Raw genomic sequence first — 283,188 nt, 5'->3', positions numbered from 1 at the left:
CCAGGGCAAGTGTGGAGTCCTGCACATGGGGAGGAACAACCACCTGCACCAGGATAGGTGAGAGGTGACCTGCTGGGAAGCAGCTCCAAGGAGAAGGACCTGGGAATGTTGGTGAGAGAACAAGGTCCCCATAAGCCAGCAATGTGCCCTACTGGCCAGGAAGGCAAATGGTCTCCTGGGGTGCATGAAGAAGAGTGTGGCCAGCAGGTCAAGGGAGGCTCTCTTCCTCCTATTCTCTGCACTAGTGAGGCCACATCTGGAGTCTTGGGTCAAATTTTGGTCTCCCCAGTCCAAGAGAGACAGGGAACTACTAGAGAGAGTTTAGGGGAGGCTCTGAAGATGGTGAGGGGCCTGGAGCATCTCTGTGAGGAGGAAAGGCTGAAAGACCTGGGGCTGTTGAGCCTGGAGAAAAGCAGCCCCAGAGGGGATTTTCTTAATGCTCAACAACAGCTAAAGGACCTGTGGGTGACAAGAGGATGGGGCCAGGCTCTTGTCAGTGGTGTCCAGTGACAGAACAAGGGCCAAGGAGCACAAACTGGAACCCAGAAGGTTCTACCTGAGGACAAGGAGGGAACTTGTTTGGTGTGATGGTGCTGGAGCCCTGGAGCAGGCTGCCCAGAGAGGTGGCACTATAAAATAACTCTGCACTGACAGGGCCAAGATGTAAGTCCCCAATAAGGACATTTCATGCCCCAGTAAGCAAACAGGGCTCTCCTTCCCATAATGAAGATGTCTGCATTTCTAATCCTCTGCACCATCTTTTGCTTAAGAGTGAGAAATTCAGAAGACAGCTTCAGGCTCCCAGAAGCACCAAAACCATGCAGGTTTATATTCATAGTGACAGCAGAAGAGCTGATAAACCCAGTTTAATTTCCAACACCTCAGATCCCTAAAACTCTCTTCCAACTTCAGTTTCTCCTCACAGACTTTCCAAACCTACACAATTTTTCATCTGAATCTTCAATTTCTTTCTTTCCAAGGAAAAGAAAACTTCATTTTAACATTCAGAAGTTATCAATGATCTGCAGAAACCCTGTGGCAACATTTAAATAGGAAACAGCCATTCAACCCCAGAATCCCAGCCTCGTGGGGTTGGAAGGGACCTCTGGAAATCACCCAGTCCAACCTGCCTGCTAAGGCAGGGGCACCCACAGCAGCTTGCCCACAATCACAATGTCCAAGAGGATTTGGAATCTCTCCAGAGAAGGAGACTCCACAACCTCTCTGGGCAGCCTGCTCCAGGGCTCCAGCACCGTCACACCAAGCAAGTTTCTCCTTCATTCAGATGGAACCCCCTGGCTTCCAGTTGCTCCCTGGGCACCACAGAGAAGAGTTGGGCCCCATCTTCTTGCCACCCACAGGTCCTTTAAGACTTGCTGAGCATTCAGAAGATTCCCTTTGAGGCTGCTCTTTTCCAGGCTCTACAGCTACAGGTCTCTGCTTTTCTTCCTCACAGAGATGCTCCAGGGCCCTCAGCATCTTTGGAGCCTCCACTGGACTCTCTCCAGTAGCTCCCTCTCTCTCTTGAACTGGGAAGCCCTGAACTGGACACAATCTTCCAGATGAGGACTCAGTAGGGTACAACCCACCACAAACCCACATCCCACCCCCATCATCAATCCATGCACATTTAAAGCCTTGACCAACCTGGTCTAGCGAGAAGTGTCACTGCCCATTACAAGGGGGTTTGAACTGAATGATCTTTAAGGTCTCTTCCAACCCAAACCATTGTACGAATCTATGAAATCTATAAGACCCACCGCTGTATATCAGTCCACCTGCTTCCTGAAGATCCCTGACCAGGGAAAAACATGGTTTTAGCAGGAATTCCCTGATAGTTGTGCTGCACAGGAGGGTTTGAAATTCATGCTTTGCTATCTCACTGGAGTTAAATCTCACTGGAGATAAATTCTGGGGTGTTGCTGGAATTGTTGGACAATCTGATAAAGCTCTTTTGACATCACTCTTTGTGCTCAGGCTGCTAGAAACCTGTTTTCCACCTGTTTTCTCACAGAGCTGGGCCATTTGTTTACAGAGTGGAATTTATCACTGTGTGCAGAACCCCTTCCCGAAGCTGTCAGAGACGGCTTGGGGTGAATTTAAATATCAGAGTGAGGAGATAAGGAACATTCACATTCACAAAGCCTGATGATATTTAGCCAGGAAGATGGATTAAAATACTCTACATCAGTTACAGTTCGGGGTGGAAGGACCTCACTGGCTTTCATTTAATTAAAATTAATCAGTTTCTGCTCATACACAGGCCTAAGCACAACACTGCTTTGTCAAACTGCTTAATTGAAACAGAAATGACTTGACATGCAATGAGGATCACCCAAAATAGCCCAAATCCAGGAATTTCCATAGCTGCTGTGGTAAGGAGATGAATGTGTGTCTGTGAAAGTAGCAGGGATTCAGAGAAATGGGACACCCCACAGCCCAGAGATACCTGAGCAATAGAATCATTGAGTCATGGAATCATTTGTGTTGGAAGAGACCTTAAAGATCAGAGAGTTCAACCCAACCTCGTCATGGCCATTAAACCATGTCCCAAAGTGCCATGTCCACACATTTCTTGAACACCTCCAGGGATGATGACTCCACCACCTTCCTGGGCAGCCTGTTCCAAAGCCTGACCACTCTTGCAGGAAAAAAAAGAAAATCTCTTAATATCCTAAACCTCCCCTGGTGCAACTTGAGGCCATTTCTTCTCGTCCTATCACTTGATACTAGGGAGAAGAGACCAGGCACTGTGGGTACATGATCTCAGCTGCTTCCATTATTCAACTGCCAACCATAATTTCCCAATTCCAGTTGACTATGTCAGCTCCAGGTTCTATGCCTAAATACCAACCTTACCTCTGGGTTGGTGCTCTGCAGCAAACCCACCCTCAGGGTGGCACGGGGGCATCAGCCTCCATAGACAAACCTTTCAGATGAGTAATATATTAACAAAATAATCTTTCTGGGTGGTGAAAAGCAGCCCTGAAGACAACACAAGCATCATGGTGTGAGGAATGCTGAGACAAAATCTAAACTCAAACTATGAGACATCAGATCTTGGAGAAAGTGCTGGTCGTAGAACCATCCTGACCATGATTCTTGCAGGCAACTAAACCTTTGATAAAACTCCCATGGGTGAATTCTGACTTACCTTTTGCAATGAAATGGATGAGAGAAAGAGATTGGTGCATCTTCCCAGGCACATCTGAATGGGTTAACTCCATCCTGAGATCAGTGTTGACCTCCTTGGTCCACTGGGCTGTAAAGAAACCAGTATTAGCTTAACAAACTAAAAGGAAAAGTAAGGTTGTTCAGCCTGGAGAAACTGAGGCTCAGGGGAAGACCTTCTCACTCTCTACAACTCACAGAATCACAGAATGATAGTGGTTAGAAAAGACCTCTGGAGATCATTCAGTCCAACTTCCTAGAAGGAAGCCGCAGCTAGGTGGCATTCCATCTCTTCTCACAGGGAACAAGGGATAGGACAAGAGGAAATGGTCTCCAGTTGCACCACAGGAGGTTTAGATTAAACGTGAGGAACAGTTTCTTCCCCAGAAAGGTTGTCAAGGCCTGCACCAGGCTGCCCAGGGCAGTGGTGGAGTCCCTGAAGGGGTTTCAAAGCCATGGAGATGTGGTGCTGAGGAACATGGTTTAATGGTGACCTGGCATACACACACATAGCACATAGAAGGAAGGAGTTGTTCGGGCTGAGTGTGCTGAGACCCTGGCCCAGGTTACCCAGAAAGGTGGTAGATGTCCCATCCCTTGAACCATTCCAGGTCAAGTTGTTTGAGGTCTGAGCAACCTGCTGTAGTTGCAGATGTCTCTGCTGACTGCAGAGTGGGGGTTGGACTGGATGACCTCTAAAGGTCCCTTCAACCCAAACCTCTCTGGGATTCAGTAAATTGCAAGAGTCATCCCAGTCCTCCCATGTGCAGTTATCTACCTAAAATAGTTCAGGCATTTAACCCTTCTGAGATGCAACCAGGCAGCAAATGGATCTGCTGTAGGTCACAGCCCTTGTGGGCTTTGTCTGTGTAGAGGACCACGTCAGCAGTGTCAGTCTCCACCTGAACATCAAACCCCTCACAGAAAGCTGACTCCCCGAGCTGGCCACGTTTCCAAGACATTTGCATGTTCACAAGCTTCCTCAGCAGATGAAACGCCTGGAGGCACCCAAGATCTGAGCCTGTGCCCATCTCACTGTGCCACCACCTGCCACTGCTACATCCTAACAGGAGGCACAACTCGGAAGGAACTTTTGCTGCAGATGTTTGTCGGATCTGAAACATCTCTGGAGGAAAATAAGACCATGATCTGTCCCAAAACCAGAAGCTTTCTGCATCTCTCAGAAATCAGAGAGAGCTCCACATGTGGTATTTTCTCACTCATCCACAAAAAAAGTCATAGAACCATACAATCACAGCACTGATTAGATTGGAAGAGACCTTAGTCCAACCACTAACCCAGCACTGCCAGGTCACTACTAAACCACGTCCCTCAGCACCACCTCTACACAGCTTTGAAACCCCTCCAGGGGTGGGGACTCCATCACTGCCCCAGACAGCCTGGGACAGACCTTGACAACCATCAAGAGGAAGAAATTACTCCTCATATCCAACCTAAACTTCTCCTGGGGCAACTTGATGCCATTTCCTCTCATTCTGTCACATGTTCCTTGGTAGAAGAGACTGACCTCCACCTGCCTCCAAACTCCTTTCAGGGTGTTTTAGGGATCCAGAAGGTCTCCCCTCAGCCTCTTTTTCTCCAAGCTGAACAACCCCAGCTCTCTCAGCTGCTCCTCTCCAGACCTGTCCTCTAGAATTCTTGTGAGTTTTCCACCACTAAAGGGCTGCCTGTGTGCAGAGCAGTGAGCAGCTTCTCCTAGGATGGTTTCTAGGACAGGGTCACATCTGTAGCTCCAGGGTTGTTCTAGCTTGACATGCCCAAGCAGCTGTCACAAACCTGTTGAAACCACTGCTGAGGTGGGAATTACGGCATGGGAGAGCAGCTTGACATCTCCCAGTGCTGTTTGGAGCTCAGACTCGATCAGAAGAAGCAATTGAGACCATTACAGACTACAAGCCACACATCTGGAGACTATGGCAGAGGGGTTGGAACCAGATGATCTTTAAGGTCCCTTCCAACTCAAACCACTCTGTGACTATGAGATTCTGTGACTTGTTTGTTTCTCTGAGCATCCTCTCTCATTGGTACACAAATAAGATATCTGGAGACACTTTAAGTATTGGCCATGGTGACGCTGGGTTGACGGTTGGTCTCGATGATATTAGAGGTCTTTCCCAACCCAAACGGTTCTATGATTCTCTTAACTAAATTGTGTGTGAGAGAAGAAAACCCATCCTTGGTACCTGAGACACTTGCTGAGCAGGAGCTCAGCATTGTTTCACAGTGGAAATCCACCTGCTCACAGCTGGCTGGGTTTGGAGAGAAGCAACTGAAGATGCAGAGCCTGTCATGAAGAGGAGAGCTTGGCACTACATCCAGTAGGCTTTGGAGATCACTCACCATCTCCTGGCAGAGGCTGGTAGAAGCCCAAAAACTGTCTGACCATAAGATTTCCAAGAGCTGTTGCTGGGCACCACTGAGAAGAATATGGTCCCTTCCTATTGTGATAGAAAGAGGAAATGGCCTGAAACTGTACCAGGGGAGGTTTAGGTTGGATGTTAGGAATAGTTTCTTTCCTGCAGGAGTGGTCAGGCATTGGAATAGACTGCCCAGGGAGGTGGTGGAGCCACCATCCCTGGAGGTGTTCAAGAAATGTGTGGACATGGCACTTGGGGACATGGTTTAATGGTGGTGTTGGGCTGATGGTTGGACTCAAGGACCTTAGAGGTCTTTTCCAACCTAACAATTCTACGATTCTACGAATACGACCTTTCTTCACCTAAAAATGAGACTGCATTAAATATTTCCAAATACACGTTCCCAGCTTGGAAAGTGAAGATGTTTTAGCAGCCTTGGGGGTTTTGGGACATAGTTTTGTGGCCATGGTGGTATGGAGTTGAAGATTTGAATCTTTGATCTTGGAGGTCTTCTCTGATTCTAACAATTCTATGATTCTACAATCCTCTTGCCCCCCACCGGTTCTTTAGCTCTTGCTGAGCATTGAGACAATCCCCTCTCAGGCTGCTCTTCTCCAGGCTAAACAGCCCCAGGTCTCTCAGCCTTTCTTTCCCACACAGATGCTCCAGGTCCCTCAGCACTTCCTTTTTCAATTATTAAAATCAAATAAGTGATTTGTTTTGAACTGAGAAACTTCCTACCAGTTTGTGACAGCAATGCTCCTTTGATCCTGCAGAGCAGCAGGATGAACCCCTGGTACAAGTGTGGCTTTGGAGAAAACTCTGAATTGCTCTTTTATGTCTCAAATAATTTTCTTCCTGCATTCATTTCAAGCCCTATGTGGTCAAACATCCATCTAGGAGACAATGCCATTTATCCAGTTTTCTTCTCTCTCCTGTTAAGAAGAAGTGATTATCAGCAAGCTCCCAGGGATTCCAGAAGTGTCTTGGAGAAATGATGGGGGTCATTATAACTGTCACTCCCCTGACTGATGTCAAAATATCCACACCAATCCCAGAATCCCAGCATAGTGGGGGTTGGAAGGGACCTCTAGAGATCACCCAGTCCAACCCCCTTACTAAAGCAGGGGAATCCACAGCAGCTTCAGCATCAGAACATCCAGGTGGGTTTGGAATCTCTCCAGCGAAAGAGACTCCACAACCTCTCTGGGCAGCCTGCTCCAGGGCTCCAGCACCCTCACACCAAACAAGTTTCTCCTCATCTCCAGGTGGAATCTCCTGGGTTCCAGTTTGAGCCCATTGTCCCTTGTCCTGTCCCTGGGCACCACTGAGAAAAGACTGGCCCCATCCTCTTGCCACCCACAGGTGGTTTAGGTCTTGCTGAGCATTGAGAAGATGGAATTGGCATTGAAATAGGTTGCCGAGGGAGGTGGTGGAGTCACAGTCCCTGGAGGTGCTCAAGAAACATGTGCACATGGCACTATGTGACATGGCTTAATGACCATGATGGTGTTGGGTTGAAGATTTAACCCAATGATCTTAGAGGTCTTTTCCAACCCAAAGAATTCTATGACTCTATTATTCTAAGATCTCATCTCAGACTGCTATTCTCTAGGCTAACCAGCCCCAGGTGTCTCAGCCCCAGAATCTCTCCAGTTGTCAGTTCAGCAGATTTTACCACTGTCCAGTGAAATCCTTTGTGATTGTTACACACCTCAGCAGACTCCATGAGCAGTGTCCTTGCAAGCTGCAGAAGGTTGAGCTCATGCAGACTTTGCAGTTCCATCACACTAGAAATGGAAACCTTGCTTCTCATCCCTGCTCCTGTGCCAGAATTACTTCCAGTGTCCAGCTCCACCCACAGCTCCATTCACCAATGAGGGACTGGCATTGGTCCCTTAGGGTCACCTCATGCTCCAGGTGGTTCTTCCTGCTTTCCAAAGAGAATCACAGAATCATAGAATGGATCATCTAATTCCAACTGCCCTACCATGGGCAGAGACACCTTCCACTAGACCAGGTTGCTCAAGGCTTCATCCAACCTGGCTTTGAACAGCTACAGGGAAGGGGCTCCCACAACCTCCCTAGACAACATGTTCCAATGCCTCACCACCCTCACTGTAAAGAATTTCTTCCTAATCTCCAATCTAAATCTCTCCTCCTCATGTTGCCATCCTTGAAATTTAATTGTGGGAAACCCTCCCTGAAGTCCCAACTCCCACAGGAAAACTGTAGGAGGGGCTGCACCTTCTTCTACCCAGAGCTGTCCTTCTACCACACATGTCCCTGAATCATCACATGAGGCTTTCTCTGCCCAACATGTTCTTACCTTGCCAGAGTTTCTTCATTTCACATTAAAAGCAATAATTTGTGGTTCACATATCAGGTATTTTGGAGTATTTTGGAGAGGGCATTGATGGTGGCATCAGGGAGCAAATATGATGTTTCATCTGTGGAGAGATTAGGCCATGAAAACATACAGCACACAAAGGAGATGGGCTCTTGTCTCATCCACTTTTCCTTTTTTTTTTTTTTTTCTCCAAGCTTTTTGTTCAGAAGAGGCTTTGAAAAATAATAATTCCTCGTGAAGCAGAACACTCAAGGGACATGCAAATCTGGATGGAGATAGAGATGCTGCTGGAGTTCACTCCTCAGCTATCCCACTCCTAATTTATTACTCAACTGGATGCATGAAGATGATGAAAAAGAAGGCACTGCAGATAAAGATTTGCAATTGGCTTAGTAAATACACACTTAGCTGGAGTGCAAATGGAATTTAGTCTTGCTAGGATGGTTATGGTCCTGACCCAACATTGACTACTGATTGAAAAAGCACTGCAGGACATTATTGTAATGAGGAGGTTTCCAAATCTGAAGTGTACCGGATGGTTTCTATTAGGAGAAAATGAGAAGGCATCAAATATATCTGTGACAACATCCTCAAACAAACCAGGCTCCAACAAAGAATAAAATAAAATAAATTATGAACAAACCCTTATTTACTTCAACACCAACTCACCCTCAACTAGCCAGCTTCTAGATGGCACAGAATCCCAGCATGGTGGGGTTGGAAGGGACCTCTGGAGATTGTTGAGTCCAACCCCTCTGCTAAAGCAGAGGCACCCACAGCAGCTTGCCCAGGATGACAATGACCAGGTGGGTTTGGTATCTTTATACTCCACAGCATCTCTGTGGAGTCCTCTCCAGGCTGAACAGCCCCCAACATCTTGCTTCTGTTGACCTGCAGGTTGGAAACAACAGAGAGAGACAGGAAAGGGGACAGATACTGTGAGTCTGTGGTGAAAAGTTAAAGAACAAAGCAAACCAAAGCAAATAAAAACCCCAGCCCCAGGCCTGTGTGCCTTGAACCATGAACTTCTTGAATGCTATCCCCTTCAAACTGTGGAACTGCCTCTCTCTGCTCTGCAATGGCACAAGACTCTGGGTTAATTTAATAAGGTTTGGAGAGCCTACAGCCACCTGTAAATCATGCATCAATGTTAGGATATCTTCCAATGGTCAGAAAATCATTTAAGGAGCAGCACAGCTCCTTCCAGGATGATTTCTGAGGGTCTTCTCACTCCACAACTCCCTGAAAGGAGGTTGGAGCCACTTGGAGATTGATTTCTTCTCCCAAGGAACAGTATGAAAAGAAATGGCCTCAAGATGCATCAGGGGAGGTTTATGTTCTGCATTAGAGGAAACATCTTCACTGAAAAGTTCTCAAAGACTGGAACAGGGACTCCAGGGAGGTGGTTGAATCCCAATCCATGGAGGTGCTTCAAAGAGGCAGAGATGTGGTGCTGAGGGATATGGTAGAGTTAGAGAGTGGTTGGACCAAATGATTTCAAAGTTCTTTTCCAACCAAAACTGTTATGTGATTCTATTACATCAGGTAAGCCCTGGGGAGCAGGGACTGAACTTCCCTCCCATGTCCCAGCTTGGCACCACCTTACCTGCAAGACAAAGGAACAGGGCCCTGAGAGCATTGCCTTAGCTCTTTTTATTATATCTGCAGCTGAAATTTGCAAACATTTCCCAGGAATTACACTGAAAATGGCTAAAGTGTCACTGCTGGGGCACCTCACCACCAGGCAGTGGTGGGGTGACTGATGGGATGTGGAACATGGAATTAGATGTATTGACCAGAAGCATTAATTTCCTTTTGGGGTTTTTATCCTTGCTAGTAACCAGAGCCTGGATTCGCAGGTGGAAGCTATTTAAAGTTCAGGGATTTCCCGCAGCATTTGCTGAACCTGCTCTGACAATTGGCTGGGAGTGAAATATTGATGACCTAGCCTGGGCTTTGGAGAGCAGCAGTGCTTGCTGTGATGTCCCAGGTAATGACACCACTAAGACAACCCACGCAGGGAACAGGTATGACACCAAAATCACAGTCTCACAGTATATCAGATGTTGGAAGGGACCTCAAGAGATCATCAGGTCCAACCCCCCTGCCAGAGCAGGATCACCTAGGATAGTCCACACAGGAATGCATCCAGGTGGGTTTGGAAAGTCTCCAGAGAAGGAGACTCCACAGCCCCCCTGGGCAGCCTGTTCCAGGGCTCTGTCACCCTCACTGGAAAGAAGTTTCTCCTCGTGTTGAGGTGAAATCTTCTACGTTCAAGTTTGAACCTACTGTTCCTTGTCTTATCACTGTGAACCACCCAAAAGAGCCTGGCCCCCTCCCCTTGACACCCACCCCTCAGATATTTATAGACATTGATCAGATCCCCTCTCAGTCTTCTCTTCTCCAGACTAAACAGCCCCAGGGATCTCAGTCTCTCTTCATAGGGGAGATGCTCAAGCCCCCTTATCATCCTCATGGCTCTACAATGTCACCGACAAGCTGCTTGTGAGTCTGATGGCCAGGGATGGTCCTTGGCTGGAGTATCCCCAAGCAGGAGTGCACCATTCTCTGCAAACTCAACAGTGATTCTCCCCCTTACTCTGGCCTAGTGAGGACACATCCGGAGGCCTGAATCCAGTTCTGGGTTCCTCAGTTCAAGAGAGACAGAGAACTATTGAGGAGGTTCCAGTAGAGGTTCCAAAGATGCTGAGGGGCCTGAAGAGGAAAGGCTGAGAGATCTGGGGCTGTTGAGCCTGGAGAAGAGCAGCCACACAGGGCATCTTCTCAATGCTCAGCAAGAGCTGGAGTACCTGTGGGAGGCAAGTGGATAGGACCAGACTCTTGTCAGTGGTGCCCAGTGACAGCACAAGGAGCAATGGACACAAAGTGGAAGCTAGGAGGTTTCATCTTTAGAGATGAGGCGGGAAATCTTTGGTGTGATGGCACTGGTACTCTGGAGCAGGCTGCCCAGAGAGGTTGTGGAGTCTCTTCTGAAAAGATTCCAAAGCCACCTGGACATTGTGATTCTGTGCAAGCTGCTGTGGGTGCCCCTGCCATGTCTTCCTTGACAAGGGAAACAACAATACTTGGAAGACCTTCTTACATGTGACAGAAAGCTGTCACAAATGTAGGAGAAAATATGGCCTCACCTCAGCTGTGGCTGGTATGAGCCAGAAGAGCATGAGAAACATTGCAGCCAACTGCAAGATCAGCAGTTGCTCTTATTGGAGATGTTTATCTCCATTTCCACCCCACAGTTTGGGTCCCTCATGACTGGTCTGTTAATGGGAGGCTGAGCAGGACCAATTTTCTGGATGGAAAGAGGAGACAGCAAGTGAAACTGTCTCACCCAGCAGTGCACACAACTGCCAGAAGAAATTACCCCAGATTTCCTCTGGCCCAAAGTCAGCTCCTGGTTGCTGGACTGCTCTTTTTGTTTGAATAAAGGTGCAGACACAGGAAGGCACTCAATTAGCTTAAAAATTATCATCATGAAATGCATCACTGAGGACTTTGGAAGTACCCTGTGCCCTCCTCAGGTCCATCTCTTGCTAAAGTAAGGGTGGTGAGGCACAAGTTGGCCAGAATAGTGGCAGATGCCCTGTAGAATCATGGAATAGTTTCATTTGGAAAAGACCTCTAAGATCATTGAGTCCAACCATCTATTTGTGGCAGTTTAGGCTGGGTGCCCCCTGCCACTGCTGCATGAGATACACCTCTGGTGTCCCAGGTACCCACCCACTAGGGGTGGACACAGGAAATGGCATATTTCTACCCATAAATCCTGCGCCCTATAAAGCCATCTGCAGAGTCATTCTCTTTCTCTTTCTTCCCTCTCCGCTCCCATGGGAGATGTCCTCTCTTATCGGGTAATGCCAGGGGGGTATCTCAGGCCTCTTAGGCCTGACTAGGCCTAATGCCAGGAGGAGAATGGAGGGGGGGCAGTCTCAGACCTGGCCAGCCTGAGACTTGCCTAGCAGTGGGAGGGGGGGGAAGGAAGAGCCCTGAGGGATTGGGTAGACCCTCAGGTGGGAGGAAGGGAGGATTGGGAAGCTTTTGGGAATTCTGTGAGGGGGTTCTGTATGCTTTAGGATGTTCTTTTCCACTATGCTTTGTAGTTTGTAGTTTTCTGTAGCTTCACCAATTTGCTTTTCCATTTAAACTTTTCCATCACTCTCCAATCCGTTTGCGTGTGTCATTCTTTTGTCCCTTTCGGGGCAAGAGATGTTCTGGCTGGCCTCAAACCAGCACAGATTTTTGGTAGCAGAGGATGGTTCCTGCGGGGCTCTGCAGGTTGGTTTGGAGAAGTGCAGGGGTGGAAAAGTTAAAATGGTATCTGGGCGTTGTTGTTTTTGGTGGCTGGGCTCAAGGCTTTGTGCTGGCGCAATCGTGTGGGTGTTTTATGGGTTCCGAGGGGATGCCCTGGTGCATAGCCGTGGCGTAGAATCCCGCCTGCCCTTCCAAGGGGCAGCGGTGATTTTGTAGCCATTTGCTTCGGGGGAAAAGCTTAAGAATGCGGTGCCTGTCTCTTTCCTTTCTGTTCCCCGCGGTGCCAGCGGCGAGCACGGCGGCGCGGAGCCGAGGAAGGGGGAGGGACAGTCGGAAGCAGACCAGGGTCGGCTTGTCCCGTGGCGGTGGGGGTTAGCCGCAGCGGGAGGTGAGCGGTGGCTCCCGTAATCAAGAAGGCGAGCGGTGGCTCCAGTTCAAAAGCTGCTTCCGAGGACCCAGGGAGTGAGTATAGCTTTGGCTGGAAAAGCCGCTCTTGTGACCCAAGGGGTGGCGGCGGTTTTGATCTGTACCGCGGCTGCAGAGGTGACGGCGGCTCTCGCTGTTATCTCTCCCCTGATTCTCGGACGCGTTCCGAAAATGGCGCCTAGCACCTGGCTCCGCCTCTCTTCTCGGTGGGTTGCAGTGCAGCCACTCCCTCTCCGGGGGAGGGCTGTGTAGCCGGATGCCTCCATGCCTCGGCATGCGTACGTTCAGGGGGAGCGGTGTGCCTGTGCGTGGTGTGCATCCGTATTAGCCTCGGGCCGCGGCTGGAAGCGGTCAGCACTGGGCTTGGGAAAGGTCCGTGCAGCTTTGGAAAGTCTCAGCGTGCTGTTGCCTGCAAGGGGTGGAAGGAGTCGAGTCGAGGAGCCTGATTGTTCAGACTCGATTGCCCCATAGGGGTGGAAACATGCCGCTTGAGTGGATGGAGGTTGATGTTTGATTGAGAAGTTGTGAGGTTGTTTCCAGGTGGCCAGGATGTCCATCGGATCCATGAAGAGTTCACCGTGCAGAGGAATGAACTCTGCGTCGCTGGGAGGTTCCACAGGATGAGGGAGAAGAGCTGGAATGAACTGTGACCTGAGCCCGAGGGACAGACCTTTCGGAAGGACGCCCAGATGAGGACCTGGACTTTGCCAGACATGTCATCTAAGAACTGTCTCTGATCTGATGATATGTTTTGGGTGCAGGAATTATGGGTATGAAATAAGGGGTGGGATGTGGCAGTTTAGGCTGGGTGCCCCCTGCCACTGCTGCATGAGATACACCTCTGGTGTCCTGGGTGCCCGCCTAATAGGGGTGGACACAGGAAATGGCATATTTCTACCCATAAATCCTGCACCCTATAAAGCCATCTTCAGAGTCATTCTCTTCCTCTTTCTTCCCTCTCTGCTCCCATGGGAGATGTCCTCTCTTATCGGGTAATGCCGGGGGGGTATCTCAGGCCTCTTAGGCCTGACTAGGCCTAATGCCAGGAGGAGAATGGAGGGGGGGGGCAGTCTCAGACCTGGCCAGCCTGAGACTTGCCTAGCAGTGGGAGGGGGGGGAAGGAGAGCCCTGAGGGATTGGGTAGACCCTCAGGTGGGAGGAAGGGAGGATTGGGAAGCTTTTGGAAATTCTGTGAGGGGGTTCTGTATGCTTTAGGATGTTCTTTTCCACTATGCTTTGTAGTTTGTAGTTTTCTGTAGCTTCACCAATTTGCTTTTCCATTTAAACTTTTCCATCACTCTCCAATCCTTTTGCGTGTGTCATTCTTTTGTCCCTTTCGGGGCAACAGATGTTCTGGCTGGCCTCAAACCAGCACACTATTTAAGACCACCATGACCATTAAAATCATGTCCTGAAGTGCCATGTCCATACCACTAGGACCATTCCAGATCAGGATGTTTGGGGCTCTAAGTAACCTGCTTTAGTTGCAGATATCCCTGCTGACTGGGGGGGCGGTTGGATTAGATGACCTTTGAAGGTCCTTTCCAACTCAAAACATGCTGAGAGCTGTGCTCTCCATGGCCATGGAGCTCATGGTTCTCCTGCAGTTGGAGAACCCTGGCTCAGCTCCAGTGATGGGCAATAACTCACCCATCCCTTCAACAAGGCAACTGGTAACTGTGTGAACTACCCACTGCTGAAGTCGTCAGATTGTCCCTCAGCCCTGCTCATCTTGAAGTGCTAAATTCACTGATTTCCCAGAAGAAGTTATTAGCAGCACATAGAGTTAACGACCCTCCATGGGTTTGATGAGCAACCATTGTGCACAGGCCTGGCCTGGCAGCAATCAGCATCGTGCTGCACCGCACAGCCCTGCACACCCCACTGCCCGGAGTCACCCCTTCTAAAGCTAACAAAAAATCAGCTCATCCTCATTTATTTCTACCCATTTCACTAACAACCAGCAGTTACTATTGAAATAAAACTTTAACATGAAAATATTTTGCCTCCAGTGTCTCTCCCCATCAAGTCCATTTTCCATTTTTTACTGGAAAGCGACTGAATTTGCTGTTCTTCAGCTCAAAAAGGAAATTACTGCAATACAACCAGTCAGTTGGTGACCTCAGGCTGATAACTCAACAGATGGGGAGTCACCTGAAGGAAAAACAAGCACATCTGGAGTCCTGGGGACAGTTCTGGGCTCCCCAGTTCAAGAGAGACAGGGAACTAGAGGAGTCAAGTGGAGGTTCCAAAGATGTTGAGGGGCTTGGAGCACCTCTATGAGGAGGAAAGGCTGAGAGACCTGGGGATGTTAAGCCTGGAGAAGAGCAGCCTGGAAGGAGGTTCTGGAGTCTCCTCCTCTGGCGAGATTCCAAACCCAGCTGGACTGTGGGTGTCCCTTCTTGAGCAGGAAGGTTGGACTGGATGATCTCCAGAGGTCCCCTCCAACACCCACAACAGTCAAAACCTGGTTTTGCAACACAAACCTGATGTCCTTGCAGGCCCCTACTTCTTTGCCTCAGAGCACATTATTTCCCTGTGCTGAAAGAGAATCATAAAATTGTTAAGGTTGGAAAATACCTCTAAGATCATCAAGCCTTCTACCCAACACCTCCATGACCACTATACCATATCTGAAGGTGCCACATCTACTTGACGTCTTTTTGAACACAAGGAAAGACAGAAACTTGTCCACAAGACCACACAGACCCCCATGGGTTGGTGTTTTACACCTTCAGGGAGAAGAAAACCTTTGCTTTTCTGAAAGAGGTTATTTTTTATGGATGAGGCAGATGTTGTGAGCAGGTAGAGGTGGCAGCTGGACACAGCAGCTGCCCACACTGGGCTCAGCAGCATGCACCAGCTACCAGGAGGTTTAGAGGACTAAGGGCTGCTGGTGATTAAGATGCAAAGCACGGGAGTAGCTGCAGCTTCTGGCTGCCTCTCCCCAGCTCCAGCCAGAGTTGACAAAATCAGCATTTTGAAACCACCCTTCTTGCAAATCAGCCTTTTTCTTGCAGATTTAAAGCTGTGAGTATTTACTTTGCACGTCACAGTCCCCTGTCTGCTCTGGTGGGTTTTGTTCTCCCTTGGGAATGTCCTCTGTGACCAAGTGAGCCAAAGCAAATCCGTATGTGTCATGCAGAGAAGAAAAGACTCAGAGAGAGCAGCACAGCCATGCAATTTGCATGACTTTCCTGATGCTGGAAGAGATTGACATCCTGAACCAGGCCAGCATTTCCTCCACAAGCACACAGGAGATCCCAGGGGGAAGGTGCACCAAGGAGGAGCAGGGTCCACCTCAACGTGGTGCCTACGCAATGATGCTGGAAGGCATAGGATCATAAAATCATGGAATGGTTTAAGGTGAAAGTGACCTTAAAGATCATACAGTTCTACACCCCCCTGCCATGGGCAGGGACACCATGAGCAACCTTAACCAGGTTGATTAAGGCCTTATCCACATCTGTGAAACACATCTATGGAGAGGGCATCCACAGCCTTCCCTGAGCAACCTCTTCCAGTCTCTCACCACCCTCACTCTGAAGAATTTCTTCCTAATCTCCAGTCTAAATCTCCCCTCTTCCAGCTCAAAACCATTGCCCTTCATCCTATCACTACAAGCCCTTGTATAAAGTCCCTCCCCAGCTCTTCTGTAGCCCTTCCAGATACCAGAAGGCTGCTCTAAGGTCTCCCTGAAGCCTTCTCTTTTCCAGGCTGAACAGCTCCAACTCTCCCCACCTGGCCCATAGGGGAGGTGCTCCAGCGCTCTGATCAACGTCATAGCTTCTTCTGGACCCTCTTCAGCAAGTCCACATCCTTGTGTTGGGAGCACCAGACCTGGAAAGAGTGCTGCAAGTGGGATCTCACCTGAGCAGAGCCCAGGGGCAGAATCACCTCCCTTGTCCTGCTGGTCCTGCTTTTGATGCAGCCCAGAACACTGTTGCAGCCTAGGACATGGTTGGCTTCTGGGCTGCCAGTGGCCATTGCTGGCTCATGTCAAGCACCTCATCACCTAGCACCCCTAAGTCCATCCCTGCAGAGCTGCTCTCAAGCCACTTCTGGCTCAGCCTGGATTTGTGCTTGGTGTGGCCCCAGCCCAGGTGTAGGACCTTGCACTTGGCCTTGTTGAACTCCGTGAAGCTGGCTTGGGCCCACCTCTCCAGTTAATTCAGGTCCTTCTGGATATCACCCCTTCCCTCCATCATGTCAGCTGCACCACACAGATCAGCATCACCTGCAAACTTACTGAGGGTACCTCAATCCCACTGTCCATGCCTCCAAAAAAGATGTTAAACAGTTTCCTCAGCAGAGGTGGCAGTGACATTTGTAAAGCTTCAGTAAAAGTGACAAAAACTGAAGAAAATCAGTGACCTTTAAAGTCAGTGGTGTTTGCCCAGCCTCAGTCCTTCCAACCTGGTTCTAAGTCTGAGTAGCCCCTCACTTCAAAAAGAACATTGAGTGCTGGAGCAGGTCCAGAGAAGGGCAATGAAGCTGGTGAAGAGTCTGGAGAACAGGGTTGGTGAGGAGCAGCTGAGGGACGTGGAGTTGTTTAGCCTGGAGCAAAGAAGGCTGAGGAAAGACCTCATTGCTCTCCACAACTTTCTGAAAGGAGGTTGGAGCCAGGTGGGGGTTGGTCTCTTCTCCCTGGTATCAGGTGATAGAATGAGAGGTAATGGCCTGAAATTGCACCAGGGGAGGCTTAGGTTGGATATGAAGAAAAACTTCTTTGCTGCAAGAGTGGTCAGGCATTGGAATAGGCTGCTCAGGGAGGTGGTAGAGTCTCCATCCCCGAAGGTGTTCAAGAAATGTGTGGACATGGGACTCTGGGATTTGGTTTAATGGCCACGGCAGTCTTAGGTGGATGGTTGTACTCTATGATCTTAGAGGTCTTTTCCAACCTAAACTGTTCTATGATTGTATGATTCTGTAAGTCAAATTCCTCTTCAGTTTTGTGGTGCAAGGATACAGCTCCAGACTGTCAAAAGAGCAGGTTGTGTAACATGGACACAAAGTCTAGAAGGGTCTGTGAGCTGAGAGACCTTTCCACTCCTAAACCCCAAGTCAAGTAGGCTCTCTCTGACCAACAGCACTTTGCCAGGTGGGCTTTTTGGCCATTTATTATTGTCTCTTTCAAATCTCTGCTCTGCCATTCAGATGTGTCTATGAGCAGGATAAAATACAGTTGTACTTCAGACCCAATGTGGGCCATCTGTCAACAACAAAAAAGCTAAACTCCCTGTAATAAAAGCCACAAAAAGATTGATATTTCACATTAAAGGGAGAAGCTGGGGAAAAAAAAAAAAAGAGGCAATTTTGTTTATGGGCAAACTGGTGTCTGGCACATTTTTCATGTCATATAAAGATGGAAATCTCACCTTATGGCTACAGATTACCACTATCTTTCATTCGTTGTAATTGTGGACAGATCTACATGGGCTTCTCAAAGAGATTGCTCCCAATGTGGTCTTTATAAAGGTGGGTCCCTTGGAGCACATCTCTGCTGCTTCCCAGAGGTGTGGTATCACCCATTCACTGCCTTCAGTCTGGCTGCTGAAACATGTTCTCCGTTTCATTGCTGTAGGAAACTTTTTCCCTACTTTCAGCTTTGGGCCCCTCATTCCAAGGAAGACATTTCAGTGCTGAAGCATGTCCAGAGAAGGGCAATGAAGCTGGTGAAGGATCTGGGGAGAAGCAGCTGAGGGAACTGGGGTTGTTCAGCCTGGAGAGGAGAAGGCTGTGGGGAGACCTCATTTCTTTCTACAACTCCCTGAAAGGAGGTTGCAGCTAAGTGGGGGCTGGTCTCTTTTCCCAAGGAACAAGTGATAGGATGAGAGGAAATGGCCTGAAATTATGCTAAGGGAGGTTTAGGTTGGACATGAGTGGTCAGTCATTGGAACAGGCTGCCTGGGTAGGTGGTAGAGTCACCATCCCTGGAGGTGTTCAAGAAATGTGTGGACATGGCACTCTGGGATATGGTTTAATGGCCATGGTGGTGTTGGGTTGATGATTGGACTCAATGACTTTAGAGGTCTTGTCCAACCCAAACAGTTTCATAATTCTATGAAAAAACTGCAACACTCCAGAAATCCCCATTCCAACCCCACTTCCTGCTGCTGCAAGGGGACATCATCAACTTTTATTGCCCAAGCAAAGCAACTTCTCTAACAAGGCATAGAATTTACAGCTTCCCAGGAACCTGCACAAAAAAAAACCAAAACAAACCACCTCAACTATGTTTATAAGTAACAAAACAAACAGCTTTAAAAGCAAATTGGCCTTTAGGACGTCCACATTCCTCAAATAGCCACAGTGGAGAAAGGGAGGATTTAGTGGAGAAGTCAGTATTTAGAACATAAATGGTAATGATGAAGCTATCAAGGGTGATTCATCCCTTCTTCTGCTCACATCTTAGTTTCAGTTCTCCAAAACAAAATAAAATAGCACTCATTTGGTGCATTGCAAGCTGCTTGTTTCCTGCTAGGCAGGGTCAGTGTTCAGGTCACTTCTACATCTTTAACTTGCCTGCTTTGTGGTGCTGGGCCTGAATGACTGACATCATAGAATCAATTGTTTCAGTTTGAAAGGACCTTTAAGATCAAGTCCAACCATGGTCTAACTCTACTGAGGCTGGTGTTCCACCATGTCCCTCAGCACCACATCTCTGCCTCTTTTCAACCTCCCTGGGCAGCCTGTTCCCTTCCTTGAGAACCCTTTCCATGAAAATTTTTCTCCTAATGTTGAACCTGACCCTCCCCTGGTGCAACGTGAGGCCATTTTTTCTCGTCCTGTCACTTGCTCCTTGGGAGATAAGACCAAACCCACCTGGCTCCCACCTCCTTTCAGGAAGGTGTAGAGAGGAATGATATCTCCCCTCCTTTTTCTCCAGGCTGAACAACCCCAGTTCCTCAGGAGAACTGGTTAGATTCCTTTCAGTGTTTGAGATACTTCAAGCTAGGAAGGAAAATCTGAACCTACACAATGATGGTGCTGCAAACCAGAAAGGGGAAGATCTGAGAAGGCAGAATCAGTGCTTTCCATTTACTGGCCAATGATTGAGGTCTTGGCTGAAAGCAACCACACCAAGAATCATAGAATCCCAGACTGGTTTGGGTGGGAAGGGGCCTTTCAAGGTCATCCAGTCCAACCCCCCTGCAGTCATCAAGGACATCTGCAAATAAAGCAGGTTCCTCAGAGCCCCAGACAACCTGATCTGGAATGGTTCCAGGGATGAAGCACCTACCATCTCTGAGGGCAACCTTGGCTAGGGTCTCACCATCCTCAGGGGCAAAAAGGTCTTCCTTCTCCCTATTCTGAATCTATCACCTTCTTGTTCAAAGAGTCCTTCCTTTCACATGGAAGTTGATTTATGCCCACAATAAGTGTGAACAAAACACTTCCTCAGGCTCTCCCCAGCAGCTCAGGAGAGGTAATTGAATTTCAGTTCTGCAGAGTGGACATTCAGCAGGGGCTTGAGCAGAGAGAGAAAATCATTCCTGGATAAAAATGTAAATGATGTGGTGTGATCTGGGGTTTAATGAGTGGAAAGGCCAACATGCATTATGCAGGAAAAAGAGGCCCTGGATTACGGAGAACTTCATATATCCATATATGAAATATATGAAATATATTGAAATATCCATACACAGAGATTATTTGAACTGGGTTAATTAAGGTGGATGATGCCACAAATCTCCTTGCAGCACCCAATCCTGACCACCCACCCAGGCAGCAAACCACATTTCTCTGTCTGATTTCACCCCAAGCTTTCCCCTTGGGGTTCAGTAGCCACCTAATCACAGAATATCTTTGGTTGAAAGAGACCTTCAAGATCATCTAGTCCAACCTTCAACCCAGCACTGCAAAGCCACCACTAAATCATGTCCCTAAGCACTAGGTCCACTCAACTGAGATTTGAATACATCACCCACCTTTGAACCTCTTCTTTCCATATTGCAGGAGATGTATCTGCTTCCTCCTCAACCAGTCAGATTCAACTTTTCTGTGGCAGCTCTCCAGCCTGCAAGCAACATCAAACAAATTAAGAGGTGTTTCCAAGAGCAGGAGGGCTGCTGAAAGGCTGAGCTCTGTGGGGATTTCATCTGAGGACTTAAAGACCCATCAGGATAAATCAGATTATTTGCTGTCCCAGCCTAATAGGAGAAAACATCAGTGCTTTTTCTCCATCCCACATCAAGCTGAAGGTACTCATTGAGCCGCAGAAGCTTTTGGAGCCACCCAGCCAATCTGTCTCACCTTAGTGCCACCAGCTGTAGCAGCACCAAGCCTTGGGTCAAGCATTGGATTCCCCAGGATCTCTCTCCACATAGAGGAATGTGGCGCCTGACCCCACTGCATGAGGCTGCCTGATTCTGAAGATCTAGGTTGGCCAGGAGGAATAATTTCTTCCCCTTGAGGGTTGTCATGGCCTGGCCCACTGCCCAGGGCAGTGGTGAAATCTCCATCCCTGGAGAGGTCAAAGCTGTGTAGATGTGGTGCTGAGGGACATGGTTTAGTGGTGACCTGGCTGGGTTGATGGTTGAACTTGATGATCTCAAAGGTCTTTTCCAAAGTGGCTGTTTCTGTGAGCACACATGGCATGATGAGCTAGAATCTGCGGTGCCATCCTCAGCCACCACCTACTCTGGTAAAAATAAGTCAGATTTCATGTCAAATGGAAAGTTTGATCAAAACCAGCATTGTCTGAGCTGTGCTGCAGCAACATGCAGTAAACAAAGAGAATGTGGGACCAAAAACTTCAGCAGAGAGCTGAGATGTCAAAAGTTCTGATTTAATTGGAGAAGGAGAAAAGCTCCAAGATGCACCACTCAATCCAAGCTCTCAGATAATAACAAGGAGTGACACCAGGAGAAAGGTGGCTGGAGAGGATTTGTTTCAGCATCTGAGTTACTTGCCTTGTTAGATTCTGAAATGTCAAAACTTAAGATGATATGAGTTGGGTCTTCATCAAGCTGAGAAGGAGATGCTCCAGTGACATTACCTGTCCCATGGTGTCACTGCCTTCAGTGGTTGAGGTAGGATGTGCCTCACCAGCTGTTTTCATACTCAACTCTGGGTTTTTTTTCCCGAGTCCATTTTTTTCTGCTTTACTTTCTCCTTTTTACAAAGATTTGTGTAGAAGGCTGTATTGGGTTTGGCCCATAAGTCCTGCGCCCTATAAGGCCATCTGCAAAGTCATTCTCTTCCTCTTTCTTCCCTCCCTGCTCCCATGGGAGATGTCCTCTCTTATCGGGTAATGCCGGGGGAGTATCCTCAAGGCCTCTTAGGCCTGTCTAGGCCTAATGCCAGGAGGAGAATGGAGGGGGAGGCAGTCTCAGACCTGGCCAGCCTGAGACTTGCCTAGCAGTGGGAGGGGGAAGAAAGAGCCCTGGGGGGTTTGGGTTTACCCTCAGGTGGGAAGAAGGGAAGGATTGGGAAGCCTTTTGGGAATTCTGTGAGGGGTTCTGTACGCTTTGGGATACTCTTTGCCACTATGCTTTGTAGTTTGTAGTTCTCTGTAGCTTCACCAATTGCTTTTCCATTTAAACTTTCTATCACTCTCCAATCCGTTTGTGTGAGTCTCATTTTTTTGTCCCTTTCGGGGCAAGAGACGATCTGTCTGGCCCCAAACCAGCACAGATTTTTGGTAGCAGAGGATGGTTCCTGTGGAACCCTGCAAATTGGATTGGAAAAGAGCAGGGGTGGAAAAGTTAAAATGGTATCTGGGCGTTGTTGGGTTTTGGTGGCTGGGCTCAAGGCTTTGTGCTGGGGCGACCGTGTGGGCGTTTTATGGGTTCCGAGGGGACACCCTGGTGCGTAGCCGTGGCGTGGAATCCCTCCTGCTGTTCCGAAGCGGCAGCGGCGATTCTATAGCTGCAGGCACTGGGGAAAAGCTTAAGAATGCGGCGCCAGCGGCGAGCAGAGCGGCGCGGAGCCGAGGAAGGGGGAGGGACAGTCGGAAGCAGACCAGGGTCGGCTTGTCCTGCGGCGGTGGGGGCTAGCCGCAGCGGGGCGGTGAGCGGTGGCTCCCGCAACTCAAGAAGGCGGTCGGTGGCTCCAGTTCAAAAGCCGCTTCCGAGGACCCAGGGAGCGAGTATAGCTTTGGCTGGAAAAGCCGCTCTTGTGACCCAAGGGGTGGCGGCGGTTTGGATCTGTACCGCGGCTGCAGAGGTGACGGCGGCTCTGTCGTTCTGTATACCGGGCCGCTGTTATCTCTCCCGTGATTTTCGGACGCGCTCCGAAAATGGCGCCTAAGCACCTGGCTCCGCCTCTCTTCTCGGTGGGTTGCAGTGCAGCCACTCCCTCTCCGGGGGAGGGCTGTGTAGCCGGATGCCTCCATGCCTCGGCATGCGTACGTTCAGGGGGAGCGGTGTGCCTGTGCGTGGTGTGCATCCGTATTAGCCTCGGGCCGCGGCTGGAAGCGGCCAGCACTGGGCTTGGGAAAGGTCCGTGCAGCTTTGGAAAGTCTCAGCGTGCTGTTGCCTGCAAGGGGTGGAAGGAGTCAAGTTGAGGACCCTGATTGCTCAGACTCGATTGCCCCATAGGGGTGGAAACATGCCGCTTGAGTGGATGGAGAAATGTTTGATTGAGAAGTTATGAGGTTGTTTCCAGGTGGCCAGGATGTCCATCGGATCCATGAAGAGTTCACCGTGCAGAAGAATGAACTCTGCGTCGCTGGGAGGTTCCATAGGATGAGGGAGAAGAGCTGGACTGAACTGTTACCTGAGCCCGAGGGAGAGACTCTTTGGAAGGACGCCCAGATGGAGACTTGGACTTTGCCAGACATGTCATCTGAAAGTTGTTTCTGATTTGATGATATGTTTTGGGTGCAGGAATTATGGGTATGAAATAAGGGGTGGCATGTGGCAGTTTAGGCTGGGTGCCCCCTGCCACTGCTACATGAGATACACCTCTGGTGTCCTGGGTGCCCACCCAGAGGGGTGGACACAGGAAACGACGTATTTCTACCCATAAGTCCTGCACCCTATAAGGCCATCTGCAGAGTCATCCTCTTCCTCTTTCTTCCCTCTCTGCTCCCACGGGAGATGTCCTCTCTTATCGGGTAATGCCGGGGGAGTATCCTCAAGGCCTCTTAGGCCTGTCTAGGCCTAATGCCAGGAGGAGAATGGAGGGGGAGGCAGTCTCAGACCTGGCCAGCCTGAGACTTGCCTAGCAGCGGGAGGGGGAAGAAAGAGCCCTGGGGGGGTTTGGTTTTACCCTCAGGTGGGAAGAAGGGAAGGATTGGGAAGCCTTTTGGGAATTCTGTGAGGGGTTCTGTACGCTTTGGGATACTCTTTGCCACTATGCTTTGTAGTTTGTAGTTCTCTGTAGCTTCACCAATTGCTTTTCCATTTAAACTTTCCATCACTCTCCAATCCGTTTGTATGAGTCTCATTCTTTTGTCCCTTTCGGGGCAAGAGACGATCTGTCTGGCCCCAAACCAGCACAGAGGCAATGAACAGAGCTTGATGGGAGGACAAGATCCTGGCCATGGTGGATCTGCAGCAGAAGGTCATCTTTTGGTGTCAAGCTTTACATTTGAGGCATAGCCTTGTCCTTCTGTTGGTCATTTTAAAAGGCACACATCATCCAGGGGAGTGGGAACATGAAAATAACCTCATACCATGGATGTAGATTGAGGACCAATTGCCCCGGAAGGTCATGGATGTCCCCTCTCTGGAGGTGTTCAAGGCCAGGTTGGATGAAGCCTTGAGCAATCTGGTCTAGTGGGAGGTGTCGCAGCCTATGGCAGGGGGGTTGGAACCAGATGATCTTGAAGGTCCCTTCCAATCCAAATCATTCTATGAACTTATGACCAATTGATGGACCATGATCTCACCACAGCAGCATTGGTGGCTGTGGCTGCTTCTAACTGACATGGGTGAGAAAGCAGGAGGCAGTAGCACCAAGTCTGTTTTCCCAGCAGATGAATAAATCTGTGTCAACAGCTAAATCAAAACTATATGTACTTAGAAATTAAGCTGGAGTGATGAGAACCAGGCTGGGTTTAAGGATGTCAACAGTGGGTGACTATATTTATATGGATCATTGCCTTCCCCCACCAGGCTTTTGAAGCTCCAAGTGATGCTTGATCTTTTTTAATAATGTGACTTAATACTCCAGCTCAATAGTTTGGGGTTTTTTATTTTTTAAGTCGTGTAATCCTCTCAGCTTAGCTTTTTAATTAAAAAATAAACATAAAAATATCTGAGCTCAGACAGATTAATGACTCCAGAGACTGGCTGGAGCAGTGGTGTTACCTTTGAAGGTAAGGAATGCTCCTCACCACTCTGAGCTGAAACTCTTTACCTCCTGTCATGTGTTCCCTTTCCCCTCCTTTAACAAAAAAGGACTTTTGGTAACTTTTTCACAGAATCCCACAACATACTTGGTTGGAAGAAACCTTCATCAAGGTCATGCAGTCCAACCTTTGACCCAGCACTGCAAGGTCAACACTAAACCATGTCCCTAATGTTTCAGAACACTGATGCACCTGAAAAGACCCAGTTACATCCTGACACTGCAGATTATAGAATCATTAAGGTTGGAAAAGACCTTAAAGAAAGGACCTAAAGAAGGTTGGAAAGATCATCAAGTCCAACCTTCAGATGGTCTGAACCATTTAAGGTCACCAAAAAACCAAGTCCATTTTGGTGAAGGATATGCAAACACAAGCTGGTATGAGGACATTGAGTGCTGAGGAGGTCACAAACATGATCCAAGGGCTGGAAGCCCTCAGCTGTGAGGTCAGCCCTGCAGAAGAGAAGACTCCAGGGAAGGGACATTAAAAGGTCCCCTAGTAAAACCCTCTTTAGTCAGCAGGGACTTCTGAAACTAGAGCAGGTTGCTCAGAGCCCTGTCCAGCCTGACCTGGTGTAGGACCTTGCCCTTGGCCTTGTTGAACCTCATACAATCCAACAAGATGGGGGCAGACTGAACCTCATGAGGTTCAGGAATGTTTGGGACAGACATATGAGCAGGGCCCGTTGTGACAGGACAAGGGACGATGGTTTGAACTAAAAGAGGGAGATTCAGAGGGGAGCAAAGGGAGAAGCGTTTGACCCTGAGGGCAGTGAGAGCCTGGCCCAGAGTGCCCAGAAAGTGAAGAGAGGGCCCAGCCTGGCAACCACCGCAGGTCAGGCTGGCTGGGGCTCTGAGCAACCCACACTAGTTGTCCCTTCCCACTCCAATCAGTCTGGGATCCTGTGCTCATTGCTCAGGGCTGGAGAGCTGTCAACTGGGCTGCAGAGACCACAGGGCCTCAGGCCCTTCCACACCCTGTATAGATGGTGTAATGGAAATCAAAACAGCCCGCAGCAGAGGATCAGGGAATTGTTAGGGTTGGAAAGGACCTCCAGGAGCAACTACTTCCAAACCCCTGCCATGGGCAGGGACACCTCACACCAGAGCAGGTTCCCAGAGCCTCATCCAACCTGGCCTTAAACACCTCCAGGGATGGGGCCCCAACCACCTCCCTGGGCAACCTGTTCAGTGTCTCACCACCCTCATGGGGAAGAACTTCTTCCTAACTAAATCTACCCATTTCTATTTCTTTTCCATCCCCCCCTAGTCCTGCCACTACCTAAAAAGTCCCTCCCCAGCTTTCTTGTAGGCCCCCTTCAGATACTGGAAGGCCACAAGAAGGTCACCTCGGAGCCTTCTCTTCTCCAGACTGAACAGCCCCAACTCTTTCAGTCTGTCCTGACAGGAGAGGTGCTCCACCCTCTGATCATCCTGGTGGCCCTTCTCTGGACACCTTCCAGCATGTCCAGATCCCTCTTGTAATAGGGGCTCCAGAACTGGACACAGTACTGCAGGTGGGGTCTCACCAGAGCAGAGCAGAGGGGGAGAATCACCTCCCTTGACCTGCTGGCCACACTTCTCCTGATGCAGCCCAGGCTCTGGTTGGCTTTCTGGGCTGCAAGTGCACTCTAGGAGCTCATGTTGAGCTTCTAGTCCACCAGCACCCCCAAGTCCTTCTCCTCAGGGCTGCTCTCCAGCCAGTCACTGCCCAGCCTATATCAGTGCTTGGGATTGTCCCAACCCAGATGCAGGACCTTGAACCTCACCAGGCTGTCATGGGGCCGCCTGTCCAGCCTGTCAAGGGGAACAGCCAAGCCAGCTGATGCCATTTGTGGTGGTAGGCCCAGACAGGTCTCAAGATGTGAGACAGGTCCTTTCTCTCCCCTCCTTCCCACCACTAAAAACAGGGCAAGGCGGGAAAAGGAACAAAGGGGCCAGGCCCTTGCCTGTCTGGTAAACAAGATGCCAGCTGGGCTCAGAGCACGTGAGCTTCCCAGACAGGAGGTCCTGGCCTCTGCCTTTTATGGTGTCATAACCTGGCAGAGGCTTTTCCATGTTAGCTTTAGTGCCCCAGTGGAGCTGTGACCTCTGGCATTTTGTATCTATACAAGTGGCTGGGAAGTATGGGGGCTTGCTCGGATCCTCCTCGCTCAAGTCTGCCTTGCTCAAGCCCTGCTCACATCTGCTGAAGCCTCACCTCACTTCAAACCTTGTTGTCTCATGTCCTGCCTTGCTTCGAGTGCCTGGTCCAGAGCCCTGGGATAAAGCCTGAGCCTGAAACCTGGAAATCTGGAGCCTGTCAGCAGAGAGAGTGACCTAGGGACCATCTCCAAATTCCTACTCTGATTCTCATGAGTAAACCCAGCCTGCTCATATCCCCCTAAGGGTTATTGCTTGGCCTTTGGTTTATCACTGGGTGAAGCTATTTGTGTCACAGCTTTTTTCCAGTCTCTGAACTCTTTAAATTGTGCCAAAATTGCCATAAGCATCCTGGAAGAATTCACCACCCAACAGAACCTGTAAATAATTCTATCAGTTTTGTGCATAGTTTTGGGGTGGGGTTTTTGGGAAAATAAAAATAACTACATTTTATAATTCCTGCCTTGTTAATTTAACCCAGACTAATACACCATTTAGTGCTGAGGGCACTGATCAGTCTCAGACATGGATGGACCCTTGTGGGGCCAAGGTCACTGACCAGTAGGTCCCAGTCTCACATAACACTGGATAGCATTTGGAGGGAAAGACGAGGATGTTCCCTTAGGGTTGAGGACCTTCCTTTAGTGCTGAGGACACTCTCTCGTTCCCTCCCAAAACTGCTGTAGCTATTGTGTTGCCTCTTTCAAGGCAAATTATTGCACTTTTTTGTTTGTTTGTTTTGTTTCAAATGCTACAAAACAAGTAGTGTTGAAGCTCAGAAGAGTTCTAGAAGAGAGTTCAGAGCCAACCCAAGCTCAACTCAAAGAGTTAATTATAAGCATTTTGTGATGCTGTCACTGTATGTTTTAACTGCTTTTCAAGTTCCAGTAGCAGGCAGCATGTTCCTGGGCCATCTGCTACAGGGTCACTCCCAGCCTTGTTGACTGAAATAAACCTTGACTCCCTGGTATCTCTCTTTACTAAAAAGAAAGAACCTCCTGAAGGTCTTCTGGGGAAATTCACTCGCCTTCTCATCTGTGGGAAGACATTGAGTTGCTGGAGTGTGTCCAGAGAAGGGCGATGAAGCTGGTGAAGGGTCTGGAGAACAGGTCTGGTGAGGAGCAGCTGAGGGACCTGGGGTTGTTCAGCCTGGAGAGAAGGAAGCAGAGGGGAGACCTCATTGCTCTCTACAACCCCCTGAAAGGAGGTTGGAGCCAGGTGGGGGTTAGTCTCTTCTCCCAACTGAAACAATTCTACTATTCTGTGTGCAGCCTCATCCAGGACATGAGTTATAAAGGAAGTAATATTTAAACCCAAACACTCTTAAACCACTGAAATTCAGAATGTCCCTGTTAGATGGAGACAATATCAAGGTTGTAAAGTTCATTTGGACTTTTATAGCAGCTATTATGTACCTAGACTTCACATCAGCAGTGACCATGCAGCATATGGGTAATGCCATGAGACAACTTACTCCCTGTAGTCTCCAGCAGCAATAAAACCCAGAAATGCATCAAACTGGCAATTTATCTGCTCATTTCCATTACAACTGAAATCTCTTTGAAGAAGACAGCTGGAATGGTCTTACCATGGCCTAAAATTGTGCCAGGGGAGATCTAGGTTGGATATTAGGAACAGCTTCTTTCCTGCAAGAGTGGTCAGGCATTGGAACAGGCTGCCCAGGGAGGTGGTGGAGTCATCATTCCTGGAGGTGTTCAAGAAATGTGTGGATATGGCTCTTTGGGACATGGTTTCATGGCCATGGTGGTGTTGGGCTGCTGGTTGGACTCGATGACCTTAGAGGTCTTTTCCAACCTAACAATTCTATGAATTTGACTTTTCTTCACCTAAAAATGATTTATGAATTAAATATTTCCAAATACCTGTTCCCAGCTTGGAGAATGAAAATGTTTTAGCAGCCTCGGGGGTTCTCTGTGAAGGGTTTCAATCCCTGCCACATTGAGACCTTATTTTATCTCCCTTTAAACCATTTCCTTGCTTTTGTGGATCACATCTGTATTAGAATCAGTGAGAACAGAAACTCTGGCACAAGAATCTGAGTCAGGAGTGCTTAGTCTGGCACTCCAGGAGGAGGAAAGGAAGGTCTAGAGGTGTAGAATCCCAGCATGGTGGGGGTTGGAACTGCCAGTTCACCACTAAACCATGTTCGTCAGCACCACATCTCCACAGCTTTGAAACCCCACCAGGGATATGGACTCCACCACTGGCCTGGGCATTCCACCACTGCCCTTGGCATCCTGGGCCAGGCATTGATAACCCTCAAGGGGAAGAAATTGTTCCTCATGTCCAACCTAACCCTCCCCTAACACAATTTCAGACCATTTTTTTTCTTGTTCTGTCACCTGATACTAGGGAGAGGAGACCAACCCCTACCTAGTTCCAATCTCCTTGCAGGGAGTTGTAGAGAGCAATAAGGTCTCCCCTCAGCCTCCTTTTCTCTTGGCTGAACAAACCCAGGTCCCTCAGCTGCTCTTCACCAGAACTGCTCTCCAGACCCTTCAGCAGCTTTGCTGCCTTTCTCTGGACCTGCTCCAGCCCCTCAATGTCTTTCTTGGAGTGAAGGGCCCCAAACTGAACCCAGGATGCAAGATGCAGCCTCACCACAGCCAAATGTAGGGGAACAATCCCTGTCCTAGTCCTGCTGGCCACACTATTGCTGATCCAAGCCAGGATGCTGGTGGCCTTCTTGGCCGTCTTCCTGCCAAACACCAGGATCAATCACACCACAACCTACGCTCATAGGCAGGATCTGAACCCTGTCCAGGGCACTTGAAGAAGCCTCCCAGCAATGCAGATCATTGCTGTCTGAAGGACCTGAGCAAAACGCTCCCCAACCCTTAGCCAACCCAGCTCCTCTCCAGTGAGTCACCATCCCTGAAGGTGTTCAGGAAACACGTGGACATGGCACTTTGGGATATGGTTCAATGTCCATGGTGTTCTTAGGTTGGCAAATGGACTCCTTGATCTTAAAGGTCTTTTTCTAATCGAAAAAATACTATAATTCTACAAAGTCTCCAAGAGCTCAGAGCAGACTTTTTATGAGTTATGAACATTTTGAGTATTCACTGTGGGAATGAGAAACCAGTCCCCACCTACCTGCCCTTATTCAGATGCTTTTTTTATCACCTACCTGTATCTGTGACAGAATCCATGTCTGGAAATACCTGAATATATTCTGGAGCCTACCCCACTGAGCCACTTTCCCTGCTCCTTTTGTCAGGAATTACCTGCCTCCTGCAGACCCAAAAATAGTGCAAAAAATGCAAATGCTTCAGTTCCTTAAACCACAACCTCGTCATATCATCATCTGGGTGGTTTGGAGTCCATACATCCACCTCCAGGCTAACCCACTTCCAGGATTAAAGAGGAAAACAAAAATAGCTCTCCTACCTTCCAGCTAGGAGGAAAATCCATTATTCACTTCATTAATCAAAATCTGGGTCACACACCAAACACACACACACACATACTACTGAGGAAAACAAGTTAACGTTTTCTCTTGATAAAAGTCACTAGTGGAGAGTTTCTTGGGGTTTCTGCTGGAAAGCTGAGCTGCAAAAATTTCAGTAACATCAGACAACTTTGACACCTTGATGAGAATTAACCTCTTCCTGTCCTTTTCGGACAATCCTATCAACTTATGGATTGGAAGGGACCTCTGGAGGTGCTCCAATCCAAAACCCCTGCTAAAGCAGGGGCACCCACAGCAGCTTGTCCATGATCACAGTGGCCAGCTGGGCTTGGAATCTTTCCAGAGATGGAGATTCCACAACCTCTCTGGGCTGCCTGCTCCAGGGCTCCAGCACCCTCACACCAAACAAGTTTCTCCTCATGATGTTCAGATGGAACCCCAAGTTCCAGTTTGTGCCTGCTGCGCCTCGTCCTGTCGCTGGGCACTAATGAAAACTGTCTGACCTCATCCTCTTGTCCCCCACAGATCCTTTAGCTCAAAGCTGAGCATTGAGAAGTCCCAGGTCTCTCAGCCTTTCCTCCTTACAGAGATGTTCCAGGCCCCTCAGCATCTTTGCAGCCTCCACTCAAACCATGCTCCCCTGCCACCCAAGAATCCTCCTCCCAACTTTCCTTAAGGAATTTGAAGCCTCATGCTCTAAATCTGAATTAAATTCGATGTATTCTACTGTTCAGTATGGCTGCAAGAAAATGTTCAGCTGGCTCCTTCCACACAGCAGCTTTTAAAAGTTCTTAGGAATTGTCTTCCTGTTCTCCTTCTTAAAAGGAATTTGATGTTCCTCCTCCTTTCAGATCCAGACCCCAGGCTCTCAGGTTTTGCAGCTCTTCAGAGTTGGGGTTTTTTCTGCCATCACAACAGATGCAGCCATTTAAAAAACCCTAGCTATAATTTAAAAGGTTCTCATTTTTCACTCAACCCTTGTGGTTTTGGCTTTTTTTTTCTTCTTTTTTTCCTTTTTTTTTTTTTTTTTTTTTTTTTTTTGCAGCTGTCTCCTGGGCTGCTGATGCTTTTAATGCAAATTTTATGTGATTATGCAAAAAGGAAAAAAAAAAAGAAAGAAAAAGATCTAATTAGATTGATTGATATTGTCATATCAACAAAGCCCAGACCTACTTTCCAATCCCCATGAAATCTCTCAGCCAGGCAGCATTATCCTTTCAGGCTTTTCACTTTGGGGACTCTGCTTTGCATTCCTTATTGTTTCAGGAGCAGCAGTTGTTCCTTGCTCAGAGATCAGATTTCTTTCATCATAGCTTTCCCTTGCAGTGTTAAATCATCTCAACGTTTTCCAGCTGCTTTTGATGCTGTCAAGGTAAAATGAGAGAAAGTCACAGAATGCATTGTGTTGGAAGGGACCCTCAAAGGTCATCTTGCCCAACCCCCCTGCAGTCAGCAAGGACATCAACTAGATCAGGCTGTCCAGGGCCACATCAAATTTGAGCTGGAATGTCTGCAGGGATGGGGCCTCAACCATATCTCTGGGCAACCTGTTCCACCATTTTATCATCCTCCCTGTAAAGAATTCCCTTCTAATGTCCAACCCTGCTCCAGTTTCAAACCATTGCACCTCATTCTATCACCACAAGTCCTTCTGTAGGTCCCAACCTTCCTGTAGGTCCCCCAGAGCCTTAAGGTGTCCCCCAGAGCCTTAAGGTCTCCCCCAGAGCCTTATCTTCTCCAGGCTGAACAACCCCAAACCTCCCCATAGGGAAGGTTCTCCAGCCCTCTGATCACCTTTGTGGCCTTCCTCTGGACACTCTCCAGCACACCCATGGCCTTCTTGTGTTGGGGACCCCATAGCTGGATACAGTACTCCAGGTGAGGTCTCACCAGAGCTGAGCTGAGTGGCAGAATCTCCTCTCACCATCTGCTGGCCACACTTCTTCTGATGCAGCCCAGGATGCCATTGGCCTGCTGGGCTGCAAGTGCCCATTGCTGGCTCATGTCCAGCTTCTCCTCCACCAGCACCCCAAAGTCCTTTTCTGCAGGGCTGCTCTCCATCTCATCATCCCCCAGCCTGCACTGATACTGAGGATTGCCCTGACCCAGGTGCAGGACCTTGCACTTTGCCTTATTGAACCTGATGAGATTCTCCTCAGCTCACCTCTCCAGCCTATCCAGGTCCCTCTGGATGGATCCCATCCTTCAGTCTTATCAGCCACACCACTCAGCTTGGTGTCATCTGCAAACATGCTGAGGTCCCAGTACAGATCCCTGGAGGACACCACTTGTAATCCATCTCCATCTGGACATGGAGCTATTGACCACTGCCCTTAGGATGCCATCGTTCAACCATTTCCTGTTTCCTGCTGCTTTTGATGCTGCCAAGATAAAGAGAGAAATGTTGGGTTGTGGTACCCACACAGAGAGCAGAAATAACCACCCTCCTTAGAAGACCCAGGGCCAGAGAGGAGCATATCCCAATTTTTCCTTAAAAAGATGAATTCTGGAGGATACACACTGAGATCACCAAATACATCAGGTTGGGAAGGACCCTCAAAAGTAACGTTGTCCAGCCCCACTGTAGTGAGCAGAGACAACTCCAAATTTTATCTAGTTTAGTCAAGATCAGTCCTGGCTCCTAGAGAAGTAGAAGCTGGCTGTTCACTAGGTCAGGTCAATGAATTTTTCCTGGGTGGAAGAAGTAGGAGGCTCCAGATTTCAATACAAGTTGATGTATGTTTGGTACACGTGAAGATCCTTCAAGACAAAATGGGAACTCATCATCCCCAGCAGCACTGGGCATGGGAGACCTCGGAACCTTGGTTTGAGCATCAGCAGTACCCAAGCCCTTCCCACAACCTTTTGTAGCCCCCACCAGCACCTTAGCATCATCTGATCAAGGCACCCAGCCTGAGCCTGGCCAGAAATGGCCACTTGGTACCAAGCCAGAGGAGTTCTAGTGTCAGGAGAGGTGGACAAATCTAGGCCAGAAGCACAGCAACCATGAACTAACTACCCTGCTGCTTCCATCCAAGTGCATACAGACATGGCCAAGATGTCCAGCACTCTGAACACAGAAGGTCTGACCTCCCAAGAGACAACCTGTTGCTGGTCTGAGTCTGCTCTAGGTGCACACAAGCCCAAAGTGAAAAAGCAGCCTGCAATGAAGGGACCTGTAAAGGCAAATCCCAAGTCTCAAACAATGGTGCTCTTACACAAGGAAGAGCATCACGGAGGATGTGGAGGTCAGTTCCAGCTGATGCCTGCAGTGCCAAAGCCACTCAGAACCTCTGCTTCACTCTCCCAGGCCCTGAGTGAGGGTCTGCACCCCCCCAGCATCCAGCACAGAGAGACCTTCTGGTGGCCTCTCAGTGCTTAAAGTGGGCTCTAAGAAAGCTGGGGACAGGATTTTGAGCAGGGCCTGTTGTGACAGGACAGGGGGTGGTGGTTTGAAGTCAAAGAGGGAGATTCAGACTCACAAAAAGGAAGAAATGTTTGACCCTGAGCATGGTGAGAGCCTGTCCCAGGTTGCCCAGATAGGTGGTAGATGCCCCATCCCTGGAACCATTGCAGGTCAGGTTGTTTGGGGCTCTGAGCAACCTACTTTAGTTGTAGATGTCCCTGCTGTCTGCAGGGTGGTTGGACCTTGAAAGGTCCCTTGCCACCCAAACCAGTATGAGACTCTGGGATTGTCTGTGCTTTGCTCAGTGTTAAAGAGCTGGGGACACATGGGCAAACACATGATGGCCATGGGGTCTTCAGGACAGAAGAGCAGATAGGACTGGCCAGGACTGACAAAGATCATTGGAGATTAATAGACAAAGCTCTAATTTCCAGTGAAAATAAGAATCTCAGAAACCTCAGGAAATCAGAAGAATAAAATATTACCTATTTTGGAAAGCTGCTGGCCACCTACTTGAGGAAATAAGAATAAAGATAAATGGACTGCATCAGGAGAACATCAAGCCTTTAGCTGTCATTTTCCCAGCAGGAAGCAGAAGGAAAAGCTCAAGAGAAGGAGCAAGTAACTGTCTAGTTATAAAAGTGTCTCTATTTTAAAGCCATGGGTTAAAATTACATAGTTTAAAGCCATGTTTCTTAGCACTTCTTGTTACTGCTTCTTAAGATTTTAATATTTTACCCCATTTCTGTTATCCCATTGCTGAATATCATCCAACTATTCCTCTGTTAGGAGGATGCTTCCCAGCTCATTGTTACCACCACATTTCGTCTCTATATTTCTGATTAAATGTTGAATAAAACTGGTCCCCTCTCTTGTCTTTCAGAAAACCCACCAGTAATTCTCTCCAGTCCATGACTTCCACTAACCCGCTTGGTGTTCTTCATTCCTTTAGGACATTATTCATCTCTTTGGTCATGGAATCATAGAATGGTTTGGGCTGGAAGGGACCTTAAAGTTCATCTAGTTCAATTATCCCAACATGGGTAGGGACACATTCCACTAGACCAGGTTGCCCCATCCAAGCTGGTCTTGACCACTTCCAGGGAAGGGGCATCCACAGCCTCCCTGGGCAACCTGTTCCAGCATCTCACCACCCTCACCATAAAGAATTTCTTCCTGATGTCCAGCCTGAATCTTCCCTCTTCCTGCTCATAGCCATTGCCCCTTGCCCACAGCTGAGCCTGCCTTGAGGCTCATCACTCTGCTCCACCTTCTCTCACCTGAGAGCTGATGGATTTGATGGCCAGTTCTTCCTGTCATTCCTTGCAGACTTACCCTTAATCTCCTTCTGAGGTGGATTTGCATTTGTTACCTTCAGAGCCATTTTTACAGAGCTTTCTGCTGTGTGGAATCAAACAAATTGGGATTTAATCCACATTCAGCCCACTGAGTTCTTCCTACCACAGAACATTCCTAACAAACCCTCTGAGTTTCTCTGTTTGTCCCTCTCCCAAGGCTGACAGAGAGCTTGGATTCTTCAACAGCACACCTCCAGCCTGCCATGGTAACTCCTTTAAACATTATAATTGAAAGTAAGGTAACTTACAAGTGTTTAGGTCAGGTCAAAAATCCACACCAATCCCAGAATCCCAGCATGGTGGAGGTTGCAAAGGATCTCTGGAGATCATCCAGTCCAACCCCCCTGCTAAAGCAGGGGAACCCACAGCAGCTTGCCCAGGATCACAACGTCCAGGTGGGTTTGGAATCTCCCCAGAGAAGGAGACCTCTCTGGGCAGCCTGCTCCAGCGTTCCAGCAGCTTCAAACCTCCAGTTTGTGCCCCATGCCCATTTTCCTGTCACTAGGCAACAGTGACAAGAGTCTGGCCCCCTCCTCTTCTCCCCCACAGGTTCTTTAGCTCTTGCTGAACATTGAGAAGATGCCCTCTGGGACTGCTCTTCTCCAGGCTCAACAGGTCCAGGTGCCTCAGTCTTTCCTCCTCACAGAGATGCTTCAGACCCCTCAGCATCTTTGGAGCCCTTTGCTGTACTCTCTCCAGTAGTTGCCGGTCCCTCTGGAACTGGGGAGCCCAGCAGTGGAGCCAGGACTCCTGCTGTGGCCTGACTAGGGCAGAGTAGGGAGGGAGGAGGACTTCCCTTGACTTGGTGGTGACACTCTGCTTTACAATGTTTTCCTCCTGCTTACCCAAACACTCTCCCATTATCTGCTATTGATCAACCAGCTGCCAAGTAAATAAATCACCTACCTGCTCTGCTCTGAGCTGTTATCGACTTGCTATTATTGCTACAACATTTTTTGTACTCTTATTTATCCCTGGGATGATAAAAGTGTCTTCTACTGATTTCATTCTTACTTACCCATATGAGGGTGATAAATGTGGACACTTCCACGTATGTCCATACTCCTCTTACCCTCCAGACCTTCCAGACCCTGCAGACCCATCCTGAGGTGCCTTTGTTAGTTCACAGAGTTATTTTATCCATTTTTTTTCTTCTTTTTTTTTTAACTTTGCCATCCAACCACTCACTTTTTTTTTTTCTTGAGCCATTTGTGTTTGTTATCATTATTTGATTATCCTGTCTGTGGACCATGAAATCAGAGAAATATCACAATGAGAAATACCCCAAGAGGGAAGGAATGTCAAAAAATAAAACACTTAATGCTCCTTAAACTTACTTAAAATAATAATCTAAATGGAGGGAGCAGAGGCTGTTGGTAATGTTCTTTTGAATTAATGCTGCTTAAATATACCAAATATTGCTTTGATCTTATGAATACCAATCACAAAGCAAGCAGAGCTTTCACTCTGGAGGGTTGGGCTGCTCTTTTTTTTTTCCTGAAAAGGATCAAAATCCATCTTGTGTCCAGTAATTAAACACCTTGGTGGAGCATCAAAAGAACTGTGACCAGCAGGATGAGGAAGGAGGTTCTCCTCCTATGCTCTGCTCTGGTGAGATCCCACCTGGAACCCTGCATCCGGTTCGGGTGCCCCCAGCACAGGAAGGACATGGAACTGTTGTAGCAGGTCCAGAGGAGGGCACAAAGATGATCAGAGGGCTGGGGCACCTCCCCTATGGGGAGAGGCTGAGAGAGTTGGAGTTCTTCAGCTTTGAGAAGAGAAGGCTCCAGGGATACCTTAGAGCATCCTTCAAGTACCTGAAGGGCCTACAGTAGATCTGGGGAAGGACTTTTTACAAGGGCTGGTAGTGCTAGGATGAGGGGAAATGGCTTTGAGCTGGTAGAGGGGAGATTGAGACTGGATATAAGGACGAAATCCTTTAGAGTGAGGGTAGTGAGACACTGAACCAGGTTTGCCAGGAAGGTTATGGATACCCCCTCCCTGGAGATGTTCAAGGCCAGGCTAGATGGGGCCTTGAGCAACCTGGTCTAGTGGAAGGTGTCCCTGCCTGGAGGGGGTGGCGTCAGGGGGGTGGATGTGGAACTAGATGATCATTAAGGTCCCTTCCAACCCAAAGCATTCTATGATGCTATGAAATGTGTTGATAGGGAGTGTTTTAACCATGATTCCTGCTGAGCTTAAGCAGGGTTCCAGCACCCTCATACCAAACAGGTTTCTCCTCTTCAGATGGAACCTCCTGGCTTCCAGTTTGTGCCCTTTGTCCCTTGTCCTGTCCCTGGGCAAGTGACAAGAGTCTGGCCCCATCCTTTACTTAGCAAGTAAAACATGATGTTAGTCTGGAGATCTTCTACCTGGCTGTGATCACTCCTGGAGACAGGGAAGCTGCTCTGTGCTTTGCACAGCTTAGCCTCAAAACAGCTTTCCTCAGGTGGCAATGACGCAGTAGCAGTGCATGTGAGGCGCCAAGATCCCTGTGTTCCTGGATCCAGTTCCACAATCCGCCTCATGAACAGGTTCCCTTCTGCTGCTGAGTCCAATCTGGGAATTGCCCAGTGCCTGCCCCCAGCATCAGTGGTGCCAATGCTGCTGTCACTGCCATCAGGGCTTGGGTTGGCTCTTGGTTTGTGCCTCTTTGTCCCATGGCATTGTTCTTCTTTCCATCCTGGCTGGTTGAGTTTCTTTCCCACCCCATCGGTCTCTCTACCTTCTTCCCTTTGGGAAGGCAAGGGGGGGGTCATGGAGAATCTCTGGTACTTCACTAGTTGCCAGCCCTGACCACCAGAGGTGAAGGTTTGGCAATGGTGAGCAGTACTGCAACAGGACCCACAGAGCATGAAGTTGAACATGCCTGGGGTGTGGTGGGTGAGGTCTCTGTTGTTGGCTGGGCAGAACCATAAAATGGTTTTGGTTGGAAGGGACCTTCAAGATCATCTGTGATACTGGAAAGAGAGGAATGATGCCTTGGGGTGTGCACAAGCTGTCACCACTGATGGGAGATGAAAGGGGTGCTGATAACTCCACTCACCTGTCAGAAACTGCTTGGCTCAAAGAAGTCAAGCTGGCAACTTTTATCTCTCCTGGGAGACTGAAAAGGTCAGTGCACATCAGTTGCTCTCTCCTCCTCTGTGTGGCTGCAGCAGATCTGTGATGTAAATGCCATCCTCAGACGTGGCTAGCAGAACCTGATGGGATTTCTGCACATCTGCAGTGGAAGCAGAGTATAGAAGTACTCAGGAGGACAACCAAGCACTTCTCCTGCCAGAGCTTGCTTGGCTCAGTAGAATCAGAGAATAATTTGGGCTGGAAGGGACCTTAAAGATCCTCCAGTTCTAACCCCCCTGCCAGGGGAAGGGACACCCTCCACTAGACCATGCTGCTCAAGGTCACATCCAGCCTGGTCTTGAACACTTCTAGGGAGGGAACATCCACGACTGTTCCTGTATCTCACCACTCTCACTATAAAGGATTTCTTTCTCACAGCAGATGCAGTTTCTCTGACCAGCACATCAAAAATGACTCAGTTTTAACCCAGAAGTAGAGCAGGAGCTAACAAGAGTGGTTGCCTCTCTCAGACCCCAGGGCCTGATCTTCCAGCCCAAGCTGTGCCATCTGAGCACAACCATCTTCATTTCTTATTCTTCATGCTATGATGCATAGCATGGTACCAACGTGTCTTCAGCAGGCTGTGACAGCAAAAAGCAGATGGAAGGCAGAGATCTGCTAATTAAGCTTGATAATAGAAATGTTAATTAAAAAACCCTGAAGAGGAAAGGACAGTCTGTAATCTCCTGGTGCTCTCAAGTGATGCAAAAATGGCCAGCTGGAAGAAGCAAAGTCTTGTAGAAACAGTTGGAAAGGACTAAGGGTGATGAGATACTGTCCCAGGTTGCCCAGAGAGGTGGGAGATGCTCCATCCCTGGCACTACAGCAGGTCAGGTTGTTTGGAGCTCTGAGAAACCTGCTTTATTTGCAGACAGCTCTCCTGACTGCAGAGGAGGATTGAAGAAGATGACCTTCAGAAGTCCCTTGCAACCCAAAGCATTCTATGTGGACTGTCAGGGACAGTGGTTGCTCTGACCCCAAAGCCTTCTCCCAGGAGGAAGTGGGGCAGGAGGACCCATCCCAGGAGGTCAAAGCAGCTTACCATTAGGGACACTCTGAAGGAAAAGCCATCATCATGGCTATATCTCACCTCTACATCTCCCTCCTCCCCCTGTGCCACCAGTGCCATGCTGTGATCATGCCACAGCCTAGAATCAGAATCACAGAGTGGTTTGGGCTGGAAGGAACCTTAAAGATCACTTAGTTCCAACTCCCCAGCAATGTGCAGGGACTCCTTCCATTAGGTCAGGTTGCTCAAGGCCCCATCCAGCCTGGCCTTGAACATCTTCAGGGATGAGGTATCCACAACTTCTGTGGGCAACTGTTTCAGTTTCTCACTACCCTCATAGTAAAGAACACCCCAAGGGCTGAGGTTGAAGTAGTGGAGGGTTTTGGAGGGGTACAATAAACATCAGCATGCTCAGTGACACTTTTAACACCACTGAATGATTCCTGCCACTGAGACAATCCAGGTCCAGACTCTCACTTCCAGGAAAAAAAGAATTAGAAGAGAAGTTACAGCTGAATAAACCAGCAGCAAACTGTAAAGAAGCTGCAAAGATGTTCCTCTAGGAACTTCTGGTGATGGCAGGAATCTGTCACTTCCCAGGTGACTAAGCACAGCTCTTGCTGAGTATGAGACTTGAAGACATCTGACCTAAATAAGACTCAAAGCCTTGAGATTTGATAACTTCCTTACTGCTTTTCTGCTCAGCCAGTGCAGCCAGGGTCCCAGGAGTCCTTCACATCCCAGCCATGTCCTCTCTTTGTGGATAGCAGCTCCTGCAGCTACTCCCCATCTAGGCAGTGGGCCCACCTCAGGTCATGCTGCTCATTCTTCTGGATGATGCTTAGGTGGGCTCCAACTGCCAAAAAGAGCAGCAACACCCTGTGCAGCCTTCAGCCACCTTCCTGGCTTCAAATTCAGGCAAGGTGCCTTGCAGCAGAAGAATTCAGACAAGAGCCAGTGAGTGCAGTAGGGAGACACAGGGGTGCTGGTGTGACAAGAGTGGGCAATACTGCAACAGGGCCCACAGAGACTGGGATCATAGAATTAAAGAGACATTATGGTTGGAGGATACCATTAAGATTATCCAGTCCAACTATTAACCCAGCACTGCCAGGTCACCACTAAACCATGTCCCTCAGCACCACATCTACACAGCTTTGAAACCCCCTCCAGGAATGGGGACTATACCACTGCTGCTCTGGGCAGCCTGGGCCAGACCTTGACAAGCCTTTTGGGGAATAAATTGTTCCTCATGTCCAATCTAAACCTCCCCTGGTGCAACTTGAGGCTGCTTCCTCTCATCCTACCACTTGTTTCTTGGGAGAAGAGACCAAGCCCCCACCTGGGTCCAACCTCCTTTCAGGGAGTTGTAGAGAGCCAGAAAGTCTCCCCTCAGCCTCCTCTCCTCCAGACTAAACAGCCCCATTTCTCTGACCTGCTCCTTACCAGACCTGTTCTTCAGACCCTTCACCAGCTTCGTTGCCCTTCTCTGGACCTGCTTCAGCACCTGATTGCAAGCCCTGTGTGATGGTTTGAAACTGTCTCTGTAATTTTTCTTTGCAAAGTTCAAGCAGAGAAAGCTAAAGAGTGTAAATAAGTCACTATTGGGTGTAAGAAAGCAAAATAATGATTGTTCTAAACACTTCCATTGAATAGATAGAAATGTTTAAGGACTACTACTCAAAACAAAGTAGTCTGCAGTCAGGCAACTTGCTGGGGTGTCTGGCTGCTGTTTCTTCTTCTCTTCTGGCTGAAGATAACACACTGACCTTGGTGAGCTAAGTTAACAATCCTCTTGGCTTCTACCTAACTGCTTTCTGCAAGGGAGGTCTGGGGAGGAAGCCCCTGGGAGAGAGACCCCTTGGGAAAGGTCCCCTTTGGGGGGAAGCAAAGGGATCTTGGTTGTGCTTTTCTGTTGATTGTATATATTTGTAAATGTTGTGAATTGTGTGTATTTGTACATATTCATTGCATTTCATCATAGGTTGTAGATTTTGCTTGTAAATAACAGCTTGCATTAGCTTCCAGACTGAGCTAACCTGGTCATTGTTGGTGTGGGGGTATTTCAGCTCACACTGACACACCCTGTCTGGATGAATCAAACCTCCACCCCAGCCAGGCTCTGGTGTTGCAGATGCATAAATGGGACAATGTTTGTTCTGGTCTCAATCTACCAAGATCAAAGCTGCAGCCAGACACCTCTAAGCAAGTTTAGAGGCCAGAGAAGATTGATGGTGTTCATTGGACAAATTACTCAGGTCCATGGAAGGCAAGTTGGTTCTGGTGCTTATTAAGTGGAGCCAGGAGCTATCTGAGTGGCATATCAAGTAGAAGGGACAAGGGAAATCTCAAAGATCTTCCATCATTTATCTGGGTGCTGGATTAAACCAGCTCGGAGCAGAAATTAGCTGAGTCAGCAAGTCCCTGGTATTATCTCAGTGCCTCTCCAAGATGAGTATCAAAACCTTTCCTGGTCTGCTTGGAGATGAAATACAATTTAATGAACACAAATTATCAACAGGAATGTGCTTGGCTGGTGGAGAGATCAAGGATGGGGGTCAATCACTTCTCCCAAGGAACAAGTGACAAGATGAGAGGAAACAGCATCAAGTTGCACCAAGGGAGGCTTAAGTTGGACATGAGGAAAAATTTCTTCCTCAAAAAGATTTTCAAGACCTGGCCCAGGCTTCCCAGGGCAGTGGTGGAGTCCCCACCCCTGGAGAGGGTTTCAAAACCGTGAGGATGTGATGCTGAGAGACATGGTTTAGTGGTGACCTGGCAGTGCTGGGTTAATGGTTGGAGTAGATGATCTTAAACACTCTCTTCCAAGAAGAGTATTGTGTGATCCTCAGTTTCTGCCAGCTGACCATGCTCTGCTGCTCAGAGACAAGTACTTCCTCAGCCAGGTGGTCTCATCTGTGGCATGACTTGACCTCCATTGGCCTCCCATTAATATAACAGCTGAAGTTACATGTGACTCCATGAATGGAAAGCATCCAAAGCAGAGCTTTAGAAGACACCACTACACTGAGATTCACCAAATGAAGAAAATCTGGACTGATTAGGAGCAAATACCCCCAGGCAAGGTGATTTATGGAAGGGCCACCAAGTCAAAGCAAGGCAGCTGTACTGCTCTCAGACTTGGTGCATGAGGTGCACTGTCTTGGCCAGGCAGCATCACAGAATGCCAGTTTGGAAGGGAACCCAAGGATCATTTGGTCCAACCTTTCCAGATGGCAGTAAAGTTGAAATGAGATGGCCCAGCACCCTCTGAAGCTGAGTCTTGAAAGCGAAGCAGCTGAGATGATGCTGAAGATGCTCTGACTCAAAAAATTCCCACCTGGATACCAGGCAGGACACTCATGATGTGCTCTCTGGGATCATAGAATGCATTTAGGTGGGAAGTGACCTTCAAAGGTCATCTTGTTCAGCCTCCCTGCACTAAGCAGAGACATCTGAGCAACATGATGTAGTTGAAGAAGGTGAGAATGACCCAACCTTTATATCCCCGAGGCACATGCAAATCCACAATGAGCAGACCTGGGGACAGTAGCAGAAGATGAGGAAATCCTGCACCCCTCATAAACTCTCTTCTCTCCATCAGTGTCTGGATGAGCATGGATGCTGCTGCCTGCTTAGCCAGATCTCCATGGCAACCCTCCAACTTCAAATTAGCTCATGGAAGAGATAAGCTGGAGAATACCTCCAGAAATTCTCATAAAATCAAGAGTCTTCTCCACTTTGCTTCATTCTCAGGATAAAAACAGGCATCAGAGGAGAAGGCATGACGGGGTGCTTGGTTTGGTGCTTGGCTGGCTCCCCTACAACAAAGCTAAAGGAAAGATGCCACAGGAAGTTCCAGTTTTAGTTTGGTTGCAAGAAAAAGCCTCTATTAACTCACCTGGAGAAGAGGGAGCATTAGAACAAAAAGACATCTCTGTCCTAACCACTTTTATCTGCTCCCTCAAGAGGAGATGTTTCATGTGACAAATTCTTACCTGGATAATAAAATGGTTTTAAATGTCCATAGATTCACAGAATGGTTTGAGTTGGAAGAGATCTTTGAAATCATCTAGTTCCATCCCCCCTGCCATGGGCAGGGGCACCTTCCACTAGACCAGGTTGCTCAAGGCCTCATCCAACCTGTCCTTGAACATTGTCTAGGGAGGGGTCCCTCGTGGTTTGTTTGTCCTGGAGCTCCTAGAACAGCAGACCCCGGCACATCAAAGCAGGTAGTGTGGCTTTGAGGTTGTGCCACAGGTCAGGGCTGGTCCAACCACCAGAGGCTCTACATGAAGCCCTACACCTCCCCAAAGGGAAGAGAAAGGGAAGAAAGGAGAGAGGCTGATGGGATGGGAAAGAAACTCAACCAGCTGGGATGGAAAGAACAATTTCATGGAATAGAGAGACAGGCAGTGGGCAAGTCCCAGTCTGGAATCAGTAGCAGAGTGCAGCTGTGGAGAGTGAGAATGTCTCCCCTCAGCCTCCTTTTAAGGTGGCACCTGTGATCAGGCTGCCCTTGCTCTGTGACAAGGACACACAGGAATGCTCCTCAGGGTCCAGATGCAGCATCCAGATTCTGTCCCACCAAAACCACAGCATGAGTAGAAAACAGGAACTAGTGGATCTTTAAGGTCCCTTCCAAGCCAAACCATTCAATGATGATCATCTAGTTTCAATTCCCCTGCCACAGGCAGGGACACGTTCCACTAGACCAGGTTGCTCAAAACCCCATCCAACCTGGCTTGGAACATTGTCAGGGGTAGAATTTGTATTTCACATAAGTGGAACTGCAAAAAAAAACAATCCAGACCAATCAGGGGAAGTTTATGTTGGCACTTTGGGACATGGTTTAATGGCCATGGTGGTGTTGGATTGATGATTGGACTCGATGACTTCTTTTCAACTTCTTTTCCATCCAAAACAATTCTATGATTCTGTAGTTTAATGGTCATGGTGGGGTTAGGTCAGCAGTTGGATTGGATGATCTTAGAAGTCTTCTCCAACCCAAAGAACTCTATGATTCTATGAAAACCTGATTCTGATGAAGCCCTGCTTGGCCTTCCAGCTTTTTTTCCCAGAAACCAGCTGTTTCCACATCTGGAAGTGCAACTCAAGGAAAACTCCTCTTCAACAGGCTGAGAACCAAGAGCTAAGCAAAAGGGCTACAACAGGATGAAATTCCCATGTTGTCCCATATCTTGAACCCTGAAGGGTTCAAGAAACCTGTGGACATAGCACTTGGGGACGTGGTTTAGTGGCCATACTTGTGTGGAGCTGATGGTTGGACTTGACCTTGGGGAGCTTTTCCAACCCAAACAGTTCTGATTCTCTCACTCGAGCATTCCCCAAAGGACCTAACATAAATAAGTGTCCTGCTCTAGTCTGGTTGGTATGAAGTAGTTGAAGAAGCAACCTGAATCAGATGTGGTGACTGGGAATATCCTGGCCTCAAAGAGGAAGCTGATGCCTGCTGGATGTTCCCAGCTGGGGGGGGTTTATCCACCAGGGATGCATTACACCTGACAGTTGGCTGCTGCAGAGCAGCTCCAGGGCTGGAATATTAACTCCAGGGGAGACAAAGTACTATTGAGATCATTTCTGCTGTCACAGCTAAAAAGAAATGAGAGGTGTTCAGTGCTGTGGCACACTGAATAGGAAACAAGATTTTCAGCCTGGAAGTGCTCTTTTCTGGGTTGTTTTGGGGTTTTTTTAGTCTTCAAATTAGGAAACTATTTAATTCTGTGACACAGCCTAGAAATGAGAGGGACCTGGGGTGATACACAGCCTCCTATCACAGCAAGATGGACAAGGAATTGCTTTGAGATCATGTCTGATGGATTTTAGAAGGGGTAAAAGGGAGATTTTCTTTCTTTTTAGGCTTTCTTTCATGTCTGGACTCACCTTTTTTCTCTCAGAAGCTTCCCCACGTCCGATGGGATAAGCCAAGGAACAAAAAACGTGCCCAGGCTCAGCTGCCTGTGGAATGAAAAAACATTAAATTCCTCTTTCTTCTCCCCTTGTAGCCCACTGATCCCAAACTGGAGATGACTGCTGGCTTATCAGGCCTCCTAAATCCTTGTAAAGCAAATTGTCTTCTTGATCCAAGAGGCATGAGCCTGAGGAGATAAAAGGAGCTGGTGAGTGGTGGGTCAGAGAAGGCAATCCACTGGTGTTTACTGGGCTCCTGCAGCTACAGCTTGGCTCTGGCTTAAAGAGCCTTCAGACTTAGCTGCCCAGGAGCTCAGTTCCCTTCCTCTAAGCTGCAGAAGGAGCTGCAAATATTTCACCACCTAAAAACTGGACACAGAAGATAAAATCATAGAATCACAAAATGGTTTGGGCGGTAAAGGACCTTTCAAGGTCATCCACTCCAAGGCCCCTGCAGTCAGCAGGAATATCTGCAGCTACAGCAGATTGCTCAGAGCCCCAGGCCACCTGACCTGCAATGGTTCCAGCAGTGGGGCATCTACCACCAATCTGGGCATCCTGAGTTGGGATCTCACCATCCTCAGGGTCAAACATACCTCTCTTCTCTCCAGTCTCAGTTTCCCTATTAGTTCAAACCATCAACCTTTGTCCTGTCACAACAGGCTCTGCTCAAAAGCCTGCCCCCAGCTTTCTGATCAGCCTCTTGAAGCACTGAAAGCCCACCAGAAGGTCTCCCTGGAACATTCTCTAAGCTCAACAATGCCAACTGTCTCAGCCTGGTCTCACAGTAGAGAGCTTCCAGCCCTCCCATCATTGCTGTGGCCTCCTCTGCCCCCACTCCAACAGCTCCATGTCTCTGCTGTGCTGAGGACTCCAGAGCTGGCCCCAGCACTGCAGGTGGGGTCTCAGCAGAGCACAGCAGAGGGGCAGAATCCCCTCACTCCCCCTGCTGTCCATGCTGCTGGGGATCAGCCCAGGCCGTGGCCGGGTCTGGGCTGTGTGCAGACAGTGCTGGCTCATGTGCAGCTTTTCACCCACCAGCACTCCCAAGCCCTTCTCCACAGGGCTGCTTACCAGCCCTTCATCACCAGCCTGGATTGATACCAAGGATTACCCCAGCCCAGGGGCAGGACCTTGCACTTGGCCTTGTTGAACCTTGTGAGGTTCTCATGGGCCCACAATGTAAACACAAACTGACCCCATTCCAACAGCCCAGAGGCTCCTCTGCCTGTGGGTGCTGCAGTGCTGAGTGAGTCTCAGCATGGGGTTTGCTCCTCACTGTGTCATTTCCTTTGCTGGAGAAGAAGGAATTCGTTACCTACAATGGAAAAAGAAATAGCAAGCAGGAGAGATCGACATTGTTTATCCATCTCTTCAAAACTCATTTTTATCTCATTCACAGTAAATATGCAGAATTAAGTTGAAAATAAATTCCCATCACAACACAAATGGCTTCTTTGGAAGTGGGGAGAGACACTTCCTAAATGAGAAAAACAGCCCTGGGAATCACAAAATCCCTGAAACCCAAGTGGGATTGGAAGGGACCTCTGGATATCATCCAGCCCAACACCCCTGCTCAAGAAAGGGCACCAACAGCAGCTTGCCCAGGATCACAGAGTCCAGTTTCTTCTCATCCCCAGGTGGAACCTCCTGGCTTCCAATTTGCTCCTTGTCCTGTCACTGGGCTCCACTGACAAAAGTCTGGCCCCATCTGCTTGCCCCCCCAGAGGTCCTTCAGCTCTTTCTGAGCATTGAGAAGATGCCCTCTGGGGATGCTCCAGGCCCCCCAGCATCTTTGGAGCCTCCTCTGGACTCTTTGCAGCATTTCCCTGTCTCTCTTGATCTGGGGAGCCCAGAACTGGACCCAGCTGTGGCTTCATCAGGAAAGAGTAGAGGTGGAGAAGAGCCTGCCCTGACCTGCTGGCCACACTCTTCTTAATGCAATCCTTCCAACAGGACTTGGCTGCAGAGAAGTGACATGGACTGGTGCTTACCAGATGATTTCTCTAAATATTAATGGTCATTGTCCTGGCAAGAACACTGAGGGGATCTCAAAGGAAAAAAAAAAATAAAAATCAGTGGAGTAAGTAGCTGACCCCTTTCTTCCACCAGCCTTCATCTAAAGAGCTTAAAAAGAGCATGGAGATGTTAATTACCTTCCCTAACCCTGGGAGGCTGACAGGGATCAACTCTTCAGTTCATATTCAGACAGAGCCTCACAGGACAGCCAGAAGTCAAGGCAGGACACCCAGTGACAAGTTTATCCTCTAATCACCAGACAACTCATCCAGACATCTAATTACTGCTATAAAGCAAAAATACAGCCTAAGGCTGATGGACCAGCTCATGGTTTGTGTGGTGACTCCCCTGGTTGTCACTCTAGACAACCTGTCCTCAGACACCAACCCATCTTAGAATCATAGAAGGGTTTGGGTTGGATGGGACCTCCAAAGACCATCCTAGGGAAACCCCCTGGGTTTCAGACAAAAAGGGGCCTTTGCTGACTCCAGAAAGTTATCTAAGATACACCACTGTGGTATGGTCAGCCCTATGTGGGATGGGGTCTTATCATCAAACATCTTATCATCAAACAAAAAAAGGTTGCCCAAGGAGGTCATGGATGGCCCCTCCTTGGAACTGTTCATAGCCAGGTTGGATGAGACCTTGAGCAACCTGGTCTAGTGGAAAGTGTTCCTGCCCATGGCAGGGGGGTTGGCACTAGGTGATCTTCAAGGTCCCTTCCAACCCAAACCACTCTATGAATCTCTGACAGGAAGGAAGCTTCAGGATGTGCTGCACAAGGAGGACAAGAATAAAATAGATATTTTTTTATACCACAGGGATTCAAAGCAGTTGGAAGGAGGCCAAAGGAAAATAAATTGGTATCTGCTGTACGGAGAAAGGAGGACATATCTCAGCCCCCTCCTAGCAAAGATGGATTAATGGCTTTTTTTTTTTGCTCCTAGGAATCAACCCTATCACAAAATACATCTGTAACATGGCTTGCACTACCTGCCAGGCATCAAAACACAGCGTGCTAGGACTTCCAAACACAGCAATATCAAATAGTGGGAAAAAAATCCTTATTCATCAACACCTGCATGGCCAAAGTGCCACCAAACAGAGGAGATGCTGCAGCTTCATCATTGAAGATTCCTTCATGTCATAACTCGGCCCAGCAAATCCATGTTTCTCACATTCCCACCCTGGAGCTTCTCTGACCCATCCCCAGTGTGTTCACAGCAAGCCACTTCCATCATCCCCTCAGGAAGATGGTATGAAGACCCTGGGATGTCACCAGTTGTATCTACTCAGGGCCTCAGTGCCACTGCTCACCATGAGCTCACAGTCACAAGGTCTCCAGCAGGCTTTCACCACCTGGAAATGTCCCAGGGATGGACAGTACTGGATGACTGTTGGCAGTCCAGCTGCTGATGTCCTCACCAAGGGAATGAAACATCAATTCACACACATGTCTCATCTCCAGACTGGGAAATACCATCTGGAGATATACAGAGACCAGTCTGGTCTCCTCCTGGTTTGTGGAATGAGCAGAGGGTGGACAACCTCCACTGACATTGCTACAAAACAACCAGAAACTCACCCAAAAGCTGGGGTTTCCACTCTCCCACACCCTTGCCTGCTCACTTAAAGACCAGGACCAGTTCCTTAAAGGTTTACAACCACCACAGCCACCAGCAGCTTGGCCAGTAGCCATGCACCCTCCTGACCCTGAAACCACATCAGCAGCTACTTCAGGCACTGAAAGCACATGGATCATTCTGCCACCATCTGAAATGTCCCTGGAAGGCTGTAGAGCAGCCTGGGCTGGCACAGGTCCTCCTCAGCCTTGATCAAGCACTTCAATTTGCCCACAATAAAAGTTATACCCTCATGAGGATGCCTAGAGAAAGAAAAGTGTTCTTGTAGGTTAATGTCTTTGAAGATGGAAATCACCACATAGTAAAGTTGACACTAAGGACAGGACACCAGGTCTGGAATTTAAAACCAGGTCTAGTCTTCACAGTAGAATTCAATGAGCTGGAGATGTCTTCTGAGATCTTTGGCTTAGCCACTGCAGAATCAGAATCCTAGAATCCCAGCATGCTAGGGGTTGGAAGGGACCTGCTAAAGCAAGGGCACCCACAGCAGCTTGCCCAGAATCACAATGGCCAGCTGGGTTTGGAATCTCTCCAGAGAAGGAGACTCCACAACCTCTTTGGGCAGCCTGCTCCAGAGCTTTTAGCACCCTCTCAACAAACAAGTTTCTCCTCATCTTTATATAGAACCTTCTGGCTTCCAGTTTCTGCCCACTGCCCTTTTTCCTGTCCCTGGGCACCAATGACAAGAACCTGTCCCCATCCTCTTGCCCCCCACAGGTCCTTTAGCTCTTGCTGAGCATTGAGAAATACCCTCTGGGGTTGCTCTTCTCCAAGCTCAGCAGGTTCAGGTCTCTCAGCCTCTTGACCTCACAGAGATGCTCCAGGCCCCTCAGCATCTTTGTAGCCTCCACTGGAATCTCTCCAACAGTTCCCTGTCTCTCTTGAACTGGGGAGCCCCGAACTGGACCCAGGACTTCAGATAACACCCATTAGAAGAAGAATTGTATGCTCACAGCAGGTTTCACTGCCCTTAACAGAGCCAGAAATGGTGCTAAAGAAAAGAAAGAGAAAATAGTGATTACTGTGCATGGAGATGAAGTCCCCACAGCAGCTGAGCTCCATTTGAGGTCAAAACCCTACAGAAAGCAGAGCATATCAGCATTTTTATTCCATAAGAGAGGCAGGCTACAGAATGAAGTCACCTCCTTCACTGGTGCCATTTCACTATTTTTTCTGACTGCACCAATTGATCTCATAAAATACAATAAAATAAACCCAAATGCGATAAAAAAAGAGAGATTTGATTACAGAGCAATGCTCAGAATTGAATTCTGCAGCCTGAGGAAGGGGCAGCACATCCATTCTTGCCTCTCCAAACATTGATGTTTGATTAGTGCCACAAACCCACATCATCAGCATGCCAAGCTGAAATCACTGCCAGAGGAACATCACCTCTAGCCAGTTCAACCTTTGAGGGGTGCACTTACCATCAGTAAGTCATTGTCTTTTGGCTATAAACTGGATTAGAACTTCTACTCATGGAAGAAAGAGAGCACAGAAGAGAGCAGACTTCAAAAGGTTCACTTACAGAGGTGCTGGAGCAGGTCCAGAGAAGGGCAATGAAGATGGTGAAGGGTCTGGAGAATGGTTCTGGTGAGCAGCAGCTGAGGGAACTGAGGCTGTTCAACCTCGAGATAAGGAGGCTAAGGAGAGACCTTCTGATTCTCTACAACTCCCTGAAAGGAGGTTGGAGCCAGGTGGGAGTTGGTCTTTTCTCCAAAGGAACAAATGGGGCAAGAGGACTGGGCTTAGCCTCTGGGCTAGAACCAGGTGAGGTTTAGGTTGGACATGAGGAACAATTTCTTCCCAAGAAGAGCTGTCAAGGCCTGGCCCAGGCTGCCCAGGGTAGTGGTGGAGTCCCCGTTCCTAGAGGGGTTTCAAAGCCATGGAGATGTGGTGCTGAGGGACACAGTTTAGTGGTGACCTGGCAGTGCTGGGTAATTGCTGGACCTGATGATCTTAAGTCTTTTCCAACTCAAACACTTCCATGATTCTCAGTTTTACCCAAAACCAACCAAACTACAGCTTTCTCCTCATCATTTTACTCTACTCACATCCAAAAGTACAAGAAATATCTGGACATGACACTCCGGGACATGGACATGACACTCTGGGACATGGATTAATGGCCATGGTGGTCTGAAATTGATGGCTGGACTTGACCTTAAAGGTTTTTTCCAACCCAAACAATTCTAAGTGCCAGAACCTTCTTTCCAAAACTGATGGTCTTGGGCTGAAGGATTTCTTGGGCTAAAGAACCCTAGGTCCCTCAATTGCTCCTCAACAGAACCATTCTCCAGACCCTTCACCAGCTTCATTGCCCTTCTCCGGACCTGCTCCAGCACCTCTGTAAGTGAACCTTTTGAAGTCTGCTCTCTTCTGTGGTCTCTTTCTTCCACGAGTAGAAGTTCTAATCCAGTTTACAGCCAAAAGACAATGACTTGTGAGCCAACACTGCTTGAAGTCAATACCCACACCAAGAAGAAAAGGGAAGTGGTGTTCCTAGCCCAGCTGGTGGGAGAGCCTCAGTAGTGCCCACAGGGTGACTGTTAAAGCTAAAGTGAGGCTTCATGAGAGCTTTGGATTTACACAGCGAATGCCTCAGAGGAAATAGTCAGCTCTTTTATAGCAAGAAAGAAAAACCTTCTCCAGAACCCATTAGCTAACAAAAAACAAACAAACAAAAAGTCATCAATATTGTCTTCTCTACAAAAGCCCCAAAGATCTAATACAAGGTTTATGACAAAGATGGCAACAGCAGAGCCTGGTTTTAGTGTCATTCATGAAACACAGGCTGGAGAAAGCCAGAAGTGATGCAGTAAAATCCTCTTAATTAAACATTTCCTCTAACAGAGCCCAGGCACTGCTTTGGGACTTCTCTGCAGCTCTATTTTTAGCTCTGGCTGAGCTGAGCAGCAGATCATCTGCCCACACATGGAAATTATGGACTTGGAGTTAATTACAAGTGTGGAAGTGCTACCTGAGTGAGGAGGGTTTATGGAGAGCAACTGATGAGGTAGAGAAGGCAGAAGTGCTCCTGCAAATGAGCAGCTTCTCCAGAGCTCCAAGAGCCCTGGTTCCCTTGTGGCCAGCCCAGCCCTGACCCTTGACCAGAGGAGTGCCAGAAGTTCCTTCCATCCCACCTGGTTGAGTTTCTTTCCCACCCCGTCAGTCTCTCTCCCTCATCCCTTTTCTCTTCCCTTTGGGCAGGCAGAAGGCTTCATGGAGAACCTCTGGCACTCCTTTGGTGGCTGACCTAGCCCTGACCCTTGACACACTTGAACTTTGTCTCTTCAGAGCTGTGCCTTCTCCAGCTAGGCAGACACTTTGCTGATGCCCTTAACCTTCTGACCCAGCTCCTCCAGCAGAAGCAGAGGGACGTCCAACCTTGGGCAGGGTGCAGTGTGCATGGAGGTGAAGAGCACCTCAACTTCAAGGGCAGAAGAGAGCACACAACACTGCATGAGCTTCTCTTACCATGGCAGCAGAGGGACATGCCATTGCTTACTTGGCCAAACCCTTTGATGGCTGCTAACACACCAGGTTATGTAACAGCTCGTTATCTCTGAGGAGCTCAGAGCCTCTCACAGCAGAAACCACAACCAGTCCTTTCTTCAGCAATAAAAATACCTCCCAAAGCACTCCTGCTGTGCATCCAGCAGCCTGGTTGTGCCTGATACTCCAGCAGAACTGCTGAAGAACATTTTATCCCTGTGGAAAGATCTCCTTTGTCATGCTGACAGTGGCAGTGAGATTTTGGGTTATCTGCTGCCTGCTTGACAGCTGGGACAGAAGAGTTTGGAAGAAGCAGCTTTAATTCTCCCACCCTTCCTGAATCAAGAGGCAGCCCTGATCATGCCCCCAGGCCAGCATTTCTGGAGGGATGTGGTCCTTAATGCTTAGAGCCAGCTTCTGCCCAACCACGGCACAGACTGAGCAAATCAGACAGATGACTCCAGCACTCCTCTAGCTCTGTTCATCAGAAGAATCAGAGAATTGTCTTAGTTGGAAAAGACCTCCAAGATCTTCCAGTCCAACCATTAACCCAGCACTGCCACTTCACCACTGAACCATGTCCCTTAACACCACATCTCCAGGCTGCCCAGTGCAGTGGGCAGCCTGGGCCAACCCTTGACAGCCCTCAAAGGGAAGAAATATTTCCTCATGTCCAACCGGAACCTCCCCTGATACAACTTGAGACCATTTCCTCTCATCCTATCACTTGTTCCTTGGGAGAAGCAACCAACTCCCACCTCACTCCAACCTCCTTTCAGAGAGTTATAGAGAGCAATGAGGTGTCCCTCAGCCTCCTTTTCTCAAGGAGGAATAAATCCAGGCTTTATTCTGCTGCTCCCCACCAGACCTGTTCTCCAAACCCTTCACCAGTTTCATTGCCCTTCTCTGGACCTGCTGCAGCCCCTCCATGTCCTTCTTGGAGTAAACATGCAAATAATATTTCAGTAAAGTAAATATATCAGGGTGCAAATAATATTTCAGCAAAGTAAATATATCAGGGTGCAAATAATATTTCAGCAACCAGAAAGGTTGGTGCCTTTGGTGAGGGACAGCACCAGGACATGCCTCTATGACCCATTTTTGCTCATATCTGGGGCTAGACCACAGCAGATGGGTCTTCAACCAGAGACCCTTTTCTAGCAGAGAGGGGGGATCATGAAAAGAAGAGCAGCACCATGGATCAAACAGCAGAATTAATGGTAAAGTCAATCTCAAGTACAGAAATTGATACTCACCCCTCTAAGCACATGGTGGTCACAACAAACAGGAACCCATTTCTCCTCAGGAGCAGGACAATGAGGAACACCCTCCAAAGATGAGAAGCAGGAACCCCACCCTCAGCATACTTCCCCCTTTGTACTAAGCATGGTGTCGATTGGATGGGTTACACCTGTAGCCAACTTGGAGCATCTCTTCTGGCTTTTGATCTTCTCAACTCAAGCTCCTGGCTGACTGAAAACTTATAATAGCCTTCAGAACATGGCTGGTCAAGTATTCCATCCCAGCCCAAGCAGGACACCCCACCAGTGCAGGAAACAGAGCTGAAAGAGATGTGCAAGGCTGTTTGCTGAGCATTGCCTGCCCAGTAGTGCCACTGGTGGGACTGGGCTTGTGAACAGGCTAGAAAAGTGAACTTGAAACAGAGGATTGTTAGTGAGACATCAGTAAGTAGCTGCCACAATTGTCTGGGCTCAGAATCCCAGGGTTTAGGGGCATCTCTTCTTCCAGGTCCTGCAGCAAGTGCTTTGTTCCTGACTCAGGTGTTGCTCCAGGCTGCCAGGCATTGGTCCTCACTGACAGCAAATCATCTCTTGGAGTCCACCAAGGAAAGCAGGCAGAGCAGTGCCAGAGGAGCTGCACAACCCTGCAGAAAGACAATAGCACATGCAGGAACATGCTCGTGGGTCAGATGTAGTGTCCCTTGGGGCTGGGACACCAGGCTCAGAACTGGCCTGAAATTGTGCCAGGGGAGGTTTAGGTTGGACAAGAGGAACAATTTCTAACCTGCAAGAGTGGTCAGGCATTGAAACAGGCTGCCCAGGGAGGTGGTGGAGTCAAGAAACGTTCAAGAAATGTGTGGACATGGCACTTTGGGACATGGTTTGGTGGCTGTGGTGGTGGTGCGTTGATGGTTGGACTCAAGGATCTTTGAGGGCTTTTCCAATCCAAACAATTCTATGATTCTATGATACACACTGTCAAAGCATCCACTCCATCAGGAAAAGCCCTGGGCTGAGCTTCCCCAAACATCAAGGTGGACAACCAATGCTGTGGACATACTGGGTTCAGTTCTGGGGTCCCCAGTTCAGAAGGGACAGAGAGTGCAGTGGAGGCTCCAAAGATGAAGAGGGGTCCTGGAGCATCTCTGTGAGGAGGAAAGGCTGAGAGACCTGGGGCTGTTGAGCTTGGAGAAGAGCAGCCCCAGAGGGGATCTTCTCAATGCTCAGCAAGAGCTGAAGGACCTGTGGGGGGCAAGAGGATGGGGCCAGACTCTTGTCATTGGTGCCCAGTGACAGGACAGGGGGCAGTGGGCAGAAACGGGAACCCAGGAGGTTCCATCTGAAGATCAGGAGGAGAAACTTGTTTGGTGTGAGGGTGCTGTAGCCCTGGAGCAGGCTGCCCAGAGGTTGTGGAGTCTCCTTCTCTGGAGAGATTCCAAACACTCCTGGACGTTGTGTTCCTGGGCAAGCTGCTGTGGGTGCCTCTGCTTTAGCAGAGGGTTGGACTGGATGATCTCCAGAGGTCCCTTCCAACCACCACTGTGCTGGGATTCTGGATTCTGTGTTTTCCACCCTCACTTCTGGGCTACTGAGATGTTCTGCAAAGAAAACAACCCCCTCCCTTCCCCTGCTCCCAGCACACACACACACATACTGATTGCTTTCTTGCTTCCACCCAGGCACGTTCAAAGGCAGCTAATGAAGGGACCACAGCACCCTGCTTCCAATCAGCTCGCAGCAGAAAATTGCAGGAGCCAGCTAAATTGGGTGCCTTTCTGTGACATCTCCATGTGCCAATTACTACAGACAGCTCCAAAACCTTGCTCTGCAAACCAAATTGTTTGTTATTTTCCTACAAACCTGAGGAGGTTTCACTTGCAGTTGTTCCAAAGAAACATTGGATTGAGCATTCTTATCCCTTTCAATATCCTGGGAAGGTAACAGAGACAAATGCAAACATTTGTCCAACCAGAATTGTGTTAAATTCCTATTTTAAAACTGAAATAAAAGCAGCAGACCAGGAGTTTACCTTCTTTACCTTCTTGGCACCCTAGGAATTGAAGTCACAAAATGCAAAGTCTCCTTCTCTGGAGAGATCACAAACCCACCTGGCCATTGTGATGCTGGGCAATGTGTGGTGGGTACCCCTGCTTTAGCAGGGGGGTTGGATTGGATGATCTTCAGAGCTCACTTCTGACCCTCACCATGCTGGGATTCTGGAATTCACACATACAGACCCAGGCCTCATGGACTCAACAACTCTCCTTTTGCTTGTCCCTCTTTGAGGGCAGCTAAAGGTGACCCCCAAGCCACAGCATCATGCCTGCTGCCAGCCATTCCCACCATCTCCATGCCCCAGTCCTGCTCTACCCCCTCTCCAAAATACACACCAGCTTCACGCTGCAGACCCGAAGGAAGGAGATTTCACTCCTCAGTTCTTTCTTGTCCCATTTTCTCCAGATTTCTCCTGTATGCTTCTGCCCCTGCCTGCAGAGTTAAACTCATGACCTAAAGCAGAAGTGTTCTCCACTTTAATTCTCTTAGGGGCCACAACCAAGCAGGGTAGAGTGGCCCCTCAGCCAGTTTGCTGATCGTACCAACCTGGGAGGAGTGGCTGACACCCCATCAGGCTCTGTTGCCTTTCAGTGAGACCTGACCAGGCTGAAGAGTTGGGGGAGAGAAACCTCATGAAGTTCAACCAGGGCAAGGTTCTGCCGCTGGGGAGGAACCACCCCCTGCACCAGTACAGCTGAGGGGTGACCTGGGGAGGAGGATCTGGGAATGCTGGGGGGATGACAGGTTTCCCATAAGCCAGCAATGTGCTCTTGTGGCCAAGAAGGCCAATGGTGTCCTGGGGTGCATGAAGAAGAGTGTGGCCAGCAGATCAAGGGAGGTTCTCCTTTTCCTCTACTCTGCCATATGGAGGCCACAGCTGGAGGATTGTGTCCAGTTTGGGGCTCACCAGTTCAGCAGAAGCAGGGAACAAAGCTGCTGAGGGGCCTGGATCATCCCTGTGAGGAGGAAAGGCTGAGAGACCTGGGGCTGTTGAGCCTGGAGAAGAGCAGCCTGAGAGGAGATCTTCTCAATGCAGAGCAAAAGCTAAAGGACCTGTGGGGGGCAAGACGATGGGGCCAGACTCAGAGGTGCCCAGTGACAGGACAAAGGGCAACAGGCACAAATTGGAGCCCAGGAGTTTCTATCTGAAGATAAGGAGAAGCTTGTTTGGTGTGAGGGTGCTAGAGTCCTGGAGCAGGCTGCCCAGGGTCTTCTCTGTGGAGTCTTCTCTAGTCAGACTCTTCTCAGTGGTGCCCTGTAGATATTTCCAGGTTCCAGCTGAGTCCACATCATAACTGGATGATCTTCAAGGTCCTTTCCCACCCAAACCATTCTATGAATCTATGAATATCAGAAGGATATTCACAGACATTTTACTTTTCCATCTCCATTTTTGATTTGCTTTTCTGTCTTCATTTTTTATTTCCTTCCCTTGGCATTACTCTCCAGTAATTTCATGGGTTTACATCAATTTACTAAAAATTCCCTTTTTTTCGGTTGTTTTTTTTTTTTTAAGCAGTGGTTGCATCACAGCTCTCCACAGACATCTTGATTTAGAATGAATAAAATATTGATTACTCACCATGTGCCAGGCATGGGGTTGTGTTTGTGCTGAGATCTGGGTGGAAATTTGCTCTGGACCTTTTTTCATCCTTCTTTCATTTTTCTTGCATTATATTCTGCACAAGCAGTAAAATTTACTTGTGGCAGAGCAAATCAGAAGGGGATTTTTCAGCTGTTGCATGCAGCAGAGATGGAGCCCAGGGTTTAGCTGTGGGGGCTCTTCAGACTATTTTTTCCTCCTTAATTGTGCACAGCAGAGATGAAGCTGGAAAGGAGCTGCATAGGTTGAGGAATCCCAGTTCCCCTGCAGATTGGGAGAAGTAATCTCTGCTGAAATGCCCTAAAGCAGACTTGGATCCCTGAGCAAAACCAACAAGGCAGGAGATGAGCCAAAGGTTCTGAAACATGAAAATGTTTTGTAATTAAACAAGGAAAAAAAATAGCCAGGTTGTTAACGGAGGGCTTGGGAACACAGTGTGGATGGGAGCAGGGAGCAGCTTGCAGGGAGGACAGTGGGGGCAAGGCTGGGGACAACGAGGGTGGTGATTAGGTGGGTAGGAGGGTACAGGACAAAGGGTGCATGGGAAGAGGGGCACAGGACAAGGAGAGGAAAGGTCAGGGGAGTACAGGACAAGGAGGTGCATGGGCAGGGGGATATAAGACAAGGGGGTGCAAGGGCAGGGAGTACAGGACAAGGGGAAAGGGAATGCAAGGGCAAAAGGGTAGAGGACAAGGGTGAAGGGGGTGCAAGGGCAAGTGGGTACAGGATGTTGAGGGCAGTGTGGGCATCCAGCTAGGGTCAGGCTGTGGTGTGGACATGACAGGCTGGGAGCAGCTGTGGCATGGCAGAGGGGAATAGACCAGAGGCAGCTATGGGGTGGCAGAGGGGGATAGACTGGGGACAGCTGTGGAGCAGAATCAGGGGAAAAGATTGGGTGGCTATGGGGACACAGTCTGGGGTTAGCAGTGAGGCTGGGGATGGGAAGCAACCAGGCAACAGTGGGGCTGGTTGGTGACATCACAGTGGTGGGAGCTCCTGGAGAGCAGAGGTGGGCAGAGGAAACCTCCTACCCCAGACCACCAGCACCACCCTGCCCCAGACCACCACCACCCTGTCCCCCACCAGCATCTGAAACGGCCGCAGCCACGGGGCAGGCGTCACAGAGCTGCATCAAGGCATGGGGACAGGAGCACCAAAGCAGCAGCCAGAACCTGAGGGAACCGGAATCAGCAAGTGACGTCCGAGAACCAGGCACCCAAGAGAACCAGGAGGGTGATTGCGGAAGGATGAATGAGGTGGTTGAGCAGGCTGGCAGCAACATGAATCTTTCTCCAAGGCAGGAACTTTGGGAAGAGCTCTTGGGGTTGGACCAATGCTGCAGGTGTTTGCGGGAGCAGGATTCTCCATGTGAAGCACTCTGGTCATCCCCCAGTCCGGACAAGCTCCATCAGGTCCCCAGTGAGTACAGCTGGCAGTCCCTGGGGCCAGGAAGCTGCCTGGGGGATGAGCAATGGCAGAGTGGCTGGCAGCCCTCACGGCCGGAATCACCACTCAGCATGGACTCTGTGGCAAGAGCAGAGCTAACACAGGGAGTGGCCTACAGCCCTGAGGAAGGCACAATCTGGATCAGCAGGAGGACACAGAGAGAAGTCACCAACAGGAGCCAGCAGACGAGTATGGTTTGGGTCAGGAAGGCTCTGGCAGAAATCCTGCAGTGCCCAGCTCAGAAATTTGGGAGCAGCATTGATCTAGCGAGCAGATTGAGCAGCTCAGAGATGGGTCCTGAGGCAACAAAGTGTCCATCAAGGCAAGCATCACAGTGTGGCAGCCAGCAGGTACCAGCGCAGGAGTCATGGCATGGCAGTGAGAAGGAACAAGGACAGCAGTCATGGCATGGCAGTGAGACATGGCAGGAGGAGGAGGGGCAGAAGTCATGGCACAGCAACCAGTGGATGCCAGGAAAGGAGTCACGACGTGGCAGTGAGAAGGTACCAGGGCAGGAGTCACGACGTGGCAGTGAGATGGCACCAGGGCAGGAGTCACGACACGGTAGTGAGAAGGTACCAGGGCAGGAGTCACGACGTGGTAGTGAGATGGCACCAGGGCAGGAGTCACGACATGGCAGTGAGATGGCACCAGGGCAGGAATCACGACGTGGTAGTGAGATGGCACCAGGACAGGAGTCACGACGTGGTAGTGAGATGGCACCAGGGCAGGAGTCACGACGTGGTAGTGAGAAGGCACCAGGACAGGAGTCACGACGTGGTAGTGAGAAGGTACCAGGGCAGGAGTCACGACGTGGTAGTGAGATGGCACCAGGACAGGAGTCACAACGTGGTAGTGAGAAGGTACCAGGGCAGGAGTCAAGACACAGCAGTGAGATGGCACCAGTACAGGAGTCACGACATGGCAGTGAGATGGCACCAGGGCAGGAATCACGACGTGGTAGTGAGAAGGTACCAGGGCAGGAGTCACGACGTGGTAGTGAGATGGCACCAGGGCAGGGGTCACGACGTGGTAGTGAGATGGCACCAGGACAGGAGTCACGACGTGGTAGTGAGATGGCACCAGGACAGGAGTCACGACGTGGTAGTGAGAAGGTACCAGGGCAGGAGTCAAGACACGGCAGTGAGATGGCACCAGGACAGGAGTCACGACGTGGTAGTGAGATGGCACCAGGGCAGGAGTCACGACGTGGCAGTCAGATGGCACCAGGACAGGAATCACGACGTGGCAGTGAGATGGCACCAGGGCAGGAGTCACGACGTGGCAGTCAGATGGCACCAGGACAGGAGTCACGACACGGCAGTGAGATGGCACCAGGGCAGGAGTCACGACGTGGCAGTCAGATGGCACCAGGACAGGAATCACGACGTGGCAGTGAGATGGCACCAGGGCAGGAGTCACGACGTGGCAGTCAGATGGCACCAGGACAGGAGTCACGACACGGCAGTGAGATGGCACCAGGGCAGGAGTCACGACGTGGCAGTCAGATGGCACCAGGACAGGAATCACGACGTGGCAGTGAGACGGCACCAGGGCAGGAGTCATGGCACAGCAACCAGTGGATGCCAGGGCAGAAGTCACGACGTGACAGTGAGAAGGTACCAGGACAGGAGTCACGACGTGGCAGTGAGAAGGTACCAGTACAGGAGTCACGACGTGGTAGTGAGATGGCACCAGGACAGGAGTCACGACGTGGCAGTGAGACAGCACCAGGGCAGGGGTCACGACATGGCAGTGAGAAGATAGCAGGACAGGAGTTGCAGCTTCTCCAGCCTGAAGAAAAAGGATCAGGGCAACCTGGCAAGCAAAGCGAAGGCTGCACATTGCCCCCTGACAGGAAACCGATGCTGGTGCTGGAGCTGGAGTGTGGCAACCTTCAGAGAGTAAAGGTTGTGGTGGAGAAGCAAACAGCTCAGCCTCAGAAGAAGAAAGATAAGGTAAGAGCAGAAGAACACACCCTGCAGATACTCCAGGGCTCTGCCTCTGGGATGAGTGGACCAAAGGGGACCTGGAAGGTCCTGGCTCTACCGGATGGGATGAACAGAAGAGGGAAGATCATGATCATCTGTGGTGAAGACCCAAGTGGCACTGTGGTTCAGAGGAGCCACGAAACATCTCAGCACCCTGCCAGGCAGCCATCCCGATGGGAAGGGGCTGCTGTTACCCCTGAGGAGCAAGGTGAGACAGACGCAAAACTGCCACAAGTGGTGAGACATGAGTCTCAGCATACTGGTGGGGCAGAGAGAAGTGGGGAAGCTGCCTCAGGGCTCCCAGCTGCCTCCCCCAACTCCAGAGGTCTGCTGAGCGTGTCTGTGGCTGTAGATGTGGTCCACGAAGCACAGCAGACACACAGTGTTGTCTCTCTAGAGGAAGAGCTCTGGATCAGGAGAAGAACAGGCAAGCTGCTGAGGAATAAAAGCCAACAGACCAGTGCCTCTGCCCTGCACAAACTGGGTGGCCCAGTGCAGGAGTCAAGAGAAGCAGGGTGCTGCAGCAGCAAGAAGGCAACTAGTGAACCTCAAACTCAACTATCAGAGGTAGATGTGCCAGGACTTCAAAGGACTTCCTTGCCATGACTTATGGGGAGGTTACATGCAGGTGATGGAGAAGAGGAGCTGGTAGAGATGGTGTGGCACCAACAGGTACTGAAACCATCCTGGGAAGAAGAATGAAGACCAAGAATAACAACAGAGATGGAGCTGCAAGGTGCCCAAAGAAAGAAACCTAACTAGCCCAGCAAGAGCAATAAAAACATGTCCAGCAGCCCTGTGTAGTCACTGAGGTCATCTCATTGCCTCTCTTGCAAGTCAAAGTCCTCTGTCCCACCCTGCTTCTCTGGGATCCCTCTGTGGTGATGGTTTGGTTTGCACCTCAACATGCCCTCTATACCACCATGGGTTGCTGCTGGAGAAGAAGCTTCACCAATATCCAGTTGGTGCTGGCTCCTCCTCTCCTGAAATGGCCTCACTTCTCCTTCAACCTCTCTTTCTTTTTTTTTTTTCCACTCCTGTCCCCATGAGTGGGGTCAAGGACACGTACCATACTCCTGTGCTTTGCTCAGAGGATGGAAAGTTCAGGAGAGCAGCTGTCTGTCCTTCTGTGCATGTCCAACACTGAAAGCAAAGGTCTTCTAAACCTGACAGAGACCTCCAGCTAAACCAAAACATGCCTTGAACTCTCATTCTGCTGGGCCATGTCTGTCTTCCAGACCAGACTCCAGCACCTTCTCCTCTGGGATAGGTTTGCAGAGTGTGGTAGGGAGGGAAGGGGACAGTGGGAAGCTCCGCAGAGGTAGGATATGCTGATGCAGTTGAAAGCAAGGTCTGGCCCCTACATGTCCCACTAAAACCTGAAGAGAAAAGCAATACAGAGGTAGACTTACAGAAGGTCCCTTTCCCTCCTTGTCCATCACCCATCTGCTGTCTGCCCCAGTTTCTTTCCTAAAGCACCAGCTTTAGGATCACGGAGTCACAGGTCACAGACTGGTTTGGGAATCTTAGACTGGTTTAAGAATCTTAGAATCAGACTGGTTTGAATGAAAAGGGACCTTTCAAGTTCATTTAGTCTAACCCTCCTGAATTCAGCAGGGGCATCTGCAACTGAGCAGGTTGCTCAGAGCCCCAGACAACCTAACCTGCAGTGGTTCCAGGGATGGGATGTCTACCACCTCTCTGGACAACCTGGGCCAATGTTCCATGTCTCGTTCCAACCTGGTCCACCCCCAAGCTCATGAAATTGAGACTCTGCAGTAATTTGGAAGAGCTTTGCAGTAGCATTTCTTGAGTTTCTTTGGCTTCTTTTTTTCCCCTTTTGCCAATGTTCCAAGGTAAATCTTACCTTGGAAAGTGAGTAACCCTCCAAAAGTCATTTCCTCCTTCTAGTAGCTCCAACGAGTACCATAGGCGTCCAGACAAGAGCCAATACAACATTCTCTTCTGTGTGTTGCCACACATCTTCTCCTTGGATAGCTCTGCATGCTTTCACCTACTTTAATCTCATAGTTAAATCCCAGAATCCCAGCATGGTAGGGGTTGGAAGGGGCCTCTGGAGGCCATCCAGTTCAGCCACCACTGCTGCAGTGGGGGCACTCACAGCAGCTTGCCCAGGATCACAATGGTCAGGTGGCTTTGGAAGCTCTCCAGAGAAACAGACTCCACAATCTCTCAGGGCAGCCTGCTCCAGGGCTCCAGAACCCTCACACCAAACAACTTTCTCCTCATCTTCAGATAGAACCTCCTGGCTTCCAGTTTGTGTCCATTGCCCCTTGTTCTGTCACTGGGCACCAATGACAAGAGTCTGGCCCTATCCTCTTGACTCCAACCCAGGAACAAGGAATAGGATAAGAGGAAATGGCCTCAGATTGCAGCAGGGGAGGTTTGGTTGGACACGAGGAAGCCTTTCCAACAATTTCCATCCAATTGTTACATTGTGTAACATATCCCTGCTTTTACAGTATTCCAGCAGGAACCTCTGGAGATGATCTGTCCTGCTAGAGCAGGGACACCCACAACAGCTTGCAAGATGCTGTGAGCTTCTGACCATGCAACAGTGCTCTTCAAATGTTGCTCTCCATCTAAAGCAAACCCTCTGCTTGCAGCATCAAGCTTTAAGCACCAACCCTAAAAGCTTTGATTCCGGGAGGAAAAGAGAAAATCCCAGGAGTTACAGCTGGGTTTGGGGTTTTTGATCCCACAACTTCAAGCCAATTTCATGATCATTTTGCAGCCTTTTGACTTAATTTCACACCCTCAGATGTGGTATTCTTTCTGAAGGGCTATGCAGTGCTCTTGGTTCCCTTGCCTGAACTGGGATTTTTTACATTTTTCTATGGATTTTAAAGGAAATTTACCACAGCACTAAGCTATTGCTTTTTTTGAAGTGAAGGATTCAGCATAAAAGTGCAGTTGGTGCTGGAAATCTGCATCCTGCTTTCATGTGCAAGTCCATTTGATGTTCTCAAGGTCTCCAAAAGACAAAATGTTAGAAACTTGAAGCGTGAGATGAAAGTATTTGGCAATAAAAACAACCCTAAAATAGACATTAATGAGTGTAGAAGACAGAAGAATTCCTTCATGAGGGCTCCAGGCTCCCTGGTTACTGCCAGATGTCCAAATATAGATGGAATCATAGAATATTTGGGTTGGAGAAGACCTTTAAGATCATCCAATCCACCCAGTAAGCCAGCACTGTCAGGTCACCACTAAACCATGTTCCTCAGTACTGCATACCCACAGTTTTGAAACACCACCAGAGAAGGGGATTCAACTACCTCCCTGGGCAGCCTGTTCCAGTCTTTGAGAATCCTTTCAGTGAAGAAATCTCTTCTCATGCCCAGCCTAAACCTCCCCTTGTGCAACCTGACCTATTGTCCTGTCACTTGGGAGAAGAGACCAACCCCCACCTGGTTCCAACCTCCTTTCAGGGAGTTGTAGAGAGCCAGAAGGTCTCCTGTGAGCTTCCTTTTTTCCAGACTAAACAGTCCCACTTCCCTCAGCTGCTCCTCACCAGACCAGTTCTCCAGACCCTTCACCTTCACCGGACCTGCTCCATCTCCTCAATGTCCTTCTTGAAGTGAGGGGCCCAAAACTGAATCCAGTCCTCCAGGTGTGGCCTCACCAATGCCCGGTCCAGGGGGACAGTTGCGCCTTGCTCCTGCTGGCCACACTATTGCTGATCCAGGCCAGAAGCTCAGGGCAGTGTTCTCCCTCAGAAGCTCTCTTCAGAATTCCCTAGCTGAGGAACAGAGATTTAGTACTCAGCAAACACAAACTCATTTCCAACAAATGTCAAACAAGGAGATGATCCCTGTCCCCAAAGGACTGCTTCTGAAATGCAAAACCAGAGGCAGAGGATAAAGATGTCAGCAGGCAGTAGAAGCAGCACACAGCTCAGCACAGCAAGCTGTGTCCTGAGCCCATCAACAGGTTGCTGGGCAGCCCTACCTTTGCTTTAGCTTCTCCACATGCTTCATGGCCAGTTTTTTATTGTATCAGCAGAGCCAGCATGATCTTGAAAGTCTTTTCCAATCAAGACAATTCTATTGATTCTAGAACTCAGCAAAGTTCTGGCCAAGTCCCATAGCCTGGATGATCTTGAAGGTCACTTCCAACCAAGACAATTCTGATTCTAGGACTAAGCAAAGCTCTGGTGACACCCAATGTCCATTATTCTCAGAGTGCTCCAGATTTATGTGGTTTTTCATCTTCTGATGTTGCCTCAGTGTATGAAGCACCAAGTTGGTCAGTGTGAGAGCTTGACCCAAATCTCATCCTCCTTCTACATCAGCAAATTCAGAGCATCAATTTTTTGGTCAACCCCAAACCTGCAGGCTCTTCATAGATATTTAAATTATTTTGCCTCCAAGTAGCTTGTGGGGTTTGGGAGTTTGCAGAAGGTTAATTTGGAAGATGGGCATGTAAAGAGCTGTCTTGCTGAAGGCAGCCTTCTCCACAGCTCCAACAATTGATCTTCAAGGTCTTTTCCAACCTCAATGATTCTGTGGAATCACTGCCTTCCACCAAGAGCTAACATCTCAACTCAGCAAGTTGTCATCTGTTTGCTCATTTTTCTTGTTTCCTTCAACCTTCAGAAGTCTCAGACTCTGGGATGTGAAGGATGGAAAGTGGGGAAAATGGCAAAAAAGAAACCTGTGTCTTCCCTATAAACTGCTGCAACTGAATTTGAGAATCCAATTACAAGCGTAGAGCAGGAGGGAAACCAGCGAGCTCTGGGTTGTGTTTGTGAAGCTATGCAAGTTCTGTATGAAAAAAAAGGTGGTCAGAAAGGAGCTAACTGCTTTTTAGCCTGAAGCAGCTTGAGAAAACACCTCCTGACCTAGTTCTAACCTCACTGAAGTCAAGAAAATCAGAGCCTGAAGCACTTCAATTAGAAATCCCCAACATGTGTCCAGCTGGGATTTAAACAGGAGCAAGTTCTTCATCCTCTGATGGAGACCATGGCAAAGAAACCAGCCCAAAGCTCAAAAGACATATCTCATTAGGAGTAATTAATCTGAGTTACAAAATGTCATTGCTGCAATAGGGAAGGGAAGCCAAAAAATAGTGGGGGACGGTGGGAAAACTGGTGGGAAATGAGGAAGGCAGGGACTTCCAAGAACAGCAAGTCCAACCATCAGTCTAACACCACCAATGCCATCAAACCACGTCCCAAAGTGGAATGCCCACACATTTCTTGGACATCTAAGATGCTCAACCATAGCACATAGTTTCTTACTGGGTGTTCAAACAGACCAGCTTTGCTCAACCTGGAAAACAAATGCCTGAGGATGGGATGTGAGGGAAGAGGGAGACAAGCTCTGGGGTTCAGGAGCTTCAACAAGCCAGAACAATTGTTCATCATGAGGGTTAGAGGTTATCATGTGAAATTATCAGGCATAAAGCCAAAAATAAAGCTCGAGGGCGTGTTAATCACCTCATGCATAATTGCAGTGTGGAATTCACTCCCCCACAGACTGCTGCAGAAAGTGAATTAAAAGCAGCTTCAAAAACCCAGACAAACTCAGGAAAAACAGATCCAGGGATGGATAGGAAGCATGATTCATCTGCCTTGAAATTCCAGCCAGGTGTGGAATGCTGGAGTCCTCAGAGTCTTCTCATACAAAAAAATGCAGGGGTCAATTAATTGTTGTTTGGGTTGGACATAAGGGAACATTTCCTTACTGCAAGAGTGGTCAGGCTTTGGAACAGGCTGCCCAGGGAGGTGGTGGAGTCACCATCCCTGGAGGTGTTCAAGAAACCTGTGGACATGGCACTTTGAGACATGATTTAATGGCCATGGTGGTGTTGGATTGATGGGTGGACTCAGTGATCTTAGAGGGCTTTTCCATCCAAAACAATTCTATGATTCTGTAGTTTAATGGTCATGGTGGGGTTAGGTCAGCAGCTGGATTGGATGATCTTAGAAGTCTTCTCCAACCCAAAGAACTCTATGATTCTATGAAAACCTGATTCTGATGAAGCCCTGCTTGGCCTTCCAGCTTTTTTCCCAGAAACCAGCTGTTTCCACATCTGGAAGTGCAACTCAAGGAAAACTCCTCTTCAACAGGCTGAGAACCAAGAGCTAAGCAAAAGGGCTAAAACAGGCTGAAGTTCTCATGTTGTCTTCCAAGTCTGGATGAATTACAATATGTCACTAGCTTGAGGAGGTCTATTGGAGAAATGCACCAGAAAGAGAAATTATTTACAGTGGGGGTGGTGAGACACTGAAACAGGTTGCCCAGGGAAGCTTTGGATGCCCCCTCCATGGGACTGTTCAAGGCCAGGTTGGATGAGACCTTGAGCATCCTGGTCTAGTGGAAAGTGTCTGCAGGAATCTCCATCACTTTTGCAGACATAGCTGCAGCAGGTGCCTACTGCTCTCAGAATCATAGAATCATAGAATCATAGGTTCATAGAATGATTTAGGTTGGAAGGGACCTTTCAAGGTCATCCAGTCCAACCCTCCTTCAGTCATAGGGACATCTGCAACTACAGCAGGTTGCTGAGAACCCCAAACAACCTGTCCTGCAATGGTTCCAAGGATGGGGCATCTTTCACCTCTCTGGCCAACCTGGGACAGGCTCTTACCGGCCTCAATGCTAAACGTTTCTTCCTTCTCTCCAGTTTGATCTCCCTCATTTAGTTCCAACCATCACCCCTTGTCCTGTCACAGCAGCCCTGCTCCAAAGCCTGTCTCCAGCCTTCCGACCAGCCCCCTGAAGCACTGAAACATCATCGGAAGGTCTCCTGGAACTTACTCAATGCTTGCATATCCACCCCTGGGGACACCAGTTTTACCTCCACCTGACCATCTCTATTTGGAGTTTAAGTCCTCCTGTGCCAGCAGAGTGCCTGAATTTCCAGGAGCAGATGGTCCACAAACAACATCACAAATGGGGAATGTTACTAGCCCCAAACGCCTGTTCAGCAGAGAAGGAAATTCTCTGACAGAGATGCTCACAGCTCAAAGGAGTGGAAACCAGGTAGAGATGCACAGCTTTGATTTCCACCTGGATATTTGGATCTGCTAATTGTGCCCACTGGGAGCTGATCCTTTTGAAAAGAGTCTTTCCTTCTACAGACACAGCAAGGTTCTTGAAGATTTAAAACATGGTCTTTGTGTGGAAAGTAAACATCTGTTGATCAGGTTTTTTCTAGAGTAATAAGCCATCTGCTATTTGACAACACCTTCCACCAAGCACAGTGATTAGTGAGGGGGGAAAGGGGAAAACCATTTTCCAGGGGATTTTGCTCACTTGCAGACATTTTGTGCAAGCTAGGATCCAGAAATATAAATCATAGAAGTACAGAGAATCAAAGAATTAGTAAGATTGGGGAAAAAAACCCAAAACTTTAAAATTGTCATGGCCAACCATTGACCTAATTCTTTTAACTCAAGTCCACAAGTTCAGCCTGAAGAAGAGAAGGCTCTGGGAAGACCTAATAATGACCTTCCTGTAACTGGAGGGGGTCTACAAGAAGGATGCAGAGAGACTGTTTACAAAGGCCTGTAGTGACAGGAGGAGGGGCAATGGCTTCAAACTAGAGAAGACTAAATTTGAATTGGATATTAGGAACAGATTCTTCACCGTGAGGGTAGTGGAACACTGGAACAGGTTGCCCAGGGACATACTTGAGGCCACATTGCTGGAGATAGTCAACGTGAGGCTTGACGAGGCTCTGGGCAGCCTGAGGATGCTCCTGCTTACTGCAGAGGGGGTTGGACTAGATGACCTTTGGAGGTCTGTTCCAACCCAGACTATTCTATGATTCAGTGATTCTATGGTAAGTTTTGGAAGGCAGGGTTTGGGTGGTACTTAGAATCATAAAATCATAGAATTGTTAGGGTTGGAAAAGACCTTCAAGATCATTGAGTCCAACCATCAACCTAGCACCACCATGGCCATTAAACCATGTCCCAAACTGCCATGTCCACACATTTCTTGAACACTTCCAGGGATGGGGACTCCACCAGCTCTCTGGGCAGCCTGTTCCAATGCCTGACCACTGATCAGGTGGAGCAACAAGTGCTGCTAGGCTGAGGAAAAAAAAGGCTGTATTTCATTAATCACAGAATCCCCGCATGCTGGTAGTAGAAAGGGACCTCTGGAGATCATCCAGTTCAACCCTGGGACACCCACAGCAGCTTGCTGAGGATCACAATGGCTAGGGTTTTGAATCTCTCTGGAGAAGGAGACTCCACAACCTCTCTGGGCAGCCTGCTCCAGGGCTCCAGCACCCTCACACCAAACCAGTTTCTCCTCCTCTTCAGATGGAACAGCTTGTGCATGTTGCCCCCTGTCCTGTCACTGGACACCAGTGAAAAGAGTCTGGCCCCACCCTGTTTCCCTCTCACCTTTTAGCTCTTGCTGTGCATTGAGAAGAGTCAGAAGATTCCCATGGACCAGGGAAAGTCTTTCCAGAAGAAACAACCACTTTCCTCCACATGCACCAAACAAGTTTCTTCTCCCTTCAGATGGAACCTCCTGGCTTCCAGGTTGTGCCCACTGCCTCTTGTCCTGTTGCAGGGCACCACTGAGAAGAGTCTGGCCCCATCCTCTTCCCCCCACTCAGGAACAAGCAACAGGACAAGAATGGCCCCAGGGTGCTGCAGTAGGAGGTTTTGGTTGGAAATGAGGAACAGTTTCTTCCCCTTGAGGGCTGTCAAGTCCTGGAACAGGCTGCCCAAGATGGTAGTGGAGTGCTGATCCCTGGAGGGGTCTCACAGCTGTGGAGATGTGGTGCTGAAGGACGTGGTGTCCTGGCAGTGCCTTGACTGGATGATCTCAGAGGTCTTTTCCAAGCAAAATGATTCTGTGTCTCTCTGACTCTACCATGTGCAGTGAGATATTTGCATCCTAGCTCCAGCCCGACTCTGTGAGTCAAACTGCTCTGTCTTTGGTGACAACAACGTAGTTGCCACAGGAGAGCAAGATCTGCATCCTGTGTAAGAATTTCCTGCTGAACCATGTAAAATGTAACTCCTGTTCCTTTGTTCTTTCCCAACCTGCACCGAGTCAAGTAGCAAATGACCAAAAAAAAAAAAAAACTTGTTTAGGATAACTCATTTTCATGCTTTGCAGCTCTAACCTTGTCTCCAAAAGCCAAGGTTGATATGTCCCATGCCAAATTAACCTGAAGATGTCTGCAGTAATGAGAAGGGAAGCATGCCATGAAAATGCCCACTTTCCACTGGAAGAGGACAGGGTTTGTTAGCTATGCAAAAAATTCACAATGTCAGGGGAACTTTGTAAGTCAGGATTTTAACCCAAATGCTCAAGCAACCTGGAGATTATCAGAACTTGTTACCTAGATGCTCTGCTTCAAAGGCAAATCACTTCAGGGAAAAGAAACCATTTTTTTTTTCAGAGAACATGAGGGAATCACCACTTGATGAGGGAGGATGGAGAACAGATTCACAGGTTGCATTGGATTAAAGGGACCCCTGCAGTCATCAGCACGGACATCTCCAACTAGATCAGGCTGCCCAGGGCCACATCAAATTTGAGCTGGAATGTCTCCAGGGATGGGACCTCAACCACATCTCTGGGCAACCTGTCTCAGCATTTTACCAACCTCATTGTAAAGAGCTTCTTCCTAATTTCCAACCTAAATCTACCCTGCTCCAGGTTCAAACCATTGCACCTCATTATATCACCACAGGCCCTTCAAATTAATCCCTCCCTAGCCTTCCTGTAGGTCCACTTCAGATATTGAAATGTAGCTATGAGGTCTCCCCACAGCCTTCTCTTCTCCAGGCTGAACAACCCCAAACCTCCCCATAGGGAAGGTTCTCCAGCCCTCTGATCACCTTTGTGGCCTTCCTCTGGACACTCTCCAGCACACCCATGGCCTTCTTGTGTTGGGGACCCCATAGCTGGATACAGTACTCCAGGTGAGGTCTCACCAGAGCTGAGCTGAGTGGCAGAATCTCCTCTCACCATCTGCTGGCCACACTTCTTCTGATGCAGCCCAGGATGCCATTGGCCTGCTGGGCTGCAAGTGCCCATTGTTGGCTCATGTCCAGCTTCTCCTCCCCCAGCACCCCAAAGTCCTTTTCTGCAGGGCTGCTCTCCATCTCATCATCCCCCAGCCTGCACTGATACTGAGGATTGCCCTGACCCAGGTGCAGGACCTTGCACTTTGCCTTATTGAACCTCATGAGATTCTCCTCAGCTCACCTCTCCAGCCTGTCCAGGTCCCTCTGGATGGATCTCATCCTTCAGTCTTATCAGCCACACCACTCAGCTCAGTACCATCTGCACACCTGCTGAGGGTGCCCTCAATCCCATTGTCTATAGCACTGATGAAGATACTGAACAGCACTGGTGCCAATACAGACCCTTGGCAGACACCACTTCTGTCCCCCCAGCATGCAGGACACCAAGTAGGGCAGGATTCCCACACCAGCAACTGCAAAACAAAGCAGCTCCTGATGACACAGTGAGAAAGCAGCGAAAATTGCTGTAGCCTTAACAATTCTGCTTCTCAGCAGAGCTCTGCCTCTGTATCTGACCTATTTCCATCAAATCCCTTGCTGCTGCCAAGCTACAAATGAGAACAAGAGTTCATTGTGGAATCCCAAAATCTCAGCCTGGTGGGGGTGGGAAGGTGTCTCAGTGAGCAGAGACTGAACTGGGAAGGGAAAATGTCGAACTGTCTGGGTTGGAAAAGACCTCTTACATCATTGAGTCCAACCACCAACCTGAGACCACCACAGCCATTAATTCATGTCCCAGCACTGACCAAAACAAGGGCTGGTGCAGTCCAAAGTGGGACACAGCCCAGGCCAGGTTAGGATGCTTATCACAGATGGGATGTACTGATTTCTCCATGCATTGTGGGACACTGATGGCAACACCACAGCATGGGGACCCACCATCACTCAACATCTGTCCCACCACCAGCATCATCACCAGCAGCCTCCCCTGCCTGCAGACCCCCTTTGGTGGAGCTTTCCATTTCTCTTTAACTGAAATATAGAATCATAAAATTGTTAAGGTTGGAAGGGACCACAAGGATCATCTAGTTCCAACCCCCCTGCCATGGGCAGGGACACCTCACACCAGATCAGGCTGGCCAGAGCCTCATCCAGCCTGGCCTTAAACACCTCCAGGGATGAGGCTTCTACCACCTCCCTGGGCAACCTGTTCAGTGTCTCACCACCCTCATGGGGAAGAACTTCTTCCTAACATCCAATCTGAATCAACCCATTTCTAGTTTTGCTCCATTCCCTCTAGTCCTGTCACTACCTGAGATCCTAAAAAGTCCCTCCCCAGCTTTCTTGTAGCCCCCTTCAGATACTGGAAGGCCACAAGAAGGTCACCTCGGAGCCTTCTCTTCTCCAGACTGAACAGCCCCAACTCTTTCAGTCTGTCCTGACAGGAGAGGTGCTCCACCCTCTGATCATCCTGGTGGCCCTTCTCTGGACACCTTCCAGCATGTCCAGATCCCTCTTGTAATAGGGGCTCCAGAACTGGACACAGTACTCCAGGTGGGGTCTCACCAGAGCAGAGCAGAGGGGGAGAATCACCTCCCTTGACCTGCTGGCCACACTTCTCCTGATGCAGCCCAGGATGTGATTGGCTTTCCAGGCTGCAAGTGCACACTGACAGCTCAGGTTGAGCTTCTCATCCACCAGCACCCCCAAGATTCCTCCTGCCTGCCCAAACACCTCTCCACACCTGCTGATATTTATCAAACATACTGAAAAAATATTTTAATTTTCAGGAATATTTTTTTTCCCTCTCCTTTTTTTTTCCCCCTATCTTTTCTCTTCCTGGCAACCCAGGCCTGATAACAAAGCACCAACAATTTTCATTTCATTTCATGCATTTCTGAGCATCGTGGCCACTGCTGCCAGAAAACTTAATCATCTTGCTTTCAGAAAGGGGTATTTCAGAAGGTCTTTCCACAAAGTGTGGCTGTGGCAAGGAGAACATGCCCAAAGTCAAGTCCAAAAGGCAGTCCAGAGCTTCATCAACATTTGGTGTTGATAGGACCTGAAGAAATAGAAGTTCAGAATATAAAAATGTTCCTTGGAGCCGCCTTCTCCTCCTTGCTGCACTTCATTTACAGCTCAGTTGTGGTAAATGGGCTGAAATGTGTTTGTCCTGGTGGCACATGGAAAGGAAAAGGGAATCTCAACAGCTGGACTCATGTGGAACTCCTGGAGTCATGGAATCCCAGACTGGTCTGGGTGGGAAGCTCATCTATTCCAAGCCTCCTGCAGTCAGCAGGGACATCTCCAACAACAGCAGTTTCCTGCAATGGTTCCAGGGATGTTGCATCTCCCACCTCTCTGGGCAACCTGGGACAGGCTCTCACCACCCTCAGTGTTAAACATTTCTCTCTTCTCTCCAATCTCCCTCATTTAGTTCAGATCATCACCCCTTGTCCTGTCACAACAGGCCCTGCTCAAAAGTCTCTCTCAGTGTCCCCTTTAAGTACTGAAAAGCCACCAGAAGTTCTGCCTGAAGCCTTCTCTTCTCCAGGCTGAACAACCCTAACTCTTTCTTCATACTGACTCAGCTTCAAAGTGAGTCCAAGCCCATCATATGTCAAACTGCCTTTCATAGATTTATAGAATGGTTTGTGTTGGAAGGGACCTTGAAGATCATCGAGTTCCAACCTTCCACTAGACCAGGTTGCTCCAGTCCTCATTCAAACCTGGCTTTGAACACCTCCAGGGAGGAGGAATATATCTTGGCTTCAATCACCTGGATGTAGAAGATGACAGCAGAGGAGCTGTGATGTTCTGCAGCACTGTCTGTGCACTCACACTTGCTCAGCACCATTGATTAATCCTGCCTTGAACACCTTTCTGGACCAGCCATGGGGAGATGCAGCTACTGGTCATAAGTCCCAGATCACCTTTCCTCCGAGGCAATTCATTTGTGTTTGACATTTCAGAGTTCTCCAGCTTCATAAAATTTATTTCTGACTTGCTTCATGCAAATCAAATTACAGGAGGCTTCTGCCTTCAGACTATAAATGATCCCATTAAACCAGGAGATGCTCTTGGCCATGGTGAGGTTGAAAACCTCATTTTGTACAGTTGCTCTTCTTGTTCCTTTTCGTGGCAGGTTTTTGGGAGGTTTTTTTTTTGGAGGAAACTTGGTATATTCTCAAATCAATTCTCAAACCATGATTATGACACTTGTCTAAGCACAGACTGTGGCTGGGCACATGCTGTGTACTAGTGAGACCCCACCTCAGTGAGTCCTCAGCACAGGAGAGACTTGGACCTGCTGGAATGGGGACAGAGGAGGCCACAGCAGTGATGGGAGGGCTGGAAGCTCTCTGCTGTGAGGCCAGGCCGAGAGAGTTGGGGTTGTTCAGCCTGGTGAAGAGAAGGCTCCAGGGAGACCTTCCAATGATGTTTCAGTGCTTCAAGGGGCTGATCAGAAAGCTGGGGACAGAGTTCTGAGCAGGGTCTGTTGTGACAGGATAAGGGGTGATGGTTTGAACTAAACGAATCTGGAGAGAAGGGAGAAATGTTTGACAGTGAAGATGGTGAGAGCCTGTCCCAGGTTGGCCAGAGAGGTGGGATATGCCCCATCCCTGGAACCCTTCCAGGTCAGGTTGTTTGGGGCTGAGTTACCTGCTCCAGTTGAGGATGTCCATGATGACTGCAGGGTGGGTGGACTAAATGTCCTTGAAAGGTCCTTTCCAACTCAAACCAGTCTGGGATTCCATAACTCTATAATATAATCACAAATAACATTTTGATCTTCTCTTAATAATATTTTGCAGGAAAAAGAAAAAAACAAAACAACAACAAAACACTAAACATTGTGTCTGGGTCATGGTCACAAAGGTGCTGGGTAGAAGGTTGGACTTGGTGATCTTAGGGGCTTTTTCCAGCCACAAACAATTCTATGATTTTATGAAAATACCAACTGAGGTTCCGCAGGAGGGAGAAGTCCCCACCAGCAGGCTTGGGTACACACTTAAGTTGAAATCCAAATCACACTCAGGTCCTTCAGAACCTTCTGTTCACCCAAACACTTTGCCTGGTCTGCAGCACTGATTTCACATGAGGTTTCCTGCAGAAGGTTCTTCCCAAAGTGTGGTTTATGGATTTAATTAAAGGACTGCAGATGAGACCTCACTAATCCCACTCATGATGCAGCTGTATTAAAGTGGTGAAAAAAATAATCAATATCTTGGAGTTTAAATATTTTATGATGCCAGGCCATCAAATATTAATGATGCAACAAGTAATCAGAGTCACCACTCCTCTCTGGTCTGCAGGAAACCTGCAGGAAATGAGGTAAACACCCCAAAAATTCCTCTTCAGTTTGATGGCCAGGCTGAGATTTCATTGAATTATTTCACTTCAGAAAGCCCTCTAAGATCATTGAGTCCAATCATCACCCCAACACCACCATGGCCATTAAACCATGTCCCCAAGTGCCATGTCCACATGTTTCTTGAACACCTCCAGGGATGGTGACTCCACCACTCCTCAGTTTGGGAAACAAATGGTGTTGGTGTTGTGTAAGTCCCAACAGCATCTTCCCATGGCTGTTCTCCACCTGATGGCAGAAGGATGGGAAGTCATGGGGTTGTGGAGTGGTGCTGAGGGTCTGCAGAATGCTTACATGGAACAGCTTCCATGGTGCATGTGCATCAACATTGTGTTGTACAAGTCACAATGAGACCTTGAATCATGTAAGCTGCTGGGACCTCTGGTGCTGCGTCCTCCTCAACCATCCATAACAGTTCTAACATAAAAGAAAGAAGATTTAGCTTAGACATAAGGAAAAAAAAAATCATTTACACTAAGGGTGGTGAGATCCTGGCCCAGGTTGGCCAGAGAGGTGGGAGATGCCCCATGCCTGGCACCATTGCAGGTTGTCTGGAGCTCTGAGTAACCTGGTCTAGTTGAAGATGCTCGCTGGAGGGGGGCTGGACTAGAAGGGTTTTAAAGGGCCTTTCTAACACCAACCAGTCTGTGAGTCTATGATTCTACTGATCCTCTGATAAGCATGATCTCCAAAGCCTCAGGGACATCCCCAACTCTCATCCCATCAGTTTCTCTTACAGGATGTCATCCATTTTCTTTCTGGATGAATGTCCCAGGTCAATCAGATACAAAGGTGGAGGTAGGTGGTTGCAGCCTCACTGGCTAATTGACGCTGCAATCCAATCAGGGACATTTTGGGGACAGATAAAAGACTCTTTCACAGAATCACAGTATATCAGAGGTTGGAAGGGACCTCCAGAGATCATCAGGTCCAACCCCCCTGCCAGAGCAGGATCACTTAGGGTAGTCTGCACAGGAATGCATCCAGGGGAGTTTGGAAAGTCTCCAGAGAAGGAGACTCCACAAACCCCCTGGGCAGCCTGTTCCAGGGCTCTGTCACCCTCACTGGAAAGAAGTTTCTCCTCATGTTGAGGTGAAATCTTCTATGTTCTAGTTTGAACTTGCTGTTTCTTGTCCTATCACTGTGAACCACCCAAAAGAGCCTGGCCCCCTCCTCCTGACACCCAGCCCTCAGATATTGATAGACATTGATCAGATCCCCTCTCATCTGTGACCTGTGACATTTGGTCTGGTGGGCATCTGAAGGACTTTGGAAGTTCTCCACCCAAACTTTGTCTCTGAAACAGACAGCTCTTAACATGGTGTCTGTTAGGGGGTTGTCAAATTACAGCAGGAGCAATGAATCACAGCCATGGGTTTGTAATCACATCTCAGAGACATCCAAGGTCATTAATATTCATGATCTTGTCAACCTGGCTCCCGCTCAACGCCAACGGAGGAGCCAATTTGTTTGTGATCAAACTCTCATTCCACAGCAAGTCAATCTCCTTGTCTCTCCTGACACCTCACATGCAGCACATGGTGGGGGGAGTTCAGCTCAGCAGGAGCTCTCAGCCCATCCTTGCTTCCAAGGAAGGCAGAAGGGGCAGATGTTGGGGCTGTTCACCCTGGAGATGAGAAGGCTCCAGGGAGACCTTATAGCAGCCTTCCAGTACCTGAAGGGTGCTGCAGGAGAGCTGGGGAGGGACTTTGTACCAGGGCTTGTAGTGATAGGACAAGGAGGAATAGATTGAAGTTGGGAGAGAAGAAGTTTAGACTGGGGATTAGGAATTCTTTAGAGTGAGGATGGTGGGACACTGGAAGAGGTTGCCCAGGGCAGTTTTGAATGCCCCCTCCCTGGAGATGTTCAAAGCCAGGTTGAGCAGCCTGGTCTAGTGGGAGGTGTCCCTGCCCATGGCAGGGTGTTTGGATCTAGGTGACCTTTAAGGTCCCTTCCAACCCAAACTATTCCATGAATCTATGAATCTTTGTTCCTGTGGTAGGATGTGGAGTGTTGGGAGAAGGAACGTCCCAGCTCACAGGCTGGCAGACCAGCCCCTTTGGGACATTTTCCATGGGTGATTATTCCCAACCTAAGCTTTAAGAAGCCTGTCCTGAGAATAAGTGGAACTATCTGATCATCTGAGGACATTGGCCGTGCAGATCTCAACACAGGTTCCTCAGAGGGATCTGGGGACTGGCTGGATCAGTAACATGAGGACAATAGGATAAGGTTCAACAAGGCCAAGTCCTGGAGCACCTCTGTGAGGAGGAAAATCTGGGACCGTTGAGCCCCAGGGGGATTTTCTCAGTGTACAGCAAGAACTAAAGGACGTGTGGGGAGCAAGAGGATGGGGCCAGACTCTTCTCAGTAGTGTCCAGTGGCAGGACAAGGAGCAAGGGGCAGAAACTGGAAGCCAGGAGGTTCCATCTGAAGACGAGGAGAAACTTGTTTGGTGTGAGGGTGCTGGAGCCCTGGAGCAGGCTGCCCAGAGAGGTTGTGGAGTCTCCTTCTCTGGAGAGCTTCCAAAGCTACCTGGACATTGTCATCCTGGGCAAGTTGCTGTGGGTGCCCCTGATTTAGCTAGAGGGTTGGACTGGATGATCTTCAGAGATCCCTTCCAACCCCACTATGTTGGGATTCTGGGGTCTGCATGAGCAAAGCTCTCCACCATTAGAAACACGAGGAGCTGAGTTTGCTGCTGATTTTTGGTTGAACACACTCTTGCAAATCCTAATCCCCACTGCAGTTGTCCCTGCCCAGTGTCACTCCCTGCAAACTCCAAGAGGTGGAACCACGAACACCCTCTCAGCCAACACTGTGTACTAAAGCAGGAGGGTCAGGTGCTGCTGAAAAGCCTTTTCATCTCAGAGAGCCTCTGCTGTGGAAAATGCCTGCCAGGGCTGGGCTGTTCCAATGCAAATGTACTGTGGTTGGGCGTGAGGGACACCAGGAGTTCAGAGAGTCTTAGGATCAGACAGGTTTGAATGAAAAGGGACATTTCAAGGTCATCCAGTCCAATCCCCCTGCAGTCAGCAGAGACATCTGCAACTAGAGCAGGCTGCTCAGAGCCCCAGACAACCTGACCTGCAATGATGCCAGGGATGGGGCATCTCCCACCTCTCTGGCCAACCTGGGACAGGCTCTCACCACCCTCAGTGTCAAACATTTCTCACTTCTCTCCACTGTAAATCTCCCTCTTTTAGTTCAAACCATCACCCCGGGCCCTGCTTGAAAGTCATTCTCTATCTTTCTTAGAGGCTCCTTGAAGCACTGAAAGGCCACCAGAAGGTCTGTATTGGAGCCTTTTCTTCTGCAGGCTGAACAACCCCAACTCTCTCAGCCTGGCCTCACAGCTTCCAGCCCTCCTATCATTGCTGTGGCCCCCTCTGGCTCTGCTCTAACTGGTCCATGTCTCTGCTGTGCTGAGGACTCCAGCGTTGCCCCCAGGTGGGGTCTCAGCAGAGCACAGCAGAGGGGCAGAATCCTCTCCCTCCCCCTGCAGCCCAGGACACGGTTGGGTCTGGGTGCAACCAGCCAGAGGCACCTTTTCCTTTTCTGGACAGATGTGCAGGAAGAGCATTCGGGAGCGGTCATTCCAAGGCACGAAGCGGCTCTGCAGCTGGGATGCGTAGTGCGGATGGGCTGCAAAAGAACTTTGCTGCCATCTGCGGGGCATCCGGCAGCCTGCGCCTCATCCTTAACACCTGGAAGCCCCAAGTGAGATAGATGAAGGGAGGCCTGACCTACCCCTTGGCTTAATTTCCGAAGGGAAACTTGAGCATCGCCTCAGTCAGCATCCCAGCAGAAGGCCACACGGATAGCTCACCACCATCGTGGGCACCTTCCTGCATCCTTCTGACCTGTTTTTGATAAGACACAAGCACCAGGATTCAAAGAAAGCGTTTCATTGTGTCCCACAACACAAGCACCAATGCTGACACTTGACAGCAAACACTTCCCCAGCTCTGCTCCTCGCAAGAGGCACCTTACAGCTCCAGAACCTCCCCAGCTCCATGATCCCAAAGCTCTCACGTTCTTCTCCTTGGAGCTGCTTCCCAGAGGCTCATCCCTGGCCTGTAATGGTGCAGGACTCTACACTTGCCTGGCTGAACTTCATGAGGTTCCTCTCCACCCAACTCTTCATCCTGACCAAGTTAAATCCTCCTGTGTAGCTGTAGCACACGGGGGGTCTCACCCCATGCACCATCTTCCCTGAGCTGCTCCAAACTTTCTGGAGGAGATACAGCTCATAGACCTAGGGAATGGTTTGGGTTGGAAGGGACCTTGAAGATCATCCAGTTCCAACCCCCCTGCCAGGAGTAGGGACACCTTCCAGTAGATCAGGTTGCTCAAGGCCCCATGCAACCTGGCCTTGAACATCTCCAGGGAGGGAGCATCCACAAGTCCCCTGGGCAACCTGTTCCAGTGTCTCTGTACTACCCTCACTGTACAGAATTTCTTCCAGTCTAAATCAATCCTCTCAAGGTCCCTGCTAACTCCTGCCCTGTCCTGCTCTGGTGTGACTGCTCCCTGCCTGCTGTGTGTCTCTGAGGAAGCCTGTTGCTGTCATTACCATTCCACCCAAGCTCTCCAGCTCTTATCCTCTAGCATGACCTCCTGGCAGTGAGCTAAGCCTCCCGAGCTGGCGTTTGTAATTAATCCATTTCCAGGAGATTAGCACGGCCAATGTCGTCGGGATACAGCTCACATCCCACTGGAGCTCACAATCCCTTTGTCCTTAAACCCCTGACAGTCTCATCAGGAAGGAAACAGCTCAGTGAGGGGGTGGGGAGAGTTCTTCATGGGCACCTGCTGGCTGGACTCCAGCTTGCCACAGACATCAGCAGCTTTGCTCCCAGCTGCCAAACCCCCACTGTCTGCCCACCTCCACCCAGCCTGGCTGGTGCCAAGGAACTGCTGACTGAACCCCAAGCAAGGGGATGGAGTTGGCTTCCTCACCCCCTCCTCCCACCATCCCAGTATCTCAGTATCCCAACAGCCCTCCATGCCAGTAACTCAGCATCCCACCCTCTGAGTGTCCCAACATCCCAGTTTGTCAGCATCCCAGCTTCTTCAATATCCCATCATTCCAGCATCTCAACATCCCAGTATTCCAACACTGCAGCACCTCAACATCTGTATCTTGGCATCCAAGCATCCCAGTATCCCAGCTGCTCAGCATCCCAGCATGATTCCCTGATTCTATGCCCCAGGGCAGTGCTCTCAGTCCCAAAGCTGCTCCAGCACCAGAGCCCTGGCTGGTTACTCCCAGGTGTGCAACAAGCACCCCAAAGCATGGAGGTCACCAACCTTGTCCCTCCATCTCCTCTCAACGCTGTTTTTTTCCCACTGACTCCATGCTCTTCCTAACTGTACAGGTCCAAATGCTGCCCCAAGACCAGCACAGCCACAGGAAGTCTCACTGTCCCCCATCCCAGGCCTGTAAGGCCCCTCCCGGACTTTTGCAGCTTGAAAAGGGAGGTTTAGGTTGGACATGAGGAACAATGAGGAACCCCAAAAGGGTTGTCAAGCCCTGGCCCAGACTGCTCAGTGCAGTGGTGGAGTCCCCATCCATGGAGGGACTTCAAAGCCATGGAGATGTGGTGATGAGGGACATGGTTTAGTGGTGACCTGGCAGTGCTGGGTTAATGGTTGGACTGGATGATCTTAAAGATCCCTTCCAATCAAAACAATTCCATGATTTCATGAATTCCTACACAGCAGTGCCACCTCATCCCCAAAGGAGGCTTCTCAGAGATTTGCTGGCACTGGCTCCACATCTCCCACACTGCCCACACCTCCCAGCTCATCCTACAGCATCCCCAGGGAGCATGAAACTGCTGTTCCTCCCATTTTCTCTCTGTTTCCCTTCTTCCTCTGGGAAATGCAGGATGACACTGGGTGATAGAGGCTGTCATTCCCAGTTAACCCAGCTGAGCCAGGCCTTCTCCTGCAATAATCTGGATGCAGATAAAATGGGATGTGTCTCTGAGAAGAAAGAAACCATCAGAGGGAGAAAGAGACCAGAAGCCAGACGCCTGGACCCCTCCTGGGATTCACCATGGGCTCTTCCACACTAAGCCCTCCCAACAGCTTTGCCTTCAAAGATTTATAGGTCATAGAATTGGAAAAGACCTGTAAGATCATCAAAGTCCAGGTCTGGGGAAGAGGAGTTGAGGGAGCTGGGGTTGTTCAGCCTGGAGAAAAGGAGGCTGAGGACAGACCTTCTGGCTCTCTACAAATCCCTGAAAGGAGGTTGGAGCCAGATGGGGGTTGGTCTCTTCTCCCAAGGAACAAGCAACAAGACAAGAGGACAAGTTTCTCCAGGGGAGGTTTAGGATGGACACGAGGAACAATTTCTTCCCATTGAGGACTGTCAAGGCCTGGCCCAGGGCAGTGGTGGAGTCCCTATCCCTGGAGGGACTTCAAAGCCATGTAGATGTGGTGCTGAGGGACATGGTTTAGTGCTGACCTGGCAGTGCTGGGTTAGTGGTTGAACTGGATGCCCTTAAAAGGTCTCTTCCAACCCAGATAATTCCATGAGTCCAAGAGTCTCCTCCACACCACACTCCAGCTTCTCCGTCACCCCCCTGTGGTGCTGAACTCAGCTCATCTCTGGAGGTGTGCTGGTGCACACACAACATCCCTCTTCAGTTTCTCCCTGCCTTGATGTTTGCTTTACATCCTGAATTGCCCTAAATGAAAAAGTCTTCCCTTCACTGGTACAGATGAATGTGGAGAGCTGGAGATGATGACTTTGGATAAATTTAGCCAGAATGTCCCAAAGATTTTGCAGTTACTCAGTTTAAACTGATCCAGCTCACGCTGGGACCAAACAAACGTGGTTTTTCTGTGTGCTTTGAAGTTCTCACCAAGCTCAGTAAGAAAACACAAAGGAAATGAGATGAGATGGTGGTGAGGCCTCCAGAGAGAGGAGGTTCAGCATGTTGAATGCTTCCTGACCCACAGGACCAGGTCTGAATCCTCCTCGTTGGCAAAGTGGGAAGGGGAAGAAGAGGGGCAGCAGGGTGGTCCCTGTGGTGGCTTGGTCCCTCCTTGTGGTGGCTTGGTCTTCTGTAGTGGTTTGGTCCCTGCCTTGGCTTGGAGTTCTGCAGTGACTTGGTTCCTGTGGTGACTTGGTCCAGCAGCATAGCCAGGTCGTTCTCCACAGAGCTGCTTCCCAGCAGGTCACCCCTCACCTGTACTGCTGTGGGGGGTTGCTCCTCCCCAGGTGTGGGACCCTACGGTTGCCTGGGTTGAACTTCCTGAGGTTCCTCTCCCCCAGCTCTCCAGCCTGGCCAGCTCTCACTGAATGACATCGCCATGAGGGCAAGATGGAGAAAGTAGCAGTGGGTGACTCTCTGGAGGAGTTTCTCTCATTGCCATGGATCCCTACAGCATCCAAAGCACGTTTCCTGCTGCTGGTGGTCTGTATCACGTGCTGTGGTGGGACATTAGCATTGCAGTGGGGTGGTGGGACAGGAAGGCTTTAGCAGGGGGAACAGAGCAGCAGAGAGGCTGTGGTGACAGCTGTGAGGAGCACAGCGAATGCTAATGGTGGCAGCTGGAGAGGAGCCCAGGAGAATGGCAATGCCCAGGTGGCTCCTCCCCAGTCATCCCCTCCTTTGAATTCCCTGCAAAGCTTCACCACCTCAGCCTTTCCACAAGCACCAGGAACTGCTGGCTCAAGGAGACCTTCTTGAAGTCTTTCAGTACTTAGAGGGGCTGAGAAGTAAGGTAGGGACAGACTTTTGAGCAGGGCCTGTTGTGACAGGACAAGGGGTAATGGTTTGAACTGAAAGAGGGAGATTCAGATTGCAGAAAAGGAAGAAATGTTTGACACTGAGGGTGGTGAGACCCCAACTCAGGATGCCCAGAGAGGTGGGAGATGTCCCGTCTCTGGAGTCATTGCAGGTCAGGTTGTTTGGGGCTCTGACCAACCTACTCCAGTTGCAGATGTCCCTTCTGATTGCAGAGGGGTTGGACTGGATGACCTTGAAAGGTCCCAAACCTCACCTTCAAGCCTGCTGAGTAGAGCCCTCCTGCTTCAGACACTGATGCAACTGGAGCTGGTGGCCACAGGGTCCTGCCAGTGGCTAAGGATCCAGTTCTGTCTCCAGCACATCTGCAGGAAGAAGGTGCCAGGTGCCATCCCACAGTGCTTCCCAGGTTGGCCAGCTATGATCTGAGGATAGGAGAGACACCTTGGTGTCCTCACAGGGAAGTCTCCCTGCTCCCCACACTGCCACCTGGGTCAGATCAGAATCATCACAAAATCTAAGATTAGTTTGGGTGGGAAGGGACCTCTCAAGGTCATCCAGTCCAACTCCCCTGCAGTCAGAAGGGACATCTGCAACTCAGAGCCCCAGCCTGACCTGTATTCCTCAGAGGTGATTGGTGGTTGAGTGGAGGTGGCTAGAGGTGCCCTGCAGCAGGGTGGCTGCAACAGGGGATGAAATGGGTGCAGGTGTCAACCCTGGACCCCAGGAGAAGTCCATGGCCTGAGGTAGTGATGACAGGGACATCCTTTGGGTCTCTGCTTGCTGCAGCCACGGGTGCTGAGATCCTCCTGACTGAATCAACAGTGACATCCAGTGCCCACTCAGCTCCAATGCAGGTTTCTGCTCCTCCCCATCCCTCAGCTCACAACGAAAGAAAGAAAGGAAAAAAAAAAAAATCAAAGAGACTTTGAATGTTCTTGAAAGGAGCCTGAGAAAGTCTCTTCCTGCAGGAACTACTCACATCTTCCCTGCTCTTTCTAAACACAGAATCACAGAATCTGGTCCAACCTCAGATGAATTAAAACCAACAAGTAAGAAATGTGCATCACCTCTGAGACCTCACCTCAGCACCAAGGTGCTCCATGCCCTTGGTGCCATGGAAGCACCCCCAACACAACATCATCTCCCATTCCAGGGTTCAGGAGCCAGCCTAAGGATAGAGGAGCTCTCCTGGCCCTCAGTCCAAGGTGATCCTGAACCAGCACAAACTGGTTTTCAAGGCAGGGGGGACAGCATGAGGCTCTGTTCGATTTCCTTCACCTAGGGATGGAGGAGCTGGACTCCCCCTGCTTGACCCCAAAGCACATCCCTGAGCCTGCTGGGCTGTCACACGTCCTCAGCCTGGTGTCACCAACCCTTTGCAGTGCCTCCAATGCAGCAACAGCCCCGGGATGAGATCTTGCAGCACGCTTCACGCAGCACCCCAGCATGGCAGAGGCTGGAAGAGACCTCTGGAGATCATCCAGTCCAGCTGCCCTGCAGTCAGTCAGGACATTTGCTCAGGGCCCCAAACACCCTGACCCCACCAGTGCTGAGTACAGCCCAACCATGAACCCAGCACTGAAAGTCACCACCAAACCATGTCTCAGCACCACATCACCATGGCTGTGAAACCCCCCTGGTGACAGTGACTCCTCCGCTACCCTGGGCAGCCTAGGCCAGGCCTTGACAACCCTTTTGGGGAAGAAATTAGAAATTGCTCCTCACATCCAAACTTCCCCTGGAAAAGGCTCTTTCTCTTCTAGCTAAAGCTGCTCAGCTTCTTCTGGGGAACAAAGAAAACAAAACAAAACAAAACCAACCTCCCCCCCCGCAAATTTTGAAACTTAAGAACTTTCCAGCAGGTGGAGGGAGGGGATTCTGCCCCTCTGCTGAGACCCCACCTGCAGTGCTGGGGCCAGCTCTGGAGTCCCCAGCACAGAATAGCCATGGAGCTGTTGGAGTGGGGCCAGAGGATGCCACAGCAGTGATGGGAGGGCTGGAAGCCCTCTGCTGTGAGGCCAGGCTGAGAGAGTTGGGTCTCCAGGGAGACCTTCTAGTGGCCTTTCAGTGCTTCAAGAGGCTGATCAGAAAACTGGGGACAGAATTCTGAGCAGGGCCTGTTGTGACAGGACAAGAGGTGATGGTTTGAACTGAAAGAGGAGGATTCAGACTGTAGAGAAGGAAGAAATGTTTGACACTGAGGGTGGTGAGAACCCTCTCCCAGCTTGCCCAGAGAGGTGAGAGATGCCTCATCCCTAGAACCTTGAAAGTTCCCTTCCCACCTAAAGCATTCTATGATTCCTTCCCCACTCTACCTTCCCCAACCCCTGTGTATTTCTGGTCACCTGCCATAACACATATTCATGCCAAGGGGATCAAGGCAGCAGGAGAGCCTGCCACAGCTGGAAGGAGAAAAACTCATTGGCCTTTTACAGAATCATAGAATTATTTGGATTGGAAAAGCCCTCTAAGATCACTGAGTCCAACCATCAAGCCAACACCACCAGGGTCTTCAAACCATATCCCCGAGTGCCATGTCCATGTTTCTTGAACACCTCCATGGATAGTGACTCCACCACCTCCCTGGGCAGCCTGTTGATTATATTTAAGACTACAACAAATTGTCCAAGGAACATTTGTATTTTGAAGTACATCATGTCATGGAATTCCTTCAGTTTTGCCAAGACCTTGTTTTTTTTGTGGATGATAGGTTGGTCAGGAACACCTTTACCTATCCATGGAATCACAGAATGGTTTGGTTGGAAGGGACCTTCAAGATCATCTAGGTCCAACCCCCCCTGCCATGGGCAGGGACACCTCCCATTACACCAAGAAGACAAATGTGTGCTTCCAGTTCACACAGGAGGTGAAGACTCCACACAGGAGGTGAATACAGCTTCCAAATCTTTCCCTCAGTGTCCAAAGGCATTTCAGAAGTGGTGGGAACTATCCAGGCATGAGATCTTCAGCTATTAAAAATTACTTTGCAGGCTCATTAAGCCTTGGTGGTGGCAATTTTTAATTCTGAGAATGTTCAAGATGATAAAAAGCCTCTAAATGACCAGATATGTCTCATTTTACAGGGCAATAATTGCTTTTATGCCAAGCTTTAAAATCAAAGTGTTCTGATCCTGCATCTGCTGGAGCTTCTGGAAGTGCATTAATACTAAATTAGAGCAATATCTGGGTGAAGAAAAAGAAGATATTTGATCATAAATTGGTTCAAACATTGGGAGGGGAAGAGGGCAGCAGCCACAGCAGCACAGCAAGAGAGCCTCAGGAAGCAAATAAAGCAGAATTTGCTATTTTTGCCATTTCTGGGTAATACTAGACAACTAAGCCTCCCTAAATTATCTTCCTTTGATGGTTATGTTTCTGGCCAGGCCTACAATTAAGGTCTAGGTGGTAAGCACAAAGGAAGACCTTGAGCAACCTGGTCTAGTAGAAGGTGTGCCTGCCCATGGCAGGTGATTTGAACTAGATGATCTTTAAGGTCCCTTCCAACCCAAACCATTCTGTGATTCAGTGGAGGACCAGAGGAGCTGCCTACTGCTGGGTCAGATCAAATGCTGTGTGAGGTCCTGGTGTGCTTCTGACAGCTTGTTGTAGGAAAACTGGGAAACTTCATGCTGAAATCAATTGGAAACATTCCACTCCTGCCCTCTCTGTCAACTGGGTTTTGAAGTACGAGTGATTAATGCTGGAAAAGATCCTTAAAGTCATCAACCATTAACCCAGCACTGAAGGTCACCACTAAACCCTGCCCCTCAGCACCACATCTCCATGGCTTTGAAACCCTTCCAGGGATAGGGACTCCACCGCTGCCCTGGGCAGCCTGAGCCAAGTTTTGACAACCCTTTTGGAGAAGAAATTATTCCGCATGTTCAACCGAAACCTGCCCTGGTGCAACTTGAGGCCATCTTCTCTTCTCCCAACACTTGTTCCTTGGGAGAGGAGAGCAACCCCACCTGGCTCCAACCTCCTTTCAGGGAGCTGTAGAGAGCCAGAAGGTCTGTCCTCAGCCTCCTTTTCTCCCTCAGCTGCTCCTCACCACACTTGTTCTCCACTTGTTCTCCAGACCCTTCACCAGCCTCATCGCCCTTCTCTGGACCTGCTCCAACACCTCAATGCCCTTCTTGGAGAGAGGGGCCCAAAACTAAATCCAATATTCAAGGTACAGCCTCCCCAGCACTGAGCAAAGGAGGACAATCCCTGCCTTGGTCCTGCTGGCCACAATACTGCTGATCCAAGCCAGGATGCTGGTGGCCTTTTTGGCCACCTTGGCACACTACTCATCTTCAGTCACTGTCACCAACACCCTCAGGTTCTTTTCTGCCAGGAAACTTTCAGGCACTCTGCCCCAAGCCTGAAACCACCCAAGGTGAAGCCACCACCCAAGTACAGCTGTGAGGTGTTGCCTAACAGCAAACTGAAATGATTTACCAGCAAGCCCCTCTGGCCCTGAAGAGCCCATGTTTCTGCAGGCACTCAGAGATGCTGGTCCTCACTAGGAAAGGACAGTGTCTGTAGGAGCTCTCCAGAGCATGCTCTTCTGCCAAGACAAGCAGGAACAGGTGGGTTTGTGTTCCAGCAATTGCCACTGACTCATCAGGGAGACTGGTGGGCTGAGAACTGGCTAAAGGACAGAGCTGAGAGGGTTGTATCAGCAATGCAGAGTCTAGATGGAGGCCTGGAACTTGTGGTGTTCCACAGGGGTTATGACTAGGTCCAGTCTTCTTCAACATCTACATCAGGAACCTGAATGAAGGCTCAGCCAGTTTGCTGATGATATCAAACAGGGAAGAGTGGCTGAGACCCCATCAGGCTGTTCAGCCATTCAGTGAGACCTGACTAGGCTGGAGTTGGGGGAGAGGAACCTCATGAAGTTCAACCAAGGCAACTGTAGTGTCCTGCACCAGTACAGGTGAGGGGTGACCTACTGGGAAGCAGCTCCACAGAGAAGAACCTGGGAGTGCTGGTGAGGAACAAGTTCCCTAGGAGCCAATAAAGTGTTCTTGTGGCTAAGAAGGCCAGTGGTCTCCTGGGGTGAAGAACAGTGTGGCCAGCAGGTCAAGAGAGGTTCTGCTGACCCTTTACTTTGCGCCACTGAGGCTGCATCTGTTGTCCTGGGTCCAGTTCTGGCCTCCCCAGTTCAAGAGAGACAGGGAACTACTGGAGAGCATCCAGTGGAAGCTCCCAAATGCTGAGAGCCTGGAGCATCTCTGTGAGGAGGAAAGGCTGAGAAACCTGGGGCTGTTGAGCCTGGAGAAAAGCAGCCCCAGAGGTCATCTTCTCAATGCTCAGCAAGAGCTAAAGGACCTGTGGGGGGCAAGAGGATGGGGCCAGACTCCTGTCAGTGGTGTCCAGGGACAAGGACAAGGGGTAACAGGCAGAAATTGGAATCCAGGAGGCTCCATCTGAACATGAGGAGAAACTTGTTTGATGTGAGGTTGCTGAAGCCCTGGAGCAGGCTGCCCAGAGAGGTTGTGGAGTTTCCTTCTCTGAGAGATTCCAAAGCCACCTGGACGTTGTGATCCTGGGCAAGCTGCTGTAGGTGCCCCTGCTTTAGCAGGGGGGTTGGACTGGATGATCTCCAGAGATTCCTTCCAATCCCAACCATTTTGGGATTCTGGGATAGTTATAGCTACAGGTAAGAAAAAGCAAGCCACATTAAAATCCTCTTCACAGGAGCATGTAACACCATTGGGATAAACCAGCAACAGAGTAATCGGTGTGAGGGTCTTCCAGCCAGCTCATCCTCCTCCTCAAGAAGAGGAAGACTCCTCCTGCTCCAGATCTGCTACCTTGCAGGATTGAGGTATCACTGCTTTGGAGTAACAATTCCCAGAGGTGTTCCTGTGTTAGGAGACTCAAGCTGCAACCTATTTATAGGCACTGCCCAAGACAAATGTCCAAAATTAAGATTTTTTTTGCCCCGGGTTTATTTACTAAACTGGTTCACATTCAATGAAATAGGTACAACAATACCTACAGAGCATCATCACAAGAGCAAACACCTTGAGAACACAAGACCCAGAATGCAGGAGAGGGTTCTTTTCCTGTTGAACAAAACAAAACAAAACAAATGCCACTTCTGTAAACAATGACAGCCCCAGAAGGTTGCTGCTAGAAAAGACACACACGTAAAAACACTTCAGGGACACAAAAAAAGGACACAAAAAAAGGACACAAAAGAATCACGGCATGCACCCAACCAAAGCACCCTGGCCAAGCCCGAGTACAGTTTGGTGGTGTCTGTACAAAATCCTGCTAAAAACAACAGGTTCTCCTTGGGTGGAAGAGACAGCACAGCTCATAAGGCAAAAAAATTGGCATTATCATCCAGTTCTTTGCGTTGTTAGTTAAAGATCAGGAATTTAAGGCAAGTTTGGCCGGTTTGCATTGTTTGAGAGGGTGGTTGGGGACTTAGAGATGGCAAAGTGACAGAAGCACACATTGTCTCCCAGAAAGTTCACTAATACCTACTGGACACTTCACCCTTTTAGAAACTCCAGCTGGATTTCCTGAAGGAAAAGCATTTCTAGGAGAGGTGACCTGGAAAAGCCTTTCTAAGAGGAGAGATCACCAGAGACCATCAATTTCTAGCTGGATTTCCTGAGGGAAAAGCCTTTCTAGGAGAGATGACCTGGAAAAGCCTTTCTAGGAGGAGAGATCATCAGATTCCAGCTGGATTTCCTGAAGGGAAAACATTTCTGGGAGGAGAGACCATTGAGAAGCTCACAGATGAGTATTATAACTAAAAACAAAAGCAGAAATTGAGGAGCTGTCTGCATAGAAACTGATACCCATTTCTAAAGTGCTTTGCAGATCATTTTGAGCGAGTACCAAGCAGAACTGGATGATAATTTGGAGTTGGGTGACATCTTAGTTGAAGGTCCTTAATTTGCTTTTCCAACCACCAGACAGACATTGCAACGAGAGCATCCACCTCCAAATGAAGATTTAAAGACCTTGCCAGAACCAAGCATTTGGTGAGAACAAGCACCCAGTCAGAACATGAAGATTTTGGGTGATTTTTCAGTGCCACAATCCCTAGGTTGATCCATGGTTGGATCCATCTCCAGCTAAACAGCTCACCTAACAACAGCAGAATATTTCAAGGGGGCATTTTCCCATTCTTCAGACACTAAGAGTTGTTTTAGGATGCTGTCTTAGATTTATCACACAATATGGGGGTCAATCTCTGAGCTAATCTGCCACAGCCCAGGTAAAAAAAAAAAGTGTAAAACACTTGGCAATTTGCAGTGCTTTTGCCTTTCCTAAGTGAAAGAACATTTTGGGTTGGAAGGGACCTTTAAAGCTCATCAAACCCAACTTCAGTCAACACTGAATAAGCATCAACAACTTCCAGGTTGCTTGTTCTGGTTAAGTCAAAATTATTTCTGGACCTTGCACCACTGTGTACTGGCTGAAAAGGGTGTTTCCTAATGTATTCAACCAGGGCATGTGTAGGAACATCTTCACTTGTAGAATCCTAATGCAGATAAACTCTAAAAGAGATGGTGCACACCAAACTGTTTCTGCAATTCTGCTCGGACCCCACCTGCAGTGTTGGGTCCAGCTCTGGAGCCCCCAACACAAGGACATGGAACTGTTGGAGTGGGTCCAGAGGAGGCCACAAAGATGATCAGAGGACTGGAGCACCTCCCCTATGGGGGCAAGATGAGAGAGTTGGGGTTGTTCAGCCTGGAGAAGGCTCCACAGAGACCTTACAGCAGCCTTCCAATACATGAAGGGGGCTACAGGAGAGCTGGGGAGGGACTTTTGACAAAGGCATGGTGTGACAGGATAAAGTGTAATAGCTTCAAACTAGAAGAAACTGGATTTAGAATGGACATTCTTTAAGGTCCCTTCCAACCCAAACTATTCTGTGAATATGAGAACTAGATGATCTTTAAGGTCCCTTGCAACCCAAACCCTTCTTATGAACCATGTGGTTCCAGCCAGTAGAAGGCATCAACTCCTCTTAAGTAAGAAATTCCTGGGCATTTTTTCCTCAGCCTTTCTTTGCCAAGTGCCTTTATCTCTGGTGTCTGTTGGAAAACAGGATGATCAAGCTGTGAAGAACTGAGAAGCCAAGCAGCACATGTGAGCACTCAGCCAGTGTATTTGAAGGCAACAAAACTGAAACACCTCCCTCAATCCTGCAACACAAACCTGCTCCCCATCCTTCTTCTCACCACACACAAACATGCCATGTGCATCCATGGAACTGCTCATGTCCTAGCAAAGAGTTACTGAAATCATTAAATTAGGCTTATTGCTATCAAACTGGGTTCCATAGTGGGCCAAACTCCAGGGAAAAGGCTGAAATCCATTTGGTTTGCTTTGAAAGTCCTGCTTCATTCCACCAGATGTGAAGAGTAAGGGCAGGATTTTATCATTTGTGCAAATATTTCTCTAGGAACCATGTTTTCTGGTGAAACAGCCTCATTTCCTGGCCTGTTTAAAATCCACAGCAAGATATGGAAGAAGACAGAAGCCCACTGCTTGCCTGGATGAAATAAATCAGGTACAGCCCAACCCCTCTGCTCAGCATCCTTGTGAAGAAATGGCTTTTAAAGCAACTATTTCATCTATTATTGCACCTTCAAAAATAATATTCTATGGGGGTGAAAACCAAGGAATTTAACATATAAAAACAAGGGAAACCCCAGGGATTTACCATGTTAAAAGAAGGAGAGACCCCAGAGATTTAACATGTTAAAACAAGGAGAAACACAAAGGGATTTAACAAAGGGAAACAAACAGGGATTTAACATGGTAAAACACGGAAAACCAAACAGCAATTTAACATTTTAAGGGAAAAACAACTCTGGAGGCAGAAAGGTTCCTCAGTACCTGGCAAAAGACATAGACATCAAAAAGAGAAATCCAAGCTGATCATGATTCCTAGTTAAAAGCCAAATCAAACCATCCTATATCAGCTACAACTCCTATCTATTCACTCATCTCTCTCAAATAAGATAAATAAATGCATCTGCCCAGGCTGTCACTAATTTTAGGGTTATCCCAGAGCTCTCTCTTGAGATTCTGGTTACCAGCAGGAAGCAAAATTCTCTACTGTGTTACACTCTGGGGATGAGTGACTCTGCTCCACACTTTGCAGTCACTGCAGCTTGAAGACTGAAGAAGCCAAGAGGGGATCTCACCATTCCCTCCCTATTTATGTCTTTGTGAAAAGATGAACAAAAAAATGTAGATCTTCTGGAACAGAAAATGATGTCACAGCTCTGGAACTCAGCACACCCTGTTGTTCTCGACAGCTTCCATAAGCACGGGTGTATCAAGCAGAGAATTGGGACAATCAAATCATGCTCTATGCAAACTGCACTAAAACCTGTACCACCCTTATCATCAAGTCCTACATTTAGCACCATTTGGAGACCTGAACATGCTAAGGAAACAATCATTCTCTGAAGAAAGGAGTATGGACACAAGCAGGTTTGGGAGAGGGTTGGGATGGATTTTTTTTTGGAGTGTCAATTTTATGCTGCTGTGGCACCTCCTGATGTCATTTTGTCCTGTGTTACAACTGAAAACACACAGCAGAGAAGGAAGGTGAAGTCATTTAGCACTCATCCACCAAAAGAATCATCGAATTGTTTGGGTTGGAAAAGATCTCTAACATCATTCAGTCCAACCATCAACCTCAGACAACCATGGCCTCTAAATTATGTCCCAAAGTGCCATGCCCATGTTTCTTGAACACCTCCTGGAATGGTGACTCCACCACACAGGAAACACCAAGGGTGTTCAAAATGTGATTTCTCCTCACCAAATTAAAAAAAAAAAATCATGAAAAGACAACAAATTTCCCTTGTAAATCAATTTCAATAGTTACTAATTACCATCCCAGCCCTCCGACCAGTGAGCAGGTACCAAAGGAGAGCGTGCAGGCAACAAACCATGGTGTTTATTATTTACAAGCCTTGAGAGACAGAAACAAGGCAGCCCTTTAGTTACTGTTCATTAAAAAATAACAGCAAATGATGAAGCACTGGTGTTTTCTGAACGTCAAGACACAACCAGCCAAGTCTCAGCAAGCTCTCCAGTCACACCACACATCCATGCACCCAAGCATGGTAAACTTCAGGGTTCACAGGAGGCAGGAGGAAGAGAGAGGGCCTCTAGAAGGTGAAGGGGTTAGATATATCCCAGTACTCTCTCAAATTCACCTCCCCCATTAACAGGATGCTACCTAACCCCAGCTGGGAATAAGCTTTCCATTCCCTCCATCCCTGTCACTAAAGGCCAAACACCAGAAGACACCAAATTCTTCTTCGTTTCAGCCCCAACTTCACCACGTTCCTCCAGCTTCAGAAAACGCAGCTCGTGGTCTCTACCAGCAGGGTTTATTTCCAAGCAGACTTAAGTTCCACCTTTGTGTCAGGTCCATCAAAGTCCTGCTTGCCATCAAAGTGCAGTCAACCCAAAGTTGCATCGACAGTACATCATCCCAGCAGAGTCCAGCCAGGTGTCTGAGATGGGATCGTACTTCTGGACAGTGTTCAGGTAGGATGAGCCTGAATGGCCTCCAACCACATAAAGGTAGTTGTCAATGACAGCTGCACCAACACCTGGAGGGGAGGAAAAAACCAAACATGAAACTGACTCCATCATCACCAACTGTGGTAATCAGTAGTATCTTTGCTCCTGACTGGAACCACCACTTCTCTACCTGAAGGCTCAACAGACAAGTCCTCTCAGCCTCTCCTTTCTTCACAGAATCATAGAATTCCTTGGGTCAGAAAAGGACGTTAAGACCGTTGAGTCCAGCCACTAACCTAACATCCTCATGGCCATGGTTCCACGTCCACACATTTCTTGAACACCTCCAGGGATGGTGACTCCACCACCTCCCTGGGCAGCCTGTTCCAATGCCTGACCACTCTTGCAGGACAGGTATTTTTCCTCATGTCCAACCTAAACCTCCCCTGGCACGGTTTCAGGCCATTTCCGCTTGTTCTATCACCTGATACTATGGAGAAGAAACCAACCCCCACCTTGCTCCAATCTCCTTTCAAGGAGCTGTACAGAGCCAGACCTCCCTCAGCCTCATCTTCTCCAGACTAAATGAGCCTAGTTCCATCAGCTGCTCCTTGTAAGACTTTTGGGCTATCTTTAAAGAAAACAGGTGTACATGAGCTCTTCTCCATTCAGGTCCTACACCCCTTTCCCAATTGTTTTAACACCCTTTGCTATGACAACACAACATCTTTCTGTCCCTATACTCCTTGAGAGTGAGAGAGAGAATGAACTCCCAAGCCCCAAATTGAGATGCCAAACCAATGTCAAAGTCCAATTGTTTACAGTAAGGGTGGTGAGACATTGAAATCCCTCCCTGGAGGTGTTCAAGGCCAGGCTGGATGAGGCCTTCAGCAACCTGGTCCAGTGGGAGGTATCCCCACCCATGGCAGGAGGGCTGGAATTAGATGATCTTTAAGGTACCTTCCAACCCAAACCATTCTATGAAAACAAAATAAAATACAGTACAATAGAACACTGACCACAGAAATGCTGAAAGTCACTCAAATCAGCAAAAGTAGAAGGGAGAAGGTAAATGTTCATTTTTGCTACAGCTCCAAACTGGACTGTAATTAAACTGGACTATAATTAAAACTAAAGCAATACTGATCCTTTACCAGAGATGATTGATCATCACACACCTAGATGAAGCTCAGTGCTCTGCAGACAGCAGAACTGCAGCTCTGCTGTGGCTTTTACCACACTGAACAGGCAGTTTGTCTCCGAGAGGACACCAGAGCGACCTGCGGAGATCTTCCCACGTCCCTACCTGTTCTGGGCTCCTTCATGGGTCGACACACAGTCCATTGGTTCTGATGAGGGTCATATCTCTCGATGCTGGACAAGTGAGACACGCCATTGTGTCCACCTACGACGAAGATGAAGCCCAGCATGACACCAACACCGAAGTTTATTCGCTTGTCAGCCATCGAAGCCACCGCCTCCCAGGAGTTCTTGCTGGGGTCATAGCGCTCCATGCTGTGAAGGCAAACAAACAACTGCTGAGGCTTGCAGGGACACTGGAACTTCACCCAATACCAGCACTGTGGGGGTTAGAAGGGACCTCTGGAGATCACCCAGTCCAACCCCTCTGCTAAAGCAGGATCATCTACAGCAGCTTGCCCAGGATCACAATGTCCAGGTGGCTTCGGAATCTCTCCAGAGAGGGAAACTTCACAAGCTCTCTGGGCAGCCTGCTCCAGGGCTCCAACACCCTGACACCAAACAAGAAGTTGGATTTCCTGCAAGGAGATCACCAAGTCTACCTGTCAAAGGCCTGGGTCAACACTGAGCATTCAAGTTTTGGGAATAACCGTGGTGGTGTTGGGTTGGTGGTTGGACTCAATGATCTCAACGGAGTTATTTTCCAACCAAACTCTGATTCTGCAACTTCAGGCAAGAGGACTTGATTATCATCCTCTTTTTATGGTCTGTGCAACATGGCTGCAGTGAAGAGAGCAGGGTACCCTGCTCTACTTTAAGCTGTTACTGAAGTTAGCCCAAACTTGGCACAGAGCTAAGATCACAGAGGACTATAGCACAGCTCAGTTATTCTGAGTCAAAAATAAAAAATCACTCTCTCCAGTAGTACCCTGTCACTCTTGAGCTGGGGAACTTAGAACTGATCCCAGATTCCAGAAGTGATCTCAATAGGGCAGAGGGTGAGAAGCTCTCTTGACTTGCTGTGGTTGAGGCCACATCCCTGGAAACATTCAAGATCAGACCTGATGTGGCCCTGGGCAGTCTGATCTAGCTGGAGGTGTTCCTGCTGACTGCAGGGGGGTTGGGCAAGATGACCTTTGAGAGTCCCTTCCAACCCAATGTAATCTGTGATTCATAGTATAGTTGGGTTGGAAGGGAACTTAGAGTATCAAGAGGTGGTTTGCTTGTTTATTATTTCAGCTCATTAATTAAAATATAATCAGCTAGAAAAACATCAGATGAAGTTTCATATAACCATGGCAAGCAAACTGTTTAAGTCATTGCTGGGTTTGCTTCAGTAATTAAAAAAATCATTTGCATTTTCCCAGTGCAAGCTCCTTGGCTGTACTTTGCTAATTGGGAACTAATCCTCTGCTTCATCAAATGTATCAAGTAGAAAATTAAGTGCAATTAATGACTAGAGGAATGCTGTTCATGCTGCACTGTTAAACAGTCAATGCAGCCCTGCCTCTGAGCAAGGTTTTCATTCCTTACCCAGCTCTTTGGGTTTGTAGCTCATTCATCTGCTTCCTTGAGGGAATGACAGCTGGCTTGTTCTCTAATTTTAACAAAGAAAAGGGAGTATTGATGATTTCTTTGTATAACTGAGTGTCCCTGCCTAGCCATATGGATGTGGGACAACGGAAGGATCCGGATGTCTGGGGAGGAGCAGGTGAAGGAACTGGGGTTGTTCATCCTGGAGAAAAGGAGTCTGAGGGGAGACCTGAAAGGAGGTTGGAGCCAGATGGGGGTTGGTCTCTTGTCTGTAGTATTAGGTAATAGAACAAGAGGAAGTGGCCTGAAAGTGCACCAGGGAAGGCTTAGGTTGGATATTAGGAACAATTTCTTTCCCCCAAGAGTGGTCAGGCAGTGGAACAGGCAGCCCAGGGAGGTGGTGGTGGAGTCACTATCCTTGGAGGTGTTCAAGGAACGTGTGGACACAGCACTTGGGGACATGGTTTAATGGCCGTGGTGGTGTTGGGTTGAAGGTTGGACTCGATTAGAGGTCTTGTTCAACTTCAACTGATTCTATCAATTAAATAGCATGCTGGTAGCAGGAGACCTCCTTGTGATTATGGTGTGAAGCAAGACCACTTCTCCCCAGCACCAGACCAGCAACCACCATCCTCGGCTTTTAATAAAAAGCAGCACCAAGACGAGATCAGGATTCCACCTGAGGTGCATGCCACACTTGTGTGTAGATGAAGCACATGAAACACCCTGGCAATCTGAAATCAGAGTTTGAAACATTAAAGCTAATGACACACAACCATGGGTTTGTTACGGTTGGAAAACAGCTCCAAGATCAACAACAAGACTGGAGGAAATGGTTTCAAGCTGTGCCAGGGGAGGTTTAGGCTGGATGCTAGAAAATAATTCTTCACAGAGAGGGTTATCAAACATTGGAATGGTCTGCCCAGGGCAATGGTGATGTCACCATCCCTGGACGTGTTTAAGCAGCGTGTGGACCTGGTGTTCAGGGACACGGTTTAGGATTGACCCTAAACTGGGTTGAGGGCTGGACTGGATGATCTTTGAGGCCTCTTCCAACCAATGTTTTCTGTGATTCTGTAATTAAGCCCAACCATTTAATCCTTCTTAAGGATTAAAACCAACCCAAACACATCAGCTGTGGGCTGGAACATGTAAAGATACTTGAGAAGTGACAGGATGAGGAATAATAACTTCAAACTGGAAGAGGCTCAATTTAGATTAGATATTAGGAAGAAATTCTTCCCCGTGAGGGTGGTGAAACACTGCAAAAGGTTGCCCAGAGAAGCTGTGGAAGCTCCAAGCCTTGAAGTGTTCAAAGCCAGGTTGGATGGGGCCTTGAACAAGCTGGTATGGTAGGAGGTGTCCCTGCCCATGACAGGGTGTTGGAATTAGGTGACCTTTAAAGGCTCTTCCAACTCAATCCATTTTGTGATTCCATCAAAAGGATGATTTCCCAGTTATAACAATTGAATTGCTTTGGCTGGAGAAGCCCTTTAAGATGATCAAATCCAGTGATTAACTCTACCAAGTCTGGTCCTAAATCACATCCCTCAGAACCACATCTCCACAGCTCTGAAAGACCTCCATGGATGGGGATTTAACCACCTTTCTGAAGAGCCTGTTCCAGTCTTTAAGAACACTTTCAAGTCAAGAAGTTTCTTCTAATATCCAACGTAAACCTCCCCTGGTGTAACTTGAAGCTGTTTCCTCTTGTCCTATCACTTGTTCTTTGGGAGAAGAGGCCAACCCACCTTGCTCGAAACTCCTTTCAGGGAGCTACAGAGCAGTGAGGTCTCCCTTCAGCCTCCTTTTCTCCAGCCTAAACAACCCCATGTCCCTCAGTTGCTCCTCACCAGACATGTTCTCCAGACCCTTCATCAGCTTTTTCACCCTCATCTGGACACACTCCAGCATGTCAATGTCTTTCTTGGAGTGAGTGGCCCAAAACTGAATCCAGTGTTCAACGGGTGGCCTCAGCAGCAGGGGGCAGGGGGACAATCCCTGCCCTGGTCCTGCTGACCACACCATCACAGATCCAGGCCAGGATGCTGGTGGCCTTCTTGGCTACAGGCTGGCTCAGCTGAGTTGTCAGTGACACTGTAGAACAAGGAGTCACGAGCCCCACTGTAGATTACCAATCTAAGATTAATTTTTAATTGGCTGCCCAACAGAAGCCTCAGATGGAGTTTTGCTGATCTCTTTTGCTCATGACCCCAAGCTCCCCACACCAATACCTGTTCATGTGGGCAGGACCATAGCCACCGATGGCATAGATCATCCCATCCAAGACAGCTGCAGCAAAGCAACTTCTGGTTTTGTTCATGGGAGCCACTACCTGCCACTCCTTCACTTTGGGGATGTATTTCTCCACAGTTCTCAGATAGGACTGCCCGTCATAGCCACCCAAGGCGTAGAGCTCTCCTGCCAGAACCACTACTCCCAGTGTGCTCCGGCTCTCCACCATCCTCTCCAGGGAGGTCCAAGTGTTGGTGTCGGGGTCCCAGCACTCCACTGAGTTCTCATGCTTTCGGTAGCTGATGCCCTGGCACACGTGGGTTGCAATCCCTCCCACCACATACAGCTTCTGGTCAAGGACACAGATCCCAAACTCGTAGCGAGGGATGCTGAGAGGAGCCAGGCCTATCCAGGAGTCATTCTGAGGAAAGTACATTTCCACACTGAAAGAGAGAAAACAAAGATTATGAGAGCAGAGCTGACCTTCTGGAGCTCTCTGCCTCTAAGCATCAAGGAACACGGTCCAAACAGCCAACCATGTCCTGGGCTGCATCAAAAGATATGTAGCCAGTAGGTCAAGGGAGGTGATTCTGTCCCTCTGCTCTCGTGAGACTCTGCCTGGAACACTGCATCCAGTTGTGATGCCCTCAACACAAGAAGGACATCGAACTGTTGGAGAAAGTCCAGGAGGCCACAAAGATGATCAGAGGGCTGGAGCACCCCCACTGTGGAGACAGGCTGAAAGAGTTGGGGCTGTTCAGCCTGGATAAGGCTCCAGGGAAACCTTAGAGCAGCCTTCTGGTACCTGAAGGGGCTACAGGAAAGGGACTTTTTACAAGGGCTTGTAGCAATAGGATGAGAGGGAACGGTTTGAAACTACAGCAAGGGAGATTTAGGTCATTAGACATTAGAAAGAAGCTCTTTACTGTGAGGGTGGTGAGACACTGGAACAGGCTGCCCAGGCAGGTTGTGGATGCCCCCTCCCTGGAGGTGTTCAAGACCAGGCTGGATGATCCCTCAAACAACCTGGGCTAGTGAGAGGTGTCCCTGCCATGGCATTGGAACTAGAGGATAGTTGAGGTCCCTTCCCCTCAAGCCATTCTATGACTTTGTATTTCATACATCCAATTTGGTTCTTCCAACAGCCCAAACAGAAGCTAAAGTGAAAATGCTGCTGACTGTTCCAAAGAGCTACAACCCGACAGTTTCACAGCCTATAGCACGAAGCAGAGCTATAGCATCAATGCCAAGACCAGAAATCATAGAAACACAGAATCATTTTGGTCAGAACAGACCTTTAAGATTGAGTCCAACCTTTAACCTAGTACTGCCAGGTCACCACCAAACCATGTCCCTCAGCATCATATCTCCACAGCTTTGAAAACCCTTCTCGGATTGGGACTCCAGCACTGCCCTGGGCAGTCAGGGCCAGACCTTTACAACCCTCAAAGGGAAACAGTTGTTCCTCAAGGCCAACTTAAAGCTCCCCTGGTGCAACTTGAGGTCATTTCCTCTTGTCCTATACTTGTTCCTTGCATTTGAAAGCAGAAACCAGGCAGGTGACAGAGAGGGCAGGAGAGCATTGAGGGAAGACTAGGTGGTGGTGATGCCAAAGCACCATCTAGAAGTGGGGTGCGACTGAGGTAAGAAACCAAAAGGCTACGAAGGGTAAAGTGAAGTCAAACCCAGTCAGACCAGCCAGAAGTTGGTGAGAGACAAGGGGAACTGGAGAGCCTGTGTCTATATATATGTAAAACATACATTTGGAAAGTATCATTTGTAGGATTTTAAGTCTATATTTTACACAGTGTATAATTTAAATGGAATGCTGAAGTGGAACAACCTAATTTGAATCTGTTTTCCAAACCCTGCTGATTTGTGTTTGCTTCTAGCTCTGCTCAGTGTTACAGTATGGTGGCTTTAGCTCACCACATTTAGACTCTGGTCAATTACCTGACAGGGTTTAGTTAATTACTGACATGATTTCAAAGTGTCCAGCACACAGAAAACAGGAGGTGATCAAAGAAACAAGAAAATGAAGCTCATGGAGAGTTGATGGCCACTGGCTAAGAACCCAGAAGCAGGCTTGGGGCAGAGTAGCTGGAAACTGCCCAACAGAAAAGCACCTGGGGGTGTTGGCTCACAGCAGCTGAAAATAAGCCAGCGTATGCCCAGGTGGCCAAGGCGGCCACCAGCATCCTGGCCTGGATCAGCAACAGCGTGGGCAACAGGGCCAGGGTAGTGATTGTTCCCCTGCACTGCTGAGGCTGCACCTTGAGTCCCGGGTTTAGTTTTGGGATCCTCAGTCCAAGAAGGATATTGAGCTGCTGAAGCAGGTCCAGAGAAGGGCAATTAAGTTGGTGAAGGGTCTGGAGAACAGGTCTGGTGAGGAGCAGCTGAGGGACCTGGGGTCATTTAGTCTCAAGACAAGGAGGCTGAGGGGAGACCTTCTGGCTCTCTACAACTCCCTGAAAAGAGGCTGGAGTCAGGTGGGGGTTGGTCTCTTCTCCTTAGTATCAGGTGATAGACTGAGAGCAAATGGCCTGAAACTGAGCCAGGGGAGGTTTAGGTTGCACATTAGAAATTATTTCTTTCCTGAAAGAGTGGTCAGGCATTAGAACAGGCTGCCCATGGAGGTGGAGTAGTCACCGTTCCTGGAGGTATTCAAGAAACGTGTGAACATGCCACGTGGGGACATGGTTCAATGCCATGGTGGCGGTGTGTTGATGGTTGGACTTGATAATCTTAGAGGGATTTTCCAAACCAAGCAATTCTGTGGGTCTCTGCCATACCAGGCTGGCTCTTGGGCTGCAGCCCAGTCACAAAATAGCAGCACCAAAAAAAGCCTGAGTAATTCTGTCACTGTGAAGCAGGGAAGAAGTGAAAAAGAGCCTTCTTGCAAGTGTAAGCAGGGAGGAGAAGTTAAGTGGAGTTAAGCTTTCCTCCTTCCCGGTTTTAAACACATTGGGAGTTATTCGTACCAACAATCTGTGACTTGTTAAATTTCTAAATCTACAAACCAAACAATTCCCAAATCAGGAAAGTTAACTTGAAATGAGACAAGACAGGTTTTTTACCTGCAGCCAAGCATGGAACTGTCACGGAAACAAAAGTCTCTTGAGTAAAATATGCCAGGATTCAGCTGCAGAACCAGATTGGGCAGCATGTGAACACCAACTCAACTAGTAATGGTGGACTGATAGCAAAAGCACTGCATGCAAGTACTCATGGACATGCAGATCCACCTGAAATGTTAATGCAATGTTATAATAAACTACAGGATAATGGGACTTGGAAGGAACCTCTGGAGATCATCCAGTCCAACGCCCCTGCTAAAGCAGGGGCACCCACAGCAGCTTGCCCAGGATCACAATGGCCAGCTGAATTTGGAATCTCTCCAGAGAAAGAGACTGCATGACCTCTCTGGGCAGCCTTTTCCAGGGCTCTGTCACTCTCACAGAGAAGATCATCCCACCTCTCCAGCACTACCACCACCTCCCCAGTCCTCACCTTTCCAAGCATGCAAAGAGCCCTGCTTTTCCTCCCACAGCACAGAGGACTTTGGGAGCACAGCGAGGCCGCGTCATCAGCATGGTCTGGTGGGACAGTCTGTGCTCAGGCATGAAGTGGTACTTGAGGGCCTCATTCAGGAGATGTTTGCAAGTGTGGTCATCACGAATGAGATGGTTTGCTTCATACAACCTGGTGAGGAACTTGACACTGAGCAGGGGCAGGCGGACACAGTGCAGCAGCTGGGCCAGGTACTTCTGCCTCTCCTGCACGTCGTATTTGATCCAAGACTCCAGCGCGTAGAACACTGTTTCTTCCGTCACCACGTTCAAGCAGTCGTTGGAGACAATTTCATCCAACTCAGAATGGGTGAGCTCAAAAAACTCTTCTGTCTGACAAACCTCCTCAAAGTTCTGACAGATGTATTTGTTAGCGGCCAGGTAGAGGTCGTGGCAGCCATAGGTCTCGGCAAAACGAGAAATCCCGATGCAGTTGCCGGGATCAAGTTGGCTTTCAAGAAAGTCACAACATTCCTTCACCACCAGCTTGATCTGGAGAAGGTTTGCAGCTGGTAGAAGCGACTCTACAGTGTCCTGGGAGATAAAGACAGTCCCTGTGTAGGCATACTCCACGATGGCCTGCAAGGCTGCCTCGTCGATGCACTGGAACTCCACCTCTGAGTTCTCCTTCTCTGAGAGGTTCCCGGTGAACATGGCTTTGAAGTAGGGGCTGATGCTGGCCAGCACCACCTTGTGAGCGTGGATCTTGACATCGCCAACCCGCAGGATAATGTCACAGAGCTCGTGGTGCTGGCGAAGGAGGTTCAAGCCTTGCAGGAGCTGCTCAGAATGCAAGTGGGTTAGGTTGGCAAGCATGTAGGTTGGAGCCGAGTGGTCCATCTGCAGCAAAGGGAACATTTAACACGTTACTCGCGGCTCTACGGCAACAGCTCCCTTACTCACTGTGCTCAGACACACCACCCAGAGCAGGAAAAACTCATTCCCCCACTTTTGCTTTTCTCTTAATTAGACTTACTACTTTCCAATCCATTTTTTAAATCCTTACCTGCTGTTTTCCCATGCAAATTAAACCCAGGACAATGACAGTCTGTGCTGTATTAATTACACAATAATGAAACTTTTAATCAGAAAAGCCCTCTAAGATCATTGATTCCACCCATCAACCCAACATCACCATGGCCATTAAAAAAATGTCCCCAAGTGCCATTCCCACACATTTCTTGAACACTTCTAGGGATGGTGACTTCACCACCTCCCTGGGCAGCCTTTTCCAATGCCTGACTACTCTTGCAGGAAAGAAATTGTTCCTCATGTCCAACCCAAACGTCCCCTGGCACAGTTTCAGGCCATTTCCTCTTGTTCTATCACCTGATACTACAGAGAAGAGACCAACCCCCTCCTTGCTCCAATCTCCTTTCAAGGAGTTGTAGAGAGCCAGAAGGTCTCCCCTCAGCCTCCTTTTCTCTAGGCTGAACAGCCCCAGTTACCTTAGCTGCTCCTCACCAGACCTTTCTCCAGACCCTTCACCAGCTTCACTGTCCTCTGGACCTTTCAATGTCTTCCTTGGAATGAGTGGCCCAAAACTGAATTCAGTACTCAAGGTGTGGCCTTACCAGTGCCCAGTACAGGAGGACAATCCCTGTCCTGGACCTGCTGGCCACACTATTGCTGATCTAGGCCCAAATGCTGGTGGCCTTCTTGGCCACCTGGGCACACACTAGCTCATCTTCTGCCAACTGTTGATCAACTGATGTCCTTTTTCACCAGGCAGCTTCCAGCCACTCTGCCCCAAGGCTGGAACGTTCATGAGATTGTCGTGACCCAAGTGCTGGACTCAGAACTTGGCTTTGTCAAACCTCATCCCACTGACCTCAGCCCATCTGTCCCTATCCCTCTGAAGAGCATTCTTACCCTCCAGCAGAACAACACTCACACCAAATTTAGCGTCATCTGCCAATTTACTGAGGGCGCCTCAATCCCCTCATCCAGATTACTGATGTTAAACAGAATTTGTCCCAGCACTGAGCCCTGAGGAACAGCCACCATCTGTCATTAACCCCATTCCTCACCACTCTTTGGACCCAGCTAGTTTTAACCCAGCAAAGCATCCACCCACCCATCAGCAGCCAGTTTCTCCAGGAGAATGTTTAATGGCATATTTGACTTAATCCACAACCAAACACCCACTTAAAGCCCGGATGACAGAGAAAAGGACGCTGAAGATGAGGTTTCTGCACTCTGAATGGGCAGAGGAGCACAAGAGAAGGGGAAGATACTTGTGGCACCTCAAAGAGTGGCTTCCACCATGAAAAAAATCCCCAGAGGACAAGTCCTCACCCATCAGATGGATCAGACCTGGGGAAGACAGGGAGCTGGGCCTGACTCCACCTTCAAAAGGCAGGAGTTGGTGAGGGTGAGCAAAGGAAAGGGCTCTCAGGACAGGCTGCATATCCTGGTGTCTATTACCATTTCCATGGCACCCTAGCATTACCAATAAGGGCAGACGGAAGGAATCTTATCCCTATCTACAGCTCCACAAAACCTCCACATTCTTCTTCTTGATTGAGGCAAGATCCCACCTGCAGTGCTAGGGCCAGCTCCGGAGTCCTCAGCACAGCAGAGACTGGAGTGGAGACAGAGGAGGCGCGATGGGAGGCTGAGAGGCCACAGCCACGACGGGAGGCCAGGCTGAGAGAGTTGGGGTTGTTCCGCCTGGAGAAGAGAAGGCTCCAGGAAGACCTTCTGATGGCCTTTCAGGGCTTCGAGGAGCCTCTAAGAAAGCTGGGGCCAGACTTTTGAGCCAGGCCTGTTGTAACAGGACAAGGGGTAATGGTTTGAACTAAAAGAAGGAGATTCAGGCTGGAGAGAATGGAGAAATGCTTGACACTAAAGTAGTGCGAGACCCTGTCCCTGGTTACCCAGAGAGGTGGTAGATGCCTCATCCTTGGAACCACTGCAGGTCAGGTTGTTTGGGGCTATGAGCAATCTGCTCCAATTGCAGATGTCCCTGCTGACCGCAGAGGGGTTGGACTGGATGTTCTTGAAAAGTCCCTTCCCACTCAAACCTTTCTGGGATTGTTTCAGAAAGTTTCAGCTTGCATCGTGACACCAGAAGGCACTTGAAGGCACCTGCTCCTAATTTCAATATCATTAAAATTCCAAGTCTGCTTCCCACCACTACCTGCTGGAGAAGCTTCTTCAGTTCTTGATTCATGGCAGTGAGCGGGTGGAGGGTACAGATGTGTCAGGATCCTGGACCACGAGGAAATGCACCCATTGTTCTACAGAGAACATTGCAACCACTCAACTTCTGAGCTGAAAAGCTGATTTAATGTAAAATTTGCTAAGTAATGACACAAAGTTCCAAGATTTCACTTCTTTTATCTTATTATTAAGGAGATGTAAAAAGGAAGAACTTCTTAACTGACATCTCCTTTGCAGTGAGCCTACTTAGAGTGTTTCATCTGAAAGAAGAAAATTAGTTGCCCACATTTAGACACAGAAGATAATAGCACTGACAGAAGTGAAGATTTAGAGCTAGGGATAGAAAATATCTTACCCATTACAAAAATCAATCAGTTCATCCCTCTCCTATTAAAACCCTACATGGAAAACAAAAACATATCCAAATGAAGGGAACTGGAATCTATCTGCAAAAGGCAAGATTTTATACAACAATATTTGGAATATAACAACAATTTTCCATTTCCTATATAATCTGTGCTACAAAAAAAGAGCTGTTCAGCATCTAAAATACTTCATTTCCTTCTGCATTTGTGCTTGACTCAACCTGATTGCACATAGACAAAGAAATAATAAACCACAAGGTAACACCACACAGAAGGAAAGAGGAATGGTTACAGCTCAGGTGCAAAACCTGGAAGAACAGTTACAAAAAACTACATTTAAGTCAATTCACAGAGAAAAACCCAAACCTTTGTGTTCCAGCTTGGTAGGAATGCACACAATGCTCACCCACAGATGCAAAAATTTGCCTTTTTAATTTTGTGTGTGTGTGTGTATTGTAGAGCAAGAAATCAGAAGCTGGAACCTTAACCACCTCCAAAGAACATCTGCTAGTCCAACCAGCACAAGCACAGCACAAGCATAAATGGTTGCCCTCAAGCTCTGGGCTCTCAGATCCTTTTCTGCCTATATTAAAACTTATCTTGAACAGCAAGGGAAAGAATAATTGCAAATTAGAAGGTTAACCACAACTGTAAACACCCAAGCTCGCCTAGTGAATGTTTTCACTCTTCCAAAGCCCATTCCATGCATCGATGCCCAGTAAGTAATGCAGTGCACAGCATTTAAATGAAAACAGCAGGAAGAGCTGCAGGCACTTTTCTATAGCAAGGTAGTATTTAAGTGCTCACCAGTTCCTCATTTAGACTGCAAAATGGCTGGAGCCAGGGAGCGACTTTTCTCGTTTTACAGCTGACTAGAGAACATCAAACCTCAGCAGCATCCAAGGCTAGTACCAAGTAATTTTGCTTTGCCTTCTGCACACAAAAAAACAGAGCATAAAATAATTTGCATTTGCAAGAGTTTTGCAGATAATTCGCGGACTATTTTGTTTATAAAATTTTAAGATCTGCACGTCCTTTGGGTGTAACCCGAGCGGTTAAACTTCGGTCCTAGCCCATTTCAAGAGGCAGAAGGGGGGGGGGGGGAAGGAGCACAGAAACCTGCTCACGGGTGCACGCTTCGAAAAACCTTGTAACGTGTTCCTGTCCCTGCCAGGCAGAGCGTGCGGAGGCAGCGGGACGGGGGATCCCCACCGACTGCCACCTCTCCAGCAGCTCTGGGATCACCAGAAGGCAGCTGACATCTTTCCACCACTGGTCTACTTATCGCAGTGTTCCCCGAGACAGACGACCACCTTCCAGGGCACTTGAGCCCACTCGTACCCCAGAGCCCAGTCCCGCACCGCTCCCTCCTTCCACCCTCTCTCCCTCCCGCACTCCACAGTGGAACACAGCAGTCCCCGCCGTGCTGCTCGAAAGGCGCGGACAGGCTACCGACACCGAAGCGGCCCGGGACACAGCGTCAGGGCTGCGGAGGACTGTCTGCGGAGGACGTGCTGCGGCGGGGCCAGGCTCACCTGATGGAGGGGGTGGGCGCAGGCCGCGGCGAGGCCCGGCCCGCGGTACCACCGCCTCACTCGCCTCCGCTCCTCCAGCAGCGCCGTGCACCACTCACGTCACTTCCGAACACCACCCCCCGCACCTCCTACCCAGTCAGCACCACGGCCCCACGATACCCCGGCGTGAGCGGTACCATTACTTCACACCGTGGGGTGGGGCACATTCCCTTTGACCGGGGCAGCCCCACTACCATCAGCTCCCACCTCTCATCTCTCATTTCTATGTCTGAGGACCCGAGGGGTATGCTGTTGGGCTCTGGGTTATGTGAGAAGAGAAGAGGAGAGTGACAAAGCGTACTCGTTCTTCCCCCCGCCCTCGTTGTGATGGTCGATACCGCGCGGCGCGCTGCGCGCCGGCCCCTGGCGACGGCGGTGTTGTGGTGCTCGGCGTTGCCGGGGCCCCATGGCCGCCGCCCTCGCTCTGCGGCCGCCTGCCATGGAGGAGCCGGCAGGCACTGAGCGTGGGTTGAGCCGGCTCCCGCCGTGCCTCAGCCCTGGGAGGGTGGTGGGTGAGGCTGATATCACTGTGGAGCTGCCTTGGGGGCCTCTACGTGGGAAGCACTATGGGCCCGGTCGCCCCCACCGTCCTCCCGCCGCCGTTTCCCTGCGTGTCCCTACGCCTCCGCCTGCCGCTCGCTGTGGTCTAGGGGAGCTCTCCCGCAACCTGGCCTGTCCCATAGGACAGGAGGTGGAGGAGGAGGAGGAGCTCGGTACCGAGCCGTTGCCACCCACCGGCCCGCAGCGGCAGCTGGAGGGCCGGGTGGTCGGTGAGGACAGGGTATCGCCACCCCTCGCCCAGCCCGGCAGCAGCGGCTTGAAGTTCGGGCTGTTGTCACCGGAGCTGCACACTCGGCTGCTAGACCAGGAGGACTACAAGAACCGGACGCAAGCCGTGGAGGAGCTGAAGAGGGTCGTTGGAGGTGCCAGCCAGTCTGCGGTGATCTCCACTCCTGCTCCCAGTCTTCTGGGGCTCATCAGCTTTCTGTACACCCTCCTCGATGATTCCAACTTCAAGGTGGTGCTGGGGGCATTGGAGGTGATACATCTGCTGGCCCTCCGTCTGGGTGACCAGGTCCAGGCCTTCTTGGCACCGCTGGTGTCAGCTGCTGCTAAAGTCCTTGGGGACAACAAGGTGGCCATCAGGCAGGAGTACAACCACCTGCTTCTGCAGCTCATGAAGGCAGCAGGTCCTCAGCAGGTGCTGAGCTTGCTGCTGAAGCAGGAGTACCTGCAGCACAAGAACTCCAAAGTCCGTGAGGAGGTAGTCAACATCTGCATTGTTGCTCTCCTCACTTACCCAAGTGGGGAGCTGGACTTGGGCAAGCTGGCATTTGGGTTGGCTCCAGCTCTGGTGGACAATAAGCGCAGAGTCCGTCACGCTGCCATGGAAGCATTTGCTGTGCTGGCATCTTCCATGGGCCCAGGCAAAACCAGCATTCTCTTCAAGGCTGTGAATGCTGTGGAGCTTGAGGACAACGGGGATGGGGTGATGCATGCAGTGCAGGCCAGGCTGGCCAGGAAGACCTTGCCAAAGCTGGTGGACCAAGGCTTTGTAGAGTATGCTGTGTCCTTGCCATCATCTGGCCATAACAGGGGGTCCTGTTTGCCCCCTGGGGCAGATACAGATTGGCTGTTGATGGGCAGCAGGACTCAGAGTGCCCACAGTTACTGTGGGTATCACCCCAGGGATGATGGACTGCAGAGCTCCAGCCCACATGGAGCTTATAGTGACCAAGGAGTAAGTCCAAGAAGAGTCTTGAGTGCAGGTAAAGGGAAAACCAAACTGCCTTGGGAAAATGAGCATGTTGAAGACGGGGAAGGTGGCATGGGAGTGAAGATTTCTTGCACAAAGGGTGTGGAACAGGTAGGTACTCCCAGCTCATGGGGCTCCTTTCTTCTGAGGCATGTTGAATCCCCGTCCTTGAAGGCTTTTAAAAGCTATGTAGATGTGGAGCTTGGGGATGTGGCTTAATGGTGGACTCGATGATCATGAATGTCTTTTCCAACCTTAAGGATTCTGTGTTCCAAGGGGAGAAGTGACAGCTGTCAAAGGGTTGTTAAGTGATGGGTATTTATGAGGTGTGGCTGATGCTGCTGATACTTTGTGTGCAGCAATCTCTGTACCTGCATAGATCTGGAAAGGCAGATCTGAGAACTCCTGTCAGATTTAACAGCAGCAGGAGCCAGGCAACTTAGCACTTCTGAAAAATAAATACATTTATGTTTTGTTGTTTTCTTTTGTTTTGATTTTTTGTGGGTTGTTTTTTTGTTGTTGTTATTTTTTTTGGGTTTTTTTTTTTTTTTTTTTTTTTTGTTATCTGGACTCTGTGAGCCTTTTATGAGGTTCAGTAAGTGCTGGGTCCTGCACTTGTGTCACAACAACCCCATGAATGCACCAGGCTTGGGGCAGAGTCTGGCACAAAACGACCTGGGTGGGTTGATCATGAGTGGCTAAAGATAAATCAGCAGCGTGCTCAGGTGGCCAAGAAGGCCACTGGCATCTTGGCCTGGATCAGCAATACTGTGGCCAGCAGCCGTAGGGCATCGATTGCCCTCCTTTACTGTGCATTGTCAGGCCCCAAATGCTGGGTTCAGTTTTGGGCCCCTCCAAGATGGACAGTGAAGGGCTAGAGCAGGCCCAGAGAAGGGAAGCTAAGCTGGTGAAGCGTCTGGAGAACTGGTCTGGTGAAGAGCAGCTGAGGAAACTGGGGTTGTTCAGCCTGGAGAAGAGGAGGCTGAGAGGAGACTTCGCTGCTCTCTACAATTCTTTGAAGGGAGATTGGAGCCAGGTGGGGGTTGGTCTCCCAAAGGACAAGGGACAGGACGAGGAAATGTTAGCTTGGACATTAGAAGAAATGTCTTCACTGAAGATGTTCTCAAACATTGGAACAGGGCTGCCCAGGGAGGTGGTTGAATCCTCATCCCTGGAGTTGTTTGAAAGCCGTGTAGATGTGGTGCTGAGGGATGTGTTTTGGCAGCAGACTAGGTAGAGTTAGAGAATGGTTGGACTGCATGATCTGAAAGGTCTTTTCCAACCTCAATGATTCTGTGATTCTTTTCACTGGGGCAATTTGGAGTTGAAGTTGGGGGGAGGAGGGGGAAGGGTGTAGAAAGAAAGCTATCTCTGTATCTCCTCTTAACTATTCCATGCATAAAATTTGGGTAGTTGGCTGGCCCATATCAATGCAAGAAATTAATTATTAATTCAGACATTCCTCTGGAATGAATTTGCTTAAAAATTAACTTTTGGAGTCATTCTGTAGCTGAAAGCATGCATGACATGAGCTTAATGTTTAAAATTGGGATTTGGTTGCTGGTTTGTTATTTTATTTCTCTTCTTTTTTTACCAGTGTTTTTATGGTTGTGTCACACAGGGGTTGTCCAAGGCCATGTCTAGACTTTGCTGATCAGATAAGGTGGGAAGTAAAACAGATGTAAGTTAATATGTGCTTAAAATACAGTGTAGATAAAACACGTTGCTTGCAGGGATTTGGTTAAACACAGGGATGTGAAGTTGGGTTGTTGGTAAAACATTTCTGTAACTTCTCAAGTCTTTTGAAATTGATTTGGTTTCTTACTCATCTGTAGATCCCACTCAGAAAGGTGATCTCACTACACTGGCAACATGGAGCAACCTGCTGTAGTTGAAGATGTCCCATGGCAGGAGGGTTGTTGGAATTAGATGGTCTTTAAGGTTCCTTCCAACCCAAACCATCCTGTGATAACCAAAAGTGCTCCAGTGTTCTACTACCCTCAAAAGTAAGAAAGTTTACTGCTCTAGTTGAAGATTTCCCATGGCAGGGGGTTGGAACTGAAATCGTTACGGTCCCTTCCAACCCAAACCATTCTATGATGACCAAAAGTGCTCTATCACCCTCAAAGTAAAGATCCTCCTCACGTTTAGATGGAACTTCCCATGCTCAAGTTTGTGGCTGTTGGTCCATTTTGTATCAAGGCTCCTCAAGTTTTTCTTCTCTGCTTTAAATTTTTTTGTGCAGAAATATTTTAAATGAGAGTCTAATACCTGAAGACCAATTAAAAAGTCCAATCCTGCCTCTCAGGAAGGAAGAATTTATGTAAAATTTGGAGGTTTTGAGCATTTTGGTGGATTTGCTTAAAATGCTGCAGCTGAGACTTTAATTCATTATGTGGATGATTTTAGCCATGCCTGCTGAACTTGGAGCTAGTGAAACCTGTAAGAGCAAACTGGAACATGGGTTTTTGTAAGCAAAGACCACGTTTTTGTGGGTTTTGTTGACCACAAAACCCTTCTCAGGAGCAGGGATGCTGTTTTCTCCAGCAGCCTCAGTCTACGTGGCTGTGTACCTTGGCTCTTGGTGCCGGGATGTCCTTTTGGGAACTGGTGGGGATTTTAAAGCACTGCCTGGAAATTCAGAGAAATGGCTGCTTCACTGCAGCCCTTCCCTACAGCAGAGGAACCATCTGTAGGTTATTTTATTCATTTTTAAGGAGGAACAATCTTAGAGGGAGAGAATTAGAAATCTGTAGTTTAAGAGTTTGAGTTGAGAAGGTGATTTTCAGGAGGATTCTCACGGGTAAGAACTGGAGATTGAATTTTTCTTGGCTTCTGTATGTGTCTTGCTAGCATCTTCCGAATCTTCTTGTCTCGAAAGGGACCTGAAGTTGTTTTAGAAAATGAAAGGTTTTTAGTTCTAGTCCATAACCATAAACAAGATATTAACTTTAATAATCTATTAACCATGTATTTTTAAGATAGAATGTGATGAAGTAAATATTATAATGATTTAAAAAACATTCTTGAACTCTACCAGGGCTGGTGCTAAGTCCCTCAGTACATCTCTGCCTCTTTGAAACTCCTTCAGGGATGGGGATTCAACCACCTCCCTGGGCACCCTGTTCCAGCCTTTGAGAACCCTTTCAGTGAATAAGTTTCTTCTAGTGTCCAACATAAACCTTCCCTGGGGTACCTTAAGACCATTTCCTCTTGTCCTGTCCCTTGTTCCTTCAGAGAGTATAGCAACCTCCATCTGACTCCTGCCTCGGGGAGTTGCAGAGAGCAATGAGGTCTCCCCTTAGCCTCCTTTTCTCCAGGCTGAACAACCCCACCTCAGTCAGCTGCTCCTCATCAGACCTGTTCTCCAGACCCTTCACCAGCCCTTCTCTGGAAGTGCTCCTACACCTCAGTGTCCTTCTTGGAGTGGGGGTCCCAAAACTGAACCCAGGATTTGAGATGTGGCCTCACCAGTGCCCATTACAGGAGGACAATCACTTTCCTGGTCCTGCTGGCCACACCATTGCTGATCTGAAAGAAAAATATGTATTTTTTAACATCTCAACAGTGGTTTGTGCAGCTTTATCATGAAGAGGGACAGATAGGGGCTGTGGTGGGGTGTAGTTGGCAAAGCTATGTGGGTGATTCTGCTCTTTGTAAAGAAAAGGGTTGCTCACTCTTTTCCCACACATCACTGTTTCTTTATTTTCCTTTTCCCTACAGTTCTCTACATCCAATGATTTTCTCCATTCTCCCAAGCTAAAGCCTTCTCAAGGAGCTTCAGTTACTGATGAATTATTTTTTAGTAGAAAAAGAACTTCAAGGAATTTATTGCAGAATAGTCTAGATTTAAACTCTGAACAGTCCTCTCTTTGTGCTGGTGAGTATTAACACACGGAAGGATTTGATCTGCTGTTTGAAAAAAGAGGTTTAGAAGACCCTGAGCTTAAATTTGTAGCTTCATTAGCAAGATTTCTCATTTCTTGGTTATTTGTTTGGTTATTTATTTGCAATTATTATGAGGAATTGAGTGCTAGGCACAGGGCTTTTGCTATGGCTGAAGCAAGCAGCAGTAGCCCTCTTCCTACTCCTGGCAGCTCCAAACTTAGTCTCTGCTTTTCGCTTTTCTAGTCCTTCTGCATGAGGACAGATTTTCACTGCAAGAGATTTAGAAATCAGCTTTTTTTTTTGCAGACAGCAAGACCAAAACTAAAAAAAAAAAGTATGGTTATGTGAACAGATGTATTGAAGAAAAGGCCTGTGGATATCTCAGAGGTACAGAACTTCCTGCTGCTTTTGGAAAATCGGGGAAAAAGAAGCACAGCATTTTGAGGGTTAGAGGGGACCTCTGGAGCTTATCTAGTCCAACCCTCCTGCTAAAGCAGGGTCTTACCCACAGCAGCTTGTGCAGAATCACAATGTCCAGGTGGGTTTGGAATCTATACAGAGGAGACTCCAGGGCTCCAGCACCCTGACACCAAACAAATTTTTCCTCGTCTTCAGGTGGAACCTCCTGGGTTCCAATTTGTGCCCATTGCTCCTTGTTCTGTCACTGGGCACCACAGACAAGAATCTGGCCCCCATTGTCTTGCTCCCCACCCGTTAGCTCTTGCTGAGCATTGAGAAGATGCCCCTCTGTGGCTGTTCTTCTCCTGGCTCAGCCCCAGGTCTCTCAGCCTTTCCTGCTCACAGAGATGCTCCAGGCCCCTCAGCAACTTCGTAGCCTCCAGTGGACTCTCTCCAGTAGTTCCCTGACTTTTGAACTGGGGGAGCCCAGAACTGGACCCAGGACTCAGATGTGGCCTGACTAGGGCAGAGTAGATAGGGAGGAGAACCCCTTGATCTCCTTGATCTCCTGGCTACACTGTTTCTGAAAAGACTAATCTGGGCAATGTTCTTTCACTCTCTAATGTACAACAGGAATTGTAAAACAGAAATTGTGAATGGAATTGGAGTCAAAGCATTGAATTAATAGGAGAGACAGAATTTTACTGACTTTGAGCAGGAATAGCTGTCTATAAAAGTTCTGTTGTTGGGAGTTAGCTGATAGTGGTGGCAGTGGGGTGTGAAATACCAAACCATAAAGCAGACAGGATGTGAGGGAGGTCCTATTTATCTCTGTTATGCTGGTCAGGAAAGCAGACCCCTGCATATCTGCTCTAAATTGGCGTGCTTGCTTGGTTTGCTTTGCATAAGCAGCTCGGGTGGAAAGCTGGATGAGGAGTGAGCTCTAGAGATTGTTTGAGAGAGTGAAAAGTGGCATGTTTGTTAAAAGGAGGTCTGGAAGGAGTTAGTAGCTGTAATTAACGCTCTGTGTGGACTCAGTGAGTTGGATTTTAGTTGCCAAAAGACTTGTGAAAAGACTGGGCAAGTCCAGACCTGACTTCTCTTTTCTTAGCAGTGTGTTAAGCTCCCACCTTTCCTTGAGGAGCTCTGATGTGTGGTGTACCAAGAGTGCTCACTGTTACACTGGGCAACATCAGTCTAAAGAAACTCACTGCCTTTTGGGATTTTAAGGTGTGGGTTTTTTCCTTTCCTGGAATGTATGCCAAGAAAGGATCCTGATGGGTTTTTCTTCTCCTCAGTTGGAAAAAGTGCCCTGGAAGAGGGACCAGCCATTTTCCCAGTTTGTGTCTATGAACAGCATTAGGAGGTTGCTTGGAATCTCTTAAAGTAGTTCTGGCTTGCACTAAAACTTAGACAAAGAGCTAAATTACTCTTAAATATCATTGTATGTTTTTTACTGAATGCTATGTGTGATGCTTTTATCCACTTCTTTGTCTTATTTTTCTTTTGCAAGGTGCTGCTGGCTCCCATCAGCCCCAGATTTCAGAGAAGTGTGGAACTCTTGGACATACATGTGGGGAGAGTGGTAGTGTGGACTCAGATTTGCAGTTTTTAGGGTTAAATAACTGTCAGCAAGACAAAGGTAGGTTAGTTCCAGCTGGATGCCGCCTCAGTGTGTGCTACTCTGGAAAGGTCTAATTTCTGGGCTGGATGGAGGAGACCTGGGTGTGCTGTGGAGACAGTTTGGGTGCTTGTAAAGCTTTTAATTCTCCAGACACTGCTTTAATTTGTAGTGAATGGTACTAAAACCAACCTGAATATAATTGGTAGTGCAGTAAATAGGACTGAAACCAACCTAGCTGCAGATGTCCCTGCTGAACAGGATGCCCTTCAAGAGTCCCTTCCAATCCAGTGTAATCTGTGATTCCATAAAGATGGCAGATCTACGCTTCATGAAACTTCTTCTTTTGATGTGGAGGGTTAAAAGAGGAGAGCATCTGCCTTTCATGGGGCACAGTTGAAACAGTCTAGGTCCAAATTACAGAATCACATAATTGTTTTGGTTGGAAAAGACCATCAAGATCATTGAGTCCAACCATTCTCTGTCTTTACCTAGTCTGCTGCTAAACCATGTCCCTCATCACCACATCTCTTCCTCTTTGAAACCCCTCCATGATGGGGATTCAACCACCTCCCTGGGCAGCTTGTTCCAGCCTTTGAGAAACCTTTTGATTGAAGATGTTTCTTCTAATGTCCAATCTTGGGGTGCTCTCTTAGGGCACCTTGAAGCCATATACCTTGGGAGAAGAGACCAACCTCCACCTGGCTCCAACCTCCTTCCAGGCAGTTGTATAGAGCAATGGTGTTTCCCCTCATCCTCTTTTCTCCAGGCTGAACAACCCCAGTTCCCTCAACTGCTCCTCACCAGACCTATTCTCCAGACCCTTCACCAACTTCATTGCCATTCTCTGGACACACTCCAGCATCTCAATATCCTTCTTGGAGTGAGAGGCCCAAAATTCAGCACAATACTCAAATCTACACTGATCACTCCATTTTTGACCTACTAGTTGCCGCAAAATAATAAGCATTGGATTTTCTTTGGTTTATTTTTTAAAGGAAGTAGAATTTATAATGTTTGTGCTTTATTTCTTCTCCTTTGTCACTGGGTTTTGAGAGTGTGTTTTGTGCTGTGCAGGCTTGGAATTTGGAGCAGTGAGCAGCAGAATCGTGTTCTGAATGTGCTTCTGATGTTTTGAGGGACAGCACAGTTTGCAGAATGAAATTAGCTGAGGTGTCTCCTTGAGTGAAAATGGTGACCTCCAATTTATGGCTAGCTGTCTATTACATTTTCATTTCAATTATTTCATTATAATTGTTGTTGTGAGAATGTTATTGAAATTAATCACCAACAGTGCTCCTCTCTTTTTCACTCAGGTTGTACCAGCCTAAGTTTTTCCAGAAAGACCCAGAGAAGTTTTTGCAATCAAGCACATCACATGATGGCCTTGCAAGGTCCCAACACAAGCCAGGGTACATTCATCCTGCCCTCTTACCCTCTGTCATCACCCAGGAACAGCCCCAAGTGCATCTCCTCTCCAGCTGACTCTCCAAAGACATCACAAGATAATACCATGAGCTTCTCAAACTCCTGGCCTCTTAAAAGCTTTGAAGGACTGCCCAAGCCAAATTCAAAGAAGCAGCTGCTCAGTCCAAAGCCAGGAGACAATACAGGTAGGAATGGAATCAACAGGATGAAGATGGATTTCAGGTCTGCATGTTGAGTGGCAACCAGCACTGATCAGACAACCTGCAGTGGCAGGAAAACAGGGAATTATGCAGTGTCCCAACTGCAATTAGAATCATGGAATTGTTTTGGTTGGAAGAGACCTTTAAATCATCAAGTCCAACCCAGCGCTGCCAGCTCACCACTAAGCCGTGTCCCTCAGCACTACGTCTCACAGCTTTGAAAACCCCTCTAGGGATGGGGGCTCCACCACTGCCCTGAGCAGCCTGGGCCAGGCCTTGGCAACCCTCAAGGGAAAGAAATTGGTTCTCATGTCCAGCCTAAACCTCCAATGATGCAACTTAAGGCTATTTCCTCTTGTCCTTTCACTTGGTCTTTATTAGAAGAGACTAACCCCCACCTAGATCCAACCTCCTTTCAGGGAGTTGTAGAGAGCCAGAAGGTCTCCCCTCAGCCTCCTTTTCTCCAGCCTGAATCCCAATTCCTTCAGCTACTCCTCAACAGACCTTTTCCCAGCTTTGTTGCCCTTCATTGAGTATGCTCCAGGCTCTCAATATTCTTCTAGGAGTGAAGGGCCCAAGACTGAACCCAGGATTTATGGTTAACTTGAAATAGTTTTAAATTTATTTAATTGTCATTGTTTAAACTGATTTCTTTTTAATACTTGCTACAGAAAACCTATCATTGGAAGAAGCTGGATTTAGATGAGACATTGGGAAGTAGTTCTTCCCCATGAGGGAGGTGAGGCATTGCAGCAGTTTGCCCAGAGAAGTTGTGGAGGCTCCCAGCCTGGTAGTGTTCAAAGCCAAGTTGGATGGGGCCTTGAGTGACCTGGTCTGGTAGGAGATGCCCCTCCCATGCCAGGGGGCTTGGAACTAGATGATCTTTAAGGTCCTTTCCAACCCAAACCATGCCAGGATTCTGTATTTATAACAGTAAATAAAAGGCTGACATCTGCTTGTGTCCTCTTCAGGGGAGGATTTGCAGGAGAACCTTTCTCCTCTGCAGCTCAAACCCACCCTGGTGAGACGCCCACCCTCCTGCCGGGGCCTGAACGGGAGCAGACCTGTGCCCCCCATTCCCTGCCTCGCCAGCCCGCTGCCAGACAAGCTGGAGTTGAATGTGAGGAGGTGGAGAAACCAAGAGTCTGAGGACACCTGGCTGAGTGACACAGATGGGAAGCTTGCAACTGATCTCTCCGAGCTAAATGTTGATGAGGAGGAAGTGGACCAAGAAGAGGTTGGTTTAGATATGACATAACACACTTTTAAGTGTGGGTACTTTGTAAGGTGGGCTGAAGGAGCCAGAAAATACCATCTCTGACTTAAATTGCATCATCAGTAGAGCAGGTTTTCAGTGAGATACTGTTGGGTGTCTAATAGAAGCTAAGTAAAGCAATAACTTCCTTGTTGAAGGACATGGTGTAGTCCAGACATCTCTTTGCTCTTCTCAGAGCCAAAGTCAAAGAATCATAGAATTGTTTCAGTTGGAAAAGATTTCTCAGATCATCAAGACCAACCATCAACCCAACACCACCATGGCCATTAATCTATGTCTCAAAGTGCCATGCCCACATGTTTCTTGAACAACAGAAGTTGCAGTTATTATAGATTCTTAGAATCACAGAATGGTTTGGGTTGATAAGGACCTTATCAACTACTTCTGACCCCTCTGCCGTGGGCAGGGACACCTTCTACCTCATCCAACCTGGCCTTGAACACCTCCAGCCAGGATGCACCAAGGCATAGCTGAGGCCTTTATACAACTTCTTCTGTTGTCATTCTCTTGGCTTAATTTTCAGTTGTGTGCCAGATTTAAGTGAACATTTTGGTTTTAGTTACAGCAAAAGGCCAAAAATAACAAATAACCTCCTTGATGAAGCTTCATTTGACTCATTCCAGGAGTTCTCTCACTCCTTGGGCCACTTGTGTGTATTCAGTGGCCAGTGTTTCGAGTGTCCTACTCAAAGATTCCAGTATTCAATATTTAAAGTATTTAATATCTGGAAAAATCTCTACCTCTCTGAGTCCTGGGGCTCATTGAATAGATTTGTTCTCTCATCTCCCTCTGCTGGCCCATCAAACACTTTGCAGCCAATGTAGCTGTAGATCCCACAACGCTGTTTCTCAGCCACTGGTGTTGTTTGGTGAGGTCCTCCAGGGGACAGCTTCTGCTAAACCCTGTGCCCAGGACATGCTGAAGGACCCTCTCACTCGCTCTGTCCCTGAGGTCTCTCTGATATTGGAGAAATAGCAAAGAGCTGTTGCAGTCTGGGACCTAGAAAAATACTACAGAGGTCTGCTGGATTATTTAGTGTGGCCACAGAGTGATTGTCTTCCTAACTCAGCACTGGTGAAGCCACACCACGAATACTTGGTTTAGGTTTGGGTTTCTCACTCCAAGAGGATATTGACCAGGTCCAGAGAAGGGCAAGAAAGGTGGTAAAGAATCTGGAAAATAGGTTTGGTGAGGAGCAGCTGAGGGACCTGGAGTGGTTCAGCCTGGAAAAGAGGAGGCTGCTAAAGCAGGATTATCCACAGCAGCATGCTCAGGATCACAATGTCCAGGTGGGTTTGGAATCCCTCCAGAGAAGGAGACTCCACAACCTCTCTGGGCAGCCTGCTCCAGGGCTCTAGCACCCTCACACCAAACAAGCTTTGCCTTATGTTGAGGTGGAACCTCCTGGGTTCCAGTTTGTGCCTGTTGCCTTTTGCCCTGTCTCTGGACACCACTGACAAGAGTCTGGCCCCATCCTCTTGTGCCCTACAAGTCCTTTAGCTCTTAGTGAGTACTGATCAGATCCCCTCTCAGGCTGCTCTTCTCCAGGCTCAATAGCCTCAGGTCTCTCAGCCTTTCTTCCTCACAGAGATGCTCCAGGCCCTTCAGCATCTTTGTAGCCTCCACTGGACTCTCTCCAGTAGTTCCCTGTCTCTCTTGAGTTGGGGAGCCCAGAACTGGACCCAGGACTCCAGCTGTAGCCTCACCAGGGCGGAGCAGAGGGTATAACCAAGTGAAGCGGTCAGTCACATTGCTCAGCAGGGGTGTGAGCCCTGAATTCTCAAACGTGCTTTCTTTGCCTTGTAAAAGCTTTTCTCCTAAGTGGTCAATAAAGCCTCCCTTTTGTCTCCAACCCCTTTCAGATGCAGAACTCCCTTCGATCTCTCCGCAACAGCGCAGCCAAGAAAAGGGCCAAGCTGAACAGCAACGTCCCAGTGCTTGAGAGCCCTGATTCTGCTCTTACCCTTGACCTCTCTGTGGGCTCCCCATCCCAGGCTTCCTCCTGCAGCGAGAGTGGAGTTTACAGCCAGGAGTCTCTAACTTCTCCTGTGTCCACCATTCCCCAGAGAAGGAGAAGAATGTGAGTGGAACTCGTGTCTTAACTCTGAAATTCCCACGGTCTCTGCTGCTCTTAGTTCATTGTTATAGATCTGTGATAGGTTTTGCTGTCTTCTACATCAAGGTGACCCACTTAGTGGATTAGGGAAAGGCTGTGGATGTGTTTGCCTTAACTTGAGTAAAGCCTTTGACACTGTCATCTACAGCATCCCCTTGCATAAACTGGTTGCTTCTGGCTTCTCATGGGTGGATGCTTCCCTGGGTTAAAAACTGGCTGATGGCTGAGCCTAAAGAGTGGTGGGGAATGGAGTTAAATCCAACTGGTCAGTAGTGGTGTTCCTCAGGACTCAGTGCTGGGGCCAGTTCTGTTTAACATCTTTATCAGTGATCTGGATGAGGAAACTGAGGCACCCTCAGTGAGTTTGCAGATGACACTAGATTTGGTGTGAGTATTGATCTGCTGGAAGATAGGGAGGAATCTACAAAGGGACCTGTCTAGACTGGATCAGTGGGCTAAGGACAACGGGATGAGGTTCAACAAGGCCAAGTGCTGGATGTTGCACTTGTGTCACAAGAGCTCCATGAATGCTCCAGGCTTGGGGCAGAGTGGCTGGAAGCTGCCCAGCAGAAAAGGACCACGGGGTGCTGGTTGAAAGCAGCTGAAGATGAGCCAGTGTGTGCCCACATAGCCAAGAAGGCCACCAGCATCCTGGCCTGGATCAGCAATAGTGGGGCCAGCAGGCCTGGGGCAGGGATTGTTCCTCTGGGCTCAGTACTGGTGAGGCCACACCTTGAGTCCTAGGCTCAGTTTTGGGGCCTTTACTCCAAGAGGAGCTGAAGGAGGTCCAGAGAAGGCCACTGAAGCTGGTGAAGGGTCTGGAGAACAGGTCTGGTGAGGAGCAGCTGAGGGAGCTGTGGTTGTTCAACCTGGAGAGAAGGAGGCTGAGAAGAGACCCCATTGCTGTCTGCAACTGTCTGAAAGGAGGTTGGAGCCAAGTGAGAGTCAGTCTCTTCTCCTAAGAACAAGGGACAGAACAAAAGGAAATAGTCTCAAGTTGCACCAGGGGAGGTTTAGGTTGGACATGAGGAACAATTTCTCCCCCAAAAAGGTTTTCAAGACCTGGTCCAGGCTACCCAGGGCGATGGTGAAGTCCCCATCCCTGGAGCTGTGGAGATATTGTGATCATTGAGTCCAACCATCAAGCCAACACCATGCAATGGCCTTTCCTAGAATACGTAAAAAGTGGAGACTATAAGCATCTGTATGCAGTGTTCTTCAGGCAGGAGTGCAGGGCTCTGGGTCTGTTCTCTCTGATACACAGAGAGAGTCACAGAATGGGTTTGTTTGGAGAAGACCTTTAAGATCATTGAAGCCAACCATTCTCTAACTCTACCAAGTCTTGTGCTAAACCATGTTCCTCACACCACATCTCTGCCTTTTTGAGACACCTCCAGGGATGGGGATTCAACCACCTCCCTGGGCAGCCTGTCCCAGCTCATGTAAACCCTTTTAGGGAAGAAGTTGTTCCTCATGTCCATCCTAAGCCTCCTCTGATGCAACTGTTTCCGCTTGTCCTATTATTTGTTCCTTGGGCAAAGAGACCAAACCCCACGTGGCCCCAACCTCCCTTCGGGGAACCAGAAGGTCTTCCCTCAGCCTCCTTTTCTCTAGGCCAAACAACCCCAGGTCCCTCAGTTTGAATGGATCAGTTTGAAAATGAAGTGTCAAGATTGTCTCGCAGATACCAGGATTCTCCTGGTGAATATCTGTCTTCAAGACCGAGTACAGCTCAGTTCTGGAGGTAGGTTAGTAGATTTGGCCACCAGTATCATCCATCTCTGACCAAATGTGGCTGTTCAAATGTATGCTATATTTAGTCCACTGTAAAGTTTACTCCTGAGAGTTTCTCTGTGCTGTTCTTAATCATGGACTTCCTTGGCAAAGAGTTTCATAGAATTGTTGGATAATTAAGGTTTAAAAAGACCTCCAAGATCCTCAAGTCCAACATTCTGCCCAACACCACCATGACCACTGAAACATGTCCAGAGCGTCACATCTGCTTCCTTATTAGACATCTCCAGAGTGGTGGAGTGACTCCACTGCCTCCCTGGGCAACAAGTTCTACTGAATTAATTTTTTTCTTCTACCCAGTGTGAACATTTGTGGAAGCACACTGGAGATACAACAATGTGTTGGAACAACAATGTGCTCTCATGACCAAGAGAGCCAATGGGATATTGGGATGCATCAAGAAAGGTGTGTCCAGCAGGTCTAGGGAAGTTCTTCTACCTCTTTACTCTGTCCTGGTGAGACCACACCTGCAATACTGTGTCTAGTTTTGGGCTCCCCAGTTCAAGAGAGACAGAGACCTGCTGGAGAGAATCCAACAGAGAGCCATGAGGATGATCAGGGGACTTGAGCATCTCTCCTGTAAAGAGAGACTGAGAGCCCTGGGGCTGTTTAGCCTGGAGAAGAGAAGACTGAGAGGGGATCTGATCAATGTCTATCAATATCTGAGTGGTGGGTGTCAAGGGGAGGGGGCCAGGCTCTTTTTGGTAGTTCACAATGATAGGACAAGGAACAATGGGTTCAAACCTGAACATAAAAGATTTCACCTCAACATGAGGAGAAACTTCTTTACAGTGAGGGTGACAGAGCCTCAGGTGACAGAGAGGGAACAGGCTGCCCAGGGGGGTTGTGGAGTCTCCTCTGGAGACTTTCCAAAGCCACCTGGGTGCATTCCTGTGCAGACTACCCTAAGTGATCCTGCTCTGGCAGGATCTGGTTGGATCTGATGATCTCTTGAGGTCCCTTCCAACCTCTGATATACTGTGAGACGGTGATACTTGTCCACCACCTACATTAGGGAGGAGAAGCTGAGATCTGCTGCCTTTGATGCAAGGTGTGATTTAGCTGGGCTCTGGCTGGTGGATAGAGTTGGGCCTCTAAACATTTGGTGTCTGCTTTCACAGGTCAGACACCTTTCCTCTTCTTGGCAGCAAATCAGTGCCTGCAAGAGTGCCTTCAGCAAGAGGCAGAGACGTGGCAGAACATAACTCCAGCACAGGTAGGACACTCTGCTTTTCAATTAATTTCTTGCTTCATTGATCTAACAGAATGGTCACTTGATGAGGCCCTTGGTCAAATTTCCATAGTACTGTGGGACTGCAGGTGAGAAGGAACTCCAGGGATTCTGCATTTCTGTGGCAGGATAAAATGTGTTAATGTTGGTGTCTTCTCCCAAGGAACAAGTCACACCATGACAGGAAATGCCTTCAGGTTACACTAGGGGAGGTTTAGGCTGGACATTAGAGGAAACTTCTTCACTGAATGGGTTCTCAAAGACTGGAACACACTCCCCAGGGAGGTGGTTGAATCCCCATCTCTGGAAGTGTTTCAAAGAGGCAGAGATGTGGTGCTGAGGAACATGGTTTAGCACCAGCCTGGGTAGAGTTAGAGTGGCTGGACTCTATGATCTCAGAGGTCTTTTCCTACTGAAGCAATTCTGTGATTCTAGCTGGGAAATCACCATTTTCATAGAATGGTTTGGGTTAGGAGGGACATAAAAGATCACCTAATTCTTTGGACACCAGCTGGGCAAGAGTAGGAAAGGACAGAAATGTTTCAAGCAGCTATTTTTCTGGTAGGAAATTGCAGCTAAGTGATCCTCTTGTGTTTCATGCTTCCAGTGAAGCACAGGTAACTGCAAATTTCTCCTTAGCTTTGAGTTAGTGAGGCCACAGCTTGAGTCCTTGGTCCAGTGCTGAACTTCCCAGTTCGAGAAACAGGAGAGAAACTCTCTACTGAGGAGGAGTCCAGTAGAGGCTCCAGAGATGCTGAGGGTTCTGGAGCATCTCTGTGAGAAGGAAAAACTGAGAGACCTTGGGCTGTTTCATAATACATGCTGTGATTAATGATTGTCCATGCCTGATAGGAAAAGACCTGCAGTGAGAAGCTGACCTTTGGTGTGAAACCATGAGCCGCTTAATTGACCTGAATGTTCGCCACCAGACCCCCTGTGAGAGCTGACAGGCTGTGACCCATGGGCTCTGTGCAATACCTGTGCAGCTCATGGGTAAGGGAATTCCTTTGCTCCCGTTGCTGACTGAAGTTGGCTCATCACAGAATCCCAGCATGGTGGTGGTTGGAAGGGACCAGTCCAACCCCTCTGCTAAAGCAGGGGCACCCACAGCAGCCTGCCCAGAATCATAATGGCCAGGTAGCTTTGGAATTCCTTCAGAGAAGGAGACTCCCCAATCGCTTCTGCTCTTCTCCAGGCTCAGCAGCCCCAGATCTCTCAGCCTCTCATCCTTAGAGATGCTCCAGGCCCTTCAGCATCTCTGCAGCCTCCACTGGACTCTCTCCAGTTGTTCCCTGTCTCTCTTGAGCTGGGGATTCCAGAACCGGACCCAGGACTCCATCTCTGTTCTCGCCAGGGCAGGGTAGAGGGAGAGAAGAACCTCCCTTGACCTGCTGGCCACACTCTTCTTCATGCCCCCTAGCAGACCATTGGACTTCTTGCCCACGAGTCTCCTCTCACCTGTACTGGTGTGGGGGGTTGTTCCTCCCTTGGTGTAGGACTCTACCCTCACCCTTGTTGAACCTCATGAGATTTCCCTCTGCCCAGCTCTCCAGTCTTTGCAGGTCTCATAAGTACAGCTCTCAGTATATGATGACATTTTAGAAGAACAAATCACGTGCCAAAACGTGAAGTTCATGATTTACATTGCGTCATTTGGTTCTTTTTTAAGGCCTTGCAGAGTCAACATCTGAATTTCCCCAGAGGAACAATCTGGATTTCATTTCACCAGCTGTCCTGTCTGAAGATGCAGTTGTAATTGTTGGTAAAGGTATTGTAAACCCCAGGTTGTCTCTTCTATCTCATCAGGGTATTAAAGTGAAGGAAAACGTCCCTTTTTATAGAGTGGGAAAAGAAGAAACCTTTTGGATGGAACAATCTCCAGTTCAGACAGGAATAATCCAAGTTATGGTTGAAAGTTTTGCAGTTGTGGGATCTGTTGTTCCATTCCAACAACCAAGAATGGCAGCGAACGATCATAGAGTATCTCTAGTCAGAAGGATGAAGGTTAGGTTTTGTTTCTAGTCCAGTGTGCACACATGTAGCTGTGTTCTTCCTACACAGCAGAGCAAAGCAAGAGCGCTTTTGGGTGGAAATTTGCACTAATAGTGTAATTAACTAAGTTCTACTGAATAGAATGGTTGCTTTGCTGAAGACACAACATGATCTGCCTTCCAGGTGTTTTTGGGAGCCCTCCTTCCATACCAGCACATAGCCAGTCCACAGCATGTGTAGTGAATGGAGATGACCAAGCTGTCAAGGAGAAGACTGAGCCATCAGCAGGGATCTGTAGGAGAAGCATCCAGAAGAACAGTGCTTCCCATTTCCTCACTGAAAATGGAAAAGAGGTGAGAACTTCACAAGTTCTTTACTGCCTCATTTCCTGGTCTTATATGTATATGACAATATAAAGAAAGAGAGGTTGTGGAGTCTCATACTGTAGAGACTTCCAAAACCCATCTGTCCATTGTGATCCTGGGCAAGCTGCTGTGGGTGCTCCTGCTTTAGCAGCAGGGGTGTACTGGATGATCTTCAGAGGTCCCTTCCAATCCCCACCATGCTGGGGTTCTGGGGTTCTGCAAACTGGGTAATTAGTTGTTGAGTAATTTGTGTACTAAAATGTCTTTACCTATCATCATGGGGCATGAATGTTTTGCAGACAAAAGTTGTGATGTCAAAATCGGCCCAGGAAAAAATGAAGCAGAGGAAAAAAGAAGAGAAAGAACACAATCATAGGGAACATCAGGAAGTCAAAGACCTTGAAGGTTAGAAGTTGATTTGCTGGAAAGCAGCTCTGGAGAAGGACCTGGGAGTGCTGGTGGTCAACAGGGTCACCATGAGGCAGCAATGTGCCCTCATGGCCAAGGCCAATGGTTTCCTGGGGCACATGGAGAAGAGTGAGGCCAGCAGGTCAAGGGAGGTTCTCCTCCCCCTCTACCCTGCCCTGGTGAAGCCACATCTGAAGTCCTGGGTCCAGTTCTGGGCTCCCCAATTCAAGAGAGATGGGAAACTACTGGAGAAAGTCCAGTGGAGGCTACAAAGTTGCTGAGGGGCCTGGAGCACCTCTGTGAGGAGGAAAAGCTGAGAGACCTGGGGCTGTTGAGCCTGGAGAAGAGCAGCCTGAGAGGGGATCTGAGCAATGCTCAGCAAGAGCTAAAGGTGGAGGCAAGGGCAGGAGAGGGGCAAGAGCCAGACACTTGTCAGTGGTATCAAGTGACAACAGGCACAAACTGGAACCCAGGAGGTTCTACCTCAACATGAGGAGAAACTTCCTTGGTGTGAGGGTGCCAAAGCCCTGGAGCAGGCTGCTCAGAGAGGTTGTGGAGTCTCCTTCTCTGCAGAGATTCCAAAGCCACCTGGCCATTGTGATCCTGGGCAAGCTGCTGCGGATAATCCTGCTTTAGCTGGAGGGTTGGACCAAATGATCCCCAAAGGGCCCTTCCAGCTCCCACCATGCTGGGATTCTGGGAAGGAAGACAACCATTGTCAGAGGCATAAGCTGATTGAAGCAGGGAGAAGGACAGTAGCACTGAGGAGTAGCATTTAGATGAACAGTACTCTGTCAGTGCTGCTGACATGGAAATTACAATTCCATGCTCATTACCACATCTCATGAGTGCTCAGCATGACCAGTATTCATTATTAGCAGAATTTGTTTCACCTGCAGTTCACTCTTCAGTCATCTGTTGTTAGTATTATAAAACAAATAATAGAATCATTAGTTGGAAAAGACCTCTAAGATAAGTCCAACCTTCTACCCACACCTCCATGATCACTAGAATGGAGAGAGTAAAGTGCTTATGGGAAATCTTTGAAAGGCTGTTGCTAAGAAAACTTCCAAAAGACAAATTAGGACAGGAAATTTTCTCTTATTAGGATATAAAGGATTATTTCTGATTTGTTGTTGCTTGGACATTTCATTCTGTTTTTTAGAGTTAAATCTCTGTGGGGACACCTTAATACTGTCAAGAAGTGCATGTTTGTCATCACAACATGTGGCCTTCAAACCCTTATTAAAGAGAACATCCAGTTTGAAGAGGAGCAAATGTTCAGCCTTGCTAGATTGTGGTAAGCCATCAGAATATTTGGGGATGTGGAGTGGGATAGTTCCAAAACACACCCAGGTTTAATGTGATTTGTTTGTGATAGTCCTGAGGTGTTCTGGAAAGGACTGCTTTGGGGGCAGTGGGGAAAGGAGATTGACTTCATCATTACTCCTTGAAACACTTCTTGTCTATATTGTTAGGAAGATGTTTGAGGTGTTCAAGGCCAGGTTAGATGAGCAACTTGAGCAACTTGGTCTAGTGGAAGGTGGCCCTGCCCATGGCAGGGGGCTTGGAACCAGATGATCTTCAAAGTCGCTTCCAACCCAAACCACTCTATGGTTCTATGTTTTTCCCACAGAATGGCAGTATCTTGGGCTGATGGTGACAGGGATCTGACGTGAATTCCATGTGTTTATGTTCACAAGCAGCCAAGAAAGTAATTTCAAATTACACAGCAGGAGGTTGGAACTAGATGATCTTTAAGGTCCCTAAAAACCCAAACCATTCTATGAATATGAATCTGTAAGAGTTTTCTTGTTTCCTCAGTACCCAAATGATTGATTAATCACAGAATCTTTAAAGTTGGAAGAGACCTTGAAGATCATCCAGTCCAACCACTAACCCATCACTGCCAGGTCACCACTAAAACATGTACCTCAGTACTACATCTTCACACCTTTGAAACCCCTCTATGGATGAGGCCTCCACCACTGCACTGGGCAGCCTGGACGAGGCCTTGACATCCCTCAAGGGGAAGAAACTGTGCAGCATGTCCAACCTAAACCCCCTCTGGTGCAACTTGAGGCCATTTCCTCTCATCCTGATGGCAAATTCAATCTCTTCTGTCTGATGGTGGCCAAAGGTCTTTAGAGTTTCTGATATGGCTCCCTACATTTTATTGTACTGTGTCTTACCACAGTGTTTTGTGGTTCCACTGTGCGTTGTGCTTCCACTGTTTTGACATCAAATGACTCCAACCTGAACCTCCCCATGTCTGACTCGAGGCCATTTCCTCTTGTCCTGTCAAATATATTCCTGTCCCACATGTCCCATTATCCTTGTCCCTTGCCAAAAGGCTGAGTTAGGAGGTATGCTCTGACTGGTATTTGGCAAACAATTCTTTGACGTGAATTAAATGCTGAATGATCAAGGCTCATAGGATCCCAGACTGGTTTGTGTGGGAAGGGACCTCTAAATGCCTTCCAGTCCAGCGGGAGCATCTGCAACAATAGGTTGCTTGGAGGCCCAAACAACCTGATCTGGATATTCCAGAGATGGGGTATCTCCCACCTCTCTGGGCATCCTGGGACAGCCTCTCGCTACCTTCAGGGTAAAAAGAAGAATGCAGTTCTCACTTTGAGAGCCCTTAGTAGCAGCAGTCTACAGCTCAAACTTGTTCTATTCCTTGGAGTGAATTGGATTCTTCAGATCATGCTGATTATTTCTCCTGCTTGATGACTTTGCAGATGAAATGTCTCTTGGGACACAAGGACGCTATAAAGACCAGGCCCTGTCAGTCCCTCACAGCCCAGAAGTAATGGACCCATCAGAGCTTCAGCCCTTTCTAAAACCAGAAGCAGCACTGACAGAAGCCTTGATGCTTTTAGCTGATGAGGACTGGTAGGTGTAAACATCCATTTACAACCTGAACGTGATGTAGAAGGTGCTTATTTTGACAGCTTGCTTAAAACTGACAGGATGGAGAGGACATCAAAAATGGTGAGAAGGATTGCACATGACAGAGGAGCAAAATGTTTTTTTCAGTCCAAAATTCTTGTAAATTGAGGCTTAATAGCTAAGCTTTCAGAGACTTAGAAGTGTCTCTAAGCCATCTTTTTCAGAGTCTTTAATGATCATAGAATCATTCAGGTTAGAAAAGCCCTCTAAGATCATCAAGTCCAACCATCAACCCAGTACCTCAATGACTACTAGATCATGTCCCAAAAGTGCCATGTTCATACATTTCTTGAATACTTCCAGGGATGGTGACTCCACCATTTCCCTGGGCAGCCTGTTCAAATGCCTGTAAGAAAGAAGTTGTTCCTAGTATCCAACCTATAAACCTCCCCCAGTGCAATGGGAGCCCATGTCCTCTTGTCCTGTCGCCAGTTAACTGGGAGAAGAGTCCAACACCAGCCTCACTGCAAACTCATTTCAGGTAACTGTAGGGATGTCTCAGTACAAGCTCTGCTCTGCAGAGAGTCTCAGCAATACCTTCTTGACATCTTTCATGGAATAGAAGGCTTTGCTGTGCTCTGATTGGTGAGATGGGGTTACACTGCTGCTGCCTTTTCAGCTTGGAGAGGGAAAGTGCAAACTGTGGGCAGGACTGCAAAAGAGAGTTGAGGTCTGATGTGCTGAAATAGTCACATCAGGAGAAAGACTGACTGTGAGTTTCTTGCATTATATGTGTTCAGTTAATGGGTTCAGTTTTGGGCCCTGCGCTCCAAGAAGGACATTGAGGTGCTGGGGCATGTCCTGAGAAGGGCAATGAAGCTGGTAAAGGGTCTGGAGAACACCAGCTCCTTCTAGTGAGGAGCAGCTGAGGGAACTGGGGTTGTTGAACCTTGAGAAAAGGAGGCTGAGGGGAGAGCTTCTGCCTCTCTACAACCCTCCGACAGGAGGTTGGAGCCAGGTGGGAGTTGGTCTCTTCTCCTAAGGAGCAAGTGATAGGATGAGAGGAAACAGCCTCATTGCCCCAGGGGAGGTTTAGGTTGGTCATGAACAATTTCTTCCCCAAAAGGGTTGTCAAGGCTGTTTCGTTCCTTAGAATTTTGTAGTTTAATATTTTAATGTAAATATGTAAATGATTTGAATTTAAACATTTTTTATATATTTTTTTCACACAGGGAGAAGAAGATTGAAGGTCTCAACTTTATCAGATGTTTGTCTGCCTACCATGCGACTATTTTGACTGTGAAGCTGCATGAAACGAGCTTGGCTGTGGCTCAAGAGGTTAAATTTTCTTATCAACATATTTCTATTTCTCTGCCTATATGCATGTGTCTGTATTTTGTAGCTCTCACAGACACTGAAGTGAAATGGTATCCCAGAATCCCAGCATGGTGGGGTTTGGAAGGGGCCTCTGAGGATCATCCATTCCAAATGGCCCCTGTCAAAGCAAGGGCACCCACAGCAGCTTGCCAAGAATTACAGTTTCTGGGGTAGAGGTTGGAATCCCTCCAGAAAGAGACTCCACAACCTCTCTGGGCAGCCTACTCCAGGGCACCAGCACCCTCACACCAAACAAGTTTCTCTTCATCTTCAGAAGGAAACTCCTAGCTTCCAGTTTGTGCCCATTGCCCCTTGTCCTGTCCCTGGGCACCAATGAAAAGAGTCTGGCCCCATCCTCTTGACCCACCACAGGTCCTTTAGCTCTTGCTGAGAACTAAGAAGATCCCCTCTCAGGCTGCACTTCTCCAGGCCTAACAGCCACAGGTCTCTCATCCTTTGCTCTTTACAGAGTGGCTCTAGGCCCCTCAGCATTTTCCCACCCTCCTCTGGACTCTCTCTAGTAGTTCCCTGTTTCTCTTGACCTGGGGAGCCCAGAACTGGACCTTTAGATGTGGCCTCACTAGGGCAGAATAGAGGTGGAGTAGAACCTCCACTGACCTGCTGATCACCTCTGGTTAGTTTTCCTCTGCTGGAGAGTCCCAAAAGGTTGTTCAGCAAAGCAGCTCAGGAGCTTCAGATGCCAACCCTTGATCTGATTTCTTACAAGACTGACAATATTTCGTTTCTAAGTTTATTGTGTTATTGATGTGTTTGTAATTTAATTGTCTCAGACTACGAATCAAGTTAGAAACTTATTTCTTGGGTGCTTTTGATGTTGCTTAAAGATTACAGAGGGAAAAGTTTAAGCTGTGCTGATTTTTAAAGTCTATTTTTCTAAATTATTCTTCATTGTTTGTCTGGGTTTTTCCTGTGTGCAGGTCAAGAATTTACGCTCAGGTGTTTCTCGAGCTGCTGTGGTCTGTTTAGGGGATTTGTTCACCCACCTGAAAAAGAGCATGGATCAAGAACTAGATAATACAGTAAAAGTCCTTTTGCACAAAGCTGGGGAATCCAACACGTTTATAAGGGAAGAGGTAGACAAAGCACTGAAGGCTATGGTTAATAATGTGACTCCAGCACGTGCACTTTGTTCTCTTATAAATGGAGGGCAAAGGTAATTCTTACAGAGACTTTGTAAAGAAATAACATGTGACTAGAGTTCATTTATCAAATAGTCATTTGTTGGTGTTTTGTTTTTTTTTTCAAACAATCAGAGCAGGCAGAAAGTTGACAATACAGCAAGTGAAGCTCTGCAAAGCTTCTCCCCAGGGCAATGTTTTGTGGTATAAAAGTAAAATGCAGCCCCCTTCCTCTTCCTTTCTGTACATGATGCAAATAGTTGGCTGCTAATTTTGGAGCTTTTCTGATCATTTTGTAAAGCTTCAGTTGTTTTGCTTGCTGTTAGTGTCCTATCCCCAGGAATCTGCTCTTTTGCTTTGCCTAGTGAAGCTCATGGTGTTCTTACTTTCCATTCCCTCTGCCTTTCAGTTTTTAGCACTGCTTTTTATTTAGAGAGGTGATTTATAACTTAACAATTCTCTGGCTGCAACTATCTTGGTTGGTTCCCTCTTCTTCTCCAGACTTGGCTGGTTAATTTTCTTTTTACCTGCAGTTTAATTCCCTTTGCAGTGGTGGTGGCCATTGTTTTCTTGAGTGCCGCAGAGCTGACAACCTCCATTTCTGGCTGCATGGTTTGATTCTGGCTTGTAGCTCACCTCAGTCTGTAGTAGAAGTTCCTTTCTCTCACTTAATCATGTTGTTCTTTTACATCCTTTACTGTCACAGGAATGATTAATTAACCATTGAGCATTTCAGTATGTTAGATGTATTTACCTACTTAATCTCTTATCTCTCTGCCATCCCTCTGATGACATTTAATGAGCTACATTTCTTGTTGACTCTCCCATTAAATATTTCAGGATAAATATATCAATCCTTAGACTTTCTGCACAGCTGCAAATCATAAGTTAGCCTTGATTTAAAATGGTTTGTTTCCTGGGAAGCTGATGGATGTGGAATATATTGATTCTGTTTCCTGAAAACCATCTGCAATTACCTGCACTTTAAACTGAAAGGCAGATAGTGGCTTTGTGGTCTAAATTATTGATGAATCATGCCTGTACGGAGTTGCTTTGTGAATTGAAGAACAGCAGACAGTCGTTTTGCATGTTGCTTTAATTCAGAAGCCATTTAGTGGTCTGCTTGAGTACCCCCCCTTCAGAAACCCTTGGTCAAGCAATGCTTATGATCATATCTGGCTACATCTGAAACCCTTGGGCCAAGCAGTGCTCATGTTCATAAGTGGCTACAACTGCTCTCCTCATTTTATGTGGCACATCCAAAGGCACTGACCTGTGCTGGTGAGTTTTCCAGACCTGCAAAGATCTGACTCCCCCCAGTTCATGAGCTTGGATACATTTCCAGACTCTAAAGCACCCAAATAACATGAATCTGGATACAGCACTTGAAGCAGGGATTGATTTCTGCCCAGCTAAGACAACTTCGATCACAGCAGTGTTTGAATTATGGAGTACAGTATTGCTTTTAATCAGCAGATGGCCTAAAAGTCATCAGGAGTTACAGCTTTTCTGGTGTGGGCTTCAGGAATCTCTGGCCATGTCAGCCAGAGAGCAAGATGTGGATCTGTTGTCTCCAGAAGCTATATCAATGAATTTGAGGGTTACATTTCCAAGTGGAAATCTGGGAGAAAAAGGACATGTTTTCAGTACAAAGTGGAAAGGTTCTGTTTAGAATCATTATGGTTAGAAAAAACCTTTACGATCATTGAGTTTGACACACAGGAGACCTTCTCTGAATTGAAGTTATTGAAGCAACTTTAGTTGGTTATATTCACTTTAAACCATGGTTTTGCCAATGAAACCTTTTAAAGGTGACCCATTTGTTGCTCATTTCAAGCCTTCTGTGATCATAAGCACTCATGCTTGCCATTCTGAGTAGATACATGCAGGCATTCTGATTCTGCATCAGCTGCAAAGTTGGCTTTGGCTTCAAGAACAGTGAAAACCATTTCTGTTTGCCTTTGTGAGATGCTGCTCTAAAGATCCTGGACTGTTGCTGTAACATCAGCTGTGTGTTTAGATGCTTAATGCTTCCAGGACTAGATCTGAAAATTACTCTGTTTCAGAAATGTTCAAGGCATGGGGGTTTCTCTGTCTGAATTCCAGTTTATTCTATGTGCACACAAAGAGATTTCCAACAGTTCTGCCTGAGCAGCAGGCATTTGTGGGTTGCAGGGGGTTATTTGCTTGCACAGCAAGGACTTTAGGCCTCACAATTTGTGTTTTCCCATCAGTTCCTGCTGCAGGAGTAAGTCTGTCAGCATTCCCAAATTCCCAAGACCGGGTGGCTGGCACAGCGCAGGACCCAAAGCTCAGGAGATAGCACTGAATGGGAGCTACCATGATGCCAGAGGGGTTTTGCAGTCTTGGACAAGATGACCTTTGAGAGTCCCTTCCAACCCAATGCAATCTGAATTTTGCAGTTTGAATAGACCCAGTTAGTTGGCAGGATAATTTAATGATAGCTTCCCTTCTAACAAGGTTTGTGGCAAGCTGTGGAACCAGGGAAAAGTGAAATCCTGGTGGAATGGGAGCACGGTCCTCCAGGGAAGAACACTGGGTGTTCATCTGGGGGGAGCCACCCATGTGGTTCACTAAGTCAATTCTTCCCCTTTAAACCTGGTTCTACCCTACGAGCTATGAACCACCCAAATGTCTCATTTACTGTGCAGTGAAGCTGGCCTCAGGGCAGGATTTTTTTTTTTTAATCTAGACATAAAACTAAAACTGGAAAAGTCTGAATTTGTGGAATTCTGTACTCTGATGACTCGTGGGATAAGCAGATACAGCAGGATTTCATACAATCATAGAATTAGAATCACAGAAGGAAATGCCCTCTGAGACCATCGAGCCCAACCATCAACCCAACACCAGCACACCTATCAAACCCAAACTGCAATGTCCACATGTAAAAGGTTACTTTGCTGCAGGAGCTGGAGAGCTGATTCCAGCTTTTCTCTTATTTTAGATGTTTAATGGCCCCTGTTTTACAGAAAAGTAGATTTCTGCAAGGTTTCTAAGAGTCACTCCTGCTTCACTTCACTTTAGGAATCACTAGAATTCTGCTTTGCTTCACTTTACGTTGACACCAAATACCCAGGATGTGTTCCTGAGCATAGAGAATTGGGTTTTTGGTAGCTGATGGGAATAAAATGCAGCATTGTGCTTCCTAAAATCTTTTAATGTCATTTTAAGGAAAAAAATTAGTAAGGAAATCCTAAAAAATGAAGAGACTCACAAAGTTTATTGATCCCAAAAGGTGCAGTTAGGGGTTGAAGCTGACTTCAGGCCAGAAAAAATATCATTTCCCTTTTCATTTGTGCTGTAATGTGAGGTTTTAAGTGACCGGGCTGAAATTCAATCGAATGGGAGTGATCCAATAATGGGAGTCATTGGTCAAATAATGGGAGTTATTGATCCAATAATGGGACTCATTGGTCAAATAATGTAAACTAGTTATCACAGTCTCACAGTATATCAGAGGTTGGAAGGGACCTCAAGAGATCATCAGGTCCAACCCCCCTGCCAGAGCAGGATCACCTAGGATAGTCTGCACAGGAACGCATCCAGGTGGATTTTGAAAGTCTCTAGAGAAAGAGACTCCACAACCCCCCTGGGCAGCCTGTATCAAATGGAAATTAGTTACCAAATGGAAATGATTTTTCAAATGGAAATGCTTTATCAAATGGAAGTTATAAGTTATCAATCTGAAATGATTTATCAACTTGAAGTGAGCTATCAAATGGAAGTTATTATCTATCAAATGGAACTTACTATTTATCAAATGGAAGTTACTGATCCAATGAATGTGATCTATCTTTGCTCTATGAGTTCTTCTCTAAAGAGCCAGAATAAGCAGTGCAGTATCTGTAGCTTATGCTAAAGATGAAGCTTGTATGCCATGTTTGCTAGAGCACATGAATGCTGCTGTTGAGCTCCTGGGGGTGAGATGTTACTCAGCAGCTGTGTTTTCTGTAGCCACCTGCATTCAGCAGTGAGGAGATGCACAGCCCAGCACCTCTCGGACATTGTGGAGCGCATGGGAGCAGAGCGGATCGTGTCTGGAGCCAAAGCTGTGGCTGATCGGATTTTGCCTGCCATAGCCCGGTTTGCACAGGATAGTTCACAACAAACCAGGTCAGTGAATGGCTGTGGGTCAGAAAAGCACCTGCCAAGTGACTGAAACTTCTGCACAGCTGTGTGTGTGCTCCTCTGTTCAGACAGGGTATAGAATCATAGAGTCATGTTGGCTGGAGAAGACCTGCAGGACACTGGAACAGGGTGGCCAGGGAGGTTATGGACGCCCTGTCACTGGAAAAGGACAGGTTGGACGGGGCCTTGAGCAACCGGGTTTAGTGGAAGGTGTCCCTGCTTATGTCAGGGGTACTGGAACTACATGATCTTTAAAGTCTCTTCCAGCCCAAACCATTGTATGAATCCACAAGTCCAACCATTAACCAAGCACTGCCAGGGGCTGTTAAGGCAGAGGTCACCTGGGTGTTGCCAGCTATGAAGCTGCTGAAGGATCTGGAGAACAGGTCTGGTGAGGAGCAGCTGAGGGAACTGCAGTCGTTCAGTCTGGAGAAAAGGAGGCTGAGGGGGGACCTTTTTGTTCTTTACAGCTACCTGAAAGGAGGTTGGAACCACGTGTAGGGATTGGTGTCTTCTCCCAAGGAACAAGCAATAGGACAAGAGCAAATGGCCTCAAGCTGTATCAGGGGATGTTTAGGTTGGACAAGAGGAACAATTTTCCCTTTTGAGTGTTGTCAAGGCCTGGCCCAGGCTGCCCAGGGCAGTGATGGAGTCCCCATCTCTGGAGGGATTTCAAAGCTGTGGAGATGTGTTGCTGAGGTACATCATTTAGTGGTGACCTGGTAGTGCTGAGTTAAGGGTTGGACTTGATCACAGAATCATACTGGTTGGAAGAGACCTTAAAGATCATCTAGTTCCAACCCACCTGCCATGGGCAGGGACACCTTTCACTTGACCAGGTTGTTGGTTTTCAGACCAAAATGATTCTGTGATTCTGAGCGCTCACCTTGGTTGCAGGAAGGAGAAGGGCTCAGAGGACATCATCTGAGGATATTTGCTGAGCACAGACAAGATGCAGGCTATGGAGCGCTGGCACTGGGAGCCACACTGGCTGTCTGGCCAGGCTGGACCATCCCATTTAAAAACAGCTGAGACACAAAACTGCTGTCATTAATCTGCTCTGTTGTTGATTAAGCAGTGATGTGAGGGCAGAACTTCTTTGTAGGAGGCTAAAGAGAGAGGCTGAAGAGGGTGCCTGGTTACCCTCACAGAGAGCAGTCTGGTCTTCTGGTTTGGAGTTACAAAGCTGTAACTCCCACCAGTTACAAAGCAAACCCATGTTGACTGGTGTGTATGTCACCATCTGCTGCCCTGCAGGTACTATGGTCGAAGGATGCTCTTCAACATGATGGATCACCCTGAGTTTGAGAAAGCCCTTGAGAAGTACGTGCCGAGCAAGGACCTGCCTTACCTTAAGGACTCTGTTAACAGCCTGCGTGAGAAGGTAGGTGGCCAAGCCCTCCTTGAACCTCTGAGAGATGTAAAAGTGTCTTAGTGGGTGTCAGGTGTTGACAGTGAACCCACAGGGAATGAATGTTCAGAGCAAGTTACCAAGTGACTGCAGCAGGAGAGCTGCTCTGTATGTACCTTCACTCCTGGCAGATGTGCCAGATGAAATGGAATCTGCTGCCACACTTCCATGGCTCCCAGACAGCTTTTACCAGGTCCCCTATTCATTCCTGCTTGCCCTTTTCTGCAGGGTCTGGGGGAGATGCCATTGGATACACCCTCAGCAAGGGGAAGACGTTCCCATACGAGTGGTGCTGGACACTCAAGGTCATCATCTACTTCCAGAGATGCTCTCAACATTACTGAGAGGTAACGATCCTCAGTGGCTTACTCTGTTAGGAACTTGACCTCTAGGTTAACAGCCTGACCACAAGAGGAGAGTATGGAAGCACTCCAAACAGGGTTGTGAACATCAAACAGATATGAAGGACAAGGAAGAACTTGACATGTCCTAGATAAACTCTTCTAAAGAGGGGAATTGGTAACATGAAGAATGGCTTCATGTATTTTGAAGTTAATTTATTGGCTGCTTATGAACATACACACTTGGAACCTGGAACACTTGGAATTCACATCAGATCCCTGTCACCATCATTCTGTGGAAAAAACATAGGATTATAAAGTGGTTAGGGCTGGAAGGGACCTTGAAGATCATCTAGTTCCAACCCCCCACCATGGTTAGGGACACCTTCCACTAGACCAGGTTGCTCAAGGCCCTATCCAAGCTGGCCTTGAACACCTCCAAGGAGGGGGCCATCCATGACCTCCCTGGGCCACCTGTTCCAGTGTCTCACCACTGTCACTGTGTAGAGTTTCTTCCTAATCTCCAGTCCAAATCATCATGTGTTTTAAGTCATCGTGTTTAAAGTGAAAGCCCTTCACCAGAAGGTTTTCTGTTTATTCATAGATTTATTGAATAGTTTGTGCTGGAAGGGACCTTAAAGGTCATCTAGTTCCAACCCCCTACCATGGGCAGGGACACCTGCCACTAGACCAGGTTGCTCAAGGCCCTATCTCGTCTGGCTTTGAACACCTCCAGGGAGTGGAGTTCCACAGAAAGAGATGTTTATACTTACATGGTCTGAGATTACAGACTCCTGTTCCAGCTCGTTTGTGTTCACTGAGTAGCTTTTCCTTTCCCAGCAGAGAGGCTGCAGAGGGCCGTGAAGGCACCAGAAAAGCAGCTCCTCGTAACGCCCTGGAAAACGAAGAGTATCTCAAAGACCTGATTTGTTTATTGAACGCCAGAGACTTCCGTGAGCGAATCAGTGGCATTAAGCAGCTCTTATCAGATACAGAGAACAATCAGGGCTTTGTCCTTGCCAACATTGTGAAGGTAACTGAGAACACTGTGTTTCAAAGGTCTTCCAAGTTATGTCATAACATGTTCTGATGAAATCTTGGCTCCTTTTAATAAGAAGCGAAAAGGTTGGGGAGTAGGGCAGGTGTGCACCTTCTGTGTGCTTTGTGAGTCTGGGAGAAGGTGAGGAAGAGTATTTGTTGTGATAAAGCTCAAGGTAATCATCCCTTCTCATTGGAGAAAAATAGGATGCAGAGCTCCAAGAGTTGTAAGCTAAAGGTACATATAATGAAAGGAAAAATAAGATTGTCTTCTAGCAGTGCAGGGTCTTTGCTGTGGAGCTGTGACATACTGCTATGGAACTTCACAGTGTCTTCACTCAGTGAAGTGCTCACTTGGCGAAGACACTGAGAAACCTATGACTATAGTGTTTCTATAGAATCAAAGAATTGTTTTGGTTGGAAAAGACCTCCAAGATCATCAACTTCAAACCTAAAGCCACCATACCCATTAAATCATGTCCCAAAATGCTGTGTCCACATGTTTCTTGAACACCTCCAGTGATGGTGACTCCACCATATCCCTGAGCAGCCTGTTCCAGTGCCTGTCCAATTTTTTGAGCACCTCAAAGCATTCTTTTCTCGCTAAGCAGAGCTCTATGCACTGGGTTGCAGAAAACATTGGCCGTACTGAAAGTTGCAGATGGCTTCTTTATCCCTATTATATTGTCCAAGAATCAATCAAACTCAGGTGAGGTGCAGTTAATGCAGAGTAGGAAAAATATCAAATGATGCTTTGCTTGCTAAAAAATAATCTCAGCAGAGCTGTCTTTTGCCAAGATAGACAATTAAAGTTCAACCATAAAGCAGGGAACACAATATCCTCAGCTGAATGCTTCTTGGATACCTTTCCAGATCTTCGATGCGTTCAAGTCTCGCTTGCATGACTCCAACAGCAAAGTCAGTCAGGTGGCTTTGGAGACCATGCACAAGATAATTCCCTTGCTGAAAGACAATTTGTCTCCTGTGATCAATATGTTAATTCCTGCCACGGTGGACAACAACCTGAACTCCAAAAATCCAGGGATTTATGCAGCTGCCACTAGTGTTATTCAGGCTCTGTGTCAGTATTTAGGTAAGTGATTTTTCTCTCCCTTCATTTGAAAGAGATTTAATTACGTTAATTGAATTCTACATTTAAAGAGTTATTCTTTCCAACAGTTGCCATCCAACTGTTACACTGTGTAACAGATCATTGGTTTTACAGAATTCCAGCATGGTGGGGGTGGGAAGGGACCTCTGGAGATCAGCCAGTCCAACCCTACTGCTAAAGCAGGGGCATCCACAGCACCTTGCCCCAGGATCACAACATCTAGCTGGGTTTGGAACCTCTCCAGAGAAGGAGACTCCACGACCTCTCTGGGCAGCCCACTCCAGGGCTCTAGCACCTTCACACCAAACAAGTTTCTCTTTGTGTTCAGATGAATCTCCTGTGCCCATTGCCCCTTGTCCTGTCACTGGGCACCACTGGCAGGAGTCTGTCCCCATCCTCTTGTGCCCTTTAGCTCTTGCTGAGAATTGAGAAGATCCTCTCTGGGGCTTCTGTTCTCCAGACTCAACAGTGCCAGGTCTCTCAGCCTTTCCTCTTCACAGAGATGCTCCAGGTCCCTCAGCATCTTTGGAGTCTGGTCCATTGGACTCTCTCCAGTAGATTCCTGTCTCTCTTGAACTGGGAAGCCCAAAACTGGACCCAGGACTCCAGCTGTGTCTTCCCTAGGGCAGAGTAGTGTCAGAGGAGAACCTCTCTTGACCTGCTGACCACACTCTTCTCCATGCACCCCAGGACACCATTGGCCTTGTTGGCCACAAGAGCACATTACTAGTTCATGGGGACCTTGTCATCTACCAGCACTCCCAGGTCCTTCTCAGTGGAGCTGCTTTCCATCAGGTCACTCCTCACCTGTACTGGTGCAGTGGGTTATCTCTCCCCAGTGTTTTATTCTCACACTTTTAAAGCCACAGAAGTCATTTTAGTATTTGGTCAGTCCAGTAAAGAATCCTAACTAGTTAGACTGGTCCTGAACATGTAGGTGGCTTTGTTATTTTTCCTTAGCAGGTGGTTTTCACTCCCAGGGTGACTGACCCTTGGCACTGGTTGCCCAGAGCAGCTGTGGAGTATCCATACTTGGGAGATACTCCAAAGCTGCTTTGACATGACCTTGGGCAACTGGTCACAGTGACCCTGATGGAGCAGGGAGGTTGGACCAGATGATCTCTAGAGGTCCTTTCCCACCTCAATCATTCTGTTGCAGAAGGTTGTCACACTGCAGAATCACTTAAACAGGTCAAAGAAATAGATTGTTGCTGATTTATGTATGCCACAACTAGTTTCCTTCTTCATGTGCTGTAGTTTTGGAGCAGAATCATGGTGTTTTCAGGAAATATATATAGTGTGTCCTAGAATGGAATCAGAGAATCTCTTAGAATCGTAGAATCATAGAATCAGTCAAGGTTGGAAGGGACCACAAGGATCATCCAGTTCCAACCCCCCTGCCATGGGCAGGGACACCTCACACTAGATCAGGCTGGCCAGAGCCTCATCCAGCCTGGCCTTAAACACCTCCAGGGATGGGGACCCAACCACCTCCCTGGACAACCCATTCCAGGCTCTCACCACTCTCATGGGGAAGAACTTCTTCCTCACTTCCAGCCTGAATCTCCCCACTTCCAGCTTTATTCCATTCCCCCTAGTCCTATCACTACCTGAGATCCTATATCCTATATCTTGGGCTTGAATAGCCCTTTAGCTTCATCCAGCACAGACATTCTCTAACTCCAACCAGACTGGTGCTAAAGCATGTCCTTCAGCACCACATCTCTGTGTCTTTGAAGCACCTCCAGGATGGGGATTCAACCACCTCCCCAGGCAGCCTGTTCCAGGACTTGAGAACCCTTTCAGTGAAGACATTTCTTCCAATATCTAACCTAAACTTGCCCTGGAGAAACTTGAGGCCATTTCCTCTTGTCCTGTCAGTTGTTACTAGGGAGAAGAGACCAACCCCCACCTGTCTCCAGCCTCCTTTCAGACAGTTGTAGAGAGCAGTGAGGTCTCTCCTCAGCTTCCTGTTCTCCAGACTGAACAATCTCAGTTCCCTCAGCTGCTCCTCACCAGATGTGTTCTCCAGACCCTTCACCCCAGCTTCATTGCCCTTCTCTGGACCTGTTCCAGTCCCCCTCAATGTCCCTCCTGTAGTGAGTGGCCCAAAACTGAACCTTGTACTCAAGGTGTGGCCTCACCAGTGCTGAGATGATGAATTTGCAGGGCCAAGAGGCCCTCAGGCTGGACAAAGCTGAGGCAGTGCAGGTCCAAGTTTCTAGGCATAAATATTTTGATTTTCCCATCCCATTGCTGAGGATGCAATTAAGGAACCCATGGTCGCTGTAGTGAAGATTGTTGATGTGGTGAAATGAAGCTCCAAATTCATGCAGGAAGGTAATGAAGAGAAAGAATCTTGTTTTGGACTCATTACAGTCAGCAGTATTGGCCAGTTAAGAGAAATCCAGTCTGTATCCTAGCAGTGTCCTACCAGATTCTAGGAGTTAGAGCTTCTTAAGACTTTCTTTTAATGCTTTTATGCCTTGAAACACATCACTATATTTTCTTGAAGTTAATGTATCATAACTAAGGTTCTTATCTTCATTTGCCCATGCTGTGTTTATTTCCAGACTGCTTAATTACCCTACCTAACCTTTAATTTAACCTTTTTTTGTTCTTTACTTCTAGACAACTATTTGCTCCTCCAACCCTTCTGCACAAAAGCCCAGTTCCTGAATGGAAAAGCAAAGCAACACATGACAGAGAAGCTTGCTGGTAAAGCCATGTTTTAATTGCTTGTTTGTTTGTGTCACTGCCTTATTTAGGCAAATTAATCTCAGGGTGGTGGTGGCTGTTGATCTTTTGTTCTGACATAGGAGGTTGTGGGCATTAAGGAGGCAGCAGCTGTCAAATTTCACCCTCCTCTAATGCAAATTGAAGCTACTGCTGCCAAAAAAGAGTATTATTAGTATTTATTCTTCTGCCTCCCCATTACTATATGAATACCCCAGAAATGCTGAATTCTCTTCTCGTGTTTTAAACATGAAAATTTCAAAGTCTTCAAGGGAAATCTGTTTTAACCACACTGACATTCTTTGGTGTACTTTGAGAGCTGTTCTGTGTGTAGCAGCTATAAAAGGGAACTTTAGAAACATAATGGATGCTCTGTTCTTGAAATAACCCTAAATTTATGCTTCCTGAATGTGTTAGTCACCAGATTTTAGGCCATTCATCTCTTGGTGGGACCTTCTGGAGCAGTTTGTGAGGCATTTGTGAGGCCACACCTCAAATCCTGGGTTCAGTTTTGGGCCCCTCACTCCAAGGAAGACATTGAGGTGATGAAGCACGTTTAGAAAAGGGCAATGAAGCTGGTGAAGGGTCTGGAGAGCAGGGGTGGTAAGGAGCAGCTGAGGGAACTGGGGTTGTTTAGTCTGGAGAAGATAAGGCTCTCTACAACTCCTCATTGCTTTCTACAACTGTCTGAAAGGAGGTTAGAGCCAGGTGGGAGTTGGTCTCTTCTCCTGGCTATCAGGTGATAGTAGGAGAGGAAATGACCTGAACTTGTGCAGGGGAGGTTTAGGTTGGATGTTAGGAACAATTTCTTTCCTGCAAGAGTGGTCAGGCATTGGAACAGGCTGTCCAGGGAGGTGGTGGAGTCACCATCCCTGGAGGTGTTCAAGAAACCTGTGGACATGGAACCATGGCCAGGGTGGTGTTGGGTTGATGGTTGGACTTGATGATCTTAGAGGTCTCTTCCAACTGATGCCATTCTGTGATTCTATAAGGCTACTTTGTTCCTTAAATATCCACTGTGTCTTTCAGAACTGGAGAGGAAATCACATCAGATGTTACACAGTGCACTGTGAGAAATGTCCTTATGACAATCCTGACTAAAAAGTATCTCCAAAAGCCCCTTCAGTTTCCTTTCCCTGTTTTATTTTTATAGAACATTTTAATTATCTGCAGTACCCATGCTGCTCTCTAAACTAAGAGAGGATAAAAGGGGTGTTTGCAGGGATGTCAAGAGGGACTTGGACAGGCTGGAGAGGTGGGCCAAAGTCAACCTCATGAAGTTCAACAAGGCCAAGTGCAAGGTCCTACACCTGGATTGGGGTGATCTCAGGTACAAATATAGGCTGAGCGAGGAGTGGCTTGAGAACAGTCTTGAGGAGAAGCACGTGGGGGTGTCAGTTGATGAAAAACTCACCATGAGCAGCAATAGTCACTTGCAGTCCAGAAGCAAGCCATATCATGAGCTGCATAGAAAGCAGTGTGACCAGCAGGACGATGGAAGCAATTCTGCCCTTCTACTCTGCTCTCCTAAGACCCCACCTGCAGCACTGTGTCCAGTTCTGGTGCCCCCAGAACAGGAAGGACATAGAACGGTTGGAGAGGGTCCAGAGGAGGCCACAAAGATGATGACAGGGCTCGAGCACCTCTCCTGTGTGGACTGGCTGAGAGAGCTGGGGCTGTTGAGGCTGGAGAAGGCTCCAGAGAGACCTTGTAGCCCCTTTCATGTACTGGAAGGCTGCTCTAGGAGAGCTGGGGAGGGGCTTTTTACAAGGGCTTGGTAGCGATAGGGTGAGGAACAATGGGTATGAGATGGAGGGGGGCAGATTTAGACTGGAGATTAGGAAGAAACTCTTTACAGTGAGGATGGAGACACTGGAACAGGTCGCTCAATGAGATTTTCCCCTCCCTGGAAAGGTTGGATCAGGCTTTGAGCAACCTGGTATAATGGAAGGTGTCCCTGCCCATGGCAGGGGATTTGAACTAGATGATCTTTAAGGTCCCTTTCAACCCAAACCATTCTATGATTTGACACTGAGTGCTTTTCAAAGCCTCTCAAAGCAGGTTTTCACCTCTGAATTGTGTTTTAAACCATCTCCAAACACTGTTTGATGACCTGTTGCCTTGCTTGCAGACCTCGTTACGGAGTTATACCCACGAAAGCCTTATGCTGTGGAGCAGAAAGTTCTGGCTGTCCTCTGGCACCTTCTGGGGAACATGACCAACAGTGGCTCTTTGCCTGGAGCCGGGGGGAACATCCGGACAGCCACGGCAAAATTATCTAAAGCACTTTTTGCACAGATGGGTCCAAGTCTGCTAACTCAAGCTGCAGCTCAGCCACCGCACATCAAGAAGAGTTTAGAAGAATTCTTGGAAATAACAACCTAAAATAAGGACACCTCTGTGTGTGAAACTCAATCAGGACACATAGAAAACTAACTGTTTACATGGAGACACATGGGACCATCCCCATGGTGCTGGTTCACAGTGTTGGGTGTTCCTCATGCAGCAGAGGGGTTGGTGGTGGGAGAGCCTGAGCTGTGCTGAGGCTCACTCCACTCACTGCCACCATCACCAGTGTGCCTGGTGACAGAGGAAAAGTCACTCCTGAGTCATTCCTGCTGGTCTCTGGAGAAAATGGGAGTACAGCACCCTGTCAGATTGCTGATGAATAAACACACCTTCTCACCATAGTCGTGTTTTGGCTTGTTTGAGCTTTAGACTTCTAATTATCCTGTACAACAAGGCACTGTCTGGCTTTTGTGAGGAATCTGTTGAGTTTTTAACCCTTTTCACAGTTGTGCTGGACGAGCTTTGCAGTGGCAGCTGTTAAAGCCTTATCATGGTGATTGAGGGGCTGGGGCTGCTCCTCTGCATGGGAATGCACGGTTCTGGCAGCTCACAGCTACGCACGGCTCTGCAGTAAAAGGAACCCCAGCCCTTCCTTTCTTTTCTCTTCTCCCCTTCCAGTTTCCCGGTTTCTCCCTTTCTCCATTTATCTTTCCTTTCTCCCTTTTCCCTTCCCTTTTTTCCTCATTTTCGTTTCCCCTGTCTGTTACCCGTTAATCCCATTCCCTTTTCTGTTATCCCTTTCCTTTCCCGTTCCTTCCCCTTTTCAACTCCCCCGCCTCCCGTCCCGCTCTCCCCCTCGCTCCCGTTCCGCCCCTGTCCGCGTGTCGCCAGGCCCCGCCGCCAGCCCGGGGCCCGATTTCCGCGGAGCCGCGCGGCCGCCATTTGGCGGGAAGGGGGGCAGGGCGCAGGGCGCCTGCGCGGCCCCGCCGGAGCGCAGGCGCCAGGGGCTGTGCGCAGGCGCCTTGCGCGCTTCTCGGGGCCCGGCGGCAGCGCGGCGGGCTGGCGGTCACCGGCCCGGCGGAGGTACCGGCTGCGGGTGAGGACCGTGGGGGCTTGGGGGGCGGAGTGGGGGTGCTGAGGAGTGAGGCGGGCCCGCCTGAGGCGGGAGGAGGGCTTGGCCGCGTTCTGCTGAGGGGAGGTGGCGGGCGTGGGACTCGCAGCCTGCCGCCACGTTCGGGCCGCTGCCTTCGGCCGCCCTTCAGGTGGCCAGCGGTTAGCCTGTCCTGCCCGCGAGGCTCGGGTATGTTAAATAACGACTGTGATCAACTCTGCAGTGAGGGAAAAGTGGTTTGTTTCCGTTGTATGTGCTGTAAGAGCCCTTCAGTCTCTGAAGGGACAGTCGGCTCACAGCCTTTGAGAGCTTCGCGTTTTATGGCATCATTGCTGTGTTGTCCCCCTGTACTGGGCACTGGTGAGGCCACACGTCGAGTCTTGGGTTCAGTTTGGGGCCCTTCACTTCAAAAAGGACAGCGAGGTGCTGGAGCTTGTCCGTAGAAGAGTAGTGAAGCTGGTGAAAGGTCTGGGGAACAGGCCTGATGAAGAGCACCTGAGGGAGCTGGAGTTGTTGAGCACGGAGAAAAGGAGGCTGAGGGGAGACCTTATGGCTCTCTACAACTCCCTGAGAGGAGGTTGTAGCCCAGTGAGGGTTGTGCTTTGCTCCCATGGAACAAGTGACAGGACAAGAGGAAATGGCCTCAAGCTGCCCCAGGGAAGTTTGGGTTGGACATGAAAAACAATTTACAGCACGGGTTCTCAGGCATTAGACTGCCCAGGGAGGTGTTGGGAGTGACCGCTCCTGGAGGTGGTTAAGAGACACGTGGATGGGGTGCTGAGGGATGTGGTTTACTGGCCCTGGCTAAGCAGTTTTGATGATCTCAGAGGTTTCTTCCAACCTCAAGAGTTCTATGATTTCTATATTTCAGTTACTAAACCTTAATCTTGGGGCAAAAACAGTGGAAGGGGCATGCTAGTTACACCCTGCAGTCAGTCCTGTCCCGGAAGGGTTCAACCAGCTGCTTATCAGTACTGTGAAGAGCCTTGGAAGGGTGTGATGAGGTGTGGAATTACATGGTGCTGCCTGTTTGTGCTTTTTCCTTGATATTTTCCATTGGTACTTTCATATTTCTAAACACCAGCCTTGTCTGCACTGAGGCTTTAATAGGAATGGGCTAAATAATGCCTGTGGGCAAATTACTGAAAACGTAGTGCACATAGTTATCTGATAGATTTATTTAGTTATTTAGCCTGAGTGGTCTAAAACTGGAATTGAGTTACTCCATTACACGGTTAGTTGTGTTAGATGGTCACTTTTCAGGCCACACCTGGATTCAGTTTTGGGCTCCTCAGCCCAGAAGGATATTGAGGGGGTAGAGCAGGTCCAGAGAAGGGCAACAAAGCTGGAAAACAGATCTGGTGAGGAGCAGCTGAGGGAACTGGGGTTGTTCAGCCTGGAGAAAAGGAGGCTGAGGGAAGATCTCCTTGTTCTCTACAACTGCCTGAAAGGAGGTTGGAACCAGGTGGGGGGTTGGTTTAATCTCCCTGTTACCAGGTGATAGAATGAGAAGAAATGCCACGGGAGGTTTAGTTTAAGCATGAGTAACGATTTCTTTCCTGCAAGAGTGGTCAGGCATTGGAACAGGCTGCCCAGGGAGGTGGTGGAGTCAACTGTCCCTGAAGGTGTTCAAAAGCTGAGTAGATGTGGCACTTTGGGACATGGTCTAGTGCTTGTTGGTCTCTCTGATACTAACTAAAGAAGCCAGCTTCGTATGCAGGCTTTCTGGAGTAGCCCAGGGTGTGGGCAAGAGCTGCTCATGAAGGAAATAAACTGCTCCCCTTGCACAGGTGTCCTCTGCTGCTGGTAGAACAGAAGCAATGTAGTGCTCTGTGTGCTCACAGCGTGTTCTAGTGGCTTCTAAATGTCATAAACTCTTAATTTTTATGACTAGTTGCTATATAAAATGAGAAAATCGTTAAGAGAAGGAATCGTGGTTTTAGGGCTGCCAGCAGATGTATGGAGCAGAGAAGAGAAATCATCACTTCCAAAAAGCAGTTATCAAGACAGCTTTGCAGAGCAAAACACATGGAGTTTCTAGCTTTGTGCCTAGGTTATGTGTCCCTGTGAACTCCCAGGCAAACGTGAGCTGTTACCTCATGAGTTGAGGCTGCTGAAGATAAGATAGGGAATATTTCTCCTTTCTGACATTTTTTTTTCCTTCTCTGTCAATGTATTTGTTGAAGTGAAAGCAATCAGGCCATTCCTTCTCTTACCAGGCTTTCGGTGGGAAAGATTCTGGAGATATGGGTGACCTGGAGACTGTTTAGGATTTTTTTGTCTTATTTTTGAAATGCTAAACCTGTTTGCTTCTATCTTCTCTGAGGAGAACCCAAGGGAAATAGGAGTATGATCATCTCGCACTGCTCTTCATTCTAAATAGATCTGTTTGCTCCAGAAGGACATGGTCCTGTTGGAGCAGGGCCAGAAGAGGCCTGGTCTGAGGGCTGGAACCCTTTTGTTGTGCGGCTAAGCTGAGAGCACTAGGGTTGTTCAGCCTGGAGAAGAGAAGGCTCCAAGGAGACCTTTTGGTAGCCTTCTAGTGCTTAAAGGGACTGTTAAGAAAGCTGGGGACAGACTTTTGAGCAGGGCCTGTTGTGACAGAGCAAGGGGTAATGGTTTGAACTAAAAGAGGAAGAGATTCAGATTGGAGAGAAGGGAGAAATGTTAGACCCTGAGGGCGATGAGAGCATATCCCAGGTTGCCCAGAGAGCTGAGAGATGCCCCATCCCTAGAACCACTGCAGGTCAGGTTGTTTGGGGCTCTGAGCAATCTGCTGTTTTTGCAGATGTTCCTGCTGACTTCAGGGGGGTTGGACCTTGAAGGTCCCTTCTCACCCAAACCAGTCTGTGACACAGCTAACAGCACCAGGGTGCTCCATTGCCTAGAATCAGTTAGTCATTAGGACCTGGTTTGACTGTGAGAAGGCTCAGTGGAGCACCTTACTCCAAGGCACTGGGTGGTGAAGATGGAGATCCCTTGAAGCCAGGCACTGCTTGGCAGAGCAGCAGGCATCCATGTTAGGCTGGAGTGGGCTTTGGGACAAGGGCAGGTCTAGGCAGCAGCATTGCAGAAGGATCAAAACAAAGAGTGGGAGGATGATGGAGTGTATCCTGAGGGGCAGGAGGAAGCATCCCACACATGAGCTGTGTATGGGAGAGAACCACTGCATGTTAGGTGGACATTTTATGTGGTTCTCTGATGCTGGTTGGGTTTTGGAGGCATCATTAATGTGAAATGAGTCTGGTGCTGAGAGTAGTTCTTAGCAGAGGCATCACTTAAGGCATGAAAGGTTCATTTCAACAGGTATTTGTCTTACAGAGAAGTTGTTGATTTTGTAGTAAGGATAAGAGTTGGATAAATCTGAGCATAATTATCTGGAATAAACTTTTACTAGAGTCATATTAGAAGTCTTGGGTCACTTTTATGCCTCAGTAGTTCCCTGTGATGTTTTTTAACAAAACCATGATGATTTGTGTGTGCAGATACTAAAAAGTACATCTGCTATTAACATCTTTAATTGTAAATAATGCTGATAGGTGAAGAATCACAGAATATCTTTGGTTGGAAAGAGACCTTCATGATCATCTCATCCAACCTAGTAGATTTAAGTGAAGGTGTGTGGTGAAATACAAAGATGCCTGAAGCATCCATGACTCTTAGCTGACATTTCACACCCCAAGTTCCACTTGAATCATCACTGAGTACTGAATCTTTTTGTTTCACAGGATCTTGTAGAGCAGGAACCTCAGCCATGGAGAACTCAGACAATGCAGAGGAGGAGAAGCCTACAGTAAGCAATGACAGCACAGAAAACGGGGCTGAAATATCAATAGACGATCAACAGATGGACTTTACTACGGAGATCATGAGTGTGACTGAGATGGAGCAGTCACCTGATAGCTCCCCAGACCTGAATGAAGAGAACACACAGGAGAGTGAGATCCCCAACATTGAAAGCTTGCAGACGTCGGATATCGAGGCTAGCTTCCCTCCAGACTTTGACAAGTTCTGGAAAGTGGTGGAGGACAATCCCCAGGACTTCACAGGATGGGTGTATCTGCTGCAGTATGTAGAACAGGAGGTCAGTGCCTGCCCCCTTTTTCTTTAGGCTTCCTGAAAGAGCGAACACAAATCATGGATATTCTAGGGAGAAATCCAGAACTGTACATCAAGCTTTTGTGGGTTCTGTTTTAATACAGTTACATAGGACCCCAGCATGGTGGGGATTGGAAGAGACCTCTGGTGGTCATCCAGTCCACCCCTCCTGCTAAAGCAGGAGCACCCACAGCAGCTTGCCTAGGATCACAATGTCCAGCGGGGTTTGGAATCTTTCCAGAGAAGGAGAATCCAAAACCTCTCTGGGCAGCCTGCTCCAGGGCTGCAGCACCCTCACACCAAACAAGTTTCTTCTTGTCTTCAGGTGGTCGTCCTGGGTTCCAATTTGTGCCTGTTGCTCCTTGTTCTGTCATTGGGCACCACTGACAGGAGTCTGGCCCCCATCTTCTTGCTGCCCACAGGTCCTTTAGCTCTTGCTGAGCATTGAGAAGATCCCCTCTGGGGCTGCTCTTCTCCAGGCTCAACAGTCCCAGGTCTCTCAGCCTTTCCTTCTCACAGAGATGCTCCAGGCCCCTCAGCATCTTTGCAGCCTCCACTGGACTCTTTCCAGTAGTTCCCTGCCTCTCTTGAACTGGGGATCCCCGAACTGCGTTGCCTTTCTAGGGTGGAGTGGAGGTGGAGGAGAACCTCCCTTGACCTGCTGGCCACACTCTTCTTCATGTCCCCTAGGAGACCATTGGCCTTCTTGGCTACGAGGGCACATTACGGGCTCCTGGGGAGCTTGTTGCCCACTAGCACTCCCTGGTCCTTATCTGTGGAGCTGCTTTCCAGTAAGCCAGTCCTCACCTGTACTGGTGCAGGGGCTTATTCTTCCTGAGTTGCAGGGCTCTAGGTTTGCTCTTGTTGAAGTTGATGAGGTTCTCCTTTCCCTAACTTTCCAGCATGGCCAGTTGCCCTTGAAAACTGTCATCAGTAGTGATCACAAAATAGAAATGATTGTTTTGAAGTTCTCAGAAATGACCAAATAGAAATGTTTTTTCTGGAGTCATCAAAGATGACCAAATAAAAATGATTGTTTTGAAGTCATCAAAGATGCCCAAATAGAATTGATTGTTTTTCAGTCATTGGAAGAGGTCACCAACTAACAGTGATTGTTTTTAAGACAATATGAAAACAATGGTAGACATTAGGTGTTTTGAGGGAGAGGACCCATTGCTCTTGTCTCATTCCTGCAGAACCACCTGCCAGCTGCCAGGAAGGCCTTTGACAGGTTCTTCACCCATTACCCATACTGCTACGGCTACTGGAAGAAGTATGCAGACCTTGAGAAGCGCCACGAGAACGTCAAGCAGTCTGATGAGGTACGTAGGTAGCTGGGCACAGCTCTTGCCATTGCTCCTGTTGGCCAAAAAATGACTAAGCTCCCACAAGTCATTTGGCTGCCAGTGCCTGCCAGGTTGGTAGGAGTTTGGTGTGCACGTGTCACCCCTGTGGCATCTGTAGCTAATGTTTTTTCTCTTTGTTGGCAGGTGCGTTAAACCTCTACAGTTTGTCAAGCTTTGCAGTGCAAGCCCTCTGTAAATTACACTGCAGCTTAACAAGTAGGGCAGGGCTTTTCTCTCACTTCCCTTTGTTCCTCATTTTTCACAACTCTAGAGTTGGTTTTTTTATTCTTTTTTTTTATTATTTTTTTGCTGGTCACAATTGCTCCATCTTTATTGCATTTTTGGTCAGACGCTGTCAATGATGCTCTAATGGGTCTGTGCCCTATGGTCTGTACCCCAAAGCCTGCCCACACAACCTGGTCAGAATGCAGGGACCGCTGCGCTTTGAAGATCAAGACTCTGCACGTGGAGATCAGAACATTGCCATGTTCTATCCAACCTCCACCCAAATGGTAATGGTAGATTATTTAAACAAAATTCCAGTAATTAGTATGTCTGAGGTTCAGCGGATAACACAGTGTTGCCTCTCTACTGGGACACCATCACCTCTGTCAGCTACAGCTCCTCTTCTCTTCATAGGTTTATCGCAGAGGGCTGCAGGCCATTCCTCTTAGTGTTGATCTCTGGATACATTATATAAACTTCCTCAAGGAGACCTTGGACCCTTCTGATCCTGAAACCAACAGTACCATCCGAGGGTGAGTTGAGAGCAGGCGGTGACAGACATAGTCTGCACGTACCATTAAATGTCTACTACTGTGGTCATAAAGACATACAAGATCATAGAGTCCAAACATCAACCCAAATACCATGTCCACTAAACTAGATGAGCTGATAGCAGCCTGCAGTTCCTTGAGGGAGGTGGTGGAGCTAAATTCCATGGGAAAAGGTAGGTAACACAATTGTATAATCATGGAATTGTTTGGGTTGAAAATGCCCTCTTGGATCATTGAGTCCGTCTGCCAGCCCAACCGTGGCCATTAAGCTATGTCCAGAAGTGCCATGTCCACATGTTTATTGAACACTTCCAAGGGTGGTGACTCTACCACCTACCTTGGTAGCCTGTTCCAATGCCTGACCACTCTTACAGAACAGAAATTATTCCTGATGTCCAACCTAGACCTCGCCTGAGGCGGTTTCAGGCCATTTCCTCTATTACCCGATAGGGAGAAGAGACCCAACCCCCACATGGCTCCAACCTCCTTTCAGACAGTTGTAGAGAGCAATGAGGTCTCACCTCGGTCTCTTCCAGACTATACACCCTCAGTTCTCTCAGCTGCTCCACCAGACCTGTTCTCCAGGTGCTTCACCAGTTTCTTTGCCCTTCTCTGGACCTGCTCTAGCCCCTCAATATCTTACTGGAAGTGATAGGCCCAAAACTGAACCCAGTACATAAGGTGTGGCCTCACAGTGTGCTACAGAGGCCAAATGTTGTGTCTTGAGAGCTTCAAACTAGATGTTAAGAAATACTTCCTGCAGTGCTGCAAGAGGTTCCCCAGAGAATCTGGGGAGTTTAATTCCTTGGAATGTAGATCTACAGATTTAATTCCTTGGAGATGCTCAAGATATGGCTGACATGATTCTGACCTCATCTTTGGCTGGCAGTGGTCCTGCTTTTAGTGAGCAGTTGTACTGAAGTTTGATGCAAAACCTTAATTGAACTGTTAAGTTAGCTCCAGACAGTAACTGATGTATGGCTGCTAAATAATAGGTTTGGAATCTGACAGACTGGTAAAGATTGGGTGTTTTTCTCATGTCTTGCATACCTGCAAGTGGCTTTTCCTGTTGCCTTTATTCAGTTGTGGCAGTGTTAGAGGAGAAGGCAAGCCTGAGCTTCATGAACTGTAGATCTTTCCGCCGACACCTAGAACTTAACACTTTGCACAGCTTAAATCTTGAACACAAGTGTGGCTGCAAGTAGATGAGGTTGCTCATAATCACGGAATCATTAAGGGTGGGAAAGACTTCTAAAATCATTAAGTCAAATCTTCTGATCAACATCTCCATGGCCACTAGACATGCCACATCTACTAATTTTTTGAACACTTGATCTTTAAATGGGAGCCATAGATTCTTTGTGCTCCCACCTCACCCAGGAACAACTGTAGAATGGTTTCCCTTTCAGAGCCTACGAGCACGCAGTGCTGGCTGCGGGGACAGATTTCCGTTCTGACCGGCTCTGGGAGATGTACATCAACTGGGAGAACGAGCAGGGCAACCTGAGGGAGGTGACCTCCATCTATGACCGCATCCTTGGCATCCCAACGCAGCTCTACAGCCATCACTTCCAGAGGTAAAGAGAAACAAAGGACGTCACCAAATCGTAGTACATAGTGGTGGGAAGGGACCTCTGGAGATCATCCAGTCTAAGCCTCCTTGTTGAAGCAGGGTCACCCACAGCAGCTTGCCCAGGATCATGATGGCCAGCTGGGTCTGGTATCTCTTCAGAGAAGGAGACTTCACAACCACTCTGGGCAGCCTGCTCCAGGGCTCCTTAACCAGAACCCTCAGTTAATTTATACATCAGCCTTCTATATAACTTCTACAGACCTTTTTTGTTTAGACATAAATTATTTTCTTCTAAAGCTGCTCTTGTCCTTTGGCATCAGTTTTAAATGACAAGTGGTCTGTCCTCTTCAGCGAATAACCACTGGAGTTCATCACACTTTTATTTCTCTTCAAAACACAAAGGTTTTGAAGCCTGACAGGTGGCGGAAGCTGCATTTTCTGTGCGTGTTGTCAGAAGCTGCATTCTCAATACCACTCCAATTGATAAATCATCTCAGAGCCCCTCTAGGACTGATTGTTCAGCTCTGGGTGCACAGTGTTGCCACATGAGACATCAAGGTTGTGTTGCATTGTTCCTGCCTGCTCCCAGGTTTAAGGAACACATCCAGAACAACCTGCCTCGGGACTTCCTGACCACAGAGCAGTTTGTCCAGCTGCGCAGGGAGCTTGCCTCAGTCAATGGCCACACTGGGGAGGAGGTGCAGCCAGGAGATGACCTGCCCTCTGGGACTGAAGACATCACTGACCCTGCCAAGGTAGGCAGCCTGGGGGTGCATGAGGGTGTTCCTGCCTTGCTCTGTGCCTGAGGGAGGAGTCTAGATGCAAACAGTTTGATGTCTATGCAGCTGCATTGTTCCTCTGGTTCTCCTGTGTGTCTGCTTGTCTATAGGACACACCTTTTCAGAGGTAGTAAAGACGTGGAGTTAAAAAATGATGGAAGTGCTGTGGAAAGCTTTAGGGGTTAACAGTAATTATACCATACTAAGAAATGAGTACAGAAGTGCCTGGCCAGGCAGGATAGATCGGATGAGGCCAATGGGATGAAGTTCAACAAGGCCAAGTTCTGGGTCCTGGGCTTAGGTCACACTAACTGCATGAATGTTCCAGGCTTGGGGCAGAGTGGCTGGAAAGCTGCTTAGTAGAGAAACACGTGGGGGTGCTGGTTGAGAGCGGCCGAAGATGAGCCAGCAGCGTGCCCAGGTGGCTGAGAAGGCCACCAGCATCCTGGCTTGGATCAGCAGTAGTGTGGCCAGCAGGGTCAGGGAAATGATTGTGCCCTTGTGTTGGGTACTGATGAGGCCACACCTTGAGTCCTGGATTCAGTTTTGGGCCCTCAGTCCAAGGACATTGAAGTGCTGGAGCAGGTCCAGAGAAGGGCAGCAAAGCTGGAGAAGGGTCTGCAGAACAGGTCTGGGGAGGAGCAGCTGAAGGAACTGGGCTTGTTCAGCCTAGAGAAGAGAAAGCTTAGGGGAGACCTTCTGGCTCTCTAAAATCCATGAAAGGAGGGTGGAGCTAGGTGGGGGTTGGTCTCTTCCACCAAGAAATGAGGGACTGGACAAGAGGAAATGGCCTCAAGTTGCACCAGGGCAGGTTTAAGCTGGATAATAGAAGAAACTTCTTCACTAAAAGTTCAGGTTCTCATACACTGGAACAGGCTGCCCAGGGAGGTGGTTGAATATACCCGTCCTTGGAGGTGTTGCAAAGACAGAGATGTGCTGAGGGATGTGGTTTAGCATCAGCCTTATTAGAGTCAGAGGATGGTTGGACTCAGTCTTAAAGGTCTCTTCCAACCAAAATGATACTGTGAGGAGCTGTGACCAAGGAAGTTCTTCTTCAGTAGTGGCCTATGGAGGTTCACAGCCTTCACAGGCATGTGGAAATGGAGCCATCTGGAGGAACTGTTGATTGAAGCCATGTTTGACTTGGGTCCAAATCCATCTTTAATCTCAATTACCTTCAGCATAAAGCAAAACTTGAGATAGAAAAATCAATGTAGTTGGATTGTGCTGAAGGTAAGGGCACCGTGTGGACAGTGTCCCATCCCTTCCCCTGCCTCTTCGAGGCAACATCTGTGGTACTTTGCGTTTATGCACGACTGTCACCCTAAAATGCATTTACAAAGGTGATGTGCTGTCTTCCTGTGTCACATCTTCAAACTTGTGTTTTAGCTGGTCACTGAGATAGAGAACATGAGGCACAGAATCATTGAGATTCACCAGGAGATGTTTAACCACAACGAACACGAAGTCAGTAAGAGGTGGACCTTTGAGGAAGCGGTAAGTTTGGGTCTTCTGTGTAAGGCAGGAGGTGCAAGAGCTTTGAACATAAACCCTGGAGCTAGGAATTGGGTGACAAACCATGTGACTGGAACTGTTGTGGGGCTTTCAGCAAAGATGGGCTTTCATACTCTGCTGTGTTTCTTCTGAAAACCCAAGTGGTGAGGGCAGCTCTGCCATCTGGTCATTGAAGCATAGTTGAGGAGTGCCTGGGGATAGGTGAGATGGGGTGTAAGTAATGAATGGTCTTTAAACACATGGTCATGAAGTGTGTGTGAGTCAGGACTGCCTTGTGGCTGAGGTGCTGCAGGGTAATGTGGTGGAGGTGGTTCTGGTTGCCTGTCCTGAAAGGAGAATGGAGTTCGGATGGGTTTGTGTTTAACCATCACGCTTCAAAACCTGAGATTGTCTCTGACTGCAGAGGTAATCCTGTCCTGAAAGGAGAATGGGTTTGCACTCTGAAACCTGGACACAGTTCATGTGAGTTTGCCAAAAGTATCCATCAAACCTGCAGCTCCTGTCTACAAACCATTAAGTCATAAATTAACCTGACCATTTGGCTAGGAGACATTTGCAGAGGCTCCTCATGTCACCTGTCCTGTTGCTTATTGCACTAGGCCAGACACCTGATAGGCCAGAAGAACTGGGGAGAACCTTGAGTAGGGCAGGGAGGCTGTGGGGAGCAGGACATTGGCTGGAACAGGAGCATCTTCCAGTTGGGAGAGGTCTGGGCCATCATTCTGCAGCAGATGCTTCCTTGGTTCAGAGGGTTGCTACCATGGTTGCTTCTGGAACACCATGGTTGCTCACTGGAACAGGTTGTCCAGGGAGGTTGTAGATGCCCCGTCCCTGGACATGTTCCTGGCCAGACTGGACAAGGCCTTGAGCAACCTGGTCTAGTGGGAGGTGTTCCTGCCAATGGCAGGGTGTTTGGAATCTTTAAGGTCCCTTGCAACCAAACCCATTCTGTGAACTTCAGCATAGAGCATGTAACCACTCCTGCTCACATAGACTTTAGTAGAACTCCATCTAACTCAAGTGGTTCCTCTTTCTGCTCTACTTTGACCAGCCTGATGTGCTATCACCAGCCCCATACATCATGGAGAAGCAGAGCACACAAAACACATCCCTACAGTGGGGGCAGCTCAAATACACTGAAGTCTTGTGGAAAATGAGGATGTGAGTGAAGGTCTTCTTGGCTCAGGAAACATAAAGCTACAAATGATTACTTAGGAGAATGGTAACACTGTGGACATGCTGAAGTAAATGTGTAAGAAAGAGGGTGTCCTCTTGTTCCTGGCCAGGATCAGAACATGTACTGTCAAAACAAAGTGTTTGGAACAGGTTGCCCAGAGATATGATTGAGACCCCATCCCTGGACACATTCAAGGTCAGACTTGATACAGCCCTTGGCAGCCTGATCTGGTTGGAGGTGTCCCTGCTCACTGTAGGGGAGCTGGGCAAGATGACCTTTGAGTATCCCTTCTAACCCAATGCATTCTGTGATCTGCTCTGTAGATACCAACATGGTGGGCCTGTGAGGTGTCTGAAGTACAAATGCGTCCTGGAACGGATAGAAATGAGGTAGATGGGTAACAGAGGTCAGATAAAGGATGGAGAACACTTAGACCTGTTTGCTTAAGGAACATGGTTTAGCACCAGGCTTGGATTAGATAGTGGTTGGACTGGATGATCTTAAAGGTCTTTTCCAATCAAAATGATTCTGTGGTTCTATGAGTTTATTGTAGCAGGAACAATGTAGCAGTGAAGCACCCAAAAGAGCCTTGGGTTCCATAGTAGAGTTCAGTGATGAGCATGGAGTGGGTGATTTGCTTTACATTTCAGGTGGGTGTGAAGGATTGAACATTAATTTCTTAATTATTGTAAGTTCTTGATGCGTTGTGTGGATGTCCCTGAGATGGAATTGCAGTACAGGAGAGAAACGATCAGGTAAAGGTAAAGATGGAGTGAGGAAAAGCAAGATCTCTGGAAGGATGCTCTGCTGCCTGTAGGTCAAAGCAGTGCTAGTACAGTAAGTACTTCAGCACTCTGTGTGGAATGCATTCATTGGTGTTCATCTTTGATGTTCTTCAGCTGGGAGAAAAGGAGACCGAGGGAAGTTGTTTGGCTCTACAACTCCCTGAATGGAGGTTTAAGCCATGTGGGGGCTGGTCTCTTCTCCCAAGGAACAAGTGATAGGACAAGAGGGAATGACCTCAGATTGCACCAGGGGAGGTTTAGTTTGGACATGAGGAACAAATTCTTCCCCAAAAGGGTTGCCAAGGTCTGGCCCAGGCTTCCCAGTGCAGTGGTGGAGTCCCATCCCTGGAAGGGTTTTAAAGCCATATGGATGTGGTGCTGAGGGACATGGTTTACTGGTTACCTGGCAGGCTGGGTTAATGGTTTGATTAGATAATCTTTGAGATCTTCTGCAACCTCTATGATTCCATGATAATGTTGCTGTTACGTTGTTTTTAAGGGATCAGCTTCTTCTGAGTTCTTGCTCATCTTCTGTAACCACTTGCACTCCAAGAGTTTCTAGAGCAAGAAGTGCCTAGCCTAGAATAATGCCAGCAGCATCTCTTGATCAGCACTTGGGTAACCCCAGTAGATCTGGCTGGACAATGTCCTTGGACATAAGGAGGAAGTTTGGACATTAGGAGGAAGTTCTTCACAATGAGGGTGGTGAGACACTGAAACAGGTTGCCCAGGAATGTGGTTGAGGCCCTGTCCCTGGAGACATTCAAGATCAGATTTGACTGGGCTCTGGGCAGCCCAGTCTAGTCGCAGATGCCCCTGCTGACTGCAGGGGGGTTGGACAAGATGACCTTTGAGGGTCCCTTCCAACCCAGTGCAATCTGTGATCTGTGTGGTCCCACAATCCCACTGATTGAAGTGGTGTTCCTTGACTCTTGCAGATCAAGAGGCCTTACTTTCATGTCAAACCTCTGGAGAAAATTCAGCTGAAAAACTGGAAAGAGTACTTAGAGTTTGAGATAGAGAATGGCACTCACGAGCGAGTCGTGGTCCTCTTTGAGAGATGTGTTATTTCATGTGCCCTCTATGAGGACTTCTGGATTAAGGTAAGGGAGAAGTGGTTTGCCACCCATCATCTCCTTGCCACTGGCAATACCTTGACCTAGTGACTAACCTTTTGTACTCTTTGTGGAACGTTGTTCATATATAACTATATCTGTTGCATTAGGAGATGGTCTGCTTGCAACCAGATTTGACTGCTGCATATGCCAACTTCGTTGCCTCTCTACGTCCTTCCTTACAGAAACTAGTCTAGTGGTTCCATAAAGGTGCTGAATGGGTTTAAAACAAAAGAATTTTATCACTCTGGCATGTTTGGAAAGGCAAATACAAGCTTTAAACTCTCCCATCTCTGCTCTGTTTTCAACCATAGTATGCCAAATACATGGAGAATCATAGTATTGAAGGAGTGAGGCATGTCTACAGCAGGGCTTGCACAATACACCTGCCTAAGAAACCCATGGTTCACATGCTGTGGGCAGCCTTTGAGGAGCAGCAGGGTAAGAGCAGCCCTGGGGTTCTGCTGGGAGGGATTCTAGTGGTCAGTAGGCTGTGGGGTGTCTCCTATCCTAAAGTGTCTCAACTGATGTTTCAGGCAACATCGATGAAGCCAGGAGGATCTTGAAGACCTTTGAGGAGTGTATTCTAGGGTTAGCCATGATCCGCCTGCGGAGGGTCAGCTTGGAACGCAGGCACGGCAACATGGAAGAAGCTGAGCACCTGCTGGAAGAGGCTATGAGGAACTCCAAGTCCCTCACTGAGTCCTCCTTTTATGCCATCAAATTAGCTCGGCACCTCTTCAAAGTACAGAAAAACCTTCCAAAGGCAAGAAAAGTGCTGTCAGAAGCCATAGAAATGGACAAAGTATGTGTTCCCTCCTTGCTGTCCTTAACAAACCAAACCAACCCCCAAAGATCACCAATCTTCTCTCTCTTTGAAGCATTTCTTTCCAAGTAGGGCAACAATGATGACAGGAGTTTTAGCTGTAATGGTTCATTACTGCATGGAGACACCAGTCCCTCTAAACTGAGGTTGCCCTACTTGTAGCTCTTGCTTCATACCTTTATTTTTCCTTGGATAATCTCTCTTTTCATGGAGAATCTCACTCTTCTAGATGTGTGTTCATCTCAAGAGTGAACAAAACCCTGTGGGCTTGTAGAGTTTGTAGGGGTTGGGCACTTTAAAGGATCTTAGCTCAGTGCTAGGAAAGTGTGATGTATCTTTTTGCAATGTTAGGTCATTTCTATGTGTCAAGTCAGGTCAGAGATGACCAACATGACTAAAACACCTTTTATTGACTATTTTAGCATACAATTTATAGTGTGAATGTTCTGGCATGCTTGTGGTAGAGATACATTGACCATTAAATACCTAACATGGCCAGTGCACAACTCCTAATGCATCTTTTGCACAGGAAAACACGAAGCTCTATCTCAACTTACTGGAAATGGAGTACAGTGGTGACCTCAAGCAAAATGAGGAGAACATCTTGAGCTGCTTTGATAAAGCTGTCAATGGGGAGCTCTCCATTAAAATGAGGATTACGTTTTCACAGAGAAAAGTGGAATTTCTGGAAGATTTTGGTTCTGATGTAAACAAGTAAGAGGGGATCTGCAGCAGCCAAGTAAGGGTCACTAGAAGAGTGCTGGGAGAAGTGGTAGGGTTAGCAGCATCCATTAAATGGTGTCTTTAGCACTATCAGCTCTTTGTTGATGGATGATTTTCTCAACCAAAACCTTGGGTTTAGATAGTAATAGTGTGGCCAGCAGGACCAGAAGAGTGATTGTTCCCCTGTACTGGACATTGCTGAGACCACACCTTAAGTACTGGTTTCAGTTTTGGGCCCCTCATTCCAAGGATATTGAGAGGCTGGAGCATGTCCAGAGAAGGCCAAGAAAGCTGGTGAAGGGTCTGGAGAACAGGTCTTATGAAAAGCAACAGAGGGACCTGAGATTATTTAGTATGGAGGAGTCTGAGGGGAGACCTCATTGCTCTCTACAACTCCCTGGGAAGGAAGTTGGAGCCAGGTGGGGGTTGTAGTTCTCCCTACATCCAGGTGGATGATCACTGAGCTTGGTTTAGAATGGGTTTTGGGTGCCAGATCCCTGGAGCAGGCTGCCCAGAGAGGTTGTGGAGTCTCTTCTCTGGAGAGCTTCCAAACCCAGCTGGACATTGTGGTCCTGGGCAAGCTGCTGTGGGAGCCCCTGCTTTAGCAGTGAGGTTGGACTGGATGATCTCCAGAGGTTCCTTGCAGCCCCACCATGCTGGGATTTGGGGATTCTGTGTACTTGAGCAACCACATTAAAATGTTCTACATGTGTTTAAAATGATAATGTGAGGACAGCTTTCTCTGTTGTCTTCCTCAGGCTTCTGGACGCGTATGATGAACATCAAGCACTTCTGAAGGAGCAGGACTCTTTGAAAAGGCGAGCAGAGAACGGGTAGGAAGGAATTCTTCTGGGTTGTGAACCCATCTGGATTGATGGAGCAGTGTGGGGTGGCTGGGACAGGCACTGAGCTATAGCTGAGAGAATGTGGAAATGCCCCCTCCCTGGAGGTATTCCAGGCCAGGTTGGATGAGGTCTTGAGCAACCTGTTCTAGTGGAAGGTGTCCCTGCTCATGGCAGGGAGGTTAAAACTAGAGGATCTTGAAGATTCTTTCCATCCCAAAACGTTCTGTGATTCTACAAATCTATGAAATGCTTAAAATACTTCTCTAACAGTGTTGGAGAGTTGTTTTTTCTTCAATGTGTGAATAGTTGTTAAAGTTTTATCATGGATTTATAGTTTTTTGTATAAATACAGGTATTTTTCAGCATTATGCCTATTGTTTGCAAGACTAAAATCCCTTGTTTCTGATCACTTGATGTTAGGTCAGTGGTTGGACTTGATGATCTTAGAGGTCTTTTCCAACCAAAACAGTTCTATGATTCTATAAAGTAAATATGCTTTCAGCACAAACATGGCTTTTGCTGTCTCGGTTTGAGCACCAGAAGGATTTGAACACCAGAGCATAGAATTGTAGAATTGTTTGGGTTGGGAAAGCCCTTTAAGATCATTGAGTCCAACCACTGAACCGTGTCCCTAAGTGCCATGTCCACACATTTCTTGAAACGTCCATGGACCGTGACTCCACCATCTCCCTAGGTAGCCTGTTCCAATGTCTGACACTCTTGCAGGGGAGAAAGTTTTCCTAATATCCAACCTAATTTCAGGGCATTTCCTCTTGTTCTGTAACTTGATACTAGAGGAAAGAGACCAGTCCCCACCTGCCTCCAACCTCCTTTCAGGGAATTGTAGAGAGCAATGAGATCTCCTCTCAGCCTCCAGTTCTCCAGGCTGAACAACCCCAGTTCCCTCAGCTGCTCCTCACCAGACCTGTTCTCCAGACCCTTCACCAGCTTTGTTGTTTCTTCTTCCTGAAGCATAATATAATGTCCTTCCCTAAATGAAATTCTTCTGCCCTATTGGCACAGGCCACCGAATGTCAAAGTAGTCCTTCCTTACCCATTGCATCATTCCCCATGTGCAGAGCAGCCCAGAACCTAACCTCTGACACATTCACAAGTAGCTGTTTAACTTCACAGGTCAGAGGAGCCAGATGAGAAGAAAATGCTGACAGATGACCCAGCTCTGGCATCAGCACAGATGATGGATGGAGACATACAAGTCAACCAGGCGGCCTACAACTACAATGCCTGGTATCAGGTGGGTGTATGGGGTCCTCCTGGGCGTTGTGGCTATATCAGTGGCCCAGTGTCAGCTGGAGAGGAAAGCCTGGAGTCAAAATGGAGTTCCTGGTTTTGTGCATTCCTCTTCGACCTCTGTGCAGGGCTCTTTGTGGATAGAGATCATGGAATCACAGACTGGTTTGGGTTGGAAGGGACCTTTAAAGCTCATTAAGACCAACTGTGCAGTGAGCAGGGACATCTTCACCTAGAGCAGCTTGCTCAGATGTGTGGTTTGGTGTTTAGATGTTTACATTAAGGGAGGTGTGACAGTTGAATCGATATTGCTGGTGAAGGACAATGTACCTGTGTGTGCTGAAACATCTGGCCAGGTGACCCACCTCAAAATGTCAGTTTACCATGTGCTTTGATAGTCACTTTTCTTTGGCTAGTAGTTCCTGTGACGTCTTCGTCAAGATGAGTCTGCCACAGCTTGGCTTTGTGACTGTTCTTCCATGCACTTTGCTTTGTCCCCTGGAGTGGCATAAAGCACTCTTAAGACTCAGTCAAGTCATACCTTGGTTTCCTCTTCTTGCTTGTGGCTCCAGCAGCCTCCAGGACATGGTCTGCTTGCTGCTGGGCTGACTGGCCATTTGGTGTCCTGCCTTGTGCAAGGGGCAGGCTGGAAAATCAGAACTTCAAGCCTGCCTTTCTGTAGTAGGTTAGGATAGGAAGGGTGGGTACTGCAGGCATGGACTTCTGCTTCTCCTGAGTTGTGAGGCATGACGGGTCCAACTGAGAAGTTTGCTGAAAGAGTTAATGGAAACTTGTTTACACTGAAAAGAGCCTGCCAAGCTCATGGGGGACACATTGAGAGATGGGTTTAGAACTACCCACATCAAGCGTTCTTTGCAGAGGCAGGTGGTGAAAGGTATCTCGCCAAGCACAGGGACACTCTGCCAGGACAGCTGCTACAAGCTGTGAAACGCAGCATTGGGAATAGCAGACTTGGTGTTGATGGAGATCTCGGTACTGTGCTAGACAGGGTAACTCCATCACTGTCCTGTGGACTTCAGTCTGCTTGTGAAGAGCAGACAGTTCCTAAGAGGATGGAGATGTGTTCATGGCACCCCAGGAATATCAGGTGCTGGATCCCAGCCCAGGCTTAGATGGGGTAACTCTAAGCTCACAGGAACTGTTTGTATGCTGCTGTATTCCTCTACCAGAGGAAGCAGTGTGAGGGCACTGGAGCTGTGTGTCCTGGCTGGACATCTTGTGGAATGGCCAACAGGTTAAAGGAAGGTGTTCTCCCTCTCTACTCTGCCGTAGTGAGGCCTCATCTGAAGCCCTGGGCCCAGTGCTGGGCTCCCCAGTTCAAGAGAGACAGGAAACAACTGGAGAGAGGCCCGTGGAGGGTCCTGGAGCATCACTGTGAGGAAGAAAGGCTGTGAGAGCCCTGGGGCTGTTGAGCCTGGAGAAGAGCAGCCTGAGAGGGGATCTGATCAATGCTCAGCAAGAGCTGAAGTACCTGGGGCAGGAGGGAGGGGGGTGTGCAAGAGGATGGGGTCAGACTCTTGTCAGTGGTGCCCAGTGACAGGACAAGGAGCCAAGGTCACAAACTGAAACCCAGAAGGTTCCATCTGAAGATGAGGGGAAGCTTCTTTGGTGTGAGGGTGCTGGAACCCTGGAGCAGGCTTCCTGGAAAGGTGGCAGAGTCTCCTTCTCTGGAGAGCTTCTGAACCCACCTGCCCATTGTGATCCTGGGCAAGCCGCTGTGGGTTGCTCCTGCTTTAGCAGCGGTGTTGGACTGGGTGATCTCCAGAGGCCCCTTCCAACCCCACTGCACTGGGATTCTGTGATTCCAGTTACAGAAGGTTGAAATCCTGACAGTCATTATGGGGTGTCCTTTGGAGCACAGGCAGTCAGTAACCTTGCCATGTGTTGTTGCTTTGCAGTACAACTACCAGAATGCGTGGAATTACGGACAGTATTACCACCCAACTTGATCCCAGAAGCAGCTGGAGCTCACCGTGCTGCAGTTTCAACCAAGATGAAATAAAAATAGTAATTAAAAAAATCTCTATTTTTCTAAGTGGGGGCTGTGAAGAGACTGTTGTCATAGCTGCTTTTTGGTCTTCTGCATGTGAAAGGAGCTGATGTTCACAGGGTATGTGTGCAGTAACTGATCAATGGTATCTGTCCAACTCTAGCTGACCATCAACCCATTGGTTTTGTTAATTCCCTGCGTTAATTGGAGAGACCTGAGGAGTTCAGTCCTGTCTTGATTCCATAGATTGAGTTGGTGAAGCTGTAGGGCTTTGGTATCTCCTTGAACTGCTGCACGACACAGGCAGGATGGGACAGCATCATGACCTGTGCTACGGTGAGATGTCCCGTGTGTCCCACTCCAACTCCCAACCTGTTTTTTGTCGTCACCATGGAATCTCCTCACCTTTGAAGGCAACCTCTGCCAGCTGCTTTCTCTTCTCCACGAGGATCAGAGGAAGAGGCCGTGCAAAAAATGATGTTCTTTTATAAAGCACAAATGGTGTCTGGGGTGAGTTTTGTATTTAGTTTCTCTTGTACACAGTGTGTGAGCAAACATTTGTGTTGGGTTTTTTTCATTTTGATCAAAGTGATCATTCCCATTTTTTGTAATAAAAGCAAGGAATTCAGTAGTCCTCTGAGCTTTCTTGGGTTACATCTCTCCAGCCAGGCCTAAGGGTGTGTAGTGGGGGCCTCAGTTCAAACTGGAGTGACTACAGCATGTGGACACCTTGGGAAGGGCTGGCACATGTCCATAGTTTGTTTCTAGAACCTGGCTTTTCCATAAAACACCTTTAGAGGAGAAATGTAGTGGGCTTTCTTTCCCTAAATGAAGGGATTCCTAAAGTCTTAAGTAATTTATTTCCTTTTCTGCTATTTCAACTGAAATAGCTATCTTACAGAGAAGATAAAGATAAAGCGTGCTGCTGAAGACATGAGACTAGGTCTCACAGTACCTGCTTCTCAGTCAACACCAAGGGACAGGTGTATCAGCCATGGCCATTCCTGATGGATCTGCTTCTTGCAGCGGTTTCTTGGGGCTCTCTATCCAAGGTTTCCCCCACAGTAAGAGAAGGAAGTTTGACAGTGAGCAGAGACACAAGAGAGGAACTCACATGCACGTACAAACTAGGTTTCTTTAGTGGTGTCACTGTACAGCAGCTGGGAGCAGGGCAAACAGACTGGGTTTGGGGACAAGGCCACAGTTGTAACTATTTCCTGGAGTTACAAGAGCAGAACTGCGTTGTCAGGAGCTTTCTTGATCCTAAAATGGATTCCCCAGCAGCAGAGGAAACTTGATTTCACTCAATATCCACCAGTTCTACCTCAAAGAAGAGCTTTGCATTGGGCGGAATCCTGTGGGCATACGTTAAGGAAGGTTAAAATGAAACACACATCCTACCAGAGCTAAGGCATTGATGACTGGGAGGTGAGTTACCAGCTCTTCTGGGCCCCCTCTGCTGGGTTCCCACTTCACTGGCCACATCAACATCTGGGCAGCTGTCTGCCACCAGCTGTCATGGGATTCCTATGTCCCACATGGCAGGGGGGGTGAGTGAGATGATCCCTTCCACCCCAACCTATCCTGTGGTTCTCGTTGTTCTCATCCCTCTAAAAGCAGCTGACTGTTGTCTCCATTTTGGCCTTCCTCTGGGAGGAGGTCAAACTGTCCTGCTACCCTACAGAGGGATAAGGAATGGCTAGAAAGCCCTTGAAATGACCAGTGAGAATGATCCTTGCCTTCCTCTGGTAGAAGAAACATGGCTGCTTGATGCTGCAGGATCACTCAATTCCATATTTCAACCTTCTGCCTCTACAGCTGGAGCAGAACTTCTCTCCCACCTCCACTACACCTGGTAGTATCCCCATTGCTGCTGCAGGAAGAAGCAGGTGGAGAACAATAGCGTGTTCTTCTCTGCACGAGTTCTCTCTGCAGTTGTTAATATTCTAAGCCTGCTGTGAGTGACAGAAATGCTCCCACCGTTATATTCCTGGCCACAGAACACTTGATTCTACCAAGGATGTCCAAGCTAGTTGATGAGTAAGAGGTTGCAGAAGGATACTTGGCGTCAGGCTGCCCTTTCTTGCCGTATGCCCACTCAGGTTCAATCTCCAGCTGAGCTTTCTCTCCTTTGCTCATAGTGAGGAGGGCTTCATCCCACTGAAAAATAAATCAGCCCTGACTCAAACCAACTACAGCACAACACAGCAGTCAGATTCATAGAATCACAAAATGGTTTGGATTGGAAGGGACTGTCAAGATTACCTGGTTCCAGCCTCCCTGCCATGGCCAGGGACACTTCCCACTATCCCAGGTTGCTCAAGGCCTCATCCAACTTGGCCTTGAACACCTCCAGGGAGGGGACATCCACAACCTCCTAGGGCAACCTGTTCCCCTGTCTCAACAGTGTCTGCATCCCAAGGGCTCTGCAAGAGTGCTGATGCTCCACCACTGATTCTGTTTCAGGGCTGGTCCCTGACTCTGCCCAAAGCTGCTATGGGGTTCAGCACCCTATCAGTGTTTCACTAAAGCCAGCTGCTCAAAGGAGATAGCTGGCACCCACATGAACCTGGCAGCCAACAGGCTGAAGGAACACCCAGCCTGCTGCTGCTTCTGCAGAGCTGGCTATGTACCGAGGGACAGTCCCCAGCTCTGATACTGTCGCACGTGAAGGCCTTCATCCCAATAGTAGCAGAAGTACACATGAGGCTGGAGTGGGTCTAGGTTGTTTTTTAAGTCAAGTAATCAGAAGATCACCCAAACACGGCATGGTGGGGCTGGAAGGGACCTCTGGAGATCATCCAGTCCAGCCCACCTGCTAAAGCTGGGTCATCCACAGCAGCTAGCTGAGGATCACTAGTCCAGCTAGGCTTGGAATCTCTCCACAAGCTCTCTGGGCAGCCTGCTCCAGGACTCCAGCACCCTCACACCAAACAAGTTTCTCCTTGCACTCTTACCTCATGCACACAGCCACCAACTTCACCACTGGCTCAGCAGTAGCAAGACAAAAGTTCAGCACCTCACTTGCTGTGCACCTATGATGGTATCTCCCAGACATACCAAGTTCACACCAGTGTCTGTATTTCCACTCTAACAGAAGGATGTGAAGCACACTTGTTTCTTCCTTACTTTGGCCAGACATTCCCCTCACACAGCTCTCACCAGCTCTGCTGAAATACTTGGTGCTGGAGGGAGCAGAGGAATCACAGAATTGTTTGGGTTGCAAAAGCCCATCGAGACCAACCTTCAAGCCAACATTGCTGTGGCCCTTAAACCATGTCCTACAGTGCTATGTCCACACACTTCCTGAACACCTCCAGGGATGCTGACTCTACCACCTCCCTGGGCAGCCTGTTCCAATGCCTGACCACTTTTGTAGGAAAGGAATTGTTCTTCATGTCTACCCTAAACCTCCTCTGGTGCAATTTCAGGCCATTTCCTCTTGTTCTATCTCTTGATACTGGGGAGCAGAGACCAACTCCCACATGCCTCCAACCTCCTTTCAGGGAGTTGTAGAGAGCAATGAGGTCTCCCCTCAGCCTCCTACTCTCCAGACTAAATACCAGGTCCCTCATCTGCTCTTGACCAGACCTGTTCTCCAGACCCTTCACCAGCTTCATTGCCCTTCTCTGGACATGATCCAGCATATCAGTGTTAGAGCATCCAACTGCAACTCATTTCAATGCACCAGAGGAGCTAAAAGTTGGAGTTTCAGCATCCAGGTCAGAGCTAATGGTTGAACTGAACTATGGTTTGGTGGCCACAGTGGCCTTAGGCTGTCAGTTGGACTCAATGATCTGGGAGGTCTCTTCAACCAAAACAATTATATGATTCTATGTAGGAGGCAAATGGCAAGATGCTGAGTGAAAACAACCCTTCTGACAGACGAAACCAATCCTCTGACAGACTAAAGCAACCTGATAACCCTCCTGTTGTGCCAAGCACTAGACAGACATGCACAAGAGGCTGAGTTTCTCCTGAGGAACACGATGTTGTTCCACTCCTATTCACCCACTATTTCAGGAGAGGAATGCCACTGCAGATGGATGAGTGCATCTCTGAGGGACAAATACATCCCGTGGATGCAAATGCTTCCAACTCCCCTTTTTTGAGCTGGACACAAAAGCAGCAGCTCAAAATTTGTGCCCCTCCCGGCCCCCCAGCCAGAAATCCTGAAGAATGGAAACTTTGGGCATTCTGAGGGAGCTGTTAATGAGTTACTTACACCTCTGATGACTTTTCCTACACCAACTTTGAAACTTAAAGGTTTGGCTGCTTTCTTCTTCTTTGCACCTGAAAGACAGTTTTATGTCCATTGGCTTTAACATCCCACCAGTACACACCACACTGCTGCCTGCAGTTGCTATTCTGATCATGCCTTGCATAAGTATCTGTTCTTAGCATATTATTTTTAGCCCACTGTCAGATTTTTTTAGGGGAAAACTTAGTGCTGTGCACTAAAAATATTCATCTCCACAGGTGATACACTACACCAGGCTTCTTCCAATCACTTTCATTCCAGTGTCTCTGTCTTTAAGGCCTTATTACAGAAGTACACCAAAATTTGTCTTTTTAGAGAAACTAACTGTTGCTGCTTGAGTTCTAGAGATAAGGGAAGCTCCCTGAGCAGGAATCATCTTTCCTATTTTCAGTTTCAGCCCTGATGAAATCCCTGCATTCCACTTTCTCTCCAGCCTGGAGAATGCCAAACATTGAGGTCTGGCAAGACGCAGCAGTTGTCACTTGACACCAGCCAGTCCTAAAATACTGCTGTGCATTCTCTCATGGAAAAATCAGGTTGCAGAGATACCTCTAAGTCAGCTCAAGAAGCAGTTTGCCTGGACTTCTGCCACACACATCTCCCAAAAGTTTAATGAGTCCAGTTAATTTCCTCTATATGCACTTGTAACAAAAGCCAAGCAGTATTAGGTAGAATCTTACTTGTCTGAACATTGGTATCGAAGACTGTTCCATCCTGTAGCTTTCCTGTATACCAGCAATGGACAGTGTCTCCTTTCTTCGGGAAGTTGGTTTTATCACCCTTCTTTAAAATGGATTTTGTGTACTTTGGTGGCCCCTGAGCTCATGAAGAAAAAAAAGAGAGAGTGATGATTGCTGCATTAACTAGTCTCACACCAATGACATTCAAGATCAAACAACCACTTAGTTTGAGGCAATGAATGAACACATTCAGAGTTAATAAACAGCATGGTTTTGGGCCCCTCACATCAAGGACATTGAGGGGCTGGAGCTGGTTCACAACGAGCAACAAAGCTGGTGAAGGGTCTGCAGAACTGGTTTGGTGAGGAGCAGCTGACAGAAATGGGATTGTTCAGCCTGGAGAAAAGGAGGCTGAGGGAAGATATTCTGGTTCTCTGTAACTCCCTGAAAAGGAGGTTTGAGCCAGGTGGGCAGTGGTCTCTTCACCCTAGTGTTAGGTGATCAAAGGAGAGGAAATGGCCTGAAATTATGCCAGGGGAGGTTTGGGTTGGATATTCAGAAAGTTTCTTTCCTGCAATAGTGGTCATGCATTGAAACAGACTGCCCAGGGAGGTGGTGGAATCACCATCCCTGGATGTGTTCCACAAACACATGGACATGGAACTTTGGGACATGGTTTAATGACCATAGATGTGTTGGGGCAATGGTTGGACTTGATGATCTTAGAGGTCTCTTCCAACTCAAACAGTTCTTGTGATTCTATGAGTCTATGTGCCCCTGCAGGACTCTAACATTTGGACAGTATGTGGCACAGTTTTCAGCCAAAAGCACAGCTTTGGGAGAAATGCCCACCACTAACTCAAGTTATGGAAGCTGTACAATAGCAAGGCATGATGCAAACACCAGATTAATTGCCCTAACCAGGTTCTTGCAACCAGTTTAATTTGGATGGCCCACACAATGGCTCAAACACCACAACACCAACCTCATCCACTGCCTCCTCAGACTTTACTGCTTTGCCCTTGGCCTCCTCTGCCTTCACAGGCTTTGCCTTGTCTGCTGCCTTCTCTGCACCATCTGTGCCCTTGAATCTCTGAGGGAAAAAAGAGGAGCTGCAGCCATCAACAACCACCCCTGTCCCCCAAAGCCCCCAGCCCCACAGCCCCTCACCTGCGTGTGGAAGAGCTGCGTGTAGGCCGCGATCAGCTGCTCCTTATTCGCCGTCTTAGCCACATTCTTCACCTGCCCCAGAAGCTTGTGCTCGGCCAGAAACTGCAAAGACAAGCCCGTAAGGAGGAGGAAATAAAACCTTTCTACTCAGAAATCACCTTTCCCGACCTTACCGCCTGGGCAGCATGCTCCTGAAGGAATTTGATGATATCCTTCTTGGGCAGCGCTTCACTCCTTAGCTCCTCAGCACTCCAAGGCTGCGCCGGAGCCGCTGTGGCCGCCGCCATTTTCCCGCCTGCCGCCGCCACCTCCTCCTCCTCCTCACGGTACCGCCCAGCTTTCCCGTCGATCCCGCGGCAGCCGCCGCCGGCGGACCGGGCACCGCCCCCCGTCCCTCCCATCCCGGTCCGTCGCCGGCGGCTGCCGCGGGGTTTTTAAGCGAGGAAACTGCGAGAAAATGGAGCAGTCTGCGCTCGGGGGCGAGTAGTTTGCGAGCAGGAGGGAGCTGCGCGACATGGCGGCTCCCTGAGGGAGGATGAGCGGCGGGCGGCAGCGCACTTTGCCTCAGGCTTGGTGGACGGTGGGTGGGAAGGCGGCGGCGAAGGACAGGAAGAAAGACGAAGAGAAGAAGGCAGAGGAGGAAAAGGAGGAGAATATAGACGATGACCTGCTGTTGGTGGAAGCCGCGGCGGCGGCAGAGCCGAGCCCCGCGGCGGGTTTCTGCGAGGCAGCAGGCTCCATTTGGATCTACCCCACCAACTACCCGCTGCGAACTTACCAGCTGCGCATGGCCCACGCCGCTCTGTTGGCCAACACGCTGGTCTGCCTGCCCACTGGGCTGGGGAAAACCTTCGTGGCCGCTGTGGTCATGTACAACTTCTATCGCTGGTTCCCCTCCGGGAAGGTGCTTTTCCTCGCTCCTACTAAGCCGTTGGTAGCTCAGCAGATGGAGGCCTGCGCCAGCGTTATGGGCATCCCGGCCCGGCACATGGCTGAGATGACGGGTAGGGGGGCGCTGGGGACGGGGCTGGGACGGGGAAGGGTGTGCTCGGGGATCCCCTCGGAGCAGTCTGCTTAGGGGCAGGCAACGCGGAAAACAGGCTCAGAGAAAAGCGGGATCTGGAGTTCATCCAGTCAAACCCCTCTGCTAAAGCGGGGTCACCGACGATGTCTGTCTGGGTTTGGAATCTCTCCACAGGAAGAGACTCCACAACCCCTCTGGGCAGCCTGCTCCAGCGGCCTCGCGGTAAAGGTGGAACTTACAGTGTTCCGGCTTGTATCCGTTGCTCCTTGTCCTGTCGCGACACTATTGAAAAGAACCTGGCCCCTTTCTCTTGACACTCACCCTTCAGACATTTGGAAACATTAGTAAGACCTCCTCTCAGTCTTCTCATCTGCAGGCTGAACAGCCCCAGGTCTCTCAGCCTTTTCTCATCAGACAGATGTTCCAGACCCCTCATCATCCTGGTAGCCTCCACTGGACCCTCTCCAGTAGTTCCCTGTCTCTCTTCAACTGGAGAGCCCAGAACTGGAGCCAGGACTGCAGATGTGGCCACGCTAGGGCAGAGTATAATTGGAGGAAAATCTCCCTTGACTGACCTGCTGGCCACACTCTTCACCCCAAGAGACCATTGGCCTTCTTGGCCACAATGGCACATCGCTGTCATACAGATAACTTATTGTCCACCAGGATTCTCAGGTTCTTCTCCATGGAGCTGCTTTCCAGCAGGGCAACCTTTCATCTGTACTGGTGCAGGGGGTTGCTCCTACCCAGAGGCAGGACTCCACACTTACTCTTGTGGAACCTCATGAGTTTGCCATTTGCCCAGCTCTCCAGTCTGTCTGACAGCCTTCTGCTGTTGCTCTTGTGGCTTGTTCTCAGCAGAACGCTTTGCTGATGTTATTTCTTTAATTTCCAGGTGGAACCCAAGCTCTCAATCGGCGGGATTTATGGACTGCCAAGAGAGTCTTTTTCCTTACTCCTCAAATAATGGTGAATGATCTTTCTCGTGGGACCTGTCCTGCTGTGGAGATTAAATGTTTGGTTATTGATGAAGCCCACAAAGCCCTTGGAAATCACGCCTACTGTCAGGTAATGCTGCAGTCACCTTGCATCTGGCTCATGGTTATAAAATAACTACCCCATAATTGCTTACAATTCCTTTGTAAAGTGTTACTGTCATTATTTCTCTACAGAGATTGTTCTTTAGGTCCTTGGTTTGCTTTGAAAGATCACCCGTAGAATCAGAACCATTAAACTGTTGAGGTTGGAAGAGACCTTTGAATCATCAAGTCCAACCACTTGCCTAGAGCTCACAATCACAACGCCACTGCTTAGCCACTGCTACTAAACCATATCTCTCAACACCACATCCACATGTGTTTGAAACACCTCCAGGGATGGGGTCTCCACCACCTTCCTGGGCAGCCTGTTCCAGGGTATTACAACACTTTCTATGAAGAAATTTTTCCACATATCCAATCTGAGCCTCCCTTGGCACAGCTTGAGGCTGTTTCCTCTTTTCTCACTTGCTGCATGCGAGAAGAGACCAATTGCCACCTAGCTCCAGCCTCCCTTCAGGAAGTTGTAGACAGCCAGAAGGTCTCCCCTCAGCCTCCTTTGATCCAGGCCGAACAACCCCACTTACCTCAGCTGTTCCTCATGGGACCCTTCATCAGCCTTGTTGCCCTTCTCTGGATCTTTTCCAGCACCTCAGTGTCCTTCTTGGAGTGAGGGGCCCAAAACTGAATGCAGGACTCAAGATGTGGCCTCACTGATGCCCAGTACCAGGGCATGATAACTGCTGTGATCTTACTAGCCACACTGTTGTTGATCCAGACCAGGATGCTGTTGGCCATCTTGGCGACTGGGGCACACTGCTGGCTCATGTTCAGCTGACCATCAATCAACACCCCCAGGTCCTTCTCCACCAAGCAGCCCTCTAGCCACTCTGCCCCAAGTTTTTTAGTTAGTCTCCCCTGCATCTTCAGTGCCTTGGTTTTAATTAAAACCTCTATTAAAACTCAATAAGGCAAGATGGGAACTTTTTTAGTGTCCAAAAGGGTTTTGTTTTGACTGAGTCAAGTTGATAACAGAAGTTGCTGTGGTATTTCTTTTTTCAGCTATCTTTGTGTTTGCAGCTGTACTCTGGTGTGGGTTTTTTCCCGCTTTTTGTTTCTGCACCTTGATAATTTAATTTTAATACTAGTCTAGTGGGAGGCGTCCCTGCCCATGGCAGGAGGAATGGATCTAGATAATCTTGAAGGTCCCTTCCAACACAAACCATTCTGCATGTTTGTGGTCTGTTAGAATAATTTTAAATGATACAAGGTGTTGGTTTGGGGTTTGTTTTTTCTTTTTATCTTCAGGGAAAAGTGTGGCCTTTATTTTAGTAAAATGAATTCAAGATGTCTTTGTGGAATTGTTTTCTTTCTTGATTAGCAAAGACTTTGTTGTGTTTGCTTGGCTTAATCTCATAGCAAAAGGTGACCTGAGAGAAGTTAGTTTTAGATAGTGGAAAAACTTAATGGATAAAGAGTTGTCTAGTTGCTTTTAAGACTTATTCGGAGGCAAGTAGGTACACTTTCAGACCTTGTTTTAGGTTGTTTTATTTCAAAATGATGTATAAAAATGATTTTTTAACTTTATTTTAATCTTCTGCTTTTACATGACTCACTCTGTGAGCTGGAACTATATTTTCTCAGCTACAGCAGTGAAAAATCTCTTCTCTCACCTGGCAGGCTTGTGAAACATGTGGGCATGGCATTTTGGGACATCATTTAGTGGCCGTGGTGGTGTTATATTGATGGTTGGCCTTGATGATCTTAGAGGGCTTTTCCAAAGTCCCCCCCAAGAGTTCTGTTATTCTCTGAATTCCTCTTCAGTCTCTCTTCGTTTCTCTGTAGCTTTTCTGGTATTCGTAATGCTGTGCAGTTCATGGTGGTTGATCGCTTCTTGGGTGGCACTGGCTCAGTGAGAAGATGGAGTAGGGAAGCAATATCTTTGCTGCCTGATTGTTCAGCAACTCTTACTCTTGTGCTAATTTTGGCATCGGAGAGGGTTATAGAAGGAGAACATAGAAGCATAGAATCATAGAATAGGAAGTCTGAGGAATATTCAGCCTTTTTCTCAGTTGCTGATAAAACATTTCCCAGTGAAACTCAACTGAATGCTGTTTGGGATCATAGAATTGTTTGGTTTGGAAAAGACCTCTTAAGATCATTGAGTCCTTCCATCAATGGTGCTTGTCATCTCATCTCTGCTCAAATTTAATGGGAACAGGTTGCCCTGAGAGGTTGTGGATGCCTCCCCCCTGTTCAAGGCCAGGTTGGATGAGACCTTGAACAACCTGATCTAGTTTGAGAGGCATCCCTGCCCATGGCAGGAATGTTGGAGTAGATGATCTTTAAGGGTCCTTTCCAACACAAACCATTCTGTGGTTTAATGGGACTCAACATCCATGATCTTCTGCTTTGAGTGGATTCTTCAGACTTACTTTTGGGCATCTTGAGTTAGTTTGCTGCTAATCTTTTTGTTAAATCAAGTGAAAAATCACTTTGTAGTTCACCAGAGTTGTTCTGCTGAATGGGACTGGGATAATCTAATCAAGATGGAGTGGATAAAACGGTTATAAATGGAACGTTTCCAACTTCTTCTTTGAAGTTAGAGATGGTTCTTGTAGACTGTTTTCTGAATCTTTTTTTGTTTGCTGGTTATGACAGAGTTTGTATAAAGAAATAATCTCCTTTCAGGATATTGATGGAAACTTTGCTCTGTTTAGGTTGTTCGTGAGCTAAGCAAATATACCAATCAATTTAGGATCCTGGCCCTAAGTGCCACCCCAGGCAGTGACACAAAGGTAAGTCATGTCTTCCTGCATGGCTGGATCATAAAAATTCAGTGGAAGCTATGTTTTAATTCCACTGGGAGGGTACTGAAGTCTATTAGATTCCCACGTAAAACCTGAATCTCTTTACAATCCATTCGTTGCTAAGGGCTTGTCTTTACTGTGCTCAGGACTTTTCATTTTGTGGCTTTTCTGAAAGCAAATAATCCCTTCTGGGTTTTGAGAACACTTGGACCAAAAAGAATAGAGAATCCTAGAATGGTTTAGGTTGGAAGGGACCTTTAAAGGTCACGTAGCCCAACCCCAGTATACTCATAGAGTCATAGAATTGTTTTGATTGGAAAAGACCTCTAAGATTACTGAGTCCAACCATCAACCCAACACCATGATGGCCATTTAACCATGTCCTGCAGCACCATGTCCACCTGTTCCTTGAACACCTCCAGGGGTATTCATTCCACCATCTCCCTGGGCAGCCTGGTGGTGTGATGGGTAAACAGAAAGCTGAGGTTTTCAGTCTAAGGACAGCCAAACTCATTTTAAGCTCCTGGCTCCAGGTTGCTTCTTATTATGTAATTCTGTGTTCAGAGAAGGGCAACAAAGCTGGTGAAAGATGTGGAGAACAGGTCTGGTGAAGAGCAGCTAAGGGAACTGAAGTTGTTTAGTCTGGAGAAAAGGAGGCTGAGAGGGGACCTTTTGGCTCTCTACAACTCCCTGAAAGGAGGTTGGAGCCAGGTGGGGCTTGGTCTCTTCTCCCAAGGAACAAGTGACTGGACAAGAGGAAATCGCCTCAAGTTGCCCCAGGGGAGATTTAGGTTGGACACAAGGAAACATTTCTTCTTCTTGAGGGTTGTCAAGGCCTGGGCCAGGCTGCCCAGGGCAGTGGTGGAGTCACTATCCCTGGGGGGATTTCAAAGCTATGGAGCCATGGTGCTGATAGATAAGGTTTAGTGGTGACCTGGCATTGCTGGGTTAATGGTTTGACTGGATGATCTTGGAGAACCATGATGATTCTGTGATTCATGGTGCAACTAAAGCCACAGGAAGAGCTCTGTCCCTTCAGGCCAGTTGCTTGCTTTTTGCATTCATGAACTTAGAGCTGGCTCTTTGTGTACTGCTTGAGGTCTTGAAGTGCAGAGTCTTTCATTTTTCATCTCCAGGTAGTAGTGACCTTTTCTTTTCAGTTGCATTCAAGGAAATCATGACATCTGTGATGTTAGCTTACAGTTTTGGAGTGTTAACAAGCAAATAATGATTTTTTTTTTTTTTGTGCCTTCTCAAACAGGCTGTGCAGCAAGTCATTTCCAACTTACTGATTGCACAGATTGAGAGCTGTGCTGACGACTCGCCAGAAATTCAGCCTTATTCTCATGAGAGACAAGTGGAAAAAATTGTCGTTCCTCTGGGTGAAGATGTGATAGACATTCAGAATGCTTACATCCGGGTGAGCTGGGGCATTTCTTTGTTGTTGAGTGGCCAGTGGCACTAAAGATAGAATCTCCATCCCTGGTTTCATGTCTCCAGTGGTGAGACACTGGAACAAGTTGTCCACAGAAGTTGTGGATGGCTGCCTCCCTGGCAGGTTCAAGGCCAGGATGGACAGGGCCTTGAGCAACCTGGTCTAGTGGAAGGAGTCCCTGCCCATGATCTTTAAGGGGGGGGTGGGACTAGATGATCTTTAAGGTCTTTTCCAACCCAAACCATTCTATGAATCTATGAACTTATCAAGGGAACAATTTCCTGTGTGATTAACTTGGCCTTTGAGTATAAGGCAGAGAAAAAAAATCATTAAATTATTGTTTCAACCACAGCACACCAGTGATACCTCTTACCTTGCATGACTTCTGCTTGAAAACTTACTACTGAATCATTTATCTCATCTTCTTTCTGGAATCCTTCAAAATAACATGAGACCTGAGCTGAGGGCTTTTTAATTTCAGTGAATGTAGTGGTTTTAAGGTGTTGGGAATGGCCATGATTGTGTTGTCTGGGTTATTTCCAGCCTTATGAAGACTACTGAGTGAAATATGCTCTCTAGTTAGGAATATTCTCTGTGTACTTATTTATCCTTAATTTTTTTTGTTTGTTTGGGTTTTGTGACTTCATATTTTTAATTTTTTTTTCTTTTGAGAGCTTTGTTCTTTCCTTTTTAACCAGTAGGTGATGTCCAATCTCATTTCAGCTACACTATCACCTACTAAGTTTGGGCCAGATGATCCTTGAGGTCCTTTCCAACCTGGCATTCTGTGATTCTATGATCCAAATGTAGAACCAGTTCGCACTAGCAAGAACTGTTGTCCAGTCAGTGATGACTTAATGGTCAGTGTCCTCTCAGTAAGCTACTAGTAGACAGATGGTATTACAGAAGGTATCACTTTGAACAGCTAAAAATGTTCCAAATTTGGGTTAATTTACTATCAGATTGTCATGATTAGAGTATGTTTTTGGTTTCATTTTGATGAATTGGGTGCAGTTTGTGAAGACCATTGCAAGACTGCCTTGTTTGTTCATGAATTGAGGCCTTGAGTGACCTGTTCTAGTGGAAGGTGTCCCTGCCCATGGCAGAAGGGTTGGAACTAGATTTTTAAGGTCTCTTCCAATCAAAACCATTCTGTGAATCTGAATTAAATGTATTTAAATGAGGAGGTTCTACTGAGCAGCTGCTAAGAATTCTAAGGTAGTTTGGCATCACTACAGGTACCTATGAACGCTTGTGTTGAGGGCAGGGATTTCATCTGAGGTGTTTCACTGGTGCTTTAAGCTGAAACAAGCACATAAGGTTGGCTGATCTGCTGTAATCGAGGACAGACCAACCTTGACTCCATAGTCCTGTGGCTTCAGTGGTTTCTACTTCCTGTCTTTGAACTATTATTTGCATTTGTATTGCTGCTGCCTGACTTGAGAACACAATTGGAAGGATGGTGCCCAGCCTGTTTCAGTATTGATGGGCAAACCAAGCCTTGCTCTTAGAGACCTCAACATTTTTTTCAATATTGGCTCCTGTCCCTCAGCTTCTGCAGTGTGCCCTGCTAAGTTACACCTTTTACCCCAATTCTATGTTTTGGCTGCTCAGTATTTTGAAATCAGGGTGTGTGACTGCAACCATGCATCAGAGAATCATTTAGGTTGATGTTCTCTTACGATCCTCAAGTTCAGCCATTAACCCAGCACTGACAGGTCCCTTACCACTACATCTCCATGGCTTTGAAAGCCCTCCAGGGATGGTGACTCCGTATAGAGCCAATCAGAAAGCTGAGGACAGAGTTTTGAGCAGGATCTGTTATGACAGGACAATGGGTGATGGTTTGAACTAAAAGAGAGATTGAGACTGAAGAGAAGGGAGAAATGTTGCACACTGAGGGTGGTGAGAGCCTGGCCCAGGTTGCCCAGAGAAGTGGGAAATGTCTCCTCCCTGGTACCATTTCAGGTCAGGTTGTTTGGGGCTCTGAGTGACCTGCAGTAGTTGCAGATGTCTCTGCTGATTGTGGGGGGAGGGTTGGACTGGATGACCTTGGAGGGTCCCTTCCAGCTTGATGCATTCTGTGATTCTGTGAAAGCTATTTAAGTTTGGGGGAATCTCAGAGTTCTTTTGGAGATCTTAGATTTAAGTTTTGGGATCTTAGAGTACCATTTCTCGCTTTCAGTGACTTGTGCAAGATAAGAGCAGCAACTTGTGTGTTCTGCTGTTTGCACAGGATCTGTGTGTCTGTTACAGAATGGAGAGGCCAAGGCACTCTGACCAATAAAATCATCTCTTTAATTCTGACAGACAGCAACACTGAACAAGACAACACTTGAGTGACAGTGTCAAACAGCACAGTGCAGGCCACAGGACATGTCTGTCCATACAATAAGCAAGGCCCTGAGTATCACAATAGCTGGAATCAACTTTGTAGGCATTAATGCTGGTTTGAAAAATACACAGTATGCAGGACAGTACTCATCTGCTGAGGTTGCAGCCTTCCATCTTCCACAGACTGACGGTGCAGAGCCCTGCAGCAGGCTGCCCGGAGAGCTTGTGGCATCTCCTTTGGAGATATTCGAGACCCACCTGGACATTGTGATCCTGTGGGCAAGCTGCTGTAGGTGCCCCTGCTTTAGCAGTGGGGTTAGACTGGATGATCTCTAGAGGTCCCTTCCAACCCCCAACATGCTGGGATTCTGTGAAATGGGTGAATTCTGATTTATAGTCTCGTTTGGATGGTGGGAATCAAATCACTTCAAATTAAAAAATGAAAATCCATGAGTTAATGGCTTACAAAGTAGAGCCAGAGTTTGATAACAAAATACCTGCTCTGAAAACAGAAGGTAGTCATGCTTGAGGTGATGTTTTCAGGCTTTCTGAGATGACATTCTTGAATAATTTTGATGTTTCCTTGGCATGCCCTGCTGTAACTTGAGTAAACATTATGATGAGGGTGGTGAGATACTGAAATGGGTTGTCCAGGGAGGTTGTGGATGCCCCCTCCCTGCAGGTGTTCAAGGTAAGGCTGGATGAGGCCTTAAGTAACCTGGTCTAGTGGGAGGTATCCCTGCTCGGGGCAATGGGGTGGAACTAGATGATCTTTAAGGTCCTTTTGAAGCCAAACTGTTCTATGAAATCTGTGAATAAACTTTATTGTGTGTCAGTGCCAAACCATAATTCTTCAAGCTCACGCTTTTAGGACCATTTACAAAAGCTGATACCATGTTCCATAGCCACAAAGTGTATCTTCAAACTCTGGGTTCTCAGCAGCAGAAGCCATCTACCAGAAGTCAAAATAAATACTATCCTGGAACTCACGGTTTGACATGAAACAACACCAAACACACTGTTGCAGTTTTAGCACACTCAGATAAATACCTGACTGTTATACTTCAATAACTAGGATGGTTCTCTAACATACCCACAAGTAGCTGCATCACAGAAAGAGTTAGGTGAAGGCTGAAGACATCAGATGTAGCAGAGGTTTAGAACAGGGAGTATGTACAAAGTGGAACTCCGTGGTATGGGGATTTAACTGCTTCAAGAACTGCTGGACTCTTCTTGTTGCCCAAGTGTTAAAATGTTTTCTCTGACTAGCAAAAGCAATCAAACTACAGGAACAGCTTTAATTTGCCTCAAGATCTTATCAAGGATGACAACTAGACATTAGGAGGAAGTTCTTCATGATGAGGGTAGTGAAATATTGGAATAAGTTGCCCAGAGATAGAATCATTAAATCATGAAGGTTTGTAGAAAGACCTCTAAGATCATCAAGTCCAAACTTCTACCCAACACTTCCATGGCCACTGACTAGTCACTAGGTCTGGTGGAAACCCTATCCCTCGGGACATTCAAGGTTAGGTTTGATGGGGCCCTCAGCCATCTGATCTAGTTGGAGATGTCCCTGCTTACTGCAGGAGGGTAAGACAAGATGACCCTTGAGTGTCCCTTCCAATGTGATGCAATCTTTGAATTCTGTTTGGCTTATAAAACCCTTGAGAGGGATTGAGGACAAAACCAAACCTATTATTTGATGCTGCCCTGATTCCTCAACTTTGTTTTTTTCAAGCCTTTCTTGTATTGTTTTCTGTTAATTTAGTAACTTTCACTTTAATACTGGCTGGCATTTCCAGCCAGTAAATAAATCAAGATAAATACAAATCAGACAGGCAATAACTCAACATATTGATTATTTTTTTTCCTTCTGCCTGTCATCCTGTATCTTGACTGAATAGAGTAACATCAGACATGAGTAGGTACGTTCATTATCTCCTCTATTAAGTACTTTGATGTGTATTTAACTTGGCACATCAAAGTGGTTCCTAGATACAGCCACTGTGCTGTTGCCTGGTATAGACCAGATTTGATGGCTTGCTGGTTGGAACAAGAGCCCACAGTCTTTGAGATTCCTGTCTCCCAGTTTAACAACCAGTTAAGCTGTCTGTGCTGAACTAGCTCAGAGTGTCTGACGAGCCCAGGATAGTAGGGCTACAAAGATGCTGAGAGGACTGGAACATCTCATGAAGGCAGACTGAAAGAACTGGGGTTATTTAGCCTGAAAAAGAGCAAACTGAGAGGAGAATCTCATCAATGCTGATCAACAGTTCAAGGGTGGGCGTCAGGAGGATGGGACCAGTGGTGCCCAGTGGCAGGGCAAGGGGAACAAACTGGAACACAGGAAGTCCCATCTAACCATGAGGAGGAATTTCTTTACTTTGTGGGTGACAGAGCACTGGAACAGGCTGGCCAGAGAGGTGGTGGAGTCTCCATCTCTGGAGACATTCAAAACTCCCCTGGATGTGTTCCTGTGTGACTTTCTCTAGGTCACCCTGCCTTGACAAGGGAGTTGGACTTGATGATCTCCAGAGGTCCCTTCCAATCCCTACCATGCTGTGATTCTGTGACTGTGTGTGATTCAGAAGAAGAACGTGAGAATTGGGTCTTTTGCCTCCCCACAAATTTTTCTCTCTCTGTTTTTTCCTTTCTTCCCCTTCGACTTGATGGTGTCCCCTGGAATCCCTGCAGGCAGCAACCACCGGAGGGCACCTTGGTTCCACTCAGCAGGACCAGCCTTCTGATGGTGCTGCTCAGCAAGAGATTGAGCATCAAGTCAGCTTTGTGAGCAGGGAGCCTTGTGGCACCAGGGGGTTTTGAGTTCAGGAGACCTGCGTGCTTACTCAGCCACAAATCCATTTTGTTGGCCAGTTAGCTTTACTGTAAGCCAGTAGACAGCTGGCTGTGGTTGCTGGCTTATATCTGAACAACACAAAAACTCTAGTTTTGTGCTTATTTTAGGGTTGGAACTAAATGGCCTTTAAAGATCTCTTCTGATCCAAACCATTTAAAGCCTAAATCCTGTAATCAATAAATAATGCTGGTGATCTACTTAATGAAGCTTTATATAAAAATACATTTTATTCCATTAAAATTAATTTTTACTGTCATATCTGTGAGAGCCTTTAGGAAGGGACTTTTGAGAGCAAACCTGTGTGCTATCCCAGTTGTAAAGTGCAGGAGGTGCTCTCGAATTCGTGAAGAGCCAAGCATGGGCTGTTTTCAGACCTTCTCTGTGGGCTTCTCTTTCAGTCATGACCTCCTAGACTTGCACTTGTGTACTTAACATATCTGGAGGGTAAAAGAAACAAACTGCAACAGGGAAAATAAGAGTTTGGGAAGAAAAATTCTCACAGTGAGGGTGGTCAAATATTAGAAGGTGGCCCAGAAGGGGTTATGGGCTCCTCATCCCTGGAGATGCTCAAAGCGCAACTGTGGTAGGCTTTAAGCAGTCTGCTCCGGTCACTTCTAGCTCATTTGTTGTGTTTTTTTTCTCTGTTTCGGTGAAATATTTGTATCACTTATAACATTAATAGCGTGGTACTACCAGAAGGGTCTAAAAAGTCCTAACAAATTACTTCAGCTGCAGCTTTTGACATCTGGCAAAGCTGTGAGAAGAAGATTCAGAACACTAAATGGTTGAGAACAGCCACTTTCTGCTTAGGAATGCCCAGTTTAATGATGGGATTGCTGTCAGTGTGGTTAAGGTGACTTGTATCTTTTGCTATCAAAAATTCAATGGGAACCAGGACTGTTCTGCCTGCTTGGCCTCTTCTCAAGGTGAGAAGAACTTTGGTTGAATGCTTTTTGAGGTAAGCATGAAGAATCTCTGGACTAAATCTGGTAGTTCTCCTCACAAATGAAGACCTGACCATTCATTTTCTGAAGCCTAGCCTGCACATGTGAGGTGGTTTCAATGTGTGTGTCCTACTGAAAGCCCCAACAGTGTCTTTATGTGCCTGGGGCAGCACTGGGTGCCCAGAGCAGGCCAGGGCAGGGGCTGCAGGATCACCCCTACCACTTCCCCAAGCTCCAAGCAGTCTAGAGATGCTAAGAAGTGGATGAGGAGAGAGGTTTCTGTCTCCCTTATCTTGTAAAAACAAAACAAAACTTGACCTAAGTTCTAAAGTGCTAAAAATCTCCATAAAAACTGTGTACAAACTGTCAAAGTCACCGTAGGAACCTGTATAGGTGAGGTGTTACCTCTGTTGGACACTTAACTTGGAGCCACCTCCTGGCTCAAAGCCACATTGCTAACATCTTGGAGGGTTTGACATGTAGATTCATGTGATTCACCTGTGAGACTGCCAGCAAAGCAGAGCTGGTTGATGTGGCTGCCAAGGAGCAGGAGGTCATGGTCTCTGAAGGAACCAGATCTCGTTGTGTCGGTTGGCAGCGGCTGGGTTTGTGTATCCTGCGATGATGAACGTGTCCTGCAGACACAGCTCGGGGCTCTCCAGGATTGCTGCCAGCAGGTTGATTTCTCTCATGATAGAGTCTTCATTGGTGATTCCTCTGAAGCTCCTGCAAAACAACCAGCTTCGTACCAAGTTCTTTTTAATAGACCCTAGAAGTACTTGCTTCTAAATTATTCTAAATTCTAACCTGATTCACTGCAACAGGTTGTCCAGAGAAGCTGTGGAGGCTCCAAGCCTGGAGGTGTTCAAGACCAGGTTGGATGGGGCCTTGAGCAACCCGGTCTAGTGTGAGGTGTCCCTGCCCATGGCAGGGGGGTTGGAAGTAGGTGATCATTAAGGTCCCTTCCAACCCAGACCTTTCTAGGATGCTATGATTGTGACTGATCTCAGATACCAGGTTTTCCTCAGTGTTTCACTGATGTTTGCCTTGTTTCCCTCCATAAAGTCTGTGTTTTCAGGTGGTGTTAGACCTTGTGGTGGAATTGTGACCTCTAGGCAAGTGGCTGGACTTGACAACCTCAAAGGTCTCTTCCAACCTCAACAGTCCTATGATTCATGGATGCATCATTTTAGCAGGTAGATTGGTACCATTATGTCCTGAACATCCCAGTTTGATAAAACAGGTCCAGGGATGTCATAGATGCCCCCTTCCTGGAGGTGTTAAAAGGCCAGGTTGGATGGGGCCTTAAGCAGCTTAGTCTAGTGGGAGGTATACCTGCCCATGGCCAGACATTGGAACTAGACAATCTTTGAGGTCTCTTCCAACCCAAACCATTCTATGAAGCAGTCAAAATCAAGTTTTACTCTTCAGATGAAACCATGTAGACCTTTACATCCTTTAAACCTTTCGAACTTGGTTTAGAAGCTGCAGCATACCCAAACTGAAGAGTCCATCTTCTCACCATTTGTCCTTCAACAAAACTGAAGAGTTTCTTACCTGCTATAAACAATAGTAGAAGGCCATTCTTCGATGATGATGTCCGAGTCAAACGGATGCGGTGGCTCATCCTGCAGCACTTCGGGCAGGTAGTAGGCTACTGTCACTGACTGTGTCATCTCTGACTGAGACTCGTTTGTGTGCACGATGGTCACAATGGGGATGGTTATTCCCAAGTACAGGCCTGAGGAGACACATTGGACTTGTGTATCCAACTACAAGCAGCGCTTTGTTATGCCTTGCAGAAAAGAGTAGGCTATGGGGAGGCCTCATTGCCCTCTAAAACTCCCTGAAAGGAGGCTGGAGTGAGGTGGGGCTTGGTCTCTTCTCCCTAGTATCAGGTGCTGGAACGACAGAAAATGGCCTGCAGTTGTGCCAGCAGAGGTTTAGCTTGGACATAAGGAAACATTTCTCTCCTGAAAGAGTGGTAAAGCATTGGAACAGGCTGCCCAGGGAGGTGCTGGAGTCACTTTCCTGGAGGTGTTCAAGAAAGATGTGGACATGGCACTTTGGGACATGGTTTAGTGGCCACGGTGGTATTGGGTTAATGGTTGGTGTTAATGAGCTCAGAGGTGTGATGGCTCACACTGACACAAGAGGGCTTTTCTAACCCAAACAATTCTATGATTCTCTATCTCTCACTCTCTAAAACCTACACATGAGAATAGATGTGGGTGTGTGTCCAAAATATGGGGTATTTGGTGAGCTCTGCTTGTCTTCATGTAGGGCAAGGAGTTTGAGTTTGCCTTCACTTCTTCCTCTCTCTGAAGAGGTTTGTATTTATTTTGTAAGCTGACTTTGTGTCAGTGGCACTTAGTGGCTGGAAACTGCCTGGTGGAAAAGGACCAGGGGGTGCTGGTTGACAGATGGCTGATGTGCCAGTGTGTGCCCAGGTGGAGAAGATGACCACCAGCATCCTGGCCTGGATCAACAATAGTGTGGCCAGCAGGACCAGGGCAGGGATTCTCTGTCCTGAGCACTGGTGAGGCCACACCTTGAGTACTGGGCTCAGTTTTGGACCCCTCACTCCAGGAAGGACATTGAGAGGCTAGAGCAGGTCTAGAAAACGGCAGTGAAGCTGGTGAAGGGTCTGGAGAACAGATCTTGGGACAAGCAGCTTGAGGGACCTGGGATTGTTTCATTTGGAGAAGAGAAGGCTGAGGGGAGACCTCCTTGCTCTCTACAACGCCTTAAAAGAAGGCTGGAGTCAGAAGGGCACTGTAGGAACATGTCCCTACAGAGAGGGAGCTACTAAAAGGAAGAGCTAATGATTAAATATAACATTTTAATTAGACTGTAGAATTGTGGCACCACTTACCTGAGGAGTTCTGCTCACAAATGTACCTCATGAGCTTCATGAAGCCTAGGCAGATACTCTGCTCATACTGCTTCTCCTTCATCTTTATGCAAGCCCACTTGGCTTTCCCGTACTGACGCTTCTCGTACAGCAGATCTCCCAGCTGCAAACAGGAGGAGAAAACTTTGGAGTTTAAGTTAACCACCTAAAAACACAAGCAACCAGGAAAGTCAAACTATCAAATAGCTTAGAGCAGCCTTCCAAGATTTGAAGAAGGACTTTAAGAGAGCTGGAGAGGCAATTCTGACAAAGGTGCGGAATGACAGGGGTGATGGATTCAAACTGGAAAAAGCTGGACTGAGCTGAGACATTAGGGAGAAATTCTTCTCCATGAGAGTGGTGAGACACTGGAACACATTGCCCAGAGAAGATGTGGAGGCTTCAAGCCTGGAATTGTTCAAACCCAGGTTGGATGGGGCTTTGAGCAAGCTGATCTAGCAGGAGGTGTCCCTAGCCATGGCAGGGGGACTGGAACTGGATGGTCTTTAAGGTCACTTCCAACCCAAAGCATTCTGTGATATTTTGGTGCTTTACTTTTAGCATGAAAAAAAAATTCACCTACTTCAAGTGTACAACCAGGAGAACAGAGAAGGGCAAAAAAGGCTGGTGAAGGGTCTGGAGAACAGGTCTTATGAGGAGCAGCAGAGGCTACTGGGTTTGTTCAGCCTGGAGAAAAGGAGGCTGAGAGGAGACCTTCTGACTCTCTGCAACTCTCTGAAAGGAGGCTGGAGCCAGGTGGGGATTGGTCTCTTCTCCAAAGGAACAAGTGGCAGGACAAGAGAAAACTGCTTCAAGTTGCCCCAGGGGAGGTTTAGGTTGGACATGAGCAGCAATTTCTTCTCTTTGAGGGTTGTCAAGGCCTGGGTCAGGCTGCCCAGGGTAGTGGAGTCCCCATCCCTGGAGAGGTTTCAAAGCCGTGCAAATGTGGGGTTGAGGGATATGGTTTAGTGGTGACCTGGCAGTGCTGGGTTAATGGTTAGACTTGATGATCTGAAAGGTCTCTTCCAGCCATAATAATTCCATGATTTTATGAAAATTCCCACATGTTGCTGGTTTGACTCAATGATCTTAGAGGTCTTTTCCAACCCAAACAATTCTATGTTATGTGATAAGTGGTGAGATGTTATAAATGAAATGTAGGGATCCACTTAGAATGCTCTGCACTTCTGAGATGAAAAATCCTGAAGGATTAAAATGGTTTTACAGTGAAAGCTGTTTTGGGGAGCTAGGTGTGGGTCCTGAGAACACAGCTGGGATGGGAAGCAGTACCTTTTCTTTGCGCTGGATCAGAGTGAAGGGGATGGTCTGTCTCTCCTGGGGACTGTTGTTTCTAGTCAGCTGCTGGATGGGCTCTGCCATGTCTGCAACAAGGAACACAGGCTGGAGAAATAAGCATGAAATTTAGATTTGTCATTTAAATATGATGGGATTTGGTACGTTTGCAGCTGTGGTTGCCTTCACTTTAATTCTAACTTCAGTTCATAAACAAATTCTGCTTAAAAGTTGATCCTTAAGGGAGAGGCTCAGAACCTTTGGATATAAGGTGGTCTTAGGAATGGAAAAGCTCTATACCAGGAGAGTTTATCCCTTGGCTTCCAAAGCTGAAGTGATGCAGGGCTTTGAGAGAGGACGAGCGAGTGAATTGTCATGTCCTGTGTTCGAAAGGCTGAATGCTACCTCGTGATATTTATCAGACATGCATGGTAAGGGCTGAAGCTTCAACTGAAAGAAGAGTCTTTTTCTGGAGTGTTTTAAGTTCCTCAGGATCTTGGGTGGAAAATGTGGGATGGGGGTGGGGGTGGGAGGAGAAGTATTATCCATGCTTCAGGGAATTAAGATGCAGGAGAATAAACTTGGCCAAGGTCAGAGTAAATCTGGAGCTGAGCTGGGAATCAAACTTCCATCTCCTGGCATCCAGTATGGGGGTTTTAGCTTTAAGGCTATTTGGCATGGTGAAGATCCTTCTAATGAAGAGGGGAAAGCTGCTCTGGGCTTCATTTTAAATGGGTTTGAAAAGACATCCTTGGGAAATATGAAAAATCTGAGTGATAACTGACATTAAAAAGGAGATTAGGCTTCAGCAGTGAATTTTCCATGGAGTATTCAAGAACTCGGAAACATTTTAGGACTCTAGAAAAGTGTACTGGTTTTAGATTCCTTTGTTGATAAATGTGGGTGGTATTTTTGGTTGGGTTTTGTTTGTGTTTTTTTTCCGTTTTCCTTCTTCCACATTAATGCACAGGATTGGAATTACAAGTAATTAATATCCTTTAGGGAGTTTTACTCTTCAGTGTGTGAATGCCTGTCTGTCAGGCACATTTGGTTTATAAATATTTTATAATATGTGTTTACAATACATAAATTCTGAATTATAAATATTTTAACCTGCACAATTCTTAAAATCATTTCCCCAAAAAGCAAGTGAATTAGCTGAGTTCCAGCTGTCAGTCCAGGCTTACAGACCTGAATATTGGTGTGACAGCACAAGGCAGGATGAGGTAAGAACAGTGTGGCCAGTAGGTCAAGGGAGGTTCTCCTCCCCCTCTACCCTACGGAGACCACATCTGGGGTTCTGGGTTCTCCAGTTCAAGAGAGACAGGAAACCACCAGAGAGAGTCCAATGGAGGCTGAGAAGATGCTGAGGGGCCTGGAGCATCTCTGTGAGGAGGAAAGGCTGAGACACCTGGGGTGGTTTAACTTGGAGAAGAGCAGCCTCAGTGGGCATCTTCTCAATGCTCAGCAAGAACTAAAGGATTTGTGGGGGGCAAGAGGATGAGGCCAGAGTCTTGTCAGTGGTGCCCAGTGATAGGACAAGAGGCAACAGGCATAAACTGGCACTCCATCTGAAGATGAGGAGAAACTTGTTTGATGTGAGGATGCTGGAGCCCTGGAGCAGGCCACCCAAAGAGGTTTGTGGAGTCTCCTTCTTTGGAGAGATTCCAAAGCCACCTGGACATTGTGACCCTGGGCAGGCTGCTGTGGGTGACGCTGCTGTGGCAGGGGCATTGTACTGCATAATCTCCAGAGGTCTCTTCCAACTGCCACTATCCGGGAATTCTCTTTGAGAGCTGTAGCACTGTAGCTAGGGAAAGTCTTGATTTAATTAAATGTCAAAATAGTGATTAGAGTTGCTGTATGAGTAGGTATTGTGAAAGAGACAAAGCTTTACAAAGGGGTTTGTGTAAATAAGGGACACATGACAAGACTTGTTCAGGACTGAGCAGTGTTTAAATTGTTGCATGTCTTGATCTTTGATTTGTGCCTGACCAGACCAGCTGGGAGCGCTGCTCCAGTGGGATGCACTGTGCAGCTATGTCTATAACGTGCATGCACACAGAGCTTTGTCATTCTAGAGGAGAGGAAATAGTCTTTGTGATGCTTTACCCCAAGTCTTCATGCTGAGTAGAACCACTAGATATGTCCTTTGGAGAGAGCCAAGAAGCAGCAGCTCTTGAGGTGTCTACAAGCACCATTTTGGAAGGAGGTTTCAGTGCTGGGCTGCTGTGGGCTTCAGCATGAGGCTGTACCTTGGGGATGACCCAATGATGGAGGCTCTCTGATCCTTGCCCATGTGATCCCAGAGGCTTTGGCTGTCCAGCAGCCTCAATACCAGCAAAGCCTGGTGCCACTTCCATAAGAGAACAACCCCAGCAGGGAAGGTACATGGGAATTGATGGAAATCTACCTGTAATTCAGATCTAAAGCTTGATCTGGAGCCAGAGTACTTGAGCTCATATCATGCTGCTGTGCACTGTCTTTAGACAACCTTACACTTTAGCAAGCTAACAGCTTTCCTGAGCTTGCTTGTGGAATGTTCTCTTGCAGACCACTGGATTGCAGGGCACACAAGTCCTGTTGTTAACATCTGAGGGGCTCTCTCTCTGCAGTTACCAGGCCAATAGTCAGTCTGGATCAAGTAAAGGTCTTGTGTTTTCTCCAGTCATGGCTTCAGTGACAGCAGCCTGTTGGATGGAGCACACTGGGCAAGAGATGTGGTCTGCTCCTAGTTACAGGAAGGGTTCTTCCTCCTGGGAAACCATCTCTGTTTCCTCTACCTCTCTGTGGTTCCCTGAGGCTCAAGGGGACTGGATATGTTGAACTTTGGATGGACCATACAAGCTCATCTGAACTGCTCTTAGGCTGTTATAGCTAGGATGCAGTGTGCTCCTGACATAAAGCCCCTGCAGGGAAAATCTCCTGTTTAGGTTTTTGGAACATTTTCTTGATGTTACAAAGTAAACCTTTCATAATGGAGTAACTAAAATGTGCTAAAATGCTCTTTTTGACTTGTTTCCTAGACTTGATGTCCTGCCTCATCAGAAGGGTTTCAGTGGGGATCAGAATACTTGATGATTTTGTGGGAAGGAATCTTGTCTTCTGCTCCATTAAGCTGCTCTTGAGGAATATGTTCATGCCTCACTATTGTGTGTGTTAAACTGGGACCTCCCTTCTCCTGCCTCCCTTTTTCTTCTTCATCCCTTTCTCTTCTCCTGCCTCCCTTCCCCATTGTGTGTTCCTGTGGAACCTGAAGCTGTTAGATCTGATGCACTGAAATGTTAGGAAGAAATTCTTCACAGAAAGAGTGATTGTCCATTGGAATGGGCTGCCAAGGGTGGTGGTGGAGTCACCGTCCCTGGAAGTGTTTAAAATAAGACTGGATGAGGAACTTAGTGCCATGGTTTAGTTGATTAGATGGTGTTGGGTGATAGGTTGGACTTGATGATCTCAAAGGTCTTTTCCAACCTGGTTAATTCTGTGATTCTGTAAAATTACAGGATGGCACTGCTGGCACAGGGCAGCCAAAGACCCCTTCTAAGGGGACAGTGAGGACAAGGCCAGGTGAGAACTCTGTTCAGGGTGACCTTGCCTTTCTTAGTACATGATGGGGTGTTAATTTTCATTGTTAAAACACAGTGGAGATGAGATGGAACCTCTAGGCATGGTTGGAAAGCAGGGTGTACTCTGTGTGTTCTCTAAAGAGCCAAACTTTTGGGTAGCTGCAAGAGATACTCTGAAGGAAGCTGCTTTTTCAGGTAGTCTAACATTTAATCAGGATTTAATCACCAGTATAAATAGGTCAAGGCACAACTGCTCCAGCTGTTTGTCTACAAGCTTTAGAATCACCCTGTGCAGAGCTTTAGCCCAGGCTTTGTTTATCAGCGGTGTCCAGAGCTCTGACGGCTGTTTTGTTGCTCTATCACCACAGAGGTCCTGCAGGCACCAGGTGCACCTGGGCCAACTTCATTGCTGGCTGGTGGGACCCTGCGGCGGGCAATGCCCCTGCTGCCTTGGTGGGACCCTGCAGCTGCCCTGGCCCAAGGGGTAGCCGAGGAGGCAGATGAGACCCGTTCTTCTGCCCCGCAGCCCCTCCAGGGGATGTTCTGGGTGCCAGACCCCCGGGAAGGTTCTCGGGGCTCTCTAAAGAAGGGAATGCTTGCGGGTGGCACCGCAGGCTCCTGCCAACACCACCCCAGTGCCCCCTGCAACCCCCACAAGCTACCAGCTGGGCAGCACCAAAAGGGACAGACGGGCGCTGAAGGTCAGGAGTCCCCGGGAAGGTGCCGGTAAACTCGGAACTGCCTCCCTGCCTAATCCCCCCGATCCCAGAGGGGTGCCGTGGGCGGAAAGCGGCTTAGCCCTGCCCTGAGCGCTGCCCGCCCCGTCCCGCTCCTTACCCCGGGGCACGTCCACCTGGTGCCCTCTGCCCACGTTCTGCCAGTAGCTCAGCAGCCGCTCCTGCTCCTCATCCTCCATGCGCTCGGCTTCCTCCTCCAGGCTGCTGCCGTTGCTGTGGTACGCGGAGTCCGGGCTCTCCTCCGCCAGCCCGCCCAGCTCCTCCAGCGTGATCATGGCCGCCGGCTCCGCCCCGCTCATGCGGCACCCGCCCGTCTCCATCGTGCCCAGCCGTGCCGACTCCCTCTGCCTGCTGAACGGCTCACCCGGCTCTGCCCGGCCCGGGGATTTGAAGGCGAAGGGGGGTGGCCCCCACCTCTGCCCGGCCAGGAGGGAGGGACGGAGAGCAGGGAGGTGTGGCAGTGCCTGACTGAGCTGCCGGCACGGGGTAGGGCTGATGCAGCTCAGATGAGCAGCACAGAGATGAACTGAGCTGAACTGAGCTCCAACAAGTGTTCTCTGCTCGCAGGCTGGCTGCTCCGTAGTTCCAAGTGTCCTCTGCTCACAGGCTTGCTGCTCTCTCCTCACGGAATCATAGATCACCTGCTTGGAAAAGACTGTAACATCATTGCGTGCAGCCAGAACCTAACATCTCCCTGTACACAACTCTTAGTCCGCAGAATCACAGAATTGTTTCATCTGGAAGACACCTCCAATATCACTGAGTGCAACCATCAACCCAACACCACTGTGGCCATTAAACCATGTCCCAAAGCACCATGTGCACACGTTTCTTGAACACTTCCAGGGATGGTGACTTGCCACTTCCCTGGGCAGCCTGTTTTAATGTCTGACCGCTCTTGCAGGAAAGTTTTTCCTGAAGTCCAACCTAAATCTCCAGTGGTGCAATCTGAGGCCATTTCCCATCCTCTTGTCACTCGTCACCTGAAAGAAGCAGCCAGTCCCCACCTGGCTCCAGCCCCCTTTCTGGGAGCTGTAGAGAGCCGGAAGGTCTCCCCTCAGCCTCTTCTTAAAGCTGCAGAAGCCAGTTCACCATGTGCTGTACAAAGTTCCAAGCATTAGAGATCTTCAAGAAGTTTGGTTTTTTGTGTCTTCTCACTTTGAACTCATGCTTTCCTAGCTGATCCATCTATCCATTCATCATTTCATGAGTCTCTCATCTTTTTTCCTTTCTGCTCTTCATCTTGAACACAAGTCTTATGAGGAGCTGCTGAGGGAAATCTGGTTGTTTAGACTGGAGAAAAGGAGACTGAGAGGAGACCTCATCACCCTCTCCAACTGCCGCAAATGCTTCTGGAGCTGGTTTGGGGTTGGTCTCTTCTCACATGCAGCAAGTGACAGGACAAGAGGAAATGGCCTCAAGTTTTGCCAGGGGACATTGAGGTTGGCTATTAGGAAAAATTTCTTCACAGAAAGTGTTGTCTAGCCCTGGATCAGGCTGCCCAGGGAGGCGATGAAGTCACCATCCCTAGAGGGATTTAAAGGACATGTGGATGTGGTGCTGATGGATGTGTTGTAGTGGCAGTGGCTTAGCAGCAGTGGTGGGATTGTGAGCTCTTGGTGAGTGGTTGGATGTGGTCATCTCAAAGGTCTCTTCCAACCTCAACAGTTCTATGATTCCTCTTAATCCTTTATTAGTAACACTCCAATGACTACCCTGGGATATATGATTGGATTTCTCTCACCTTCATCCTTTGTACATCTTATAAAATCAGTTCTGATCTTTACCTTATTAAAATGGTTTATGCATACTAAAAGGGGTTTGAAATTTTATTTATAGAATTACAGGATGGATTGGGTTTGAAAAGGACCTTAAAGATCATCTAGTTCCATCATCTAGGTTGCTCAAAGCCTCATCTGGCCTGCTCTTAAACACTTCCAGGGATGAGGCATCCACAACTTCTCTGGGCAAGCTGTTTCAGATTCAGAGCAATCTGAAACGGCCTTTATTCTTACCTCATCAAAATCCAGTGTTTGGGGTTTGTGTTTATTTGCTACTTAAAAATTTAACTCCGTACCACACGAAAAATTTCTCTTACTATAATGTCAAATGTCCTCGCCCATGCCTCATGCTTCAGTAATTGAGTAATTGACTTTTGGAGACATTGTGTAGAGGGTCTTCCTGTGCCTGTCCTGCATGAATAATTCTGGCACATTCTCACAGAAAACAGTCCTAACTCTTCTGTTCAAGACTTAGTTATGAGAATGAAGAGTTGCTTTTTAAAGCAGTGGTCTTAAAGGTCTCTTCCAACTGAAACAGTTCTATGATTATATGAAATGAAAATATTTCTGTTTAGAGAATTGCTGTGTTTGGTTTTGGGCCCCTCACTCCAAGAAGGATATTGAGGTGCTGGAGCAGGTCCAGAGAAGGGCAGTGAAGTTGCTGAAGGGTCTGGAGAACAGGTCCAATGAGGAGCAGCTGTTCAGCCCAGAGGAAGTGACTGAGGAGAGTCCTTCTGGCTCTCCGTAACTCCCTGAAAGGAGGTTGGAGCCAGGTGGGAGTTGGTCTCTTCTCTCAAGGAATAAGTCAGGAGTATATGGCCTCAGGTTGCACCAGAGGAGATTTAGGTTGGACATGAGGAACAATTTATTCCCCTTGACGATTGCGAAGCCCAGGGCAGTGGTGGAATCCCCCTCCCTTGAGGGATTTCAAAGCAGTGGAGATGTGGTGCTGAGAGACATGGTTTAGTGGCGGACTTGGCAATGTTAAGTAATGGTAGGTCTTGATGATCTTCAGGGTCCTTCCAAAAAACAAGTCTGATTCTGTGACCAAGCTGTCAGTCTTTGGAGGTCAGTTTAGGTAGGAAGAAAAAGCCCTGAGTGCTAGTAAGCAATTATTTTAAATTAATTTTCTAGTTTGTAAACAGGTAACACAACACTTGCGTGTTTTGGAAAGGTTGAGGAGCCTTTCCAGCAGCTTTATCTTTTAATTAAAAACCAAGGTATGGAGGGAAGATAAACGTGATCACCCTGAGCAGCCCTTGGGTCTGTATCTAAGCAGGTTATGTTTACTGTTCCTTGTTAGTTCTGAAGCTCCAGCTGACTGGCTCCTGCTGTCTCCCATAATAGTCTTTCTTGGTTCGTTCTGCAGAAGATTGATTAAATCAGACAGGGGTATACATTGAGTGAACAGATATAACACAATTTTCTTACCTTTTGTAAACTAGGTCAACGGATGAGACCTGAAAGTCCATGTCATGGAAATTTCTCATAGATGGAAGTATTTAAGACCAGGCTAGATGTGGCCTTGACCAGCCTGGTCTAGTGTGAGGTGTCCCTGCCCATGGCATGGGAGGTTTGAACTACATGATCTTGAAAGTCCCTTCTAACCCAAACCGTTCTGTGATTCTATGAAGATTTGCTCTTCTGTAGCCTTCTTACACCAGTTCAGCTGAGCTACTGTTAAAGTGGCTGGAAAGCCTGGATAACACCATATAGATATAAGTAGAATCGGGAACTGCTGTCAAAGCAAGTCAAGACTGCCTTTGGAGAAGCTTGTTGTTGTGACCTGAGGTGGTCTTGGTGCCACCAGCCAAGTGGGCCAACAGATTGTCAGTAATTTTTGTGGAGCAAATCTGATTACTGCAATTATGGCAGAGTTTAGCACTCATGCAAAACTAAGTCTGTGGAAAAAAAAAAAATCCTGACCACCTAAGGCTGAAAAACAAGGAGGAAAAACAGGATTAAGATGAATTAGTGCAGGTCAGTTCCCTTGTTTCGCCCATGTGGAAAGCAGGTACACGTGATAGAGAAAAACAAATTGTCTTTTGGCTTCCCAAGGAAGTGGGGCACAGTTCTGTGCTGGGCCCAGAGACCCTGCAGGCACTTGTTGCTCTCTGCTCATGTTTCCTCACTCCTGTTCCTTCCACACAACTTTCTGAAGTGCTGGAAATTACCTGTTGTCATTTTGGCTTCTCGCAGATTGTTGTCCTGAGTCTGAAATTCCAGAACCTCTGTAGATCATCCAGTTTAACCTCTCTGCTAAAGCAGAGGCACCCACAGTAGCTTGCCCAGGGTCACCCTCTCCAGCTGGGTTTGGAATCTCTCCAGAGAAGGAGACTCCACAACCTCTCTGGGCAGCCTGCTCCAGGGATCCAGCACCCTCACACCAAGCAAGTTTCTCCTCCTGTTCAGATAGAACCTTTTGGTCCAGTTTGTGCCTCCATTGCCCCTTGTCCTGTCACTGGCCACCACTGACAAGAGTCTGGCCCCATCCTCTTGTTCACCACCCTTTAGCTCTTGCTGAGCATTGAGAAGATCCCTTCTCAGGCAGCTCTTCTCCAGGCCCAACAGCCCCAGGTCTCTCAGTCTTTCCTCTGAACTCTCTCCATTACTTTCCTGTCTCTCTTGAACTGGGGGCCCAGCACTGCACCCAGAACTTCAGATGTGGCCTAACTAGGGCAGAGGACCTCATGGTGAGGCTGAGCACCAGGTTGTCCTTCAGTACAGCCACAAGTTACTGAGAAATCAATACAGTTTGATGTGGAAAATGATACATTTGAAATAAAATAAATGAGCTGCTTATTTTTTGAAGAGGAAACCTCTTCAAAAAGCCACATTCAGAGCCCTTGACTTCTCTTGTATGTTCTGTGTTTGTTTTGTAGGTGCTGGAGACCTTCACTGGACGCCTCATTAAAATAGGAGTTTTAGCAAGACGAGATGTTCCCAGCCTGACAAAGTACCAGATCATTCTAGCCCGAGATCAGTACAGGAAGAACCCTTCCTCTCAAAACCTGGTAAGTTCTTAATTTCAGAATGAATAGAGAACAATCCCTCATAGCATGCACATTTTCCTGACTCACAAAAGATTTCCTTTCAAATGTTTCATTTTTAGCACTGGAATAAACTCAGCCTTTGATGCTAATATAAGAAAGTTAAGGCAAAGATGAAGCCTTCACTTCATCTTAAGCTTAACGAAGCCTTATCTTTGGAAATGGATTTTCCAGGCTCCCTTTTCCAGGCTCTAGTTGTTTTGAGGACTTGTAGTTACTGACTGCCAAGTTTACACTTTCCACTTCAAAACTCCTTTCCTGCTCCTCTTTCTCTGTAAATTGTTATTCACTCTTAACATTTCATAACCTTAAAGAATGTTACCCAAAAAAAGAGAGAAAAATAACCCTGTCTACCTTCTAGAAGAACACTGGGAAACAGAGTTCACAGAATATAAGCCAATGTTTCTGGCTTTAGTTTTGTAGCCTAGTTAGATGTGCCAGAAATCTCTTGTTTTGCCACATGATGGATTGTTCAGCTGCCAGATTTTGAATCTTGCTGCATCAGTAAGTAATGAGCTGATCTTGGAAGATAATTCAGGTATTTGGAGATCCCTCTGGAAGTGGAAAAAAAAAATCATAGGATTTCGGGTTGGAAGGGACCTCGAAGATCATCTGGCACTGGCTTGCTTGGGAAGAGTACAGGTGGTTCAGCACTCTGTCCAGCTGAATCTTCAAGGTGTCCAATGCTGGGAACTGCACCACTTCCCCATGGGAAATTAATCCAGTGGCTGATTGTCCTTGTGAAAAAAATTCCCTATGGTGAAGCTTCTTTACAGTGAGGATGATGAGACACTGCAACAGGTTGCCCAGAGACGTTGTGGATGCCCCCACCCTGGAGGTGTTCAAGGCCAGGTAGGATCTTGAGCAACCTGGTCTAATGGGTGGTGTCCCTGCCCATGACAGGGTTTTGGAACTAGGTGATCTTTAACGTCCCTTCCAACCCAAACCATTCACAGATTCACAGAATGAGTTTGGCTTGGAAGAGACCTTGAAGACAGGGATTCTGTGAATTAACTTGATTCCAGACTGCATTGTCAGACCTGAGTTTGTGCTTTGGCTCAGCTTCTCCAATGTCAGCCTTACTTTAAGTCAGAATAGTTACAGTATGACTCCTGATGGACTTCCTGCCTGGCTGAGCCTATTCTGTTTTCCCAGGGAATGCACCCAGGTGTGATTGAGGGAGATTTTGCACTTTGTATCAGTTTGTATCATGGTTACGAGCTGCTGCTGCAGATGGGACTGCGGTCGTTATTTATCTACCTCTATGGAATTATGGATGGATCAAAAGGTGAGATGCCTTCAGAAACATCTTTTCTCTCTGTCTCCTCCACTCCTTATTTCCCTCATCTGCATGGCTTGTTCTGCACAAACCTGGTGTTTTCTTCCTCTTCATCCCTATGAGAAATATGTTTCCATCATGTTAAAGCATTTAGGACAGCAAGTGTGGTTGTATAGCAGCAGCTATCAGAAGATTAAGACACATGGAGAACTCAGAGTAAATGGCATTAATATCTCTGGAGAGACAGGTGATGGAATGGTTTGGGTTGAAAAAGACCTTTAAGATCATCCAGTCCCTCCATTCTCTAACTCTCTAGGGTGGTGCTAAACCATGTCCCTCAGCACCACATCTCTGCCTTTTCGAAACCCCTCCAGGGATGGGGATTCAACCACCTCTCTGGGCACCCTGCTCCAGTCTTTGAGAACCCTTTCAGTGAAGGATTTTCTTCTAATGTCCAACATGAACCTTCCCTGGTGTAACGTGAGGCCATTTCTTCTCATTAAACAATTTAGACTGAGAAATTGTAGAGCAGTTCCTTCCCCTACAGACAAACTGGTGTGTACTTGAGTTTGAAGCTGATGCATGCAGCGGTTTTAGGGCTCTTTGCCAGCAGATGATGGGTTTAGACTCATCACATTGGAATTCTTATCCCAGCTGTGCAATATCTTCCATGCAGCAAGCAAACCAGATAGTTGATGTTGCCTTTCTTTGTTCTCACATTCTCAAATGCACCAGTAAATGTTAGGTGGTGACCTGTTGGAAATCAGCTCTGGGGAGAAGGACCTACAAGTGCTGGTAGACAACAAGTTCCCCAGGAGCCAGCAGCGTACCTTTGTGGCCAAGAAGGCAAATGGTCTCCTGGGGTGTGTGAGGAAAAGTATAGCCAGCAGGTCAAGGGAGGTTCTCCTATGCCTGTACTCTGCCCTGGTGATGCCACAGCTGGAGGACTGGGTCCAGTTCTGGACTCCTCAGTTTGAGAGAGAGTGAACTACTGGAAGGAGTCCAGTGGGGGCTCCAAAGATGATGAGGTGTCTGGAGCGTCTCTGTGAGGAGGAAAGGCTGAGAGCCCTGGGAGTGTTGAGCCTGGAGAAGAACAGCCTTAGAGGGGATCTTCTCAATGCTCACCTAGAGCTAAGGGGATGAGGCATATCCCACCTCACCGGGCAACCTGGGCCAGGCTCTCACCACCCTCCTGGTCAAATCTCCCTCTTTTAGTTCAAACCATCACCCCTTGTCCTGTCACAAGCTAAAAAGCTGCTCTTTGGATAGTGAAAATGATTTTTACTCCAGAGATGAAATACTGAAGTATTTCAACTTCTCACAAAGGTTTAACCCGTACAAAGAATGAGCTTGGTCGTAGCGAGGACTTCATGAAGCTCTATCAGCAGCTTACAGACATGTTTGCAGACACCTCTCTGCCTTCAGGGGATGGAAATGTTTACAGGGGTAAAACAGGTCAGTATTTCTTTCTATGTCTACCTTTTTTCAGTGGCTTTGGCAGCCTTCAAAGAGGTTTTCTGTGTTTACAGTTTTTCATTTGATTTCAAATGAACTATGACTGCAGAAATTTCAGTTTAAACATTTCAGATGAACTATTACAGCCACAGTGTAGCTGTCTCTTGCAGTGTGGCTGTAACAAAAGTAACACCACTTCTTCAAAACCTGATATTTTTTTCCATTTCAAATAATTAGTTACTGATTTTAGGTGAATGCAGTTAGAACTGGGGCCAGGAATTTTTGTGTCTTGACTTAGAACTATAAAGGAAGGTAATGGAGTTCCCTAAATATTCTTCCTTGTTGTAGGTTTCCTTACATCTTTATTTCCTTTTCAGTGTTTGAAAATAAAAAGGAATTTATCTACAGCCATCCAAAATTAAGGAAATTGGAAGAAATTGTAATAGAACATTTCAAATCCTGGAACAAGAAATGTTCTGGTAAGTAACAACAACTCACAAGTAAAATGTCTCAACAATTGAACCTGTGGATGAAAAGAAATACCCAGATGAATTATTTACTAATTTCTTCAAGTGTTTTATTTTATTGTTCATAGATTCATTAAACAGTTTGGTTTGGAAGGGACCTTAAAGATCGTCTAATTCCAACCCCTCCTGCCATGAGCAGGGACGCCTTGCACTAGACCACGATGTTCAAGACCTCATCCAACCTGACCTGGAACACCTCCAGTGAGGGGGAATCCATGACCTCCCTGGGCAACCTCTGTGTGTGTCTGTGTATCTTCTCTGTGGAAAAGTCCTCTTTAGAAGAACTAAACCATCATTTCTCTTTAAGACAAAACATTCTGTATCACAGTCTCACACTATATCAGAGGTTGGAAGGGACCTCAAGAGATCATCAGGTCCAACCCCCCTGCCAGAGCAGGATCACTTAGGGTAGTCCACACAGGAATGCACCCAGGTGTGTTTTGAAAGTCTCCAGAGAAGGAGACTCCACAAACCCCCTGGGCAGCCTGTTCCAGTGCTCTGTCACCCTCACTGGAAAGAAGTTTCTACTGATGTTGAGGTGAAATCTTCTATGTTCAAGTTTGAACCTACTGTTCCTTGTCTTATCACTGTGAACCACCCAAAAGAGCCTGGCCTCCTCCACTTGACACCCAGCCCTCAGATATTTATAAATATCGATCAGATCCCCTCTCAGTCGTCTCTTCTCCAGACTAAGCAGCCCCAGGGCTCTCAGTCTCTCTTCACAGGGATGATGCTCAAGTCCCCTGATCATCCTTGTGGCTCTCCATTGGATTCTCTTCAGCACGTCTCTGTCTCTGTTGAACTGGGGAGCCCAAAACTGGACACAGTATTGCAGGTGTGGTCTCACCAGGGCAGAGTAGAGAGGTAGAAGAACTTCCCTAGACCTGCTGGACACACCTTTCTTGATGCATCCCAGGATCCCATTGGCTCTCTCGGCCACAAGAGCACATTGTTGTTCCATGGAGAACTTGTCCACCAGCACTCCAAGGTCTTTCTCTGTGGAGCTGCTGTACTGGTGCCTGTTATTTCTCCCCAGATGCAGGACCCTGCACTTGTCCTGATTAAACTTCATGAGGTTTGCCTGCACCCAGCTCTCCAAGCTGTCCAGGTCATGTTGGATGGCAGCACAGCCTGACAGGTGTCAGCCAACCCCCCCAGTTTTGTATCATCAGCGAACTTGCTGAGGGTTATCTTGCTGTAGGTTATCATTATTGATGTGGTAAGCACCAGCTTTTATCTCCTGAGGTTATCACAGACTGGTTTGGGTGGGAAAGGACCTTAAAAGGTCATCCAGTGCAATCCTCCTGCAGTCAGCAGGGACATCTGCAACTGGAGCAGGTTCCTCAGTGTGTCAGTGTGAGCTGAAATTCCCCCCACACCAGCAATGACCAGGCTGGCTCAGTCTGGAAGCTAATGCAAGCTGTTATTTACAAGCAAAATCTACAATCTATGATGAAATGCAATGAATATGTTCAAATATACACAATTCACAACATTTACAAATATATACAATCAACAGAGAAGCACAACCAAGATCCCTTTGCTTCCCCCCAACAGGGACCTTTCCCAAGGGGCCTCTCTCCCAGGGGCCTCCCCCCCATGCCCCCTGACAGAAAGCAGTTAGGTAGAAGCCAAGAGGATTGTTAACTTAGCTCACCAAGGTCAGTGTGTTATCTTCAACCAGAAGAGAAGAAGAAACAGCAGCCAGACACCCCAGCAAGTTGCCTGACTGCAGACTACTTTGTTTTGAGTAGTAGTCCTTAAACATTTCTATCTATTCAATGGAAGTGTTTAGAACAATCATTATTTTGCTTTCTTACACCCAATAGTGACTTATTTACACTCTTTAGCTTTCTCTGCTTGAACTTTGCAAAGAAAAATTAAAAAGACAGTTTCAAACCATCACACTCAGTGATACAAATAACATGACTTGGGATGGTTCTAGGGATGAGACATCTACCACCTCTCTGGTCAACCTGGGCCAGACTCTTACCACCCTCGATGTCAAACATTTCTCCCTTCTCTCCAGTGTGAATCTCCTTCTTTTAGTTCAAACCATCACTTCTTGTCCTGTCAGAACAGGCCCTGCTCAAAACTCTATCCCAAGCTTTCTGCTCGCCACTTGAAGAACTGAAAGGTCACCAGAAGGTCTCCGTGGAGCCTTCTCTTCTCCAGGCTGAACAACTCCAATTATCTGAGCCTGAAAAATAAAAAAAATCTGGGAGAATCTGCTCCATGATCTTCCTCGGATCCTCCTTTCTCTACCTTGTTTAAAACTGGGCGCAGAGCTTCCCTTCTTTCAGTCACCAGAGATTTCCCCTGTCTGCCAGGAGTTTCAAACATCATGAAAAGTGACCTGACAACTCCATCAGCCACTTCCCTCAGGACTCTTGGATGCATCTCATCAGGTCCTATAGATTTCATAGATTCACCAAATGGTTTGGGCTGGAAGGGACCTCGGAGGTCATCTAGTTCCACCCCCTCCCTGCCATGGGCAGGGACGCCTTGCACTAGGCCAGGTTGTTCAAGGCTTCATCCCACTTGGCCTTGAAGACCTACAGAGAAAGAGCATTGACAACCTCCCTGGACAACCTCTTCCACTACCTTTACCACTTCTGTACGTTCAGATTCCTTAGGTGGTCACCAAGCTGATCTTCACTTACAGAAGGAGGGTCTTACTCCCCTAGTCCTCATCTTGTGATCTAGCTTTGCATCTCCAACCCAATCATACCAAGCAGTTGACAGGAATACTAAGACACTATGAATTTCTTTGTTTGATTCACTGTGACACAGCATCTCTGATGGTACCATTCCAGTCATAGCCCAGAACCTGTATTTCCATCCTTAATCCCTCTTTCTTGCAGGTAGACCTGGACAAGCAGCTACATGCTGAATTTTGGGGTTGGACTTTGCACACACCCTTGTCCTGATTTATTCCTCCTCCAGTCAGGGGATTTGCCATGAGTCTATCACTAAAACCTTGAGTACTTATTAAGATTCCAAACGTAATCAGATGTATCCAGAAGGCTCTGTAATAAAAGGCTCCATCAGAAGGCTCTGTAATAAAATCCTAACCCATTCTGTGAGCAGTGGAGAACATGTTCAGCTTTTATGTCAAGACCTCATGCAAGAGTGTGGTATCTCTAGGGGATAAAAGCAAGTAGAAGCCAACAAACCTCCAGAATGTTGATTTGTTGAGTTCTGCAGCATTGAACTACTCTGAGTCATCATTTACTGTGTTCATGCCTAGCTGAACTAGATGATCAGTCTAAAGTTCAAGCAAGTGCTTCTGCAAAGCATTGTCCTCAAAAAGCCCTACATTTGAGACAGAGGATGAGTAACCTAAGCCATAAGCCACCTCAGGAACAATACCAGCTCTTCTCCTCCATTGTCTGAGGACTTGTGCCAAGTTGTCTGGGCAAACTCTGAACCATTTCTAACCAGTCGATAACCAGGTTAGGTCTGAGCATCCTGACTCAGCTGTTGCTCCTGCTTTGCAAGATTCTCATACACAGAATCCCAGCGTGGTAGGACTTGGAAAGGACCTCTTGGCTGAGGGAACTGGGGTTGTTCACCCTGGAGAAAAGGAGGTTGAGGGGAGACCTTCTGGCTCTCTATAACTCCCTGAAAAGAGGTGGAGCCAGGTGGGGGTTTGTTTCTTCTCCCATGCAACAAGTGACAGGACAAGAGGAAATGGTCTCAAATTGCCCCAGGGGAGGATTAGGTTGGACATTAGAAGAAGCTTCTTCACTGAAAGGGTTCTCAAAGGCTGAAACAGGCTGGCTAGGAAGGTGGTTGAATCCTCATCCCTGAAGGTGTTTAAAAGATGCAGAGGTGTGGTGCTGAGGGCCATGGTTTAACACCAGCCTTGGTAGAGTTAGAGAATGGTTGGACTTGATCTAGTTTGGGTCACCCAAAGCAGCTTGCCTAGGATCACAAGGTCCAGGTGGGTCTCCAGAGAAGAGACTCCACAACCTCCCTGGCAGCCTGCTCCAAGGCTCTGAACCCTCAAAATCAAGAACTTCCTCCTCATGGAACCTTCTGAGTTCTGGTTTGTGCCCATTGCCCCTTATCCTGTCATTGGGCACCATTGACAAGAGTGTGCCCCATTAAGTGAGATGAGATCTGTGAGTGTAAACCTTGTATGGTGGACTTCTTACATTTTATTAGTAAGTACTCAGTTGGTAATAAAAGTGTTTTCTTGGCTCTTTTGCATCAGATGAGGTCAGGACAGAAGGCCCGTCTGTGGTTGCTGTGGATACCAGGGTGATGATCTTCTCATCCTTTCGAGACAGTGTACAAGAGATTGCAGAAATGCTCTCCAGGCTCAGTCCAGTCGTCAGAGTGATGACGTTTGTGGGCCACTCCACAGGGAAGAGCACAAAAGGCTTCACACAGAAGGAGCAACTTGAGGTGAGGAAAGATGTGACTTAGGGAAGAGTTGTGTGAAAATAATCACAGGAGACCTGAGAGACAATGACTGAACTTTGAAGTGTTGCAGGTCAGTTGCTTTCACAGAATCCCGGCGTGATGGGGGTTAGAAGGGACCTCTGGAGATCATCCAATCCAATCCAACCCCCCCTGCTAAAGCAGGGTCACCCACAGCAGCTTGCCCAGGATCACAATGTCCAGCTGGGTTTGGAATCTCTCCAGTGTTGTGATGTTTGATCATGAAATAATAATTGACAAATTCATAGAGATTAAATTTTGTATTTTTAATATCAAAGAATCATAGGATTGTTTGGGTTGGAAAAGCCCTCTAAGATCATCAAGTCCAACCATCAACCCAACACCACCATGGCCATTAAACCATGTCCCCAAGTGCCATGTCCATATATTTTGTGAACACTTCCAGGGATGATGACTCCACCACCTCCCTGGGCAGCCTGTTCCAATGCCTGACCACTCTTGCAGGAAAGAAATTCTTCTTTGTATGCAACCTAAACCTACCCTGGGGCAATTTGAGACCATTTTCTCTCATTCTGTCACCTGATACTACAGAGAAGAAACTGCCCCCCACCTGGCTCCAATCTCCTTTCCGGGAATTGTAGAGAGCCAGAAGGTCTCCTCTCAGTCTCCTCCAGGCTGAACAACCCCAGGTCCTTCAGCTGCTCCTCACCAGATCTGTTCTCCAGACCTTTCACCAGCTTCGTTGCCCTTTTCTAGACCTGCTCTAGCCTGAAAATGTTCTTCTTGGAGTGATGGGCTCTAAACTGAAGCCAGTACTCAAGATGTGGCTTCATCAGTGCTCAGTACAGAGGGCCAATCACTTCCCTACTCCTGTTGCCCACACTGTGCTGATCCAAGCCAGGATGCTGGTGGCCTTCTTTGCCACTTGGGCACACACTGGTTCATATTCAGGTGCTGTAACCAACATCCCCTGGGTGCTGGGCAGTTTCCAGCTACTCTGCCTCAAGCCTGGAGCGTTCATGGGGTTGTTGTGACCCAAATGCAGGACCCAGTTCAGCCTCATCCCATTGTCCTCAGCTCTTGGATCCAGGCTGGCCACCTACATGAATTTCCTCACCTTCTGTCTAGAAAACTGCCAAGTGTGTCTAAGGAGCCTTCTGGCTACCCTGCTAATTTTGCCTTTAATCATTTATTCAGGTGGTAAAACGCTTCCGTGAGGGTGGCTATAACACCCTGGTCTCTACCTGTGTTGGAGAAGAAGGCTTAGACATTGGAGAAGTTGATCTCATCATCTGCTTTGATGCCCAGAAGAGCCCAATTCGCCTGGTGCAGAGGATGGGACGGACGGGGCGCAAGCGGCAGGGCAGGATCGTCGTCATCCTGGCTGAGGGGCGTGAGGAACGAGTGAGTCTGGGGTTACTTCTGCCTGGGGAAGCAAAACAGCTTCTCAGGGCTGTTCCTCAAACCTAGGTGCTGTGCAGTAAGAACCAGAGCAGTCCTGAACACCAGGCCATGTCTGAACTGTCCCTGGAGCACCTCTGCTGTGAGATGGGGTTGTTCAGCCTGGAGAAAAGGCAGCTCCAGGTTGACCTTCTGGTGGCCTTCCACTAGCTGAAGGGGGCTATAAGAAAGCTGGGGAGGGACTGCTACAATGGCTTGCAGCAGTAGAACAAGGGACAATGAAACTAGAGCAGGGTAGATTTAGATTGGACATCAGAAGTTCTTTACCGTGAGAGTGGTGAGATACCGGAACGGGTTGTCCAGAGATGTGGTTGAGGCCCTATCCCTGGAGACATGCAGGTTTGATGGGGCTCTGAGCAGTCTTCTCTAATTGCAGATGTCCTGCTGACTGCAAGGGCCTTGGACAAGACAAGGGTCTTGACAAGGGTCCTTTAAAGATCTTTTCCAACCCAATTCATTCTGTGATTCTTCCCCATGAGGGTGATGAGGCACTGGAACAGGTTTTCCAAAGAAATTGTGGAGGCTCCAAGCCTGGAGATGTTCAGAGCCAGGTTGGATAGGTCATTGAGAAGGCCAGTCTAGTAGGAGATGTCCCTGCCCATGGCAGGAGGTTGGAACTACATGGTGTTTAAGGTCCCTTCCAACCAAAGGCATTCTAAGATTCTCTACAGAAGAGGAGCACACAATAATCTAACAGTAGCTCTGCCTTCTCAGTGTGAAGAGCTCCCAGCCCTTTTTCTTGATAACACTGATCTTATACATGAGACACAGGAACTCAGAGAATATTTTGCCAAGGAGCAAGGTGTGGAAGAGAGCAGTGATGGGTCTCTGAGAGCAGGAGGGCTGGAAGCTCCTGGCTCTGAGCTACTGACAACACCACGCTCGGACTAGTGCTTAGTGGTAGCTGCCTTGCGTGTGAGGTCTGAAGAGATCAGCTTACGTGGAAATCTACTTTTGCTAAATTCATGAACTCAACTGAGACCATAATTAATTGTCTCTGAGTGCAAGCTGCCCCTTGGGAAACTCATCTGCTAGTGGAAAACTAAACCCTGAGCTGTGAGCCAGGAGATCTGATCTTCAGCTGTACCTGCTTACTGATCAGAGTGATCATAGAATTATGGGGTGGTTTGGAAGGGGCATATAGAGGTCATGTCATCCACCCAGGGACATCTATGATTATAGCAGGTTGCTCAGAGCCACAACCTAACCTAGGATGATTTCAGGCATGGGCATCTCCCACCTCTCTGGACAACCTGGGCCAGGGTCTCACCACCCTCAGTGTCAAACATTTCTCTCTTCTCCCCAGTCTCAGACTCCCTCTTTCAGTTCAAACCGTGACCCCTTGTCCTGGCACAGCAGGCCCTGCCCAAAAGTCTATCCCCAGCTTTCTTCTCAGTCCCTTTAAGCACTGAACTGCCCAGCTTCACCTGACAGCAGCTCCATTCCAAAGGCTGATCCAAAGAATCTGGCAGGGCAGGATTTTGGTAGGAGGAGGTGAGGCAGTCCCCACTGACACCACAGCTTTGCAGTTTCATCATGCAGCCCCTCTTTGAATGAGAGGCATTTTTAGGGGAACACATCACTGTTCTGGCTGAAAATTGAATTTGTTTTGCTGAGTTTGATTACTTAGACTTGGAGAATCACAGAATTATTTTGGCTGGAAAAGCCCTTTAAGGTCATCAACTCCAACCATTCTCTAACTCTGCCAAGCCTGGTGCTAAACCATGCAGCTGTAGTTGTGAAGTTGGTTCTGAGCTGGATCAGGTTTCATGGGAGAGAAGCCTGAGATCTCTATGAGCTGTTTCTAAACCCAAAATTTCAGAGTCTGGCTCCTATTTATCTCAATCAATAAATTAACATTGTGCCTCTGGTCTAAATTTGTATGGAGCAGGAATGAGGGTCCAAAGAATCCTGCCTGAGGTGGGAGAAGCTGCTGTGAAAGGCTGAGAGTTAGAAATGCTAGAAATCAGTTGTAAATATTTTCTCATGCTGGTTATGGAGACTAAAAAATGTTAATCACAGAATGCACTAGGCTGGAAGGGATCTCTAGATCTTACCTGGTCCAACCCACCTGCAGTGAGCAGGAATATCTCCAACCACATCAGGCTGCTCAGAGCACCATCAAGCCTGACCTTGATTGTCTCTAGGGATGGGGCCTCCAGCACATCTCTGGGCAACTTGTTCCTGTGTTTCATTAACCTCATTGGGAAGAACTTCCTCTTCATGTCCTTAATGTCAGTCTTCCCCATCACAGAACTTGAACTGAGTAATTAATGCTTTCATATTAATTAGTGGAAATTTGGTTGGTCAGTTGTTGTTTTTCTTTTAAATCAAACCAGTCGAAGATGATTCTAAAGCTTTTGAGAAGTCATTTTACTGGGAAAAAATGGTAAATGCAGGTCTGGAAGTTTGATGCTTGGCAGGAATTTGTGAAGTCAGGAGAAGTGATCTTCAGCTGTAGCTGCTTACTGCTCACAGAACAATCATAAATCACGGACTGGTTTGGAAGGGACCTTTGGAGATCATCTGGTCCAACTACAAGCATTGGTAAGGGAGCTGTGGGCTGGGGAGTTCAACCAACTCAATGGGAGGGCACAGGCAGCTCACAGCCTCTGCAGCTCATAGATTCATAGAATGGTTTCAGTTTGAAGGGACCTTAAAGATCATCTAGTCCCAACCCCCTTCCACTAGACTAGGCTACTCAAGGCCTCATCCAGCCTGGCCTTGAAGACTTCCAGCTCCTCTCAGGCCAACTGAGACTCTGGGAAACAGGGGGGCAGGGCACAGTCTCAGTAGCAGCTGAGTATCAAGTCTCTTGGTAATATGAATTATTTTCCATAAAAAGACTTTTGGTTTGGGGCCTGTTGTGGAATTAAAAAGGTATTTCTTGGAATATCTTTGGGGCAGTTTATTGGAGCTATTAACCTCTTCCAGTTTCTTCAGAGAGCATCTTGTGCCCATCTCTCTAATCCTGCCTTCCAAAGGCCATCTCTCTCCAAGGGCGATGGCTGCCATGCTGTCAGACACACAGTACTCTCTCTGTGAGTGATCTGTCCCACAGACTCACGGAACTCTATTAGGACAAGAACTATTCGAGGAAGGGGCAGTTTCAGAGGGGGCACCAGTTTCTTGCCTTAGTCTCTCCATCTTTATCTTAGTTTTTCAGTTGTGCAGTCCAACTGGAGTATAATTAAAAGGACTTGGAGCGTGGATGACATTCACTAATAATCTTGGGCCTTTTTTTTCCCTTGACCTCCTTTCTTTGTTGCTGCTGTAATCTAATTTACATCACCCTGGTATCTATTGCAGACTGCAAACTGCCCCAGGCAAGGGCTGTGCTGCTTTGCCTCTCTGGTGCAGGTTAGAGAGCACACAAAGCTGTGCTCGGGTTTGTCATCTGGGATATTTGCAGCTTAAAGAACAATCACTGCTGTTTGCTAATTCCCTTTTCCTAGCCTCCCCTTTTCCTAGGTTCCCCTTCCCTTCCCCCTTTCTTTTCCTCTTCCCCTCCTCCTTTCTTTTTGTCTTCTGTTTCTCTTTCTTCCTTCCCTTCATCCTCATTCCATTTTGTATGGATATTTTACCTGCACACAAACCCATGATAATTCAGACATACCTTCACTGAGGTATTTCACATGGAAGCTCTTTACAAAAGAAAGGACCCAATAATTTAGTAGCTGTGTTTTTTTTGTACGTCATAAGAATTTCAATCCAGCCTTGCTGCTTCACTGTATTAATCTGTGTCCTTCTGTTGTTTTCTCTTCTCTGCTTGTGCTGGCACAATGAACTTGCAGTTCAAGAACCAGCAGTTACCCCTGAACTCATGGGTTGGGAAGGGACCTCTGGAGATCATCCAGTCCAACCCCCCTGCTGCTCAGGCAGGGTCACCCACAGCAGCTTGCCCAGGATCACAAGGGCCAGGTGGCTTTGGACTCTCTCCAGAGATGGAGACTCCACAATCTCTCTGGGCAGCCTGCTCCAGGGCTCCAGCACCCTCACACCAAACAAGTTTCTCCTCATCTTCAGGTGGAACCTCCTGGGTTTCAGTTTGTGCCCTTGTCCTGTCCCTGGGCACCACTGACAAGAGAGTCTGGCCCCATCCTCTTGCCCCCCACAGGTCTTTAATTCTTGCTGAACATTGAGAAGATGCCCTCTGGGACTTCTCCAGGCTAAACAGACCCATGTCTCTCAGCTTTTCCTCCTCACAGAGAGGAAGAAAAGCTGAGAGTCCTCCTCACAGACTATCCTAGGTGATCCTGCTTTGGCAGGGGGCTTTGGATCTGATGATCTCTTGAGGCCCCTTCCATCTGATATACTGTGATACTGTGTGAGATACTCCAGCCCCCTCAACAGGTTGTGTTGACCCCTAAGGTAGACCTCACTGATGATATTCTCAGAAGAGGAAATATGGATGGGTCTCTGGGCCTTGCATCACATTTTGTTTTAGTTTTGTTTGTAGAAAAACATTGCAGAAAATGAACAAAAAAAACACCAAATAAACTAAACAAAAACATCTTGATGACAGAACATAAAATAATTGGAAGCCACTCAGACCCTCAAGTGTTGTTTGGATGAAGTCCTGTAAAAAAACAACCCCCCAATATCTTATTTCTCTTCTCTTTTGCAGACATACAACCAAAGCCAGATGAACAAGAGGAGTATCCACAAAGCTATTTCAGGAAACAAAATGCTTCACTTCTACCAGCATAGCCCACGGATGATTCCAGAGGGCATAAATCCAAAGCTGCACAAAATGTTTATCACTGCTGAAAAACATGAACCCAGCAGCTCCAGAATGCTTTCCAAAGAGAGAAGATCCAGCTCCCTCCAGCACAAATCTCTCTTTTCCTGTGTCACTGGTAAGAGGATTATGATGTTGCTCTAAGCACTGCCTAAGCTGCTATCTCATGTCGTGGTGTTGTGTCCTATCAAAGCAGTGTGCTCACATGAGTTTGGGGTCTACCTAAATGTCATCTCCATCAGCTGCAGCCTTTAGGCTGTGACACATCCTCAGATCACAGCTCTGGCCTTAAATACCCATGCTTCAAATAGACATTTGCTTCATCTATCTCCATAGAGCTTCCTTTTCTCCTCTCCCTTCTTTCTTCTCTCCTCTCTTCTCCTCTCCCTTCTTTCTTCTTCTCCTCTCCCTTCTTTCTTCTTCTCCTCTCCCTTCTTCCTTCTCTCCTCTCCCTTCTTCCTTCTCTCCTCTCCCTTCTTCCTTCTCTCCTCTCCCTTCTTCCTTCTCTCCTCTCCCTTCTTCCTTCTCTCCTCTCCCTTCTTCCTTCTCTCCTCTCCCTTCTTCCTTCTCTCCTCTCCCTTCTTTCTTCTCTCCTCTCTTCTCCTCTCCCTTCTTTCTTCTTCTCCTCTCCCTTCTTCCTTCTCTCCTCTCCCTTCTTTCTTCTCTCCCCTCCCTTCAGTCTGGGATTTGTGCACAGCCCTGATGGCAGCCAGTGAAGAAAACCAGGGATGGGATAAACAGAGACAACTTGCAAGAGAACAAAGAGAGCAAAAGCATGGAGTTAAAATAATAATTTGAGAATGTTCAGAAGCCTGCCCTAGAAAATAGGAAAGAGAGGCAGTAAGTGCTTGAAGCAGATAATGTGCTGAACATCTCCTGCTGAGGGACTGGCACTTCAGAGGCTCTAATTGCCAGGTGCCTTTTGTGTGAAATAGGTTAGCAGTTGCCCCATTTGAAGGTCTTCTGCTGCTGAAGGTGAGCAGTGCTGACTGCCCATCTTGAAAACAAGTATTAGATGAGTGCAGGTTATTGAGCAGAAGCTTTGTGTTAAGTCGCCTTCAGCACTGTACAAAGCCAGTGGCTGTTCCTCACTTGGATATTCAAGCTGAATCTCAAATAGAAGAGAAATTACTGCATTTTCTGCACCTTCCTCCCCTTTCTTCTTTCCCCCCCTTCTTTCTTCTCCCCCCCCTTCTTTCTTCTCCCCCCCCTTCTTTCTTCTCCCCCCCTTCTTTCTTCTCCCCCCCTTCTTTCTTCTCCCCCCCTTCTTTCTTCTCCCCCCCTTCTTTCTTCTCCCCCCCTTCTTTCTTCTCCCCCCCTTCTTTCTTCTCCCCCCCTTCTTTCTTTTCCCCCCCTTCTTTCTTCTCCCCCCTTCTTTCTTCTCCCCCCTTCTTTCTTCTCCCCCCCTTCTTTATTCTTCCCCCCCTCTTTCTTCTTCCCCCTTCTTTCATCTTCTCCCCTTCTTTCTTCTTCCCCTCCCCTTCTTTACCCTTTCTTTCTCCTTCCCCCCTTCTTTCTCCTTCCCCCCCTTTTTTCTCCTTCCCCCCCTTCTTTCTCCTTCCCCCCCTTCTTTCTCCTTCCCCCCTTCTTTCTCCTTCCCCCCTTTCTTTCTCCTTCCCCCCTTCTTTCTCCTTCCCCTCTTCTTTCTCCTTTCCCCCCCTTTCTTTCTCCTTTGCCTCCCTTTCTTTCTCCTTTCCCTTCCTTTCTTTCTCCTTCCCCCCCTTTCTTTCTCCTTTCCCCCCCTTTCTTTCTCCTTTCCCCCCCTTTCTTTCTCCTTTCCCCCCCTTTCTTTCTCCTTTCCCCCCCTTTCTTTCTCCTTTCCCCCCCCTTTCTTTTTCCTTTCCCCCCTTTTCTTTCTCCTTTCCCCTCCTTTCTTTCTTCTCTCCCCCCACTTTTCTTTCCTTCCTCTTTTTTTCCCCTCATTTCAGTTCCTCCTCCACATGGGAAAATAGAAAAGCCAATAGCAGTGCATAATACTTACTTATGCTCTCTTTACATTTCTTCTTGAAGTTCATCTGATCTTCAGATTTGTCCATGGGAGAATATATATGCACAGACATGGAAGCATGGTTAGCAGAAGTATCCCAGTAATTTCAAGCATTCTTCTTTTCTACACAGAATTAGCCATTTCCTGATCTTTATTTCTTGGAATCATAGAATCATAGACTGGTTTGGGTTGGAAGGGACCTTAAAGATCATCTAGTTCCAACCCCTTGCCATGGGCAGGGACACCTCATGCTAGACCAGGTTCTTCCCTGGGCACCCTATTCCCGTTTCTGTTCATTGGGAAGAATTCCTTCCTAATGTCTCATCTCAATCCACTTTCTTCCAGTTTGAAGCCATCACTCCTCATCCTGTCAGTTTGATTCAATTTCTGCTAATTTCACACTCTTCTTCCAATGCAACCCTCTGTTATAAATTTCTTCTGATTGTCAGCTCCAGAAAGATACATTCTTCACTTGCCCTGTAATATAGTGTGTTGTTCAGTTGCAGGAGTGCAGCAACAAGAGCAAAGATCTCCTTACTCAGCAGTCCTCTTGTGTTGTTTCTTCTCAGTTGAGAATCTTTTCTCTCTCTTTTTGTTTGGGGTTTGGTTTGGTTTTAACAGAGTTGCTGAAATTGAGCAGCAGCTGAATACGTGCAGTAAAATCACAAAAGATTAAAGAAAGAGGAGCTTTGTGCTTAAAATGGCTTGGACTCAGAGAAAGAATCTCTGCACAGATGGCACCTGACCACTATGGCACTTCACAGCATGGTTTAATGACCATGGTGGTGTTGGGTTGAAGGTTGGACTTGATCTTAGAGGTCTTTTCCAGCCAAAACAATTTTATGGTTCTATGTTTGGAGACAGCTCATGGGTTTTGTGCTCATCTGTTTTTGCTTTTTAAAATGAAAATCACCATCCCACGAGGTAATTGAATAGGTGAAAGTACTGAAAGATCTGGATAATCATCTCCAACCTTTGATCTTTTCAAGTTCTCTGCCAATCTGCCAGTGCTGGGAGAGGTATGAAACCACAGCAGGCAGGGCAAAAAATAGCTCAGGGGCATTCAGTGTTGTTCTTGGGAGCTGAATGTCCGTTAAACTATCAATAATTCTTTTGTTTCACTTTTTGCATTGCATTTGTCTGGGTGAAACCTCTTTTTCTTAATTCTGCTGGCTCTTCACAATTCCTCTGCTCCCCCATTTCCAGGCTGTATCATTTTCGAGTGATCTGTAGCTCTGCTTCTTGTTTGATACTAGAATTTTACATTATTCGTTTAGTTGCTGCTTTTATCTTCATTCCTTTACTGCCTTTTTCTAAAATAAGTAAATTCTTTGTTTCGTCTTCAGACCTTTAGTTGCCTTCACCTTATGGTTGGCAAGGCTTTGGATGGATGATAGAAGCATGGAATGGTTTGGGTTGGAAGAGACCTTCAAAATCATCTAGTTCCAAACCCCCCTGCCATGGGCAGGGACACCTCCCCCTAGACCAGGCTCAACCAGCCTGGTCTTAAACAATTCCAGGGAGGGGGCATCTAAAATCTTCCTAGTTCCTGTGTCTCACTGGGATTCTCTGACTTCATCTCTTATGTGAGTTAAACACTGAAAATGTAAAGTGGATGGTTTGGGATTGGTTTTGCTAAGCCCTTAAGTCTGACATTGTATTGCACTGGCAGCAGTCATGTGACTGAGCTTCCTGTTTCTTTACTTTTTGGTTAGGGTTCACTCAATGTGAAATATCAGTCCTGTCACACCTTATGGTTGTGTGTCCTTGGTGAGGCCTCAGCTAAAGGACTGGGTCCATTTCTGGGCTTCCCAGTTCAGGAGAGACAGAGAACTACTGGAGAGAGTCCAGTGGAGGCTGCAGAGACACTGAGGAGCCTGGAAGCATCTCTGTGAGGAGGAAAGGCTGAGAGACCTGGGGCTGTTGAGCCTGGAGAAGAGCAGACACAGAGGGCATCTTCTCAGTGCTCAGCAAGAGCTTAAGGACCTGTGGAGGGCAAGAGGATGGGGCCAGACTCTTGTCTGTTGCACTCAGAGACAGGACAAGAGGCAACAGGTACAAACTGAAACCCAGGAGGTTCCACCTGAAGAGGAGGAGAAACTTGTTTGGTGTGAAGGTGCTGAAGCCCTGGAGCAGGCTTCCCAGAGAGGTTGTGGAGTCTCTTTTTGTGGGGATATTCCAAACGCAGCTGGCTGTTGTGATCCTGGGCAAACTGCTGTGGGTACCTCTGCTTTAGCTGAGTTAAACAGCAATGGAGAGAGTGAAAAAAGGTTATCTTGTGGAGGTGAGAACTTTCAGAATAGTTTGCTTTAAGGTAATTCTTTAGTCTGAGCTCTTCTTCATAGAATCACAGGAGGCCATGTTGGAAGGGACTCCAAAGATCATCTGGTCCAACCTTTCTAGGTGATAGTGTAGTTGAAATGAGATGAGTCTGAAAGGAGCTGCTGCTCTCTTCCTTCAGCCAGAAATCCCCATGTGTGTGGATCAGACAGTCAGACCTTTCCCCACACTCTAAGGTTACAATTATTGTTTCTGGTGAGGGGAGTAGCTGAGCAACTGGTACTTTAGACATTAACCTGCTGCACCGTATTGCTCATCATCTCTGACAGCCAAGCAGATTCCTTTCCTTCCCCTCAGGGAGCTCTGTGGTGCTTTATTCATGTTAGGTCCATCTTCTTGACAGCTAAAATACTTGCTCTGCTCAGAAGCAGAAAGCTCAGAGCTTTGGGAAGTATCTGTTCCTGAATTTTGCCAGCTGCTGGAGCCCCTATGCCTGTCAAGTGCTGCACCATCTGTTACTTGGCCAGATGGTATCACTGGGCGCTCTGGTCTTTGTCAAAAGAAGTCATCCTCTGGAGCTGTATTACAGACAGCTGAAGTCATCCATTGTTGCTGGTTCCCTGGACATACCTGGATGGCAACATTTCATCTCCTGACCTCTGTGGGAGGGTTCTGGTACACTGGCTGGGTAATCATCTCCAAGAGCAAGAGGGAACCCAAGCCAGATCTCTTTTTACTGGTGCCCACTTTTTCCTGTCTAACACCTTGCCGTTGAAACGCTCATTCTGCTGCCTTGGTAGGAGGCATATTTGCTCCTTGGTTACGAAGAGAAGTCTGAAGGGAGGCAGACATAACTTTGGAGTGAGCAAAGATGTTAGGTTTTGGTTACAGCTGAGGACTCTGGCCTTGTCCAAGCAATGCTGTACAAATTCCATGCTGATCCATTGACATCTTCTGTCTTGTGTGTGGCTGGATATTAATTGCTAGGGGAGAACTAACAGTTAACTTTCTCAGAAAGAGCAGGAAGGGCTGTGAGATTTGCTGTGGTAAGTGTTCAGCTCTGGGGAAAGGGACCTGGGAATCCTGGTGGACAGCAAGTGCCCTATGAGCCAACAATGTGCCCTTGTGGCCAAGAAGGTCAGTAGACTCCTGGGGTGCACCAAGAAGAGTGCAGAAGGATGAGGGAGGTTCTCCTACCCCTCTGCTCTGACCCAGTTCTCTCAGTCTTTCCTCAGAAATTAGATGCTCCAGGCCCCTCAGCATCTTTGGAGCCTTCACTGGACTCCCTCCAGTAGCTCTCTCTCTCTTGAACTGGGAAGCCAGGACTGGACCTAGGACTCCAGATGTAGCCTGACTAGGACAGAGAAGAGAGAGAGAAGCACCTCCCTCTACTTGCTGACCACAGTCTTCTTCATGCACTCCAGGAGACCATTGGCCTTCTTGACTATGAAGGACACATTGCTGGCTTATGGGGAACTACTTGTCCACCAACACTTCCAGGTACTTCTCTGTGGAGATGCTTCCTAGCAGGTCACCCCTCACCTGTAATGGTGCAGGAGGTTGTTCCTCCACCCTCCACTTACCCTGGTTGAACTTCATAAAGTTCCCTTCACCCAAATCTTCATCTCGGCCAGGTCTCACTGATGGCAGCACAGTGTCAGGCACTCCTCTCAGTTTGATATCATTAGCAAAATGTCTGAGGGTCCACAGGGTCCCTTCATCCAGGTTGTTGATGAAGGTGTTGGTGTCTTCAGGTAGGATCTATGGGTAGTTGCTGTCTATAGGTAGTTGATGACCATATCCCTGTTTATAGCTGTCTGTGTCCTCGTTTGCATGATGCCTTCCCCCAAACCATCATGTAATAGATGTATCCATAATTATAACAGAATCCTGGCTTGGGGTTTGGTTCTGAGAGCAGATTGTGGCTTTGCTTGTGACAAACAAGGTATTTTTAGGTAGTTTTCCTCTTGACTGATACCACAGAAAGGTTTTTTTAATCTTTTTCACAAGTAGATAACATTTTCCTGCTCATTTTCCCTACACAGACCAGAAGAAACCACACCATCATGAGAAATGGTCTCTGTCACCTGAGGAATTTGAAATTTGGGACAGAGTTTACAGAATTAAGGAAGATGATGGAGTGAAGGAACCAGTGTTGCCTCAAAGTCGGTTTGAGACCTTAGAAAACCTGGAAGAAATGCCAGTGAGTTTGATCTAAATGCAATGGTCCCTTGGACCTGAGTGAGACCCTGAGTGACAAAGTCAACTAAGAAAACAGAAACATGGAAAAGGTTGTCAAGCCCTGGATCAGGCTGCCCAGGGAGGTGCATTCCAAAAATCTCTCAGTATGCATGAAGATCTGTTCCTGTTTCTAACAATTTCATTATGATGTTGTATTCATTGTTGTTCATTCCCTTGGTTTTGTGGCTACAAAGCTGTTGCTGAAAGAAAAACTTTCAGAAGCTCTTTTCTGATTCAGAAAAACACTTGGGAGCTTTTGTGTCATTTGACCACCACTTAACCCAATCTGTCTTCCATGAAAAGCTGTGGTATCACAAAGCATGGAGGAGAAAGCTGGGGAGGGCTGTGTCCAAGGGCTCGTAGAACTAGGACAAGGAATAGTGGTTGGAAACTAGGGCAGGTTAGAATTAGGCTGGACGTTAGGCAGAAGTTCTTCACTGTGAGGGTTGGTGAGACACAGGTGGCCAAGGAGGCTGTGGATGCCCCATCCATGGAGACATTCAAGGTCAGGTTTTATGGGGCTCTGTGCAGCTTGCTGTAGTTGCAGATATCCCTGCTGACTGCAGGGGTGTTGGACTGGATGACCTTGAAAGGTGCCTTCCAACCCAAACCATTCATATATTCAGAGAATGGTTTGGGTTGGAAGAGACCTTGAGGACAGGGACACCTTCCACCAGACCAGGTTGCTCAAGGCCCCATCCAGCCTGGCCTTGAACACTCCAGGGAGGGTGCATCCATGACCACCCTGGGCAACCCGTTCCAGTGTCTCACCATCCTCTCTGTAAAGAATTTCAGGGAGGTGGACATCACTTTTGCTAAGCACTTCTTACAGTAAAATCTCTTTGTCCATATTCATTTCAAGCTGCAGAAGCACCAAGAGGAGGCAAGTCATGAACTTTCTTTGTCTGAGTGGAGTATTTGGCAGAATCATCCCTTCCCTACATCCATGGTTGATCACTCGGATCGTTGCTACCATTTCATTGGCGTTATGGAGATGATAGAGCTGCTGAGACATGAACAGGTGAGTGATTCCATCTGCCTGCCTGAAGAACTGCAAGAGATGTAATTCAAATGTTCAAAGCTAGGTTGGATGAGGCCTGGAACAACGTGGTCTAGTGGGAGGTGTCCCTGCCCATGGCAGGGGGGGTTAGAGTTAGACATCCCTTCCAACCCAGACCATTCTGTGACTCTATGATTCTCCAGTGCCAGAGTCCAGTTGGAGGTGTGGAGCACATGGTGTTCCTCAGGGGTCAGGACTAGATCCAGTCTTGTTCAGCATCTTCATCAAAAACATGAATGAAGGGACACTGCAGACCCTCAGCCATTTTACTGATATCAAACGGGGAAGTGTGGTGCCACTGAGTGAAACCTGGACAGGTGGAGAGTTGGGCAGTGGTGAACCTCATGAAGTTCAACCAAGGCAATTGTAGGGTCCTGCCCCTGGAGAGGATCAACCCCTGTACCAATACAGGTGAGGGGTGACCTGGAGGGAAGCAACTCCAAGGAGAAGGACCTGGAACTGCTGGTGGGAAAGAAGTTCCCCACAAGGCAGCAGTGCTCATGTGGCCAAGAAGGCCAACAGTCTCCTGGGATGCATGGGGTGTGGCCAGCAGATCAAGAGAGGTTCCCCTCCCTCTCTACTCAGCACTAGTGAAGCCATATCTGGAGTCCTGGGGTCCAATTCTGGGCTCCCCAGTTCAGGAGCTACTGGAGAGAGTCCAGTGGAGGCTACAAAGATGCTGAGGAGCCTGGAGCATTTCTGTGAGGATGAAAGGCTGACAGCCCTGGGACTGTTGAGCCTGGAGAAACGCAGCCCCACAGGGCATCTTTTCAATGCTCACCAAGAGCTAAAGGACCTGTGTGGGACAAGAGGATGAGGCCAGATGTTTGCAGTTGTGCTCAGTAACAGGACAAGGGGCAGTAGGCACAAACTGGAAGCCAGGAGGTTCCACCTGAAGAGGAAGAGAAACTTGTTTGGTGTGAGGGTGCTGCAGCCCTGGAGCAGGCTGCCCAAAGAGGTTGTGGAGTCTCCTTCTCTGGAGAGATTCCAAATGCAACTGAACATTGTGATCTTGGGCAAGCTGCTGTGGGTGCTCCTGCTTGAGTAGGGGTGTTGGACTGGATGATCTCCAGAGGTTCCTTCTAACCCTCACCATGCTGGGACCCTATAAAATACAAGAACTGTTCATTTCAAGCCACCAGCAATGTCATCAGAACCATTCCTGAGTGTGAAAGGCATTGTAGATGATTTGTATCACGTGTGCACATCAAACACAACCCATAAAAACACTGCAGGGATGGTTTGCTGCTCTTTAAGTGGTTTGGTTTTGAGGTCTTTTGTTTGTTTTGTGCAGAAGCTTTAATTAAAAACCTAATTGCCCTTGAGAATTAAAGGATAAAGGGAGGGCAACCAAACAAAGATGAATGAAAGCCATTGGGTGGTGAGGGGTTTGGTTGGCAGCAGTTGGGGGATAGCAGATGAAGGTCATCTACATGAAACTGTGTGTAGCAATGTCTCTCTTGACAGTACCTGAAGACTTCAGTTGTTCACCACTCTGTTTTTTATCTCCAGCTTAGCTCTTATTTGTTCCACACATTGCTTTTTGGAGTCCTGAACTTTTCTAGGTCATGAGAATCCTGTCACTAAGCTGCCAGAGCTTCCTGAGTAAGAAGACTTATCAAAGGAAGAGAAAGGAGACATTGTAGTTGTACTTCTTGATGGGGAAATGTATTAATGCAGAGTTGTAAATAGACCTTTAGAGCTATGCTAAGCTTCTCCACCACAGAACAATGCTGTTCTTGACTTCTTTCAGAGCATGTGTTCCCAGGCTAGGGTCAGGAACATGTGCCAGAGAGCGAGGACTTAGAGAGAGTTCAGGTACAGAGAGCAGAAGCAATTCAAGAGGCAAAGGAATGACTCTGCAGACATTCAGGCTTGACCCTGGCCCAGGTTGCTCAGGGAGGTGGGAGGTGCCTTGTCCCTGGAACCATTCCAGGTCAGGTTGTTTGGGGCTCTGAGCAGCCTGCTCTGATTGCAGATGTCTCTGCTGACTGCAGGGGGGTTGGACTAGATGAGCTTAAAAGGTCCCTTCCTACCCAAGCCACTCTGGGATTTTGTGAATGGTTAAAAAATCAAATTGCTCTTCTAATTGTGGATTTCCCACCACCAGTTCAGGCACTTGAAGTATTTGTGACTTAGTCTTCTTTTTTTTGAAGGTGTACTGATACCACAAGTGTGGTCAGGTTCCCAAGAGCCTTCAGAGGTGTAGATGGAAGGTGTCCCTGCCAATGCCAGAGGGTTGGAATTAGATCTTCACAGTCCCTTCCAACCCAAACCATTCCATGAATCTATGAACAATTGGCAGCCTTAAAATCATTTGCATAGCAAATTTGTTTGTCATCAGCAAGCCTTCGGTTTTCTCCTTCAGAATCTGCCCAAACTGGTTCCAAAATAATCTGAGTAAAGCAGAATAGCTAAGTTTCACAGAACAGAGAGGCAGGTCTGCCTGCTGTCCCTCTGGACAGTGGCACAACCCAACTCAATTGGTTGTCACCACTAATAATTTAACAGCTTAATCATAGAATTCCAGACTGGTTTAGAGGGAAGGGACCTTTAAAGATGTCCAGTCCAACCCCCCTGCAGTCAACAGGGACTTCTGCCTCTAGACTAAGCTGCTCAGAGCCCCAAACAACTTGGCCGGCAATGGTTCCAGGGATAGGGCATCTACCACCTCTCTGAGCAACCTGGGATAGGCTCTTGCAACCCTCAGTGTCAAACATTTCTCCTCTCCAGTCTGAATCTCCCTTTTTTAGTTCAAATCATCACCCCTTGTTCTCGTGTCACAACAGGCCCTGCTCAAAAGTCTGTCCCCAGCTTTCTGATTGCCCCTTTAAGCACTGACAGGCCACCAGAAGGTCTCCCAGGAGCCTTCTCTTCTCCAGGCTGAACAACCCCAACTCTCTCAGCTTGGCCTCACAGCAGAGGGCTTCCAGCCCTCCCATCACTGCTGTGGCCTCCTCTGGCCCTGCTCCAACAGGCACTCCTCTTCTGTGCTGAGGATTCCAGAGGTGGCCCCAACACTGCAGGTGGGGTCTCAGCAAAGTTTGCACATTGTAGGTAAGGTTCTTGCAGTCACAAAGCCTGTGTGTTATCTCCTTCAGCAGCCTCCCAGCTCCCAGTTTCAGGTATTATCTGGATTGGTTTCCAGCCAGCTTTCTCTGTTCTGTCTTAACTAGTCATAGGTGGAGACACTGAACTTTCTCATCAGCTGAAGGAGAAGTCACAATGAGATGTCACTGGCATGCTGCAAACACCTTCTGATGACTACACAGAGTGTGAGTGGTGACAACATGGCAAATCACTCCACCCTTCTGAAGTCTTCCAGGGAAAAACAAAGCATGGGCAGGAACTCTGGCTGTGTCTGACAAGATTGGCTGTGCAGGTCTGGAACCAGCAGAGGCACCCAGATTTTAATCTTCAGTTGTTGTTTTTGGTCTCTGAGATCTTAATCAACTGAGAATTGCCCCTAAGGCAATTCTGGAATTGCTTTTTAATTTCCTTTGATGAAAATTTCAATTTTTACATTTCCTTAATGTAAAAAAAAGAAAAGGTGATTTGGGTCACCTGAGAGTTGGAGCCTTTGCAGAGGAGAAAGTATGCACAAGCTCTCCATCCCTCCTTTCTGTCTTCTCAGCTGGGCCTGCAACTTTCTGTCCTCTTTGTTTTTCAATAAACACAAAGCCCAGAATCCCAGCATGGTCATCCAGTCCAACCCCACTGCTAAAACTCCCACAGCAGCTTGCCCAGGATCACAACATCCAGGTGACTTTGGAGTCTCTTCAGAGAAGGAGACTCCACAACCTCTCTGGGCAGCCTGCTCCAGGGCTCCAGCACCCTCACACCAAACAAGTTTCTCCTCCTGTTCGGATGGAACCTCCTGCGTTCCCGTTTGTGCTCGTTTCCCCTTGTCCTGTCCCTGGGCACCACTGACAAGATTCTGGCCCCATCCTCTTGACCCCCCACAGGTCCTTAAGCTCTTGCTGAGCATTGAGGAGATCCCCTGTGTGGCTGCTTTTCTCTAGGCTGAAGGTCTCTCAGCCTTTCCTCCTCAGGGTTTTATATCGCTCTTTCCTATAGTCATCCTTGACTCCTCTGCAAGGCACTGTGAGTGTTTCCAGGACAGGATGTGCTCCCACTGGAGGAGTCCACCTGAAGGAGGAGAATGTTGGTTGGTGTCTTTGTAGTGGAGCCGTCTTGGAGCAGGCCCTGCACCTTATCAGGGACATGACACCAGCAAAATCTTGCTGCCCTATGTTTTGGGAGAGAACCATATTCCATGTGTCAATGTTGAGAGGTTGTTTGGGTTTCCTGTTCCTACCAAACTTGTCCTAATTCAGTCTTCTGCAAGTTGGGTTCTGGTGGTCAGAAAATTTAGGAGAGAAATTTAGGTATCACTACACAGTAAATAAGAGAACCTTTTGAGTGTGTCAGGTTAGCTCTGTTCTAAGCCATTTCTGTTAGTCAATGCTGCTTTGAAGGCCATCACTGCTACCAGAGAGCAGAGCAGTTTGACCCTGTGGATCTCTCTGGTCCAGTTCAGGACCTGTATAGATCAGATGGCTGGGTCCTTTGCAAGTCAAGTCTTTAGGATCTCCAGAGCTGAAGTCCCACAGCTTCTCTAGGCCCTGGTTCAACATTTCATCACCCTCATGGTGAAAACATTTCTCTTAGTATCTAATCAAAATTTCCCTAGATCCATGTGGTCCACATGAACTCAGGCCTCAGCAATCATCTGAAATGATCTAGAAAGTTCTGTTGGAACTAACTCTGTCCAAATTCAACCCAAACTATTATGTGATTTCTTGGGAAGAATTGTCTTCAAAGATCAGTAGTAACACCAGAGGAGGCAGCTCAGGAGGTGTTGGTGTGTCCTTAGTGGGCATTTGCTTTGCTGTTAAAGGAGAAAGCTCAGGAATTCACTGGTGTGAATTCTTGTTCTCCTTCCATGATTATAAGAATTCCATTTTTTTCACGACTCATAGACTCCTAGAATAGTTATTTTGCATAATAGGTTATTTTTAAAGTCCAGGAAAAGTCTTAGATATTGTTAGATAGAGCAGATGAAAATGTTTGAGGGGCAGACAGAGCTGTCTTGTGTTTGTTTGCTCTTAGACACAAAGTTGGCACTACCAAAGGAAACCCAAAAGGTAGGAGAAATCCCAGCTGTGAGCCTGCCACAGGCACATCCAGGGCACAAAAGCCTTTAATGCCTGGCTAGCTTTATTGCTACAGCAACCAGAAGCAGGCAGATGGGATTGGATTTTCTGCTGGCTCCAAAGAGGGATTTTTTAATGTGTGTGTAACATGGTAACAAATCAACTTGGCCTCCTGCAAAATAATTGAAGAGCTTTTAAGCATTAAACTCTGTGGTTTGGGTACAAGGTCAGGAGAGTAATCATTTTTTAGTGAGATAATACTTGGCCAAGTTGCTGTGGATGCAGAACAGGAAATACGAAACTGCACATTTTTCCTAGGAGGTAGGAAATCTTCATGACTTTTAAAAAGTCCTCTGTGAGAGGATGATGAATTTTGGGTGGGCTGTGGATGGACTATGGGTGTACATTTCCCACCTCAGAACTGGCAGTGTGAAGTTCCACTCAGATTAATTTTTCTCCATAGAAAGACAAAAGAAAATTCAAAAGAAAAAACATTCAGCAAGATCTGGCCAGGCTGGAGAGTTGGATGGATGAAAACCTCATGAAGTTCTACAAGGGCAAGTGTAGGGTCCTGTACCTGGGGAGGAATAACCCCTGCACCAGGTGAGGGGTGACCTGCTGGGAAGAAGCTCCACAGAGAGCTATCCAGAAGTGCTGGTGAACAAGTTCCCCAGGAGCCAGCAATTTGCCCTCATGGCCAAGAAGGCAAATGGTCTCCTGGGGGGCACAAAGAAGAGTGTCCCCCACAGGTCAAGGGAGGTTCTCCTCCCCTTCTACTCTGCCATGGTGAGGACACATATGGAATTCTGGGTCCAGTTCTGGGTTCCCCAGTTGAAGAGAAACAGGGAACTACTGGAGAGTGCAGGGAAAACTACAAAGATGATGAGGTGACCTCATCATGTAGACCCACATTTAGACCTAGTAGATTTTCTGTGGTTAAAATTCTGCTCTGAGGTGTGGCAGGTGCACAGGGCTCTGAGCAACCTGATCTGGTTGAAGATGTCACTGCTCACTGCAGGGAGGTTGAATGAAACTAGGTGATCTTTAAAATACCTTCCAACACAAACCATTCCATGACTCTATGGAGAGTTCTCCAGTAAGCAACAAATAATTTAGGCCATCAAATGATGCATAGTTGTGGTGTTGATGACAGGTGGACTAAAGCAATTGTGGAGCTGCTTGCTAGAGCTGTAGGGCACTGAATCTGGCTGAAACAGCAGAAAAGAAATGTTCAAAGCCTTGAGATTCTCAAAAGAAAGCTGGTGGCCCAGCTCCTGCTTTATTCCAGGAAAACCCTGGAATAGGAGCATGCTTCCTAGCGTGGTGGTGGAAAGATGGTTTTTCTATTCTTGGATGGTAAGGCTGCTAGGGAGAACCTCTGAGACCAAAATGTCATGTCTCCAATTAAAACAGTTGCTTTGTGCCACATTGATTCTTCTGATCTTGTTGCCAAGTGATTTGAGCCTGAACACTAATTGAGACCTGGTAGAGATTGATCGGACCTTGAAGTGCAGGTGCTTTCTGTTTTGCTGTGCTCACAGTGAGAATGGAGAAGTAAAATGACTAGACCGAAGTTTTTGGTGGGGTAGCCAAAGGACAAGGGGACTGTGTGGATGCTAAGCACCTGGAAGGGCTTAGCTGTGTTAATTTGAGCTGGTGTATCTGTTGTGTTGAAGAGCTCCTGCACAGTGCTGCAGGAAAGCTTCCTGCAGCTCTTGTGCCACAGGTTCAGCCATATGAGCCAGAAATGTTCTTCCTACCCACACAATCCCATTGTGATGGGGCTGGGAGGGACCTCTGGAAATCATCCAGTCCAACCCCCCTGCTAAAGCAGGGGCACCCACAGCAGCTTGTCCAGGATCACAATGGCCAGGTGGCTTTGGAATCTCTCCAGAGAAGGAGACTCCACAACCTCTCTGGGCAGCCTGCTCCCAGGCTCCATCACCCTTACACCGAGGAAGTTTTTCCTCATCTTCAAGTGGAACCTCTTGGCTTCCAGCTTGTGCCCACTGCACCTTGTCCTGTCCCTGGGCAAAACTGGCAAGAGTCTGGCCCCATCCTCTTGCCCCCCACAGGTCCTTTTGCTCTTAATGAGCCTTGAGAATATGCCTTGTGGGGCTGCACTTCTCCAGGCTAAACAGTCCCAGGCCCATCAGAATCTTTTTAGGCCTTTGCTGTACCCTTTCCAGTAGTTCCCTGTCTCTCCTGAACTGGGGAGCCCAGCACTGGACTCAGTCCTCCAGATGCAGTACTACCAGGGCAGAGTAGAGGGAAGTGAGAACCTCCCTCAGCCTGCTGGCCGCATTATTCTTCGTGCACCCCAGGAGAGCATTGGCCTTCTTGGCCACAAGGGCACATTGGTGGCTCATGGGGAACTTCTTGTCTACCAGCACTCCCAGGTCCTTGTCCATGGAGCTGCTTCCCCATAGGTCACCAGCCCACCTGTACTGGTGCAGGGGATTGCTCCTCCCCAGGTGCAGAACCCTACACTTGCCCTGGTTGAACTTCGTGAAGTTCCCATCCCTCAACTTTCTATCCTGGGCAGGTAGAAGGATCCACTTGAGAATGGTGAGGATCATGTGTGGGGGCAAGCACAAGGCTTTTCCCTGTGGTACTAAGGCACCAAGTGGTCACTTAGAAGGAAGAAATTGTAACCAGTTACCGTTTTAATAGATTAGAACATGCAGCTTGGATGTCTGCTCTACCTACTTACGGAAGCTGACAATCCAAAAGTCTTTCTCCCCTCAGGTCATCAAAGGCCAGTTCTGCAAACACCTTCTAGTTTGTGTCAGAAAAGACTCCCTGCAGTCCTCATGCTCTCCAGCTGCTGGTGCTGCTTTCACCTCCATTCCAACCAAGCTGTGGAGAGGAGAAGTGCTGGTTGTTGTGTGTCCTGCTTTTGTGGTGCTCAGTTGGTGGCTGGGGTTAAAGCCCCACAATCTGTTTACAGACTTGAGCTTTTTATTTTTAAATAGCAAAATCAGCAGGCTTTGGGCAGCTGCCTGAAGCTCGTTCGAGAAGGTCCACCCAAACCCTCTTAGGAGGAGAGTGAGGTTAATTTTGATGTGAGTGGTGAGCATTTCAACTAGAAAATGGAGTTGGGGAGGGGGGGTCTATTTTGTGTATATTTATATATTAAATGAACTTTTTGTTATCTGACTTTTTTATTTTCTAGGTTAAAAAACTTTTGCTTTCTGTAACAAGTCAATAAATATCAATCAAGGTGTTTAATTTAGTGCAATAACAAACAGGAATCTCTTCTTTCTACTCCTCCATGACCTATTTACTGCATAGCTGCTACACACTGGAGCCTACTGGGTTAGAAAAGAGCTGCGCAGCTCACTTAAGATTCTACAAATAGTAAACATTTAGGCTAAAAAAACCCCACACGAATTCCAACTCTGTCCCTTCCACTCCATCAGCATGAACTGGAGTCACTGGGAGAAAGCATTCTGTTTGGGAGCAAGTCTTTGGAATGCGTCTAAGTTGAAGCAGAACAGTTATATAACACCACATAAGCCTGAAATTGGGTTACTAAAGTTTGTCCTAGATGCTAAATTTGTCCTCTGGCCTCTTGTCCTGGCACTGAGCACTCCTCCTAGCCTGGCTTTTTTTCTCCTTTCTTCATTATTTTCCCAAGTTAGAGCATAATCATTGCTATCTGGAAGTCCCTTCCAGCCCCTAGCATTCCATGATTCTGTGACTGGCAGCAACCTAATGAAATTCTGCAGTGTAACAGCTCCTCACTCCTCCTGTTTTCTGTGCTCTATCCAGTTTTCCATGCAAAAACAATAAAAATAAGGTCCCTGGGTTGTAGGGTTCTTTTGGTGTTTCTTCGGTGGTTTGTTTTATTTTTGTTTGTTTGTTTTTAATAAAGAGGTTTTGGAACCCTGTCTGGGAAAATGGCAGGCACAGAACCGTAGAATCACTAAGGTTGGAAGAAACCTTTTAAGATCATTGAGCCTAACCATTAACCCAGCACTGCCAGGTCATCACTAAGACAAGTTCCTCAGCACCACATCTACATGGCTTTGAAACCCCTCCAGGGATGGGGACTCCACTACTGCCCTTGGCCATATGAAAACCAGAAGGAAATGCTGTTGTCTGCTCTACCTCTGATGCTGTTGTGATTTGAATGATTCTTTCACCTACTCACCCCTCGTCTTTTCCTGCAATTTTGATTAGTTTTGGGTTAGTTAAATAATGCAGAACAAGACAGGGCCAAGAGTGATCTTTTCTGTATCTCTTAGATGGCATTGGATAGGCAGAGCATCATCTCCTCCTGTTTCACTAAGGTTTAGTGGTTTGGAAGCTAATCCACTTTTATTCTGTTTAATGTAAGTTATATTCTTCTAATGCTTGGGTACTTCAATTGAAATATTATGCAAGTTTGAGTCATTACTTAGACAAATGTAAACAGATGCTTATCAACGCCATTATCTCATCAGCCAAGTGTGTCATCTCCTCAGGTGACATTTGGGGAATTAATTGGACCTGGTTGTAGTGCTGCTTGTTTGTTTCTCCCATTTGATTTATTGCAAACCTGTCCATATCCCAGAGCTACAGCCTGTGAGGACTGGCCTAGCTGACATCATGCCTTGAAGCTACTTGCTGGTCATGTCCTGAGTCCTGTATCTTAACCTGATGACACCGAATCCCAGCATGGCAGGGCTTGGAAGGGACCCCTGGAGATCATCCAGTCCAACCACCCTGCTAAAGCAGGGGCACCCACAGCAGCTTGCCCAGGATTACAACGTCCAGCTGGGTTTGGAATCTCTCCAGAGAGGGAGACTCCACAACCTCTCTGGGCAGCCTGCTCCAGAGCACCTGCACCCTTGCACCAAACAGGTTTCTCCTCATCTTCAGGTGCAACCTTCTGGGTTCAATTTGTGCCTACTGCCCCTTGTCCTGTCCCTGGGTACCACTGACAAGAGTCTGGCCCCATCCTCTTGCCCCCCCACCCACCACAGGGAGCTCAGTAAGAGCATTAAGAACATTTTCTCTTAGGCTGCTCTTCTCCAGGCTAAATAGTCCCAGGTCTCTCAGCCTTTCCTCCTCACAGAGATGCTCCAGGTCCCTCAGCATCTTTGGAGCCTCCACTGGACTCTCTCCAGGAGTTCACTGTCTGTCTTTAACTGGGGAGCCTAGAACTGAACACAGGACTCAAACTGTGGCCTCAGTGCGGTAGAGCAGGGGAAGAGCAAAACAACCCTCAGTGCTCAGCACAAAATATCATTCTCTGGTGGTCTGTTAGATGCATTTACACTTGATAGCTTCTGGGATTTCAAAAACATTCAGGTTTTAATGCCCATGCCAGCAAATGTTGGCTTTGAAAGCTGGGGTGTGAAAAGCAAAACACTTTTTTTTTCTCTTATCTTTTTCATTTCTTGTCTTTTTTCTCCTTTTTCTTGTCTGATTTGTCTTTGTTTTCTTACTCCATTTGTCTCCCTTTGTCTCCCCTTGTCTCCCCTCTTTTCTCCCCTCTTTTCTCCCTTGTCTCCCCTCTTTTCTCCCTTGTCTCCCCTCTTTTCTCCCTTGTCTCCCCTCTTTTCTCCCTTTTCTCCTTTCTTTTCTCCCTTCTCTTCTCCCCCCACTTCCCATCTCCCTTCCCGTCTCCTTTCCGATCACCTTTAGCAGTGTGAAAACCTTTTCCTCTTGCTGTAGATCTCCTGTAGCCAAGTCCTCCTGAACACATTTACAGTAAATACTGCCCTGTCTTTGTCACCAGGGAGACTGCAGCTACGACCTGGAGATCCAGCCTCACTTGCAGATTGAAGATGTTCATGTTAGAAGGCAAAAAAGCCACCTTTCCACCACCAGCTCCATGATGTCTCAGAAAGCATGCTCATCTAGGAAAGACACAGCACACAGATCAAGAGGAAAACCATTTTTACCAGATAGAAGTGATGATGGGAATGAACTCTTTGCCACATTCAAAGTAACAAAGGCTATTAGAAGAACTTCAGGGTTAAATGGGGACATGCCTGTGTTGCACTCAGACACCAACACCTCAGCTTCTTACTCAGCAAGACAGCTTCCTCCTGTTGAAAGCACTGACCAGGGCAGTCAAGTGGCTGGGGAGCTAGAGGTGACTTTTGACTTGAATGAGTCTTTTGACCTTTGTGACGACAGTGAAAGTCCTGAAATTCATGAAAGTGCAGCAACAAAGGAATACACAGCTGTGGATAAAGCTTGTAGGTCACTGGGGACAACCCATGCAGATTCAGGTTATGGTAGCTTCACAGGTGAGAACTCACCACTGTCCTCTAACTTATTTTATCTTCCTGAGTCATACCTGGATTCATTTGCTCTTGTGAGGCCATCTGAGGAGCCTTCTGGGTTAAAGAACACATTTTCTCCTGTGAAAAGGCTTTTAGCACAGTCTCCTCCCTCTCTGAATCACCTTGATGCTTTTGAAAGCACACTGAGCAATGAAGAAACACCACAGCCCCTCCAAAAAGTGATTTCTGGTAGTTCTTCAGACAGGCTGCAGGACAAAGTCTTGCCTGTGGCTTCAGAAGCTGATGCTTCACTGCTGCTCTTTGACCATCCTGAGCTGAGAGTCACCAGTGCATCGTGTGCTTCTGTCCATGCCTGTTTGTCAGAACCTCTGTCGTCTCCTGAGGCTGCTGCTGGTAAAGCCAAAGAGGAACATCCCTGGGATGACAGCTTTGAGGGTCTGCTTGACATTGAAGAATTCCCTGAAATCCAAAGGAAAACTCCAAATCACACTTCAACAAATAACCCTTCAAAGAAGAGTTTTGCCCAAAAGGATGAAGATCTGGAATTTAATAAGCAAGAAGTGATGATGGCTGAAGAGAAGAGTGTCCATTTATTTGAAGATGAACATATTTATGACACAAAGAATGGAAGTTATTCTACAAGCAAGAAGCATTTCACACCCTCCCCTGAACCCTTCTTGATCAGCAGGCCAGAGGCAGAGCAAGACTCTGAGTGGCTTCCTTCAGAGGTGAGCTGCCTGAATGCTGACAAAACCTGCAAGGGGCAAACAACCAGCAGTCAACCCACCACCACAGAGGTGTCAGGGGATACTAGTGTGACCAAGCAGCTTCTGGATGATGATGATGATCTTTATGATTGCTCTCAAGAGCTCTTTTCTGTCAACTTTGAACTGGGATTTTCCATTGAGGAATGTGAGGATGAAATCCTTGAGGAAAATAACAATAATGCCAGAAAGTCAACCAGTGCCACAGGGAGTCATGGAGATGTTAACTCCAAAACCAAATTACTGGAGGATAGCTCCAGGCTTGAAACATCACCAAAATGGGATTGCAGAAGTCTTGAGAGAAGACACATCTCCACACCATTGCTGTTCCAGGGAAGGGACATGAAGGATAGAGAAGGGGCTGAGGATCCCACCACTGCAGTGCCTTTCTTGGAGTCAGGAGGCAGAAAAAAGGGAAGAGGATCACCTGAAGCTTTGGCTTTTGCGCTTTCTGCTCCACCACATGGAAAGGCTGTCAAAAAGACTTCTAGGAATATCTTCTCTAGTACCAAGGAGGAGATTCCAGAGGTGACTTTTGCAGAAGCAAATAAAAGCCCACACAGGCAGGACTGTGGGAGTTCAGCCGTAGATACACTGGAGTCTCCTTTAGGAAGAACTGAAAGCCTGGAAGACATCAACCTTCATCCCTCATGTGTGTCTCCTGCTTCAGGTAGGGATTGCGGTGGTGCAGTCAGTTAGCAGTTCGTGTGTAAATAAATAGAAGCCAGAGATTTTTGGATCCTTTGGGTTTATGGCTTACTTAGGAAGGATGAATCACAGCATCCCAGACTGGTGGGGTTGGAAGGGACCTTTTTTGGAGCCTAAAACAGCTTTTTTTTTCCCCTTTCTCTTTGAATTTGGCTGCTAGTCTTCATATTTTCTGAAGATGATTAATTGTTGAACATCACCTTTCTTCCAGAGTCATTACACCTTCAAAGTGATATTTTGGTTTGCTGAATTCAAACCCTGTCATCTAGTTAATAATAATAATAGAAATAGGAATATGTAAAACAAAATTTAAAAAAAATAAATAACAACCCCCAAAAAATCCAAATAATCAAACAAGGTCAGACTTGATGTGGCCCTAGGCAGTCTGATCTAGTTGGAAGTGCCCCTGCTCTCTGCTGGGGAGTTGGACAAGATGACCTTTGAGGGTCCCTTCCCACCCAATGCAATCAGTGAAAAACAACAGCAACAACAAAAATAAAAACAAACCAGCAAACCAAACCACAAAAGCCCCAAACAACAAGGAAAAAAAACCCAACCAAACAAAAAACCCAAACAAAAAAACCCAAACAAAACCCAACCAAACAAATAACAAAAAACCCACAACCCCAGAACCAAACAACAGCACCCCCTAAAAAAGGCTGTGCTTGTATGGAACCAACAAGCAATAGGGCAAGAGGAAATGGCCTCAAGTTTCAGGAGAAGTTTAGGTTGGACATGAGGAACAATTTCTTCCTCAAAAGGGTTTGCAAGGCTTGTCCCAGGCTGTCCAGGGCAGTGGTGGAATCCATATCCCTGGAGGGGTTTCAAAGCCATGGAAATGTGATGCTGAGGGACATGGTTTAAGGGTGACCAGTGGTTAATGGTTGGACTTCATAATCTTTGGAGGTCTTTTCCAACATTAATGGTTCCATGATTCCATGAAAAGGAATTAGAAGGAAGACTTTTTAGTGAGCTCTGGTTTTGTTTCAGTGTACCCAAAGTGATGTGTATCACAGAACACTTCTCTTACTCAACTTTTAAGGGTTCTTCTTCTGGTTTCATTCTTCACCTCCTGTTTTCTGTGTCTCTACTTCCTGGGATAATCACTTCCCCTCAGAGCCTCTCCAGGTTAGGAATATTTATTGTCCATCTCAGCTGGAGATGATTTATTTTGAGTAAGAAGGCTAAAAGGAACAATCTTTGCTGCACAGATCAATAATTAATCTCCTTTGTGGGTACTTTGCTGAAAGAGACAGGTTTTGATTGCTCAGCTGCAGCAGCATTGTGTTGGGAACAATGACATCTCCTTCTCAACCTTGTTGACTCTTTTTTTTTCTGCAGGACCCAGCAGTGAGAGTGAAGAAGAGATCGTTTTCCAGAGAAAAAATAGGAAAAAAATGAATGTTTTGAAGTCCCCTGATGTGAGTCTTGGAAAAAGACACAAAGAAAGACCAGAGAAGCAAAGTGATGAGTGAAAGAGTAGAATAAAAACCATCTCTGCAATTCTTTCTGTTTCCACAGGTTCTAAATGACTCTGATTTCGAGTCGCCCATCCGTGCCACCAGGAAACGCCAACACCCTCTGAATGTGGTGAGTGGAACAGAGGGAAACCAGCTCCTTTGTGGGCTGGATATTTCAACTTCAACCTCTTCCTCTGGTCTGCAGGACTGTTCTTATTGAAAATACAATCATAGTGTTGTTTGGGTTGGAAAAGACCTCTAAGATCATCAGGTCCAACCGTCAACCCAGCACCACCATGGCCATTAAACCATGTCCCTAAGTGCTGTGTCCACAAGTTTCTTCAACACCTCCAGGGATGGTGATTCCACCACCTCCTTGGGCAGCCTGTTCCAATGGCAAGTATCTTCTGACATCTGGCCTAAGGTGTATGAAGAAGGCTGCATTAGTAAGAGTGTGGCCAGCAGATCAAGAGAGGTTCTCCCCCTCTGCTCTGCCCTACTGAGGTCACATCCAGAGTCCTGGGTTGGGTTCTGGGCTCCCCAGTTCAAGAGAGGCTGGGAACTGCCTGGCTGACTGTGTTTGTGAAATGTTCCTCTAGTCTGACGTGTCCAGTGATGACAGCAGCATGGATTTTCAGAAGAGCACCAGGAGGATCGCAGACACCAGCTCAGCAGCTGCTAACAAAAAACAGCTGAGAAGTATAAAGCGGCAGAAGGTCAAGAGCGATTTTCCACACAGGGTATGTCATGTCAGGTGGCTTTCTTCAGACCCTGAATGTCACATCTGGACCAGTTTGCATTGAAGTTGTAATGTTGATAACTGCTCTGCTTTGTAACTGACCCTCTAGTCCAAAAGAGACAGGAAATTGATGGAGAGAGTCCAGTGGAGGCTACAAAGATGCTGGGGGGCCTGGAGCATGTATCCAAGATGTCTCCATGACTACAATTCATGTCAAATGCCTCATCTCCCTGAATTATATGTGTTTTCACAAAATCCCACAATTGGAAGGGACCTCTGGGATCATCCAGTCAACACTCAGGGGCACACAGAGCAGCTTGCCCGGGATCACAATGGCTAGCTAGGTTTGGAATCTCTCCAGAGAGGGAGACTTCACAACCTCGCTAGGCAGCCTGCTCCAGGGATCCAGCACCCTCACACCAAACAAGTTTCTACTCCTCTTCAGGTGGAACCTCCTGGGCTCCAATTTTTGCTCATTTTCCCTTGTGCTGTCATGGGGCACCACTGACAAGAATCCAGCCCCATCTTCTTGCCCCCCACAGGTCCTTTAGCTCTTGCTGAGCATTGATCAGATCCCCTCTAGGGATGCTCTTCTCCAGGCTCAACAGCCCTAGATCTCTCAGCCTTTCCTCCTCACAGAGGTGCTCCAGGCCCTTCAGCATCTTTGGAGGCTCCACTGGACTCTATCCAGTAGTTCTGTCTCTCTGTTCCTTCCTAATAAAGCCAGGAACAACCAATTCCTTTGGTAACAAAGCAAACAGAATGAATTGTCCCACAACCAATTTTCCCCAGCCCCAGCTGCCTTTACTGTGTGAAAACCATGAAGATGCCATCAAGCTGTTCAAGGACTTGATTTGAGTTCAAACTAAGCCAAATAGAAGAAAAAAAAAAGCCACTTTTTTTTTTTTCTGAAGAGAAGGATAATGAAATACCCACAAGTGTTCTCATCAACCTTTGGCAAGCTCTGTCTCTCTTAAACTGGGGAGCCCAGAACTGGGCACATGTAATATTAACTAATTAGCAGCCAGCTTCTAACTACAATTTAATTATTTTTTTTTCTCCTTCAGCATGCAGCAAGACAGTTTCTAGATGAAGAAGCTGAGCTGTCCCAGCAAGATGCAGAGGTGGTCTCATCTGATGAGAATGAGGATATAGAGAACGAGCTGAGCTCTTCCCTTGCTCAGTTCCTGAATGATGAAGCAGAGGTCACACAAGTGTTGAATGGTGAGTGAGGAGGTTTGGGTCTGGTTTGAAGCTAAGGGGTATTGTGTTTGATGGGCATGGCCTTTTTGTCAGCTAATGTACAATCATTAAGGTTGGAAAGAGCATCAAGTCCAGCAATCTCAGTTCACATTTGCTGTGCTAGGTCAGACACCAGCTGATCTTTCTGGACCATTTTTACTTTGGTCAGCAGGGTTTTCTGAAGAAAGGCAGCAGAGAAAGAATATTGCTCTGTCTACCTTATGTTCATGGTGCAGAAGGCCTTGTGGGGCAGAGGAAAATCCACACAAATTTGTCAAAAAAAAAAAAAAAAGCTTTGGAAAATGGCAGTTAACAGATTTATGGAGTCACTGAATAGCTTTGGTTGGAAGAGATCTCTAAGATCATTGAGCCCAGCTGCCCAGTCACCACTAAACTATGTCCCTCAGCACCACAGTTCCACGGCTATGAAACCCCTCCAGGGATGGACTCCACCACTGCTCTGGGCAGCATGAGCCAGGCCATGACAACCCTCAAGGGGAAGAAGTTGTTCCTCCTGTCCAACCTAAACCTCCCCTGGGGCAACTTGAAGCCATTTCCTCTTGTCCTGTCCCTTATTCCTTGGGAGAAGAGACCAACCCCCCCTGGTTCTAACCTCCTTTCAGGAATTACTGAATAAGGAGAACAGTAATCAATGAAAACATGAATCCTTCACAACAGCTCTTCCATTTCTCTTCCTGCTTGCTTTCAGACTGTGAGATGAAAGGAGTTTACCTGAAATCCATCCATAGTCCAGCTCTGGGCACCAGTTACAAAATGGTCCATCGTGAATTCAACAGCTCGGCCATTTTCTCACAGGTATGGAAGGAGATGACTTCTCCTTGTGAAATTCCAATGGCCTCTGACCATGCTTAGGTTTTAATCCCGCTCTGAAGTCTGGTTGCAGCCCTGCTCTTGTCTCCAGGCAAGCATCAGTGCTGAAAAATTTAGTTCCTGAAACATCTAGGAGATGATAGGACAACTATCTAACAGTGCTTCTGCCTGCTCCTCAGCACTCTGACTGGGTGCCTCTTGCTGTCCACTGTCACTGGGGACTGACCCTTGACTAGAGCCCAGCAGAGGCTACAAAGCTTCTGAGGGGCCTGGAGCATTTCTGTGAGGATGAAAGGCTGAGAGCTCTGGGGCTGTTGGGCCTGGAGAAGAGTGGCCCCAGAGGGCGTCCTCTCAATGCTCAGCAAGAGCTAAAGGGCCTGTAGCGGGGCAAGAGGATAGGGCCAGGCTCTTGTCAGCGGTGCCCAGGGACAGGACAAGGGGCAACAGGCACAAACGGGAACCCAGGAGGTTCCACGTGAAGATGAGGAGAAACTTGTTTGGTGTGAGGGTGCTGGAGCCCTGGAGCAGGCTGCCCAGAGGGGTTGTGGAGTCTTCTTCTCTGGAGAGATTTCAAAGCCTCCTGGGCAAGCTGCTGTGGGTGCCTCTGCTTTAGCAGGGATGTTGGACTGCTTGATCTCCAGAGATCCTTTCCAACCTCACCATGCTGGCATTCTGTGAATACAGCGCCCTGGATTTAATGGCAAGGACAAAGCACTGGGTTTTTTTAAGACACACAAAACTTCCACTTGTGTTCACTGATCACTTGCCAGCAGGTCACAAGAAGTCATGGCACTTGAGCAATTTGGTCTAGTGGAAAGTGTCTCTGCCCATGTCAGGGGAGTTGGAGCTAGATGATCTTTAAGATCCTTTCCAACCCACACCATTTTATGAATCTATGACTTAATGTCCACAGCCTCAGCTCATGATGTCAATTTTGTTGTTGCTTTACCTGAGGTTCTGCAGAAATAGCCATGTTTGAGCTTTCATTTCACTTCACACATTGCACAGATTGGTGCATGGGATGGGTTTGATCAGCAAAGTGCACATATAGAGAGGAGCAGAATCATTATAGGGCTTCAAAACTTACTAGGTTTGGTGTTTCCCCTGCAGATTCCTGAGCAAGACCAGACTTATGCAGAAGACAGCTTCTGTGTGGGAGAGGAGGAAGAGGAGTCTTGCCCAAAAAATGAATCTAGTGAGGAAGAAGTGAGTGTGAATTTTGATCTCCTACACAATGAGACCTTCTGTGGTGGGAAGAAGCAGTACCTGACCCGCCGTAGGAGGAGGCTAAACCAGGCCAGGGTGGAGGAGACCTGCTCTGACCCACTGCAGAAGAAGAAACCATCCCGAGTTATTGTCCTCAGTGACTCTAGTGGGGATGAAACCATTAGCAGCAGTGAGAAGCCTGTGAGACCAGACTGTGTGAGGGCAGAACAGCAAAACAAGCCACCCAAGGTATTGCCTTCAGCCTCCTCTGTGCAGCATGAAAGAACTGCTGGGGACATCGTTGCTCAGCAGTCTGTGAAGGACAAGAGCGAGTTACTTCTTGGGTTGAGGGCTTCAGTATCTGAAATGCTGGATTTTCGCCCAGAGCATCATGGCAGGAGGACACACTCCCCACCAGCTGTCCCTGAGCTGGGGAAGGAGGATCTCCAGGCTCCCTCTGAGGTTGGTGTCGACTCAGTACATTTATTCTCACCGATGACGAGAAGCTGTGGAGGCTCCAAGCACAGAAGTGTTGAAATCCAAATTGGATGGGATCTTGACCAACCTGATCTATTGGAAGAAGGTGTCCCTGCCCATGGCAGCAGGGGTGGAACTAGATGATCTTCAAGGTCCCTTCCAACCTAAACCGTTCTATGGTTCTATGACCCTCTCACCTCATATTTGAGTAGATGATCCCACCCATGGGGACCTGTCCTGGTGTTGTTCTGTTGCTTTTGGGACTGTCAGCAACACCATATTGAAAGGTGACAGTCTTTGGTGGGTCCATTCTGCTTTACATTGTCTCCCTTTTCTTTGGTGTAGAGCTATTTTCACTCACAGTGTAACTTGGAGAGGAGAAACTGTCCTGAGTCTGCTCCACTGGAGGAATGTGAATCTATTTGAAAGAGCACAGAGTGTCCACTGATTCATAAAATTACAGAATAGGTTGGGTTGGAAGGGACCTTAGAGATTGTGTAGTTCCAACCCCTCTGCCATGAGCAGGGACACCTTCCACCAGACCAGGTTGTTCAAGGCCTCATCCAACCTGGCCTTGAACACCTCCAGGGAGGGGGCATCTATGACCTCCCTGGGCAACCTGTTCCAGTGTCTCACCACCCTCACTGTAAAGAATTTCTTTCTAATCCCCAATCTAAATACCTGGGGTTTGTTTAAGATTTTAACTGGAGTGAAACCCAGGGTGGAACCTTGGAATCAGCAGCAGCTGAAAGCCAGCATTGATTTTCTTGGCACATTGTTCTTCAACCTCGTCCTTCTGTGATCTCTCAGAAACCCTGATTTTTACTACAGGTGGAAAGTTCCTTGAAGAGTGCTTGCAGGAACCCTTCAGTTCCACCTCCCTCTTCTTCCACAACGACCTCTGCAGCTCCAGCTCCATTTCCACCTGCTCCTCTGGAGAAGCCCCCTTCCCTCTGCATTCTGGCAGACAGCAGGGAGATCTCCTCTGGAGCTGAGGTGATCTCCTCCTTGAAGGCCCTGCATGGCACAAAGGTGCAGGTTTGCTCACTGAGCAATGGTGATTACGTGGTCAGCAACCGCCTGGTTGTGGAGAGGAGGTTTCTCTCTGAGCTGCTCAGCCCAGCCAACAGGTACAAGGTCACCCAGCGGATCCAGTGCCTGCAAAGCACCTTTGAGAGGGTCTGTGTCATTGTGGAGAAGGACAGGGCTAAAGCAGGTGGGTGTTCCCAGCTGGGGGACATGGGGACACACTGGGCACACTGCTTTGGTGTGTGGTACAGGACAGAAAATAGATGGAAACCCATCTTGTGGGCACAGCTTTGCTTGGTGACACAAATGTAATGGCTCAGCTGTGGAAACAAGGACAGAATTGGTCACTCTGTCCACTTTGTTCCCTTTTTCCTCATTTGGCCATTTCCTGAGCACTGCTGCTTTCTTGTTTGTCAGCATCCAAGTACATTCTAACTTTTGTAGTTCTACGAAACCACTTGTCACTTGGTCTCTCCTGTTGCCCATCCTTTATTAAGTATTCCTCCCAATCCTCTCTCCTACTGATATTCCGCAACTCAATTCCTCAACCTCTCTCCTATAGCTCCTCTGACCCCTCCTGTCTCCTTCATGTTTCCCTCATCATCTTTTTAGCTCCTGTGGATGCATCAAATCCATGGTTCTACAAGTGCTGAAGACCTGGCTACATGGGACTCTGAGCAACCAGTTGCAGATGTCCCTGGTGACTGCAGTGGGATTGAACTGGATGAGCTTTGGGGTCCCTTCCAACCCAAACAAGTCTGTGACTCTCAAAGCTGTTTTCATAGAGTCATAGAATTGTTTTGGTTGGAGAAGACGTCTCAGATCATCAAGTCAGACCTTCAACCCAACATCACTATGGCCATTAAACGATGTCCTAAAGTGCCTTGCCTATGTTTGTTACCCCCTGGACAACAGTGATTCCTGTGTGATATGTCACAGTGCCTTCTCACTTGGATCTCACTCAGATCTGTTTTTACTCTGCAGGAGAAACGTCTCGCATCTTCCAGAGGACACAGTACTATGATGGCGTCCTTGCAGCCTTGGTCCAGGCTGGGGTCAGAATTCTTTTCAGCTCTTGCCAAGAGGAAAGTGCTGCTCTGCTGAAGGACCTGGCTTTGGTGGAGCAGAGGAAAAATGCTGCTATTTGTGTGCCAACAGAGGTGGAGGGTCACAAGAGGGAAATGCTCAACTTCTACCTGACCATTCCCAACCTCAGCTACCCGGCTGCTCTCAACATGTGCCATCGCTTTGGCTCCATCAAGGAGCTGGCCAACAGGTAACAGCAAAGGTGTCCAGAAGGTGCTTTGAGGCTTCTCTGTCTCATCCAGGATCTTCTGCTGGGGGAGTTGCTTAGGGAGATCTTCTCTCTGCCTTGCTGTTAGAACCATAGTGTTGTTTAGTTCGGAAGAGGCCCTTAAGATTATTAAGTCCACCATTGCCAAGTCCACCACTAAACCATGTCCCTCAGCACCACATCTCCGTGTCTTTGAAACCCTTCCAGGGACAGGGACACTGATGTGGGCAGCCTGGGCTAGGCCGTGACAACCTTTTTGTGGAAGAAATTGTTGCACATGTCCAACCTAAACCTCCCCTGGTGCAATCTGAAGCCATTTCCTCATGTCCCATCACTTGTTCCTTGGGAGAGGAGACCAGTCCCACCTGGTTCCAGCCTTCTTTCAGGGAGTGTAGAGAGCAGTGAGGTCTCCCCTCAGCCTCCTTTTCTCCAGGCTGAACAACCCCAGCTCCCTCAGCTGCTCCTCACTATACCTTTTCTCCAGACCCATCAGCAGCTTTGTTGTTCTTCTCTGGACCTGCTCCTGTTACTTCCAGAGCTCCTCATCACTCCTGCTCTTCATGCATTTCTCAGTCTCTTCAAGCTGAGCAGCCCCAGGCCATGACATGGCTCTCTACTTCCACAACCCCCTCCCCTTGTGCCTCACCTTTCCCTCTCCCCTTCCATGGCTTTCCATTTCATCTGCAGCTCTCCTGCTTAGGCTGGTGTGCTCACAGCCCTCAGGAACCTGGTAAGTGGTGACCACCAGCCACTCGTGGTCTTCCTGTTGCTCTCTTTACATTGCACACTTCTTGCCGCCTTTTCTTGGTCTCCTGGCCCGAGCTGCAGCTGAGGTGTCCTCCTGCTGTGGTCTCTTACAGCTCCCCCTCAGAGATTGCTGCTGGTGCCCAGGTCAGTGCACAGAAGGCAGAGGAGATCTTCCGCTACCTGCACTATGGCTTTGACCTGCAGATGCTGCCTGACGACCTCAGTGCCAAGGGGACAAGCAACACCAAGAGCTGAGGAGGTGAAAGGGGGCTTAGGGATTTCCCCCCACCAAAGCTGATTTCTTTTACCTGCACTTTATGGAGTCATGGCTCACTGTAAAATACTGTAAATAAATCCTTGTGGAAACATCAGGGGTTTGAGGTGCTACATCCAGCTCTCACCTAAAGGAGGGTTCTAACCCCACCAGAGTCCCAGTCTTGGCTGCTCTGACTACAGAGCTGACCACGTGGAGTGATCCGTGGGCAGGCGGTTGTGTTTTCTGGGAACAATCATCCCAAAATTCCTTTAAAAAGGAGAATTATGGCTGAAGGGTTTTGATGGAGGCAGAAAGGAGGGGCAGAATCAGCCTACAGTCACTTGCCAGTTACTCCAAGATGGGTACCCACAGTTCCTAGGAAAAAAGGGAATTACCAAATGTTCCTTCTTCTTCCTGCCCATAGCACTAAGGGGTCGGCCAACTCTGCGGTGATGTATGGGCCCAGGGCAACAAACTTCTCTTGATCTTAGGCAGCCTCAGAGCTGCCGTTCCCTGTGACAACCCCTCCCCCATCTCCTGCTCTGGCTGCTGGAGACCTCAGCACACAGACGGCTGCTGCCACGCTGTGGTTATCTGACAGAAGAACACTTCGTGTGGATTTCTTCCTGTCCTATCAGGGGTTCGTTGAGAGGACCTGCAAAGAACCCTTCCAGCCCAAACCACTCTGTGAGGCTTTGATTCCACCCCTTCCTGGAGCATGTTGGTGAAGAAGGGAGGGTAAGGAGCAGAGAGAAATCGCCTCACTGAGGCTTGAGCGAGGGACCAACATGGACCAGCACCAGGCTGGTCACAGACATTCTACATCTTCAACAACCTAGATGAAGGGACAGGGTGGAACCTCAGCCAGTTTGCTGGTATTAAACTGGGAGGAGGGGCTGACACCTATCAGGATCTGCCATTCACCTGGCCAAGCTGGAGGGCTGGGGGAGATGAACCTCATGAAGTTTGACAAGGGCAAGTATAGGGTCCTGCCCTTGGGGAGCAACAACCACCTGCAGCAGTACAGGTGAGGGGTGACCTGCTGGACAGCAGCTCTGTGAAAGACTTGGAAGTGCTGGTGGACAAGATGTTCCCCAGGAGCCAGCAATGTGCCCTCGTGGCCAAAAAGGCCAATGGTCTCCTGGGGTACATAAAGAAGTGCATGTCCAGCACGTCAAGGGAGGTTCTCCTCCCCATTTATTCAGCCACAGTGAGGCCACATTTGGAGTCCTGGGTCTAATTCTGGGCTTCCCAGTTCAAGAGAGACAGGGAACTACTGGAGAGAATCCAGGGGAGGCTCCAAAGATGCAGAGGGGCCTGGAGCATCTCTGTGAGGAAGAAAGGCTGAGAGATCGGGGGCTGTTGAACCTGAAGAAGAGGAGCCACACAGGGGACTTCTCTTAATGCTCAGCAAAAGCTGAAGCATGGTGAACAAGAGGATAGACCAGACTCTTGTCAGCGGTGCCCAATGACAGGACAAGGGGCACACGTTGGAATCGAGGATGTTCCATCTGAAGACAAGGAGAAACTTGTTCGGTGTGAGTGTGCATCAGCCTTGGAGCAGGCTGCCCAGACAGGTTGTGAAGTCTTGTCTGGAAAGATTCCAAACACACTTGGCCCTTGTGATCCTGGGCAAGCTGTGGTGGGTCCCTCTCTTTTAGCAGGGGGGGTTGGTCTGGATGATCTCCAAGGGTCCCTTCCTACCCCCACCATGCTGGGATTCTGGGATATGTCTTTATTAAGAAACAAAGAGGACAGAAAAGCCACAGGTCCAGCAGAGAAGAGAGATAGGAGGGATGGAGAGCTTTTGCACCCTTTCTCACCTGCAAAGACCACAGGTGACCCAAAAGCAGCTTTTTTATTACATTTCCTTAATGTAAGAACAGAGCCATTCACCAGGACACTAAAAACCCTTTAGCTATACCATTACCAATTTATTTTATACCCATAGCTCCAGGAGATCTTTTAGCTGAAATTGAAGCCAAACTTGTCCTGTACTTGGTCTCATTGCTCGTTTCTCCATCCCTCAAGAGAAAGAGAGAAACAGGAAGGAGGAACCTGGGCAAGGAAATCCCACTTGGTACAGACAGGAAGGAGCAGAGGTGGTGGGACAATCAGTGAGCTGAGAGCGGTGTTAAAACACAAAATCACCACAGGCCAAGGGATATACACCAATCCCCAACCCCTTGGCTGGAGAAGAAAGGCACCAAAGTGTTGAGCTACTAAAATCCACAGAGTTCAAAGAGAAAAGTAGTCATCCTCCTGCTCCTCCTCAGAGGAGGCTGCTGCCTCTATCACAAAGAGGTTCTCCATGTCAGCAGCTGGGATCACCTCTGCAAGGAGAAAACATGGGGGATTATTAGCATGTGGTTGGCTTGGAAAGCCAAGAGGCTCAGGAGAAACAGCCTGCAGACCTCCAACATCCAACACCTCCGTGGTGATGTTCGAGGCAAGGTTCAATGAGGCCTCAAGCAACCTGGTCTAGTGGGAGGTGTTCCTACCCATGGCAGGGGGGTTGGAACTAGATGAACTTCAAGGTCCCTTCCAACCCAAACCATTCTATGATTCTATGAAAGGAAGTGAAGGAAACTGAAATGAATGAGGAGTGCCAAAGAGAACTTACTTTGAGTATAGCTGAACTTGGTTCTACAGGAAGCTGGTGTGTCCAGAACTGCTGCAGCCTGAGGGAGAGGACAGAGAGGGTCTTTTCAGACACCTGCACCAGTACAGAGCAGCTGGGGAAACTGGAACAGGCTGGGTCCTGCACTGGAGTTCAGCTGCCCAATCACTGTGCTGCATTGCCACAAAAAACTTAGTGGACAATATGAAACAGCTTCAAGTTGCCCCAAAAAGGCTGTACTTGTGTGAAAGCAACAAGCAATAGGGCAAGAAGAAATGGCCACGAGTTGCAGGGGAGGTTTAGGTTGGACATGAGGAACAATTTCTTCCCCAAAGGTCTGTCAAGGCCTGCCCCAGGCTGCCCAGAGCAGTTGCTGAAGTCTCCATCCCTGAAGAGTTTTCAGAGTTGTGTAGATGTGGTGCTGAGGGACATGGTTTAGTGGTGACCTGGCTGTGCTGGGTTAAGGGTTGGACTGGATGATCTTAGAGGTCTCTTCCAATCTAAATGACTCTGATTCTGGTTTCTTGGAGGAGTTTCTCATTAGAGAAGATCTATTTATCATCAGGATTACATGCACTGAGTTTCTTCTGGGTTGGCAACTGCTTCTGAATTCTGTGACATTCAGAGACATGAAGTTCCTGCTACATTCTTCTGTACAGAGGAACAGGTCATTCTTACCTTGTATCACAGAGTCCCTAAGTTTAGGGATGTACTCCCAGGGGCTCAGCCTTCTGGCTTTTCCATGAAAAGCTGAAATCCCAGGGGCAGAAAAAAAACAGAATTGTTTTGGTTGGGAGAGATCTTTAAGACCATCGAGTCCAACCATTATCCCAGCACTGCCAGGTCACCACTACACCATGTCCCTCAGCACCACATCTCCATGGCTTTTCAGTATCTGAATGGGACCTTACAAGAAAGCTGGGGGGGGGCTGTTTCTAAGATCTTGTAGCACTTGGACAAGAGGCAGTGGTTTGAAACTACGGCAGGGTAGATTTAGATTGGACGTTAGGAAGAAGCTCTTCACTGTGAGGGTGGTGGAACACTTGAATGTGTTGCCCAGGGAGGTGGTAGAGGCCCCATCCCTGGAGACATTCAACATCAGGGTTAATGGGGCACCGAGCAACCTGATCTAGTTGCAGATGTCCCTGCTGAGTGCAGGTGTTTGGGCTAGATGACCTTTAAAGGTCCCTTCCAGTGAACCATAATTCCATGGTTCTACAGTTTTGAAACCCTTCCATGGATGGGGACTCCTCCACTGTATTGGGTGGTCTGGGCGAGGCCTTGACAAACCTTTCCATGAAGAAACGGTTCCTTATGTCCAACACCAGACCTGTTCTCCAGCCCCTTTGTTTTCCTTTTCTGGACACCAAAAGGGTAGACCCAAACCCCATCAGGCTGGGAGGAGGTAGGGGGTGGTTCCTGGTCTGCAGTCCCAGGATTCCTCTGCCTAAGCAGCAAAGCAGATCTGGGCAGCACTGAAGGGATGCAGCATTACCGACTTCTTCTTGATGTTGTCCCAGGTACCCCTGCTGTTCTGTGTCTGCTTCTGCATCCTGAAGATGTGCCTGTCATAGTTGTTCCTGCAGAGGGAACCCAACACCTTAGTGTCACCAGCCTGCTGCACACAGGTAGAGGCACTGGAGAACTCTAAGGTGGGTGACATGGGCATGGCCATCAAAAGCAGCTGTTGGTCACCTCAATGGGACAGCAGCTGTGGGAGCAGTTAATCAGAGGACATGGTTACCAGGCAAAGCTCCACCATTTCCCAGGAAGCTCATTTCCTGCCTATGGGCAGTGGATTGCTCACTCTGCCAGAGGAAAGAGCTTCTCCTAAACAAGTCCCTCCAGGACTGCAGGATTCCCTGCACACACTAAATATGGAAGTGAGCTGGTGTCCCAGTTCCAGAAGTGATGCTTCTTAGAACACAAAAGACAACTTTGCAGAAAATCCAAAGGAAAAGGTGAGCAGAGGACACTGGAATGAGTTCCTACCTGTTAATGGGTGCCAGCATGCCAGGGCTGATGTGCTCACACTGTGGGGTTTTCACCACAGGGAAGATGGCTGAGGAAGGTGTGATGGGGTTGTCCCTAAGTGCAAAGACCTCCTCATCATCATCATCTCGACTTCCATGCAACACTGGCAACTGCAAAGGCACATCACAGCCATCATTGACACCCCCTTCTTAACGCATCTGCTGAGACTTCTCTTGGGTCTGTCTTGGGGTGGCAGTGGGAAACAGCCTCTTGTGCACTACCGCTGTGTCCCTTGTTCCCAAATGCAGGAGACCCAGACTCTGTAGACCTCAGTCCATTCCCTGCCTTCTTGACTCCACCGTGTCCCTGTCAAGAGGCAGATGCACAGCACATATGCAGGAAGGTCTCCACCCAGCATCTAAGTGATGCTTCCATCTAGTTCTTGCTGCTCCTTCCATGGATGGCCAACATTTTCTGGCATTTTTTGGCTACTACACAGTCCCAAAAGAATTTGATTAAAACTACAGGATCAAAGTTGGCCATCAGTGATCAGGAGGAGGACCTGAGGGGGGCTATACACCAGAGGGGAACTTGAGGGTCACTCAGTGAACTTCTGGTCTCTTCACTTTGAAGAGAGAGGAAGACTGGAAAGGTTCAGATTTACCTTCACTCTTCTGTTCTGAAAGGGTGTGGCAGTGAAAACATCATCATGATCGTCCTTTGGCAAATGGTCCAGGAAGTCCCTCATCTGCTGCTTCCTCTTAAAGGTTCCCACTTTGGCAGTTATCATGACAGGCTCCTTCTTATCTACAGGAATCAAAACATCCCTTGTTCTAAGGCAGCAAGGACATGGTTTGAAAACTCACCAACTACTCAGTGCCACTGACAGAGCCCAGTCCCTCCTCCCTGAGAATATCTCACAGCTTCCTTCTGATCCTCTGAGTTCTGAGACAACTAATGGCTTGAAATAAAACCTCTCTGCTACATCTTGTTACAGAATCAAACTGGTTTGGGTTGGAAGGGACCATAAAGGTCATCCAGTCCAACTTCCCTGCAGTCAGCAGGGACATCTGCAACTGGAGCAGCTTGCTCAGAGCCCCAACCAACCTGATCTGCAGTGGCTCCAGAGATGGGGCAACTCCCACCTATCTGAATGTCCTAGGCCAGGCTCTCACCACCCTCAGTGTCAAAACATTTCTCCCTTCTCTGCTGTCTGAATTTCCCTCTTTTAGTTCAAATCATCAATCCTTTTCTTCCTGTCACAACAGACCCTGCTCAAAAGACCATCCCCATATTCATCAGAAGCTTTCTGCAGGCTTCACACAGCCACTCCAGGTGCCAGACAGCAGCTGGTACATGATGGTTCCATAGGTCACAGCTATTTTTTAAAATGTCCAAGTCAGGTTGGATGTAAACCAGAGAGGTGGTAGATGCCCCATCCCTGGAACCATTGCAGGTCAAGTTGTTTGGGGCTCTGAGCAACCTGCTCTAGTTGCAGATGACTACCTAGATAACCTTTAAGATTTTTCCCAACCCGACCCAATCCAGTCTGTGGCTATTTGCCCTCAATTGGCAAGGCCAGGTTAAATCTTCCATCATGCCCCAAACTAGAAAACTCCAAAAACATCCTTTTTGCTCTTGTTACTTCAGTCCTTTATGAGATTCTCCACCAAACCCTGACCCTCCCACAATATGTGTTTATGTCCCCATCTGTCATTACCCAATAAATCCTGAACAACACCCCCAGAGCAAGGTCTCAGTACCCTTCTCTGCTGATTTTGCTGCAGTGTTGCTCTTCTTGGTGTGGGGCTTGGAACCTTTTGCCTCTTGCTCTTCCAGGTACTTCCGATGGCATTCCTCAGCTGAGCGCGAGCCCACTGCCATGGCCACCTCCAGCCAGAAGCCACTTTTGTGCTTGGGAAAGGATGCCACAGCGCTGCCAAGAGAACAAAGCCATGGCTCATGCCAAAGAACCACAGAATGGTTTAGGTTGGAAGGGACCTTAAAGATCATCTAGTTCCAACCCCTTGCCATGGGCAGGAAGGTCTTCTGCTACACCAGGTTGCTAAAGGCCTCATTGCCTTGAACACCTCCAGGGAAGGGGCCTTCCACAACCTCCCTGAGCAACCTGTTCCAATGTCTCACCACCCTGACTGTAAGGAATTTTTCTATGATGTGTCATGCTGGAGAACGTTGCTGGGTCAAACTCAGAGACCTGCTGGCTGTCCTGGGAAGAATACCCTGCCTTGGGTGTAGAGAATCTGGGAGAAGCTGGAAGAGGATAGATAAGCTGGAGAAGGACAGATTTAGACTGCACATGAGAGTGGTGAGACACTGGAACAGGTTGTCCAGGGAGGTTGTGGATGCCCCCCACCAAAGGTGTTCAAGACCAGGTTGGATGAGGCCTTTTAACAACCTGGAAGGTGTCCCTGCCCATGGTGGTTGGAACAAGATGATCTTGAAGGTCCCTTCCAACCCAAACTATTCTACAATTGTCTCTGATACCTTGTCCAGATCCGGATACAAGATAAATTTGTCTGCAGCAGGTCCCCTCGCCCCTGAGACATGAGCTCACCCAGTTCCAGCGTGGTGGGGGTTGGAAGGGACCTATGGAGATTCAGGGAATGGTTTGGATTGGAAGGGACTCTAAGGGTCACTTAGTCCAACTCACTGCTAAAGCAGGGTCACCTCATGCCTTTTCAGGCTTCTAATCTAAGAGAAAAACCCAAACATGCTCATTTTATTACTTAATGTATTAAATCCTTTGAGTATTAATTAATTAATGCATTAATCAAACATTCTTGCAGTTCATCTCCCCTTTAATGCACTCAAAGCCATAAGCGCATTGTGTTTATTCCATCAGGGGAGAGAAAATGCTGCCTCTGCCCCAGTAAGTTATGAAGGGCAACACTTTTACCCTAAAGAGGTGTAATTCACCCTATTCCTGACCTACTTGTGGTTTTCTAGTTTACTCAGAGGATGTTTATTCACTTTTTGTAACAGGTAGAATAGTAGATCCACAAAAAAGTTGCCTGAGGTGTCACTTTCTTTCATAGCTGCATAGAATGGTGGCAGCTGTGGCCTCACATGCCCACAATTACTTTAGATAACTCCCAAGTATCTCCCTTATTTCACCATTTTTTACTCTGTTAACAGGAATTCCTCAAAAGGGAGTTTAAACTTAAAGGAAACCTTTAACATAGCATCAAAGCCTGAATCTGGAAAACCTAAGCCCTCAGAATATTCTGCCTCCCCACTGGCTGGGGGGAAACCTTGCCCTGTGACAGAACAGCCACTTGCCTGTACAGCTTCTGTAGCTCCCTCTCAGACCACTCATTGGCTACCCTCTGAAAGAGTTCCAAGGATGGCTGCACCTTTTTCTTCTCAGGTTCTCTTGGTTTGGCTGCTGAAGACTTGGCAGGGTTAGAAACATCAGAAGTTGGGTTTTTATCAGGGACTTTTGTGTTCTTCCCTTTCACCTGAAGCTCTTCTGTGCCAGTTTCAGGCTCTAGACATCTCAGATGGTTGAACCTTCTTCTTCCCCTTGTTTCCTTCTCAGGCAGGAGGGAAGAAGAGGACTCAGCAGAAGGTGATTTTCCTCCAAGGGAATCATCACCATCAGTGGATCCAGGCTCACTTTGCCTCAAAGCGACATGATGGGTGGCAGCAGACTGCTTCACTGTCTTCTGCTCACTCCACACCTTCTTAGTGTCATCCCATGAACCTTTACAGTGAGAGGAGTGTTCAAAAGTTGGAGTCTTTTTATTGAACATAGGTTTATTCTTCCTTTTGATGGACAGTGTGACATCTTCACTAGACTCCTCTTTCGCAGCTGTACTTGATGATACATCTTTTAACAGTTGGTCTTGAAGCCGTTTGCTGGACCTCAAGCAAGACTTATACCTGTGCTGATTGACAGTCAGCTCTCCACAGCCTGCTGCTTTCTTATTCCTCACTCCTGGGGCTTGGCTGTTCTGTCTGCTGACTGCTTCGGCACTGGAGGGGTTCAGCCTAGCAGAAAGCTGGGCTTTGCTTCTACTGACAAAACCTGCCTGCTCACTCTCCTCCTCATCTGAAATGAAGCGCCTGGCCCTCTTGCTCCCAGTGGGCTTGAGATCTCCCCTGGAACTCACTCCTTTGTCATTGCTCTTCCCTGAAATTGGATATGTCAGAGAACATCACACATCATGGAGTGGAACATCACAGAGAAACTTCTGCTGTGTATTTTACATTGCTGTCAGAGTGCTGGCATTTCCCACTTTGCATTACGAATAAAAAATATTAAAACACTTTCCCTACATAAGCATTTGGAGACTCCAAGCATGGGAGGGGTTGGAAGGGACCTCTGGAGATCATCCAGGTGAACCCTCTGGGCAGCCTGCTCCAGGGCTCCAAGCACCCTCACACCAAAGAGTGTTCTCCTCCTATTGAGATGGAACCTCCTGGGTTCTCGTTTGTGCCTGTTGCCCCTTGTCTTGTTACTGGGCACCACTGACAAGAGTCTGGCCCTATCCTCTTGGCCTCCACAGGTCCTTTAGCTCTTGCTGAGCACTGAAAAGATGCCCTCTCAGGCTGCTCACAGAAATGCTCCAGGCCCATCAGCAGCTTTGGTGCCTCCACTGGACTCTCTCCAGTAGTTTCCTGTCTCTCCTGAACTAAGAAGCCCTGAACTAGACTCAGGACTCCAGATGAGACCTCACGGGGACAAAGTAGAAGGGGAGGAAAACCTCCCTTGATCTGCTGGCCACACTCCTCTTCATGCACCCCAGGAGACCATTGGCCTTCTTGGCCATAAGAGCATACTGCATTTATTTTAATTCTTACATCTTGGGAAGCAAAGCCAGATCCCAGCTCAGTGGGGTGCTGAACTCCACCCTTTTTCAGCCTCTCTCCAGTGAGATCCAACAGCTTTGTGGCCAAAGTGACAGGAGGAGAAACCTCAAAAAAACCATAATCCTTTCAATGCCACTGTCCAGAAAGAAAATGTTCCCTTTATGCACATAAAAACGGGATTTAAACAAAGAGTTTACATTTTGAGCTGTCAATATGGAGTTAATGCTACTCTTTATAGAAGATAAACCAATCAACCATTAAAAGATCAGCATACTGATCCAGTACCCAACTCAAAGTCACTGATTCTGGACAGTATTTCTAAAAGAAAAGAAAAAAAAAATGTATTTTTTTACCTTTACTTCGGATTTTTGGTGTTTCTTCCAGTGCCTTCACGACTTCTTTTTCTTTTCTCTTTTTAGAGAGAGAACTGGTCTTTCCTTGGAATTTTTCAGTACTGAACATCTTCAAAACAAAACAATTTCAGCTAAACTGATAGAGATTAGACACCAGGTCTAGGCACAGCAGCCTTGAAAAAGCCAAACATGCAGGACTGGGAGATTTTAAGTCACTTACACTGTGACCAGTACCTGCTAAACACTCTGTGATGAGCACAGGTGGTTATGGAATTATAGAATGGAATGGGTTTGGGTTGGAAAAGACCTTTAAGATCATCAAGTCCAACCATTCTCCAACTCTACCCAGACTGGTGCTAAACCATCTCCCTCAGCATCATATCTCTGCAGCTTTGAAACACCTCCAGGGATGGGGATTCAACCACTTCCCTGGGTAGCCTGGGCCAATCTTTGAGAACCCTTTCAATGAAGAATTTTCTTCTAAAGTCCAACTTAAACCTCCCCTGGTACAACTTGAGGCCATTTCCTCTTGTCCTGTCCCTTTTTCCTTGGGAGAAGGGACCAACCCACACCTGGTTCTAACCTCCTTTCAAGGAGCAGCCATACGCATTCCTAAAGCTGAAGCAGCAGAGCCAGGCTCCCTTTGAATTTAAGTAGATTTAAGAAGTGAAGTAGCCATAAGCAGAAGACCCTCACCATGCTCAGATAATCTATTCCACCTTCTTGTATGGAGACATTCAGATTCTGATCCACAAACTCCCTTTGGCCACACCAGAAGTTCAGGGGTGCCTTCACAAGCCGACCGCTGCGGGTGTAAACCTTGCCCAAGTCACTCTCTGCCAGATTCTGTTTTGGGGTTGTATCTATGAGGAAAGAAAAACAAAAACCACAAGAAATCTACTTTAGTCCAAAATGCTGTAAGTGAAAATTGCCCTCTGCAGACTTCACCGAGCAGCTCCTTTGCACTGATCACATGGAAAATGTAGAACTTGCCTCCAAGTTTTGTTTTCTTTGAAAAGCAATCATTTAGAAATAAAATTAAAAAAAAAAAAAAAAAACACCTCAGTATGACCCAAAAGTTCTCAAAATTACTGCTTTTTACAGAATCTATAAACTTCTAAGTATAATAAGAGTCAGACAGAGCAATAGAAGAATAATAAAGAGAAGTTGTCCCAGTGGAGAGCTTTTAACAAGTGAGAGGAAAAAAAACAAAAACCAAACAGCTTTTGTCACATTGAGAAGTAATCACAGAATGGTATAAGTTGGAGATCTTCTAGTTCCAACCCCCCTGCCATAGGCAGGGACACCTCCCGTGAGACCAGGTTGCTCAAGGCCTCATCCAACCTGGCCTTGAACACCTCTTGGGAGGGGGGAATCTGATCAGAGTTTTACCAAACAATATAATGAAGTTTGGAGTTTACAGTAAGATATTAAAAATTCAAAGTTAAATCCAAAAGCTCTTTCAGAGTAATACAGTATGGTAGGGGGTTGGAAGAGACTTCTGGAGATCATCCAGTCCGACCTCCCTGCTAAAGCAGAAGCACCCACAGCATCTTGCTCAGGATCACAATGGATTAGGAATCTCTCCAGAGGAGACTCCACAACCTCTCTGGGCAGCCTGCTCCAGAGATCCAGCACCCTCACACCAAACAAGTTTCTCCTCACATTCATATGGAACCTCCTGGGTTCCAGTTTGTGCTCACTTCCCCTTGTCCTGTCATTGGACACCACTGACAAGTGTCTGGCCCCATCCTTTAGCCCCCCACAGGTCATTTAGCTCTTGCTGAACATTGAGAAGATCCCCTGTGTGGCTGCTCTTCTCCAGGCTCAACAGCCCCAGGTTTTTCCTCCTCACAGAGATGCTCCAGGCCCTTCAGCACCTTTGGAGGCTCCACTGCACTCTGTCCAGTAGTTCTGTCTCTCTGTTCCTTCCTAATAAAGCCAGGAGCAACCAATTCCTTTGGTAACAAAGCAAACAGAATGAATTGTCCCACAACCAATTTTCTGCAGCCCCAGCTGCCTTTCCTGTGTGAAAACCATGAAGATGCCATCAAGCTGTTCAAGGACTTGATTTAAGTCCAAACTAAGCCAAATAGAAGAAAAAAAAAAAACAACGCTTTTTTTTTCTGAAGAGAAGGATAATGAAATACCCACAAGTGTTCTCATCAACCTTTGGCAGTACTTCATAGGTGGTTTTTCTGAGATCAGGACTCTTTCCATCACTTGGTGTGCCTCCTCCAGTGTTCAACACGTCCACGGTCGCTGGGTCAGTGTCTTCGTTCTCGTCAGTGGTTTGCTTTCGTTCTTTCCTAACAATGGAGATTTTAACAGAAAAAAAACCCCAAGGTAAGCTCAAGGTCTTCTCCTCACCTTGGCCAAAGCTCACAAGCGTAGTGCAGCTGAATCCACACAGACACCATATGAAACACCAAACCAAAGCCCTTTGTGTATGGGCACTATCAGGCTAGATAAAGAGTGGAACAAAACCAAACCAGTACACAGTGGAGAAAGCTAAAGGGATCCTCCTAAAGAATTGAACGGTTTGGACCTGGAACATCCTCTTTATGCAGATGTTACAATCTTTTCTACTCCTCTAACATAAACAACAAAATCTTAATCATTAATTAAAAGATGTTGCAATGAAACAGAATCTCCAGAGCAGTTACCTCCTCCTTTCCTCGAGGAGCTCCTCAACATGTTCCTTCCAATTTGTGGAAAAGCCAAACCTGAATCTTTTGATGAATTTGTAGGGAAAGCCTGTTGGGAACAGCAGTGGGGTTAACATCAACACTTTTCATCACAGGACAGAAATCACAGCCTGAAGAGTGGTGGGGTACTGAGTATCTTTGAAACACTACAGAGAGACAACTCTCCCCAGACAATTGGTCTCCCTAAAGGACCAGTCCTGCTCCTGGAAAGCAACAACCCCCTGCACCAGTAGAGGCAAAGGGTGACCTGCTGGGAAGAAGCTCCACAGACAAGGACCTGGGAGTCCTAGTGGACAGCAAGGTCCCCATGAGCCAGCAATGTGCTCTTGTGGCCAAGAAGGCAAATGGGCTCCTGGGCTGCATGGAGAAGAGTGCAGCCAGCAGGTCAAGGGAGGTTTTCCTAAAAGATATCAAGTGGTTACATAATAAGGAAGAACTTCTGTGGGTTTAAATGGAAAATGAGGAATAAAATGAATCCCATCATGATGTGGGCTCTCAAGGAGATTCCTAAACTTCATAGATTCATAGAACGGTTTGGGTTGTAAGGGACCTTAAAGATCATCTAGTTCCAACTTTGGAGAACAGAATGCATGCTGGTGAGGATAGCTGCAGTCGGGTGGTACTGTGGATGGAAAATGCTGGCCGGAAAGCTCGAGAGAAGAGCTACAGAATGCACATGAAATGGGGAAATTCCATCCTGAGAAGAGGAAAATGATGACTCTGGTGGCAGGGGAACAGGTGTGGTTACAAGTTTTAGTTCCTGTTAGGTACTGTTTCAGCAGTAGTGGTGGGATTGTGAGCTCTAAGCATATAGATGGAGTTGATATCAAAGTCTCTTCCAACCTGAACACTTCCATATATCACACAATGGCATCACAGTTTGGTTTAGAAGGGACCTTTGAAGACCATCTAGTCCAACCCCCACATGACAGTATGTGCTAATACAGGATTTTAAAATTTATTTCTCACTGTAAAAACTGAAGAATATGGTTTGGATGGCTTGACAAGTGATTCTGTTAAGGGGTAAGCTTCATACTCACTAGCATTTAAACAGCTTGAACATCCCAGAATCCCAGCATGGTGGGGTTGGAAGAGACCTCTGGAGATCATCCAGTCTAACCTCCCTGCTAAAGCAGAGGCACCCACAGCAGCCTGCCCAGGATCACAATGGTAAGGTGGGTTTGGAATCTCTCCAGAGATGGAGACTCCACAACCTCTCTGGGCAGCCTGCTCCAGAGTTGCAGCACCCTCACAGCAAACAAATTTCTCCTCCTGTTCAGATGGAACCTCCTGGGTTCCAGCTTGTTCCCATTGCCCCTTGTCCTGTCACTGGGCACCAATGACAAGAGTCTGACCCCATCCTCTTGCCCCCCACAGGTCCTTTAGCTCTTGCTGAGCATTGAGAAGATGCCCTCTGGCGCTGCTCTTCTCCAGGCTCAACAGCCCCAGGTCTCTCAGCCTTTCCTCCTCACAGAGATGCTCCAAGCCCCTCAGCATCTTCCCAGCCTCCCATGGACTCTCTCAAGTAGTTTCTAGTCACTCTTGAACTAAGGATCCCAGCACTGGACCCAGTACTGCAGCTGTGGCCTCAGAAAGGGAGTGTAGAAGCAGAGGAGAACCTTCCTTGACCTGCTGGCCACACTCTTCAGGTTTTTGATGTTCCATTAAGAACCTCCTTACCTTCTTTTCTCATGGAGGCCACATCAATCCTTCCCTGAAGCAAGTAGACACTGCCAGAAGAGGTTCTCACTTGGTTGGATGTAATGCGTTCCATCACTGCGCTACTGTGCCAAAGCTGACCTTTCTTATCTCTGAGAGAACAGGAAGAGAAACAACACATTGGTTTCAGAAAACTGAAATGTTGATACTCCATGAGAGATGGGCAGACACTGGTGGGGTCTTCTCTTAGCTGAGAAGTGTCCACTAGACAAGTAACTATGTGTTCGGTGGTTACTAACTACAGGAAGAGTAGATTAGGAGTGTGTCCAGCAGATTGAGGGAGGTTCTTCCTCCCCCTTTACTCTGCCCTGGTGAGACCTCACCTGGAATATTGCATCCAATCTGGGGCTCCCCAGTTCAAGAGGGACAGGGATCTGCTGGAGAGAGTCTAATGGAGAGCTACCAAGATGATTAAGGCACTGCAGCTGTGAGGACAGGCTGAGAGACCTGGGGCTGTTTAGTCTGGAGAAGACTGAGAGGAGATTTAATAAATGCTTATAAATATCTGAGGGCTGAGTGTCGAGAGGGAGGGGGCAAGCTCGTCTCTATTGCACCCTGTGATGAGACAAGGGGCAATAGAGATAAACTACAGCACAGCAGGTTCCATCTCACTGTGAGGGTCACAGAGCACTGGAACAGGCTGCCCAGAGACATCGTGGAGTCTCCTTCTCTGGAGACTTTCAAGACTCATCTGGATGCATTCCTGTGTGACCTGCACTAGATTCTGTGGTCCTGCTCTACCAGTGGGGTTGGACTTGATGATCTTCAGTGGTCCCTCCAACCCATAACATTTTATGATTGCTCCTCTCCAAGGGTCTGTTTTCCACAGGATCCTCAGCTTCACTGCAAGTTAAATCTGACCCTCATTTCCTTGATTTTGCAGCTATGTCAACACAACCTGACCATAAACATCACTAAGAACCCCACAGAGTCAGTTTCCAGGTGAATCAGATGCTGCTATGGTTCACCACATAGCTGCAGGAGTAATGGTGCCACCACAGATACTATGGCAGGAAGATATGGCTGGGGACAGTCTGCACTTAAAGCTGCCACAAACCAGGAATGATGTAGGAGGTTCATCTTGGCACCACTGTCAGGGATCTACTGGACAAACGTTTGGCTATTCCTCTTTCATCAACTCAGGGCTGGAACTTACACTCTTTAACCAGTAGCCTCTTGTGTGTAGAAACTCCATCTCCTGCACACGTGAACAAATTCACCTCTTCCTTGAGAAGTTTAAACTCTAACATCACTTTGTACTTACTAAGAGTACCTTCCTTGAAGGTGCAGCTCAACCTAAGTCAGGGGTAACCTAAGCCGTGGGCTCCTTCTCCTCAAGCTTCAGCCTCCAGCCATGCGGTTCCTCTTCCTCACATGCCCCAGTTCTGCTGTGCTACCAGCTTTGGAGCAGATAGGCTTGGTGGGCTAAGCCAGGAGTCAGAGACCTTTAGTAAGCATGGCAAGAGCTGTAAGCAGTGTCCCAAGGGTAGGGATGCAGCCAAGGACCTGTGTCCTCAGCTGGGGAGGAAAAAGCAGCAGCAGAAGTATGTGAAGCTGCTTCCAGAAGTTACCAAGATGCTCCCAGAAGACACGACTCAAAACTGCAGATGAAGATGGCACAGCCTTTCCATCTCAGAAACTGAAATCCCACCAATATCTTTCTCATCCCACTGAAATCAGAAAATTTCTCCTTACTTCTGTTTTCCTTCCACAAAGATTGCAGAGTTGTCATCCATCACTCTAATTCTCCAGCTGGTAAGGCAGATATTTTTCTGCTAAAAAGAGAAAAAAAAAATAAATGAGGTTGAAGGTATGAAAGGTGTTAGGAAGATGGACATGAATTCCTCTGCAACTCGAGAAGATGTTTAGGCATCAGAGAAACTAAAACCAACCGTTCCACACATCAGTGTTGAAGCATCTTCAAGTTGGACTCTACAGCACAAGACTGCCAGGAATCAGAGACATTTTGAGATGTTGACTTCTAGAAAACAGTTATTGTCTGTTTCAAAGCACATCTAAAAAGCTCCTCACAAAAGAAAAGGTACCCGACACCTACAGCCAGCACCTGCTGAGTTCTCTACTGCCCAGTAACATACTCTGTGCAGCATGAAGAAGAGCATGGCCAGCAGGTCAAGGGAGGTTCTCCTCCCCTCTATTCAACCCTAGTGAGGCCACATCTGCAGTCCTGGGCCCAGTTCTGGGCTCCCCAGTTCAAGAGAGACTGGGAACTACTGGGGAGAGTCCAGTGGAGGCTCCAAAGATGCTGAGGGGCCTTCAGCATCTTTGTGAGGAGGAAAAGCTGAGAGCCCTGGAGAAGAGCAGCCTGAGAGGGAATCTGATCAATGTTTGTAAATATCTGAAAGGTGGGTGTCAAGAAGAAGAGGCCAGTCTCTTTTTCAATGTGACAGGACAAGGAGCAACAGGCACGAACTGGAACACAGGAGGTTCCATCTGAATGGAAGAAATTTGTTTGGTTATGAGGGTGCTGGAACCCTGGAACAGGCTGCCCAGAGAGATTGTGGAGCCTTCTTCTCTGGAGAGATTTCAAAGCCACATGGATATTTTGATCCTGGGAAAGCTAGTTGGACTGGATGATTTCCAGAGGTCCCTTCCACCCCCCACCATTCTATGATCTCTTCCAGCATCTTCTGCTCAGGCACAAAACTTTAATGCTAAGAGCTATCTCGTCCTTATCTACATAAAACTTCTCAAAAAGGGAATTTCTTTATATCAAATGTGCTTGATAAATGTGAAGGAGAATGGAGTGCAGAGGAGAGCAATGAAGCTGGGGAAGGGCTTGGAGAATAAATCTTACAAAGAGTGACTGAAGGAGCTGGGGCTCAAGGTTTGAAAAAGAGGCTGAGGGGAGACCTCATTGCTCTCTACAACTTCCTGATAGGACATTGTAGAGAGGCTGCTGCTGGTCTCTTCTCCCAGGTAATTAGAACAAGAGGGAATGGACTCAAGCTACGAATGGGTAGGTTTAGACTGGACAGCAGGGAATTTTTTTCACAGAGAGTGGTCAGGGATCGGAATGTGCTGCCCAGGGAGGTGGTTGAGTCACCAACCCTGGATGTGTTTAAAGGTCGTTTGGCTGTGGTGCTTGGGGATATGGTTTAGGGGTGAACCTTGTAGAGCTGGGTTATCAGTTGGACTTGGTGATCCTGAGGCTCTTTTCCAACCTGAATGTTTCTGTGATTCTGTGAAACAACTTGCTGAACTAAAAGAGGACTGCAAACCCACAGATTTCGCCAGGGAACAAAGGTAACTGAAACATGGCAAAGTGTGGTTCCACCAGCTTATGAGGGGAATCACTGAGGAATGCAGCATGTTTCAAAATTCCAGAATCCCAGCATGGTGGGAGTTGGAGGGCACCACAGGACATCATCCAGTCCAACCCTCCTGCTAAAGCAGGGGCACCCACAGCAGCTTGCCCAGGATCACAATGTCTATCTGGGTTTGGAATCTCTCCAGAGAAGGAGACTCCACAACCTCTCTGGGCAGCCTGCTCCAGATCTTCAGCACCCTTACAGCAAGTAAGTTTCTCCTCATCTTCATATGGAACCTCCTGGCTACGATTTTGTGCCTATTGCCCCTTGTCCTGTCCCTGGGAACCACTGACAAGAGTCTGGTCCCATCCTCTTTCCACCAACAGGTCCTGAAGCTCTTGCTGAAGATTGAGAAGATCCCTTTTCAGGGATCTCCAGATGTTTACCAGCAAGATCTAAAGTCCCAGTTAATTCTCTTCCCAGTGCTCACTGTTCTTGACAAGAAAAAAAAATAACTAACTCTCCAGGATGATCTGAAATCAACCCACAGGAATGCAGCAGCTGCCCTGAAAAATTAAGTTCTCCCACCTCTTTCTCTGCTTTGTCAGCAGCTTGATCTGTAGGAGGTTTATTTGATGGGACATTAAACTCTTCTTTCTCCTTTTTTTTCCTGGGAATGTGGACTTCAGGAGAAGCCAGCATGATACTACAAAAGCACTTTCTGGACTTTGGAGTGTTTGCCTCTGAGATCTTTTCTACTCCTTGAGCAGGTTCCTTGTTACTTGGCTGCAACTCTCTTCTGTCTTGATGAAGTTCAGTTTGTTTGGCTTCTCTGTTTTGCCACTTTTCTCCCAACTGATCCCCATTTTTGAAAGGAGAAGAGATTATATTGCCAGAAACAACAGCTGTGTCATGAGAGGATTCAGCAGCAGCATCCATGGATTCCACAACAAGTGTATCAAAATCATCCATATCAGTGGTCATGCTCTCTGCAGGATCATTCCCCAGCTGCTCAGCCAGCACAGCCTTCATTGATGGCTTCTCTGTAAGGGTGGAAGGAGGAAGGTTCTGCTTGATTGGGTTTGAACCATCTGCACATGAGAAACAAAAGGAAAAAGAAAGAGATGACTGATTTTGAGAAGTAACAAAGACTGCATTCAGAAAATTACCTCCCAAGACTCTGGATGCATCATGATGGCCCTCACTAAAAGAAAGACATTGAGGTGCTGCAGCATTTCCAACATGCAGCAATGAAGCTGGTAGTGAAGGGTCTGGAGAACAGGTGTGGTGAGGAGCAGCTGAGGGACCTGAGGTTGTTCAGCCTGGAGAAAAGGAGGCTGAGGGGAAACCTGGCTTTCTACAGCTCCCTGAAAGGAGGTTGAAGCCAGGTGGGGGTTGTTCCTTGGGAGAAGAGACCAATTGACAGGACGAGAAGAAATGGCCTCAACTTGCCCCAGGGGAACTCTAGGATGGACATGAGGAACAATTTCTTCCCTGAAAGGGTTGTCAAAGACTGGAACAGGTTGCCCAGGGAGGTGGTTGAATCCTCATCCATGGAGGTATTTTAAAGATGAGGAACATGGTTTAGCACCAGCCTTGGCAGAGGTAGAGAATGGTTGGACTGGATGATCTTAAAGGTCTTTTCCAACCACAAGAGTTCTATGATTCTGTGTTCTTCATCTGCATTTCCAAACCTAGACTACTGGACAGAAGCACACTTAGGGTCACCATCAAGAAGGAACAGGGGAAAAAGAAAAACCACAATAAAGATTTTCAGGAGAAAACATTTTCTTTCTATGTATTAAAAGCCAAGGAACAAAAAAGAGCCAGCAAGTGAGGTTCAGGATTTTCCCACTAAGTTTCACATTGAAATGGTGAGGTGTTACACAAAGGACTCAACCACATCAGAATGCCAGCAGGGTGGAGGTTGGAAGGGACTTCTGGAGATCATCTAGTCCAACCCCTCTGCTAATGCAGGGGCACCCACAGCAGCTTGTCCAGGATCACAGTGTCCAGGTGGCTTTGAAATCTCTCCAGAGAAGGAGACTCCACAACCTCTCTGGGCAGCCTGCTCCAGGAGCAACACCAAGAGGTACCTTTTTGCTGCTGCTGCTGCTGCTCCTGCTGCTGCTGCTGCTCCTGCTGCTCCTGCTGCTGCTGCTGCAATTTCCTCTTGATACGCAGGAAGAACTTCTGAGGGGACTCTGACATAAGAGGGTCTCTGGCCAGAGCTCTCACGGGTCGCTTATCAGGAAACAGAGAGCCATTTAAATCTGGAAAAGAACAAAAAGAATCTTGGAATTTGGGGGAGAACAATGTTTTCTTTGCCAAGATAGGTGACCAACGAGAGCTTTCTCTTTTCATCGGGGGTTAGCTGTTCTGTAGCCTCAGCTGCACCTGAGAAACACCCCCAGGTGTTTGTCTGAGAGGAAAGAAGGAAAGAAGGAAAGAAGGAAAGAAGGAAAGAAGGAAAGAAGGAAAGAAGGAAAGAAGGAAAGAAGGAAAGAAGGAAAGAAGGAAAGAAGGAAAGAAGGAAAGAAGGAAAGAAGGAAGAAGAAGAGGAAAGAAGGAAAGAAGGAAAGAAGGAAAGAAGGAAAGAAGGAAAGAAGGAAAGAAGGAAAGAAGGAAAGAAGGAAAGAAGGAAAGAAGGAAAGAAGGAAAGAAGGAAAGAAGGAAAGAAGGAAAGAAGGAAAGAAGGAAAGAAGGAAAGAAGGAAAAGTTGCACAGGTTTGGGTTGGAAAGGACCTTTAAAGGTCATCCAGTCCAACCCCCCTGCAGTCAGCAGGGACATCTACAACTAAAGAATGTTGGTCAGAGCCCCAAACAACAGGTCCAGGGATGGGGCATCTCTCTGGGCAATCTGGAACAGGATCTCACCACCCTCAGTGTCAAACATTTCCCCCTTCTCTCCAGTTTTAAACTATCATCCCTTGTCCTGTTACAACATGCCCTGCTCAAAAGTCTGTCCCCAGCTTTCTGATCAGCCTCTTGAAGCACTGAAAGACCACCAGAAGGTCTCCTGGAGCCTTCTCTTCTCCAGGATGAGCAGCTCCAACTCTTTCAGTCTGTCTTCACAGCAGAGGGCTTCCAGCCCTCCCATCATTACAGTGGCCACCTCTGGTCCTGTTCCAACAGGTCCATGTCTCTGCTGTGCAGAGGGCTCTAGAGCTGCACCCAGCACTGCAGATGACAAAGACAAGAGACAGCGATTCCCTTCTTGGTCTCCAGTCCTCCTTTGTATATGGAAAGTGACTTAAGAATAAATTGTTCAAAAAGATCATAAGGAAGAAATGTTTGACACTGAGGGTGGTGAGATCCTGCCCCAGGTTGCCCAGAGAGGTGGGAGATGCCCCATCCCTGGAACCATTCCAGGTCATGTTGTTTGGGCCTCTGAGCAACCTCATTCAGTTGCAGATGTCCCTGCTGACTGAAAAGGGGTTTGAGTGGATGGTCTTTAAAGATCCCTTCCAAACCATTCTATGAAAAATCCTAATCATACAGGGAAAGGTATACTGGTACCAGCACAGACACCTCTGTCTGCTTTTCTTAGAGCCGGGAAGACCCACAAGCAAGAGTCACACCAAGCTCAACGTCTAAGGCAAAACGTCTGTTTTAGAGAAGCAATGAACGAACCTTCTGCTGGCTGGACAGACTCGGCAGGCTCCTTGGCTGCTCTCTCCTGATCCTCTGCCATAACCGTTTTCTCTAGCATTCTCCCCTGCTCCACCGGTTTTGGGGTGGGGGTCAGGATAAAGTCGGTGCTGCAGCTCCTCGATGGTTCCTCTCTCGTGGGCCGCCCGGGGTCATGCTGCTTCTGCAAGGCCTTGGTTTTCATCCGCTGGAAGACTTTGAGAGGGGTCTCGCTGGCAGGTCGCTCAGCCGACGGCCGCTTCAGGCAGTGCTGGGGGCTGGGGAGCAGGCTGTCCAGCACCTTGTTGACATCCAGCAGCTCCTTGCAGATCGTGCTCCCTACCCGCGCCGTGGACTGGAAAGCCCTATCAGGCTCCGGCCCTCCGGGGTTGCATCCCCCAGTGCCCGCCGGCTCCCTCCCCGTAGCTGGGCAGACCTTGAAGGTACCATGCGACCTCAGGAGCTCCTTCAGCGGGATCAGCGTCCCTTCGGGGATGCAGCTGAAGGGCACCGAGAGGAACGGCAGCTGTCCCGGCCGGCGGGCGGGCGTCACGATCGTGTCGTCGCACAGCTCGGCTGCGGCTCGGCCCCTCATGGTACCAGTCTCTGCCTGCGGCAGTTCGGCCACTCTCGGTGATCTCTCCTCGGCTCTACCCGGCCCTTCACGGTACTCTTGCCCTAGCCTGGTTAGGCTCCTCATGGCGGGCTCGGCTCGGCCCCGCCCGGCTTTGCACAGCGGTCTCCCCACGGCTTGACTCCTCACAACAGCGTCACGTCGGCCCAGTCAGGCCTCTTACCGGCAGTATCGCCCCACCCCGGTAAGGAGCGGTGCGGGACAGCGTTCGGTTCCGCTCCGTCCCTTCCCTTAGGGGCGGTGGGGGGCTGCGGTGCCAACCTCCGCGCGCGCAGTCACTGAGCCCGCCATCGCCGTCAGATTGATTTGAGCGCAGCCGCCGCGCTCCCATTGGTGGAGAGAACCTGTGACATCACTACCATATTGGGCGGTGCCACTCGGGGCGAGAGAGGGGAAATAACCCAAACCGGAAACGGTGGCGCTGTATTTAGGGAGATGGAAGCCGCACGTTCTCTTACCGCTCCTCCCAGCAGTGGCTCAGTCTGCCCTCTGTCTATAGCTTAGCGCTGGCGACCGTTAGGGGCTGAAGTGGCTCCTGTGAGGGGCCAGCTTGCGTAGCTGCTGGCGCTGTCGTAACAGCGTGATGGCGATTTTGCTTCTGCTGGAGAGCCTCCGGTTGGGTTGAGCTGCTGGTGAAGGGAGTGAGAGCTTGTTAGCAAACGTTCTGCATTCGCTAACCCCCTTAAACGAGTGTGGAAGCGCACACTAGGCTGCAGGCTAGCGCTGCGGTCTCTCAGAGGAGCGAAAGGCTGGGAGCGAGCGCAGCATAGCCAGGGACCTGCTTCTGCGCCGTGCTGCTGCCTTCAGGTCCGGTCACGGCAGGGAAAAGGAAGGTAAAGGGCTTAAGGCTGGTAGGAGCTCGCCTGCAGAGTGACCCCGAGCTGTAACCGTCCAGAGGGCGACGAAGCTCGTGGTCTGGAGAACAGTTCTGGTGAGCAGTTGAAGGAACTGGGGGTAAGCCTGGAGAAGAGGAAGCTGAGGACAGACCTCTACAACTCCCTGACAGGAGGCTGGAGCCGGATGGGGAGTGGCCTTTTCTCCCAAGGAACAAGTGACAGGGCAAGAGAAAACGGCCTGAAATTGTGCCGGGGGAAGTTTAGTTTGGGCATCAGCAGAAATTTCTTCACTGAAAGTGTTCTCAAGCTGTGGACTGGGCTGCCCGGGGAGGTGGTTGAATCTCCCTCCTTGGAAGTGTTTGGAAGGCAGAGATGTGGTGCTGAGGGACATGGTTTAGCACCAGCCTTGGTGAAGTTAGTGAGATTGGTGGGACAGGATGATCTTAAAAAGGTATTTTCCAACCAAACGATATTATGATTCTATGTAACTAAGAAAGACAAATATAAATCTTTTCTATAACCACTCATTTAAATAGGGGTTGTAATTAGAGCTCTGAAAGTATAGGCAGGCTGCTGTGTATCTTGGGCAGAAGATTAAGTGGTAGAGTTTCATATTTGAGGCAGGAAAGGGGGGAAGTTACTTGCATAATGCATGTAACAAACGAGCTGCTTAAAGCAGCTGCCTGGCTCTCCCTGCTAATGAGAGAGGCACAGCTTGTGGAGTCAGGTGTGCCTGGTATTTAGATTAGCCCAAGTAATTAGGCTTAGAAGCTCAGGTTTGGCCAAGAAATGACCTCAGTTTTTACTGTAATTGACCAAATGCCTGTACATAGAGCAAAAACATTCTTATACTGGATGTTTTTGGCTTCTGGTTGGTGTTTGGTTTGGATTTTTTAATAATTAAAGTCTTTAGGCTTCTTACAGGAAGTGCATGAGCTAATTAGCTGCTCAGGTTACATGTTAGATAATGATTCTGTGCTTGCTGCAACCCAAAATTTCTGGGAATTCCTGTGTGGAGGAGGAAAATCGAGGTACACAGTGTGAGGAATCCAAGGCAGGTGTGTATCCGGTGAGGTGGATCATGAGCTGTAAAGAAAATAATTCAGTGGGAAGTATGTGACAGCAGGTTATGTGGAACAGGAATGTTGTGAGAATAGGTTCTGTGGTCTTGAAGCCCCTTGGTAAAGGCTTCCTGTGTTTCTGAGCTGTTAAGGAAGAGAAAGTTCCTGCTAAATGGATTAAAATCTGTGAGTGAATGAGCTGGGCAAGTGCTGCCAGTTATGCAGTGGTCTATGGACACTTTGGGGCCAAGAGCAAGGCTTCCAGAGGTGTTCAGTCAAAGAAGAGATCTCTGGAATAGTTAAGGTGCCTGCTGCTGGCCTTGGCTTCATACACGGTTCCTTCTGATGCCATTTGTGGTCTCTGTAGGAAGCCATAATGTTGGTGGGGAGAACAGGTGGAGAGGGCAGTGGGAAATATGAAATAAAAGCATGAAAAAGTCAAAACAGGAATGGCAAATGCAGGTTGTGTTTGCATTCTACATGGGTTGCTGGGTGTCTGACGGTGGTTTGTATACAGCTGGCTGTCCCTAGAACTGGTGTGGTGCCCTGGTTTGACCGGGATGAAAGCTGTTACTTTGTAATCAGCCAGGACAGCTGCCCCAGGCTGGCACCAGGTGTATCCTGTATCCCATCTCTTTGTTACATGTGTTGCATTGTAATGGTTCAGCAAACGTTACAAGGAACAAACAAAACCCAAACAATACCAAGAAAACATTCAGCTCACCATTTATTCTGTATCTCTGCTTTCACAGTTACTTTAAATACTCATCAGTATTTAAGTCATTAGAAGCCCACCAGTGGGGTCTAACTGGTGACACATCAATTTCCACTGTGGTGTCAGGTTCTAGTTCTGCTTGGTATGATGGCCATAGCATGTTTCTTCATAGATGGATTGTTTGTTTGGACTGCTTCAGTGCTCACCCTTTGCTATCAATGCTTCTTGTACAAACCTTTGTTCCCTTCCCTACTGGCAAGTCAACCCTGCACAGCTCAGTAATAGAGGAGCATCCCTCTTTGTCCCTCCCTCCTTTCTTGGTCATATTACTGGCTTGGCTCACTCCACCCAAACACCAGTTTGTGGATATCAGAACCAAGCTGATGGAAGGGTCATGCTGAGGTAAGAAACGTGTTTCTGCCTTAGCTTTGTGATTTCGTTTATCATCTTGTTGTGGTTCTCATGTTGGTGTGTATCTTCACTAGCTGCTTCTGGTGAATCAGCACCGAAATGCTGATAGAAGGACAAATGTCACCTCCAGAGCAGTAGTCAGGACAGCTGTAACTGCATGAGAGAGAAGCTAAAGAGAATCGCAGAATACTTCAGGCTGTAAAAGACCTTTAAGGTCATCAAGTCCAGCCATTCTCTAACTTGACCAAGGCTGGTGCTAAACCATTTCCCTCAGCACCACATCTCCACCTCCTTGAAACACCTTGGAGGATAGGGCTGCTCTCTGGGCAGCCTGTTCCAGGGCTTTCAGTGGAAAAGTTTCTTCTTATATCCAACCTAGACCTCCTCCAGTGCAACTTGAAGCCATTTCCTCTTATCCTATCCCTTGTTCCTTGGGAGAAGAGACCAACCTGGCTTCAACCTCCTTTCAGGGAGTTGTAGAGAGCCAGAAGGTCTCCCCTTGGCCACCTTTTCTCCAGACTAAACAACCCCAGTTCCCTCAGCTGCTCCTTGCCACACCTGTTCTCCAGACTCTTCACCAGCTTTGTTGCCCTTCTTTGGACAGACTCCAGCCCTCAGTGTCATTCTTGGAGTGAGGGGCACAAAACTGAATCCACTATTCATGGTGTGGCCTCACTGGTGCTGAGCGTAAGGGTGCAATCTCCACCCTGGTCCTGCTGGCCACATCATTGCATCCAAGTGTAAAGGCCCAACAAGCATTTCCAGGTGGGAAACACGGAGGAAGGAAAAATTCTGACTTTTGTTAAAGCTGGTGTGATGTGGGATGCTGCAGCAGCATGGTGCAGCTCATGTCCACGAGATGGCAGGAGCTGCCTGCTGTGCTTCACCTACTGGCCAGCACACCCAGCTCTGCCTTGGAAGTCCTCCTGCTACAGTTATTTATAACCCTGACAGTGTTCAGCAATTCAATGCCCCTTTCTGTGATTCTTAGAGACAAGAATGAGGGAGGACTTGAAAACATGTTCTCTGGTGTACAGCTAAGCTTGTCCTGAATTGAGAAAGCTGTGCCTCTTCTGTGTGCTCTCCTGCTGGTTACAGCTTCTTTCACAAGTTCTCAGACAGGAGAGGAGGTTCTGCAGGCTGGATTTTGTTGTCTTTCAGGCCATAGAAGTTCCTGGCTTTTTCCAGAAGGTTTCCCCTTGGCCTCCTTTTGTCCAGACTAAAAAAAACCTCAGGTCCCTCAGCTGCTCCTCACCAGACCTGTTCTCTGGACCCTTCACCAGCTTCATTGCCTTTTCTTCAACCTGCTCCAGCCTTGTAATGTCCTCCTTGTAGTGATGGCAAGCCTCACTGAGTCCTTCCAATGACTGGCATGTTGGTGTTAAAACTGTGCTCTACCTCCTGCCTGAAATGGTTTCTCTTCAGTTTCTAGAGGCTTCCTTTCTCGGCTCCTTATAGAGCCAAGGCTTCAAAAACATTGATGGAATTAGCCAAGGAATTGCTTTTCAAAGCTGACACGACAATGGATTTGAAGTTACCTCAGAGTTGTCTGGGGCTGGCTCTGATTGTAGCTGATTTATGACCTGCTTAGTTCTTTGTTGGTGAGGGTTTATTTTAGCTTGTCTGTCACTTTCCTCCTCGTTGCTGTGTATCTCATAAGTGATCACTGTAACTGATTCCAGCAAACATGTCTGAGGTTTCTTCAGGAAAGGTGGTTTTATGAACCCGGGTGTTAGGGAACAGCACCACCTGGTTACAGAATTTGTCATTATTTTACTCAGACTGATTTGGGTGGGAAGGGACCTTTAAAGGTCATCCAGTCCACCCTCCTGCAGTCAGCAGGGACATCCCCATCTAGAGCAGGTTGCTCAGAGCCCCAAACAACCTGACCTAGAATGGTTCCAGGGATTGGGACATCTATCACTTCTCTGGGCAGCCTGGGACAGACTCTCACTACCCTCAGTCTCAAACATTTCTCCCTTCTCCCTCTTTTAGTTCAAACCATCACCCCTTGTCCTTTCACAACAGACCCTGCTGAAAAGTCTGTCCTCAGCTTTCTGATTGTCCCCTTTAAGCACTGAAAGGCCACCCAAAGGTCTCCCTGGAGCCTTTTCTAGGTTGAACAACCCCAGCTCTCTCACAGCAGAGGGCTTCCAGCCCTCCCATCATTGGTGTGGCCTCCTCTGTTCCTGCTCCAACAAGTTCTTGTCTGTACTGTGCTGAGGACTCCAGAGCTGGCTCCAGCTCTGCAGGTGGGGTCTCAGCAGAGTGGAGCAGATGAGCACTGTCCCTCTCTCAGGTGGTGGGACAGGTCAGAACCTGGCCTGTGATTTTACAGGCAGTTCTGCAGAAATAACAGCAATTTACAAAACCTGGTGGCTTACAATTCAGGCTGGATGTTTCTGTGATGGTCCTTTCCTACCAGTGTTACTTTGCAGTATTTGCATTCATGGTCAGAAAACCACCTCAGAAGTTCCTGACCTAAAAGTTGCAAACTAGGGCAGTGCTTTGGGCAGAGGCATCTGTGTTTTTACTGCTTCTGTCTTTTTTTCTCCAACACATCTGCTTAGGCCAGCACCAGAGGCAGGGTGCTGAGCTACACAACACTTTGATTCTCCTGCTTTTCTGTAGTCAAGGTGATTTGTCCAAAATGCTGAACAAAGCTCACTCAGTCGATTCCTGGTCCAAAAGGTTTCCAGCCTTGTTGAATCAGGAGAAGAAACATCTAGACCCCATCATACAGGTCAGGTTGAGTGAGTGATTTGGGTCTGTGCCAGAGCTGGAGCTTCTAAGCCAGTGTTTTAAGAGGGATGCAAAGGGCTCACTGTGGGTCAGGGTAGGGCAGTGCCCTTGCTCTGCCTGTAGGTCTTGGTGGGTACTCAGAGAACACACCAAGAGGAGCATGCAGTGCTGCTTTGTTGTGGCCTAAGGGCACAAACCATTTATTTGCCCAGAACCAGTCCTGAAGAGCCTTTGTGTTCTCATTAGCCCTGTAGGATAGGGCATGAGTTAGACTAGAGACATCTGAAGCTGAGGCTTCAGCCCAAGGCATGTGCTGAACAATTTTAACCAATTTAATGGCAAAGTGCTTGGCCAGTCTAGTGCCTGTGAAGTCTGAACAGTTGCTTTGAAATATCCCATTGCAGTAGCATTGGTCTTAAGAGTCAGAGAATGGGTTTGGTTGGAAAAGACCTTTAAGATCATTCAGTTTAACCATTTTCTACCTCTGCCAAGGCTGGTGCTAAACCATGTTCCTCAGCACCACACCTCATCTTTGGAACACCTTCATGGATGAGGATTCAGCCACCTCCCGGGGCAGCCTGTTTCAGTCTTTGATAACCTCTTTCAGTGAAGAAGTTTCTTCTGATGTCCAACCTAAACTTCCCCTGGGGCAACCTGAGACCACTTTCTTAAGTCCAATTCACACTCAAGGTTTCCATGTTTCCCATTTTTTTCATTTCCATGCGGGAAGAGGAACTTTGCTGAGGAGGTACAGTGTGTCCCTGGGATAATCCAGCCAGGTCCAGCTTCTGTCCTGCATTAGAGCCATGCCCTGGGTAGGTCAGGGTTCAATCACCCTTGGTCTAACTTTTTTTATGCTTATGTTTAGATGACATCTCATGTATTTACATCTGTGCCTATTGGCTCTTGTCCTCTCCCTGGGTGCCACTGAGAAGAACACAGGTCTGTCTCCTTTACACCCTGCCTTTAGGAATTGATGAGATCTCCAGCCTGTTCCTCTCCAGGCTGAACAGTCCCAGCTCTCTCAGCCTCTCTGCATGTGAGATGTGCTCACATCCCTTTGTCTTTGTGGGTTTTCACTGGACTCTTAAATTAGCTTCATCCCTTGATGCAAGGCCAGGAGGCTGGTGGCTGTCTACCATGCTACTGGTTCATGTTCAAGTTGTTGTACACCAGGACTCTGAGGTCTTCTCTGGCAAGTGCCTTCCAGGCAGTTGGCCACGAGCATATATTGGTTCAGGGAGTTATTCCTCCTCAGCTGAAGGACTTTGCTTTTCCCTTTACTGACCTCCATGAGCTTCTTCTCAGTCTGTTTCTTCACCCTGTCCAGGTCCTGAGTGGCAGTACAGCCTGGTGGTCTATCAATTACTCTTCCTAGTTGTATATCATAGAGTCACAGCGTCATTTAGGCTGGAAAAGACCTCTAATATCATCAAGTCCAACCATGAACCCAACACTGCCAAGTCCACCACTAAACCTGGCTTAGTGCTGGTTCCTCAGCACCACGTCTACATGGCTTTTAAACCTCTTCAGGTATGGCAACTCCACCACTGCTCTGGACAGCCTGGGCAAGGTTTTGACAACCCTTTTGATCAGCTTGCTGATGATGCTGTGTTTTGTGCCACCATCCAGGTCAAGAATAAAGCTAATAAAGAGGATTTGACCTGAATATTCACTTCTCGGGGTATGGTCACTTCTCTGAGGAGCAGTGGAAAAACATGCGTGGAGTCATCTAGCAGGTTAACAACAAGGCCAGGCTTAGAAGGTGTCTTACCTGATTCCCTGTATCCCATGTTGCAGCTTCTATGTTAAGTTTTAGTTCTTTCGTGCCTTTTCCAGAATAAAATTGCTGATCAGTGTTTGAGTTTGCTTGGCATGGAAGTGGCAGTTGGTGGAGAAACCTTTCCAGTCAATAACTCTGTTCAGAGCATGAAACTGTAGCAGAAGAGCAGAGAGCTGGCCACAGACACAAAAAGCAGCCAACCTCCTGGCCTCAACCTCCTCAATTACCCCTTGAGTTATGAGTGGTGGCATAAATCTGGCTTTGCTGGGTGAGCAGATGAGCAATTTGTGCTGTGCTGGGGCTGCCAGTAAGTGAGCAGGTGTTGACTCAGAGTCATAGAATTGTTTGGGTTGGAAAAGGCCTCTAAGATCAACCTCCAAGGTCCAATCTTCAACATAGCACCACTGTGGCCATTAAACTATGTCCCAGGTGCCATGTTCACACGTTTCTTGAACACCTCCAGGGATGGTGACTCCACCACCTCCCCAGGCAGCCTGTTCCAATGCCTGACCACTCCTGCAGGAAAGAAATTGTTCCAGATGTACAACCAGAAGTTTCCCTGGTACAATTTCAGGCTGTTTCCTCTTGTTACATTACCTGATACAAGCGAGAAGAGACCAACCTCCACCTGACTCTAGCCTCCTTTCAGGGAGTGGTAGAGAGCTGGAAGGTCTCCCCTCCAGGCTAAACAATTCCAGGTCCCTCAGCTGCTCCTCACCAAAGCTGTTCCCCAGACCCTTCACCAGCTGTGTTGCCCTTCTCTGGACTTGCTCCAGCACCTTAATGTCTTTCTGGGACTGAACCCAATACTCAAGGTGTAGCCTCACCAATGCCCAGTCAGGGGGGCAGTCGCTTCCCTGCTCCTGCTGGCCACACTATTGTTGGTTCAGGCCAGGATGTTGGTGTCCTTCTTAGCCACCTGGGCACATACTGGCTCATCCTCAGCTGCTCTTGACCAGCACCCCCAGATGTTTCTCTGCTGGGTAGTTTCCATCCACTTTGCCCCAAGCCTGGAGTGTTGATGGGGTTGTTGTGACCCAAGTGCAGAACCTGGCACTTGGCCTTGTTGAACCTCATGCCATTGGATCCAGCCCATGGATCCTCGCTGTCCAGATCCCTTGGCAGAGCCTTCCTACCCTCCAGCAGATCAACACTCCCACTCATTTTAGTGTCATCTGCAAAGCTGAAGAGATAAAGGTTTATAATCCTGATGGCAATGACACTCCAAGATGGCCTCTCAGTAGTGGTGGTGGAGGTACAAACCCTCTGCCTTGCTTCATGATGCAGTTTGGTCAGCCTGTGAGGATAATGAGACAAGAAGGGCTTTTTGAAATGGCTGGCCAAGAGGTGCAAACTAGATCTAGCTTACATCAGTGCTACTATCAGAGAGGTCCCATCAGGATGGCAGGTGACAGAAGAGGAAATGGCCTGAAATTGTGTCAGGGGAACTTGTGGTTGAACATGTGGAATAATTTCTTTCCTGCAAGAGTGGTCAGGCACTGGAACATGTTGCCTAAGGAGGTGGTGGAGTCACCATCCCTGGAGGTGTTCAAGAAATGTGGATATGGCACTTGGGGGTATGGTCTAATGGCCATGATGGTGTTGGATTGATGGTTGGACTCAATGATCTTAGAGTTATTTTCTGACCTAAACAAGTCTATGATTTATGACCATTTTATACCCCTTGCCATTATGGCAGCATTTTTGCCTTTTAGTTCTACCAATCCTTTTCCCTCCCTAAACATACTGAAGAAAAATGTCCTCTTACAACCTTTGGTTTCTTTTGTTTTTCTCCTGGCTGAAATCAGCCCAGTTCTTCCAGGGGCTACTTGGGTCATACTGTGAGCATGGTGCAGAGATCTCTCATCCAGCAGAGCTCTTGATGGCCTGTTGATAGATGTGGAGTGGCATTGTTCCCCAAGCTAATACAGTCTGTGAAAGGGCTTGGGTTTGTCCAGATTTGAGTTAGGAAGGAATTGATTCTGGTTAGTGCTGTGAGTTCCTAGCTCAGTCTCTGCTCAGTGAGGCACTTTCTGAAGTTTAGGGCAGGTTTTCACAGCCAGGGGCTGCTTCTAGCATGGATAAGCTGATGGGGAGAGCTCCTGCCAAGCGCTGGGCTGCAGAAGGGGTCTGCCTGAGACTTGCTCTCTTCCAGACCAAGAGCACTGCCACAGCTTGTGCAGAGGTGGCAGCTGCAGGGAGGAGCAGCCAGGACAGGTGACCCTCAACTGACTTGAGAGTGCTGGTAGACAAGTTCCCCATAAGCCTGCAATGTGCCCTGTTGTCCAAGAGGGCCAATGGTCTCCTAGGGTGCATGAAGAAGTGTGGCCAGCAGGTCAAGGGAGGTTCTCTTACCCCTCTACTCTGTCCTAGTGAGGCCACATCTGGAGTCCTGGGTCCAGTTCTGGGCTCTCCAGTTCAAGAGAGACTGGGAACTACTGGAGAGGGTCCAGTGGCGGCTCCAAAGATGCTGAGGAGTCTTCAGCATCTTTGTGAGGAGGAAAGGCTGAGAGCCCTAGGGCTGTGCTTATTGCTTGGTTAGCAGTTGAGACTTGGTCTCAAAGGTCTTCTACAGCCCAAACTATTCTATGATACAAAAATGGTTACACTAGTCTAGTGAAGCTAAGCACCAATGGCATCTTTTTCTTTTCCTTCTCTCTGCAGCCCTTTCAAGATGACAAGAAGAAAAGCTGTTAATAAAATGATTTTCCAAGATGGTTAACATCTCAGCTGGCTGGAAATCAGTGGGGCCTTCATCTTATGCAGTATGATGGAAAATCAGTAGCATAGGAGAAAAGCTCTAATGCAGAATGAAGGAAAATTGATGTCCACTGTGGGTTGCCATGGCTACGAGGTAAGTCTTGCTCCCGTGTCCCTTTGGATGTCTTCATTTCTTCTCCAGAACTGTGGTCACTGATAGCAGAATTTTACACCAGTGCAAGGTAGCTTAGGATTGGACATTAGGAAGAAGTTCTTCAATGTGAGGGTGGTGAGACACTGGAACAGGTTGCCCAGGGAAAATCATGGATGCCTCATCCCTGGAAGTAGGTATTCAAGGATAGGCTGGATGAGGAATTGAGCAACCTCGTCTAGTGGAAGGTGTCCCTGCCCATGGCAGGGAGGTTGGAACTGGATGATCTTTAAAGTCCCTTCCAGCCCAACCCATTTTATGATTCATTGTGACCATGAGATGACCAGTTCCAGGTACAGCTTGATGCTCCCAGTAACGCCCATTACAGGCTGCAGGAATGCAGCAGGTCAGCTGGAGCTGGTGGTGTTTTCCACCAGGACAATGCACTGGTTTCCACATACTGGTTTCTCATGGAGATGAGAAGAGCTCACTGCTGGGCAGTGAGGGTGTGAAGGATCTCTGAGTCAGGGCTGCTGCTGGGCAGTGACATCCTTCCCTAGGGCAGGATGAGTGAAACTGTGCAGGTGCTTCGAACATTCATGTTTAATAGAACTGTTCTAGACAGCCACTGGGGCTTGCTCCTGGTGGTGGAGAACATCCCTTTTTTGGTTAGAAGTAAACACTGTGCACAGAGAGTCATGCTCTTGGCCAGACTGGGACTTCCCCAGTGAGATTTCTGCCCTGAGGCTGTCTTCTCCTTCCTGCAGCACTAACCTTTGCCTACCTCTCCCCACCTAGCCCATAGCCTTCACTTAAAAAAGCACTGTCAATAGGGTCTGAGCTCTGGTGACTCCAAGTTGGTGTCACTGGCTGGATAGAATAACATGATTCTTTTGATTGGAAGACATCTAAAATCATCCAGTCCAGCCATTAACTCAGTACTACCAGGTCACCAATAAACTGTGTCCCTCAGCACCACATCTCCATGGCTTTGAAACCCCTCCAGGGATGGGAAGTCTACCACTGCCCTGGCAGCGTAGTCCAGGCCTTTACAGCCCTTTTGGGCAAGAAATTGTTCCTCATGTCCAACCTAAAGCTCCCTTGGCACAATTTCAGGCCATTTTCTCTTGTCCTATCACCTACTGCTTGGAAGAAGAGACCAACCCCAGCTAGCTCCAACCTCCTTTTAGGGAGTTCTCCCCTCAGCCTCCTCTTTTCCAGAGGAGAAAATAACCCCAATTCCCTCAGCTGCTCCTCACCAGACCTGTTCTCCAGACCCCTCACTAGCTTCATTGCCCTTCTCTGGACTTGCTCCAGCCCCTAAATATCCCTCTGGGAGTAAGGGGTCCAAAATTGAACTCAGGATTCAAGGTGTAGCCTCACCAGTGCCCAGGACAGGGGGACCATCACTTCCCTACTCCTGCTGGCCATGCTATTGTTGGTTCAGGCCAGGATGTTGGTGCCCTTCTTAGCCACCTGGGTACACACCGGCTCATCCTCAGCTGCTGTTGACCAGCACTCCCAGGGGTTTCTCTGCTGGGTAGTTTCCATCCACTTTGCCCCAAACCCATAGTGCCCTGCAGCACATTATGAGTATGGAAAGTGAGTGAATTATTCCCTGACTTCTTTTGGGAGAATTAGCAAAAGGTCTAAAAAGAGATCCTGAAGCTGCAGTCTTTTAGATGCCTCCGAGCTGAAGGCAAGTGATGAATGATCTAATCTTTTGGAAGTGGTTTTATTCATCAGAGGTGTCTTTTGCAATAAAGAGAAGGCCTTCATTTTCACAGATGCTTCAAACATGCCTGGTGGTGCCCTTTCAGTTCCTCAGAGTGATCCTGTCTGGTGAAATTAAGGCACAAGCTCTCCTTTGATTGCTACAGATGCTGACACATCCTGCCTCTGTTTTCCTACCATGAGAACATCCCTTATAAGATCTCTTTCCTCAAGGGTTATCAGTTAAATTTGCTGAGCAGTTCCCTTCCTTCATGGCTCTGAACAATTTAAAACACTGCAGTTTTGTGATGTGTGCTTTGCTCCAAAGGACCTTGAAGTCCTGGTGGACAACAAGTTTCCCATGACCCAGCAATGTGCCCTTGTAACCAAGAGGGCCAAAGGGTTCATGGAGTGCATGAAATCCAACCATTAACTCAGTACTGCCAGGGCACCACCAAACCATGTCCCTCAGCATCACATCTCCATGGCTTTGAAACCCCTCCAGGAATGGAACTACATCACTGCCCTGGGCAGCCTGGGCCAGGCCTTGACAACCCTTTGGGGGAAGAAATTGTTTCTCATGTCTAACACAAACCTTCCCTGTTGCAACTTGAGACCATTGCCTCTTGTCTTATCACTTGTTTCTTCCAAGCAGAGGCCAACACCTATCCATGCTTTGGTGGGTCTAAGCAGGGGTGGAGAGTGATGAATACTATTAGGTTGTGTCTGTCACTAGATCTAGAGATTGACTTTTGCTCAAGTGCAAACCAGAAACTCAGAGGAACATAAATCAGAGGTGAAAATGTGTGGAGTATAAAATGCCACTGGCTGGTGGCATCCAGAGATGAAGTTCACTGCACTTCCTCTCTGCTGGCTCCTCAGACTTTGCCTGTGGTTTGCAAGTCAGGTGAGGTTTTGTTGACTCAAGGAGCTGCAGGGAATCAGGACTGCAAGTCAGATTCTGCTCTGTTTCACAAGCAGATTCACAGCAGCCTTTGGAGACACCAGATGAAACTGACACAACACCTATTCTCCACCAACAAGACAAATGTTAACCCTTGGTTACCAAACATCAACCCTTTGCAAAAAAATCTTAACCCTTTGCTGAGTCTTATCAGGATGTCTCCTGGGGTGCATGGAATGTAGCCAGCAGCTTGAGAGAGGTTTTGCTTCCCCTCCACTTTTCGACTGTGAGACTATAGCTGGAGGACTGGGTCCAGTTCTGGGCTCCCCAGTCCAAGAGAGACGGGGAACTAGTGGAGATAGTCCAGTGGAGGCTACAAAGATGCTGAGGGGCCTGGAGCATCTCTGTGAGGAGGAAATGCTGAGAGATATAAGGCTGTTGAGCCTGGAGAAGAGCAGACACAGAGGGGATCTTCTCAGTGCTCAGCAAGAGCTAAAGGACTTGTGGGGGGCAAAAGAATGGGGTGAGACTCTTGTCAGTGGTTCCCAGTGACAGGGCAAGGAGCAACAGGCACAAACCAGTACCCAGGAGGTTCCCTCTGAGCGTGAGGAGAAGCTTCTTCAGTGTAACAGTGCTGGAGCCCTGTGGAGTCTCCTCTGGAGAGATTCCAAACCCAGCTGGCCATTGTGATCCTTTGCAAGCTGCTCTGGGTGCCCCTGCTTTAGTAGGGGCATTAGACTGGTTAACTCCAGAGGTCCCTTCCAAATCCCCACCATGCTGGGATTCTGGGATCTGTGAAAAACAGCAGAACAAATGGTGGAAGGAAAACTTAGCAACATTCTACCGAAGAGCTGGCAAACACCTAATGATTGAGATTGATGTCCAGGCGTGCAAGGGTCATCAAAACCATTTTCATTGCATTTAGTGGTCAGTAGCAGACCTTCTCAAAGGGTCATCAGGGATGGGAAGCCCGGGGTGTGTTTCAGTGGCACAATGAACATGGAAAGAGAAGAATCTGGGAAGGGAAGGAGTGGAGCATTGGTCTTTTCACCTCATCCAACTTTTCCCATGAACAGGTGTTCTTCACATGAATGATGCAGTTTCACAGCTGCTGGTTAATGTGGGGATGTTGAACATTTGGGCTCCTTCTGCCAGACAATGTGGAATTGCTATGTTGCAGGAGTGTGAGGTGGTTAAGTACAGATGCAACCATACAAAGCAACAGTAAAACACTGGTAGCTGAATCATTAATCACTTGTCAAAGGTTAAAAGAGAAGAGCCTCCAGTAGGAATGTGCCGTGTTTTATGCAGCACAAGGTCCATCACGGATAAAAAATTCATCCTGTCGCTGCCCTTGTTAATAGGATGCCAGAAGTGAGCATCTACAGGATCTATAAATAAACTACCAAGGCTGACTTGTTCCAACTGCACTTAATGGTAGGAAATTGCATAAAAGAGTTGCTCTGGCAGGCAGTGACCTTGAGAGGTTGATGTGAAGAGAATGCATATGGCTTGATGGTGCTCTCCTGAGGTGGGCTTATGAGAGAGGTTATGGCAGAAAAAGTACGGCAGAGCTGCAGTTTGCTCATTTGTGTTGTGGGAAGTCGAAGTGGAGCTCACATCAGCTGAGTTAGACATGGACTGGATTCTGATCTTTATTTATATTTCAGCAGAAAATGGATCAATAGAGTTTGTGTTCTCAGAGCTGAACACAAACCTGACTCTGTGGAAACAGCTCTTGAACTAGTTACTTATTTGTACCTTTTCACAGAATCTCAGCATGGTGGGGGTTGGAAGGGACCTCTGGAGATCAGCCAGCCCAACACCCCTGCTAAAGCAGGGACACCTGCAGCAGCTTGCCCAGGATCACAGTAGCAAGTTGGGTTTGGAATCTCTCCAGAGAAGGAGACTCCACAACCTCTCTGGGCAGCCTGCTCCAGAGCTCCAGCACCCTCACAACAAACAAGTTTCTCCTCCTCTTCAGATGGAAACTCCTGAGTTCCAGTTTGGACCTGTTGCCACTTGTCCTGTCATTGGTCATCACTGACAAGGGTCTGACCCCATCTTCTTGTCCCCTGTATGTCCTCTAGCTCTTGCTGAGCATTGAGAAGATGCCTTCTGTGGCTGCTCTTCTCCAGGCTTAACAGCCCCAGGTCTCTCAGCTTTTCCTCCTCACAGAGATGCTCCAGGACTCTCAGCATCTTCCCAGCCTCCACTGGACTCTCTCTGCTAGTTCCCTGTCTCTCGTACAGTGGGGAGCCCAGAAATGGACCTAGGGCTCCAGATGTGTCCTCACTAGGACTAAGTAGAGGGGGAAGAGAATCTCCCTTGACCTGCTGGCCACACTCTTCTTCATGAACCCTAGGACACCATTGGCCTTCTTGGCTAAAGTGAAAGACTCTTCACCTTTGGGAAAGACTTTGTTAAAGAGTCTTCAGTTACAGGATGTGTGCAGAGATCTGAGTTGGGTCTCCTGGGATTGGAAAAACATTAATCCTGTGGAATTAAGGCAGATAATCCATTCTCAGAAGCTGCCAAATGATTGTCCCTGAGGCTCTTTACTTTGTGTGTATCTTTGGGAAACGATGGTTTCAGCTTTCCACTTGACTTACTCTGTCAGCTCACTGGTTCTCTCCAGAAGCTCAAGGTGATGCTTGCCTCATGTTGAGCTTTGAGCTCTGCTGTGACTGGTACTTATGGTCTTGGTGTCATAGAGTCATAGAACTGTGGAATGGTTTGGGTTGGAAAGAATCTTCCAGATCATCTAGTTCCAACCCCCTGCCATGGGTAGGGACACCAGCCACTGGACCAGGTTGCTCAAGGTATCATCTGACCTGGCCTTGAACAGCTCCAGGGAGGTGCTGTTGGATGCTCTGGCAGAAGCTTTACTACGAGGTAGGAGCTAATGCTGCAGAGCTCCATCCACCTTTGTCTGAACAGTGAACTATTTCAGTGGCCAAGTACATCAAGGTCCTGTGTATGGTGATGGGAAGATACTGCAGAGCAAGAGCGTGCCTGAGGCACAGGTTGTGGTCATGCTGTCTGCCTTCTGATGTCACCCAGAAGCTCCCAGAAGCACTCATTACCTGATCTTATTCATTAATTTCAAATTAAGTGGCTCCAGAGGCTGACTGCTCACTCTCCACTGTCTGATGCTTTCCTTCCCCATCAAATCCAGTAGTGGTATTAGCAGTGGGAAAAGGTTCTCTATGGGTTCTGCTCCTTCCACTGATTTTGGACCACTCTGCTGGCGACTGATTTGTCTGCAGAGACCCCTGTGGAGAGGAGAGTGGGGAGATGTGGTGAACCCTGAGAGCACACTTGCCTGCAGCATTCAAACCTGATGGACCTCCTGTGAGTGTTCTGAACTGTGTATAACCTCCACGTTGTTCAGCCTGAAGAAGGCAAGACTCCTAGGAGACCTTCTAGCACCCTTCCAGTACCTGAAGGGGGCCTCCAGGAGAGCTGGGGAGGGACTTTTTACAAGGGCTTGTAGTGATAGGATGAGGTGTAATTGTTTGAAACTAGAGCAGGGTAGATTTAGGTTGAACATTAGGAAGAAGTTTTTTACTCTGAAGGTAGTGGAATACTGGAACAGGTTGCCCAGGGAGGTGGTTGAGGCCTCATCCCTGGAGACATTTAAGGACAGGCTTAATGGGGGTCTGAGTGACCTGATCTGGTTGGGGATCCAACCATTCTACAGGTCCATTCCAGCCCAGTGCATTCTACGATTCTCTGATGGCAGCCCCTGTGTTTCTGTGCAATGATGAGCTAAGGAACCATTTGGAAGGACCTTAAACCCTTGGTGCACATCAGTGTGATGTCCTCACTGGAGGGAGCAGTGCAACAGCCAGCTCGTGATTACTCTGCTGATTACAGGGTAGCTTTATGTGTCTCTTTTGGAGCTTTCAGCTCCTTGCTTTGAAGCTGAAGGCAGATAATAAAGGTGTAGAGCAGGGAGCACCTTCTCTCTCTCCTTATCTTCAGCCAAAGCACCTACTTTGATTTATTACCTACTCCTAAACAAAGCAGGACTGTTGTTGGCCCATCTTCCAGCTTTCCTAGGCCAGGCTATTCGCTAAAAAGTCTCTTTGAAGGTCTTTTTGATGTTGCTCTTGGTAAGTTTTGCTGTTAAAATACAGAGGAGTTTATTTTCCTCCCCAGAACATGTGTCTGAAATGGAGAATATGTTCAGGGGGTTCATGTGTAACCATGGTATCATCTTAGAATGGCTTGAGTTGGAAGGGAGCTTAAAGATCATCTAATTCAACTCCCCTGCCATGGATATTTCCTGCTAGATCAAGCTGCTCAAGACCTCATCCAGCCTGGTCTTTAACACTTCCACATCCTCCCTAGGCATCTACAACCTCCCTGGCCAACCCATTCCAATGTCGCACACGCTCAGAGTAAAGAACTTCTTCCTAATGTCCAACCTAAATCCTCCCCTGGTGGAACTTGAGGACACTTCCTCTTGTCATAGAATCATAGAATCATAGAATCAAGTCATTTGTTCCTTGGGAAAAGAGACCAACCCCCATCTTGCTCCAACCTCCTTTTAGGGAGTTGTAGAGACCCAGAAGATCTACCCTCAGCCTCCTTTTCTCCAGGCTGAACAACCCCAGGTCCCTCAGCTGAACCAGACTTGTTCTCCAGTCTCTTCACCAGCTTCATTGCCTTTCTCTAAATGTCCTTCTTGGAGTGAACTGAACCCAATACTCAAGGTCTGGCCTCACCAGTGCCCAGTACAGGGGGACAATCCCTGCTGTGGTCCTGCTGGCCACACTGTTACTGATCCAAGCCAGGATACTCTTGGCCTTGGCCACCTAGGCACACACTGACTCATCATCAGCTACTATTGACCAACACCCCCATATCCTTTTCCACCAGGCAGTTTCCAGCCCCTCTGCCCTAAGCCTGGAGCATTCATGGGTTTGTTCTGACTCAACAGCATTTGTATGACCACTTCCCTTGTCCTGCTGATCACACTGCTTCTGATCCAAGCCAGGATGGTGTTGACCTTTAGTTATCCCATCCTGATCAAGTCCTGAGTCATGGAGGTGGTCTGACAATACCTGTGGAGGTTCAAAGCCCGACATGAAGCTTGCTATTTATAGACAGGGGGTATTTTCAGTGACAGAACATGAATCCAAACGTTTCCTGCATGTTTCTCAGTAACAGCTGAAGGAACCAATGTCTCAGACCACAAACCCACTGTCATCAGAACAAAGCATAGAGCCTTTCACATCTGTCACACTAAAATGATGTCTCAGCCCTGCAGGAGGAGATAAGGATTCCACTCCTGAGTGGCACCCCCAAAATTCTCTGGGATTAAAGTGCTGTGAGACATTAATACTCCAGAGTGACACAGTTTATGATCAGTGCAGCTTTTGATGACTCTTAACTGGTTCATAAACCAGCTTTTGTATGGATCACCACGCCATGGCAATGTCATTAGATGTTTCAATTGGTTGTTAATCTTCCAGCCATGTAACAAGACTTACAGCTCTGGTTTTGCAGTGCAGGACAGACAGTGTGACATTCCCATTCCCTGGACCACCAGCACCACAGAGCTGCTGTCACAAGGTCCAGGCAGCACTGGTCTTGCCTTTTCCTCCAGGTCAAATGTCCAGGCAGCCCAGTATCCCACCTCTGGCCAGGGACAATGGTAAAAGGTCCTTGAGGAAGAGTATAATAAAAAAGGGGAAATTTAGATTGGAGATTAGGAAGACATTCTTGACAGTGAGGCTGATGAGACACTGGAACAGGTTGCCCAGAGAGGTTTAGATGCTTCTTTCCTGGAGCTGATCAAAGCCAGCTTGGATAGGCTGTGAGCAACCTGGTCTAGTGAAAAGTGTCTGTGCCCATGGCAGGGGGTTGGAACTAGGTCATCTTGAAGGTCATTTCCAACCCAAACTGTCATAGGATTCTATGAATCTATGATTGACAGGAGAAGTTTATAATGGCTTATGGCTTAGGCACCTTCTGAAAGATCTGTGGTGTCTTTGTGCTTAGCAGTTCTTGATAGACTTTCCTTCCATGGATTTATCTGACTAGCTTCTGCCTCTGAACTTCCATTCCTGACATGGCTGTATCACCTGTGTCCAGCTTTGTTCTCTTGTTTTCCCTGTCAGAGTGAGAAGCTGCTATTTGTTCTCAGGTTGGTGTCCAGCAGGTTGAGTGATGCTAGGATGTCTCCCACACACACGCTGGAATCCACCTCTCACTGTCCTCCTTCAGTGGCATTTATCATGCAAAAGCAAAATATACATGTCTTGGATGGATCCTTCATTCATGGTCAGAAGGAGGATGCTAATGAATTATCAAGTGACCTCAGGATATCAGTGTTAGTCCCCAGCTCCTGTGGTTGAGGGCCTATGCCTGAAGACATCAAGGTCAAACTGGATGGGGCCATGAGCAATTTGATCTAGTTGAAAATGTCCCTGGTTCACTGCAGTGGGGTTGAACAAGATGACCTTTGAGGGTCCCTTCCGACCTCGTGCGTTCTGTGATTCTGTGAACAAGGATCAAATCCTTTATGGATGTACATCAGCCATGAGATGTCTGTCTCACCACTCTCAGAATCAAACATTTTTTCCTTATGATTCTTTTGAGTAATTTGTCCTCAACTCCCTTTCCATACACAAAGGAGGGCTGGAAGCTAAAAATGGAGTTGCTGTCTCTAATTTTCTGTCTCACAGAAGATAAAGACAAAATTTCCACTCTTTTGTGGGGTTCATTTCCCAAGAGATGAGTTAGAGAGATGCCTTATGAGTTAGTCCTTCACATCATGTTGGTGAGAAGTCAGTTCTTGGCAAGATGGCTCTGATATGAGGTGGTGCAATCCATCCTGTGGTGCTCTGCTTCTTGATCCGGAATGCAAAAGTTCTGGCATGAAGGGGAGCTGCCTAGAAATCTTCCCTTGGGAATTCATAGAATGGTTTGGGTTGGAAGGGACATGAAGGATCATGTAGTTCCAATAATCTGCCATGGGTAGGACACCTTCCACTAGACCAGGTTGCTGAAGGTGTTATCCAACCTGCCCTTGAACAGGGCAGGGAGGGGACAGACAACTTGGAGTGCATGCTGCACACCTGAACAACCATCTGAACCTGGCTTGCTCAGGAGACAGTCAACACAATGTTTCTCATTCTCTGTCTTCCCCTCTTTGGCAGAATGATGCTGTATTTGGATTTCAACCCAAGCCTTGTTCACTTTCTGAGTTACGACTGTGAAGACACCACTGTTTATCTTCCTGCAGGACTTCTGAGGTGATTGATACCTTCTGAATTTGTCAGAGGGAAATTTCAGAGTCATTAAAACAAATGTGTGATTTATTTGTGGCAGTGCAGATAGTCTGAAGACTTCAGTTTCCATGCAGATTAGAAGCAAGCAACGCATTCATCAGGTCAGACAGGAAACATGCTGCCATCCTGGATAGAATGTTTTTGGCACATCATCCTGAGATGACACTGCTTTAAAGCATCTGGTTGATTCTCTTGATGGAGGCACCATTTCACTTCCTTCTAGACAATATATTAATTATCTTTTATCTTGTAATCACATCTCCATCTTGGAATGAGCATAGGGTCCTTCCAGAACCAGTATCTGTAGATGTTATCTTAAAAAAAAACTCATTTAATGTAATGGAGAAGTAACTTCAACGTAGATCAATTGATCTGCTTAGTGCACATAAGAGAGTGTCCTGGTTTGATCTGGAGCAGAAATGGTTCTGGTCAGTGCTTAACTTCTTTAATTTTGGTTAGGCATTGGAACAAGCTACTCAGGGAGGTGGTAGAGTCACTGTCCCTGGAGGTATTGAAGAAAAGTGTGGACATGGCACTTTGGTTTAATGGCCATAGTGGTGTTGGGTTGATGGTTGGACTCAATGATCTTAGAGGGCTTTTCCAACCAAAACAGTTCTAGGATTCTGTGATTCTCAGCTCAGTCTCTGCTCAGTGAGGCCCTTTCTGAAGTTCAGGGCAGGTTTGCACACCCAGGGGCTGCTTCTAGCATGGAGAAGCTGATGGGGACAGCTGCCACCAAGGGCTGGGTTGCAGAAAGGCTCTGCCTGAGACTTGCTCCTCTGCATACTGAGGGTACTGCCACAGCTTGTGCCCCACCTTGGGGGACAGGAAGGCAGAGGTGGCACCTTCAGGGAGGAGCAGCCAGGACAGGTGACCCTCAACTGCCCAACAAGGGATTGCATGTTCAGAAGCAAGCTGAGGGATCTCAAGGGTCAAGCCTCTTCTTCCCTGGCTAGTATCCCAGGAGGACTCTGTCTCTTCTGCCTTCCACCCTGATCCCTGTGTTCCTGAATCCAGCTCCTGAAGCTGGTTTTCATCTGCTGCTGAGTCCAGCCTGGGACTTGCCCAGTGCCTGCCCCAGCATCAGTGGTGCCATCATTGTCATCAGAGGTTGGCTTTTGTTTTGTGTCTCTGTGTCTCTGTTCCATGGGATTGTTCATCTTTCTATCCCTGCTGGCTGAGTTTCTTTCCCACCCCATCAGTGTCTCCCCATTCTTCCCTTTCTCTTCCCTTTGTGAAGGCAGAAGGCTTCATGAAGAGCCTCTGGCACTCCTCTGGTGGCTGGCCCAACCCTGACTTTTGACAGTCCCACCTGGCATCTCTCTTTGCTGGCAGAAGAAGAAACAGCTACTTGAGCTACTCAACACTCAGGGAGACACAACCTGGGGGTGGTACACTCACAAGCAGGTTTCTTCTTTTCATTCCAAAATCAGTTGAGCTCTGCATTTCATTTCTGTTGTGATTATCTTGATTGCTGCTTGCAGGGAAACATAAGTAATTAATCATCGGAGAGAACTGTCACTCAGCCCCAGTTTTGCCTCACCTGAAGTTAAAAAAATGACCACTTTAAAGACAAAAGCAAAAAGAAAAAATAAATTGGCAGGCACTTAATCTTTCTTCTGCTTTGCTGTCTTTTCCCCTGCTTTAATACCCTGCTTCTCCACGTCACCAAGTCATTATGTGTGAAGGGGATGAGCCATCCTCATGCAGGGTGATTTAT

General features: G+C 47.9%; 7 protein-coding genes and 1 non-coding gene across 9 annotated transcripts; 4 read left to right on the top strand and 4 right to left on the bottom strand.

The window, feature by feature from the left end:
- Positions 1–93,331: 93,331 nt before the first annotated feature.
- KLHL28 (kelch like family member 28) lies at positions 93,332–102,783 on the bottom strand. The gene is made up of 4 exons (XM_054400647.1): positions 101,885–102,783; positions 98,374–98,817; positions 94,713–94,921; positions 93,332–93,495 (listed from the first exon to the last, which is right to left on the bottom strand). The coding sequence occupies exons 1-4, from the start codon at positions 102,781–102,783 to the stop codon at positions 93,332–93,334; spliced, it is 1,716 nt and encodes a 571-aa protein (XP_054256622.1).
- Positions 102,784–107,453: 4,670 nt separating this feature from the next.
- TOGARAM1 (TOG array regulator of axonemal microtubules 1) lies at positions 107,454–144,106 on the top strand. The gene is made up of 21 exons (XM_054400693.1): positions 107,454–108,914; positions 112,527–112,683; positions 114,604–114,732; positions 116,028–116,324; positions 117,311–117,576; positions 119,478–119,695; positions 122,647–122,741; positions 124,435–124,524; positions 124,932–125,101; positions 125,413–125,518; positions 126,687–126,821; positions 128,266–128,419; positions 129,649–129,754; positions 130,732–130,967; positions 134,911–135,069; positions 136,342–136,468; positions 136,724–136,842; positions 137,680–137,869; positions 138,748–138,967; positions 141,617–141,703; positions 143,853–144,106. The coding sequence occupies exons 1-21, from the start codon at positions 107,454–107,456 to the stop codon at positions 144,104–144,106; spliced, it is 4,776 nt and encodes a 1,591-aa protein (XP_054256668.1).
- A 969-nt stretch (positions 144,107–145,075) lies between these two features.
- PRPF39 (pre-mRNA processing factor 39) lies at positions 145,076–164,557 on the top strand. Of its 2 annotated transcripts, XM_054400151.1 has the most exons (14): positions 145,076–145,106; positions 148,850–149,205; positions 150,416–150,541; positions 151,205–151,323; positions 152,751–152,918; positions 153,504–153,669; positions 155,083–155,190; positions 158,109–158,273; positions 158,600–158,726; positions 158,822–159,090; positions 159,641–159,825; positions 160,593–160,667; positions 161,814–161,934; positions 163,850–164,557. In XM_054400151.1, exons 2-14 carry the CDS (start codon positions 148,876–148,878, stop codon positions 163,898–163,900), a joined length of 2,010 nt encoding a protein of 669 aa, XP_054256126.1. In that variant the 5' UTR covers positions 145,076–145,106; positions 148,850–148,875; the 3' UTR covers positions 163,901–164,557. The 2 variants fall into 2 exon arrangements, with proteins under 2 accessions (XP_054256126.1, XP_054256127.1); XM_054400152.1 differs by lacking the exons at positions 145,076–145,106; positions 148,850–149,205; positions 150,416–150,541 and adding an exon at positions 150,931–151,077.
- On the top strand, positions 159,183–159,264 carry LOC128966835 (small nucleolar RNA SNORD127). The gene has a single exon (XR_008489103.1). It is a non-coding gene; the product is annotated as a small nucleolar RNA SNORD127 (small nucleolar RNA).
- Positions 164,558–164,802: 245 nt separating the features above from the next.
- On the bottom strand, positions 164,803–170,339 carry FKBP3 (FKBP prolyl isomerase 3). The gene is made up of 7 exons (XM_054400483.1): positions 170,226–170,339; positions 170,053–170,154; positions 169,868–169,975; positions 168,883–169,018; positions 168,167–168,234; positions 166,004–166,101; positions 164,803–165,296 (listed from the first exon to the last, which is right to left on the bottom strand). The coding sequence occupies exons 1-7, from the start codon at positions 170,337–170,339 to the stop codon at positions 165,242–165,244; spliced, it is 681 nt and encodes a 226-aa protein (XP_054256458.1). The 3' UTR covers positions 164,803–165,241.
- Positions 170,340–170,587: 248 nt separating this feature from the next.
- FANCM (FA complementation group M) lies at positions 170,588–239,407 on the top strand. The gene is given in 23 exon segments (XM_054400692.1): positions 170,588–171,056; positions 171,972–172,144; positions 174,834–174,911; positions 176,185–176,343; positions 195,649–195,780; positions 196,972–197,104; positions 198,422–198,550; positions 198,928–199,029; positions 203,297–203,490; positions 204,685–204,891; positions 209,576–209,807; positions 216,002–216,159; positions 217,066–217,218; positions 228,142–230,089; positions 231,469–231,548; positions 231,649–231,717; positions 232,187–232,327; positions 233,394–233,550; positions 234,278–234,384; positions 235,510–236,067; positions 236,893–237,298; positions 238,096–238,387; positions 239,266–239,407. Coding segments are annotated over 23 exon segments (6,219 nt in total).
- LOC128981434 (heme-binding protein 2-like) lies at positions 183,051–191,305 on the bottom strand. Its single transcript, XM_054400222.1, has 5 exons — positions 191,086–191,305; positions 186,680–186,771; positions 185,372–185,513; positions 184,054–184,237; positions 183,051–183,222 (listed from the first exon to the last, which is right to left on the bottom strand). Exons 1-5 carry the CDS (start codon positions 191,303–191,305, stop codon positions 183,051–183,053), a joined length of 810 nt encoding a protein of 269 aa, XP_054256197.1.
- A 2,239-nt stretch (positions 239,408–241,646) lies between the features above and the next one.
- MIS18BP1 (MIS18 binding protein 1) lies at positions 241,647–261,214 on the bottom strand. Its single transcript, XM_054400691.1, has 16 exons — positions 260,518–261,214; positions 259,029–259,157; positions 257,473–257,978; positions 255,311–255,387; positions 253,577–253,707; positions 251,855–251,945; positions 251,343–251,497; positions 249,885–250,051; positions 249,189–249,297; positions 247,303–248,155; positions 245,748–245,938; positions 244,667–244,812; positions 244,021–244,172; positions 243,524–243,608; positions 242,032–242,089; positions 241,647–241,741 (listed from the first exon to the last, which is right to left on the bottom strand). Exons 1-16 carry the CDS (start codon positions 261,212–261,214, stop codon positions 241,647–241,649), a joined length of 3,642 nt encoding a protein of 1,213 aa, XP_054256666.1.
- Between the last annotated feature and the right edge of the window lie 21,974 nt (positions 261,215–283,188).

Source organism: Indicator indicator, chromosome 4 (assembly GCF_027791375.1).
Source record: "Indicator indicator isolate 239-I01 chromosome 4, UM_Iind_1.1, whole genome shotgun sequence".
NCBI classification, from domain to species: domain Eukaryota; kingdom Metazoa; phylum Chordata; class Aves; order Piciformes; family Indicatoridae; genus Indicator; species Indicator indicator.
This window is presented reverse-complemented; position numbering and strand designations above follow the sequence as displayed.

Bases quoted from the DNA above. Each gene is read 5' to 3' on its own strand.
- MIS18BP1 (XM_054400691.1), bottom strand. From the start codon at position 261,214: ATGAGGAGCCTAACCAGGCTAGGGCAAGAGTACCGTGAAGGGCCGGGT. The intron at 245,939-247,302 runs GCAAGTGGCTGT...TTCTCTTGGCAG, and splicing joins GAGCTACAGAAGCTGTACAG to CGCTGTGGCATCCTTTCCCA. The intron at 244,813-245,747 runs GGGGGTGTTGTT...TTTTGATTCCTG, and splicing joins GGGTACTGAGACCTTGCTCT to TAGATAAGAAGGAGCCTGTC.
- KLHL28 (XM_054400647.1), bottom strand. From the start codon at position 102,783: ATGGACCACTCGGCTCCAACCTACATGCTTGCCAACCTAACCCACTTG. The intron at 98,818-101,884 runs GTGAGGACTGGG...TCTCTCTTTCAG, and splicing joins CTCTTTGCATGCTTGGAAAG to TGTGGAAATGTACTTTCCTC. The intron at 93,496-94,712 runs GTAGGGACGTGG...CCTCCCCTCCAG, and splicing joins CATGAAGGAGCCCAGAACAG to GTGTTGGTGCAGCTGTCATT.
- FKBP3 (XM_054400483.1), bottom strand. From the start codon at position 170,339: ATGGCGGCGGCCACAGCGGCTCCGGCGCAGCCTTGGAGTGCTGAGGAG. The intron at 169,019-169,867 runs GTTGGTGTTGTG...TCATGAGCTCAG, and splicing joins CTGAGGAGGCAGTGGATGAG to GGGCCACCAAAGTACACAAA. The intron at 166,102-168,166 runs GTAAGTAACTCA...TTTATTTTTCAG, and splicing joins TAGGAAAAGTCATCAGAGGT to TGGGATGAAGCCCTCCTCAC.
- TOGARAM1 (XM_054400693.1), top strand. From the start codon at position 107,454: ATGGCCGCCGCCCTCGCTCTGCGGCCGCCTGCCATGGAGGAGCCGGCA. The intron at 117,577-119,477 runs GTTGGTTTAGAT...AACCCCTTTCAG, and splicing joins AGGAAGTGGACCAAGAAGAG to ATGCAGAACTCCCTTCGATC. The intron at 119,696-122,646 runs GTGAGTGGAACT...CTGCTTTCACAG, and splicing joins CCCCAGAGAAGGAGAAGAAT to GTCAGACACCTTTCCTCTTC.
- PRPF39 (XM_054400151.1), top strand. From the start codon at position 148,876: ATGGAGAACTCAGACAATGCAGAGGAGGAGAAGCCTACAGTAAGCAAT. The intron at 151,324-152,750 runs GTGAGTTGAGAG...TTTCCCTTTCAG, and splicing joins ACCAACAGTACCATCCGAGG to AGCCTACGAGCACGCAGTGC. The intron at 159,826-160,592 runs GTAAGAGGGGAT...TGTCTTCCTCAG, and splicing joins TTTGGTTCTGATGTAAACAA to GCTTCTGGACGCGTATGATG.
- LOC128981434 (XM_054400222.1), bottom strand. From the start codon at position 191,305: ATGGAGACGGGCGGGTGCCGCATGAGCGGGGCGGAGCCGGCGGCCATG. The intron at 184,238-185,371 runs GTAAGTGGTGCC...GTGTCTCCTCAG, and splicing joins TTGTGAGCAGAACTCCTCAG to GCCTGTACTTGGGAATAACC. The intron at 183,223-184,053 runs GTAAGAAACTCT...GTTGTTTTGCAG, and splicing joins TCTACTATTGTTTATAGCAG to GAGCTTCAGAGGAATCACCA.